The following is a 272263-nucleotide window of genomic DNA, read 5'->3' as shown; positions in this document are numbered from 1 at the left end:
ATCACACACCCCACCAAAGAGCCACCCGGCAGGGATGTACGTGCCCTGGTCCTGCATTGGATTGGAACCTAGGGTTACCATATTTCAACAATCAAAAAAGAGGACGGGAGGAGCCCCGCCCTAGCCCCGCCCCTGTCCTGCCCTAGCCCCGCCCCTGCCCCTTCCACTCCCTCCCACTTCCTTCCCCCACGCCTTGTCCCCTGACTGCCCCCTCCTGGGACCCCAGCTCCTAACTGCCCTCCAGAACCCCACCCCCTACCTAAGCCTCCCTGTGCCTTGTCCCCTAACTGCCCCCTCCTGAGATCCCCCCACCTGTACTCTGACTGCCCAAAACCTTACACCCCCAACCCCCAGACAGCCCCCCCCCTGAACTCCTGACCCATCTAACCCTGCTCCCTGTCTCTTGACTACCCCCCCCCCAGAACCTCCCTGCCGCTTCTCTGACCCCCGGCCCCCTTACTGTGCTGCAGAGCAGTGCGCTCGGCAGCGGGGGAGGGGAGCAGGGTCGGAGCTCCAGACTGCCGGAGGCCGAGGCGACGGCCAGCGATCTGTGAATGCAGGGCGGGGGGGGGGAGGGAGGGAGAGGAGGGGAGTGGTCTCAAGTTGCAGGGGAGAGGAGGGGGGAAGTGAAGGAAGGGCTCTGGCTGCCGGAGCCCGTGCGAGTGGCACCATCCGGCCAGCTGCCCTGTAAGCCCCGCACGCTCTGCATGGGGGGCGGGGGAAGTCCGGACATTGACAAATTCCCCCCGGACGCTATTTTTAACTGAAAAAAGCCGGACATGTCCGGGGGAATCCGGACGAATGGTAATCCTATTGGAACCAGCAACACTGAAGGGAGAGGACAGGCTCCTCATCCCACCCTCCATCCTCTTGTGAAACGTGCCAGCCCAGATCCCCTCCAGAAAATGTACTCCCACCTCGGTGATGGCTGTAAAGATCCACTCCCCCACCCTGTCGTGAGACTGAGCGACACAAAATCTCCCAGGATGCCTGTAGCAGAAGGAAGAATGGCAGAAAATAAAACCCTGTACAAAGAGAATGTTCAACCTTGCACGAAAAGTATTGTGCAAGGCTTCCCTGACTTATCTAGTCCCATCCCCTTTGTTTTTAAAATTGTGTTTGTACTAGCTGCTCCTGGTTATAAACTGTACCAAAGTTTCATTAACCCAGAGTCAAAGTTGCCAGGTGGTGTTTCATGCCCTTCCAGAACATCACGTTTAGCTACACTCAAACCTTTGAAAACCAGGACATGCAAAGTTAAAATACACACATCACCTCCACAATACAAACAGAACTCCCTGGAGCTGGCAGGGCCACTGAGAGATTCTATCTGTCAAGGTGCCCCCTCTGGGTATGTGAGCACCTCACAATCTTTGATCCAGTTGTCCTCACATTGCCCCATGAAATAGGACAATGCTACTACCCCCCTTTTACAGATGGGGAATTGAGGCACAGAGAGACTCAGGTACACTGCAATGAAAACTTGCGATGGGCTCATGCCAGCTGACTCGGGTTCCCAGGCTCTTTTGCTGCTCTGAGACTCTGGCCGGAGCTCTGGGTCAGGGCCGCACCAAGCAGCTCCCGTAAGTCGTGGCTTGGCCCCACTCCGGCTCCTACCCACTCCAATGGCCCCCTCCGGCACTCCAGTGGGAGCTGCAGGGGTGGTGCCTGCGGATGGGGCGGCGTGCAGAGCCATCTGGCCGCGCCTCTGTGTAGGAGCCGGAGATGGGACAGGCCACTGCTTCCAGGGGCTGCTTGAGGTAAGCGCTGCTTGGAGCCTGCACCCCCTGAGCTTCTCCCCATGCCCCAACTCCCTTCCCACTCTCCAAACCCCTCAATCCCAGCCTGGAGCACCCTCCTGCATCCCAAATTCCTCATCCCCAGCCCCACCCCATAGCCTGCACCCCAACCCCAATTTTGTGAGCATTCGTGGCCTGCCATACAATTTCTGTTCCCTGATGTGGTCCTCGGACCAAAAAGTTTGCCCACCCCTGCTCTAGCCCAAGCTGCAATTAAGCAGCCACTTAACCTGAGCTGCCATGCTCCAGTATTGAACGAGGGTCTCCCAATTCCTATACAAGACCCCCAACCACTGGCCCATCCTTCCTCCATAGGCTCGGTAAGGGGGCTTGCCATAATAAGTAGACACAAGGAATGACTAAGAGAATGTTCCATTGTTTGTCCAGTGTTCTACAGCTCTGAATTCCAGCACTTACCTGCATGTGTGTTCCGACTGCCATTAGGTGGAGGGAGTAGTTGGAGCAGATTGGCAGAGTTGTTACTGTGAAAGATGAGAGCTGATCTTGCCTCAGGGATTGCCATCAGTCTGGTGGCATAAATGTCAGTGGTCTCCAGGGATCAATGAGAGGGTAAGTGAAAGGAATGTATGTCTCAGAAGACATCCTCAGGGTGAGGGTGAAGGAGGTTGCCCTGGTGGAGCAGTTGTGGGGAGAAATTGTTGAGAGACAGGGACATTTGTGTGTGTGTGTGGGGGGGGAACGACACAGATGGCTTCCCTTCCCTTCAGCCTCCTACTGTGCAAATCTGGGGTGGTTTGTGTGGAGTAGGTTTGTGTGTTGAGTGTTTGAATGAAGCAAGTTTTGCTTCAGTAAAGAGAAGGACTTTGTCCTACAGTGCTCGAGTGCTTTGTTCCCAGAATGGTCTGTAGCATCTGTAAGGGCAGAGTGATAATATGGGTGTTACTGGCATATTGGGGCATGGCTCAGGGAGGGCAGAGTTAAGGTTGAATTGCAGGACTCATATGTGCCTTGTCTCTGTATTTTCCAGTTTTCAGGGGGTTACATTTGCGTTACCTTAACCCTTCATTTTCTGGTTTCAGAGGTTTGAGCTCTAACTCGGCATTCACAAGGTTCTGGGGCAGTTAATTTCCTTGGGGTTGTTTGTTTGTTTTAAATAATTTCTCACCACGTTCATTTACCACAGCCCAGGTGTCCCCCTCAACTGCCTCTGGCTCCTTGGCCATGACTGGACCAGCCACAGAAGACACTGGATGCATGTTAGTCCTTTCACTGCCTCTGCATCACCCCTTCGCTTCCCAGCCGTTGATCTGGCCCGCACAGATCCTTCCTGCCCATCCTTCTCCTCCATCCCCCGGGCAGAGCTGGTTTTGGTGTAGCCCCACAGGTTGAGGAGCTAGACAGAGAATGCAGGCACTAACATGGAGTCAGTTGAGGCGTATTTTGAAGAGGGAACAAACATTGCAGGACATAGATATGGGGAGAGGCTTGGCGGGTCAGAGCTGAAGCCCCCTTTACCTCCCACACCACGCAGCTTTAGGGTTGCCAACCCTCCCGGTTTGGCCAGGAGTCTCTCAAAATCGGGCTCGATCTCCAGGAGGTTACTGAAGGCAATCCGGTAGATTTTAGGCTGCTAAAAGTCAGGCGGCACAGTGGGGCTAAGGCAGGCTCCCTACTTGCCCTGTCTCCATGCCGCTCCCGGAAGCAGCGACATGTCCGGCAAAGGCTCGTAGGCGGAGGCACGGCCAGGGGATCTCTACGCACTGCCTCCGCCCCGAGCACTGCCTCCACAACTTCCATTGGCAGGGAATGGGGAACCGCGACCAATGGGAGCTGTGGGGGCGGTGCTTGCAGGTAGGGACAGCGCACACAGCTGCTTGGCCGCCCATGAGCCACTGCCGGACATGCCACCGCTTCCGGGAGCCACCTAAGGTAAGCACCACCCAGCTTGAGTCTGCACCCCAAATCCCCTCCTGCACCTCAACCCTCTGCCCCAGCCCTGAGCCTCCTCCCGCACTCAAATTCTCTCCCAGAGCCCGAACCCACCCTGCACAGTCCTGAGCCCCCTCCCGCACCCAAACTCATTCCCAGAGCCTGCACCCCGAACCACCGGCCCCAGGTTGGAACCCCCTTCTGCACCCAAACTACCTCCTGCACCCCAACCCCCTGCCTCAGCCCCCTCCTGCACTCAAACTCCCTCTTGGAGCCTGTACCCCAACCACCCTCCCACACCCCAACCTCCTGCCCCAGCCCGGTGAAAGTGAGTGAGGGTGGGGGAGAGTGAGCAATGGAGGGAAGGGGGCTGGAGTGGGGGCAGGGCCTCGGAGAAGGGGCGGGGCAAGGGTGTTTGGTAGGGTTACCATACGTCCGGATTTTCCCGGACATGTCCGGCTTTTGGGGGCTCAAATCCCCGTCCGGGGGGAAATCCCCAAAAGCCGGGCATGTCCGGGAAAATCGGGAGGGAGGGCTGGGCCGGGGTCGCGGGGCCGGGCGCGCGGTGCCGGGCCGGGGTCCAGGGGCGCAGTGCCGGGCCGGGGCCGCGGGGTCGGGCCGCCGAGGGGGTGCGCTGGGCCGCGGGGCCGGGAGCCAGGGGGTCGGGCCGGGAGCCGGGCCGCCGGGGGAGTGCGCTGGGCCGCGGGGCCGGGAGGTCGGGCCGGGAGCCGGGCCGCCGGGGGGGTGTGCGGGGCCGGGGGGCCAAGAGGGTTCGCTGGGCCGGGGGGTCGGGCCGGGAGCCGGGCCGCCGGGGGGGTGCGCTGGGCCGCGGGGCCGGGAGGTCGGGCCGGGAGCCGGGCCGCCGGGGGGGTGTGCGGGGCCGGGCCGGGAGCCGGGCCGGGGCCGCGGGGTCGGGCCGCCGAGGGGGTGCGCTGGGCCGCGGGGCCGGGAGCCGGGGGGTCGGGCCGGGGGCCGGGAGGTCGGGCCGCCGGGGGGGTGCGCTGGGCCGCGGGGTCGGGCCGCTGGGGCCGGGATCCGGGGGGTGCGCTGGGCCGCCGGGGCCGGGAGCCGGGGGGGTGCGCTGGGCCGCCGGGGCCGGGAGCCGGGGGGTGCGCTGGGCCGCCGGGGCCGGGAGCCGGGGGGGTGCGCTGGGCCGCCGGGGCCGGGAGCCGGGGGGGGTGCGCTGGGCCGCCGGGGCCGGGAGCCGGGGGGGTGCGCTGGGCCGCCGGGGCCGGGAGCCGGGGGGGTGCGCTGGGCCGCCGGGGCCGGGAGCCGGGGGGGTGCGCTGGGCCGCCGGGGCCGGGAGCCGGGGGGTGCGCTGGGCCGCCGGGGCCGGGAGCCGGGGGGGTGCGCTGGGCCGCCGGGGCCGGGAGCCGGGGGGGTGCGCTGGGCCGCCGGGGCCGGGAGCCGGGGGGGGGCGCTGGGCCGCCGGGGGCCGGCAGTGCTGGGCGGGCCGGGGGTGGTCGGCCGAGGGCCAGGGCCAGCACCCCAGGGCCCGAGCCGACCCAGGCTGGAGCCGCAGGGGGGGCCAGCCTGGGCCGCACCTCCTCCCCCCACACCTCCCCTTACCTGCCCAGGCTTCCCGCGAATTAAATGTTCGCGGGAAGCAGGGGAGGGGGCGGAGACTTTGGGGAGGGGGCGGAGTTGGGGCGGGGCTGGGGGCGGGGCTGGGGGCGGGGCCAGGGCCCCGTGGAGTGTCCTCCTTTTGGAGGCACAAAATATGGTAACCCTAGTGTTTGGGTTTGTGCGATTAGACAATTGCAACCCTACGCAGCTTTGACCCTCTTTTCCTCTCCACACTCTCCTGCACTGCTCTGCCCTCCCTTCTTTAGAAGCAGTAGCCTGGTTGGGGCAGGACAGAGATTGGTGTTCCTTCCACTGATCAGGGAGGAACTGTTGAGGGCTGGAAGGCAGGAATGAGGGTGGGTATTAGGTAACTCCACACTGCTCTTCCCCTCCAAATATGTTACTGCAGGAGAGCATGCCCAATTTCCTCCCCTTGTGGCTTCTGCTCTGTCAGCACTACTAAGTTCCCACTGAGCAAACGTCCCTTTGACAAGGGACCGCAACTGCCAAAAAACCAAACAAACGCAGGGCAGCAAGTGTCAAAGTCCAGGACAACTGCTCAGGCTCACCCTCTGAGGCTGAAAATAACAGGGTAGACATTCCTACTTAGGCTGGAGCCCGGGCTGTGAAACCCAGCGACGGGAGGTGGATCTCGGAGCTCAGGTTCCAGCCCGAGCAGGAACATCTACACTACTTTTTTTAGGCCTGTAAGTGCAAGCTCCATGAGCCTGTGTCACTTGACCCGGGCTCTGAGACTCGCTGCCGGGGGGGGGGGTTATTGTAGTGTAGACGTACCCATAGAAAAGCTACATTTTTGGAAATGCAGTTCTAGTGAAAGCTCAAGTCATCACACTGGGTTTTCAAAGATCTCCTACACTAGGAAGGGTCATTGTCTCTGGGTGTTCTAGCCCCTCATTATCTGTGCCTGAGCTAGGCCTAAGGGCAAAGGTTAGCAAAGGGACAGAGCCCATAGCCTTCATCTTAAAGAAGTAGCAAAGGGCGCTGACCCTATTTCTTTAAATCCTTAATTGCATGTAATTTTAATGATGGGTCTCTAAGACTGTGGTAGCAAAAGACTCTAGTAACTGCTCTTTCAAATGTCTCTTCAATGATGGCTTGCCTCAGCTTTCTCTGAATTTTCCAGACACCATTGCTCTCTGTGCATCAGAGATTTAAGAACTCTTCACCCATTCAGGGTTTGGAATTGCCCACTCTTTACTCCTTCAATTCCACCCCTTTCCCCAAAACCTGGGAGCATAGCTAGGCTGGGCAGTGTGCCTTGAAGGTCAACAGACCCAGGCTCTGTCAGACCAAGAGTGGGGAGGTGAGTTCCAGAGTTGAAGGCCAACCTCCCTCCCTCCCCCGACAATGCCCTTCCATTTAAAGCAAGGGTCTGCCAGCTTAAGTGCTTCCGCTGCTCGGGTGTCACCCGGGGAGGCGAAGAGACCTTGTAAACAGAGCATGGAGCTGTTTACAGAGAACTCTTTGCAGCTCTGCCCAAGCTCACCCAGCAGGTCAGTGGCAGCAAGTCACTTCCCCTCTCGGCTTCCTTTAAAGCACTTTGAGATCTGCTGCTGACTAACACTCTCTGAAAGCGAGGTATTGTTATTGATAATGTAGATGTGTAGAAGTCATGCACGTCTCTTGCTGAAAAGCCCATGGTCAGAGCTAGTTATTATTATTCACACCAGGAGAAAGGCGTTCCCAAAGGAAGCCAGGTCCCACACAGGTCCAGAGTCTATACAAAACTCTCTTCTACGTCTGTAGCACTCTTTATTTGCATGCAGGATGTTGACCGGCAGCAAAGCTGCAATGATACACTTGCGCATGTTCCCGGCGACAGCTGCTTCAGTTTGCAAGCCCAAAATAGAGGGTTCTGTTGCTCATTCTGCACTCCGGGGTTTGTTTGTTGTGAAACTATACCAGGCCTTGTTTCCCTCAGACACAGGGAGTGAGTGCAGACTCCCTGTTAATTATTGCTATGCTAGTGTGAATGAGAGGGGGATGAGAGCAGGGGGACCCATGGGGAAGGTGATGTCTGAAATTGATCACTGGCAGCCTGGCATGCAGAAGCGGAGGTGACTCTGGAAGGCTGGAAATAGTGATAATTTGTCCTGGCAAACAAAGTTGATCAGACTGAGCCTGCCTGGATGGTGAAGTCCTGCCACAAAGTGGCACACTGGACTCTGAGGCAAGATTTCCCTGTTGTTGATGGCTGTTTAGTGTCCACAATGTGCTTGGTGCTGTACAAGACACAAAGACCAACCCTTCTCCGAAGAGCTCAGCAACCCTGAGGGTTATATATACTGGGGAATTTAGAAGAGGGAATTCAGAGCCCTAGTAGGGCTTTTGGGTTCTTCCTTGTACAGCGATGAACTGGGTTTTAAGGCTTTGGAGAAGAAGTGGGTTTTTAAGAGGAACTGAGTGAAGAGTGGGGTTAGTGGTCTTGAACAGGGATTGGTATGGCACACCTAGGGTACAGCATGGTAAAATGTAGGAAGATAGGAATGGGACAGGGAAAGAACAGGGACTGAAGACTGTTCAGCCCGTGAAACCTTGTTAGGGGTTGAGTTGAAACCACATTCAAACTGATGTGTGCATACGAGACCTTCATTTAAGATAGATATCCGGGACAGTTAAGGAGGCCACACTTAAAACACTTAAACAGGTGCAGTGACTGTGCGTGAGAGAGGGATGACACAAACTGAGAACAGATAAGACCAGAGAGAGAGGCTGAGGCAGAAAGCAAGAAGGGCCTCTAGCTCTGGAACTCACCTCCCCACTCTTGGTCTGATACAGCCCACCTCTGTTGACCCTCAAGGCATATTGCAAAGTCAACCTATTCTCCCAGGCTTTGGAGAAAGGGGGAGGATTTAGTCTGGCAGCACAAGGCAGTAAAATCTCATTACATGAACAAGTAACAAGTAAGGGGGGTGTCATTCAATTAATAAAAATCTACAGAATCATAATGTCAATGGTGTCACCCTCTGTCGCATGGGGGGGTGACTTGCTGTCCCCCGGCTTCCAGCTCCAGGTCCTCCGGTTGGTAGAAGTTTTGATAGTACAGTGTTGTTAGAAATGGGTCAAGCTGGGTATCATCCGAAAGCCCTTTCTCCCAAAAACACAATAGTACCAAACGTGACAAACCTAGAATAGTTATGTAGAGATATATTCCAGAAAATGTTTACAAAAATCAACATTTTAAATTATACTTTAAAACAAGGTTGCATTGCTTACATAAAAAAAAAAAGACACTGACATTGGCTAATCCTACAGAGGTTAGCCTTGACACATAGGACTGAAAACATTTCTCCATCAAAGCCATCATCAGTGTCATCTCTGGCTAAGACACCACTGCTAGACACGTTTGTCAGAGTTCAGGGCAACTGCACCTGTATTCCCCCTCAGTGGTCCAGCCAGAGCACCTGCTCTTGGCTTTCAGCTCCCCAGCTGTTGCGTCTCTTGGGTGGAAACACACATCTCGCCCTTCTGCCTGGCGTATTCCCAGGCTGGACAGTTCCCTGCCTTCACTGTGTCATTCCCAGCACAGACAGGTTGCCCTAGGATGGGGCTGGGCAAACTTTTTGGCCCAAGGGCCACATCTGGGAATAGAAATTGTATGGCGGACCATGAATGCTCACAAAATTGGGGTTAGGGTGCAGGAGGGGGTGAGGGCTCTAGTTGGGGGTGCGGGCTCTGGAGTGGGGCCAGAAATGAGGAGTTCAGGGTGCAGGAGAGGGCTCTGGGCTGAGGCAAGGGAGTGGGGTGCAGGGGTGGGGGTGAGGGCTCCGGGATGGGGCTGGGGATGAGGAGTTTGGGGTGTAGGAGGGTGGTGCTCCGAGCAGTTCTTACCTCAAGCGGCTCCCGGAAGTAGCAGCATGTCCCCACTCTGGCTCCTATGCAGAGGCGTGGCCAGGCGGCTCTGCGCTCTGCCTTGTCCGCAGGCACTGCCCCTGCAGCTCCCATTGGCTGCGGTTCCTAGCCAATGGGAGCTGCGGGGGCAGCGCTTGGGACAGGGACAGCATGCAGAGCGGAGCCCCCTAGCTGCCCCTATGCGTAGGAGCTGGAGGGGGGCCATGCTGCTTCCAGGAGCCGCGTGGAGCAGACCCCGACCCCAACCCTTCCGGAGCTCGAGGGCCGGATTAAAACACCTGGCAGGCCGGATCTAGCCCGCGGGCCATAATTTGCCCACCCCTGGCCTAGCAGCTTGGGTTCAAATACTGACAGGAGCAGAGGGGTCAAGGGACGGATGGAATAGGAGACAGTATCCAAGATATAGACACGCAGAATTTGTGGGCTTTGAGGAATTTAAATGTAATGGGCAGCCAATAAAGGAATTCAGGGGTGAGTGCAGATTGGCCTATCCTGCTGGGATGATTCGTTTGTTCCTCTAAATCACTTTCCCATAGGAGATTAGTGCTGTGAGAGGCACTAAAGGACAGTCCTGAAGGTTGCCAGTCCCATGGGTCCCATAGAAAAACCTCTCTCTATCCTTGTCTTTTGCCTCAGTCCTGACCTGCAGGCTACAAAACCTTGAAGCACTGCAGTTGGTCTCCGTACCAGTCTCCATGTCTCTTTCAATTCTTGGCCTCTGTGCTGAGGCTGCCAACAACGTAAACTGCCAGTTGGGGCATTGGTTTCTGTGTCGGGTATGTTTCTGTCTCGGGAACTGGCCTGAGAAACATCAGATACTGCAAAGTACCAGGCACCCTCAGCTCCCCTGGGGGTAGATCAAGGGACTCAGCCTGTCACAGGATTGGGTCCTGAAGGATTTATTTGATATTTAAGTATGCATAGTAAATTTTCTATTCCAATAGAACCTTGCAAAATTCTACCCACCCACTTTAGGGCAAGTAATTGGTTTTCAGTTGATGGGCAAGTAAAAGAGCATTAATTTTATTATCCTCATTGGAGAGGTAGCACCAAATGTTTTTTGTCCTGGGCAGTAGGTTTTCCTGACAGTTTTCCAACACAGCCATTAGGTAAGGTCATTATTATACAACTGGGACTATTAGCTACTGGCCTATTTTTCTGGACAACATGCAGACAGTTACAGCATGGTTTTGCAGCTACACAACAATTGAAAAGAGGGGTCTCATTCAGGACCTGCCAACTTTGCCAGTATACTTTTAAGACTCTTTGGAGAACGCAGATCCCTATAATTCTTCACCATCCTCCTAAGTATTCGTGCAGTGGGCAGTGTGGAAAGTTCTGGCATGCTAAGGGTTAGAATGCAGAAAAGCCCCATTATAGGCCATTGTCTCTCTGCTTTCCACTGCATTGTCTCTTTTCAGGAACACTATATTTAGCCAGTAGCTGCAGTGTCTCTTCCAGTCTCAGGTTCCCTGGAGCGGACTTGCATTACTGTTGGTTAGTTAAATGCTGTTTCTCTCCAAACACTGCTAGCAGGCTCCATCTCTAATGTCAATGACAAGGAGAGCGGTTTGATACACTGCCGCTGCATCTGTTCTCACAGACAATGGCTTAAAACAGAACCTCAGGCTAAGTTCACTGCAGTGCAGGTGTGACTTCAGTTTGGTCCCTCATCTGCAAATGTGACCACACCTGTCACTAACAACCCGCCTTTGGTTCAGGAGGAGGCATTGTGTATTCACCACACTAAATGAGCTTGGAAAGGGTTAGATCAGGGGTAGCCAATTATTTTTTGTAAAGGTTCAAATGTCTTGGTCAAGGTATAGACAAGGTCAGGACTCCAGATAAAATAATTAAAAAAAATGATAACAACAACAACAATAATAATGATAGATAATTAATAATAAGTAAATAAAAAGATTTTGGGGTCCATTCAAAAGTGTCTGGTGGTCTGGATTTGGCCCATAGTCCCCCTATTGACTATTGCCTGGATTAGATTTTTAAGTATCAATAATAGTCAATTTCTCCCTCCACCTAAAAACCTATTGGGGGAGAGGGGTACCAATGGTTAAATCAAATATTACAGAGAGAGGGGAAGCTTGAGTTTGTTTATGCTACTTGTGGGCTAATAGAGGATGACATTAACCCTCGGCCGAGAAGCAACCCAAGGCCCAGTGCCAAGTCAGGTCTGTTTTGAGAATTTGGATGCATGCAGTGAATCTCCCACAGAGAACCAGTCTCTGTAGTTTGTTCGAAGCTGTAATGAGTGGAAAAGTCGAGATTCAGAAATAGATTTTACCAGGGCTTTGGAGCAGAGCATGGAGCTGGAGCACGGAGCAGCTCCGGAGCAGTGGAGCTGCAGGTTTTTGCCTGGAGCTGGAGCGGAGCCGGAGCACAGCTCCAAAGCTCTGGTTTTACAGTGCACACTGTGTTGTTGTAGCTGTGCTGATCCCAGGATATTAGGTAATATTTTTTATTGGACCAACTTTTGTTGGTGAGAGAGACAAGCTTTGGAGCTTATACGGAGCTTCACCTTGAATGGTCCCGTGAAATACGTGCTAACTACTAATGCTAAACAATCTGTTCCACCTTCTCTGTAGCTGTGACACTCTGAGTATGTTTCCCAGACCGGAAGAACTCTGTGTAGCTCAAAAGCTTGTCTCTCTCACCAGGTCCAGTCAAAGTATTACCTAACCTCACCCACCTCGTCTCTCTAGATTTTACAATATTCATTGTCAGACCTGGACAAATGAATTTCTAGCCAGGGGCTCTAAAATACTTACTAGCTTAAATGGGTTTTAATTTTCTGGTCATTCAAGCAGGGACGGTTCCAGGGGTTTTGCCACCCCAAGCGGCGGGGGGAAAAAAAAAAAAAGCTGCGACCGCGATCGCGATCGGCGGCACTTTGGCGGTAGCTCCACCGCGCCGCTTTCTTCTTCGGCGGCACTTCAGCAGCAGGTCAAGGGACCCGCCGCCAAATTGCCGCCGAAGAGCCCGACAGGCTGCCCCTTCCCCTGGGCCGCCCCAAGCACCTGCTTGCTGAGCTGGTGCCTGGAGCCGGCCCTGCATTCAAGAGCGTCAGATGATAGAAATCAAAGGAAAGGTTGGGAACAAATGTCAACAGGGTCCTTTGAAATTCATTTTTTAAATGTATCCTTGCAAGCCAAGCCATGGTCCAGGTCCTGGTCCTGCATGGTGCTGAGAGCTCTCCACCCCACTAAGTCTATGGGGGTTGAGGGTACTCAGACATATATAGGCCTGTGGCCTGCCAAGTCCTCAGTTATCTGATGTACCATCAATCCTGGGGTTTGAACCTGAGGGAGTGATAGATCAGCCAATCGGGGCCTCATGTTCCAGGGAGGCCAGCTCATTTCTTGGCTCAAATCTCCTGCTAATACATGTCACCTGCAATCCTCTGTAGTGTTTGTGGAGCTTCCCCTTCCGCCCATTTCAGCCCAAGAGCACATGAGGGGCTTGGTTTTGTTGTTGATCCAGGCTACATTTGATCTTCATTTGTCTCTAGTTTTACAGAGTGTTGGTCACTCTGTCCTCCTGCTGTGGATTTCGAACATGGCATTCCATGCATGGTGAAGTTGACCAACCGTCAGGGTGGTCTTGGCCGTGGGCTTGTTGAGTCACTTGCCACTCCTGGGCAATCTCATTGGTCCCCGCAGGAGTTCAGCTGACTTCCAGGGTCTTTTCAGAGTCCAATTACAGCTCTTTTGCCTGTAGTCCCAGAAGTGCCTCCAGTCCCGCCACAGGTCACCGGCAGGAAGCAGCCCTCCTGGTTCCCTTGTAATGTCAGTTTGCCCAATCCAAAGTGGAGATGGGGAGGAAAAGCTAGCCATTGCCTATAGCTAGGTTCCCCTTCTACTGGAGCTCCCCAGCAGCCTCCTTACTCCTAGGCAAACTCCCCCTTTCCAAGGCCAGTTTCTCCTTTTTACACTCGCTTTCGCCATGTGGTGCATGTCCGGCAGGCACACTCATTAACCTTCCTATCAGTGGGATGGGGGCATGTCCCATCAACTGGGGCTTAATACCACCACTAGAAAAACCACCCCAAGGACTAAAGTGCTCAGAGGAGTGCAGTGTAGAAACCTGTATAGAATAAAGAGTCTGTTCTGTGCCCTGATGATCCTGCCCTCTTATCCCATTTTGTCCCCTCAACCCTTAGTGCTGGGACTTTACAGTAATGTAACCCCATGATGGCTAATCACACTGCCTGCCCTGCTGACCAATATTGTCCTGTTGTCCACTTGTACTCCCTCGTCTGTCTATATCCATCTGGTATCTCTCGTCTTGTAGTTAGACTGGAAGCTCCTTGGGGCAGAGACAGTCTTTTGGTTCTGTTTGTACAGTGCTTAGCAAAATGGGGTCCCGGTCCAGGACTGGGGTTTCTAGGAGCTCCGATGATACACACAATAAATAATAATAATAATAATAATAATGCTCTCCTACCATTGCAACCGTTGTTTTGCTACAGTTTCCCCATTTTGTCTGGCCATTCTTCAATCTGTTATTCCTGAACCAAACTGTAGACTCCTCAGGGCAGGGACCTGCTCTAGACTTGTGAAGCTCTGAGGAGGGCTGGATTCCCTTTGGCATCTGTCAACACTTTTTAGTCACCTGGAAGGTGACATGACATGAGACCCTCCCTTCCCCAGCGTGTGAGCGCTCAGTTCCCGACGCAGGCTTTATGGAGCATTTTAAAGTCCACGTTGAGAGGTGTTGAGTCTTCCTTGGAAATAATGTGAATACGGTGTACAAGGAGGAGGCCCCATACTCCCCTGCATTCCCTGATCCCAAGGGGAGGATAAGGTACTATCTATATGGTACTAGCCATAGGTTTAAACAGTGCATAGAGGCTTGAAAATGTCCCAAGGGTCCTAGACACTGGCGTGTGATCAGTTGCAGTAAGGTGATCCCTGAGGGACACAGCCCCTAATGAAGCCAGCATGCAGGAAGGGTATCTTGACTGACTGGGACAATCAAGGCAGATCTTTCCCCACTTCTCCCTGCCCCGGGCAGTGGCATTACCGGTCTCTTGGTCAATTACATCACGTTTCCCCTCATTGTGACATTTGGTGGAATTTAACTGTAACTACAGCACCAGTTCACGGCCTCCCCCTTTCCAGCTTACTACATCCCAGCCCGCTATGTACTGTACTACCGTTCCATGACAGATAACCTAGAATCTGACCCCGAGTCAGGCTCATTGTTCCCCTTCCATCATCCTTGGTAAGAAACGTTCCATGATTAGGACTCAGTGGCTGGGTTATGTTTGTACAAGTCAGGACAGGCTCCAGCTCACTCACTCTCCTCTAGCAGCATCAGCTTTTTGTTTGTATTACCACCATGTCTGGAGGCCTGGCCCCATTGTCCTAGGCACTGTATAGACACATAATCGGAAACAATGCTACCCCAAAGAGATTACAGTCTAAACAGACAAGACAGACAAAGGAAGGCTTATCGTCCCTATTTTATATATAGGAAGCTGAGGCCCAGAGAGATTAAAGTGACTTGCCCGAGGTCACACAAGAAGTCAGTGGCAGAGCCAGGAATGGAGACCAACCCGGTCTCGTGCCTTAACCACAAAACCATCTTCCCTTGTGATGCTAAGAAGAGTAACAGTTTCGTTGTGTCAATAAAATGCGTTGATGTGACTCAAAGACAAACAGAGAACAGAGATCTTGAGTGAGAAGGTCCCACTTTTATAGAGGCACTTTTCTGGACCTACCAATACTTTAAACATCATCTCGAGCCATTGAAGGGGTTACAGACCTGCTAGCATTTTAAATACTTTGGTGTAACAGAAATAGGCGTCAATAGCTCTACAGCGAAGCCCTTGATCCTCACATCCTTGCCTGTGGCCCAAGATGCCCCTTTCACACTGCAGTCAGAAACCTGCAATAACAGAGATGATTGTTCCAGCAATGTCCCTTCTCCTGTGTCCCCTGGAGTTTCCTAGGAGCACCTCTGCCTTTTCTTTCCTTACCCACGATATTGTTTTGGGTCTTTCACTCAGGCATCACTTGATCAGGTTATTTTGTCCCTGCTTATCCCTCCATATATTCAGAGAGAGACACAGAAATCTCGGCTCCACATGCTGATTTGTTTTCAGATTTTAGGTTTAAAAAAAGAAAGCCAATGGGATCAGCTGCCTGGATTTGCTGATTGCCTTGAAGGAGAAAATAGCATTTTTAATAACTTGTTCTAATGCAGCCAGGCATGCTACACTAATCTGGGCTTGAGGGCAACAAGCAATGAGAACCCTCAAATCCAGTCTGAATCACTGCACTCTCTGCTTGTCAGGTTACAGAAACCCCCCTTGCTGCCAGTATTCTCCCCCTTCTGAATACAGAGGGTTGAGCTCATGAGTGTTACAATAATAGCAAACCTTCTCATTTAGAAGGAACAACCCTCAATGTCCTCTTCCCTTGCTGAGGGACACAATCATCTAACATCAGTCACCTTGTGGCCAAGATGCTGCAATTAAGAACATCACTAATTTGCAAATGTTGACCTTCAACAGGAAGAGCTCTGGGGAGGGGGAGGGGAGCAAGTTATTTTAGGAACACAAATTAGAAAACAAAGCAAGTACTTTTGCATAAGCTCTTGGAAAGCTGTTTTTTACCCCCCAGGATGTCTTCATGCATCCCATTCTTGGGATGTAATGGACCCATCCACTCCCTTTCTTACCAAGCTTCTTGCTTTAGGGGGAAGTCATCTCTTTGGGTTTCCTAGTTGAGGTGAAATGAACTTCAAGAAGCAGCTGCACAGAACCTCCTCAAGGGGGCAGCAGCATGCCTCAAAAATAGGCCCCAGCAACTGCACATAGAAAAGGATATCATGGTTGTAGAGGCATCAAGATGAACAGGTGATCTTCCCCCTGGGGCAGGACAGTCACGTAATCTCCCAGACATATCACATGGAGCTCAGGCTTGATTTTAGCCCAAAAGCCAAGAAGAAGGGTCTGAATTAGCCTTCAGAAGAGAGACACCCGCTTTTCATTTAAAACAGAGTATGGAGCCAAATGAACACCTGTAAAGCCAGTGGAATTACCCTTGGGCTGGATTTGGCATGTGTGTATATCTATAAAATAGGAAGTGACATGGTCTAATGGATTAGGAATGGGAGCCAGGAGTCCTAGCATCCATTCCCAATTCTACCAAGGAGTGCTTGGTAACCCCGGGTAAGTCACTTAGCTTTCCGTGCCTCGGTTTCCCCAATCCGTAAAGTGGGGCCAATGATTCCTACCCACCTTTGCAAAGTGCTTTGAGATGAATAGTGCTATAAGGGTTAAGTCTAACAGACATATAGAAATAATACCTAGCACTTTTCAGCAGCAGATCTCAAAGCACTTTACAAAGAGAGGTAAGCATCATTATTGTTATTAAACAGGTGGGGAAAAAAACGAGGCCCAGGAAGGGAAAGTGATCTTCCCAAGCAGGCCAGTGGCAGAGCCAGAAAGACACCCTAGAGCCCCCAAGTCCCAGCTAGTGCTCTATCCACTAGGGAACACTATCTCACTATGTAGTTTAACCCTCTATTTTTTAAAATCTAGACAATGCCTTTGGTTTTAAACCAGAACATGTGATCTTAAGCAAGCAATACTATTTCTCCCCAACGGCCACCAAAGGGAGCTAGACTACACAGCAAGGGAAAAGAAACCCTATTATATGTCTGATGTCACACACATCCCCAAGCCTGCCTCCTCCCTCTTCATTACACTGAACAGGTAACTGTGCTCAGATACAACAGTATCGATGGGCACCGTAGAAATACCTGTGATAGATAGAAGTGACTGCCAGCAGCTGGGAGCACCAGCTCCTAAAATCCAGTATCCCTTGCTTTCCCCATTCTCCTTCGGTGTCTGCAGTGACACTGAATGGCCCTGAAATGGCAATCCAAAGAGCCACATCAACCCCACCCTCACTGTCATGGGTGCCACTTCAGCAAATACGCTGCTCTGCGCAGAAGTTCTCTCTAAAAAGCAAAACCCATCAGAACACGTATCACGTCTACCAGAACCTCAAAGTGGAACTACGCTAATAGATCACCTTTGATTCTCCATATTTAACGAAGCTGGTGACATACAGAGCTCTGGATCTCCTTGTTTCTTGGCCCTGGTCTTTACTACGAGTTTAGGTCGAATTTAGCAGCATTAGATCGATTTAACCCTGCACCCGCCCACGCGATGAAGCCATTTTTGTCGACCTAAAGGGCTCTTAAAATCAATTTCTGTACTCCTCCCCAACGAGGGGATTAGCACTAAAATCGACATCACCGGGTCAAATTTGGGGTAGTGTGGATGCAATTAGATGGTATTGGCCTCCAAGAACTATCCCAGAGTGCTCCATTGTGACCGCTCTGGACAGCACTTTGAACTCAGATGCACTAGCCAGGTACACAGGAAAAGCCCTGGGAACTTTTGAATTTCCTTTCCTGTTTGGCCAGCATGGCGAACTCAGCAGCCCTCAGCAGCACAGGTGACCATGCAGTCCCCCCAGAATGTTTCTACACTCCCCCACCATTTCTGTCCCTAAGGTTATCGCAGATTAGAAGGCGAAAAAAATGCACTCGTGATTATATGTTTTCCGAGCTCATGCAGACCTCCAGTACTGATAGGGCACAGTGCATGGAGGCATTCAGTGGCAGAAGCCAGGAAAGAATTGCTGTGTTTGTTTAACGGCAAAAGTATCATGCCTCGCTAGCGATCCTGCCCGAGCCAGGTCGCTGTGTCACATGCACTCCGCACTGTGTCAGCCTTGGGCAGGGGCATGACCGCTTTGTGAGCAGGAAGGCCATAGATATAGACATTGATTTACGTAGCTTCTGTAGCTAGAGAAAACATTCCTGTGCATTCGGCAAAGTCTGTGGCAAAAAAAGAGAAGCCCCGTAGTGTAGTGGTTATCACATTCCCCTAACACATGAAAGCCCCGTAGTATAGTGGTTATCATGTTCATCTAACACGCAAAACATCCCCAAACATCAAAACTGGGTGGAAACTGGTCATTGTTCCTTTTTCTGACTCCCCTCCTGCATTTTTAGTCTTAGAATAGACCGTGCTGTGAAATTTTACTTTGAATTATATCAATTATGAGTTAAATAATAAGGAAGCTCTCTCTAAGTTATAGTCCCGGGTTCCTTACCCTTTCAGCTGCTCTGATAAATTAATATTTTTGTTAGGGGCAGGGGAAAATTTTCATGAAGCCTTTTATAGGGACTAAATGCTATCTAGGACTCTTAAAGAATCTTAATGTGGCCCATAGAGTCAGGACCGGCTTTAGGCCGATTCCGCCGATTCCCCGGAATCAGGCCCTGCTCCCCTGGCTGGAGCGTGGCAAGCCCTGCGGCCCTGCTCCCCTGGCTGAAGCGCGGCAAGCCCCGCGGCCCCGCTCTCCCAGCCGGAGTGCCGGCCCGAGCCCTGCAAGCCCCGGGGCCCTGCTCCCCCGGCTGGAGCGCCGGCCCGAGCTCTGCAAGCCCTGCGGCCCCACTCCCCCGGCTGGAATGCTGCCTGAGCCCTGCAAGTCCCGCGGCGCCACTCCCCACTCAGAGCACTGGCCGGAGCCCAGCAACCCCGTGGCCCTGCAACCCCGGCAGGAGCGCGACAATCCAAAGTGCCGCTGAAGACTGGGAGCACCCCTGGTGAGTACAAGCCCCACGAATCGGGCCCCGCACTTGCTAAAGCTGGCCCTGCATAGAGTGCAATCCTTCGTTCTGGATTTGTCATTCCATAAGTTGAACTGCTCCTTACTACTGTCCAGGCTTCATGAGCCATGGGAGCAAGGGGCAGGCTGGGGTAGGTGCGACCGCGTGGTGCTGCCAGCTGGGAGAGCAGCCTGAGGCAGAAGCCTCCAGCTCACATGATATTCCAGGCAGGACTGAATCTCTATGAGATGAAACTTAAAGAAGAGAATGATGTGGAGTCACTCCCATTCGGTGCTCTCTAAGAGGAGGACAGCCATGTCTGTCCAGGCACCCCTGATCGACCTCACTGAGGTCTGCCAGCTGAGTGGGGCTGAGCAGGACCCCGGCTGGCAGGAGCTGGCGGACGGAACCCCAGACCGGCAGTGGGCTGAGCCGCACAGCCCGTTGCCGGTCTGGGGCTCCGTCCGCCAGCCCCACTCAGCCCGCTGCCTGTCTGGGGTTCCAATCATCCAGGCAGGCAGCAGGCTGAGCGGGTCCGGCAGATGGGACCCCGGAAAAAAGGCGTGAAACAATTGTCTGCCATTGCTTTCATGGAAGGGGGGGGGGGGCTGATGACATGTACCCAAAACCACCCGCGACAAAGTTTTTGCCCCATCAGCCCCGTCTGGGAGCTTAACCCAGAATTCCAATGGGCAGCGGAGACTGCGGAAACTGTGGGATAGCTACCCACAGTGCACTGCTCTGTAAGTCAATGCTAGCCGCGGTAGTGAGGACGCACTCCGCCGACTTAATGCACTTAGTGTGGACATACGCAATAGATTGTATAAAATCAAATTCTAAAAAATTGACTTCTATAAAATCGACCTAATTTCATAGTGTAGACATAACCTTAGAGTAATTTCAAGGGAGACGATGGGAAATCCCTACTGGCATTGAAGGTGATAGCAAGCAAATATCTCATCCCTTTGGGAAACCTTCATCTTCAAGCACTGCACAGTAGCGGTTCGTTGTCGTTCCCTTCAGAATCGGTGAACCCCCAAATTAAAACCAGAGATCCCAATCCCCTGGACTTTGAGGGAGTTTCATTCAGGATCCAAATGCTGCAACTCTGGTTTATTTTTATAGGGCATTGGACTGCAAGACTGGATCCACCACTCAACCTCAGACCAACTAGGGGAAAGTTGATATTCTGATGGTTTCAGATCCAAACTTTGTGATTCAAGCTCATCTCTATTTATATTCACCCCAGCGCCTGGTGCCTATAAATACATTTTATACCAGAGGCACTCCATTCCCTCAAATACTGTTTACACCATATACAGATATCATCATCGTCTTTTCATGCTAGACCAGTTTCTGCACCCCCTACTCATGCTGAGTAGCCCTCACTGAGGCAAGCAGTGCCATTGACATCAAAGAGGATACTCCCTTGAGTAAGAGTTGCAGAATCTGGCCCTTTACTTCTTGGTCAAGAGCAAATTTCTTTCATCATAATTTCCAAACTGTTTGGCCTTTTGAGTTCGGTGGAAACAAAAGCCAACCGCACCACCAAATTATTTACAAATAGGTTAAGATGGGCTCAGATTTTTATCTTATTTTAAATATGGCTGTCCGTTCACATGGATCTCTCTTTCTTCTTCCTGTTACAAACTAAAGCAATCCTTTCTCTGCTGTAAACTCCCCTGGCTGTTAGGTACCAGCTGGAGGTTTTCTTTAGGATCATTTCAAACGGCAAGTTTAGGATGAAGAGCTCCTAAGCACACGTGGCTCCTGTGTAGGCCCTTGTGTCCAAGATTCATGAATGAAGAAACCTCTAACCAATTTAGACTCTCCAGTCACAAGGGCGCTTTGGCCCCATTGTCGGGGGGTATGTTCAGCTAAAACAGCTGCAGTTTGGCTATAGGATTGGGAGACTTTTCCCCAGAGATTGCTGGTTCAATTCTGACCCACATCAGCAGCACCATGACTTGTCAAGCTCAGTCTGGAAGCCAGTGAGGTTTTTTGTCCCCATCGCTCCTCTGATGGTTAGAAACCTTCGCCTAATGTTGAGCCTAAACTTGTTGATGACCAGTTTATATGCATTTGTTCTTGTGTCCACATTAGTGCTTAACTTAAATAACTCCTCTCCCTCCCTGGTGTTTGTCCTGCTGATGAATTTATAGAGAGCAATCATATGTCCCCTCAGCCTTTGTTTGGTTAGACTACACAAGCCAAGCTCTTTGAGTCTCCTCTCATTAGGTAGGTTTTCCATTCCTCTGATCATCCCAGTAGCCCTTTGCTGCACCTGTTCCAGTTTGATTTCATCTTTCTTAAACATGAGAGACCAGAACTGCACACAGGATCCAGATGAGGTCTCCCCAGTGCCTTGTGTAATGGTAGTCACAGTGAGCAGCAAAGGAATAGAACAACTTGCTCCTCTCAGGGGAATTTTCTCATTCTCAGTTTTCCCCATCCCTTTGTGGCCTGGACCTTTCAAAGAACCTTATAGGGAAAAGACAGCAACAGGGACTTACAGTGCAGCGGGACGCTCCAGGGCTCTCCCATGCAGCAGTTACAGGGCAGCCATTCTACTACCAACAGTTTCCTTCATTTAATTGTCTGATTTGGTGGCTCCCAACTGACTCACTGGACTTTGCCCTCAGATTAGCTGCCTCCACCCACCACAGGCACAGCACATCTCACAGAGGCTGCCAATAGGAGAGGTGGCACTGACATCTCCCCCAGACTGCAGACCTTGCTACACCTCTACCTCGATATAACTCTGTCCTTGGGAGCCAAAAAAGCTTACCGTGTTATAGGTGAAACCGGGTTATATTGAACTTGCTTTGATCCGCCAGAGTGCGCAGCCCCGCCCCCCTGGAGCACTGCTTTACCGCATTATATCCGAATTCACGTTATATCGGGTCGCATTATATCGAGGTAGCGGTGTATTTCCACTGCAGACAGAACAATGGAGATGAATGTCACCCCAATTGAAGTTTTTCCTGAATCAGTTTGGACCATCTGGACTCTCATATCCAAAAGCCATGATAACTAAATACCCCTTATGTTTGCTGGGAGCAAGGTTTAGTGGAACACTAGACTGGAAATTAAAACATTCAGAACCTTCCTTTGTTTGTTTTAAGAGTTGTGGTTGTATTTTTCCTCTAGATCACCATTTCTTTGTGCCTTTCTGGATGGGACTGATCCTCCATCCCATGAAGCCAATGTACCGACTCCCATTAACTCCCGGGGGACTTGGATCAGGCTTTATGTGAAATTAATTGGTGGTTTCAATCCCCGGGGGATGGGCCTCCACATCATGCCAAGGAGCCTATTATGGTAACTAGCAGTAATTGGCACCACTGTGACAGCAGACTCAGTACAGGGCGGAGGCTCCAATGGGCCACTAATGGGGTCAGAGAGGCTGCACTACCTTCAGCGGTGTCTACACTGGGATTTCTTTGCTAAGATTTCCCCACCATTGCTACTGCTGCTTCATCTCCACAGCCAGGAGCCTTAGGATAAACAAGGGGGCAGCAGCATTTTAAGCACCATGTTGTATTGATTTGCTCTGAGCAGGTGAGATGTGGCTTTAAAACACCTGTGGGTCCCCTACATTAGAGTTCCCACTGCTGAGCTGGTGGGAGCCCTGGTGGGAAAGCCAACGTGAGCATTTCATGGAGTCAGTCGCTTTTGTGCTGCCCACTGGAAAAGATGGGAGGACATCAGCTTCATTCCTTTCTTTTTGGAAATTGGGACAATCATGTTTTACCTTTGTGGCCAACTCAAGAAGTGATTCTGTTTCCTTGCGGGTTATTGACTCTCCAAGCTCCCTGCCTTGTACAATGCAGAGACCTCCTCGTCAGCACCATCAGTATGGATAGCAATGCTGAGATTCACAAGAGTTTATTATTTCGTTATCAGACAGGCCGGATTAGGAGGGGGAGGTCAGGTAGCAGCACTGGGTTTAAGCAGGTTTAGCTCCTTTGAACAAGGCTTAAGTGGGTTCTGTGTCACTGACTGGTTGGCGGCGGAATTATTTACTGAACAGACACATGCTGGTTGGGGGATTTTTTTGGATTTTTAGAATACTAAGGAGTTCACGGAGCGGGGGGGAAGCCTTATTCACTGAATTTCACATGTGAATGAATCTTGCAGAGTAGTTTCCTGTAACCCCACACCTCTTCATACTATTCAGTGGGCCAAATTTTGCCCTGCTAGCCCAAGCTAAACTGCCAGTGAAGTCAAAAGACGTTTGGCTGTAGGATTTACTTTTTTATTCTGTGTATAGGGATGGTTTTGTACCTAGGTGCCTAGATGCTGCTGGTCCTTTAGTACTTCTCCTGGTGGGGAGGGCAGACACCTTATCCAGATCCCTGGGTCTGGAATCGCTCGTGAAACGCAGGCGAGGTTCCCGGTGAGCAGCTTCTCACCCCTTTCAGCAGATCCAGCTCATGCTTTGAACAAGCTTTGCCTATAGTCACCCTGCAAACAGCCAAGGCTTAGTGGGTGTGGCTGAGTGTCACATAGAATTGATCATTTGATCCTGAAATGCAAAACCGAGTGCAAAGGACTCATGTGAAACAAAAGAGAAAAAGGCATCACTTGCACCTGGCAGCCTCCCCGCCCCATACCCCTGCTGCCTCACACTAACCCACCCACACCAGCACCTAGACTGGTAGTCACCTGGGTCTCTCTCTTCCTCGGGGTTACAAGTGCTGTAGTGGGGCGTTGCTGTTAAGTTTCCACTAGAAACACTGCCAGCAGTATTCAGGTTTGCAAGAACCAAGCTGTACAAAACGTATGATTGGAACCAACAAACCCTGGGAAAGCCAGGTGGTTCGTGTTGCTGGAGATCTCTGCTCTCTGATTCAGCCCTGAACCATACGTACAGTTCAGTTCTTGATTTGTACCATAAAAGGAAACAGTTACAGGGAAATCACATGCAATGGCTCTACTGAAAGTTTCTATTTTTCATAAGAAAAATGTCTCTAGGGATCATGTGGGCTCAGCAGCTCTGGCCTCTGACTACAAGGTTTATTAATTTGTTTGACGTGTGGGGTGAGCTACAGTGGCTAACAAGCAGGGTCCTATGAGTGGATGGGAGTGTGTGAGGTCACCGCAGGCCAGTTACCAAAGACAAAACAGACGTGCCTGGGCTTTGGAACGCTGAGTCGTAGTATTTCCATGGGTTAAGACTGACCCCACAAAGATTCCTGAGTAACTCATTAACCAGGAAGAACCAGCTAGGCTTTCTATAGCTACCGGCACTTCTGGTGCCCTGTTCTGGGCTTCATGCTCTGGAGAATGTCAAAGCCACAATGAATTAATCTGCTAGGCAGGGTGTGTCTGGGACATGACTTAAATCAGGGTGGGATTTACAATTGCAGCTGCAGAACCTGGCTTCAATGCAGGGAGCCAGAGAAGTGTTCCCATTCGACTCTGCTTCCCAAGGACTGTCTTTGATTGGAACATGCACACTCCAATCCTAGGACTTGTTCCTTGTCCCCAGCCCGTCCCTAAGCACATTCAAAATGGACTAGTTATTTTATATATTGTCTTTGGGTAGCACAATGGCACTTTTTCACCATAGTGACCTCACACTGCTCCAGGGAGCTATCATCCCTTCTTGGACAGATGGCAGAACCAGAGACAGAGCAGTGAAGTGATTTGACCAAGGTCACACAGCAGATCAGTGGCAGAGTCATCAATAGAGCCCAAGTGTCCTGATTCCAAGCCTTGTGTCTAAGGGTACGTCTACACTACCCACCGGATCAGTGGGTAGTGATCGATCTATCAGGGATTGATTTAGTGTAGACGCGATAAATCGATCCCCGATCACTCTGCCGTCGACTCCTGTACTCCGCGGCGAGAGGCAGAAGTGGAGTCGACGGGGGAGTGCCGGGAGGACGCGAGGTAAGTTGACCTAAGCTATGTCGACTTCAGCTACGCTATTCTCATAGCTGAAGTTGCATATCTTAGGTCGATCCTCCCCCGCCCCCACAGTGTAGACCAGGCCTTAGTCACAAGACTATTCTTCTGATAGGCCTATGGTGACCAGATAGCAAGTGTGAAAAATCGGGACAGGGAGTGGGGGGTAATAGGAGCCTATATAGGAAAAAGCCCCAAATATCGGGACTGTCCCTATAAAATCGGGACATCTGGTCACCCTATAGGCCCCAAGTTTCTAATCTGCCAGGTGATGCTCCCCCCGGCTTTGCCCAGGCCCCGCCCCACTCCACCCTTCCCCCATGACCCCATCCCACCCTGCTTCTTCCCAACCCCACTCCGCCCCTGCCCCGCCTCTTCCCACCCCGCCCTTTCCCTGTCCCCTTCCCCAAGCACGCTGCACCCTCGCTCCTCCCATCTCTTCCCCAGCGCCTCCTAACACCACAAAACAGCTGATCTGCGACAGGTGGTAGGCACTGGGAAGGAGGGGGAGGCGCTGATCGGTGGGGCCCACCGGTGGGCAGGAGGCGCCGGGGGGAGGGGAGGTTCTGATAGGGGGGCTGCTGGTGGGTGCTCAGCACCCACCATTTTTTTCCTGTGGGTGCTCCAGCCCCGGAGCACCCACGGAGACGGCGCCTATGATTCTTCTCTGTTACTCCGTCTAAAGAGTAGAGGTATGGGACTCCAAGACTAAGGGGGTAAAAGATCCGGGGGGCCCATAGAGAGCAGGGAATGGAATCAGCTGTTCATGGGTGTGTGCCAACAGACAGTATAAGACCCAAGCTGCAGGCCCTCTGGAGGGGCAGTCAGTCCTGTTGAGCTTACCTAGGTCCTGGCCAGCCGTGGGAAGGGTTCCAATCAGTATTGCCTGCTCCAGCAGAATCTTTGCTGGAAAGTTTCCACTACTGCAGCTGGCTTCTGCTTCCAGCTCAGCCCTGCAAGCCCTCCCCAGCCACCAAATCCTCAAGGCAACGTTCAAAATTGTTTAGGCTCTACCTTGAGAGACCTACAGAGCATGAAAAATATGACTGCAGTGCTTGCGATCCCAGTTCCCTGCTCAAAACAGAGGCAACAGAAACATTCCATATTAAACTGAAGCAGGCTGCACGAGGGACCCTGTCCCTATGCACACCTCTTCCCCTAGGGCAACCTTGTCCCCGGCTCCAGCGTGCAATTGCACAATCAACTGTCTCCAGCAATCTGGCACCCAGCTGGACAGCGAGAGACACAAGTCACAAGAGGAGCCGAGATGCGTCAGCAGATGGATTTTGTCAGAGCAGGCTGAACTCTCTGGAACGCTAAGGGGTTAAGAACAAAGGCAGCGGCAAGGGGAGTCCGTAGAAAGCCCTCTCAGCCAGAGATGCCCCTCTGAATTCTCCTGTAGAGAACTGTGAATTCAATACCCACACCTAGGAATACTTCCACGGGGTGGGGTCAGTTTGTCACTAGCAGGCACTGTGGTCAGTGTCCCATCCACCGGATTTGGGGGTTAGGAGACACAGGGGAGGAAGGAGCTGTCACATTCCACCTGTAACACTGGCCTCTTGCATGACTTTGGGTAAGTCATTTCATCCCCTATGCCTCTGTTTTCCCATCTGCAAAATGGAAATGACACTTCACCTCCTATGTAAAGCACTTTGAGAGCTACCACTGAAAGAATCTAGGCAGAGTTTATTTTGGAAATAATTTCTGACCTTTGCAAACTCCCTCTTCTATACAATATCTTACATTTACATATACCGCACACAGCAGATAAGACACAACGGCTCTATAAACCTACACTGTTGGAGGAGCTGGGCCCTGCAGTTCCCAAACCACCAGCCTGCCACCTGAGCTAGAAGAGATCTATCTCCCGTATCCTCTACATGGCCCACCCACGAGAGGGCAACCACACATACCACATTAGAGCATCGTTCCTTCCTATGGGGCTTTACAGATGATACACAGTGAAACTACAGAGAAATTTTACCGGTAGTGATGGCAATGAAAACCCCAGCATGATTCAGTGCACTTCAATGGACTTTTGGTCTTCTATGGTGGTGTCTACAACATAAAATCCTGCCCCATGTGACCATGGCCAGCACCACGGCTTTCCCCCAGCTCCCCACCTCAATCTGCATTTAAAAGGGTTCTCACTGGTGTGTGGACAGGATCCACTGAGTTCAACATCTGCTGCTGCACAGCGTGGGAAAGCCCCCAGTAGAGGAGCCAGGGGTTGACCACTCACTGCTACTTGCAGCCCGCTCCTCTGACCCCCCATCTGTACCAGCAGGACAGCCACCATTGTGCCATGGGTTAAGGGGGAGCCCTAGTAGATACAATGTCATCAAAGGTAGCTAATCTTCCCAGCCTAAAGTGGAACCTAGCTGGGCTCTGTCAGGAATGCAGCAATGATCCCAGCGGGAGGTGCTGCATTCCAGAAGGGATTAGTTAATTGTTTATCTCCTTCCACTGCTCTATTCAGCTGGCAGGGAGGAGAAGCCCATGGGCTGGGTTCTGTGCTGCCTTGCACTGTGCATTGCTATTTACCCCAGAGCAAAGAGAACATGACGCACCAGCAGGTCAGAATTTTCTGCTCACTCCCACCAGCAGAAGCATTTTACACCCACTTTGCACAGGGCTGCAAACAGGTGCAAGGCAGCAGAGAGTCGTGCGCCCAAGGCTGCAAGGTGCCAAGTACCTACAGCAAAGCTCTGAGCAGCTCTCCCGAGGGCACTCAGCCCCTGGCAGGACTGGGCCCAGAAAGAGTTGATGTTCCCCGGGCCAGATGGTATGCCATGGGGGTGGCCTGGTGCGCTCTCACAGTCTAGGGCAGTGAGGAAGAGGTGCCCCATGTTGCTTGCCTTGGCATGGGGAAGTCTGTTATTGCTGTCTTGCTAAGGGAGTAAGGGCCTGGGAGGAGCTGCATGCCAGGGCCGCCCAGAGGATTCAGGGGGCCTGGGGCAAAGCAATTTCGGGGGCCCGTTCCATAAAAAAAAGTTGCAATACTATAGAATATTATATTCTCATGGGGGCCCCTGCGGGGCCTGGGGCAAATTGCCCCCACTTGCCCTGCTGCATGCTGGGAGAACCAAAGAGTAACTGATGGAGGCTGGTTGGGCTTTTTGTGCTGACTGGCTAATACCCACCTGGCTCCTCAAGGATCCTTAGCCCAGTAGTGAAAGAAACATGTTTTATTAAAGCTATTAAACAAAAATAAACTCGAGAACTTTTCACCCAAGCTAAGATACCGCTCACAATACTAAACTAAGACTAAAACAATGGAGCTAATGAATCAAGGTCAATTCCACCAGTTAGCAGCATAGTGGGCTGGAATTAAATCATTACAAACAACTATCAATTCAGAACAACAAACTTGTGACAGACATTAGTCCCATTGCTTAACGCAGTACCGGCAGGCGCTCAGACACCATAGTGATGGGCGCAGTGTAAGAATCTATGTAGTATAGAACCTGTACGGCTCCTAAGAAGCGATTTAAGGAGGTGGCCGCCCGCTTGTTAATAACCCCCAATTAAAAATGTTTACCCAAGTCAGTCAGATCTGCCATTTGGAGCTAGTAAAGTAGTTTGATACCAAAGCCAAATGATTGTTCACTCTCTGCACCACAACCTCCCAGCCAATTACAAAGCTGCCTCCGTCAATTTCAATTCCTCTGTGGTGGTTAACCCTTCTGCCCCGCCCAGGAACAGAGATGTCACAATACAGGCCCTAAAGAACTAGGAGAAGCAGAGTGTGGACAGCTCTCACAGACCAAAATGTGCATGAGACAGTCTGAGTTTCTTAGGACTGTTAGAACATGGAACACGCTTTCCTGAGTAGCTTTGTCAGACGGTTCAGGGCTGTTTAAACCGGGGGCACCTTCTTTCTGACACTTTCCTCCTCTATAGGAGCTTGCACACAACCACACTTTCACACAATTAGGAAGTAAAAAGGCTGGGACGTCTCCCAGCTAATATAAACAAAAGATACACATTTAAAAAGAAAAGAAAAGGAAAAATAAGATACTTAAGCTAAGGGGGGAGGAGAGGAGGGAGGGTTTGCAAACGCTTCAGCTCTCGCAATTTTCTGCACTTGCGCACATTAGGAGCTAGGACTACAATCAAAGAGCCAGATGGTAATGTTGCTGGCACAGCCCTTCTCACTAGCTGGCTATCTTGGGGGCAGGGAGACTGGTCAAAGGCTGGCGTGGCCCGTTCATGGATGTCATGACTTCCTGCCCCAGAGCGTCCCGTAGGGGGCTCGTTGACCCCAAAGGCTTCTCAGCCTCACCCTCGGCTCTTCAGGTTTGCAAACTTTGGTCACCCTGCCTTGCAGTACCTCCCTCGGCCTTCAGACAAGTCAGGTGTGAGGTCGACCTTGGAACCAGGCAACTTGGTCCAATCAGGGTCCAATTAAATCATCACTAGCTAGTATCACCTTGGAAAAGTCCTGCTTAAGCCAGCAGTTACTAAATACAGTATTGGATGTTTGCACCCTGAGACTGTATGTCTGCGAACTCTCCCACATAATATCAAAAATGCAGACCGGAGATCACTTTTAAGGAAGCTGGCATGAGCGTTCCTTCGTGTAAAGGTCTCGAGATGACATTATATCACCAGCTTACTCCAAATGTAGTGCAAATCCTAGAAAAGTAATGGATTTAAAAGACTCTAGCAATATCCCTCTGATGATATTCAGCTCTTCTTGTCAACTGTTGGGAACATCCACCCTGATTGAATTGGCCTCGTTAGCACTGACCCCACACTTGGTAAGGCAGCTCCCATCTTTTCATGTGCTGTATATTTATACCTGCTACTGTATTTTTCACTCCATGCATCTGATGAAGTGGCTCTAGCCCACGAAAGCTTATGCCCAAATACATTTGTTAGTCTCTAAGGTGCCACAAGGACTCCTCATTGTTTTAGCAACCAGCAGCCACTCAACATTAATTCACCTGCAAAATTAAAAATCAGTTGGACAGTTTATAGCCAGATGTCATCGTTGTCTCACAGATGAGACAATTTAGTAATCTCATCGCACAAACAAGACAGTTTAATTATCTTCAGATTTAGGAACTAGGCAGACATAAGTCAGACAGCTTCTCTTTGAGAGTTTTCATCTGGATAAAAAAAAACTTACTTTAAAAGCTTATCAGGATGGAACTCACTTAAGGAATAAAAATAATTCACTTTTGAATAAGGTCTATATGCCCATATAGACTGTTTCCCTCGCATTGCTGAGCCTTCTTCACTGGCTGGGACGTGGCTGCAGCAAACTGGCTACTGCCTCCTGTCTTCTCTTGCCTCTGTATGGCCATTTTCTCCTCCACTGGCTCACTGATTTGCTGCATCCTACTTCCTTTTCCTCCTTGCCTGTCCTTTTCCGAACCCCTCCCATGCCTGCCTGACCTCCAACTTATCTCCTATAAAGCAGCAAAAAAAGGATACAAGCTCCGTGTTTTTAAAAACCCTTTGCAGGTCACTTTAAAGCCTTATATTAATACTTAGAGGAAGCTATTAACCCCATTTTACAGGTGGGAAATGTAAGGCACAGGGCAGCCCATAGTCACATGGCAGAACCCAGTCAATGGCAGAATCCAAATCCCCAGTCCTGTGTTTTAGCCATAAGACCGTCCCCTCCCCCTTTCCTAAAGCAATTCCAGGTCGGAGCAGAGCAGTGTGAATGACTGATTTTCAGTTCGCTGCCCAAACCAACCAACCTCATTTCGGGTCAACCAGAAACAAGGTTTGTTTCCTGGATTTTTCAGGAAACTGACGACGGAGGAAAGAATTGTTTCGGGTCCAACAGAACATTTTGCTTTACCTGAAATAAAATGTTTGGTTTCATTTTTGAGTTTAACTCAAAAAAATGGAAGTAAATTTCAAAACAAAAAGTCATTTCAGATCGAAATATCAAAACATCTTGTTTCGAAAATGCCAAAATGAAACATTTTGATTTTTTCCAGTTTTCTTTTTTAAACTGAAACAATTTGGCGAATTTGACATGAATTTACAAAATGTTTCGGGTGACCAGAATCTGACTTTTTTAGCCAAAAAATTTCACCTTGTTCTAGGTAGAAGCAACCCAGACTAGAGGATGGATTTTGAACCCTGGTTCAACCCCAATGACAGTATCTGGTTAAATCACGTCAGGCTGCTAACTGATCACTAAGAAGTTTGTACTGCACCTAATCATCTTTAGACTTTGTTTAGACAGGGTAAGTGGTGAAGTCACTAATGACATTTTCTCCTTCCCCACACAGGGAGCTGGTGCCAGAACACAACAAACAGGCAAATCAATAGAGACTTAACTGTTGGCTGGCTACTTTTAGGGACAGTACTGGCACAGACAGGAAACAGGGAATTCCATAGCTGCAGAAATATGTACGTAAAATGGTAATAAGAGAAAAACCAAAACCAAAGTAAACACCCTCAATCACAGTGCAACACCTGCTGGAAATAGTTATAAAGGTTACATCGTTTCCTCCAGTGAGGCCTGGAGAATTTCCTGAGAGGAAGCAAATAGCTGTTTAGTCATTTTTAAGGGACCAGGAAAAATTTGTCTCTCTGCATTATCAATTCTTAGGAGGTTTCCTTTCTCAAGAGCTTATGCTGCTAAGACTTTACAGAGGATCTCAGAGTATTTGACAAACACTTAAGCCTGACAACATTCCTTAGAGATGAACATTATCCCTTATTTACCAGATGGGTAGGTTAAGTGACATGCCCAAGGTCACACTAAATTGGGGGTAGAATGCAACACAGAAGCCACGGTTCCCAGTTGTCTGCACTTAATCACTAGCCTAGATTCCCTCATATTCCCTCAGACAGAGGAAGATCAGTAGGAGAGATTTCCTATCTTTATCTTACCTTGGATTGGTTTATTTATGTATTAAGTTTGCTGGTACTTTGCCTCATGGCACCAAACAGGCTATTTTTAAAGTGTAGTCCTCCAAATGAGAGAGTCTCTCCTATATTTATGTAGCTACCTCCAAGCACATTTTCCTACCAGAGCAGTGAGACAGCATAACCTGCTCCAATTTTAACATGGGAAAAATCCCCCAAGTGTAACTAGCCAGAGGATCCGTTAACATCAAATAGCCTGCGAAGGCTGGAAAATCTTACTGGTGGGAACTGCAGCCAGAGATTAGGATCAAAATGAAACTGGAGCAGTTTCATGTTAAGCACATAGGACTTGTTCCCTCTAAAGAAGGTCAGAGGCCCAGGGCTAGCTAGAATCCATCTCTCATACGGACTGAGGCCCATATCCGCAAAGGTATTTAGAAAGGTAACGCCCTTGGGATCTGGGCCTGGGGGGGCAGGGGAGAGAGAGAGCTCACTAACCATGAGACTTGGGTATAGGAGTCTTAGGTTATGTCTACACAGCAACTAGACACCTGCAAGCTCAGGCTGCGGGGCTGTTTCATTGCTATGTAGACTTCTGGGCGTGGGCTGCATCCCGAGCGTTGGGACCCTCCTACCTCGCAGGTTCTAGAGCCTTAGGGTATGTCTACACTGCAGTGTACGCCCATGCCTCAGCCCAGGCTAAAGCCTACCCCCCTTTGTGTCTACACTGCAATTGTGCTAACCCAGAGCTCAGGCTCAAGGTCCAAGGACCCTGCAGGACTGGAGCGTCCAAGCTTGAGTTAAGCCGGGACCTGGAGTCCAAGCCCTATTTCTCTGCAGTGTAGATGCAGCTCTGCTTGACTTGGGTCCCAGGAGTCAGTTGGAAATGCCCCATTGTGGGATAACTTCCTCAGTCTTCTCTATCCCAACAATCTGCAATCCACTCCCCAATGGAAGCCACGCCCCTTTGCAGCTCAGGTCGCGTTAACCCATTCTCTTCTGATCACTGATCTGCAAGCACACTATCAGCGAGCCTCCTGGGTTTGCAAGGGAGAGCGAACCATCAAGCCTTTTGCAAAGCCAGCTGCTTCCAACTTCCTGTAGCGTGCGGGGCGGGCAGTGAAGTGTTCCCACAGTGCACTGCTAGAGTGGCCACATTTGGGATGGAGGTGGGGCACCAGGGCCTCTGGTCTGCGTGCTGCAGTGTGGATGCCAGAGCCCTAGATTCAAGCACAGGTTAGAAAAGTCTTAACACAGGGTTAAAACACAATGTAGATGCGCAAGGGCAGGGTTCCCTAGCACAAGTCAGCTGACTCGAGTCCCACTAACTGTGGGCTTACACTGCAGTGTAGAATACCCTGTGACCACCAGTCTTACAATACTGTCCATTCTTCCTTTAAAGCCCAAACTGCTCTGATGATACAGTGAGCTCCCTTTAGCAGAAACAGAGCACCCTACTCTATATCCTCACTCTAAGCTCAGAAATGCCCTCACACATTTGCCTCAGAGACTCCTTGTGGGAGGTTTAGGTTGGATATTAGGAAAAACTTTTTCACTAGGAGGGTGGTGAAGCACTGGAATGGGTTACCGAGGGAGGTGGTGGAATCTCTCCTTCCTTAGAGGTTTTTAAGGTCAGGCTTGACAAAACCCTGGCTGGGATGATTTAGTTGGGGATTGGTCCTGCTTTGAGCAGGGGGTTGGACTAGATGACCTCCTGAGGTCCCTTCCAACCCTGATATTCTATGATTCTATGAGGCTGGTTCTCCTCTCACATCTGTGCACATCACAGAGCCAGTGGAGTTATAAGGGGGGAGGGATAGCTCAGTGGTTTGAGCATTGGCCTGCTAAACTCAGCGTTGTGAGTTTAATCCTTGAGGGGGCCACTTAGGGATCTGGGGCAAAATCAGTACTTGGTCCTGCTAGTGAAGGCAGGGGGCTGGACTCAATGACCTTCTGAAGTCCCTTCCAGTTCTAGGAGATGGGATATCTCCATTAATTTAAATTTAAAGTGTAGGCGAGATCAGAATCAGGCCAACTGACAATCTTTCGCCTTCCTCCTCCAGGTAATAATTAGAGGGATGGGTGCCTGGGATGACAATTAGCATATCAGCTCAGGGCAGGGTAAACAACCATGGGTTCACATTCCTCAGATGTGTTACCTCTTTCCCCAAACTAGTCCTGATCGTTCCGCTTGCCCTGGGTTAATTTCTCCTGGTCACTGGCACTTGTGCTCTACCCATCTGGATCGGGGCATAGCCTCTTGCTGCAGGATCCCAGCCCATCACGCTGTTCTCTGGGCCACGCCCTTACGCCTCCTTTTAGGGAAGTTTGCTTCTTTCCAGCTTTTTTTTAATCTGTCAATCACTAGCACCCCGCACCCCCAATCGCTGAGGTCTTCTGTGCCAACTCTCTGTCTCTGCTCTGTCCTAAACGTCTCCTGTATTGTTATTAGCAGTACCAGCCGAGCACACGCCTTCCCTGGAGTGGGTTTCACTGGGGGGAAATCCACAGCTCTCCGGCCTCTGGATGCTGACACTACTTCCCCAGGAACGTCCTGGTTTTTCAGGGGTCCCGACGGAATGCATTGAAACCAGGGTTTTGATGCGCAAGCACATCAGAATCAGAGGGGCCCCATAGACTGCAGTCCCGAAAGTGCTGGGATCCGACAGAGGGGCTCTATAGGGAAAAGGAAACAGGCAGCTGCATAGAAAGGAAGGAGCTGCCGTGGGAACGGGAAGATTGAAGATGCAGGTGGGAGAAAGCCCTTTGCCTCAGTAACAACCCCCACACTCCCCAGCGTTCTTCACGCCCCCTTCAGTGACATGGGCTCTTAACCAACCTGCAGCAGCTCAGGACCCTCACAAGCTCCAGCTGCCTCAACTGTTCTGCTCTCCTCTTCCCTGGCAACAGCCGTGCTCAGCCAGGCCCCCCTGCCCAGTCACTGCTGGACAAGACACCCCAAGCTCGGCCTGAGACGCCTCCCCCAGCAGCAGTATTATTATTCCTGGGGGGTGTCACACACTTCGCAGCCTGTGTTGGCCAAGCTCCCTGCACACACCAGAGGCTCTTTGAATCCTGTGGGCCACCTCCCATTGCAGAACTCCCTGCAGCTCCTGCCAATCTCTCAGGGGTTCTGTATGCCCCTCTTCCCCACCCCCCACAACAGGGTCCCCTCTTCTCTCCCTTGAGCCAGGGAGCACCCTCGTTCCCCCCATTTCTCCCTGCCCCCCTGGATCCCCTTTCTCCCCACCACACCAGGGCCCTTCTCCCCCTTTCCCTTTCCCCCCAGATAGCTCTCCCATTTTTCCCACCAAGCCAGGGGCTCTGTCTCCCCCCCATTGCCCTCCTTCCCTCCTCCCCCGGCCAATGTCCCCCATCGTGCACATCACACCAGGTGCTCTGTGTGTGCCAAAGTACCTTTCTTCCCCCTAGACTGGAGGGGAGTGGGGGGTGGATGGCTGGTGCCCTCTCTGCCTCACCTGGAACAGGCTTGGAAGAGGCAGAAAAGAATGACAGGTTTCAGAGTAGCAGCCGTGTTAGTCTGTATCCGCAAAAAAACAGGAGTACTTGTCTCTAAGGTGCCACAAGTACTCCTGTTCTTTTGCAGAAAAGAATGAAGCCTCCTCTCCTTCTGGCGGAGCATGGAGCCCATCCCTTTCTCAGCAGGGAGAGCTATTATTTCTCTTCTGTCAGTCAAGATGTCAACCTGTTAAACTCTCTTGGGAGGATGAGTAGGAGCATTGTTCTGCTGGAGGGTGTTAACAGAGGACAGTGGCTCCACGTGGCTCCCATTTTCCTCTCTTTCGATGTACCAATTATCCCCCAAACCAGTAGGGTTCTGGCTAATAATGCTTAGCACAATCCTTGAAAATTTGGACGTGATCGGATGCAGCATTCAAATGTTATTGTCAGACAGACACACTCAATTCCAGGGCATTTCTATTTTTTTTTGTCTAAGGCCTCACAAACTCAGCTAACCATGTCGGCTCCCTTTCTTAGGGCACACAAATCCCCAACGCTTTTCACAAACTCTTCCTTGATTAAAAACTGCCAAGTCCCACAAAAACTAGACAGCGAAAACTCTGCCCAGCAGCCGAGGAATACCCAGTGAAAGGCAGAAGGGTCATATTGTTCCACAGTTATTTGGGATACTCACTCACCCTGCTATCCTAGGTATTTCTAGGGCACCAACCAATCCATGCAGGACCTAGTCTCTGACATCACCATTATTGTTTATTACTTGTATTGTGGTAGTGCCTGGGATCCCTTGGACCAGGACCCCGTTATTCTAGGCACTGCACAGACACAGAAGGGGATAATAATTCTATGTCATTTGTACAATGCTTCCTAACCCGAGGCCTTTGTGAGGATTTTAGAGGCATCATTGTTATGAGTATATTTCTGTGTACTGCACCTTTAAATCAATAAGGGCTCTGCTATCTTCTGAGGTGTGGTCTACACTACAGCCCTGTATCAGTTTAACTACATTGCACAGCGATGAGCGACATAGTTATACCAACCTTCCTTGCTGTGTAGACAGCGCTATGCTGGCAGGAGAACTTCTCCAGCCGCTAGGGTGACCAGATGTCCCCATTTTATAGGGACAGTCCCGATTTTGGGGGCTTTTTCTTCTATAGGCTCCTATTACCCTCCACCCCCTGTCCCGATTTTTTACACTGGCTGTCTGATCACCCCACAGCCGACAGAGTGCTACCGCCTCTCAGAGAGGTGGATTAACTACGCTTTCTCCAATCAGCTTAGAGCATCTTCATGAACGCCCTACAGAAGCAGAAGCACCGATGCAGCATTTTAAGTGTAGACTTGCCCTGAGACTGGCAGCTGTTTTGTGAGCAGTTCTATGCAGATGGCTGCAGAGGAGACACTCACATTTGACTTTACTGTTGGTCCCCTTAATGTCAAATCAAAGCAATAGACCACAACGTTTATGGTTGCTCTTTGTCTATAGAAAGGTGAGAATCTCATCTTTTTATGCGGCATCTCCATTACTGGAGGTTTGCAGCCATGGTAACCCATTTTGTATGATCCTCTGCTAATCTGTTTGTGGATGAATAGTCCTTTTGATCCACTCAGGATACCACATCCTCCATCCAAGGTCTTTTTTCTCTGCCTTGCGTACATCTGCCCTTCCAGTGCCCGCAAACATGCACCACATGCTGAACCTCTTAAAATGCGCCCTGCACTTTCTCATAGTACTTGACAAAGGCGGGGTATTACTGAAAGCTTTTGGGAGGCAGGGATTTTTGTCTTTTTGTACAGCACCTAGCACAATGGGGGTCCCTGACTGGGGCGCCTACTAGGTGGTACTGCAACACTAATACATTAATAAATAATATTCTCCCCAATTTTACATATAGGGAAACAGAGGCACGGCGCAGTGAAGTCACTTGAACAGGGTATCACAGCAAATCTGAAGCAGGAAGGCAGCCCGGCTCTCCTAACCCCCTGGATCACACCTGCTCCACTCCTTTTAAGAGGCAGGATGGTAACCAGACAACAAATGTAAAAAATCAGGATGGAAGTGGCTGGTAATAGGCCTATATAAGAAAAAATCCCAAATATCGGATCTGTTCCTATAAAATCGAGACATCTGGTCACCCTACTGCCGCTATTGGTGCAACTTGTCCAGCAGCTGTTGGGAATCAGTTCCTGGCCTGGTCAATGGTTGATAGTCCCTAGTTCTTTATGAATGAACCCAGAGACGCTGCCGTGCCCTAGAGACGCCGCCAGGTGTCAGCCGAGAGCAGGGCGCGCGGGCTCCAGAGCCATCCCGCCCGGTGCCAGAGCCGCTCGCGCTCCAGCAGCAGGGGCAGTCCCTGCAAGTGACAGCAGCGGCGGCGGCGGCTCTGCCTCTCTCTCTGCCCCATCAGGTGCTGCTGGACCAGCCGCTAAATGAGCCAGCGATGGAGGGCGGGCAGCCGGGCCCCGGGGCAAGCTCCCCGCAGAGCGACTCCGCCGAAGTTTTGCTCCACGGGGTGTTCGCGCTGCTGGACCCCGCTCCCAAGATGAGCTACGCGCTGAGTCTCACTTGCGGCCGGGAGCTGCGCATGCAGCGGGTCGGCTCCGCGCCGGCCGGCCCGAGCGCCGCGCTGAAGCTGGCGGACTGCATCGGCTGCTCTGCCTTCGCCGGCCGGGAGCCCCAGCCGGAGCCGGCCGCCTACTTCTCCGTCTTCTGCTACCCCTTCCGCAAGGGCTGGTGGGACGCCTCGCCCTCCAGGCAGCGCCTCGCCAGGACTTTCCGCGTGTGCGTGTCCCAGGAGCCGGAGGACAATCTGAGGCTGGCGGAGACGTGGGCTGGGAAGATTAGGGAGCTGGCTGCGCCCAGGGTACCCCGGCAGGAAGGTAAGTGCCTGGGGAAGGCGAGCAAGGGGAGGGAGGGTCAAAGTCACCCCCCACTTTCTAGGGACGTGCGGAGTATGAGTGATCAATGCTCCCTGCGCGGGTTTCTATGCGGGAAAGGCACTCCCCCCCCCCCCCTCCGGCTTTATCGCTTGTAAATTTGACTCAGAATTGAGCAAAAGTAAATTCACTTGCACTCGGGAGCTTCTCCCGGCCCCCTGCAGGCCCCAGGGCTTTGCCGGCTGCTCCAGCGCCCCTTTAGGAAGTTGGCTTCCCCCTAACTCTTCCCCCGTGGTTCTAGCACGTGTCCCGCTGGGCTGTGCCTGCCCTGCTCTGGGGCTGGCGGTGCAGGGCGCCCGAGCAGCTGGGCCTGCCCAGACAGGGGCCCCGGGGGGCTTGCGAAGTGGGGCCCCGGCCTGATGAATTAGCAAAGCCCGAAGTGTGTCGCTTGGCAACTCACTTCCGCGTCTGCCTGGCAGGTGGCGTGTCTGGGGGCTGAGGGAACAGACAGGTGTAAGCCCCGCCCATTTTCTGGGTTCCCCGGGGGGGGGGGGAGGAGGAAGGGCTAGAAAGAGGTGTAACACCCAATGGGTGAGACGGAACTCCTGGGAGCCACAGCCTTGTCCTCTCCCAGCCCCAAACCTGTCTGACCAGCCTAGCCAGCGTGCCCAGGAGATGAGTGGGCCGTGAGTGTCAATTTGCCTTGTCCTCTTGTTCCTACTTATTAGGCTTCCATCACTTGGTGCTTTGCATCCAGCTGCAGGGGCATGTTTAAAGCGATGCTGGTTTCCTCTGCAGGAAACTAGAGAGGGAGAAAAACACCCCCCCTCCCCCCGCTTCTCTTGCCCCTGCTTGATTCAAAGTTGTGCTGCGCCTACTTAAGTACACGGGCTGGGGTAAGAGGAAGAGTCTTATCTCAGGGATCCAGGTTTCACATTGAAAAGTACAGAGACCGCTGCGCATAGCATTGGCCTGAGGGAGTCCGTGCTATTTGGAATAGTTTGGATCCACATCCAAACGTTGCAGCTCGGGCCTGTGTTCAATATATGTGCTTGGACAATCGCCTCATGCATGTGTGTCAGATGCTTTGGGATCCCCTTGGACAACAGGTGTTCTAGAAATGTAGAGCGCGAGCAGCAGTGAGCTTTGCTGTCCTGGAACCAAGTCCCCATTTCCACCTGACTTAAGGGGCTAAAGTAACCCCCATGATCTCAGGACAGTTAAAAGCTCTGCGAGAGTCTCTGGAAAAAGGGCTGCTGCCTGATCTTCCAGCCACCTTCCTGCCCCTCTCGGACCTGGGAAATGTGGCAGGTCCTCATCCTTATATTGAGAATTATCAGCTACCCACAGCGAGAGCCTCCAAACCGACTGCACCTCAGACACTGTAGAAAGTTGTAACAGTTGCAATTGCTAATCTACCCAGGGCAGTGCAGTGTTTACCTAGTGACTGCAGATGGGCTGAATGATTGTGCAGATTACAGCAAAATTCCTTGGGCTAACACCGCATGTGGCTACCTTCCTCTGCCCCGCAAGGCTATTCTCCAAGCACCTTTGCTTTCCTCGCGGGACACCACGTACGTTGATGCCCTCTCGAGAGGCTGGGGCCCACTGGAAGCCTCCATGTGTCTAAGTGGGCTTGTCTGGTGCACTGAACTACACGCTAGTTGTGACATTGAGGCGCGTTGCCTTCAGCTGGTTCTTCTGGGCTTTCACCTATCTTATGTCCCTCAGGGTCTAATTTTGTACGACATCCCTCATGTGACGAGGCTGGAAAGCCAGAGGCCAGCCCTGGGAAATCAGCTGCCTTTCGCCAGTGTCAGCAAATCCTCCCCCCCAGAGGGGGTGTCCCACGGAGCCATCCATACACTGCACTTCACGGTGCGAATTCCAGGGCTCTCCCTTTCGCATCCAGTTCCCTAGGATCTGTCACGGTCTCGTTCTCCTGCGAACTGCATGCTTGCTGGGAGGGGGAAGGGCACGGTGACTAGCTCAGGGCTATTAATAGAAACGAGCCTCTCCGTTCTAGGTCATGGGCACAAATCCAGCCCAGATTAGCAGCGATCAAGATGTACAAAGGCTGTTGAGTGGCCCAGGTGAAATCAGATTCGTGGTCTCAGGCCAATTCCTAATGGGCAAGTGTCCACCTCCCAACACTATGGCTGCAATTGGCTTCCTGGCTGGCTCTCTTGGGCCAGGGAGCGTGGCTGAGGGGCAGGGGCAGTGAGGGAAAAGCCAGGCTTTTGCCATCAGTGCTGTCGGGAGAGGGGCCTTGGCTTTCCAGGGCTGCTAATCCAGCACCTTCCACCAATACTTAAAGAAGCGGGGGCATGAGGCGGCTCTGCAGCTAGTTAACACAGAAACCTCCTCCAGAGAGGGAGTTTGGAAGCCAACACAGAGCAGGTTCCTTCTGCTCTTGGAGCTTTTCCCCCAGGGTCCACGAATAACCCTTGGTTTATGTGTTCGTAGTTCAAAGATAAGGGATGAAACCAACCTGAATTCTTTAGCATCTGAGCCTCTAGGCGGTTCCAGATAACTAAATTTAGCGGAGGACTGAGCCTGACACGATGAGTGATTTAAATTTAAATACTTTATTTAAAATAAAATAAAGCAAACCAGCATCGCAGTGTCCCCACAAACTGGCTTGATACTCCCACTCTGAGATAAACAGTGCACCCAGGGGTGATCAGTCCCTGGATGGAAAGTGAGTACAGCCCTTTCTGTGATGGTGGACGGGCGTGCCTATCTCAAATCAGTATGCTGCCCTTTGCATAATCAATTCTAATCATGCTCCCCATGAGTTAATATTAAATCCACCTTTTACCATATCTGTATTTCCGCTGCCATCATTAAATATTGCTACTCCCTCATTGGCTATTTAACATTGAGCACCGTCTTAATTAACATCTGCGTAAAAGCCAGACCAGTAATTATCAATACAGATAGCGCTTTCCAAAACACTTGTAATAACCAGCGAGGGCCAAAACATGTTTACGACGAGCCTTGGGGTTACGGCCGAACTTATCTGTAGCTGGCCTCTGAATTATCTCATTTCATGTCACTCCAGTTTTACCAACTATTGTCAAGCCTATTGTTAGGAGCTAGATTTTTGGGCCTACTTACATTTCAACACATTTCTGTAGAATGTAAGCAAGCATTATCTCTGTGGGCTATGCTGGCTGAAGTTTGTACAGCAGAAATCACATAGAAATCAGGCCCTGATCCTGAAAGGTGCCAGGCTGCCTCCCACGCTCCACTTAAAGTCGAATGAGTTAGGGGTGCTTAAAAGCATGCAGGATCGGGGCCCTTACCTATCACGGGTTAAATGTCCTGCTTGTTGGTGCCAGAGCTGTCCCCGATGAAAGGCTAGCTTGGTGCCACTGCTTATCGGCGAGCCCACCCATCTAAGGGTGCAACGTGGGACAGAGCCACGCTGAAAGACCCCGCAGAAGCTGATGGAGCAAGAGGAATCCCTGAAATCCTGCGGCTGTTTAAAGAGCGCGTCCCAGTTCTTCATTTCATGACTCCGTATTTCTGAGCACTGCCCCTCCCCCTGCTCCATAGGGGCCAGAAGGAAAGACTGGCTGGTGTGTCTAAGACAGGCCTCTTGCTCCGCTGCGGTGGAGAGGCACTCTAGTTAGGAGGCCCCAGCTTTGCCTCCCCTCCTGCGTGGGCGGTGATGCTATCACTGCCTTGGCCTTTGCGACAGATCTCCCCGAGGGGAAGCGTGTGCGAGGGGAGACGGTGAAAGGGAACGACAGACAGAGAGAGATGGCAGCTGACTCTGTGCCCAGAACACTTGGCTGTAATTCAGTTCATGACGTGACAGACTGGGGGATAGAGAAGGTTTCTAGCATTGACCTTTCTGCTGTGAAAGCGAGAGAATCCAAACCTAGTCACTGCTTCGGAGCTGGTGATAGGGGTGGGATCCTTTTGTTTCTGTCTCTCTGACGTGTCTCCCACCCTCCAAAGCTGGAGGTGTGGAGATCGAGTAGGTGAGGCCTGGTTTATTCTGGCTCTGGTTGTCCCAACAGATGTATGTTGCATCCCTTGTGCACATGTAGCGTTTGTCTTTCCTTGCACATGCCATATGTTTAATGGGTAGAAGTAACGTGGTGAAGTAACTGTTGCTCTGTAAGCTGTAACTTGGCATTTGCTGCCATAAAGGGGCTTTAATTCTTTTTCCCAGCGAATTTCTTTTCACCCCAATGGCCTGGGGCCCTCTTGCAGTCAGATCCCAGCGTTAAACGCATAAGCGCTTGTAGCCAGGGATTCTCAAGGGAGGGACATCTGCTCCGGATCTGTCCGCTCCCAAATTTGGGGACTTTCGGTGCATGTTGAGAGACATGTATTTAATCAAGCATCTCCCTCATGAGTGGGCATGCCATTGGGTGAGATCTGTGTGGCAGTGCCCGGGGATGGCTAGCAGCACGCAAGCGGCGGGTAACCTATTCCTAGGTTTTGTTTTCAGTTTGCTATGATGATCAGATGCCAACGTGATGGGTGCTGGATTCATTTAAAGCCAAATCTCAGGAATATAAAAGGCCACATCCATTCCTGGCTTAATTCCATTGTCTTCAATGAAGTTACATCAGGGCTGAATTTGGCTAGATCTGTGTAAATCTATCTGACTGATCAGAGATTCAATTATATGCACCACTTCATTTATTTACATATCCAGTCACAATGATCAAACTTTGAAATTATCATTAGTGTGTTTAACCACTGGGCCAAATGTGAGTAGACTGTGTCTCTTTAGATTTGTATTTCCAAAAGCATCTTTTCCAAAACCTAAGGCTAAAAGCAAATATTTCCTGAGCTCTAAAAACAGATACATAAAATTCCAATGGAAACGTTTGTTAAAGCAGTTCCCCTGCTGTTTGTTGTCCAAACGCTGCAGCATTAAGAACCAGATTTCATTGGCTTATACAGCCCAAAGTAAACTGAGTAGAAGTTTTAAAACTTTTTCCTCCTTCTTAATAATTAGAGGTGTCATTAGTAGCCTAAGGGGAAAGTGTGTTTAATGTGTGATTTTTTTTTTTTTTTTTTTTTTTTTTAAAGTGTGAATATTTTTAAGAGGACATTTTCAAATTAGAACACATTTAAAAACAATTCCTTCTGTAACACCTTATTCTTAGAGACAAGGTTTTCAAAAAGGTAATTTACCTCTTGCTATTTGTGCTGTTTATTTACTTTGCATCTTTCACCCGGCTTGGACAAAGAAACCAGATAGGCCGATTTCACTTACTATTGATGATTTCTGTTCCAGCAACACCTAGGGAACCCAAAACAGGGCTGAAGGCCCCATTGTACTAAGAAGTAACATGATCCTGCCTGTTTGTGGTTCCTGTGTACCAGTGTGATACTGTTTGTCCTGCGTGGACATCATTGCAGGAGCAGGGGCTCAGTGTCAAATGTTGAAGGGAAATGTGTAGAAAAGGGCTAAGAAATCAATGGATTTTTAAATTATTTGCCGAGAGCCTCTAGGAGTTGCAAACCTCGCCACTTTGAGAACAACCATCTACAAATGGCAGATGGTGCCCCATGCTACATGTTGCATTCACAGACGCACACATGTATATCTGGAAGTTTGCACCTTGGAGAGCTGGGAGAGATAAGGATAGTGGCACACAACTCCCGAGCAGTGTGCAATTTTTGCACTGATCAGTATTGGGGTATGACTGGACAGCTGTCCTCCTGACAGGGGAGCCCATGAGGGTCTCTCAGGCGGAGGTTACCTCCCACGCCCATGCAGGAAGCCAGCACTTCACTCTCAGCACAGGGGTGAACTTCACCCTCACAGAGCAAAACTGGCATTTCCCCAACATTTATAATTCCTTTAATTGCCCTCTTCAGACGTGGCACAGACCTGTCCCTCCCCCTCACCCCCCGGGACTGTGGGCTGCAGAAGGGGCAAGGGTGCACTTTATTGTTAAAGAAAACAGGCCATTCAAAAAAATCTCTCCAAGTACAAAAGTCCTCTGACAAAACAGCTTTCGATAATGACACTGCATGTTCCCCGGGAGTGCCATCACCCTGCACTGGAGCAAACTCCACCCTGACAACCTGGAGGTGTTCGCATTGAGACCCGCTGGCCTAAGGCCAGCATCTGAAACCACTCGGCGGCGCTCCCTATTCTAGCACATTCCCACCGCAGCCCTGTCTACATACGCAAGGGAGCTGGGCTCAAAGCCGCACCCAAGCTCAGTTCATCAGACACGGCTCCCTCTGAATCCCCTTCCATCAGGATTTGGCCCAGTCTGCCCCCTGCTAGATCAGTGCCTGAGCTGCGTTTTAACACGTTTCTTAAATACAGGTGCCAAGGTTTCGAAAAGTGGCCAGTGACTTTGGGTGCCCAATTGGACACCTGAAATGGGGCCAGATTTTCAGACAATGCCAAGTGCTCACCTGCCTGCTCTGAAAGCCAATCCCCCCTTAAAACATCTTCAGTTGGGCACTCAGGAAACGAAGCCCTCCCAAATCACTAGTTATGCCTGAAAACGCTGGCCAGGATCAACAGCTGACTCAGCGAGGCATTTAAGCATGTGGCTTTGGGGATGACTCACGTGCTTAGATGTGTGCTGAAATCCCTTGCTGAGTCAGGGCCCCAGAAAGTCTCCCCCCTTTGCCCTGGCATTGCTCCAGCTGCCACTGGCAGTAGACTGTAAGGACTTTGGACAGGGCCCATCTTTTTATTCTGTGTTCATGCAGCGCCTAGCATAATGTGGTCCTAAGAGCGCTTCTAATACAAAGTAGTACCAGACTACCTGCCAGCATTATAACCACTGTGCCATGTGACCCTGTTCAGCCGGGGGGGAGCAGCAGTGCAACCCCCAGCTGACTCATATCTGCCTGCTGGGGGAGGCTACACTCTCTCACTTGGCAGAAAGTTCCAGGGATCAGGAGAACCTGGAAGGAGAGTCCAGCCCAGGGTGCTGGGAGGAACAGTCTGAGCAGGGCTAGAGGAGGGGGTGATGAAAGCACCAGGGGCTGGTCTACGTGACTGCTCCGGGGGCAAGAGGATATTTTCAGAGAGAGCTTAGTGTACTCATGGCCTCAGGGCACGTCTACGCTACGGAGACTACAGCAGCGCAGCTCGGTCGATGTGGCTAAGCTGGCACAAGTCCATAGCATAGATGCAGCCTCCAGAGAAGGGAGTTTTTTTACCTCTCGGCACTGTAGGACCCCCTGCCCGAGCGATGGTAGCTGCGCTGATGGACGCATTCTCCTTCAGGCGGGAGAAAGCTTCCGAACACCACTCACCTGCCTGCTTGGTTCTTATTTCGCTGGGGGAGTGGAGTCAGGTGAAAGGACCTGCTGCATCCACCCTTTCCCATCTTAAGTACAATGACACTAAAGTCTTCCTCTCCCGCCCTCCAATCACCCCTTCCTCCCAGTGCCCAGCATCCATTCTTTCCTTCCTCCTCCTCCTAATCCCGTGGGCTCTGTGCTAGGAGGGAGAAGATGGCCTCCCCCAGCTGCTACCTGGGCTCTGCTTCATTGGTGCCTCCAGGCCCACTCAGACTACAGGGCCTGGGCCCTAAAGTTCCACGCGTCCTGCTTTAATCAGCCCCTGCTGTGCCTAGCTGCGTATTCATTCCAAGAATCCCATGAAGCAGTCAGATGCTAATTAAGTTTTGATTATAATTAGCACTTTGTTTCCCAGCTGTTTAGAACAAACTCCTAGAAATGCCACTGGCCCGCAGGTAGGCGCAGGGTCCTGTTTAGTGTTGCATTGCGTCCAGCACTCAGCTTCCGGTGGGAGACTACGGGAAGGAAGAACATGGCAGCCGGAGCCCCGTCTGAGTGATTTGCCCTCTGCCTCTGGAGGACGGTGGGGGAAGCAGAAAGTCTTTGATCTTCTTCTCTAGCACAGCCTCCCCCAGCACATCGTGCAGTCAGATGGGACTTGCTGGCTTGCAGCACGGGAGCTGCCGGAGGCCAAAAAACCCCAAGAGAGAAAACGTTTCACAAGCCCCCGAGAATCGTTCCGTCGGCTGGAGCGAGCTCCTGGCTGATGGCACTTCCTGCGCATGCTGTTCCTTGTGAAAGCGTCTGGAGTTTAACTGGGGCTGGGCGGCTCAGGGACTTGGTAACAGGATATGGGGACAGTCACCTCTAGGTTACTGGCTTGGGCCTGGTCTACCCATAAAACTTAGGTTGACCTAGTTAGAGCACTCAGGGATGTGAAAAATCCAAACCCAGAGTGCCATAGCTATGCGGCCCACATCCCCCGTCTGGATGCGGCAAGCTCAGTGGAAGAAGGCTTCTGTTGACCTAGTTACTGTCGCTTGGGGAGGTGGTGTTCCTACAGCTATGGAAGAACGTTTCCACTGCTGTAGGCTGCAGCTACACAATGGAGCGATGCTGGCAGAGCTACAGGGCCGTACCTATTCCACTAGTCCCTGTAGTGTAGACATGGCCTTAACGTGTGATCTGAGTCATCCCCAGCAGGGCTGCTCTTTGACCTGTGTGAAATGAGTTGATGGGTCACCATCAGCTCCTAGCGGACAAGCATCCACACCACAGAACCAACCCCACATCAGTCGGTCTCTGCTGAGCAACCAAGGACTGAGCAGGCCATGGAGACCGCCTGCTCAGGGGTGCTTACACGGTTGCTTTAACACTAGGTCTCTATTAAATGTGGCCATGGTGTGTCTTCTCCTCCTTTTAAAAAGAACATGAACTTTGCTCTACTGAAGGATGCTGGAGTGGAGACCAACACCCTCCGCAGCATAGAGACAGCAGAGGCATGAACAGGGCAAGCTTGCCTCCTGCTTAGCCTGTGGAGGCCACCTCAAAGAGTAGATGGCAGCTCCGTCTCTGGGATCTAGTCCGTCCTTGCTCAAACTTGCCAGTTGGTGATAGTGATTTCTAATGTGATGCATGCCGGGGATCGGAGCGGAGACCAGCTGCTCTATTCACACCCGTAGTAACAAGGTTCATTACTCTTTGAGATGGTAACAACATTCAGTGTTGGTTGGGGATGGATTGGAATCAGCAATGGAGAAGTGAAACAATCTATGCTCTCTTCCCAATTCCCATCTAATCCAGGAGCCTCACCGGGGCCATCGCTGTGATATTGATGTGCCTTATTGTTGCTTTGATTCTCATTCCCCACCCTGCAGAGTTTCACACTCTGTTGTGGAGCTATTTTTGTGGTAGATACTTTAAATGCTAGATCACTGGCGCTCTCCTACTGCGGAGATGGGGCCACATGAGGATCTCAATAGGGGCATTGCTGCCCGCTGGTGAGCCTAGCAGTTCATTTCTTTCTTACACAGAGAAGCCAGTTTCTTTCAGAGAAAGGGAGTCAGACTGAACTTTGCACCCAGCGGTTTCTCAGTGTGACGGTTGTGATGGAAAGGGGTGAAGGAAAATCAGCCGGTTCTCTGAAAGGGCAGACATACCTCCCCTGACTCAGCCGCTGTCTGCTGATGCACACTCAGTTTGCCGGCTGTTCTTCTAATAGGATCCCCGAAAGAGGAACCAGGCTGCCAGATGTATGTCTCTCTCCTGCTGGGATGTCAGATGTGCCCTTTGTCCCAGAGTTACTCAAGAGAAAGGGAGGCTGTTGAAATCTTGTAGTTTCCTGTGAGCATCTCTTAGATCTTGGTGTGCCGAAGGGTCCTGCTGGGGTAGTATCTTCACATCAAATCCTGGCATCTTTCACCACCCGCCTTTTGAGCGATGGAGGGGAGAGAGACACAGAGGCCTCCACAATCCGATACACCTGTAATGTCCCTCCATGGTCTGCTACTGCTGGGCTGGCAAGGCCCATCAATAGCCAGACCCCCACGCCAGTGACTCTGGAAGTACCTTCTAGCTGCTTGTCATGGCCACATTCTTCTCTCATGCCCTGGAAGGGCTCAGCAGAGGGATCCTGGCCACCTCCCACCTTGGCCGTTCCTCTGCCAGCATGGGGGCTTTGCTGTTGCAGTTTCCCCCAGGCAAGTGCTAAGAGGCTCGGGACGCTGCGGTCGGGGTGAAAGCAAGTTCCATAAATACAACCACAGCAAGGTCAGAACGTAGCCTGCCTAGGACTGTGGCCACCTCCTTTTTACCCCCATTGCCCAGCTTTCCCTTCTGGACTCCTAAGAGCCAATTGTGAACAGGGCCACTTCTTCAAAACCTATGGGGTCTCCTCCTAGGCATGTCCCCATACCACCCACGATTCAGCACAGGTGGGCACCCCATGCTGGGGGGAGGGCTGGACTAATGGAGCCGAATGCCTGAATCGAAGCAGCAGCATTGCGAAGCCCACGCGTTCAACGAGCATGAGTCAGGCCTCCCCAGAATTATGAGATTGGCTTAAAAAGCATGAGATTTTTTTAAAACCATGATAAGTAAGGTCTGGCTTGACAAAGCCCTGGCTAGGATGATTTAGTTGGGGTTGGCCCTGCTTTGAGCAGGGGGTTGGACTAGATGACCTCCTGAGGTCTCTTCCAACCCTAATCTTCTATGATTCTAAGTATTTGGGCTCTTTTTCTTGGCCTTCTGGTTTCTGAGCCTTTACGGTGTCGTCGTGTCATGTTTCTTGGCATTTCTCCACAGCCACGGGAGCTAAACTCTCACTCTGTCAATGAAATTTGAGATTCTCAATCACCTGACTCCAGATTAGTGTATTCGACTAGCTGCAATAGAGTCCTCTTCCCACTCTGATGGGGTTCTCTTCTGCTCTGCGGAGGCTGATGAGGGGCCCCAGCAAAGGGAAAAGCATGTTGGTCCCTGCACCTCTTCTATGCAGAAGGGTGTCTGTTCAGAACTGATAATGAGCACCAGAGGGCGGGGCCAACCAGCTGCTTCCCGAAATCCCTTGGCACAAGCCTGGGCGGGATGGAGGCAGGGTGGGGCGCTCTCAGTAACAAGGGTCACCAAGTCTCCGGCTATGCAGAGGCAGCTGATCAAGAGGGAGTCCCTCCCCCCCCCACCACGGCACAGCTGAGGACTGGCACATGCACAGTGGCAGGTTCTATCCTCCTCCTCCTGGTTCTGCCTTTGTCTGCACAGGGTACTCGCAGCCCCAGCCCCAGGCTGTCACACACGGCCTCAGTCACTGAGGAACGCACTCAGACATTCAGGCTTTGATTGTAGTGGCGAGAGACTCTAACTGAGCTTGATGCCCCCGTTGTGCCCTGTACAGCTGCACAGGGGGGGCCTGTTGCCTATCCCAGAAAGCTTAATCTTTGCCTGTAAGCCCATGGCGACCCCGGGAGCGCTGCACCGGTACAGGAACACGGGTGTGCTCTCCCAGCAAAGAGCCCCTATGTGGACACCGCTATGCTGACAACGCTGCGTTTTATATCCATCTAGTAAAGCCACCGCCATGAGCAAAACAAGTTGTAGCGGCAGCAATTTGCCAGTATAACTGCATCTAACCAAGGGGCTTCTGCTAGCCCCACTCTGTGGGTCCGGGATCACCCCCCACATGCCCCAGACCCACACAGCTGGGCCGGTAGAAGTCTGTACATTGTACATTAGTCTCAAACCTGGGCCACGCTGAAAAAGCTTTACCGACAGAGTCATGCTGGTAAAAGCCTTGTGTGGATGCAGTTATACCAGTATAACTTCTACCGGCAACGCTTATGCCAGTGCCCTGGGCCGGCACAAGCTGGATTGGTATACGCACTCTAATACCAATAGAACCACATCCACACTAGAGGGTTTTGCTGGTGTAGCTACGCCAGCAAAACTCTCCTGTGTGAACAAGGCCACGCTGTAGAGACGGCCCCAGAGTCAAATCCTAGCCCCAGTGAGACGCACGACAAAACTCCCTAAGGCTTCAGTGGGGCCAGGATTTCACCCACGGCGTAGAAACGAAAGGCACCTCGGACACAGCCGGGTGGGCAGACCGCCCCAGCTCTGGCCCCGGCCGGTGGGCCTGCTGCACAGAGGGGCTTCAATTATGTGCTGCAAGTGTTTTGGACCAGAGCTGATGTCCCCCTGGAGATCACGAGGGTGCACTGTACGGGAATCCCACGCCTGGGAGCGTCACCGACTGTCAAGCCACATGCGCAAGTTCGTCCCCAACCGGAACGCAGTTGCGGTTGTGTCTCGCTAAGGAGATGCAGTGAGAAAGGGGTGCAGGGGTGAGGCGACGAGAGAGAAATTGTAAATCGGCATTAGACGCCCACCCCATTGATACGGCATCGACTAGCCCCAGCCTCCTCTGGGCGGGGGAAGAGGCCTTCTACCCCTAAAGCTGTGTAGACTCCTCTTGCGGTGGAAAGCCAGCGTGTGTGTTTAAACTGTGCTGCAGTTATGGTGAGGTTTTTAACTAAGGCTGGGTCTACACTACCCGCCTGAATCGGCGGGTAGAAATCGACCTCACAGGGATCGGACGCGACAATCGATCCCCGAATCGACGCTTTTACTCCACCAGCGGAGGTGGGAGTAAGTGCCGTCGATGGGAAGCCGCAGAGGTCGATTTTGCCGCCGTCCTCACAGCGGGGTAAGTCGGCTGCGATACGTCGAATTCAGCTACGCTATTCACGTAGCTGAATTTGCATATCTTAAATCGACACTCCCCCCCCGTAGTGTAGATGTAGCCTCAGACTAAAAGAACAGGAGTACTTGTGGCACCTTAGAGACTAACATGTATTTGAGCATAAGCTCTTGTTAGTCTCTAAGGTGCCACAAGTACTCCTGTTCTTTTTGCGGATACAGACGAACACGGCTGTAACTCAGTCTAGTGTCCGTCTTCCCCTCCCCACTCCCCCCAAAACCTGGAATGCCAGGGCTGCCCAGACCTGCTTTAAACACACTCTTCCCTGACTGACGCTGTTGAGTCTGGAGCGTAGACCGGTCCATAAGGTTGGCGGATTTGTTTGTACAGAACCATGCCTGAGTTCCCCAGCTGTGCAACGTGGGCTGCTTCCTTGGTGACTAGCTTTCACAGAACATGACCAAGCAAATATTTCTGGCAATATCAGTCTTCTCTCTCTCTCTCTCTCTCGGTGGTGGGGTCTGAGCTTGAGTCACAGAACTATGAGCCACGTGTCACTATCCTACAGTGCTTGCTGTGGAGAATGGCTTTCTAGGAGGGGAAAGGAGGGCTTAGTAGTTAAGGCACCGACCTGAGACTCAGGAGATCTGGATTCAGCCCACAGCTTTGCCACAGACTCCTTGTGTGCCCTGGAGCAAGTCAGTTGGGCTGAGACTTTCCAAAGCCACTCAAGGGATTTAGACACACTATTCCTATTAACTTCAGAAAGTGGAGTGTCTAAATCCCCAGGAGCTCTGAACACTTCTGTCTCATCTCCCCATCTGTAAAATAAGCACCTAGCTATACAGATCCACACTGCCACTTCTACCATGTTCAGAGACACAGGGCCAATATGGCCTGTTTCCCTACCCCTCACTCGGGATATGGTTCAAAGATAGTTCAGGCCTGTAGGGTAGATGGGCCCCATCCATACCCTAACCATGTTCAAGGAAAGCAAACTCAATAAGAGAGCCATCGCAGCTCCAGTGAATTCACTCTGAAATGTGACCTGTTGGCAGAGACAGCCAGGAAGTTTCTGCACATCTCCAAGCTCAGCTTGGTTTCATTCGTTTAATTATTCACTGGTATTTACAGCAAGCATCTTGTTCATCTGGGTGAAATGCAAATGTCAGGCGCTTATGGAAGGTGTTACCTTGTTGCTCTCTTTCCTTTGAATTTCTCCCCTTGGGGTAGAGGAGATTTCACAGATCCCATCACAGGCTCCTGAGCACCTTATCAGGAGGGGGAAGGGAGAGAAAGGGGACAAGACATGCCCCCAGTTTATGCTGCTTTTCACTTTATCACCCTAAACAGTCAAGAATTTGCTGGCTCCCAAGTTTAGCTGCGCTGCACCGTCACCAGCAGCTTCCCTGACCTCCTCCCCCTCCCCTGGCTGCCCAGAGATAAATGCATTGTCACAGCTTTGTAAACTAGATCCTAGAGCTTAGCCCCTCCTGCAGGATTCAGTGGGTCCATGGGAGTTATTCCTGTGCTGGAGGGGAGAATGCGGCACAGAGAGGAGGGTAGTGCCTGCCTGGAGGAGGAAGAGGATAACTTCTGTGTAATGAACAGCTTAGCCCCCCAGCCACAGGACTTAGTGTGGTGGGTGGTGGCACTGGGCTGGGGCATAGCTTGGGCTAGCTAGCGTGGCTAGGTTAAAAACAACGTTCCAGCTTTGTTCACCCTGTTGGCTTAAAGCACACTGTATCCCCAGCTGGCCTATCCAGGGCGGCCAGCCCCAGCTGGGCTTCAGCCTGGCTGATCGGCACTCGCCATTCTCATACGTCGAACCACCTTCCCCTCCTCCAGCGTGCACTGCTCTATGAAGCCGCTCTATCGACTACGGCTAGGTTCTCCCAGCACTTGACCTAGCCTGTGGCTTGAATCACTCAAGTCTCCGCGGGACTTTATGGCCCTCTACGAAGGCCTGAGCCTGCAGCCAGAGACGGCACGAGGCAGCAGTGATGGAGTCATGGGTGGTGGTGGTGGTGGTGGGGAACGAGAGGCTGTTGCGTAAGTTAACAATAGATCTGTTCTGCAGGGCTTGAACTGGAGCCTGCAGGCTGCCCATCCAGCCTCCACACCATACAACACTCAGCCCAGACCCGCACAGCCACAAGGACTGGTGGGAAGAGCAGGAAATGAAAGGCAGGACATGGTTTGCCACTGATTTACTGTGTGACCTACAGCAAGGTCACTGAGGGTCTGATTTGCAGAGGTACTGAACATAAGAATGGCCATAATGGGTCAGACCAACGGTCCAGCCAGCTCAGTATCTGGTCTTTCAGCAGTGACCAGTGCCAGGTGTTTGGAGAGAACGAATAGAACAGAGCAATCAAGTGAACCATCCCCTCTCATCCACTCCCAGCTTCTGCCAATCAGACACCCAGAGCATGGAATTGTGGCCCTGCCCATCCTGGCCGATAGCCATTGATGGACCTATCCTCCATGAACTTCTCTAGTTCTTTTTTGAACCCCATTCTAGTTTTGGCCTTCACAACATCCTTTGGCAAGGAGTTCCACAGGTTGACTGTGCATTGTGTGAAGAAATACTTCCTCGTGTTTGTTTTAAACCTGCTGCCTATTAATTTCATTGGGTGACTCCCTAGTACTTGTGCTATTTACCCCTTCACATAACACTTCCTTATTTACTTTCTCCACACCAGTCATAATTTTATAGACCTCAATCATATCCCTCCTGAATCTTCTCTTTTCCGAACTGAAAAGTCCCAGTCTTTAATTGCTCCTCATCTGGGAGCTGTTCCAGACCCCTAGTCATTTGTGGCCCTTCTCTGTACCTTGTCCAATTCTAAGATACCTTTTTGGAGATGGGGTGACCAGAACTGCACACCAGAGTCAAGGTGTGGGTGTATTGAACCCTCTCCATTCCCAGTGAAGTCACCTGGAGTTGTTCATCACTGCTGAAAACCAGCCCCTCGCCCTCTTGGCTTGTTTCCCCCTCTACCAAAGTGAGAGCAATACTTCTCCCCCCACTTTGGGTACCCCCAGTAGGTGCCTGTCGAGACTGCTTCCCCACTCTGAACTTTAGGGTACAAATGTGGGGGCCTGCATGAAAACTTCTAAGCTTAACTACCAGCTTAGATCTGGTCTGCTGCCACCACTCCCAATGTGCTAATTCCCTTCCCTGGGTAGCCTTGAGAGACTCTTCACCATTTCCCTGGTGGATCAAGATCCAACCCCCTTGGATCTAAAAACAAGGAAAAATCAATCGGGTTCTTAAAAAGTAGGCTTTTAATTAAAGAAAAAGGTAAAAATCATCTCTGTAAAATCAGGATGGAAAATAACTTTACAGGGTAATCAAACTTAAAGAGCCCAGAGGAATCCCCTCTAGCCTTAGGTTCAAAGTTACAGCAAACCGAGATAAACACTCTAGCAAAAAGGTACATTTACAAGTTGAGAAAACAAAGATAAAAACTAACATGCCTTGCCTGGCTGTTTACTTACAAGTTTGAAATATGAGAGACTTGTTCAGAAAGATTTGGAGAACCTGGATTGATGTCTGGTCCCTCTCAATCCCAAGAGCGAACAACCCCCAAAACAAAGAGCACAAACAAAAGCCTTCCCCGCACCAAGATTTGAAAGTATCTTGTCCCCTTATTGGTCCTTTGGTTCAGGTGTCAGCCAGGTTACCTGAGCTTCTTAACCCTTTACAGGTAAAAGGATTTTGGAGTCTCTGGCCAGGAGGGATTTTATAGTATTGTACACAGGAGGGCTGTTACCCTTCCCTTTATAGTTATGACAGTGCCACACAAGTACCAGAGGCCGAGCAGCTGCAACATTGGCCTGGGAGTCAAAAGACCTGGGTTCTAGTCCCAGCTCTGCCATGGCCTGCTGGGTGACCGTCGATAAGTCACTTGGCCTCCCCGTGCCTCAGTTTCCCATGTGTGCAATGCGGATGATGATACTTAACTCCTTTGTAAAGCACTTTACGATCTGCAGCTGAACAGCCCTGATTGCTCGGTGTTACGCCTGTAATATCACTCTGCCCTTCTGTACCACCTGAGTTTCTTTTCCTGTCCACCCCATCACAACCCTGCCATGTTAACACCTTTTTCTTGCCCAGATTTCACAGCCACATTTCAAGCGTCATTTTCTTTAGCGAGGGCTTTCTGAGCCCTCCAGACCACAGTGACAAGACCTGCTTACAACGCTGTTGCAATCTGTAATGAGGACAGCACCTGAAGTGTGGGCCTTATGAGACAGTAACACGCTTAGAGACCCCCGTTAAAGCCATGTCAATCCTATTCACTGAGCTTAGTTAGTGGCCACGTTTAAGGTCCGGCTCAATGCTGGAACAGTGTGATGAGCAGGACAGGTGACAATGGCATCTCCTCACTCAGGTGTAATTACAGTGTAGATGGGGCCTTATCTCATGGAACCGAAGCGAGAACCAAGAGACTAATAACTACCAGGTGAACGATAAGCATCTGCCATGGGTCCCTCTCTCTCCGGACCTATTCCATTGGGAACGAGACTGGGAAATTGCTGGGGATGAATCCAAATGGCAGCTTTCGTCGCCGCTCTCTTCCCTATGGCTAATGAGCTCTGTGTTTTCTGCAAGGATTTCAGTCTCACTAGGCCCAGAGCGGCCTCCAGCCCAGCCCCCAGCAAGCTTTGCACAAACAAAAGCCTTCTCTCTCTCCCGCCTTCCTTCCTCTTCCACTTCCCAAGCGTGCAGCAGGTGGGAGCTGCTCCCGGTCACAGGCCGAGGGGAGGGAAGAAGAACGTGCGTGTCTAGTGCTGGCCTGGCTGCAGCTTTTGATTTGCGACCTGTCCCCTGAGCCAGAGGGAACACTCGGGGTTGTGAACATTGGTCTAATGTCCAGTCGCGTCTCTTGCAGGATGCACAGAAAAATGTGTGAGCGAGAGCGAGCGAGTGTGTGCACAGCAGGAAGGCTGCATTCAGCAGCTCCAGGGTTTTAGGAGCGCTTTATTCTCTGGGCACGGCAACGCGTGCTGCTCACGTGGAAGGGGGGAACTGCAGGGATCAAAGACAACCCTAAAACGCCTGCGCCACCGCAGAGATGGCTCAGCCAGCATTGCACAGTACTTCCCCCTGCCTAGCATCGCTGTAGGTTGGAGGAGAGGACTGTGCCGCTCAGTCCTACCACTGATAAAATAGCCGTGAACACCCTCACGCTGTAGCTCCAACCAAAGGCAGCGAGCTGCGGTTTTGAAATGGGGAAGGCCGAGTTGCTGGGGCAAGGGGAGGGGGGGCGCTTTTCACAGCCAAGGGCGGTCGCCCAGGAATCTATGTGGGAAGGCTGTCTTCCAGGCCACCCTTTTGCTTCCATATGAAATGACTGTATTTAAAGAAACCAAAAACGCAGCAAGGGAGCCTATTCTCCCTGGCCCTGGGTGACCATGGAAACTCTGCTGCTGAGCCTTGTCTACACTAGAGCAGGTGCGGTCTGGCCCACTGCTTTGGGCCTCTGCCATACTTGTAAGATGCTCTCACCCACAAGAGCTTTTAATAGTTCAGACATGCCACCTGCTGGTGCAAACGCACTAGTCCCCAGCCGCTCTCCTAACCCCCCCAGCCTGCACCCCTGCTCAGAGGAGCAATGCTGGCATTGTGGCTGCACCAGTTCAACCAGTGCTCCTAGCACCATCCCACAGCCATGCTGCCCACCAGTCACTGACTGCTCAGAGCACCATCCATCAAACCACTTCCTCGCAGGCCCGAGAGCAGCTCCAGTGATACTTGACTGGTGCCTGCCATGCCCTGCACCCCTCCCCCAGCTTAGCAAAGGCACAGGAATGCCATCCCAAATCAAGTTTCATTCAGACTGGTTTTCTTTAAACTTTTACCAGCAGTTTCACAGTGTCTGACGCGTGGCTCCTCCCCTCCGGCAGACCCCACGCAGCACAGAAAGGTTAGTGAGGGTTCCCATCACATGGCACCTAAACACCCCCCCCCGCAGCAAGCCATCAATGTTCTGACCATGCCACTGGCTGGCGCTAGTGCTGCAGGGAGGTGGCTACCTTTCCCAAGCTCTTGCGAGGTATGGGACATTCACAGTAACATACACACCTCAATTAGTCCCAGCTCTCCACCCACCTGCCCCACAACCATTATCCTCAATCCACCCCGATGGTGAATCCCTGATCGCTACTCACCTGCCCGTGGCCCAGCAGTTCTTACCCGGGGGATGAGCTGTACGTGTTCCACTGCATAAGCCTAGGGATGGGGAGCCAGCTGGACTCTGTGGAGGGATCTCTTCCCTCCGGAAATGGGCCTAGACAGACTGTCTGCCTCAGCATCCTACAAGGGATAAGAGGAGAAGGAAACCAGCCAGCAGAAAACAAATAATGCCCCAAAGCAGAGCCCAGCCAGCAAACTCTCCCAGCAGTAACACAAGCGCCTCCCTCCTCATTTAGTTTGACTAGATTTGAAACACCTGGCACTGACTGGCTGGCTCAGGACTGCATGGTGCATGGGGGCTGACTACCCCTCAGGCTGGCTGATGTGGGACTGGGGCCAGCCGTGCTGTGGAGAAGGACGTCCGTCTCCAGAGCTGCCGACCCAGCCCTGAGGGTCTGTGGAACTGGGTGTCAGGTCTGAGCAGACTTCAGCTGCAGTACTAGTGAGCCACTAAGGCTCGGGGCTCTCCCCCAGGCTGGGGACAGCTGTCGGGTTCCTGACAACTTGGGCTGAGGAAGCCTCCTCAGGTCCCATCCGACCCATTCCCAGCCTGGCCAGGGGAGCTGTGCCGGGTTCGGCCAACGCGGCAAGCTCAGGAGAGGCACCGCCAGCGTTGATGAATCTCTCCTCTCTTGTCTCTGTCCAGGGGTGACGTGGGGACTCTTGCCGCGGCCCTGCCATGTCCTGGTGCTGCTGAACCCCCAGAGCGGAACGGGGCACGCGCTGCAGCTGTTCCACTCCCTAGTGCAGCCAATGCTGGCCGAGGCCGACGTAACCTTCACCCTCTTTGTGACCGGTAAGTCTGCTCCCGCTGCAGCCACCCGGCGGGTTCTGCCTTGCCCAGGCTGCCTCCTAGGGGCCCCTCGCTGCCAGGCGGAGGGGAGGGCATTTCGCTGGGTAGGGGACTTCTGTCTGGCTGAGCTCTCCCTGCATGGCTGGCTGTGTAGCCTGGGATAGGAGCTGATGGCCCTTCATTTCTACCTCGCTGCCCACTTCCCTGCCAGGTAACATCAGGAACTCTCCAGCTGGGAGTGTCTCAACCAGTCCTGCCTTGTAATATGCAAATACAGTGCAACTCATTTAAATTTGACCAATGGATGCACAGTATTCAAATGAACAGAAGGTGGCAAGAAGCAGGAGAAGGGGGAACCCTCCCCTCTGGTGTTGCAATCCCACCTGGCAGCAAGGAGAACCCAAGGGTGGCAGCAGAGGGAGGAGAGCTAGGCAGGGGGAGATGCTGGGAGTGTCATTCTCCCATGCACCCATGAAGCCTTCCTGGGGGCCTACAGGGGTCCACAGCTTAGGAGCAATGGTTCGTGTGCCTTGGCCATGAGAACTCCTCCTCTTGGCTTGGTGGGTCTCTCCCTGGCTCCCAGGCCAGGCTAGGCTAGGCTCTTGCCAGCTGGCTCCGATTCCAGGAGCCTGGGTTGGGAAGCCCAAGTGACATCCTGTGGCTGATGCCTCTCGTTCCAGGGAAGGCTGGGCCCTCCTGTCTGCAAGGGCTGTGCAGGGAGAGGAAACCATGCCGATTCCCGGCAGCCCATGGTTACCCCCACTACCAGCAGCTCTGTATTTCTCTCCCCAGAGAGGCCGAATCACGCCCGTGAGCTGGTGCGGGCCGGAGATTTATCCCAGTGGGACGCTGTGGCCGTCCTGGCCGGGGATGGCCTGCTGTATGAGGTGAGGAGACGGCCAGGAAGCAAGGGCAGCTGTTATGCTGGCAACTAGGAGACGAGCCAGTCCCTTGGGCCTGGCCTTCCTTTACACTGTGGCAGTTGGGCAAAGCGAGTGTGGCTGTCTCCGGCCACTGCCACCGGGCAGAGGCTGGGGGTGCAGAGCTTGGCTCTGTGCCTCCTCAGAGTTCGACGTGGGAGCGTAGGTGGAGAACAGAGAGCCGGGTGTGGATGGCGGCTCAGATCCTGGGGGGATGGGGGAGCTGTGAGTCTCTGGGCAGCAGCCTCAGGCCCAAACAGCACAGGTGGCCCTGTCTCCCCTGGGAGCCCCAGGCCTGGAATGGGGAGGGGAAGTAGGTCAGGACTGAAGGGCAGTGGCAGGGAAGGATAGGCCTGGAAGAAGAGGGAGCTGCAGGCCCGGAGGCGGGCAGGGGGGGAGAGTGTGTGCATGTGGGGCACATGGCTGGAACAGCAGGCGGCGGTGCAGGGCGGGACGGAGGAGCAGCAGCGGGACATGGGCTGGATGGTCACTGTACCTGGCCGGGGCACGTTCTCACGCTGCCCTCCCCACCACTGTCAATGGCGAAGAAGGAGAAAAGACACCAGGGACAAATAGCTCCTGGTTCTGCTGCTTGTGCCCTGGAGCCAAGTTGAGCAGCTGCCAGAGGCACCAAAGGAGAGGAGGTGGCACCCAAAACCTTCTCAGGCTGCCCTGGCCTGGGTGGGCATGAGCAGCTGGAGCAGGGGGCTGTGTTGCCCCTCCCAGAGTGAAGACCCCCTGGCTCCCTCTGGTCCATTCCCTTTCCCTTCCCGTTCCCCCAGAGCGGCCAGGGCAAGGATGGGGCTGCTGTCTCTGGGAAGCTGCCAGCTGTGTGGCTCTGTCCCCGCAGGTGGTGAACGGCCTGATGGAGCGTCAGGACTGGCAGGCCGCCATCAAGAAGCCTCTCTGCACCCTGCCCGGGGGCTCTGGGAACGCCCTGGCCGCTTCCATCAACCACTACGCTGGGTAAGGGCTTCTCAGCCGCCGGCCCAGGCCCTGCTCGCTGAGTTCTCACCGCTGGCTACTGGGGGAAGGGGCACACCGTGGAGAGGTGGAGCAGGCCCCTGGCAGGGAAGCCCGCTGACCGAGGGGCAGTCACATTCGCCCGAGACTTTGTAAACCTCCTTACGCCATTGAAGCTGACTTCAGCAGACAGGAAACTAGTTGAAATGACTGCAAAGGGCTTCCCCCAAGGGCAGCCTGTCTAACCACAGGGACTGTCCACTGGCAAGAGCTACCCCCAGGCCCCAGCCTCTGGTGCCATCTGCCACGTGGCTGGCACCATTCCTAGCAGCCTCGGGCTGCTGGAGCCTGGCTAAGGCAGCTAGTGCGGGCTGGATTCTGCCCAGTGAGGTTGTGTGGGTGGGCGAGAGGGCGGAGTTTAGCTCTGCCCCTGTGAAAAGCAAAGTGCAAAGCTAAGGCCCCCTGCAGCAATTGCCAGCTTCACAGGCGGGTGGCCCAGTTGGGCATTCCTGGGGCCTGTGGGGACAGAAAAGCCGGGTTAGAGCCACGCAGCAGCCGCGGGCTCCCCCACAGGGTGTGATCGCTATTTGTCTGTCCCCACGTACAAGGAGAGCACAGACAGAGCTTGCTCTGGACGGAGAGACGTTACCATCCAAACTCCCCCCCCCCGCACAGTCACCCAGCCCTTCCTGCTCTGCTAACAGCATCAAAGAATGGCTGCATGCTTCAACCTCCCTGCCACTCCTAATCCCACAGTCGGCTGGGGGTAGTACCCCTCCCCTCCACCCTTTCAGCGCTGGCGACCTTTTGGAGCAGACCCCAATTTGGGGCTTTGACGGAAGGATTATTTGCATTTCAGTAGCAGCTAGAGGGAGGTCCCCATTCAGAGCAGGGGGCCTTTGAAGCAGTGGGGCCACATGGATGGAGCACAGGACTCAACAGACCTGGGCCCTATGCTTGGCTCTGCCACTGACCTGCTGGGTGACCTTGGGCAAGTCATTGCACGGCCCCGTGCCTCAGTTTTCCCCATCTGTAAAATGAGGATAATGAAAAGCTTTCGGAGAGCTACGGATGAAAAGTGGGGTAAGAGAGCTTGGGATTATTGTTCTTGCTGGGCTCAGTGCTACTCACGTGCACAGCGAGAGTCCAACAAGCCCCAGAGAGTCTGCACTCTATCTAGGCAGCACAGAAAAATGGCAAGGGGGGGATCAGAGGCCAGAGAGGAAGTGAGTTGCCCAAGGTCACACAGCAGGGTGGGGGCAGAGCCCAGCTCTCATGGCTTCCACTCACCCTTTTCCTTTTCCCCCCGTTTTATGATCCTCTTTTCCCTGACCCTGCCTCGGCTCCCCACGTGAATGTCTCCTTTGGGGAAGCGCCAGGGCCGAGACCAAACCCAGCTGTGCCTGAGCCTCACCTGCCCGCTCTGACAGCTCCGGGGCACTGGTGGCTTGCCCTGGCCCGATGGGGTGGCGAAGCGCTGGCTCCTGGCATGGCTGGGGTAGAGAGAAGGGCAGGGGGAGGAGCACGCAGAGGCAGTTGAACTGGCAGCCTTTGGCTCACGTTTCTCGTCTCGTGATGAAATTACCGTTCTCAGCTCTGACCTTTGCCCCTGCACAGCTGGCTCGGCCCTCCTCCTGCGAGGCTAATCCCAGCTCCCGCTGCACAGCGCTACGGGTAAATGGCCGGCTTCGCTTTCACAGCCAGGCTGCTCAGCCACCTGCCTGCTCCCAGCCAATGCCTGGCCCTAGCTCACCGGTCTCTGAAGATAGGTGCTCCTGAGAACACATGGGTCCCCTCCCCCACCCCGGCTGCTCCCTCCAGTCAGAGGGGCTGCAGGGGCTGAGGAAGACCAGACGCTCCTCACATCTGGGAATGGCTCTCGCCCCTGCACAGAGCAATTCCCAGCCTGGCACTGGCTTTAGCTGAGTGCGCAGCTGGGTCCCCAAGAGAGGAGACTCAGCCTAGTGTGGTGACGGATCCACCCTCCTTAGGCCTGGGCCTGGCGCTCTCTGTTTCCCCATCTGGACTTTCCTTCCAGCCCCCACTGGGGGAGGCAGGGGAGTTGTGTTCCCTGTGCAGAATCCTGGGCAAGTTACTTTACCATTCTCTGCCTCAGTTTCCCCTAGTAGACTGGAGGTGATATTTGCCTGTGCCATGCAAAGTGCTTTGGCGTCACTGGGTGAGACATGGGGGAGCTGCTGCCTGGAGCAGGCCGCACTAGGCTTGCACCAGAGTCCATAGTGGTTTGGGCCAAGTTCTGCCTTCCTTCAAGAACAACGCTAAGCTGTGTGTGTGGCGGCAGTAGCGGAGGGAAGCTTGCCACAAACACAGTCCATGCCGGGGCTGAGATAAAACTGGGCAGAAGTTTTATAACAAGTTGGGTTGGGCCAATCACTAGCTCCCTTTGAACACAAAGCCCAAAGCAAGTGTTGCCGTCACCATTTCAATAGTGGTTTTTAAAATGGTCAAAACCAATTAAAATCCCTTTTTAAAAATGGAAAAGGGCCCTTTGCTCTCACTCCAATATAAACCACTTCCTAGCCAGCCGCTTTCCTTCGGCAAACCCCTCCCCTGGGGCTCCGTTCATGGGCGGCCGTCGGCGAGCCCAGCTCCGAGCTCGACACCGGCATAAAGGCCAGATTTGCCAAGGTGCTCAGCACCCACCATTGTAACGCTTAGACCCTGAGCTTCCAAAGAGCTCAGCCCCTGACCCCTCCAGTGTTCACCAGCCCCCCTCTCCTGGGCACCCAGAGCCCTGCCTGCCTTCTACATCAGCACCAAGAACAAAGCCTCTGCCAGGCCCCCTCAGCTGCCACCGCTGCTGCGCCTGGAGACAGAACAGCCAGCCGCAGGGTAATGGGAGCCAGGAGCTGATAGGGCCAAAAAACCCCACAGGGAGCCACTTGCATTCCCAAAGTAAGACCCTGCCCCCTCCCCTACCAGTAAGGGAAGGGGGGACACTCCCCCATCTGCCTTTTTTCTGCTGCTGCCTGGGCTGGCTTCCTGTGCAAAGCTGCTCTGAGCTCCATGCCCTCTGCCCGGCCTCCCATAGCAGGAGCAGGGACGGCGGAGCAGGAGTTAATGGAAGGGGGTTCCCAGCAGAAATGAGGGCGGATGTGACTTGCTCCATCTACTGGCTCTGAGCTGATTCCAGCTCCCACGAGCTGCAAACCCCCCTTCCTTCTAAGCAGCCCCCTCTGCCCCCTGGCAGGCAGTTAGCTCCTGGGTGAGCCACGCTGGGGTATCAGAGCGGCCACTGGGCCCCTAACAACGTGGATTTGGGCCAGCGTGGAGGGGAGCAAAGGATACCTAAAACGAGACCTTGCAGAGCCCCCATGGCGTGTGCAAATAGCCCAGCCTCCTGAGCCAGGCGCCCTTGTTCTCCAGCGGCCAGGGCATGTCCTGGACGTGGTGTGAGGGCCTGAATGAGAGCCGGTAGGCAGAGCTCTGCTGTTCTAGGCAGGGCAGCTGCCACTACAAATCCATCCATGCCAACGATGCACTCCCAGTTGCTGTGTCATTGGGGGACAGGCCCTTCGGTGCCCCGAGCCAGACTAAAGCAGTGCCCTGGACAGTGTTAACGACGACCAAGGTTACACATGCCAGAGCCCCATGGGGCTTCTTGTCTGCCATGCCTCGGAGCCTGGCTCCCTTCCTGGCTCGGGCCACTCTCGCTTGTGCTGGCAGATCGCTCCTGACAGTCTGACACCAGCGGTGCGCTGCTGTCCGCTCCTCTTGCATCTGGGTATCTAGGGCCGTGCCTCTGCCAGGCTGGGCTGCAGGGCCTTGCAAACAAAGGCACCAAGCAAACCCTGTGCCTGGCCAACTGCCCCCCCCTGCTGCTGGAGTCTCTAATAAAGCGGGGCGCAGCCTACGGAGAACGGCTTCTCCAAGGGGAGAAAATGGGGGTCAGTGGTGCTTCCGTTTGTGGAGCGTTGTGAGCTGGTCAGCCCAAGAGGGGTTCTTCTGGCTGGCTGGAAGTACTGGCTGAGTCTGAGCAAAGGGGCACAAGCCAGGGGAGCTGGGTTTTAAACCCATCCCGTGGAGTTTCTAGGAGACTTTTCCTCTGGTGGTAGACAGAGGATCGCGTTGATTCCAAGCAGGTGGGGATCTTTGAAACCCCCACTGGCTCTAGTCACGTTCCAATGATACTTAGTGACATTTTGCAATTGCAGTGCCTTCCTCAGCCAAAGGGGGCGCCCTGGAGCTGCAGGGATTTGCCTGGAGTCGCACAGCGAGTCAGCGTCAGTCCCTGGGGGGGTGTCCCCGAGAGTCCCTCCCCCGCTCCGACCACTGGAGCGTGCCTCGGACAAGGTGAGGGTCCCAGCTCAACAGATCTGCCTGCTTTTGTCTCTGTTACAGCAACACGCGGGCCTTCAAGGAGGAGCTGCTGACCAATTGCACCTATTTCCTCTGCAAAGGCCTGTATGCCCCCATGGACCTGGTCTCCCTGAGCACGGCCTCTGGCAAGCGCCTCTACTCCTTCCTCAGCTTCGGCTGGGGCTTCATCTCCGACGTGGACATCGCCAGCGAGAAGTACCGCCAACTGGGCAACGCCCGCTTCACCGTGGGCACCATCCAGCAGCTGGCCGGGCTGAAGGTCTACAAGGGCCGCCTCTCCTACCTGCCCGTAGAGATGTCCTCCTCAGCCCCCGGCAGCCCTTCAGAGCAGAATAGCCACCACGTGCCATGCAGCAATGGTCGCCCCCTCCACATCCTCCCTCAGCCTGCGCTGGGAGTGCCACGGCCCCCTCACGAGGGGTCCTGGCTAGAGGACCCTCTCCTGGTCCCCTTCGACCAGCCAGTCCCAAAGCACTGGACCGTTGTGCCTGAGGAGGAGTTTATCTCCATTTTTGCCATCTACCAGTCGCACTTGGGCGCTGACTTCACCATGGCCCCCACGGCCAAGCTTCACGATGGCTCCATGCACCTCTTCTACCTGAAAGCTGGGGTCTCCCGGCTGGGGCTGCTCAAACTCTTCCTAGCCATGGAGAAGGGGACCCACCTGGACCTGAACTGCCCCTACCTTCACTACGTCCCCGTGAGGGCCTTCCGGCTGGAGCCCTTTGCTTCCACCGGGCTCATGACGGTGGACGGCGAGCTGCTGGCGTGTGAACCAGTGCAGGGCCAGGTGCACGACCAACTCTGCAGGATCATCAGTGGCTCCTGAGCCACCTGCCAAATAAACCGCTTCAAAAAGGGTTTGACCACGTGCATCCCTGGGGTGCAGTGAGGGAGGACAGGCAAGGACCACTGCAGAGAATGCTTACACCTCCTGCCACAGTGTCTTCTCCAGCCCGCTCCTCTCTCCTCCTTTGGAATAGTTCACAAGGGTTTCTTGTTCCCCTTGCTCTGCCCAGCCTCCCGAGTCCCACCCCCACCACAGTCCTTTTCCCGCCTGATCGCAGGCACTATGGGCCAAGCGCTAAGAGGTTTGGTTAATAAGTTTGAGGGTAGGGGAGGGATACTCACAGCCTGGCCTGCCCCCTGTGTCAGGAAGCTCCTATGGGACACAGGTGCCTCCTGAGCAGTGGGTGGCATGTGATGGTACCCGAATACAGGTACAGCTCTTTCCGGGTCAGCTTAGCAGCTGCAAGGATATTTCTCCCACCACCCCTAGTCTAAGGGCTCAGCTGCTTCTCTTCTCTGCTTCCAGATCAGCCTATCTTTGCAAGGGACTCCGCAGATGACTTGCCAACCCAGGCTCTCCGCAGTACAGGCCTCCCCTGCATTTCTGTTCCTAGGTTCCCCACAAGGACAAAGCCAGTCTGCTCCCTTCCTACAGCTCAACTATACACTAAAGGCACAAGAGTGCTACCCTTTCCCCCAGGAGCAGAGTGCCACGGAGACTGAGCACTGCTTCAGCACCAGCAAATACAGTGGGCACCAAGCCCCTGGGGCCAGTGAGGAAATGAGAACTGGCTCCACCATAAACTATAAACTTCTAGGGCCAACATTTATTACAATGAACCAATATTTTTTTAAAGAAAATATTTCTACCAAAAGCTCCATGGAGACAGAGTTTATTCTTAAAATGAGACAATAAAGATCTAGCTTTTCCAAAACAGGCGGCCTTGGCTGTTACATGGTGGGCACTCTGCTTTCATTGCAAACCTAAGCACCTGGAACTCCCAGGTTGGACTGTTTCCTCCCTGGGATTGCTGTGGTGTAATAAGCAATAAAGTTTCTTGGAGCAGCAGCAGCTCAGGGGTTATTGCTTTCTGATTTTGCCAGCAAGGGGCTGCGGGCGAATTGCTCCAAAATGCACTGCCTCTTGGCATTTGCACAAAATCCCAGTCAGCCTCTAGAAAATCCCTTTATTCTCTGGCATAGGGACGGGCTGGGATGACTCATGGTGGGCCGAGAGGTGGTGTCATCCAAATCCAAGGTATTAAAAAAATTAACTTTGCAGGGTCCATTGAGTTAATATGTTTTAACTGTAGAGGGGAAAACCACCACTCTAGTCCAACAGCTGTTTCTTTAGAAACATTTTGAAGAGTACGCTAAAAACAATCAGAAATGTTACAATAGTCACACAGCGTAGCACTCCTTGGTGGTCAGATACCACAGTGATGGGCAGCCTTATGAAAACCTAGACAGCATTCATGTCCATGGCCCACATTGCCTGGGTTGGGTTAGGTAGCAATACACTCATCACATCCACAGTCCAGCTGAAGCACGCTGTGACTTTCAGCACGGTGCAGGTACATGATCTAAACAGACAAACGCTTGTGGGAACGGGCTGGCTGTGCAGGCAGACTGAGCAGCGACCAAGTGCTGATTATACCCATTTCATATGGTGACACCAGTTTTTTTGGTTGCCGCTAATTTTTGATCTAAAGCGACAGTAACAAACCCGGATTTAGAATGTTCAGCCATGACAGAGGAACCGCAGACAGCAGCTCCTGTTCACATTTATTCATCTGCAAATTATGCAATTAGGATCCTAAAGCAGGGAAAGAAAAGTCTAATTGTTTGCCAGCCAGTCATGATCAAACGGAGCTCAGAGTTATTTTCACTCCAGCAAGGCAGGCAACAAACAGGACCCATATCCCAAAATAAGGGATGGGGGGGGGGGTACCTTTCTGTATGGCATTGGGCCAGGTGTACAAAGGGATGCAGTGATGCTGTGGTCTAAACACTTTAACTGTGTCTAATTCCTTCCTCCATTGTTGGGTGATTAGATTGTCAGGAACAATCAATAGCATGTGCCCGTCAGCAGATAATCAGGTCTGCCTGTAGAAATGTCTCTCCTACACCACTGTTGCAGGCTTAGTGCTGGTTTAGTGTCTGAAAGATTCTCTCTGGAGAATTCCACCACATAGGCACATACAGGCTTTTCCTGCATGTCCAGCTCCATCAGGTCTGGAATTTTATTTTGTAAATCCACAAGTTTTTCCAGGAAGTTCCTGGATTCCTAAACCCTTGATCTTTCCCTTGATTTGATTTTCAAGGGACCCCTGCATGGGCACTTGCCTGGCCTAGAACTCAACAGCTGCCGCTTCTCTGCAGATGGCATTCCAGGTCCTAGGGTTTCCAAAGTTTGCCCCAGGTGCTTTGAGTCTGGTTTTACAGCAGCCATCCTGTCCCCTAGGCCTGCTAATCTAGCACCCTCATCTTTTAGCCCAGAGTCAATTGTCTGGAATTTGGTAACCAACGAAGTTGGCAATTGAGACTGTGCAAACTCCTCTGAAATGGTAGGTCCCTGCTGAGGAAATGGAAGCGCATGCTGCAGGCAAAGCCACGAGGCTTAAGGCCATCAGCATTGTGTCCCCCATTTGTATGTGCCCATTAAGAACAACCAGCTGTTTGCATCCACTCGGAGGTTTCTGCTTCAGGAGGGTAAAGCTCCTAACCTGCAGTAGCAGCAGCTTGTTGTCTCAGAGCAGAGCTGTCAGACTGTGCAGCACAAAAAAAGGGAGGCTCATGTCCGATTGCATGTCAAAGTTACCCACCCACTCCCTGGAGGTTTCCTGGCCTCCCTTGAGTAGCCTCCCCCCCCCGTAATACCCCTCGTGTTACCTTTACATCTGAGCCTCCTGCTGCGTGCCTGTGCGGGTGTACACCCAACCTGGCCATGGTTCATTCATGAAGGGAGGTCCCTGGCAATAGCTGCCTAGGAACAGACCTCCCTCCTCTCTGAAGATGACTATATAAAACTAAACTAGTCTTGCTACCGCAGTTACAGCCTACAGCAAGTGCCATTAAACCACAGCAGTCCAGCTCCTGCCATAGCATCCTACACTTGAGGTGATCTGAGCAGAGTGCGGAGCTGTTAAATGGTGCTCGGAACTCTCATGGCAGTCATTAAGGTTCACACGTACTTCATTTCTGCTTTGGTTTCTCCTCACGTCCTTGACCCTTGTCCCTGCTGCCTGACTGTCCCTTTAAATCTTTTCTAACCACACCTGTTCAGTCATCGCCCTTTAAAAACCAGTACTTACACAGAACACTTAAGTCCATCACCGTCCCAGAGCAGAACGCCACATTCCCATTCTGCAGCATGGGGGAAAACTGAAGCCTTGTGAGATTCAGGGATTTGCGCCCAAAGTCACAGAATCAACAGAAGAGCCAGGATTAGAACCTGGGACTTCCTAAATTCCAGGCCTGGGCACCACCCACGAGCCCCTCTCAGCTTCCCTTTTTTAGTGGTGGGAGCCAAGACGTCACCCCATTCCATTCGGTCAGAAGGTTTGAGTCGTTCAGCCTCAGTTCACCGCACTGTGCCCAAGCAGTACCAAGGTCTCTAAACACGGCTCCTACATTGTCCTAGGGACTGAAAGATAAGCTCAGCAAGGGCAAGTTGATTGTTGGGGTCATGAAAGGGTTGCAACAGCAGCACTGGCGGCTGAAACCTTCTTTCCAAAGAGGTGCAAGCTTCCACTGGCTGCTTCCTGATCTCACTGCTCTGAAGGGCCTCCTCACGCTCCATGGACATTCTGTCCTTGGCCTCTCTGATAAGATCGCCAGCTGAGGTCCTATCCACAATGGTAGTTTAGGATGTGGGCATGTGTCCACTGGGCAAACCTACTCATTTCACATCAGTCCATAAACAGCTGACGTGGTAGCTTTCAGGTTACTGCAAGTTTAAGTTAGATCTGAACAAGCTAGGTAGGGGTGACAAGCTGGCATCTCAGACCCCATCACCAGACTAGCTGAACTTGTGTGAGGCTGTTGGATCCTGGTGTTACCTTAACTACTGGACAGAAAAGCGGCTCTTCCTGAACCTTGTATAAATGAAGAGCCTTATCCAAAGCCCATCGAAAGACGCCCATTGTCCTCAGAGGGCTTTCCATCGGCCCCTAGGTGCACCAGTCAGCTACAGAGCAGTTAACTAAGCTTCCTCAGGGCTAGAGTCTGCCACCTTTCCTCACACTGGCTCCACCGAGGATAGTAAAAACCCAGCTCTTAGAGAGCACTTTTCATCAGTAGATTTCAAATCACTTCACAGATGGAGACACTGAGGTACAAGGAGGGGAAATGACTTGCCCGAAGTCACCCAAGCAGGCCAGTGAGCGAGCCAGCAGAATTCAGGTCTCCCGAGTCCCAGTTCAGGGGTGGTGATTTCGAGAGCAGAAGAAGAACCTCCTCAGTCTGAATAAAGGTGGCAGGATCTTTAGTTCTGTTGCATGCGATATATCACCACACAGGGAAGAAAAAAAAAGCACAACCAGCGTATTCACAGAGGCAAAATTTAATGGCAAATCACCTTTTTCTCCTTTATTACATCTTAATTAGCCAAACCAAAAAAAATTTTGCAGGTAAAAAAAAAAGTAAGTCACACAGCACTTTATACATATATGGTAAGCAACCCGGCATTCACATCTGCACGTGAACAACACACCTCTAAGCATGGCCTCGGTAATAGGCAGTTCCATTGTTTGTTTTTAAATACTGTACAGAATCAAGGCTACAAACTGATTTTGTAATATTTCTTCCCCGCCCCTCCCCAGCACTTCAAACAGTTACAGGCTGTTATTTGTACATCGCAGTGTCAGGTAGCCAGTTTTAAGGCTAACAATATAAATCATGCTTTGGCTTTGTGTGTGGTTTTTTTTTCATTTTTTTTTTTTTAAGGTTTTGCCTTTTTAAATTTTGTTTTTAACCTTTAAATATTACATACGTACACCAAAAAAAATTACATCGCTGCAGTGCGCTCAACAGCAATCTCGGCCCCGGAGCTTCACATGATCAAAAGCGTAGAAAACTTGTAAACCTCTGTGCGCGTCTCAGTTAGGGACAGACAGCTCCGAAGAGCTAGGAAAACTCCAGCAATGCTATGAAGGGACAGGAGAGGCTCCCCCCTACTCCCCACCTCCCCAAGGCCAATAAGCAAGAGCTTTCCCAGCTGAAAACTCCAGCATCCTGTGCAAAGCTCTTGGTTAAGATTAGAGAGGCAGACTTCTTGGGAGGGGGAAGGACTCATCTGGCATAGTCAGGCTGGCTCTCACAAATGGCACCTCTTCTCCCACCACCTTCCTCCAAGCAGATCAGCTCCTACAGCTGGCATTTGCTATGGCTACTCTAGTCCCCTCCACCCTTCCAGGAGAAGATAAAGAGAAACAACTAGCGAGTGTGTGTGTTGTGTGGGTGGGCAATGCTAGAGACCCCCAGGCACGTGAGCAGATTCTGTTCTCTACTTGTGTCTTTCTATTAAGCAGCTTGTCAACTCCTCCTCCCCCGTCCCTTTGCAGAGAGAGGAATGCGGTGACACACCAAAGGAAATGAGTCTGTAAGTCGTAGTCTGGCCTTCAGTACAATGAGTAAGACGTCTAGCAATGTGTGGAACAACCCCCTGCACCCGATGCCTCACTCACCCCCAAAGGACAACGTCAGTTAGCGTCCCACCCCTGCCCTTTGACACTGGAGTCCGTTTTCTTGCTCATGAAATGCTGGCTAGCCTGGAAGACAGCCAGGAACCACTGCATCAGACCCCCCCCCACCACCATGCTACTGCTGCTCAAGCCTAACATGCAGCCACCCCCACAGCTCCCTCATCCATCGTGGCAGCTCGTGCGGAGGACTCTGCAGTGCTGAGGTGGAGACCAGAGTGTGAGACACCCAGTCCCAGTGGCACACTGCTCCAGCGGGGAAGTCCGACCCCAGGCTGGATGTACTCAATGGGACCGGGAGACGGCCCTTATCAAACTTCTTCCAGTGGCTAATGGGCAATCGAGCTCCAAAGCCATCCAGGCAGCCGGGAGCACTTTGCAAACGCGGCGAGACGGCCTGCTGACGCTTCCGCCCTCAGCTTTGAATTCAGAAGCCTGACAGCCCCAGGCTTTGGCAGGGGTAACAGTGGCGGGAGAGCCGGCAAGGAGGAATTAGCCTTATTTCCCATCTTTACTAGCCACGCTGAATGAGAAGCCTAGCTATTGCTTCTATGTGGAAGCCTGGCATCGCTAGCTAGTTTCATCGGCTGGGAAGGACACAGCTGGCCCACCTCTGTGGCAGAAAACGGGCTTCTCTCATCTACGGCGGATGGGAGCTTGTTGTCAGGCTCGACTCCTGACAAATCTAGCCAGGCTTGATCGGGGGTCTCCGGCAGTGCACAGAAAGCACTAAAAGCAAGCTGCAGACACCCTGAATAGGATGCCCCCAGATAGTCACTGCTTTCATCATACCCCCTTCAAAGTACTCAGTGTAAACCCCTCTCCGCTATCGCACACATGTCCCACTAGCCGTTTCCTATAGCTACCCGGCAGCACCGTAGATAGCATTACGGATGTACATGCAAGGTCTCCAATGCTGCTGGCTGCAGGGCTGGGGATGCGTAGTGGCTCACACAGTGAAAGCTGTGTTTGTTAAAGATGCGGTGTCCTACTGCAGCCCGTGCTGCCGCAGCAGGAGTGAAGTCACACCCCCACAGGTACAGGTCTATACTTGTGATCTAGCCTCAGGAACAGCTGTAGCCTGAGAAATTTAACAGCTGAAGTGGTGCAGAAGCATCAGCGGCACTAGGTTTAACATCCACACATCTACCCTAAATCCACCTTTGCCGCTGATCAACTGGACATGAGCTGAAGCAGTGCACATGGGGCTCCCAGGCTTCTGCTGGATGCAATAGTGCCAGCAGGAAGCTGACTCGTGTACGTTTGCAAAGTGCAAGCAGGTCTGGCGAGAACAGGGAGTGGAAATGTGTTTACTGTTTTGGAGAAGTTACTTCCAGGCGAGAGATCAGAGGGCTAGGACCACAGGGAAACCCCAGGGCTGACCAGGAGCCTGTGTAGCACTTCATCTCTGCACCCAAGTACCAAACAAAGGAGTGGGTGAGCTGAGAATCGGCCAGTGACCAGCGATGGGAAGGCACCCCTGTAGGGAGCAGGAGACTTTGATGCAACCAGAGTCTAACGTCAAAGTATTCTGAAGCTGGAACAGACTTCATGAAAGCCACAAGACGTGGTAGTAAAGGGAAATGGAAGGACTGGGAGGACACTGCCGACACGGCCCACAGTAACCATACCTTTAGGGCTGAATCCCAACTGGGGTCAGACACAGCAGCCAGGGAGTGGAGCCCACTGTGCACAGAGAGGTGCCCAGGGACCAAAGAGCACAGAGGGGCCCAGCTGCAAGTCTGCTTTGGTAGGCTTACAACTCCTTACACTTCAGGATCAAATGAACATGAGGAATGGGGGAGGGGTTGGGGGAAGTAAAGAGCCAGGAATGAGCTATTTGGGCTACTGCCTTCTTTATAAAGACACCCAACTGGGGAAGAGCCGGGAACGAGCAATGCCAGTTTATTGGGAACAGCGTTTGCTGCTTTCCCCTTCTCTTCTGCATCTGTCTGCCCCTAACCCGACGTTTCACTTGTCCTCTCTCCACTCAGGGATATTGGCCTCTACTAAGGCAGCCCGGTACTGCTGCAAGACACCACGGATGCTTTTAATGAACCCCTTGGACAGGGGGAAGAGGGGAAAGCCGATGTCAGGGTAACCACTCTTCTCAGGGAGGAAGCTCCTGTAGCTCTTTCTCCTTTTCTTTGGTTTCACACTAGGCTGCGAGGCAGAGTCCTGGGCGGCTTTACACTCGTCCGTTAGGTCTCTCGCCAGGGTGAGCCCTCTGGCGTGGCCCGTGCTCTCGGAGTCTGAATACTGATGGCCGTCGCTGGGCGCGAGCGTCGAGGCTCCACATCCAGAGTCTTCCAGCTCCTCCTTCCCTTCTAGCGCCAAGTCGGAAAATTCGGCCGCCGCCGCCGCCCCCAGCTCCTGCTCCAAGGGGCTGCTGTACTCGCCCTGAAATCCCATACTGTCAACCGGGCTCTCGGCCAGGGTGCCACAAACAGAAAGGAGAGAGGAGGAATCAGCCCCATTGGGCTGCTCGTGGCTCCTTTCCACCAGCTCGTTAGTTTCCAACCAGGATTCTATCCGGTAGACCAGGCGCCAGCCGTTGCAGCGGAAGTGCTCGCGGATCTCGTGCTCAAAGACCTCCACCGGCTTGCGCAGCATCTGCATCATGGACTGGACCACGCGGATCAAGGCCATCTCGTTGTAGCAGCGGCTGTTCTCGTAGCCCTCCTGAAGGCCCCGGTCGCTGTCGAACCCTGCCTCGTTGTAATAGGGCTCATTCACTAGGATCAGTCCTGTCAGGAGAGAGGGAGAGCGAAGAGTTAAACGGAAACCTCACGCTGACCTCTGACCTAAAGGGAGAGCTGCTGGGGTCTGCCTTTGCTGAAGGGTACCGAGGCCTCAATCTACCACTGCCCTCCCCACCAGGAAGCTCCCTCCAGCTTCGGCTGCTGCCATCTCGACCCCTGCAGCACAAAGATGGCAAGCAGGGGTGCAGGCAGAGGGAGCAGCAGAGCAAGGTTGCCATGCTGGACTGGTAACGTGTGGCAATCCGGGCAGGTGCATGTCTAGCTGCTGCACCAGCATTTCATCCGGCCTCGGACGCTGCTTGGGACACTTGGGAGAACAGGTCTGGTGGCCTCCTGGCAGGGGCTGGTGGTCATTTATCAGACTACAGGAACACCTACCGTGAATGGCCTCCGCTTGGGAGAAGCCCATGACTGGACTAGTAACAGGTACAGATGCTAGCTCAGCATGGGTGAGGGACATGGTGCACTGCCAGGACAGAGGGGCACCGGAAGAGTTGGTGAAGGGGGAAATATTTCACAGGCCTTGCCTGCGCTGTGTTTAGCTCCCCACTTTTCAGGGCCAAACGCATGAAAAAAAGGGTTGTAACAATCAAACCATTCCTTAAAGTGACACCCAAAGCGGCTTTTAGCGCCGACTGGGCCACATTTACTTTTGTCCTTTTCCTTTCCAGCCAGTCTCTGGCACAGCCGCGGGCAAGTCACCCACACCGAGTTCTCTCCGGTTGACATTTTAGGCTGGTTGTTCTGCCTGGGTGTGGTGATGACTCGGCCAGCGCCACCCTGCTGGCAATGCCCCCGACTGCTTTAATGCTCCTGACGGTGGGGTCATGACATTTCTCCCACGACCAGGCAACAGAAAGGAGAGGTCTGAGGCTGAGCTCGCAGCATTAACAAATCTCTCTGGTAATCCAGAGAAATTTGCAAGAAGAAGTTGGGGGATTATCGGCTCTGTTGACAAGAAACAGCCTTTCTGTTCTGGGAAGAGACACCCAGAGGGCTGAGAGATCAAATAGCATAGACTAAATACTCCCAAGTCAGGCCCTCGCCTTTCTGGACAGCAGACTGCTTGCTAGAGAGTTTCCAAGCAGGGTTTAGCATTACCGGCTGTCTTGGTCAGGCAAGTCAGTGGTGCAGGGCTTGGGCATACCTGTGCTTCCTTTCAAAAGCCCACAGAGCAGTTTAGGAACCAGTGTAAACACAACTGACATGGGCAAAAATAAACCAGATGCTGGCGAGGCTGGTGACTCACTGCCTATAAAGAGAAGGACCCAGGCTCAGCAGCAACCTCAGGACCTGCCTCTTAGGAGCTTTTTTAGGCATTAGCAGCTGGCTGGAGGCGGCTGTGGTTCACCTTCCCAGGCACAGGGCAACAAGCGAAGGGCTAGCGAGGCCTGCTCTTGCAGAGGGGAACGGGGTGAGGGAAAGTTACAGGGCTGGAAGGCAGTCAAAGACAGAGGGATGGGTAACAGCTTGCCCCTGCTGCTCTGAGATGGGAAAGTGTGCTCCTTCACACAGCCCAGCAAGGCAGGGGGGTCTCTCAGTGTCCCTCCACCCCCCACCGGCTCTGCAGCTGCATTTACCTTGGATAGAGATGAGCACCTGGAGAAGGCTGGATTTGCTGGTCCACCGTTCTGTGCCCTGGAACACACATACAAGTTATCACGGACAGCTTGTCACGAGCAACAGCGAAAGCAGCATCCGTTCTGGTCAGCATTTAACACAGAAAACAAGGGAGGTGACAGTCCTCAGACTGCAGCTTATAGTGATCAAGGTGCACGCCAACATTTGCTGCCTGGGCCCGACCCCAGCTGCATTTGTGCACACCTATTTTAAAGGTCTGCGGGTACAACGATGGGCCGACTGCACTGGCTTCAGGCTGGGCAGATACTGTGGGAGCTTCCCCTGGACAGCTGCTTGTTCACCTTAATCCAGGTATGCAGCACCCGCCCTGCTGCTCCAGAACTGGGGTCTCAGGCGGGGCCTGCACCAGCCCTGTTGATTGTGTCAATGGCTGGATATTTATTGTGGTGCCCAAACAGGAATGAGAGACCCTCCCACCCCTAAACTCACTGTGCCCCCTATGTCTTTGCTAAGCCTGTTTCCAGCATGCCTCGGCTGCTCACCGCAGAGAAGGCAAAAGAAAGGCCAGAAAGACCAAGTCTCAAAGGGTAGGAGAATGACTCCTGTTCACACTATGATCCCTGTGCACACCCTCAGTCCCAACAGGGGCCTGTGGCTAATACTAGCCAGTCCACAGCTCATCTTCTAGGGACAACTGTGGGTTTTGAGACACTTTCAAAACCTCTCTCAAACACTACCCTTTGGCTCTGTCTACTCCATCCATCTATCCAGAGTTCAAACTCAGACTACCAGGCCTGGGTCAAGCCCAATGCAGACAGGACCAGCACACAGCTTGGACCCTCATTTCCCAGTTTGCTCTCTGAACTGGAAAACTGTCAGGCCTCTGGGGCCAGTGGGAAGCAGCAAACACCGCTGCCTAGTGGCGGAAGTCTGGCTCCGTTTAAAAGCCACGTGCCATGCAAAGAGATTGAAGACCGCATTACCTTTCCTATCCAGGTCCCCAGAAGGCTGACGCAAACCTTGCCGTTGTCGTACAGGTTGGGGTTCAGTCTCCCGCTGCACTGGGAGAGGTAGCGGAAGAGAGGGGGGACAGCCGGGTAGATGTTGGGTAACTGGATATCGAACAAGAAGAGGCCGTCTTCGTAAGGAGTGCGTGTGGGTCCTTTAATAAGTGCTGAGAAGAGATCCTGTGAAGAGAGGAGATATGAGCACCAACAGGCAAGGGCTAGAGTGAATGCCAGGGCTGCCTTCCGTCCAAGGAAAAGAGGCAAACCCTAGTAACAAGGCAGAGCTGAGTTTGGGGTGTGGGGAAGGAAGAGATAGAGGCTTTAATTAGCTTAACACTAACTCGGGACTTGGAGAATTAGCTCAAGTCTTGCAGATCTCCTGCGGGTGCTAGCTTTGGGCTGTGGTCTTTCACTTGAGAGAGACTGAACTTCACCCATCACACTTCCATCCTGCAGGCCCGGATGTGTGATCTGAAACAGGATTTCAAAGGGGTTCCACTCCATGACTGGCTACGCCCGCTGCCCTGTTGGCTCTCCACCCAATCATGCTCCTTGCTTAGCCTAATTACACAGCCCAGGTTTATTTGGTGAAGTAATTCTAGTATCAGATTCCCACCTACTCGTTGTTTATTACCAGGGCTCCTGGAAATGCAAAGAGGAGCCAATTTACAGTAATTATAAACTTCAGCCAAGTGTAGATGCCTTGACAGCTCAGAATAGGGGATTAAGTCTGGAACTCCCTCCTCAGCCTTAACGATCAGGCGACGCCCAGTCACTTTGCTAACACACAAACAGACTGGAGCACATGGACTTGCCATTCTGTCTTCAAATGTCTTGACCATGATGCCATCAGGCAGAGAGGTTGCCAGCAATGCCATTTCTTTCCTCACGGTGCTGAAGAACTTCTTGGCTTCTGGTGGTTGGAACTCCATTTTCTTAAAGGCGTGGGTATCTAAGGAGTGAGGGGCATTACAACCCATCAGATTACAGAAAACCCTCCTCCAAAATCAAACGCCTTCAAAGGGAAGTTTTTTCCCTCCAAACAATTGCGCCCAGTGTCATGGGGAGGAGAGAGAGAAGATACTGGTCAGTGAAGCTGGGGAAACGTGGCTGTATTGTTATAGGAGATCTCAAGCCATGAGTTAGCAGCCAGGCGCTACAGCCACTATGCTGCAACCACTTCTGGGCAAGGATTTACACCTCAGCCGAAGAGCTGTGTTAATAGCCCCTTTTTCTCCACAGCTACAGGCTCAAAGCAGAGGTTGGGTACGTTTTCCCAGCTGACCTGTCCAGGATGATCGGTTTGCCAGATATCTGAAGCTGTGCTATCACCGATGCACCACAGAACCAGGCAGTCTTTTTTATTTCTGGCAGGTGAAAGTTGGTTTGAGTCAACAAGGACCACTGCACTCAGAGGAGGCACAATCGATACAAGAACATCAGCTGTCTCCATTCTGCTTCTCACCCTCCAGCCCTCCACCTTCCCCCAGCCAAGAAAAGCTCATTTCAAACTTGGTTGCAACGAGGTTTTCGTGCTGGTAGGTTGTGGATCGCAACAGCCCTTAGCAATGCTGGAGCGCCAATCTTTGAGGCAAGGGATTCCTCCAGCCAAAAGGGGAAAGAAAGGGAACCTGTACTACAAATGCAAGAGACCCAGGGTCACTTCCCAGACCAGACTCCTCTACAAACAGGAGCCCTCTTCAATTGCCCCTTCCTAAGTGACTTACGAATTCCAGGTGGGTAATGCTTCTCCCCGCCTCCTAGAAGCAGGGCCATTGAGAGAGGGGGAGTGACTGCAGGGGACTCCTGCTGGGGCACAGGAGTCTCAATGGGGAAGGCAGTGGAAGAGTCTGAAGAGTTAGTCTAGCCCCAAGGTGTCACACTCACCTGGGGCATATTCCAGCACAGAGAAGACCTCCCCCTTGGCACTTGTGAAGGTGACTCCAGGCTTGCCTCCGCTCTGCTGGCAGAGCACTGGGGTCTCACTAGGCCACTCCGACCTCACCGGTGTCTGCGCCTCAGCTTTTTCTTCTTTCTTCTCCGTCTCCACCATAGCTTCCATCTTCTCCTCCTCCACAATGGCCACGTTATCCAGGGTCTTCTTCAGATTCTCCTGCAGCTTTTTGATGTCGTCCAAGAACTTCTTCTCCCGGGTGGGCTTTTCGGGCTCTACTGTCGGCGAAGTGGGAGAGCCCGTCAGCAGCTGCTCCACAGTCATGTTCTTCAGGCTCTCTAAGATCTTGATGGCCTCCTTCAGCTCTCGGAAACTTTTCGGGGCTCCCTCTTTCCCAGCTTTCTCTGCAGTTAGATCAGCAACCGCCATAGCCACGGCACCCTGCACTTGTTCCTCTACTTTTTTCACCTCTTCCGCTACAGGCTCCTCAGGCTCCGGCTCTTCAGTTTTTGGGTGGTCGTCTTCCATAAGGCCGTTGTCCGTCTCCCAGCTATCGCTCTCATCCTCCCATTCATCGGAGGATGCCCCGCTGGTGCTGCCATCTACAGAATCATAGTCAGATTCTTCGATCTCCGATTCTATGTTGTACAAGTGCTAAGGGAATCAAAAACAAAGACGTGAGGTGCTATAGGGCTGAAATCCACATGCTTTATTTACGGTCATCTTGGATGGAGATAAATCAGTCTCTACTGTTAAAAGGAAACCGGCAGTTAGAAACAGTGATCCTAGCAACACCAAAATCTCCCCAAAAAGCATTTTTTCCTTTATCTATGTAAGGTGGATTCTAGCTGAGCTGAGTCCTGCACTTATGAAGTTCCTGTGATCTGGGTTCTGAATCAGCATTTCCCCTCCCCCCCCGAAAATAGGGTGTTTGGGAATAGCCGGGTCAGTTTTTAAAAACACAGCTGTCCCAAAAGCTGGGGCTTCCGTTGCAGACCAGAGAGAGCATGCATGCTAGAACTGCAAGACTGAAGTCCCAGCTTTCTGAACCCCCCACAAATTTTGCAGGTGTTAACATGTCAAATTTGTATTTCTGTTTTTGCAACTGAGTCAGCTGCTGTGTGAATACAATACCCCAGCTTGGCTGTGTCTGCATTCCATGCATCTACAGAAACAATGCCTGAACTAGCTAGAATGCGCATGTTTCACTATCTTCTTGTGTGGCACACTGTAACTGCTATCGGGGCTCTGCTATGAATAGTCTCCAACCACTGTACTTCACTGCCACTTTTTAAGGTTTAATTGGGATAAGGAAGCCTTACTAGAATTGCTGACCTGACTCTTTTATAAATGTGCTTTCTCCCTACCCCTCTTCACTATGTACCCTGAGAGTCTAGCTTTCCCAAACTCCATCACAACCCCTCCCCCTCCACCCCCATTCTTGCAGCTCTAAGTTTCAGGGGACTTCTGTGTGTGTTACATTTCTCAACGACAGCCTTGCAAAGCAGACATGAAAATGTATCAACTCAGATACAAATTTGACTCATCTATCCCCCCGTTTGCCAGGTGGGGGGTGGGAACAAAACCTAATGGATAGCTCCAGGACAAAAAGTAGTTTGTAAGGTGTATTAAAGAGGTTTGTACAATGGGAAGTTTTAATCCTAACTTCTGAAAGTTCAAGTGATGTTGCATAAAACCCATACAGCTCATAAAAAGACACACACTGATCACAGTAGCTAAAAGCCAGACATGCAGATGTGCCGTACAAGCTCTCCACACACAGAGCTCTGCCAACGAGCCTCAAAATCCCCACCTGCACCAGCACAGTTATGCCAGTCGCAGGCCACTCAATAACCAAGTGCCAGCTAAGATTAGATCCTGGGGAGCTAGACCAAGGCCACCAGACTTCCTGCTCTTGTGGCCTACCCCAAATCTGAGTCGAAAGGCTACTTTGTCAGCCAGTTATGCCATCTTCATGGTTATTTTTAGATCCACTGAAAGTGCCCAACCAGCTAGTCTCTGGCACACGCACAGAAACGAAAATTACAGTTCTCAACAGATAACTTGGGATCTCGACATTCACCCAAGTCCTGTAATTACATGTTCAGACAGAATCCCAGGGAACGGAGTGACACAGCTTGCTGCAGAGGCGCGGCGTGAGAGCAGCTCTTTGTGGAGCACACACCAGACCTTTGATTCTGCCTGTGATCCGGTCACATGGGACAATAGGGGGAAGGGAGACAGCAGACTGCTTTGTAACATCCTCTTCCATTTCCATAGTGCAGGCATTGACCATTCGACTGTAATTAATGCCGAGCTGCTCGAGTTTTTTTTTTTTTTAAGTCGTGATCAACAACTGCTTTCTGCACATGAATGAGCTTCTGTAGCAAGAGAAGTGATGTGTTCTGTGCTGCTCTGATAGGGGACAGGCCCCTACAAAGGCAGGTATTCTATTTTCTTTAGAACGTCTGTCGTCACTAAAAGAGATGAGAGGAGAGGAGAGACGGGACTAAAAGGTAGGCAGAGACAGGCATTCGAAGAGAGCTCAAAGAACCTGGAAACAAAGATGTGGAAGACAAAGTAAAGTGGTTCATTAGGCAGTGGATTCATGCGTTGTCTTTCTTGGGTTTTGCACTGTGCTCACCTCTAACTGTTCATCTCGGGAGAGATTTGGGATCGAGTCCTAGGTTAGGTCACCATTTAGTGGTTCTAGTCCAGATCCACACATCAAGTACTACCATCTAATTTAGTGCAATAGTTCAGCAATGGTCTAGAGCTAGAATAGCAGGGGTTTCAGGGCAGACTGATGCGTTAGCAAAACAGAGCGGTGACTGGGCTCGAGTGACGGTCACTGGCAGATCTCTGCAGACAGAACTTTCTCACGCAATAATTGCATGGAAGCCCCGTGATTGGATTACTGGGGTGCTGCAGGTCAGGAAGGAGGGTCATTGGTAGAGCTGTGGGCATACACTGGGGGGTGGGAATCTGGCTCTATAGTAACAATCTAGACAACCCCATCTTCTCAACACTCAAGAGCCATGAAAAGAGATCATCAAATTCAAAGTTAGTTTTCAAGAAAAGGGAGAGACCAAACAAGACCAAGCACTTGTATGTCTAGGATTACAGGAGTGGGAAATCCCCCATCCCACGGGGTGAAGGTAAAAGGAGAAGGAGGAAACATAAGAAGATTCATTTACACAGACTCCAGCAGTATTTTTGCATCCAGACAGGAGCACCTTACCTGAGGCAGAATAATGGTCTTGGAATTATCAGCCCAGACTACTTCTACTTTGCTGCTGACATCAACGCGAGCCACCTGTCCTACCGAGGGCTATGGGAACAAGAGCAGCAAACAAAATATCACCACCTCTTTCTTAAGTACAGAGAATGAAGGCTTTGAGAAATAGCTTTTCTCCAGGTAACTGAGGCAGGTAAACAAGCTTTTGGCGTGCGAACGCAGTGAAACCACGGGCTGCAGCAGGAGCAACCAAGCTGCTGTGATTCTATTTAATGGGGAAATGTTTCCATGAAAAACTACCTTGGACACTAGAAAGTCACCACCTCAGGAAACTGTGAATCATATTATATGATTACTTCTGACCATCATCAACATTATAAAGCTCCAACCCGTGAGTATGGAAAATATTTTTGATTGCTCAGATGGCTATAAATGGGATCCTACCACCATTTCTTTGGCTTAGGGGGCCATCTAGTGGTAGTTCTAGGAATTTTGATTTTGAGCCAGCTCAGTTGAAGGAAGACACACAGACTCTGCAGTTTGTTCCCAGAGCCCAGCACTTCTATGAGAGCTAGGGCCTGTCTACCTAGCCCATGGCAGCCAGCCGCCCAGGCTAGGCTGACAGCATCTGAGTAGAGGGGCTCGCACTCATGCGCTAAAGACAGCTGCGTAGACAGTGCTTTGAAGTTGCAGCTCAGGCTGGCCCTCGAGCTCTGAGGCTGAAACGCCAAACACGCCACATTCGGCTTTTTAAACCCCACGTTTAGTGCATTCAGAATAAATAGCTTCTTAAGCTGGAACAAAGTTTATACAGGCCAGGTGAGCAGCTTCAGATGTGCATTTCATGCTGCTGGAGCGTAAACATGCTACTGCTACTTGGCCTATCAGAGAGCTGAGAAGTCTTCCTACACTTCTACCCTGCGTCTGCTACCCTCTGTTAGTGTAAGAGTCACTTCTAGGGTCTGCAAGACCTGCAGCCTTAAGGAGGCCCACTACCAGTGAACAGCTCACGTTCTTTCCAAAAGGGAGGTCCCCCACAGACCTCTCCTGACTCCTTAATCCAACTTAAACATGTACATTCAGTTTATAACAAGAACAGCCTTATTTCTCAAAGCAGAACAAACGTCACTAGCTATAGACAAACTGATCTTCAATCTCCCTTTGTTTGGGGCCGCCCTGGACTTTCCATCTTAGAAGTGATCCTGAAAACCCAGTGTGGGATCCCTACACAGATACTTGCTGGATAGAAATTAAACTCAAACAAAATTCATTCTCCATTTTTGGTTCCAGTTGCTTTGACTTTCAGGGCAGGTTTAACCCATGTTTCACCCTGGCAAAGAGGACTTCAGTGCGACCTCAGTTAAAATCTGAGATTGTGCCTACTTAGGCCTCCAGGTTTAGATGTTCATCCCAGTGCCCTCTGACTCTGTCCAAGGTGGACAGGTGCCTTGTACACATGGGACCTTTCAGGCTAAGGTGGGGGCAGAAAATGCAGCGGCATCAGGCAACACGAGAGGCTGGGATTTTCAAAGAAGATTGTGGTCACTAGGTGCCCAAATGGGGCTTGGGGAATCCAACTCTCTTAGGTCCCTTAGGAGAACCCAGCTAAGATGACTGGAGGCTGCTTCGGGCAACATGAGCATGCCTGAGACTCACCTCATCTTCCTTGGCCAAGGCTCCGTCCTCGGCATTGCCGATGCGAATCACGATGTCGGTGGTTCGGAAGCGGAAGTCGGGGTGATCGGCAATATCATACACGCTCACATCCTCTTCCTCCCCCATCAGCTGGCATTGGAGAGAACACACGCGCGTTAGCGTCCAACTATTGTACTGATTTCTAGATTCTGTTTTTGACACTTAAAATACTTCCTGCATCTGCAGTTTGGTTCCCAGCTCCGGTGGCCACTTGACATCGTGTGACCATGCGCGGCTAACTCTTTCCCTCATTCTTCTGCTTTCACAGCTGGTGCCGGCTGCTGTGCTCTGCTATTTGATATTACACGCGTCACCTCAGAAAAGGTACTAAGGGGTAAATTAGCGTCCTGTCTTTTCACCCAGTTCATCCTCACCTTTTCTCTCAGGTTTTATGCTGCGTGACTCATGAGCCAATGGGAAACATTGTACAGCCCCTGTGAACATCCAGCCTTCACAAAAAGAGCTAAAGGGGGAGCTGAGCTGAGCCAGAGAAAACAGGATTTATTCTGGATACAGGTTCCATGATATCTGAACCATGACATCTGGCAGGAGGGTTGGGTAAAAGGCTCATCACTTTAAATAGGAAATAGCATTCCCCCCACCCCACCCCCCCAAGGCGGCTCACCTTTGCTTTCGCTCTGAGAAAAGCACCACTATTTACTGGCACGAGGAATTGGTTAGACACAGGAATGTGTCTCTGGGGCAGTCGGAGGTTACGTCTACACTACAAATTACTTTGGAATAACTTCCGTCGTTCAGAGGTGTGACTAAACCACATAAGCTATACCTGAGCAATGTAAATTATACAGACCTAAGCGCAGGTGTGGGGAGTGCTTCTCCCACCAACATAGCTACCGCCACTCACGGAGGCAGGCAATATTAAGCCGACCCGAGAGCTCTCTCCCGTCATCTTAGAGCACCTTCACCAGAAGCGCTACAGTGGTGCCGCTGCATCGGTGCAGTTGTGCCGCTGTAAGTGATGTTGTGTAGACATAGCCTGAGATTTCGTTCTAAGCGTGAACTAGCCCTGGTGACATACTGCATGCACCACCCCGCAGGAGGGGTAAAGGGAGAACGAGCCTGGTTTACAGCACTCCTCCAACTTGCCCACAGCCTAACCGGAGCCTGCAAGGTGAAATGCTCCGAGCTCCTGCACGTGATGGGGGAGGAGGATGCGGTCTGTAAATGGGGGTGAAGGGTCAAGAGCGCTCTCATGGGGTTTCGGACGACCACTGAGCGATGGGCTTCTCTGCCAACTAGCAGAGGTGGAACAAATCAGAGGCCCAGCACCAAAACTTTGAGAAATCAACTGTGGTTGCTTGTTTCAGCACCAGCCTCTCTCCTGGCCAAAGGCTAGAGATGGCAAGTGTGTACGAGGACAGAAATTCATGGATAACTGAAGGGAAAAAACCAGGATGATGGGGTGTGCAAGTCTTTGAACATGTCTGCTCCGTGCCAGGTCACCACCCGCAGAAACACAGGCTATGTCTACACTGCATGCTTCTTTTGGTGGTGTGTAGAGTATATACTTGGGTAGCCCCCCCCCCCCCCAGCATGGTTTAAGTAGCAGTGTGGACAGGCGAGTAGAGCACAGACACACCTGAAGGGAGCGGGTATGTACCCTACACGGCTCTTTCCTCACCCAAGCCCTACCTTCCCGCCTATGCTGCTATTTTCAGCCATGTAGTGTCCCACTTCCTCCCCACTGCTGGAGACTTTCCCCTCTGCCAGACCTTTCACTGACACACGTAGCTACACCCCCAGTGTGGACGTGGCCTGCTTTTCACGGCTGCGTGTAGCTACATGTACACTTTGCGCTGCCTCAAGAGGTGTGCAGAGAAAAATGTCCCCATAACCAGTCTGACACCAGAGCAGTAACATGCCCCACTCCCCTAATCTCAAAGGTGACTTATTTCAGGGCGGAAGCGTACAGAATAAGTGCTGTTGTGTACTTCACTCCTCGCAAGCTGCTTCACCTACCTCGACATCGTCTCCGCTGGCCTTCAGCTTGAACCACTTCACCATACAGGTGCGGCCGATGTGGTCGCCTGACTGCACCACTCCATACACAGCAGGGTCCTGGGAGGTCTGAGCTTTTGGTCAGGGTGGAAGGGAGGAAAATATCCAAGTGAAAAGCTGGACCAACAGCGACTGTTCTCATCTCATCTCATTTACTGCGAGGCATTACAGCCCAGCAGCTCCGCCTGAGACAGGGAAATCAGGAGGCTGGATCTTGTTACATTGGAGCTAGGGGTTGCCAACTGTCAAATTGTGAACCCATCCTTCACCTGTGTGCAATGCCAGGATGAAAGCAACAACTGAGCTGGGGTATTTTGAGCAAGTAAGGGAAGAGTCGTAACTTTACAGGGCCATCTAGCCAGAGGGTGGGGAGAGAGATCCGTGGTGAGCACACTTGTCTGTGGGGACTTGCAGTGCCTGATCAATGGCCAATTCACCTTGATGCTCTGCTCTCTACACTATTCAATGAAGAGCCAAAGAGTCCAATTCAAGTGTGGGTACTGATGGGCCAAGAGGGCTGCCTGGGATGGGCCGTAGCTACAAGGCGTCTCTTCCTCCATGATCATGATTTCCCACAACAGCTATGTTCCACTGGAACAACGAAACTGTCAGTCAATAAGGGGAGACCTGTGTGCAGGGAACAACCTTTCACAGAAGCTGGACTTGGACTGCGTCTGCCGTCAACACCTTCCATGTAAAACTGACTGGCAATAAAACTCCTCAGTGGGCTTTATGGAGTTTGATTCCTCTCTCTTTCCAGGTTATAAAGAGCTTTGCCTGCAGCGTTTTCAGGGGGGGGGGGGGGGGGGTGATTGGCAGGGAAGGGAGGTGGAGGAGGAGGCAGGAATTCCTAGAAATTTGTCAGACAAAACTAGAACCTGGGCCTGACAATTTACTAGAAATTAATGAGATCTAGATGCTCGTTTCCCCTATGCAACTTTGGACGTCTCAGCCTCCATCTCTTGCTTCCACAAGCAATGCCTAACCCACAAGGACACAGCATCTCCAGCCCGAGGAACGAGATACAATGACTAGAGCCTGCAAATCTGCGGATATCGGCTTTATAGCCACCGACCATTTTTGCAGATCGGCTGCGGATTCAAATTTAGTATCCGCGCAGGGCTCCAACAATGACTACTGGTAAAAGTGAACACAACACTCATCTCTGACACAGCTTTCCAACTATATATATTACAGACCCAACAATTAGAAACAATCCCTTGCCCCCAAACAAAAGCACTACAGTTAGAACAATTTACTCCTACCTATGGGGGAAGAGGATGAAGAGGATTAAAGTTTTTTGTTTTTTTTATTAAAAGAGCCCTGAGGCTGCTCTGCCATACTGCGCTCATCACTGTCTGGAGAATCTAGATTCGATGGAGGCCCTGAACTGCTGCTAGGGAAGAGGGAGATGCATGCAGTTGTTTCAAGCTAAGCCAAGCGCCATTCGTCCTTCACATTCACGAGCACTGAACTCCTGCAGAGAGTTGTGTCTCTTAGAACCGTTACTTAGCTCCTAAGCCTTGGGAAACTCAGAAGTGAGACGCTCCCCTACTTTTGGTGGGGTTTGATTGGTTTGTTTCTTGTGAGGAAAGGGGAAGAAAAAGCCACTTTTAATTACAGAAAACTCTTTAGATAAATATAATAGTGTGAGAACCTTGTTGGGAAGGCCATCCAGGTAAAGCTAAACTGTGTGCGATTCATTCCTTCATCGCTCTAGTTCTGAGCAGGCAAGTAAAAAGGGTGTCCTCAGATCAAGAGCGATCCTTTAGGGTTCCCAGGGAAAGGGTTGTGTGCTAACAGAAAGCTGGCAAATCCAACTCATCCCTATCTATTTCACACAGGTTCAGCCCTATATAATAAAAGTTCTTTAAAGCCTACAAACTATGTATATGTAGAGTATCAGGGGGGTAGCTGTGTTAGTCCGGATCTGTAAAAGCAGCAGAGTGTCCTGTGGCACCTTATAGATTAACAGATGTATTGGAGCATGAGCTTTCGTGGGTGAATACCCACTTTCGTCGGATGCACCCACGAAAGCTCATGCTCCAATACGTCTGTTAGTCTACAAGGTGCCACAGGACTCTTTGCTGTGTATATGTAGAGTTACCTGAGCCATATTTAAGTGCTTGTTTCTCACTACACATTTGCACTTAAATAGAGGGGATGCAATAACTGATTTTATACTGTACTAGAAAACAAAAAGCAAAAGGATAGCACTGGAGTGCAAAGGATGGTCTCATGGCAAAAGTACAGGCTGGGGAGTCTGGAGATTTGGGTTCTAGTCCCACTTCTATCACTGACTCAGTGTGTGACCTTGGGCAAGTCACTTAAGCTCTGTGTCTCAGCATCCCTGTCTGCAGAACACGGACACTACTCTGCCCACCTCCCGAAGGGCTTGTGAGGCCAGACTCATTAATATCTGAAAAGCACTTTCAGAGTAGATTGAAGTCATTGGATTTTTGGGGGGTAAGTGTTATTGATTTTAACTGCTCAGGCACCTGCAACATCATATGCACATTTTAAAAATCCAAAGCAAAATAGACAATTGCAAAGCTCGCTTATGCCTTGTAACAAAAAATGATGATTTGCTTTTTCTCCCAGAACATATCTTTCACCCAGTACCTCTTTTGTCCACCACGAAGTCCCCAGGGCAAAACTCATTGTTGTCCAGATGATGGACTGGAAACAACTCGTTGGAGCGAATATTGGTCTCCACAGTGCCATCCTGCCACATCACATCAGCTGAAGTCATCGTGGTCACCACTTCTACAGCAACTCTGAATGTAAAAGACAGAGCTTAAACGGAGCTGCCACCCGCAGAGAGCAGAAGAGAATAAGCAGACCCCTCTGCCAATTGACTTGACCCATTTTGGGGGCTTGCCCCAATACAAGCAGCCACAGTTAAGTGCACAGAGCAACAGTAGGAAAATCTGGGCTGCCAAACACTCAAAGTTCAAATGGGCACCCATGTTTCACACCTGGCACCAGTAAGTCAAGAGATGGGGTTTTAAGGTCAGGAACCAATACTCAGGCTGACTGGGTTCAGATATGCCTGTATGTCCATTTATGGGACAGATTTTCATTCACCACAGATCTGAAGTGATAACTTTTTCCCTTTGTAAGTCTATATTTCAGGAACTTTTACATTTCAGGAAGTAAATGCCACACTCATTTCACTCTCACAGGAGCAAATTTACAGAGATACTAGTGCACATGAAGCTGCACACCAGCTGGAAGAGGGGTGAGATGGGGGACTTCAGTAGGGAAAAATCTTAGGTTCCAAAGGCTTGAAGTGCCTTCTATCTGGAGCTCTGTTGAAGTTCTGAGAAATCTTTGAAGCTGGGGCCATGGGGATGAAAAGGAAGACTAAAGCTGCATATTATATCTCAGCCCTTTGGAGACAGATTTGACACTGCCTCTTCCTTTGAAAAGCAGAAGGGTGTTCAGTTTAAAGACAACAAAAACTTTACTTCCTGGCCATTCTCACATACGATCACTTCTACAGCATAAAGACAAACCCAAGCATAGAACAATCCTGTTTTGGACATAAGGGTCTCATCTTCCTGCCCCCTCTCCATTTTAAACCTCCTAATCACACATACCCCTCCCACAGCCAATTCAGAAGCATTTGCTACAGTGCACAGTTTTCTGTACTCAAATACACCCATGGGTGCACATACTGCCATACAGAGAACCACACTGAACAGCATTCCTGATTGGGATCAGGTTAGCAAAATCTATGGAGCAACGGTGCCAAGCTACTTTTGCTAGAGGCTATACTCAGACCTTTAATAAAATATTAAATTAGTGACCAAGCTACTGGACATTTATGTTTAATAGTCCCTAACGGAAACCTTTGCTGAAGAAGAATTAAGAATGAAAACAAGTTCCAACAGGATCCACTGAACATCCCCAGAAGTTACACTTCACAAAAATTCTACAGGTTAATCCTCTCCTGGCAAATATTAGTGAGAGCCTGAAAATGAACGGGTAAGGGATCCAGCCAAGTCCCCATTGCCCTAGAATCATTCAATCACCCCATCAATCATCCCCTTAACTCTGCCCCCATTTTGTTCGGTAATGGCAATATGCTACTGGATGCATACTGTTGAGAAGATTAGCTTTATTCATCCTTAACGTACAAAATCTCTTGCAAGTAGTGTAGAAGGATGGGCAGTTTCCCAGTTCCTCCTTGCTTCTGGACCCCATGGCTGGGCAAGCACCTCTTCTTCCCCCTCAGGGGAAGCAGTACAGCACCTCTTTATAGCACTATTCCAGCAAACCCTTAGTTAACCCCCATCCATGCCTCCCACAGTGCAGGGTACACTCAACCACATGCTTTTTTTCAGATACATCTTTACGGCTTTTGAACATCTCTCCTTATTAAAGCCAATAAAAGTATGGAGATATTGGAAGCTGTAATGGGCAAATAAATAAATACAATAGGATTTCCTTTTTTAGAGAGTCAACAGCAGAACATCTCAGAAAAATTCTACCATGGCATATGTGGCATGTGACATTTCAGGGGGACTTGTTTCTTTATGGGGAAGTTGGAGGGTCAGTGTTGAAAGGAAGGTTCATAATGGGAAGAGAGTTTAAACCTTTTTAAAGGAGTTAATCGCTGTTTGAAATGAAAGGAGGTGGCAATAGAATCCCTTAGTGGCACCCACAAAAGCTTCAGATGCTGCCCCGATAAAGCCATACCCATTTAAAAAACTAAGCGAACGTTACAGGCTGTATTGCTTTCATGCAGTTAGAGGCACCCATGTGGCTGACCATCAGATCTGGTACTCCAGCTGCATCGAGCCAATGCAACATGTATGTTCCATTCACTTCACCCTTTCCGACAGCATTTCAGCTGTTGTGCCTACAAAGTCTCATCAGCTTTCTGTCTGGTTATTCAAGCAGTAGTGAGACACCCAGGGCATTTCATGGTGGTTAATGACCCAGCTGCCATATAACCCCTTTAAGGGCCATCTAGGGTTTTACACTCTCCTTACAGCAATGTCATATCTTCAAAGAGCCCCAGGGACTATGTTCTATATGTTTGCCTTGCAATGGAGCCATCTGTCCACTGCCTTCTTCATGTCAGCTGCAATCAGCTATCAAAGCTGCCCATCTGAGACCCCCTTCAACTGCACTAGAAAGATAGAAGTTGTGCGTGTGTGTGTGAGGGAAATAGAGGCTACATACTTACTGATGCTATTTCCAGAAAATCCTACTCCTTTCTGGTGCCTTTCATCTTGCCCACTTTAACACTGCTCCCCTGAGCTCCAATGCTTTGGAACGCTTCTCCCAGGCTTTGAGAAAGTATTCCAGAGCGACAATGCTCCACTTATACTGAAGCAAATGGAGATAATCGAATGAACAGTGACTGAAGTATATTGTTTCCCACATTACTTCTGTGCTACCGGATCTCCCTCATCCTCACAGCTCACTTACTCCTCTCTGAGGAGATTCTCATCCAAGTATCTACATTTACTGCCAAAAAGGGGTGTTTGAAGCATGGATTATGTTAACTCCCTGGATGCCGACAGACTTATTTCCCCAGTGCTCTTGTGCTGCGGTTTTTAAAATTCTGTACAGACGGTCCCCGACTTACGCAAGCGTTCCATTCCGGAATGCCTTGCATAAGTCGAATTTTGCGTAAGTCGGGAATGTATACCCAACAATTACGAAAAAAAAAAAAGCTTACGGAACTTATGGAATTTTTCCCGTAAGTGCGGAGTTGCGCAAGTCGGGTTTGTGTAACCTGGGGAGCGTCTGTATATGAATCTGGTCCTAGTGAAAGATGCTAATTCATCAGTCCTGAGACTGCAGGACAGGTATAGTATGGGCCATGAAAAGGCAGACTCCTCCACAGGCCCTGACAACGTCCCTCAGTGCTGTTCTGGAGGGATTATTTAAAGGTGACTGGACAGAGTTCAGTCTCCATCTCCATCCCTCCTTGGCCTCTTTGCTGAACGGCCAACAAGGGCATCATTTAATGTTGTATTTAGACGAAGCTCTTTGGAGCAGTATCACCTCTTCCTCTCTGTATGCACAGGGGACTACGCTTAGTTGAGGCCTCTAGGCACTACTGGAATATGACAGTATTGATTTTATGTGATGTGGACACCTTTCCATCCGCAGGTAGACTGAAACCAAACACATTTCACAATGGGCACTGGACAGCCATCAGAAGGTAACAACTGTTTGTTAGTCCCAAGCCGTGCTCTCACACGACGTGAAAAAGACACTCAGCCGGAGCTCCATGCTTACCCGAACTTGTGTGTGCATTTGAGAATTCAGAGAAGGGAAGCTTTAGCAAGGTGATTGACTGGGGATAGAAATCTGAACCTACCTGTCTCCTGGTTTAAATTCCCTGGAGATCTTCGTCTTCTTCTTCTTATGCTTCCGCTTCAAGTTTTTGATAGAGAGGGGAATGCTCTTCTTGCGCCCTATGCCGCTGCCACTCTGGGAAGAGGCAGTGGAGCTCGCCGAAGAGGTCACAGAGCTGGTGTCATCTGTGTCGTCGGCTGCCTCATCATCAGCATCTTGTTCCATTGACTGGAGCCTGTAGTCAGGTGACCCATCATCTTTCAACAGGAAAGGTGGCTGCTGTTGTCGCCCCGCTGCTGTGCAAGAAGTCTCCTTTCCCATTTCTTCAGGCTGCTCCTCCTTTATCTCCCCCAGGTTTAGTGTGCCATTGGCAGAGTCCCCTAGTTCACAGTTGGATCTGGTTTTAAGTTCTTCCGATTTTTGGTCAGCAGCTGCAGTAGACTCTCCATCGGGCGATTCATTGGTACCCTGAGAATCTGGGGTGCATGACATGATCTTCACAATCTGTTTTTTCAGCAATCTCCTCACCTAGAGAGAGCAATGCTGGCCAATAAATAAACTGGAGTCTGGGTGCCTGTGCACACAGCAAACATGTTACACAGCCAACAGGAGGGACTATGTACAGACTACAATGTGACCCTCTTTGGCCCTTTTCACACTCCACCTATCTCAGAGCATTTTACAAAGCAATGAGCTATTGCTAATGGAGTTACCGTACTAGCACAAGCAGCAGCCAGGGAGGATATAAATAGTTTTACGAAGAGCAGGGGATGTTGGCTAGGGCACTGGGTATTTACATGACTATGCAAGAGTCCAGGTGCAAAATCCAGTTCCGATGGCTCTTTAATAAAACTATATTAGTTTATATAGGAGCTTGCATAATAAAAGGCACTAAGAAACTTTACAAAATTAACTAAATGGAACGTACAAAGCTACACAGGCGGCTCCTCTCCTTGCCACTGAAATGCAGCTACCCTTGGATGGTACATGGCACTTAGTTGTTGGTCAACACAAGACAGTTCAGCACAGGAAATGAACGCTTTCCCCAATGTGTTGCTGTACTGGAGATTTAAGTGACCAGAGTAAGATTCTGCTAGGAAACCAAGTTTAACATCCCTAAAGTTATGCAAAAAAGGTTCTTTAATGGCCCAAGTGGTCAGGACTTCAATATTATGCCGAAAAGATGGCACCTCTAACACCACAGTTGCCTGCTGGCACTTTGCTATGGCACTGGCTTTGTAGTGCTGCAGAGAAAAGAATGCCACCAACTGTACGGCTAACCCCACTTTCTGCAACATGTAGGTGTTCCCAGAGGGCCTCATCCAAGTAACTGATCCGGCCCAATCCTGCTCAGCTCTTGCACAAGGTGACATGACTGTAAGCACTACCGAGCCGTTACACTTTACTGGGTCACATTTCCTATACCATGTGACTTTTATGGGAAGATTTAGGTTTTAAAAGGAGCATTTAAAATCCAGGCTACATGAATCCCAACCACTCAAGCAGATGTGTTTGAAATACAAGTCGTCCAAGTGCCCGCCTCTCACACTGCCAGCTAAGCTAGCCCATCACTTTCCTGGGAACACACCTTCTTGGCGACTGATCCTTCCCCCAGAACACAGTTTCTCTCTGGGCATTCACAAGTGATTTTTGCAGGTTCCACTTTGGCAGGAAATACGTAGAGGCATCTTTCCCCGAGCTGCCTCTGTGCATGGTCGAAGCACCCCAGACGCTTTACTCTGTTAACAGTGAGAAGATGAAAACCGTCACCTCCCCAGTCAGCCTCAGAGCAAGAGATAATGAACACCCTAGCGATGAGTAGTACCTCCACATGGGTAGCAGGTGCATCAGCATATGTACACCAGTCCTGTACATGCTGACGTATGTGCGGTCCATGTGGGTGGCACTAATTAAAATGGGAACAATTTTGCATTACAACTAACGTTTCCCAGGAGACTAGAGTTCTTTAGTCTCTCTCATACACACCCAGAGATGTAAGGGAAGAGCTATAGGGTATTTCCAGGCTACCTGGGAACTGGGAGGAGAAGAGAGTAGCCACCTCCTCCACATACAAGGGCTAGTTACTCTTGTCAACCTCCCAGAGAGAATTAAAAATAGGCGTTAATAGTTGGTATTTGCTTTTTCTTTCCGTAGGCTGAGAACTCCTGCTCCTGAAGCTACCTTCAGATGGGACTGCACTGCTCTGTTCTCCTACAGAGTTACAAAACTCACCTACCCTCTTTCCTCACTTCAATGGAGTACCGTATGGCCAACACAAATACCCTATGGCCTGCAGGGGGCATCAGATGCTCCTCAACACTGGCACGGCTCCTTGGCTGGCCAAGCAATGTTAGCTGCCTTCCCTTCCCATTTCTGAAATAGAGTTTGGAGCTGTAGGATTCAAAGGTTCAGTCCACTGCAGCTAAATGACGGACAGAAGGGGAAGAGGAAGTTGGCTGCATTCTCCCTGCTGTTCAGCTGGGGAGCACTTCTATTGGAGGAGAGCTTGTGATGCCAGTCCTTCTGCCATTCAACTAAAAACCTGCACTAGCCAGTCAGATGATGCTCCCCTGCTGCTGGGAGACAGGAAATGGCTGGAGTAAAACTCCCTATGTAGGGTGCTGATGACAAAGTTGGATTTCTTATGTCTATCTGCTGGGAGAAGGGCAGGTTACCCACTGATTGCCCTGGCATCTTAGGATGGTGGGGAACACGGGTACTTTAAGCAGATCTCACCTGGACAAGTTCTCCTGCGTGATTACCGAAGGTGGGGGACTTACACTGTCAGTACCTCCAGGACAGAAACTTTTAGTGATCCAAGTAACCTTTAGTTCCACCACTTGTACCTGAAAAATGAAGCAGAGAGGAAGGGGAAGGAGAATGTCATTTTTTCCAGGAACTTTACTGAATCAGATTCCAAAGCCTATGGATTTTCAACACGGAAAATGATTTTCGCTTCTAGATGGCTGGACCTAGCCCCTGGATTTTTAAGAAAAACAGCCGTGGGCGGCTTCTAATTGTGCTTCCGCACTGAGTAAGAGTTAATTGCATTCATCATGTTCCTGTAGTGCTCAAAATACAACAACTAATGTCTCAGGGGGTTCCAGTTCTTCCAGGAAGATTGTCCCCGTTCCCACAGTAAGTAGCCATGTGTCTGCTCACTAACCTCTTCCACCACCACTCTGAACTTGCTCTTTGTGCTCAGGACGGGCTTCACACCTGAAAGCCACTGCACACTGGAGAAGACTTTTGAGGGACCAATGAGGACTTGCCCAGGATAAAAGCCATATGAGTCATCAAAAAAAAGGCCCTGAAAGAAAAAGGCAGCATAAGGGAACTGTGTGTCAGAGAGCAGCTGATGCCTGAAAACATTCTGTTGTGATGACATGGGATTTCTGCATTTCTCTTCCCTCGTTCTTGATCACTAAGGATATCTGTAAGCGAAGAGCCCTGTTTGCAAGTCCCCTTGCTTCTATGCATCATTCCTTTGCTGAAGTCATCACATCAGTTTCTATAGCAACACAGTGACTATCACACATACACAAACAAGGGATTTCAATTTAGTGGGGAAGAGGCAGAGGTACTCGCAAAAAACAATTATCTTGATTTCATGCAAATGTTCTTAGTAACAAACAGTGTGGTCTAAGCACTGGGGTAGGCAACAGGAACCCCAGATTTCTTACACCTGCTCTCACAGGGACATTAGTGGCTTCTGGCAAATCACTGAACTTCTCTTTCTCTGCTTCCCCTGTTGCAAAATGGGAGTAATATTGCACATGTACCTGAAGGCCCAGTTAGGTGGATTTACTTAATATTCATAGTTTTTTTGTAAATAAAGCGCTAGGAACTAGCCATTTACCTTATGGGACAATCTTTGTTCATGACAATTGGGGTGACGCCAAGCATGGCTCAGGGGTTTTAGATAGCAATCTGATTCATGTGATCGCATTTTTGTACTGATCATTTAAAATCTTGTAACTGGTCAAGGGTAGGTAAGATTAGTGCTGTAGGATATAAATCATAAGTGCCAAGAATAGGTATAGGAGTACTGAGCACTAACTTAACGGTAGTGAGAAAGAACAAAAGGAGAGACGTTTTCAAAAGTGACTTGTGATTCTGGGTGCCTCAGCTGGACGCACCTTGAACTTCAGAGGCCTAATTCTGAGGAAGTACAAAAAGCCATGCTCTGGAAATCCTGCTCCTTTAAGGGCATCTCACATTGGGCACCCAAAATTACCAGTCACTGCTGAAAAATGTAGGCCATGATATAGTAAAGAGGCTGAACTTGTTCTGCATTCAGAAGCAATTTACACTTTGGGCTCAGATGATTGAGATATTGGATAGCAATTAGATTGAGACTCTCCTCAGTCCGTGGACGATGAAGTCCCTTAGGAAAAGATACCACATTAAACGGACACACCACTTGGTCTTTAGCAGAGACATCACATTCTTTAAGCAATCTGCTGGCAGGTCACTAGGATTTTGCCTAACTCTAGGATGCTGGCAGAATTTCCATAGGATGAGGCCAACTGTATCAACAAAATAAAGAACCTTTACACTGTAGGCAATTCCTACAGCCATATCCATCAATAAAGAAACTTTAGAACAGTATCCAGTAACGTCTTGCTGACAGGGTCTAAGAGGAAAAGAAAATTACTGCACAGCTTCTGAAGGTTTAAATCTATCACAAAGTGGATTTTGTGGTCTCGGTCTGATTACTAGTAGACAACTCTCCAGAGTGCACAGTCTGGGACAACTCAGCAAGAACAGCAGTGTCCACTAAAATAGCAAAAAAAGTGATGCAGGTCAGGATTAGAGAGGGATACCATCCATTTCATTTTAAAAAATTAATTTAGAAACATTCTGGTTTCTGACAGAGCACCCTTAAAATGGCATGCTTTTTTGTTATTCCATCAAACATTTTTAGAAGGGTTCTTCCATCCTCTGTTGATGTTAATTAGGCTCTTTTCAAGCAGGGTGACTATAATGAGGATCAGCGAAACCAACTGTACTTTGTGTAAGACACTTGAAAAGGTACTTTGTCCACTAGCTTCTTTCAGTTAGTGATCTCATGCTACGTGTAACACTAACAAGTTCAACTACTACCAGACGGTAGTGTGCTTTTAAATTGATGTCCTGCTAAAGTGCTCCCTCCATGTGGGGGGGAAGGGGAAAATCTAGCAAAACATTTTCAGCAACTTGGTATTTAAACTGTACGGCTAATACAAGTTATTGAGGCAAAGCCACATTTTCTTCCTGCAGAAACTTATATTAAAAAAAGACCAGTTCTGGGCTGATTCTAAAAAAAATTCTCCAGAGGACCAGAAACTTACTGAGTCACTGACATGAGGGCAGACATCATAGAGCTTTGCTCCATCTTCTGTGCTCATAGAACACCTGGAAAAACAAAAAGAGAAGAGTTGGGAGACAATGGTGCAATGGTGAGGTCAGCCACCTCAACAGCACCACCTACATCTACCATCTGGGCATCTCTGCCATTGCAGGGGCCTCAGGCATTGGTGGCATCTTGGTTTCTCCCGTCTTCTGCCTGTGGGACACAGTTTAGAATGTTTAACTCAAGTCTTTGAGTTTAACATAAGGGTATCTGGATGAAAATTAATGACTTGTGTTATACAGAAGGTCAGACTAGATTATCTAAAGGTCCCTTTCTGGATTTAACCTCTATGAAACACCTGTATGTGTTTGCAGCACACTGCTGGTCCTTTCCAGGGTAAAGTGAGTCCCCTGGTTTTAGATGAGAGCTGGGTAAACACTACTCCACTTTAAAAAGCATAACTGAGCACATGAAATCTAGGAGGGAAGTGGGCTGTTGGGTGGAAGTCTTTTGCCTACTAGGAACCTGAACACTCATAACTCACAGCTGTTTCAGAGCAGTGCTGGAACCCAAGCTCTGGAAAGCTAATGAACGGTTTTGGGCATATCTCTTTTCTGAAATGAGACCTAAGGTGGGATTTCCAATAATTTGCTGATGTGAAGACTATGAAAAAGATGGCGCTTTTTACAGATTACATAAGCTGTAACATCTCCAGAATGATTTGCTTTTCCTCTGAAAAAGAGGCTCAAAATTAGTGCTGTGGGGTTCCTTATTTATTGTCTCTCAAAGACTCAATGTCAAAATGTGCTTAGTTTAAAAGAGTTTTTCTAACTACAAGCTCCGCAAACCTTTCCTGGACTATGTTCTGGATCATAATATTGTCAGGGATTAGCTTTGCTTCGTCTAAGGGATAACAGAGCTGCCAACTATCCGATATATACTTTTACACCCCTTCTTGCCCAAAATGTGTTCTCACCTGTGGTTAAAATAATGTGAGCACAAGACCTGCTGTCACCAGAATAATGGCTGCACGAGTGAGATGCCACGCATGCTTATAATACTTTTAAAAGAGACTATGGTTACCACACCCAAAGGTAAAGGGGATGTTCTGTTTCAGAAAAAGTACCTGGCTCCATTGGAGAGCTTCAGGATGACTTGGTTCTTTAAGTCATAGACTTTCCCTAGCCAACAGTCAAAGGCTATGTAGTCGCCGTACATAAATGGCTACGGAAAAAAACAAAAACTGTAAAATGCAACCTAATTCCTTGAATTATCATGTAAACAACACACAATGCAGACTGCCCAGCGATCTCTTCTGCTCAAAACGGCCCAGGACTGAAACAGCAGGGCTGCTGCAGGTTGGAATTGAGATCTACTGTAGAAGTGCATGCTTTGCATGCAAAAAGTGGCCCGATCGACACCTGCGTTCTCTAGGTAATGGAAACAGCTTGGTCTCTTTCTTGACTTTTTCTTAGACCGTAAACAGCAGAGAAAAAACGGTCTTACTCTAATGTGCAAAGCAATTTACAGATATTTATAAGGTGGACTGGCCAGAGCTGTGCAAAGGAAACCTTGTGTAGCATCTGCATACATTGGTAAAGCAGTGCAGAGTATGATCAGTTTCACCTTCGTGGGCATGTTATTCCAACCAGAGAAGAGATGCTCATGTCCTTTTGCAGGAAAAGCTCCCTGTAGCTGCCACCCACAAAAGCATATCTCTGCAGAAGGGTTGCAACATTCCTCATCACTTTAGAAAGGCTTCACATTACAGCCGTTTATGTAGGGGTGTGGGAAAGGAGGGAAAGATGCTTGTTTCAAGTCTATTTTCTCAACTCAATGAAGGAAACGAACAGGGAAAATCTTCGCCTTCAATTTATCGTCTTGCAGTCACCCACCCACTCAAAACCTGGTCTGCAGGGAAAACCAGGTATGACAGTCTCCTTCAGCTGGACCCAAAAAAAATAAAATAATAATAATAATTTGCTCTTTTAAACATTTCTGTAACCTGTTGATATAGTAACTATGTGTTGCAGCTCAGGACTGTACCGTTGTCATGGGACTGCCAGGGTCAGTCACATCAGATAATCACAACGCAGAAGCGTCTCAGACCATTCAATACTGACAGTCTTCTCAGTCTAACGGGATCTAGCAGTACGATCAGAAACACAAGAGGGAAGGGGTTGTATGCTACACCTTCCTCCAGCAATAAGGACATTTCTGGTAGATTTAGAATAAAGCCAAGTCACAGGTGGACAACAAAACACCCAAGTGTCCATCTTGCGAGAGGCACTGCTTGCCTGGGGTACACCACCACCCCTGCAAGGTACCAACCCCTAGCTCCCCTGGGAGGAGAGGGGAAGGATTGTGGCTGCATTCTCACCCAGATATGCTGTAGGTCTTTGCTGTTGACAGGATAGAGGATACAGTTGGTTCCGACCAGCTTCACAGCACACTCTATGTTTACATCGATTACAGTCCCGCACTGGCTGTCCTGAAAATGCAAAGAGAGAGGGAGTGGGGGGAAAGGGTCGGTAACCAGGGAAAAGTCTCAAGTTGTATGTCAGCTGCATGCAGGTGAAAGGTGCAGAACTGACAGCCCTGGAGGGTGAAACCCTGTATTTATCCTCCGAGCAGACAGCACTGGCAGAAGCAGTGCAAGTTTCCCACAATAACCCTGTTCTGGAGCGATCACTGCACACAGAGATTTAAAGCAGTCTGAAGTCAAGGATTGGGTGCGGGGGGGGGGGGGGGGGGGGGGGGGAAAGAGGTGTAGGTTAAAAAACAAAACAAAACCCTTCTTCCCAGTTATAATTTTAACTGGCTGTTGCTGCAGCAACCTATGAATTCCTGCCTGTGCTTGTATAAAGAGACAGCTAGTTCAATTGGTGAAGTAAAACCGTTGCGGCTTGTTCATCAGTTTAGCACTTGGGTCCCCTGTACCTTGGCTCCCAGATAAATGGTGTACTGTTATTGTCACGCGCAACCTAACAATTCACTGCGACTCAACAGGATTTTCTCCCACAGGTAAAGCTCCAAACAGAGGGCAGAACATGAGTGCCAGATGCCAAGACGCTATAAAACTGTTGCCTTTTTACTCAAGAGTTTCCTATTCAACACATTTTATCTATTTTACTTCACCTACAGCTGGCAGCCAGTGCAATGGATAATCTGGCATCTTTCACTGGGCCAAATGTATTAAGTCACAAGATTTCAAGCCAAATAACTTACTTGTTGGTCCAATCAAAAAAATATTATCTACCCTCGCTCACTTTTTAGTGGGGGGACACCAACGATCAAATCTTCAGTTAAAAAAAAAAGCTAAGCTCTAGATGTGAACCTCTAGAAAGGGTTCTGCAGTAACATGTACACATCTCACAAACACACGCATTTCACATACACATGGTTTAGCCCTCCAAGGAAGAGAAGTGAACCCAAACATTCTGTCAAACTCAGCAGCTACTCTGCCCTCCTGACACAATCAATAGTTTTATATGTTAATGACCATAGTCCATTACAAAACCTGACGAAGGGATGGCGTGGAGAATGCATTGCTCTCATTGGCTTCGGTAGCTGTCCTTATCTCAAACATCAAGGTCTACTATTAATGGAGACAAGAGAGTGCACACTTGGAAGAGCTGACGCCGCGCAAGTACTGAATGAGCTAGCTCATTCCACAAACATTCTGTCCTTTCTAACAGATTTATTTACTCAAGCCCTGCATCTAGAGCCACATGCAGCTTTCTAAAAATCCACACATTTTTCGGTGCTCAGTTCACTCTGCCAGGTCTCAGGGAGAGCCAGTCATAGGAAGAACCCCTTCACAAATACAGACGGGGATAGTCCAGGATAATATTTGAATAGATTGCTCAGCAAATGAACCAGAGCTGTCTGGATTCCCTTCCATCCCTCCTAGGCAGAATACAGGGCTTGAGGCAGTGAGAGAAATCATTTATCTGTTCTCCTCCAGGCAGCCAAGAAGAGAGGGATCAAGGGAGGGAAGCTCATTTATCTCCACCCCTATAATGTGTGTTGGCAACAGCACATCTTTGCTCTTCTCCCTAGCATAACGGTGCCAGCATTACTCAGGAATGTATAAAGAACAGGAGTACTTGTGGCACCTTAGAGACTAACAAATTTATTAGAGCATAAGCTTTCGTGGACTACAGCCCACTTCTTCGGATGCATATAGAGTGGAATAAATATTGAGGAGATATATATACACACACACATACAGGAATGTATGTAGGAGACAGCATAAGAAGTGCTACACAGGCAGAGACCAAGGCAGGAGTGATGTGTTTTGTACACCTGCTTCACAAACTACAGCTACTCCTTCACGCTAGTGGCTGGGTTGGGGGAGCATCTCCGAGATACGCCACTGATTGCGCAGAAACTAGGATACATACTTCATAGGCTCTGTAGTTTGACTGGACTAGCACAGCTCTCCAACAAAATACGCTGACTACCACAGGCAGCGAAACCATGCTGTCAACACTGCATTCAAAGACTTAAGCATAGCTTTGCCAGAGCTATGCTCAACTTTTTTCCAAGACAGCCGCTGCTAGCTTAGTTCAAGCCACAGGACAAACAAGGCCTGGACAGCAAGTCTCATCTTTAGGAACTCAACTGCAGTGGCTCATTCTTTTGCATCTGACTACTTGCCTCTGCTCTTCCCCAGAATGATCTCAGATTTGATAACCCCAATGATCTTGTTCCTTATTTAATACTTTTGTTTCTAGTTTTTACTTAGTAATTCCAGGTAAAAGAACCTGAAAATGTTGGTTTACGATGAACATTTCAGAATTTCACTCGTCTCAGAAGACGTGATTTTTGTGCATCAGACAGTGAGTGCCAGGAGAGTTCTAGGAACCAACCAAGCATTATGTTTCTACCAAATCATCTCGGGGTCCCTCTCCCCTGTCCTTCATTTCTAATGGAAAAGGCACAATAGTACACTCAACATCTTATCAATAGGTGACATAGAAATGCCTTCACTGTACTTGATGAATAACATTTATCCGCCAACCACCAAAAAATGATGAAGTCATAAGAAGTAGCTCAGAGAATTCTCTGCTGGTTTAGTCTGTCTCATACCATGTCCATTTCCCACTCACTGACCAAAGCTTTACAAGGCACATCACATTAAAATACTGAACTGGAAAGGCAGCCCCTGTGGTAGAGCAGGGACTCTGCAGTACACAGCAAGCCTGCCAGTGTCTGGCTATGTGCCCTGGTCCCCTGCCTCCGCTCTCTGACTATTTCCAGGGGTCTCATGACTAACACTGCTATTGAGAGAACGGAGGATCAGCAGATGAAGCGTGGAGATTGCTTAGCAGCAGTCCTGTGCTGAGCTTGTTACAGAGATAGGCTCAACCTTGTTGCTCTGCTCTGCTGAGATGAGGCAAAAAGCTGCTGCTGCTACATTGGATGCAGCGAGATTACAGAAACAAGTGTTTTCCAAACAAGTTGTTCCATTTTTTCTTTGTATTTTCAATTGGGATTTCTCCATACACAATTCCAGCCAAGGACAAGGCAGGAGGTTCCACCAGATTCCCACTGTATTACACCTATCTGCTCCAGTTTTCCATTCCCCTCTTCCCAAGCCCCTCTATGGTAGAGACCCCTTTCAGAGTCAGTGATGGTTCTTGGGTCAGTCAGCAGGAAGCTCCTGCTAACTCAAAGTGAATATGCATCCCCCATAGCGCTCTCAGTCCACGCTGGCCTAAGGTATGAGAAACCAAGTCTCCAAATGGGCAAGCCCACTTGTTTTAGCAGATAAGAGACTTTAAGGTGGCCCACTTCATATTTTGTCATCTACAGATCTCGTTTTAAATCACTGCATGGCTTAATTCAGCTTGTCCCTCCCCTTGGACAGGTGCTCAGAAGCAGGGCTGTAAGTGGCTGTACAGGAAAGAGAGTGACTTTGGGAGAACACCAGAACCCTCCCCCCGCCCCATCTGTGCCATCCTTCCTCAGTACCTCCCCTCCATTTGCTTGGATGTTCTTAACTTATTTTACTATGATACTGTGACGTTATCTGATTAAAATAAGACCATCTACACTTAATGGAATTTCCAGTTGTGACTATGCAAAATGCATGGACATGGGACTTGCCCACGTGACTCCAAAGTCCATTTTGTTGCTGTAATTTTCCACAGTAAGAACAATGGGATGCCCTCCATATGGCAAAAGCTATAAAAGGCCCTGGAAACACATCCATTTGGTCTTCAATCCTGCTTCTTACCTCTGGAGGAACTTTGCTACAAACTGAAGCTCTGAACAAAGGACTGAATGATCCATCCAAGCTGTGGTTGTATTCCAGAGACTTGACTTAAGCCAGCAGTTTATTCCATCACTGCTACAAGCCTGAACCAAGAACTTTGCCATTACTGTATGAATTGATTCCTTTAACCAATTTCAACTCTCACCTACCTTTCTTTCTTTCTTTTGATGAATAAACCTTTAGATTTTAGATACTAAAGGATTGGCACCAGCATGATTTTTGGGTAAGATCTAAATTATATATTGACCTGTGTGTGTGGCTGGTTCTTTGGGATCAGAAGAGCCTATTTGATGAGACTGGTTGTAAAGAACCACCCATCTCTGAATCCAGTGTTTTTGATGGTGATATAAGAACTGGAATGCCCGAGGAAACTGCCTTTATGTTTTCTTGTTAGCCAGTGTGGTGAAACAGGAGTTTACTTTTGTGGCTGGTTTGGTATATGTTACAAAAGAATAACCAACAGTTTTGGGTTGTGTTTACCCTATTTCTCAGCAGTTCGTCCTGAATTTGGCACAGTTACGGAGACACTAATCCTTGAGGAGCATAACCTGCTGACAGCAACTTTTTCTGCTGATTCATTCCATCAGGTTAGAATGAGGCTGAGTGAATCATTTTCAAAATGAGACCAAGCCAGCATGTGTCTCGTGCTATAGTACAGGGGCTTTAACTATAGATTTCCCCCAAGCCTTCCCACGGTCAGTCAGCCTCAGTCAGGTGGAACTGTGCCCTGTTCTATTCTATTCTATTCCAGATAAAGGGGAAGGTCACAGGAAAATGGAGAGTCAAGATTTCACTGTTCCGTTCTAAAATCAATTTCTCATGAGCCAGTGATGAATGGATGGAACTGGAAATCCAGCACTGTGCTCTTTAGCACACGATCAATCACAGCTTAATTGAGTCCTGAGCGCTAGATGAGTCAAGCACCCTTTGTTGCAATGAACACATTCCTGTGCGTCCATCGTTGTCCCCACAGCACATATCATGCCGGAGAAATACCCAAGTTTGTGATGGGTAAGTCTCTCCTTTGTCCAATTCACTGTCCCATCCAAAACAAGCTGTAAGAAAGGCTAGGAAGAGAAGAAAATGGCTTGTGTTGGTTGCATATATATATATATATATATATATTTGTTTTTTAAAAAGCTCACCATGCCATCAATGAAAAATTAAGATCAGCCACATATTGGAAAGGGTCAAGTGACGGCAGGTAGTTAAATGCTCAGATCTACACCAAAGGTGACAGCGTGCAAGATAGTTGTTTTGGCACAGTAAGGCATCACACATTAGTGCACACACGAAATAAAGTGAGACAGTATATTATCCTCAGCTCATTCAGGAAGGAAAATGTGACAGGACAGAAAACGTGCATCTACATTTTCCAAGGAGGGGGGAAGGGGGAGAGGAGGGGAGAAATACCAGTAGAAACAAATCACTTCAAGCTTCTAGGAAGATGGTGTTGTTAAAAAAAAAAAAAAAAAAAAAAAAAAAAAAGCAACAGAGGGTAAACAAAAGGAAAACTTGTCAGTGAGTGTCCCTCAGAGTGAAAGTGAAATGCAACAGTGCCCATTTACTGCCAGATGCTGGAATATGGCCTTAATCACCCCTCTATCACATATACAGGTCATACCACTTGGGATAAAGTTAGTGGCCAGCTGTCTCTCTCACCACACCACCAGTGGGTCTGACATTGGAGGGGAAGTGGAGAGAAAATACACATCAGAATAAGTAGGGCAGGAATTAGCAACTGCAAAAGATTGCCAGGCTAGCTAAATTCCTAGAGATCTCATGGCTCATTTGAGGATGGATATTGAACATCCTTGATATTCCCCTAATGCAATCGAATCCACACATCTCCGACTGAGTGCTAGTGCTGTCATGTTTTACAACGTGGCAGCTAGGACTTAAAACAGCATCAGGGAAGAGGAACACTTGTGGTCTGCTGTTTAAGCACCAGCTCCATTCTGCTGAACTGGTTCTGCTGGACACTTTAGCTACGTCTTGACTCAAGAGCCCATGGAGGCCTGGTCTACACTGGGGGGCAGGCAAGCTAAGTCGGTCTAAGTTACGCAACTTCAGCTATGAAAATAGCATAGTTGAGGTTGACGTACTTAGAGCTACTTACCGCAGTGTCTTCACTGCGGTAGGTCGGCTGCTGACGCTCCCCCGTCGACTCCGCCTACGCTTCTCACTGCGGTGGAGTACCAGAGTGGATGGGAGAGCGCTTGGCAGTCAATTTATTGCGTCTTCACTAGACGCGATAAATTGACCCCCATTCGATCGATCGCTCCAGAGGTAAGTGTAGACATGCCCGGAGTTTTCATACCTGTTTTCTGGTGTCAGAGGGACAGAGAACACTCACTGGAGATCTACTTTGAAAGTTCTCTCAAGAGACACTTCTTCCCATACAGGAACACGGTAAGTTATGCTAACTGCACCACAAAACTCCGCGTTTCCATTGCAACTGCTACACCAGATCCTTGGAAATTTTACTTCCAATGGATAACGGTCATGAAAGAGTTTTATGGTAATGTCTCCAACGCTCACTCTGCTAGTCTTGTAAAAAGGTACCAGGCACAGGATGAATTTTAATGTGACTAGGCTCAGCAGCAGTACCTAGAGAGGTGATTCAGCCAGTATGTGGAACTACTGTACTGGCTTAAACTTGATAATGAAACAAGTCTCCCCTTGCAAAACAGCAAGAGTGTTGCATGTGATGGACAAGACTTGAGCTAAGTTCAGGGGGACACCTCTGAGATGGCTTGGGAATTCTGTGCCTAGAATGTGAAAAGGCAGGAGATCTACAGGTTTCAAAGCAAGAAATGTAACCGTATGTGCAGATGAGACAGCTTCAGGTGAGCTGGGAAAATGGGAGAGCCTATGGTACAAACCTCACACAGTGTGGGATTCCCACTTCACCTTTGCCCCTATCCCCCACTCTCAAAAACAAAAACCCAACCTTTGAAGTCCAGACACTAGAAGCGAGAGTCATACACCTTACCCTCAACATGGTATTGGAAGCTCTCATGTTGCTCCAATGCTGGGTCAGCTCCTATGGCACAGTCTCCGATTAATGCTCCAGCACACACCAAGGTGGGAGTAAAGGTAAAGTGTCGAGTGAATTGCTGCTTCCAAAGAGCATTCTGCACCACCTCCACTGCTGCCCCATGAGCGAGTGTAAAAGAGTCCCACTTAAATATCACGCATGAAGGCAAACAACTGAATATTGCCAAAGCGTACGAATGCTTATATACAAATGCTAGAAGTCTAAATACTAAGATGGGTGAACTAGAGTGCCTGGCAGTAAATGAGGAAATTGATATAATAGGCATCACGAAAACTTGGCGGAATGAGGATAATCAATGGGACATGGCAATACCAGGGTACAAAATACATAGGAATGACAGACTAGGTCGCACTAGTGGGGGAGTGGCACCATATGTGAAAGAAAGCCTAAAGTCAAAGATCAAAATCTTAAATGAATCAAACTTTACCATAGAATCTCTATGGATAGAAATTCCATGCTTGAACAATAAGAGTTTAGCAGTAGGAACAGACTACTGACCACATGACCAGGACAGTGACTGTGAAATCCTCAAGAAGATTAAAGAGCCTACGAAGGCAGAAAATGCAATAATAATGGGGGATTTCAACTATCCTCATATTGACTGAGTATGTGTCACCTCAGGACGGAATGCAGAGATAAAATTTCTAGACACATTAAATGACTGCTTCTTGGAGCAGCTTGCCCTGCAACCCACAATGGGAGAGGTAATTCTTGAATTAGTCCTAAATGAAGCACAGGATCGGGTCCAAGATTTGCACAGAGCTGAAATGCTTGGTAATAGGGACCATCCTGTAATTAAATTTAACATCCTTGTAAGGGGGAAAGCGGCAGAGAAACCCACCATGGTTGCATTTAACTTCAAAAAGGGGAACCACATAAAAAAAGAGGAAGCTAGTTAAATGGAAATTTAAAGAAACAATCCCAAGGCTGAAATGCCTGCAAGTGGCATGGATACTATTTAAAAATACCATAAACAGAGGCTCAAACTAAATGTATGCCCCAAATTAAAAAAACAAATAGTAAGAGGACCAAACAAATACCACCATGGCTAAACAGCGGAGTAGAAGAGGTGGCTAGAGGCAAAAAGGCATCCATTAAAATTGGAAGTCAAATCCTAGTGAGGAAAATAGAAAGGAGCATAAACTCTGGCAAGTCAATTGTGAAACTATAATAAGGCAGACCAAGAAAGATTCTGAAGAGCAACTAGCCAAGCACACAAAAACTGACAGCAACCTTTTTATTAAGTAAAGCAGAAGCAGGATACCTGCCAAACAGTCAGAGGGGCCACTTGATGATCAAGGTGCTAAGAGAGCACTTGAGGAGAAGCTAAATGATTTCTTTGCATCATGTTCACTGCAGAGGTTATGGGGTAGATCCCCACACCTGAGCCATTCTTTTTAGGTGACAAATCTGAGGATTTGTCCCAGACTGAGGCATCAGTAGAGGTGGTTTTGGAACAAAGCGATAAAGCAATCAGTAATAAGTCACCAGGACCAGATGGTATTCAACCAAGGGTTCTGAAGGAACTCCAATATAAAATTGCAGAACTACTAACCGTGGTATGTAACCTATTGCTTAAATCGGCCTTGGTACAGATGACTGGAGGGTAGCTAATATAATGCTGAATTTTTTTTTTTAAAAAGCTTCAGAGGTGATCCTGGCAATAATAGCCCAGTAAACTTAACTTAAGCACTAGGCAAATTGATTGAAAATATAGTAAAGAACAAAATCATCAGACACAGATAAACACGATATGCTGGGGAGAAGTCAATATGGCTTTGTAAAGGGAAATCATGCCTCACCAAGCTATTAGAATTCTCCAAAGGAGTCAACAAGCATGTGGACCAGGGTGATCCAGTGGATATAGTGTAGTTGGACTTTCAGAAAACCTTTGACAAGGTGCCTCACCAAAGGCTCTTAAGCAAAGTAAGCAGTCATGGGATAAGAGGGAAGGTCCTCTCATGGATCAGTAACTGGTTAAAAGATAGGAAACAAAAGGGTAGGAATAAATAGTCAGTTTTCACAATGGAGAGAGGTAAATAGCAGGGTTCCCCCATGGAGCTGTACTAGGACCAGTGCTGTTCAACATATTCATAAGTGATCTCGAAAAAAGGGTGAACAGTGAGGTGGAAACATTTGCAGATAATACTAAATTACTCAAGATAGTTAAGTCCAAAGCTGACTGTGAAAAGTCACAAAGGGATCTCACAAAATTGGGTGACTGGGCAACAAAATGGCAGGTTAAATTTAATGCTGGTAAATGCAAAGTAATAAAGTAATGCACTTTGGAAAACAATCCTCCAAATATACATTCAAAATGATGGAGTGTACATTAGCTGTTATCACTCAAGAAAAAGATCTTGGAGTCACTGTGGATAATTCCCTGAAAACATTTATTCAATGTGCAACGGCAGTCAAAAAAAGCCAAAAGAACGCTAGGAACGAGACAGATAAGACAACTAATATCATAATGCCACTATATAAACCCATGGCATGCCCACACCTTGAATACAGTGTGCGGTTTTGGTCATCTCATCACAAAAAAGATACATCAGAAATGGAAAAGATGCAGAGAAAGTCAACAAAAACTATTAGGGGTATGGAACAGCTTCCATATGAGGAGAGATTAAAAAGACGGGGGGCAGGTCTACACTAGAAACTTGCATCAGCACAACTGCACCAATGTAGCTGCACCACTGTAGTGCTTCTGATGAAGACACTCTAAGCTGATGGGAGAGAGCTCTCCCATCGGCTTAATAACTTAACCTCCGTGAGAGGTGGTAGCTATGTTGACAACACAGCTGCTGTCTACGCAGGAGGTTAAGGTCAGTATAACTACGTCGCTCAGGGGTTCGGATTTTTCACACCCCTGAGTGATGTAGCTATATAGAAGTAAATGTGTAGTGTAGACCTGGCCTGGAACTGTTCATTTTAGAACAGACACGACTAAGGAGGGTTCTGATAGAGGTCTATCAAATCACAAATGGTGTGGAGAAAGTGAATAAGGAAGTATTATTTACCCCTTTACATAACACAAGAACTAAGGGGTCACCCGATGAGATTAACAGGCAACAGGTTTAAAACAAACCAAAGGAAGTATTTCTTCAAACAGTGCACAGTCACCCTGTGGAACTTGTTGCCAGGGGATGTTGTGAAGACCAAGAATAAAACTGGGTTCAAAAAATAATTAGATAAGTTCATGACGAATAGGTCTGTCAAAGACTATTAGCCAAGATGGGACACAACCCCCATGCCCTAGATGTCCCTAAATCTCCAACTGCCAGAAGCTGGGACTGGACGACAGAGGATGGATCACTCGATAAATTGCCCTGTTTTGTTCATTCCTTCTGAAGCCACTGCCAGAGACAGGATACTGGGCTTGCTGGATCTTCGATCTTACCCAGTATGGCCGTTCTTATGCTCTATGTGGGATGCTTCACCATTATGGGTACAGGGACACTCATCCTTTAAATTTAAAGCTCAGGGGATAGGCAAGCTTTTTGTTCAATTATCTGAGATTATCAGCCTTACCTACTCAAGAGACCTCCATCTCTTTCAGTTATGCACTATGATCGATACCACATTTCTAACCACAGTTTGCTGTCAAAGGATAACACTGTATCTGCTAATACACTAAAAAATGAAGCTGTTGGATACTTTCTGGGTGGGTTTGACTTCAATTTCGGTGTTTTGGCCCACCTTAGATATCCATGCAGCAGTATCATGATCTTTTAAAAGCAGCACTTACATTTGAGCTCATGTGTCTGACCACATCCCGAGGGACGACTGAGCGATCCTCAAGCTTCAGCTAGGAGAAGAGGGGAAAAAAAAGACCAGGTTTAGTGACCTCAGACAACATTTGGTGAAAAACTAGGACAAAGTAAGTGAAATAGTCTATTTAGCTGTTAATACTTCATGCTTCTGGAATATAGGGCATTTCAGCAGAGGCTCGCAAAGTGCTTTTTTAGACACTGGATTAACCCTCTCAGCACCTTTCAAGGAAGGCATTATACCCATTTTGTAGCTCTGAAACACGGAAATTACGTGACCTGTCCATAGTTTGCTGCAAATCAATTACGCTGCAACACCAGGAATAGGACACAGAAATCTTGACTCAGTTCCTGGCTCTCCCAACCCATATTTCAGTATCCTTTGGTGGAGAGGGGGGTGAAAGTAGATCACATAGGGCAGTTCCCCTTTGTCCTGCACTATTCATCTAACCAGTCAAGCATCACACACAATACCCCAAAACTCTGTGGTAATCCCATTTAGCCAAGAGCGTCTTGTGCAGCTCTTGGAAAGCCAAATCTTAACTTGCTAGGGATGTGATTTGTTACACCGTGCTTCCCCATCGCAGCAAACGCTCCCCTTAAAACCAGTCAAGTGGAGAGATTCTCTAGCCCTGCAGCAAAAAAATGTTAAGAAGTCATCATCTACAATACACGAGACATTGTTTATGCCTTCTGTTTCACTCAGCAGTCCCAGGCCAGATAACATTCTTGTATCAGAACACAGCATTAAAAGCAGAGGCTAAGATTTGTTCATATATATCACCTTTCAGACTCCAGGCTTCTCAAAGCACTTTACAGTAATGAGTTAGAAATTAGTTCCAAAGCGACTGTGGCAGCAAATGGAGTAGTCGAACAACCATTACATGCTCAACAATAGCTCACACACAGCCTTGGGCATCAGAACTCACTGAACGGAGCCAGGGAGGGAATGAGGCAACATGGTTTGGTGGACTAAACGTAGTAGTAAGAGACAGGTACTTCTAACCCCAGTTCTGCCAATGATCTAATGCAGCCTTAGACAGATCACAATCTCAGTTAAACATGGGAATACCAACGTAGTTTCCAGAGGTGTTGAGAAGGCACATTAACTATTGTCCGTACAGCATTTTCATCCCTGAAAATGTCCATTACGGCCATTTTGGACAAGTGTTCTGGGATCTACAAGAACTGAGGATAGAACCACTGATTAGCAGATTACTCTCAAGACAAACTTTTAACACTGCATCATCTATCCAACCATTGGAAAAAACTTGCCAAGGGTTCCAAGTATCAGAGGGGTAGCCATGTTAGCCTGTATGCACAAAAACAAAGAGGAGTCCGGTGGCACTTTAAAGATTAACAGATTTATTTGGGCATAAGCTTTCGTGGAGAAGTGGGGTTTTTTACCCGCAAAAGCTTATGCCCAAATAAATCAGTTAGTCTTTAAGGTGCCACCGGACTCCTCGTTGTTTTTGCCAAGGGTTGTTGTGGATTCTCCTTCACTGACAACTTTAAAATCAAGATTGGATGTTTTTCTAAAATATATCCTCTAGAAACTATTTTGGGATGTTCTATGGTTTAAATTATACAGGAGGTCAGACGAATGGTCCCTTTTGACCTTGAAAGCTATGAACTGCTTTTCCCCAATCAATCTCGATCCCAAAATTCAATACTGCTTCATCGGCATTTGGTAGAAATCCAAGCTGTAGCCTGAGGCTTGGATTAGCGATTTAGTCAAAAATTTGTAATCTAAGGGCAAGTGCTGGAACCAAACATCCTAGGATGTACTGTCATATTTTACTGAAAACCCATAAAGTAACACACAATTAACTATACTGAGCTGAATGGTTAAAACGGGACTGGGAGTCAGAACACCACCACTGTATATCTTTGAGCATGTTAATTTCTTATGCCTGTTTGAGATATCTCCTCCATCTCCTCCCCCCAACTCTCAGGAGTATTGAGGGTTAAGTTTTTATAAAGCGGTTAGAAATTCTTCATTGAAAAGGTACCGTAAGTACATAGTTATTTTAACAATAAACCACAGGTAATTACAGTGTTTACATTCCAATAAATACTTAACCATAAACTGCACTCTGATATTTTAAAGAATTAACTTATTCTGTTATTCAGAGTGTACCATTTACGCTTATATTTTAACATGAATTAGACTAATTTAATTGCAATGACACTGGTGTTGAAAAACACCACAACATAAATTAAACATTACTTACTAAATCACACTTCTTTGTTATTAAATATAGTGTCTGGTAGATCCCCAATTGTGACAGAATGTTATGTCAAGCAAGAGTGATCGAACTTAAACGTTGCATAAATTTATTACAATAAGAAGTTGCAAACGAATATTGGTCCCAGCCGGCTCCTAACAGTTTACACACACACAAACTCAAGAACGAAGTGGCCTGAATATACATCCTTCCTGGGATTTTTCTTCACTGTTAACTTAAATAAAAACAGCCTCATCTTCAGATCCTTCTCAAAATACAATGCACTAGAGTTGCTCTCTGCAGCTCATCTCTGTCCTTGATTCTAAAACTCTCTGCCCTAAGCAAAGCTCAACTATTTTACAATTCTCTAGTGCAGCCAATAAGATGAACCTGGTTTGGGTGCCAGGATGAGTGAGCAAAGCAGTGCTACATCTACATGCAGGATTCCAGCACCTGACATCCTATCACAATATTTAGAAAATCTGTCATTACACGGAAGACTACCAAATCCCAGATAAGACCAAATAAAAAATAATAATAATAAAAAAAGATTAAAAATAGGATGCCTTTTCGTGAATACCCGATATTCAGCTCACTCAAGTTTCCTCTCTCTCCTTCTCCTCCTCTATTTGTGCCTAGCAGACCAATACTGTCTTCAACTGAAGTACAGCCCCTCAGTCAAAGTAACTAACTAAATATTTAGAGTACTTTTAAACCTACATCTCATTCGCTATATGTCGCTCTATGAAAATCAATATGGTGATGAGGCTTCTGCATTCAAGTCACATGCCTTGATAATGCCAGTAGGAATCTGAAATAGCAATTCCTTGAATAGGCACCTGCTTTGCTATTCCTGAGTAGCCCTGGCATTCAGCGCCACTAGTCAGATGCTTTGTCCCAGATTGACAGCACTCTCCTTGGCTACACTTGGGAATTCACTCTCTGAGGGGAGTAGCTTGCAGCGCTGCGAGCGAGCGTGCAGCGCTGCAGGCGCGGATTACACTGGCGCTTTACAGCGCTGCACTTGCTGCGCTCGGGGGGAGGGGCGTTTTCACACCCTTGAGCGCAGCAAGTTGCAGCGCTGTACAGCGCCAGTGTAGCCAAGGCCTCAGCACCATGTAATATACCTGACTTTGAGCTTTGCAGCAAATCCATAGCCAAAAAGGCACCATCCTCATTTTAGCAGCGAAATACTAGTCTGCAACATCTTTTTCCAGGTCTGATAACACTTTGCCCTTTCGGGGGTGGGAGGGAGGGGACGACGATAGAGTGGGAGGAATACAAATCATTTCATCACTTACTTTCAGCAGCAAGTTAACAGCTGATATTTATGACAATTTATTCCAGTTTAAAAACCTGAGTTGTTTGTTACCATATGCACAACTTCTTAAAAAGTACCTCCTGGTCTTTGTAGAGTACTCCGGATATGCTAGGGTTAAATTCTCATTGTGATGCACGAGATTTAACCACTTAACTCATTAAAGCTAATGAGATTTCCTCTCAGACAGCCACCCTGTATGTTAACAGATCAAAGCAGAGCAATTTGTTTGGATGATTCAGAAGAGCCACAAGTGCCAAGAATTGTGTCAGGTAAAGTAGCGATCTAGTTTGAAGCCATAAACAGCAAATATTTCCTTAATAGAAATGCTATTGAGATTGTTTTTTGAACAACTAGCTCTGTTGGTACTCCAATAAAATAACCTGTGTGTTTATTTTATACACAAGAGTGACAAGTCCTCAGAGAGTGCTCTGAAATAGGACACACTCTCATATGCTTAAAAAAAAAAAAATCAACAAGTGCCTACATTTTGAATATAACTAAATTTTCACGATAGTACTTTGGTTATGCTTGGAATTTCACTACCACAATGACACTTTCTCCACTGATATATTTGCATGGGGGGGGGGAAGGGGGCGCAGTTTAAGTGGGGTCACTCGTTATCCAATCAAAATACAGGGGAAAATGCATGCACACATTATATACATATATATACACATACATATATATATACACACACACACACACACACACAAGACATTGGCCTTTTCGCCCCGTGGGGCGGTGATGGGATATTTTAATTTCACAGTTTCCACAGGGATAAAAGTGAAAAGTATTTCTGCATGCAAAAAAAAAATACAACCACAAAGAGTGCAGCTGCAAAGCAAGTGTTCACTATAAGCAGGCAACACTGTCACACATGATAATACCGAATAGTCTGTTCTCTGTTCAGGATGAAGTGAGATTTTCAAGATAGAGAACAAGCTTAACCTGGAGAAACAAGCAACAGTATTAAGAACAAATGCATCCTACAGGAAGTGAATTGTTTCTTTTTGTCTACTAATGGACCGGAACTCACATCACAAAAAGGCACCACAACTGCACCTCTCGTAGGCTCAGAGGGGAGGAGCCACTGACCAAGTGGGTCCTGGAGATTGAACTACCCTTACAGAGATGCTCTCCAATTTAGGAGTTTGGAAACTAGCAGGGATGACAATAAGGCGGCAACTTGCCCTTGATGTTACCCAAGCTGAGACTTCAGCCCCCATCCTTTCACCAGCAAAAAGTCATGTAACACAAACGTCATATGTAGTTACGTCAGGTATAACAAGGAGTGTGCTGCAATAAAAAGGTGGGGAGAAAATAACCAGTCTTGATTGTACCCACTAGTTAGTGTCGGAGCATGCATATTTTATTATATGCAAGGAGAATTAACTCTGGAAATATAAATGTTAAAATGGAGGAGCAGCAGTGAGAAGAAAAGAAGAAAGATCCTTCTTTAGAACCTAAGGGCAGATGGCAACCTTTCATAAAAAGAAAATGCGAGGCATTTTCCTCCCACACCTCAAAAACAAGGAGACTGGCTGCTTTTAGCAGAAACTCTAGAAAATATACTGTAAAGAACAGTTACGTACTGTCTGGGATGGTGATGGGCTAGATGAGTGAATCGGTTCTTCCCATCCAATTTTTATTTTACTGCAACTATTTCTATTAGTTTGGTCTGAAGTGAAATTAAGTAAATGATATCACCAACAAGAATGCTAGTAAGCCAAGTTCTGACCTGCACTGGCCTGATGGCAATCTCTATTTCTCCTTCCTTTCACATGGCCTGGTGCTTTGCCCCACCCCTACTCCATCATCTTGTGTCATGGCCTTTAAAAAAAAAAATCAGTTTCAAGCACTCTTGCTAAATACATGTAAATCTTGCTCAGACACCTAAAGAAAGGGTGGACAAGTATGTTTTGTGGGGGGAGGGGGGGGATGATAAGCTTTCATTTTTAGTGAAATGAAAGAAGAGGAGAGAAAGAATCAGTTACATTTAGAATTTACTATTGTTCCAGAATTTCCACGAAAAGTGTGAGGCTAAGTGAGGATACAGTAGCTTTATTGTGTCACCATCCATATCAGTCTTCATCTTTATTTATCCACCAATGGACAATCCTGCCCTGACCCTGGGAGAGGCAGCCTGGATTGTCTGTTGACTTTTTCTAGTTCTAATTTCCATGGGTTTAGTCTCCTCCAAGCAAGTTTTCCTGCACGGAATGCAGATCTTCGCAAATCAATATGCTGTAACCATATCAAAAATTAAAAACTAACGTGCCTCCTCTGGATGTCCCTCCAGGTCACTGCCCCAGTTAAAAATATCCAGCCATTCCCATTTGCATTTTTATTTTTAAGGGGTATAATATACTCAGCACCTCTGAAGTTGCCATGGAAACCTGTAGTTCCAAGGCTAGCGGGGGGGGGGGGGGGAAGAGAATCAAGTTAGCAACGAAGATTTGGGAAAGAGTCTATTGCAGCAACAGGTAATGAAGTATTGCAGTGCTCTCCCTGATAACACCAGGAAACGAGGACCCTGAATATGCCTTGTTCGTTCTTTCAGCCCCCATACCCCCATCCTCCAACTCTCTCTTGCCCCACTTTTCAATTAACTCCATCCCCCAAACATGGTGCCTCTTCCTGCAGTTAAAAATTCACGAAGCCGAGCTTTTTCCAGAGGGGGTTGTGCTAGAAACAGTGCTTCCTTCCCAAGTAGGCAGCTACTCTGACAGCCAGCTCTGAAGCTATTCAATGTAATTGACCCTCTGCTCCTTGCTGGGCAGGTGCTACAAGGATATCAAAGCAACTTTCAGAAATAAATACCTTCCTTCCTCAATCTGCTGCCCTTCCAAAAAAATCCTTACTGGGATCCCAGAACCCACCAAAGCACATGCATTCCACCCCTTTCTTCCAACCTTCCCCCCCAAAACTATCCCCCCTTCTGTCCTAATTGAGACATCACTATTCTAAACTGTGTGGATGTCACCAAATGCTATAAACGAGAGGCCTGGACTTTACATGACCCGCAGCCTTCTTGTGTATGGACTTAGCATAACCTGCAGCTATCTTTTAGGTTTAACCATCATAAGTTGAAAACAAAAACTACAAAGTCAGGAGAATTTGGCCTTGACAGACAAAGAAAAATATCAGCTGCAGCATTACTAACAGGGATAGATATATATTCACAATGTCATGAGAATGGGAGAGAATGGACAAGCTAGCATCGAGTTTCTGCAGCTTCTTCCTGATTATATAAAGTATAAGGTTTTGCCGTTGCAAACGTAATCCACTAATGAAGCATAAAGATAAGCAGACCTTGAGAAGTTTTTGCTAACTTTGAAAAACACAAACGTTAATAAGTAGGCACTCTTAAGCATGTGAATTTTTATATAGTGAAAATGACTGGCTAGTATTTTTGCATAGCTGTGCTTTGAGTAAAATAATTGGTAATGGCATAGATAAGGGAAATCTTCTTGTTAACTATATAATGAGGGTCAGGAAACGAGCTCATAGGAACTTAACTCTGGGATACAGCTCAAGACCAAAGACTGTCTGGAAGCCAAAGCCCCGGACGAGATCGGATCCTGACCAGCCATTGGGAGACATCTGTCTGCTTTATTAGGAGTGATGAATACCAGATGCTTGGCATGTGCATTCTGCTGATTAATTGCTGATTGTCAATAAATACATGTACAAGTTTAAGAATGTTTAATGTGTGATAAAGGCTCCTTTATTGGGACAAGGTCCCGTTAACCCATAGAGGGCCATTGCATCCCAAAGGGGAGGAGAGAGAGCCCTAAATTGGGCAGGTAACAATGCTTGAATATAAGTGACCTTGGTTTTGTGTCTTTGGGTTAATATGGGAGGAGTGGGTCTCCTTGCAAATCTTTACAATGACATGCTCACTTAGATCCATAATTTTCCCATCTTTGACACACAAGAAGATGGGTGGGAGATAAGGGTCAAGTTTTCAAAATTTGGCTACTAAAATGAGACTCCTAAATCCAAATTTAAAGATGCTAAATAGAGCAGCAATTGGCACTGAATTTTCAATCTTTGTTATCTAACTTTAGTCACCAAAATTCACACTGATCCTTCTAAACAGCTGTTTTAGATTTCCAAGTGTTTATTTAAATTCATATATAGGTGCCTAAATTAGCACTTCGGTGTTTAACACCGCTATTTAGCTGCCCTAAACATAGGTCTGAATGCATAAAGTTAGACAACGAAGATTCCAAGTATGGCCTGAAGCACCAGGAGCTACTGAAACATAAGTTTCTAATGGGATTTAATAATAATGTGTAGCTAGTAATGTTATGTCAGAGATACTTATACAGTATGTCTGTTATTTCATGGCATATGCTCTATTGTCCCCTTTTGTATCTTAAGTTACTTCCCTTTAGAGAGAGACTTGTGTTACACGGACCCCATTGTATCACAGAGGAAACATTTGCCAAAAAATTAGGGAAATGGGAGAAAAGTGAGTGGGTGCTGGGTGGCTTTGGAGGCCGATGATTCATAGGAGGTCAGATTAGATGATCTAGAGGTCCCCTTTCCGGCCTTCAATTCTGTGACTATGTGGGAAAAACTGGCAGAGCTGAACATTTTGTGGATAATTTTGAACATTAAGAGGATCAACCAGAAACCTTCATGTCACCAACTCCCCACAGCTTTTTTCGGCCAGCGTTCTATACAATCCTACGAGTGGCTCAGGTTAGCTTCACTCCTAACACAGTGTGTCCTGAGGGGGTGGATGGTTGTGTATTTGGGGAAGGGGGTTTATGGAGGGAAGCTAACCAGACCATTGGAAAAAACAAATACTGTCTGAAACTGGAATCTTATAACCCGATGGGTCTGAAGTTGGAGGATTATAACAAGCTGGGAGCCATTAAGCTACACAAGAGTGTGAATAATGCTCCCCCCATTGATTGGTTGAGGAGTTATAGGCAGTGGCATCTCCAGATTATTCCTGCAGGACACAAATATCTACTCTGGGGCTCACCTGCAACCTATTCCAGGTGAGAAGCTCAAAGTCTGATCTAGCACCATAGTCTGTTTATTTGAAATATATTGTACCCTCCTGGAATAAGGCTCCAGATCTCTCCCGGATTAAGGTCTGGTCTACACTAGGAAAGTAGGCCGGTACAATTACATCATCCAGGAGTGTGAAAAATCCACACCCCTGAGCGACGCAGTTAAAACCCTAGTGTAGACAGTGCTAGAAGAATTCTCCCGTCAACCTACCTACCGCCTCTCTGGGAGGTGGGTTGTCCAGGAGAACCCCCTCCCGTTAGCATAGGTAGCATTTTCACTGAAGCCCTACAACTGCGCCGCTGCAGCATTTTAAGTGTAGCCAAGCCCTAAGTGTTTGACAAGACACTAGGAGGCAGCTTCCTGTTCTGATCTCACACCTTGGGAATCAGGAGACCTGAGCTGAGTTCCCAGCTCTGACTCTGGGTTAGTGTGATTTTAGGAAACTGTGGCACAATAATTGGTCCAATCTGCAAAGTGGGGACAGGGAAGACTTTAAACTTTGTAAAAGTGCCCCTCACTCAGGTATCTCAAAATACTGTAACTGAAAGCCTCTTGTTAAAGCTGTAGGAAGGGTTGGTTTGTTTTATTAAACACAAAAATCTTTGGCAGAGATATCCTGCATTAATGATCTCAAATACAAGGTATCCCAGACCTACCAACTGACTATTTCTCAGGGTCCATCATCTGGGAATGCTCAGCTCCCTACTTGAGTCCTAAAGTGGTTTTCACTAGACAGTGCTTACTCCATGTTTAAGTGAAAAGCAGCCAAACACTAGGACGCTCCTAAAGCACAAGGGGGTTTTAATTATTTTTTTTAAATCAATTTGAAGCATACAGGAACTGGCCAGACAGCCAAGTGATCAATGCAAAACACTGTTTTACAGGAGGTGACGTTGAAGCGTAACCTCAGATGGATGAGAGCTGAGACAGATCTAAACATGCTCTCTCCTGTGGCTGAGTCTGGAGCCACACTAGAGTCTTCAGGTGATGTCCAGGGCCAGCAGACCCATTCCAAAGGAGCTTTGCTAAAATTAAACAGATTTACAAAGTGCCCAAGGATCAGTTGTTTTAAAAACACACCCAACCCACCCAAAGACAGTGGGCATCTGCCTCAAAAAGTGTCATTGCTTGAAACGCACTGTAGGAGACCAGTGTCAGAGAACATGCCTCCACTTGTGGCTTCTTTAACAGATGTAAAAAAAGATTCCATAATGACTGGATAATCCACAGGGGAGATTTTCAAAATGCATAGAGGGGAGTTAGATACCCCAACTGCCTTCCTCACGTTTTGCATTACGAAGTCCCCCTTAAAATGGATTTTAATACAGTACAGTTCCCTGGTCATCAGGGAAGCAGAGTCTGAACCTATTTAGAATGTCTGACAGTCAGTTTCACACAAGCAGCATCACGAAGTAGGCATTTTTCAGTATGAAAGCCACAAGACATGCCAATTACAACAAAGTAGTATGAACTGTGTTTTACATTTTAGACATGTAACATTTTCAAACAGTCTGCAAAAGGACTCTCCCAAAGAAACACTCACAAGTTGTTGTGTTAGATCAAATTATAGGCCCGCCTGGTTTAGTATTCTGCCCCCATAGGCAGGTAACACTTCCTACCTTCCAAGAGTCATTTATGAAATAACATGCAGGGGAGAGGGAGAGGGAATTGAGACAAGAGAATCCTGACACTCACTGGTGATCAGCAGATATGAAAAAACAGATTTGAATAGCTAACTCTATAATACTGTCTTTAGCTTGCACAACTGCCAGTGTTCTAGGATGGTCACTTATACTGATCTTTTTAAACTTCAGCCACACCATCAGTCTTTATAATCTCCCAAGATGGCATGTTTGACAGGTGACCTCCACATTTCATGAAGAAATATCTGGAAGTTTTAAATTGACCGCCTTTTAAAATTGTATCCATTGCTCAAGACCCTTCTTACTCTTCGCTTCAGACTAAACAAGCTGTCTTTCCTATCAACATATTATCCATAGTAAAGTAACCAAATAGCTAAATGAGTTGATGTACCCCCGTGGAAGACCTCTGCGTACCCCCCCCCACCAGGGGTACGTGTACCCCTGGTTGAGAACCACTGCTCTAGATGGCCACTTTTTGACAGATGGAAATGGTTAGTTACCAGTATAAAATACATTTGACAAGTCCAGACAAGGGACATAAGTGACAATTCATGTTAAAGCTGGATTCCCTTGACAGAGAGCTCGGCATGTATATTATATTGATATATTTTCTAGTTTCTTTGAATTCATTCAAATGTCCCAGCCATACATTTTGCTTTATACTTATTACTACTAATAATCTTTGTATTATATTAGCACCTAGGAACCTTACTAATAGTCATAGACCAGGACCTCTAGATGCTATACAAACACAGAACAGAGAGAGTCCCTGTCCCAAGGGACTCATAAGGACCAACTTTTTGTTCGGTTTATACAGTGCCTAGAACCATGGGGTCCTGGTCCATGACTGGGGTACTTAGGAACTACAGCAATAGAAATAGTGACATTTGTGGGAAAGAACTTTTTGATCGTTTGATCCAGAAGATGCCTTCCCCACATTCTTCCTTTTTCAAGAAAGGTAGTAAACGTCTCTGCCCTCTCAAATATCTAAGCAAATCATCAACTCCCATCTCTATTTCCTATGGCAGCAGCTCAGAAGAGACAAAGTTCACGCATCAGTTTTAATTATAAACTGTGTACACGCCGAGCTCTGTGGCAAGGGAATCAAGCTTTAACATGAATTGTCACTTATGTCCCTTGTCTGGAGCTGTCAAATGTATTTATTATACTGGTAATTAACCATTTCCATATCTCTGCAAATTTATACGACACATTTGAAAATAGAGCAAGGTGCATTCCCTGGCCCAATGAACTCACAATCTAGGAGTCAAGGCAAACCATGAGGCAATAATTTGGGTAAGGGAAAGCATGTAGAACAAGACAGGAGAGGATACTTGTGTTATTTAAAGGAAGAGAAGAGATTGCTCTGCGCAGACAATAAGTGGGAGAATTTTCCAAGCATAGGGAGAAAAACAAGGCATGAAACTGAGAATGGGACATGATGAAGGAAGCTGGAGGGAGGGATGATTGAGAGGAGACAGGAGAGAAGGCAGCAGTGAGATCATGTGTTCAAAGAAGGTGGAAAGCCAAATCAAGCTTGTTTATTAACCCTTTCCTTCATTCTGCTCAGACAACAATCAAGAATGCAGAGTTCTTAATATAACCTCCCATCTTTTCCAGTCAGTCAATCTGAAATAACTAAACAAGAATACTTTGGCATTGCATTGTCTGGTTTAAACAATCTAAATAGGTTCTGCCTTTGTGGGCTCTACTTGCCCTTCCTCTAGGAATAGTTGCCCTTCCTCCTAGGAATAGTTGCAAAAATTGGTAATAGTTACTACAAACAACCCAAGGCCATCATATCTGAACAACAAATACATACTTGCCTGAGCCCCATCAGGATGTAGGAGTGTGACTTGAGGCATCACCAGTTACACAAGGTGGGAAGCCCAGATCTAAACTGGTATGTGTGACAGATACTTGGGATGAAAGCATGTTTTACAATAAGCAAGGCTTGGGGGCTCGGAACCAAAGGAGCATTCAACTATTTTTACGTAGTGACACAAGAAGGTCAAGTCACTGGCATGTTGCCTAGAAGACGACTGTTTCATACAGAGCCACGGGTGTACTTCTAATCTAAGTCGGAAACGACACATTTTGAAGTTACCAGTGAGGATAGGTCTAGCTGCAAGGTCAAGCCAAAGGCTACCACTCTTTGCAAGAAAGAGGCTGTGTGCCCATAGGAGAGGTTAGTGGGCATGCAGGGAGAAAGGTAACTAATTCATTGCCTGTAAGAGAGACCTGGTCCTTTTGGTTAGACGCTGGGGTGAGAGTCAGGACTATTCTCTGCCCTGTCACAAATCCACAGTGTGGGCTTGGGCAAGCCTCTTAGACTGTCTCAGTTTTGCCATACGCAAAACGGGCAGAGTATTACTTATCCACTTCAAAGAGGTGGTGCACAGTAACTCACTAATTCCTGTGGAGTGCTTTGAGATTCTTGGGTAGCAGACACTGAAGGACAGGCAAAGTCGTATAAACAGGTAGTGCTCAGAGTGTCCGCTCCAGCCCAAGACGACAAGGTACCAGAGAAAGGTCTCTTGCTTTCTACTAGACAACCAACAACCCAGACAAGGTCAGCATCAATCACAATTAAGAAGAGCCAAACTATTTCTGTAACCCTTTTCCAATTTTCTACCAGTGTAGCTGAAATGCCTGTCAGTTAACCTTTTTTCTATCAGGTGGTCCTACTGAGCCAGATTATAAAATCGGGTTGTTGAATGTGAGAGTGGGGAGGAGGAGGCAATTCTGTTACAGGGATCCGCTTCTTTCTGGAGAAGAGGGAGCTCAAGACTAACTAAACACAGAAAGAGGATGTATGAACAGCTGAGACTCAGACACCTGTATGTGGGACTACAGAATAGTAAATATCTGGTTACAGAAGACTCACTGAAAAGGGCTACTATGAGTCCTATGGGACACCTTTGAGAATGTTGTCAGCTATATAAAAAGAAAGTCAGAGGAAGCTAAGTAGTCAGGCATTGAAGACGATACAAAAGAAGTCTTCCTCAAATTCTCTCCCTTCTCTGTATTTATACTTCCAAGTGTGGTGGGATACAAAGTGTATATAAAAAGACACTATATAAAATGAAGTAGTACATACAGGATTTTTAATGCAAGTTATAGACCATTTTCCTGGAGAAAAAGGATGATAAAAACATTCATTCTTCTCCAGGAAAACATGGATCCTTTGAAGACCTGTTATTTTTATATATAGTCTTGCCACCTCACCCCCAAATATGGGTTTCTATATTTTAAATCATACACACATTCACACACTTGTGTGTGTGTGGGGGGGTTTGATATAATATAGATCTGACAGAATTCAATGTATTTTCATTTTATAATTTTGACAGAACAGCAATATTTATTTTTAAGCATTTTTATCAATCTAAATTTCCACAGTTGCAGGAAATTATGGGAGGGTCAGACAATTATTCAATGATCGAAGACATGGAGTTTCAAAAAGTTAAAATTTTATAACTTAAAACAAAAGTTGTCTACATCACACGTAAAAATACACAAAGTAAATATCCTTAAACCAAACTTTAATAGGTTCTCAAGCAGCATTTTTCTGACTTTGCCTATCTGTATATTTCAATCATCATTAATGGAAATGTCTTTTCACGGGGTTGTGTGTATATACAGTGAAAGAGAAGTTTACTGACATTTACCAATACCAATCTAATCCATCCTTCCAAGCATATACCAAGAGAGAAATGTGAAACCATGAGAGCATGAAAGCGCTATTCTTTATTCAAAAAATAGGAAGGGGCGATCAACTGCCTAGCCACCCAAGCTACATCAAAACAGACATAACGAATCTCTTCCTATCAAGTGCCCTGCTGGTAGGAGGAGACAGGTTCAGGAAGCAAGGGTTCTCCTAAAAGAGCCTGGCAACTGAAGTAGTCTCTCTTCTACGTGCTCTCCTTAATCATGGTTCTCTGTAATTCTTAAGACCAGCACTCCAGCACTAGATGGCACTATGTTACTTAACTAAGATTAAAAAAAAAAATCTACACAAGATTTCCATTTACAAAGATAGACACAGGAGGTAGATGGTTAGTAGAGAGGCAGAAACACCACCATTTCACCTGTATATGGGTCAGCACTTTTTTCCACGGTAAGGCTGTCTCAACATTGGCACAGCAACAGCAAAACCTACCAAGAATCTATTCTGAAAAGAAGGCTAGAAATCCCAGCCACGACTGATCAGATGGTACCGTAAGACAGGGAAACCGCACTGCACCCCACCTGCTTAGCCCAGAAACCCAGGCCAATTTGGTAATATTATCCTGATTTGAATGGGACTGAAGAACACAGCTGTGGAAGCCTCAAGTCTGGTTCAGATACTTTAATCAATATCTAGAAGTGAAGGTAATATTTATTTGCAGTGTTGAATGAAACCTGGATGGGGAAGGGCAGGGAGATAATCTGCAGATATTGTATTAGGAAACATTTTTTGAACAACAAAGAAGATTTATTCTAAAAGAGAAAATCTGGCCATGAGCTTTGAGGGTGAGTCGGGGAAATTTTTCAGCCTCTGGAGTCTTGACTTTTTGCATTCATTGCCTTTGTTATTACTTGGGTTTAAATATCATTCCGCCTTGGGGTGTGGACAAATCTTTCTTGCAGCACATCCATCTACCTGAAGCAAAAAGGAACTCTGAAGTACACACACTCTGGCTTAAAAGCAGAGGGTGAAGAAGCCAGTTATTATGCAAGGGCTTTCTGCCCTTGTGGTGAATTGCTCTGATACCAGCACTCAGTTTGGTGACTAAATCTAATCATAAAAAGTCATCTAGCACTTGCCCATCTGATAAGTGTGAGACACCATTGCAAAGCACAGCAAGACAGTGATTTGAACTGCACCTGAACTGATCTACCTCCTAGGACAAGTCAAAGAAAAGCTGTTAACATAAAAACTGGATTGTCAGATCAACATGGACAGATATTTAAATATTTTACCTCATCTGTGCAGTGCAGCTAATTAGGTTTACTCACCTTTGAGAGATGGAGGAAAGAGTGTTATATAAATAAAAAATATTGCTAAACACTGGCCCGCTTCGCACATGTTTTACCCAAACCATGTTTGTGATTGTTTCCACCCAAACCCTTTTTCAAACAAACAATAGGGTTTTGTTTAACCAAAATATCACTTTGTTCACGATTAATTCCCCTCCCCCAGTACACACATGCACTGGGAAGCTACGCTGTTTTGTTATTTTGAAGGATATGGCCCCAGTAAAGTGAACATTGCGTGGGCACACTCACTGCTAATTTGCAGCAAGAATCCACCTTACAAACAGCTTCAGAACAGCAAAAGGGAGATGTGTCAACTGAAAAAAATCACCATGTCCATTTTCAAATTGGCTGGCTCGTGCGCTGCTGCTGTGACTACAGAAGAGCCATTTAAATTAGCCTCTAATTGTGAACAATTATTCAAAGGCAGCACATTCTGCACACAGCCTATATGAGAACAAGAAGTCAGGAGAGAGGCAGACTGATCTTGGGATGCCTTAATGAGGTATAAACCTTCATGTTTACCAATCTCATTGCTTGGGAGCATCAGCTACACTGCATTTCTTGCCTCTAATATGCACTCTCATATCATTTTAGATTTATACGCTTTACTGAAGATATATCACACTTCAGGAGCAAATCTGTAAAACTAGATTGAAAAGAGGCAATGAATAGTTTGGGTTTTGTTTTGTTTTTTTAAGCAGCAGATTTACCCGTTCTCCTCCAAAACGTATCAGGATCAGAGACTATGTAAGTCAGAAATGAGACAGCATGTCAGGTTAGGTTAGGTTAGGTTCCACCCTGCCCATTTCCTGTGGTATATGTTCGAAGGGTAGGAAAGATATACATTTATCTAGACCTTCTGAACAGCATTTTATTTATGAAGCTGTTTAAAATTCTGAACACACCCAGAGCTCTTTGGCCGGATGGCAGCAATGCCACACCTGTAAGTACAGGTTTGACATCAAATGGCTAGCAGCGGTTCTCAAACTGTGGGCTGGAACCTCAAAGTGGGTCATGACCCCATTTTAATAGGGTCACCAGGGCTGGCATTAGACTTGATAGGGTGCAGGGCCGAAGACCGGGGTTTCAAGCTGAAGCCTGATAGCTTCAGCCCTGGGTGGCAGGGCTCAGGTTACAGGCCCCTTGCCTGGGGCTGCAGCCCTTTGGTTTTGGCCCCCCTGCCTGGGGTGGTGGGGTTTGGGCAGGCTCAGGACCCCCGAGGTCGTGTCGTAATTTTTGTTGTCAGAAGGGGGGCACGGTACAATTAAGTTTGCGAACCCTTGGGCTAGTGTAATAAAGCCCGCTGTTCCTTCCCCTTCACGTGGGGCCCCACGAACATCTCTGAATCAACAACTCCCCAAACACACATTCTACATTTCCCAAACTCCTTGGTTCTTACAAAGAAAAAAAAGTTTCAGAGTAGCAGCCGTGTTAGTCTGTATCCACAAAAAGAAGAACAGGAGGACTTGTGGCACCTTAGAGACTAACAAATTTATTAGAGCATAAGCTTTCGTGGACTACAGCCCACTTCTTCAAAAACAAACCCAGCATTTGATCTAAATAATTTATTCTGGTTTAAGTTCTTCAGAGACAGAATTGATTCGAAACTCCAAACTGGTTCAGACCTATTTGCAGCTCAAACCTCAGATGGGTTGAATCCAAACACCTCTAACATTCAGAAAGAATGGATACTGCTTGCAAACCTCCACATTCAGCAATGTTTGGATCTAGGCTTTTCATGCTACTTAAAAGACCAAATTCTGACCTGGACACTAGTCTAGTTGCTAGCATACCCACCTAGGATTACCATTTTAATTTATTTAGAAGTACTGTTTTGTGAAGCGAGCATATGAGAGAGAGAGAGAGAGAGAGAGAGAGAGAGAGAGAGAAACAGTAACACTGAACGGCAATATATAAATAGCTCTAGCTGAGACCATAACAAAAGCTGTGTCATGCTACGATCTGCAAAGTGAATACAGGGCAGCAAGTACTTGGGGCTGACAGTTTCTCTTCTAAAGTCCATTTCAGAAATGAGGCCAGTCCAGGAAGTGAATATCTAGGGAATTATTCTGGGTTAATATGGTTCAATGGTGTGAGATACTATCATCTCACAAAAAAGCATTGTACAATCTTGTTGTTCAATTACATAGTAGGACAGTGAAGCTGACAAACCCTGAGTTAGGGCAAAACAATCCACTCAATGAAGTGCATATGGGTTAAGGTAGATTCTCCGAGTTAAAAACAGAAATTTCCTTGTGTATGACAGTCATTACCTTTTACAACCTAAGAGCTTGGCTTCGGGTCATGGTGAAGTCTAGTTTGCAATGCAGGTGTGACACTGCTGTATTGTACACATCAGGCAGCGTAGGGGCCAAAGACAGCAGCTACTGAGGGTCTCTAAGATCATCCCTCAGGTCTCTCCTGTTTGTATAATGCCTAGCAAAAATGGACCCCAATCCTAAGAGGTGCCTTAGGATGCTACTGCAATGTCAATTAATAATAGCAGCAGCAGCGGCAAGACAGTTTCCTCCATCAGCGATTTCCAAAGAGATGTTCTGTTAGAGGCTTTCTGCAAAGGTAGCACAGCAGGGGCTGAATTCAAAAGGCAGCGATTAGGTTAAAACAAACCTTTCATAAGTTTTAAAAGACAAAATTTCAAGCAAGCTCTGGAATCCTACAGGCAGCAGCTCTCTGAAGCCCAGTGACAATGTGCATACTCAACGCATGTGTCTAATTCCCGGAAAAACAGAAAGCCACTCCCCAGCTCACTGCAGACTCGTGTGTGAAAGCTACTGGGACAATGCAGCACAATTGCATCATTGCCTGGAAAAACCTCAGCTGCAATTTCGGATCACTGAAAGAGTTTCAACTCTCCTCGCTCTCACACACAAATGCTGTACTGGCTGTTATGAAAGAGAAGAAAGAAAAAGAAAAGATGTGTAAGAGGACAAAATATTTAAGCCATGGGCAGGACTGCTGGGCTGTCAGAGCTCAATTGCCACATTCAGCACTTAAGTTCTGCAGCCCCTGCACTGCTACATTGCTTTGTATTCAGGAGATGTATTCGCCACCTGGGAACTGGCTAAGGAAAGATGAAAACGTTTTTCACAAATAGCGCTTTCATTCGTTGTCTCCATCCCCCAGCAGGCCCTTTGTGCTTTTTCTGTTATGTTAAGGAAGAAAACAGCATTAAGTTCCCTGCAACAACTGGGGGTCAAGTAATGCAGGTACTGGTAACATCAAAGACATAATATAGAAATAGCCACACAAGGTTTCTTAATCTTTTAGGCAGTGATTTTTAATATTCATGGAAGAGAGGTATTGATCGCGATGACTCAAGATAACAACAGTGCAGGAAGGGTCCCAATCTGCACCATTCTTGTTCCGAGTCCCCCAAACACTGTGTGTAAGTACACAGGCAGCCCTACCAATGCACCGCAATCCTGACCTGCAGCTCCCCCCCGTGTTCTATTCTTAAACCATCCCAGCTCTGCCAGTGCACCTCCATCCTGACCTATAACATCCCTTACTAACTCCTGAACCTCGCCTGCGTTGTCCCCAATTATGCCACAAACGTTTCACTGCGACAATAGGACCATGAAACTGAATAGCTTCCGATGGACTGCTTCTTTCTGATGGACACAAAGTGTAGGAAGATGCTGTCTCCCCCTTTTAATAATATCAGTAAATTTGACTCTTCCTTCTTCTCACAGCCAAAGTCCAGGGCTTCTGCTTTGCATTAGAAAGCTAAAGTGACAGCCTCAACTCACCTTACAGGCGCCTTCTAGACTTACAGTTTTCTTCCACTTCACCCCAGCTTTTTAGATTTGCATAAAGGGCCAACACTCCAATGAGAGATACTATTTTCACACAGTGGTGTTTCCAACAAAGAAAGGAAAAGTATTCTCATTCCCCAGATATTCTAAAGGCATCCACTCCAAGTCCTTCAGCAGAGTGCCTGATGGAACAGTGGTTTTCAAAATTATGGTTCAAGGAGCTCTTTCTGATGGTTAACAGAGTTGCCAGAACAAAATACAGAAAGAAAGACAGTCCGCAGTAGTAAAATGTGGAGATATACACTGCTGTAAATAGTTACCAAGGGACATGGGCAGCATAGAAGCAACAATGAATTCAGACATCGCTGAAACCCGTTCAAAGCTAAACTATTAAATCCCTCCCTCACCCCCCACCCCAAACTATACCCAGAGTTTAATGACAAACACCTCTCCCGTGCAGGCTAACTTCTGCCAACCTTGTTTTTATCTCTGTGCACAGTACGTGGGAAGTAGGGAACTCCAAACACACATGCATGCAATGCTGCTGGAGACACTAAGCCTCAATCCCTTTCTGGGAGCTCCAATGGAAATGCAGTCTACCAGCGGCATCGCACTTGCAGCTCATGGGTAACGTTTTCCAAAAGGCCTAAATCCGATTTTTAAAGTGACTTAGGCACTTAGGAACCAAGGGACATGTCTACGGTACAGTCCCGAAAAGCAACTGCAGCTTGTGTAGACATACCTGTACTAGCTTTCTCCTAGCGCTGAGGCTGCAGCAATGTTCACCTCAGCACGCTCTAGCCCTGCGAGTAATTATCCAGGGTTCGGGGTGGGGGGGGCATATACAGCCTGAGCTAATGCTAGTGCTGCCACAGCTTCACGGCCCTGGCACCCAAGCCAGCTAAGGTAGGTCTATTCAAGCTACAATTGCACACCATGACTGCAGTATAGCCATGCCTAAGTCTCATGAAAGTCAATTAACAGGTTACATGAGGGTTAAGGCTGAAGCAGATTTCTATGCCAGGAGAAAAAACGGCAATCTTACATGTCAAAGTCTCTGCAACAGAGAGGAGTGGGTTTCCTCCGGAAGAGACTCTGAGCTGCCCACTTTACTATCACCTTCCTAGACTTATCAATGGTAGACTTGATTAGATTGCAGAATTTTCTGACTGGAGTCAACATTAAGACTGAGGGTGGATGGTGTCACACTTAAAATCTACTGGGCCAGCAGGGCATCCATAAGAATTTGTTTAAGCACTCAGAACAGGCATTTTTTGTATACAAATTTTGAGTAACAGACACTAGAAGGCTAATCACATTTGCATCTGTTGTCCCCTACAGCAACAGAGCTCACTGTGTTCTAAGATGAAAGGAAAAAGTTAAACACTACCCCTTATGTTAAAGTACAGTTCTACTCTGTGGACACTAAAAATAGCATCATGGGGTCCCACATTTATTGCCTCTCAATTGTTCCCTATCAAATGTGCTCAGCTTGCAATTTTTTTTTTTAACTGCCAGTCCTGTAAACGCAACCTGAGATTTGAGTCAAGCTGGATTCTTTCCTTTTTATGCAACCCCATTTCCTTCATAGATTTGCAAAGGTGTAATTGATTGGAACTTAGTAAGACAGACAAGGTGGCTGAGGTAATATCTTTTACTGGACCAACTTGGACAGAAGGTATTGCCTCACCCAGCTGGTCACTCTAATATCCTGGGACCAACATAGCTACAACAACACTGCATGGAACTTAGTAAGCAATTCTGTGAACTTAGAAGTGCACACTGCAGGCAACATGGGTAAAAAGCAGCCAAAGCTTGTTTCTCAGTGAAGTCAGCAGCTCTGACACCAATTACACATAGGAAGCAGATCTATTCAGTAAAAGGGGCCATTTTTACACAGTCCCTTTTCAGAACAGAAGTGTACTTGATTCCTAGTACTGCTGCAATACTCAGTCTTGCATTACAACTGCGCTACACCCTCATGGGACCAGGAATATTTTAACCAGAAATAAAAGCTGCTTCTAAAGACAAATGATGCAACTAATCAGTTACAAAGCCACCTGATCCCATGCCCCTACAGTGGCAGGCATCCAACTACATGCTTTGTGTATCTGGATGTCTTTGCATCCACACTGTGAAGAATAAAAGCAGCCTGGAGAAGAACTAATCAATAACCATGCTCTGCAAAATGCATTTCACCTTCCTAAGCTGAGAGTCAGTTATCCTTGATGGGGAAGTCCCATATTTCGTGGAACAGATAAATCACTTGGTATTTATTTCCTAAAGTAACTTATTTTGTGAAGATATGCTACTATGCACGCACAGAGTAAGAAAGTGAATACTTTAAGCCCAGTTTCTTTATTATGTGTTATACAGGTGCCATGTAAAGGATTTCAGACCATCACAACCCAGTTGAAGCGCCTGAGCCATAACAAACAATTTTTGTGAGTCTACTCTAACACTATAAATATTAACCTTACAAGAGAAGATGAAGAAAGTCCTCTCTACCCAACAGTTGATGTGCTCTGCTATCTCCTACCTGGACCTTCTGCTCATAGTGCAATGGGGTGGGATTGAAGGAGGGGTAGTTTGAAGGCAGCATCTGAATGCTCCAGTGATGAGCATCCTACTAATAACCGAGAGGTTGACAGGGTTGCTGATGTCACAACATATGGGGGAAAGCAGTAATATTATTGGATAGTGTGTTTCAAGGTCATCTGAAGGGCCACACAGCATAAACTTAGTTGCATCAGTAAAAAAAAAGTGCAGGAAGAGTTAGGTACATCAATATAAATCTTGAGCTGTGTTCTAGAAAGGTCTATGTTGGTTAGTCATTCTCAAGCTGTGTTTTATGGGGGCGTCACTTCTGAGTGCATCCCTCATTATTAAGGTGTTTGCGAAATACATTTTCACCACTAACTCTACCAGTGTGCATGTCTGCTTGCTCAAGCTCTTAAATATGGCCTGGGTATCATATAGTGCGACAACTAAGCAGGCCAAGCCAGCCCAATCAACATCATGCTGCATTTATATGCCCCCTTTTATCCAGAAAGATCCCAGCCTGCTTTACTAACAACATATGCAAAGGAACCAATTCCACAACCACTGACATGCAGCCATCACGGGGGTGGAATGTGGGAGCTGTGCGGTGGTGTTGTGCATTATTAAACAACAGAACAAGACAGGACATGATGAACACAGTGCCATACCCATCTGAAACAGCAGGAGGAACAGAAGATGGCAGAAAGTAATGGCCTAAGTCGAATTTGGCCAAGATATACAGACTAACCCCCTTTACACTGTGGAGGTCAAGGCTTTTGTTGGTCTCGTCTGAAAGAGCGCACCTCTAAGGGCTCTTTGTCCATGGCACGACCATCAGGAGCATTGGTTCAGTACTGATTGGGCAAGGATGTTACCTACTGAGTCACCTATTCCTGCTCTCTACCCTGGACTTCCCTGCAAGACATTGCACATGGCAATCCCCATACCTCAGATTCCTCATTATTAAAAAAAATGTAAATAATACTTTACCCTGAGGAGAGGTTTAATTTGTACAGCACTTTGAGATACTCACTAGTCTGACAGAAGATACTATAGAAATAGTAGTATTACATTGCACATGAAACTCAGCACTGAGGATTTACAAGTACGCGACAGCGTACATACACAAAAGGTAATGACCAAAAATGCGTTTTTACTATGAATACAAAGTGATGTGCTTTCACATGCTCTTTGTTCTCCCACTACACACTAAAGGCAAAAGTCTCCTGATGCAATTCCTGTATTGAAAGGTTCTTGACTGAGAATACCTGCATAATATAACTATCAGCCTTAGGCTCACTGCTGACACGGATCGCAGTCGTCCTGCCAGACATTTTTTTATGCCTCTTATCAGAAAAGATCTCACTCGTTATAGATTATACTGCTATGGGCATCATGGATTCATTCTTAGGACACAGAGAGCCAGTCCCCTCCCCCTCGACACCAGCTTTGTTTCCACTTTATTAATCAGCGCATATTCGTTTCTCATTACCCATGAGCAACGCCTAGGTTACACAGCCAGCCATACATGCTACATCAGGCTTATCCTGCAAGGTACTTAATGGTGCTTCACACCTCACTGCTTTCCTTCTGAGTCCTGCCATCAGACCTACAGGCTAGGAATACCCGTGCAGGGATGCCAGCAAATGAGGGGAACCATTTTTTAGGACACTAACCTCACAGTCTTGAAAAGAACCACATGTGCCTTTTTTGGCTTGTTGTAGCCAAGACTGAAGGTCTGACGTAGCTGATTGGCCTTCACTGTGTATGTTTGTGATGTATTAAATAACATGTATAAATCAGTCTCTCCCTTGCAAGGAGGGTCTCACGAGGGATTAACAAAACGAAAGGCCACCAAACTTTGGACTGTGATCACACTGAAATCTATTCAAAACTCCTTTATTTTATGAACTTCCCTAGGACTACGTACTTGGCTCCCAAGATCGCTCATGATTTAATCAGTCCTCAGACTTGTCCTGAAGGTTCCACGGTGAGCAATGATGTGTAACAACACAAAACGCTACTTAAAACACTTCCAGGTCACAGTGTTTAAGCAACTGGCAAGTCTTCAAAGAAAGCTCTAGGGCAGTGGTAGCCTCCTCCCAAACTCTCCTGGTACCTGCTGAGGCTGTTTTGATCAACTAAACACAAAACTGCCAAGCACCTCTTTGCACTGTGTGGCTGCTTCTTGACATTTTTGGGGGTGTAAATTCAACCAGGTTTAAATCGGAGGACGACACCAAAACCAGTGGGGGGGGGGGTGTGGCAGGAGGGGGAGATTGCAAATACAGAGGACAATAAAACTGCAATGTGAAGGGACTACTAGAAATTTAGAAGAGTGAGGGTTGCCGCAATGTTAATGATCATTTCTACATCCAGAGAGGAAATAATCAACGCAGACACTGAGTGGAGGGGTATATACACCTCTACCTCGATATAATGCTGTCCTTGGGAGCCAAAAAATCTTACTGCGTTATAGGTGGAACTAACAACAGGGATGAGGAGCTTCTGGCTATTGGGACAGAGGGCTAGTTTGAGTTTCCCTGCTGGTTACCTCCACACCAGACCGCCCCCTCTAGATGCCTTCCACCTCACAAACCCTCCATCACAATAGGAGTCAGCATAAAGGGAGACAGAGCAGACCCAAGCTAGAAAGAAATGGCATTAAACTACTCTCAGGGTCTAAAGTGTCTCTGGGCCCAATCAAAGATCTAATCCAGAGACCCAATCCAGCATGCTTCCACCTGCACTATCAGTCCCACACTACCCCTGAGAAACAGCCTTGCCATGATGCGCTGACCTGCAGGGACAATAGTTCATTTCAAAGTGCTTCAATGTGGCACTATCAAGCTGAGGAGTTACAGACGATGCAGTTAAGAAATTTCACCTTTCAATCTGTTCGGTGTAGTGATCGATGTATACAGATTGCCCAATGTATTGCTACAATCTCGTATCAAGTTTATAGCATTTAAAAAAATTCTCTCTCTCAAAAAAAAGACACCTATATACAGCCAGTTTTACAAGGTAAAACAAACCATTTTTCTGCCTCACGCAGCCCCACAAGCAATAAAGATTTTGGATGTGTCAGAACCTTGTTAGCAGTTTTGTTGATGCGTGATGCATAACAGCTCTGCCACAGCTTGGACTCAACAGCACTGACAGCAGTAAAAATAGCCCTTGTTTGTGTTAGTAAACTAAGCAGGTAAAACCAAGAGATGCACAGAGAGCAGATGATAATAGGGAATAGGACATGCACACAATGAGACTGCAAAAGAAACTAAGATTATGTTGCATAGAAATGAGTGTGTTTGGGGAGATTTAACAGATATGAGATTATCAAGGGTGTAGGAAAAAAGTGACCGGCCTCTCCTTTTTATGTTGGCCCAGAATGAGAACAAGGGGTTACTAAGGCCTTGTCTACACTGACACTTTACAGCGCTGCAACTTTCTCGCTCAGGGGTGTGAAAAAACACCCACCTGAGCGCTGCAAATTTCAGCGCTGTAAAGTGGCAGTGTAGACAGTGCACCAGCGCTAGGAGCCGCTCTCCCAGCACTGGTAGCTACTCCCCTCGTGGGGGTGGTTTCTTTACAGCGCTGGGAGAGCTCTCTCCCAGTGCTGGTGCCGCAACTACACAACGACGTTAAAAGAAGCACTTTAACGTTGGTAGTGAAGACAGACCCATTTCTTCCACTTTGTAAGTCATCTTGAAGATGATTTCCTTTAATCTCTTAATTATTAATTTAGGGTACGTCTCCCCTTGTTTTTTATGATGTAAAGCAGGGGTCCCCAACGCAGTGCCCGCAGACGCCATGGTGCCCACCGGGGCATCCATGTGCGCTCGCCTACTGGCTGCCCGACAAGCAGCTACCGAAATGCCGCCATGAAGCGGCAATGTCAAGAAGAGCTACCGCCAAAATGCTTCCGAATTTCGGCGGCAGTTCAGCGGCAACACCTCTTGATGACACTGCTTCACGGCGGCATTTCAGCGGTGACGCCGCTTCACGGCGGCATTTCAGCAGCTGCTTGTCTGGCCATGGTCCTCGGCGGGTAGTCATCCGGCGCCCGCACCACAGAAAAGGTTGGGGACCACTGATGTAAAGTCTCTTACAGTGAGATAGTTCTAAGGTACAACAATCAAATCAAGTCTCCCCTGGTTTTGCTGGAGGTCTCCTTGAAGGACTCAGAATTGGATAGGGAGTTTACTCGGGTTTTAACTGAAGGATAGGCTAAGCAATTCTTAGTTTTCTCCCTAGGAGGAGCAGAGGGTATGTTTTTCCTCATGTAAGCTACCTGAAGTTCCACCTCGGGTATGGCTACCATTCAGTGGTGGGGGACACATTACCAAGTAAATCCTTTGGCTCCTTACTGGGACTGCAACCAAGACTTTAATTAATGCCAGCTGTGGTGGTGGTGGCTTTGTGATGGATAGCTGTCTGCTAGGAACTGCAGAGACTCACCAATTCATTTCAGGTCAGACACTGAGTGCTAAGCACCATCAGCCTGGACAGAATATGAATGAGGAAAATGGCCATTTCCCTTATTTCCCACTAAAAACGGGAATTTTCCTTACTTTTTCACTTTGTCTTTGGAGATACCCAAGCATCTGGATCAGTATGGAAGATCTCTAACAGAAGGAGACAGTACACGTGGATCTTAAATAGGCATCAACCTGTGTATGTAAACTGTTAACTAGCTCACAGAGCTTTTAGATTAAAGTTCAAAGCAGCAGAACATGGAAAATAATTAAACTTTATAATTAAACTTCAATCTAACTTTTTAGAGAAGACTTTGTGGAATGAAGCTTGAATTGGTGTGGAACATATTCAAGGGCCACTGTCAACTTAACCACTGTGTGATCGAACGCATTTACAAGACACCACCATCTTAAAGCAAGAGAGGTGGAAGTTTTTTAAGCCAAATTTACTGGTTGCTATTTATGCTTGTTTACATTTTGCATTTCCTTCAGCATGGTCCCACTGAAATGCAAATTCAGGCTCTCAACCTTGCAACATTTGGATTTCAATCAACTACAGCAGAAATTTTTTTAAATCCACTGTAATATTCTATTGGCCAGAAGGCTGTAAAACAAGCTTTTAAAAATATATAAATTTGGGGGCAAATTTAAATTGACATAGTAAGGAAAATTTCTCCTTCTCTGTTTGATCTATGACCCACACCGTCATCACTTGGGACCTTGGAAAGGTTAGGGAAGATTACCAGTAGCACCTCTCAGCCACCTTTATCACCCCTCTTCAAAGCACTGCATTCATTGAGGTTTGAATACCAGTTAACAGAACTATGAACTGAGCATGGAGTCGCTCTCTTATAGATTTCTAACGGAAGAGCTGTACTCTCTACCTACCAAAGAGCAAGCTGTCTGGCTGAGCTGCCTTTCAAGAAGTGTTGAATTTCTTTGCCACTGTGAAAAGAAGCAGCCTCCAAATCTACTCCTATCCTTTTTAGGCGCTCCATGCAAAAAAATGTTGGTTTTGACAGTAAGTTTGTAATTCCTCTAGAGGTAGTTTCAGTTCAGAGTTAATTTCTACAGATAGCTTGTTATTAACAGAAATAATTGCACTCCCATTATGATTCAGCTACACATAAAAAGAAACACTGGCCATACAGAATACGATCGTCCGTCAGTGTTTGAATCACAAAGTTAAATCGTCTGCCATAGCAATGTTTCAGAATCATATTTAAATTCTATGGTCACTGCACGCACAGAGGTCAGTGGTAAGCTTTCTTGATAAGTCACAACTAGGACAACAAACACTTCTAAACATTTTCATAAATGAATTAGCTTAGCCCATTGGAGACTTTGCTAGTATCTTATCAGCCTGTTTAATAAGACTACCTGCCATCACTGCAATCGAAGTAAGATGCTTCACGCAGTGAAGTGCTCCTCTAGCTCCCTGAGGCACAAAATATATCTAAGGGTACATCTACAGTACGAAATTAATTCGAAATTATTCTATTCGAATTTTCGGAAGTGATTTTATATATTCGGTGTTGTGTGTCCCCACTAAAGCGCGTGAATTTGGCGGAGTGTGTCCACAGTACCGAGGCTAGCACAGTATGTTGAAAATCAAAACCAACATTTTGCTTAAAGCTGAAACCTGTATCTTAAAAAACCCCAACAACTAAGTTACTTTAAGCATATGAAGCTTTTGATGAGGCAACTTTAAATGTGACATTATCAATTTGAAGCCATTATTTTTCCTCTGATATTGTTTATTGTTGTAAATGAAAGCACCCTTCTCTTCTGTCTTGAAGTATTTTAGTAATTTCAGAAAGCTATAGCAACAACAAACAAAAAAACCGAAAAACTCAGTCCCCCTCCTCTTCCACCACACACACTAACCACATGGACATTTTTGCAAAGTCCAACACCTGAAGTGTAGAATGAACCAAGGCAAATTACAAGTCTCATTCTGGGGGGAAGGGGGCAAAAAAAAAAAAAAAAAAGGGGGGGGGGGGAAATTGACCATCTGTAGCCCACGCCCACAGTGCGCACACAGGATGGAGGAAAAAATATTTTGGTAAGGAAAAAACGTAAAACCCTGGCACCCATTTTCAGAGAGCAATTGTGAAATGATGAATAATTATGGAAAACAATACTGCATTGAAAAGCACCATCAGATATTACTGACAATCTGAGCATGCAAAGAGACAACACTTCCATGATTCACAAAAAACCTAGAACTTACCACAAAGTAGTGGAATTGGAGAAGTTTAGCGTTCCCTGAGAATATAAGTCGTTCTATGAGAGGAAATCAATCCATATCCAGCAGTGCAATGCACAAAAGCATTTTTTGGGACAGATGCTTCAACTGCATGTAGAGTCCTGCAAATCTGTAGATATCCACTTTACATCCGCAGATATCCACGCACCATGTTTCCGGATCACAGATCGGATGCAGATACAAATTTTGAATCCGCGCAGGGCTTTAAATGCACGAAGAAAGTATTTACGTTTCAAAACAGAATCCATAAAGGAAGACTGATCAATAGTTGCATAGTCTGAAAGACCTATGATGCAAAGCAAGGTAACACCTTGATCTGACAAAAGATATAGATGGTCAGCTCCTGCCACATTATAGCTTCTCAAACACTCTGTATGCTGTTTACACACAATTGACGTTTCAGTGGTGTGTCCTTTGCTCCCCCCCACACCCTTGCTAAAATGTATTGATGCCAAGATGGGTTAATGTACTAATGTTTCACCTCTAAAGACCAGAATTTAAATCATGGCTTTTAGGTCATAAATGAAAATACGTGTAACTGTTTCATCCTAGTCCCTAGCGGACATTTGTTCATATTGCAAAACCACTGCACAACTTAACATGACAGGCAGTCTCTTCTCCAGAAAGGCCCAGGACGGGAACAGAAGCAGTACTGAGAGTCAGGGATGAGCGAGATACAGCAGCAGTGTGTGGGAAGCTTGCCCAGAACAACATCTGCCCCAAAAGGGAAGCATATGGAAAATTCCCCACTTTTACCTTGTCCCAGAACAACAAAGTTTACCTGAATTCTACTACACTTGAAAGCAGAGTTCACCCAGACGACTGGAAATATATTAGGAAAAATAACCAAAAGGACATTTGTTCATTGAATTGCCCGATTGCACACACCAACGCCTCCACAATGGGCAAGTGGTCCAAAGCCTTATGTTCACCTTGATGGCATTTGTCCATTTGGACGCAACGCGATAACTTTGGAACACTGGATCCGATCAATTCCAACCTTTCAGGGAATGTTCTTGGCATCAATGGACAGAATCTCATAAATGCAGCTCTCCCGCAAAGCTCATAGAAAACCTTGCACAAACAGAATGTCTTACAAAGGTCTTGGGACCTTTCATTCCTGTGGCTGTTACATAAATCCATTAAGCCAACACATTGCTTTTGGCATAGAGGAGAGATTGATCTGCAGTGCACAGAAGTGAGGCTGCATGAATATCTGTTTAGTGTTATTACAAAATGCCCTCACCAATTGTGGAGACTCATGTTTGAGAGCTCTCAAGTCTCTAGAGAAAGAGCTCTCTCCACTACTTTTGTGACCCCTCTCTGGTCAACTGAATCCATGAGCCACACTTAGCTGGAAATGTACACCATTCAAAAAGTAAAATAGTGACCGTTTTCAGTGGATTTTCTTGGGATGGCAGCAGGAAGAAGGAGTCAGCCATGTAATCACCACCTCTAGTGGCCAGCCCCATTCAGTACTCTCACTGAGAGTTTCTCACTGCAGTTCTCCTGCCAGCAGGTAGCAACCAGCACTACCCATCAATGACAGATTAAGAGGAGATCAAGGCAAACAAATTAAAAAAAAAACAAGGTAAAAAAGTCAAAATGTATGCTGATTGCATCTCTCTTTAAGTGATGAGCCAATACACCAACTGTACTCCTCTAGACGGGGTGAGTGATCTGTGGCGTATACCAGATTGGCTGTTGCTAGGGCTGTCAGATACTTTCCAGATTTAGGCAGGTAGGGCTATCACAACCTTTTTGACAGCATCGGCAACTCCTGACGGTCTCTCCCAGGATGTGAACATTGACAAAAAGTCCAGCCTCATTCCAGCTGCTTTGCGCTGAATAAGCCCGCTATGGGAGTTCAAAGATAGGAGTATTTTCTCTGTAAAACCGCCTTGCTTTCATGGTCATGCATGCCTTAATCACAAAGACCGCAATAATCTGAAGAGAAAGCAGCTGCGTGGGGCAAAAACAAAGGAGAAGCCAAAGCATCACAGTGGAAGAGATTAAATTAAGTCTAAATGCACATTGCGTTTTTTCCATAGGAACGCCAATTAAATAACAGAATATGTTGAATTAACAGGACATTGAACTAATGCCACGTTCACTATGCTAATGTAAGACATAATTCAACTGTGAAAAAAAGCCAGTAAATTGAGAATTGAGACTAATATATAGGGCTGACTCTTTGGCTTTAACTTATGCCATGGAGAATGGAAAACACAGCCACAGCTTGATTAAGGAAAGGCCAGAACTTTTCCCAAACCTTAAAAGCATCAATGCTGAAAGATTTCGAAGAGACGGGTTTCTCTCACACTTTTTGCATTTTTCTTTTCTCACCTAATTAAGGAGCTTTAGATATACAAACAAGGATCAGAGTTTCTGAAGCGGTAGCATGTTCCTGTTATTTATTCCATATTAGTTATTAGAGTCCTCCATTAAGAGCACTGTCACACAAAATCTATTAGATCATCGAATCAATCCCTCTTGACGATAAAGATATATTACCCTGACAGAAGTGGTGTTGAATACTGAACTGGAAACAACTTGTTCTTAGACAAAAGGAAAAGAAGTGCAGGAAATGGAAGACTGCACAAGTCCCTGTGGCATCAACTATCTCAATGATTTGAGCTTTATACTTTAAGAGACCAATTCTACTCGGCCTTACAAATGCAGAGAGGATGCGAAATGCTATCAAATCAGAAATCCTCCATTCATTTATATCCACTGTAGCATTTAATGCCCCTTTTCCGCTGGTATTCATGTTTATACAAGGTGGAAGGCAGCAGAGAATAAGGCATTAAGACAACCCATTATTCACCCCCCCCCCCAAAATGCAGCCCTTTTCATCATTTTGTTACAGCAGAATAACCTATCCAGGTATCCAGGGCTTAACACTTTACCACGATAGCCATTACAGGGCAGATTTACTTTGTGAACTAAAGGACATCTTGTGTTGGTACAGGACAAATTTCTAACCCCACATAAAACTAAACAGAGGAACTTTCTAGTCTGGGAGACCAAAGAGCAGGTGATAAACTAATTCAGCAACATGCGTCAGTAGATGTTCTGGGCGAATAGATGGTTATTGTAAAACTGTACGACCAATACAATAAGCCACTACAAAAACAAAAATCTGTGTAGCTTTCATGGAAACAATGATAGATGGCAACAGGTTCACAGCCTTGGTGGATATGCAAAGAGACACCAAACATCTTTTAGCTAGGATTAGCAGATTAGTTTGGTATCTTAATTAAACAAATGTATTAAGAAGATGGTTTAGGACGCAGATGCTTAAGGTATGGGGTAAATATTTGTGCATTGGGTTTGATTATTCTCTCCCATTCCGATGCTGCATGGTACCTCATCAGTTACCCATGCATTGGGTAATCCTTTATGGCTAACTCCCTTCTTTCATCATTTGCCATCTCCTTTTTAATTACACCAGAACTAGGAAACGACTAGAGGATAGGGAAGAGGAGTCACACACATGCATACCCTCTGCGCTCATCGTACCCAAAGATGAGCAGACAAATGAAGAGCACATATGTCAACAACTATTATTTTCTCAGAATTCCCACTTCACCTACTACAATCCTCTATCAATATTCCAGCTAATCTGCAGCTCCTCACATCTTCCCAACACTCAATGGTTATTGTATGAGAGAGAGCAGATTGCTTTTTTAGGTATCATCAAATGTTGGACTTGAATGTTAGTCAAGTGCTAGTCAAGTAGAGTTCTAGTAGTTTTTCTGACCAGTATGGACAGGGATTTTCCCCTTTGAAGAATGCTCAGCAAACCAGGCTACAAACTATGGTTTGGAATAGGAAAATTTCATCTCAGCTTACATGAAAATTTCACCTCTTTGAGCAATAAAGGTCCACAGATTCATCACAATGGGTACATTAACCAGCTTGCAGCTCAGGGCCAGAACCAGACCAGTGAGCCACTGGCAGCAGGGGAATGGCCTGCCCCCTGGAGTTTCTCCAAGTTGAGATAATTTCCACAGCCAGGACCATTCAGATCTACTTTCCCTAACTACAGAATTTGTGTTAAATATACATTGAGAAAAAAAGCACAATGATTTCTCTTATTACAAAGCATGGGAAATCCCCCCCCAAACAAACCAAACCCAAATCTTTGGATGTCAATTTCCCTCTTTATTCTGGATGATTCATTTGTCTCCGGGGTTGACTGCACCTGTGGACATTGTTACTCAAAGTAAGGACATTTTCTGGTAAGCACACCTCTTTTCCCACTGTTATTCATGCTAAGGTCCACAGATCTGTTACAACAGGATTTTCACAGCAGTATGACTTCAGGGTGGGAAGCAGAATCGTTCCTTATATACTGTATTTGGGAATGTTTACATACAATATACGTCCTCCATCTTCCCCTGGGCATTAGGATGTGGAGAAGACTTCCAACAAAAATGGCACTGGATAAATACTGGATGACCCAAATTTCAAATTTGGTGAATTTATAGATAATGGCTACATGGCTGATCTCAGTTCAGGAGACATGACTACTCTGTTCTGAATACCATACTGGATCTCAGAGAAAGCTCCCAACTTCAAAAACAGAAGGGGAAGCAGAGATGAAAGGACAATCTCCCTAAAAGGCAAACGCAGTCTGGGACACTGCTGGGAATTAGACAGATAAATGATGAGGCAAAATGTTAAGTTGGATATTTAAAATAAAATGTTGACCTTCCTTTAGTAAAGTTCTGGTTGAGCTGCCTGATGCTGGGGAGACAGACAGAACTGCTGGGGGCGGAGGGGAAAGGAGGAGACAAGGACGTCAAAAGGGTGGGGCATTCCCCTGCTGCCCATGACTGACCGGTTTGATTCTGCCTTCAAAGCAAGCTGAACACCCCATTGTAACAGATCTGTGGAACTTAGCATGATGAAGAAAAATAATAGTGTCCATTCTGGTCAGAGAAATCATCGTAGATATGTTAGTTATGATTGTGCTTCACCACACTTACACTCAGGGCTAAGCTCTACAATCAGTTCATTTAACTAGTGACTAAGATAGATTCTTAATATCTCTTGGATTCTATAAAAGACCTTGAAGGTATTAAACATCCTTCCAGAAGTTAACGGCCTATTACACATTACTGAATACATTTCTAATACAAAATGTTTGAGACACCGTTCCAAAATTGTCATAAAAGTTTTCTAGACCACACAAAAGTATCCTTGCTAAATTCTTTAGCATTTTTCCCATTACCAATCATCATGAGCGTTTACTTGCTAGTCTTAAAAAGTTACTCATCACAGCAAACGAACAGACCTTTGCAAAGGTGATCTGAGCTCCAGAATCAGTAGGGATAACCCCTGAAACCTGAACGTAGACTGTGAGGGTATAGTGGCAACATGCTGCACCTACACAGCATGTGATCCGATGTGCTATGAAAGTCCTGGAGGAGGGATAATATGTCCAGAACAGAAATCTCTGGTTGTCTCTGCACTGAGGATTTTCAGAAAGTTTCCTGAAATTAATACAGCTCAGGTGCAGCTTTGCAGGTGTTTTTATTACCATGCTGTCTAACCTGCTTAGAGCAGGTCTAATGAACAGAGTACTTAACACAAGAGCAGCCCAGCTTCATTAGGGCTCCCCATATCGCTAATACCACCTGACAGAAGTAGTGTGAGCAATACTGGGAAATTTTTGCCAAGTTTCCCAAATGGAGAAATGGCCACAGAGGTCCTGCCATATTAGTGTTTGGAAAATGCTTTGAAGATTAAAAGTGCTAAGTAAGCACTAAGTATCATTATCAGCAGAGAAACAGAACCCTATTTCTTAAAACAAAAATGATTTGTACATATAATCCTCTTTCATTCTCAAGAAAATTATAATAGTGTCTTTTGAAAAGTAGGTTAAAAAAGTCATGATGGAATTAATTCCAGCCCCTCTAGCACTAATGTATTTTACTCTAAGCAGGAGCTTCATCTTCCACTGAATGTGCTGGAAATACTGCCCAGTTATTTTTAATAAAAATGATGAACTAAGCCAGTAGAAAATCCCCTGCTTCAATCTAAAGAACAGAGTTGAGACCTTCTCTTTTACCTGGCAATTAATTAGCTCTCTTCCCTCCTGGTCTTTGCTTCTCTCTATCTAGCCTCTTTACCAGTCAGAGCCCCATCCTTCATAAAAGGAGCATCAACATCACAAGAAGCGATAAGAACTTATCACCTAAGCAGTGTTTGATGTGTGCTGAATAAGGAACTGCAAGTGGTGCAATTTTTATGCTATAAAATAGCTGCTGCTTAATGGAGCAATACCAGAGCCATTTGGTTTCTGTTCATCTCAGAAAAGAGACATGAACGGAGGCTGTGAAATGATAGCATCGCAAATGCAAACTGAAGAGAGTTTTCTGTTTAAAATTTACTACACCTCTACTCCAATATAACGCTGTCCTCGGGAGCCAAAAAATCTTACCGCATTATAGGTGAAACCGCGTTATATCGAACTTGCTTTGATCTGCCGGAGTGCGCAGCCCCACCCCCCCAAGCACTGCTTTACCGCGTTATATCCGAATTCATGTTATATCGGGTTGCGTTATATCGGGGTAGAGGTGTACTGGGGGAAAAAGCTCACAGACTTAACAGAAGGTTTAGTGTGATACTGATTACTCTCCTTCCCCTCCCCAGCTTTCCCACAGTTTGTGATCTTCATACCGTGTTCAGCCATTTCATACTGGGCAGCGGCACCCAGAACTGTGACAAAGAAAACAAAGGCCATGATTTTTAGAACTGGAGGCCTAAAATTGGGACTAAATCCATATTTAGGACCCTAAATAAATGGCACAATTTTCAAAAGGGCTCAGCACCCAGCAGCTCCGTGTGATCCCAAAGGGTGGGTGGCTGCTCAAAACTTTTAAAAACTGGGCCACTAGTTTAGGAGCCTAACCTTAGACACCCAATTTTGAAAGTCTTGGCCAAATGCTGAAAAATACACAAGACAAATGAGCTTTCCAGCTTTGTGTTCATCTGTCCCTCAATACACCTACATATAATTAATCTGGGGTACGCAAGTGCTGGAAACTAGACACATAAAGGGTAAAAACCTCATAAAAGTCTGCAGGTCCTATAAAGAAAGGTATACAGAGGCCAAAGCAGTATTTGATTTCGTTTCTAATTATTCATTTGTTATTAAATGCCAATGTCTGGCCTTGTATAAGACACAGAAGGAGATGAGGTCACTGCCTCAAGTGACTTACTAGCCAATAAATGTCCCCATTCCAACAGGTTATTACTCCTTTCGCTAGAGGATGCCAATAATGCTGAACACATGAATGCTCTTAACGTATTTAAAGTTAATAGTACGTACGTACGTACACTTACCTATGTGCGCCCACAGTGAAAACAAATTAGACATAAAATGGATGATTTCTTTGGAAAAATCTGTAGTTTTAACAGATTTTTAAAATCTGACCCTCTTGGCCTTGTGCTTTTAACCTTCCTATTTGTAAGAATAGCTATCCTGTGAAAGGGGAAAAAATCTTGAATTCAGTGCTTACCCGGCATATCTCCTTTAGAGTAGCTGAACTGCACATAACAAAAGCCAAATTTCTACATTCTTCCCCACTACAAATTGGTTTGTCAGTGTCCAAAATGGATTTGTAGGAGTTACAGAGGTGTCTATTCCAGTATTTTTATAGAGAAGATTTTCATCCAGTGGTTAAACTTTCAATGAGGGTTTCACTTTGTCAGATTCTCTGTGGAGCTCGAGCAATGTCTTACAGCAACGAGCCCGTAACTCTGCAGTCTGGAGACAAGGCTCAGTGCAGCTTTTACTGCTGTACAGACATAGCCAACACACCGTAACTGTGTTATTATTATAGCTTGATGGCCTATTTGTTTCAATACATAGCTAGGTTCTGAAGGAAGATCCAAAACGAGCTAAGATGGAGAAAGCAAACCCAGAAACCAGTTCTGACTCTGCATTCAAGTCAGGAATGAAGGTAACCACAGACACACCAAGGACATTAGATTCCTGTACTACAATACGGAAGTGGCACAGTCACATCCTGGTTGTGCCTCATGGCTGTCATAGGGACTTTCAGAGTCACTATGTGAAAATGTCAGCACTGCTGTACTTGAACAAATTTTCATTCAGTTCTTAAATTCCAACTGGTACCCTACTTTCTGGCCAGGGTAATTACATGCAGCATAGTAGAAATCCACCTTCACAGTTTTGTGTTAAATCAGGTATTATTTGTCACTTCTTTCCCTGAATTGTTGGAGTATTGCTGTTAAACAACTAACATGCTTTACCCATGAGGTAGCTGCAGTGATCTTTGCATGTACAGTATATAAAGCACTTATGGTTTAAATGCATTAATCCTTTCAAGAGAAACCTGCCAATCGTGGGGTGGGGGAGGGGGAGAGGAAATCACATTTTTCTGAAAAATGTTGTATATGCCATCATGTGCCAGCAATGCCCCTCTGCTATGTACATTGGCCAAACTGGACAGTCTCTACGCAAAAGAATAAATGGACACAAGTCAGACATCAAGAATTGTAACATTCAAAAACCAGTAGGAGAGCACTTCAATCTCCCCAAACACTCAATAACAGACTTAAAAGTGGCCATTCTTCAACAAAAAAAACAGACTTCAACGAGAAACTGAAGAACTGGAATTAATTTGCAAACTGGACACCATCAAATTAGGCCTGAATAAAGACTGGGAGTGGCTGGATCACTGCAAAAAGCAATTTTCCCTGTTGATATTCACCCCTTCTTGTCAACTGTTGGGAATGGGGCACATCCATACGGATTGAATTGGCCTCGTTAGCACTGCACCCCTCTATTGGTAAGGCAACTCCTATCTTTTCATATGCTATATATTTATACCTGCCTACTGTATTTTTCACTCCATGCATCTGATGAAGTGGGTTGTAGCCCACAAAAGCTTATGCCCAAATAAATTTGTTAGTCTCCAAGGTGCCACAAGGACTCCTTGTTGTTTATGCTGATAAAAACTAACATGGCTATCCCTCTGAAACCTGTACCTACTATAGTTATCCGTAACCTCCAAGAACACTACAGCTGAAAGAAGTTAGCAAAAACAAACCTTATTTTTTCAGTTTATTTGGTGCATTTGACAGTACTTCCTTTATAGCCAATTTCGCTGTAGCCCCTAAATAGTCAGCTTCTCTCTTTCTGAAAATACCATTATAACTAGGGCCCCACCAAATTCACCACCGTGAAAAATGCATCACGGACTGTGAAATCTGGTCTTTTGTGTACTTTTACACTATACTATACAGATTTCACAGGGGGAACCAGCGTTTCCTCAAACTTGGGGTCCTGATCCAAAAGAGGGTCATGGGGGGGGGGGGGGGGAGGAGGGCAGGAAGGTTATTGAAGGAGGGTCACGGTATTGCCACCCTCACTTCTGCGCTGCCTTCAGAGCAGGGTAGCTGGAGAGCTGCGGCTGCTGGCCAGGCACCCAGCTCTGAAGGCAGCACCCTGCCAGCAGCAGTGGAGAAGTAAAGGTGGGCAATACCATATGATGCCACCCTCACTTCTGCGCTCCTGCTTTCAGAGTTGGGTCAGGACTCCTATAGTTACAACACCATGACATTTCTGATTTAAATATCTGAAATCATGAAATTTACGACTTTTAAAGTCCACTGACTGTGACATTGACCAAAATGGACCATGAATTTAGTAGGGCCCTAGTTATAACCATCAACAGGAGAGAAGAAAAACCCTTATACATCTCAAAAAAGATGGAATTTTAAAAGGACAACAGTATTTAACAGGAGTGAAATATGGGGAAATGACTTTTTCTGAAGTTAGTCAATTTCACAAAAGTCAAGTTGGTAGATTCCCTTTTAAACTGCTGTAATATCCTGACTTGTCAAAGAATGAAGTCCCTGATAAATATGAGCAAACATCCAGGCAAAAAGCTGTGAACGTACATGTAGGTGAAATGGCGATGGGAAATGGCAAGTAGGATTTTTATGTATTTATTTAAATTTACATTTATTTGCTATTTAAACTGTCAACTTGAAATCTTTTTTTTTTTTAAAGGAGCCTCCTAACAATTATTGTGGTTTCAGAATCACATAATACTATTTTTAAAAGTGTTTTTCTTCCCTCTTTAGGACTATGTTAAAGACAGACCTCCACAAATGGGAGAAAAACTGTACTGGGGAAACAGCAAAACTGAATTACACATTCAAATTCTGTCAAATGGACAAAGCAAAACTGAAAAAGCTAGTCTCTCTCGTCTTTCAGTTCTAGTAACTGTAAATGTGCCGTGTAATAGTAGGTACAAATATTTCAGAGAAGAATGTTGTTTTCTAAGATGATGATGTTCCATTTTAAGAAAAAAGAAGCACATGGTGGGGAGGGAACAGGCAGAATGGAAACAATGAAGCAGGTTCTTCCTAGCCAGCATTTAAGAAAGGTGTTGTCAACCTTCAGAGACTTTGAAATCCCTCAAGTAATTAAACAGTCAAGTGGGATGAGGCTTTTAGCTTTGCAAATGTCAGTTATTAACATTGCTCCTAGCGCCAACACAGACACCAAACATTAAAATTATGTCTCTATTCATTGACAAGAAGGGGGATCTGAGGGAGGGATATGGAAAGGTGGTGGAAGGGGAGGAAAACAAGTGAAATCTTGTCCTCAAAAGCATCTGTCAGAAAAATTCTGCTGTTTGAACTCAATGCAGATTCTCCAGGAGAGATGACAAAATCAAATTTTCAGAGCTGCTTTAAACTGCTTGTCTGTGGCAGCCTGCTCTCTGACTTGCATAATGTAAATGAAGGAGGATCTGTTATGAGGGTTGCAGCAAAAGCCTCACTCACGTAGGAAAGTACTTTAACGGCTGGACTGGATTTTCATTCTCTTGTCTCGTTGGACATTTAACAAATGTCGAAGTTATTTTTCATTTTTAGTAGTTATGGGAACTTAACAAATGGATATTATTTTTCAGTTAACTGTACGTCGTGGTGAAGGCAGCTGATTTGCTGCAAAATCAACACTAGAAAAGAGATGCTGCATTTCAATGCATTTCCCTGATGAAAGATTTTATAAATATTAAAAAAAAAATGGATGCAGTTTGGCATAATTATGTATGGATTTCTTGGTTTGCCTATAATTCCACCACTTCCATGCACTTCATACTATATTATTTTCCTATCCTTAATGTCTCAAAATAACCCCTCATGGAACAATGCTAGCTGTTATTTAAGTGGTTTTGATATTGCAGGCCGCACAAGGTTTCATTTTTATTATAAAATACTTGTGATGATCCCCGAGGCCTGGTCTACACTGAAAAATTGTATCAGCATAGCTACATCAGTCAAAAAAACTACACCCCTGACCACACAGTCCTGACCACAGCAGCTACTGAAGAGGGCATCTGTCGACATAGCTAACTTCATTTGGGGATGTGATGCTCATACACCACAGAAAAAACCCTTCTGTCAGCAAAATTGCATCTACACAATGGAGTTATGCCCGCCTACTTATGCGGACATAGCTATGCCGTAGCGTTGACACAGCCATAGTCTCCATAGTGTAGACATACCTTTTGTCTATATAGCCAGAGTCAAATGAATCAAAGTCTTCAACCTGCAGAGCAAAATGGACAATCAAGTCAATTGCAAATAACTTTGTAATAGATATTCAGAGGGTTGGAACAAGTTATCCACTAAAGTGAATCAATTTTTCCCAGAACTGCAAAAATTCCAGTAAGCCTTCTTCTCTTCTCTAACCGCTGTGAATGTCAGGTGGTTCCTACGAAATCCCCAGAGAGACCAACTGAAATGTCAGAAGCAAGAGAGGTTAGATACAGCTTCCCCTGCTCAATAAAAACCAGTAATAATGGTTATGGGGTATTACACTTGCGTACCGCATCAAAACTACAATTCTGCACAGCGATCAGCATTTATTCATGGTGCCTGACAAGAAATCATACGTATGTGACCCAGAACCATCCATCTTTACCTGTTAAAAGCTAAAATACTCTACATCTATGAATTTCTAAACAGAAAAACATGCCGGCTGCCTTTGAAGATGGAAGGTTTCGCAAGCTCTTAATTTTTTATCCATCAATCATGGTTATGTATCACATACCAACTCTCTAGCCACGATTAACACCTAAATAACCCATACTGCATGATCTGAATTAGACTGGAGAGAAAAACTGCAAAGCACAGAGTGCTGGGAGGGAAAGGGGTTGGGGGGAAGAGGGTTGCTGCATGTTTATCCTAGAAGAATCGGTGGGCACCTTCTCATCATGTTGCCCCTTGCTAATGGATGGCAAGTACATTTTCTACAACTAGCCACATTACTCAGAATTTAGGATGGAGCTCACAAGGGCTGTTCCATACTCTGCAGCCTTAATTCCTGTTGAAGCTATGGCACCCCATAACCTCACAGGACCAGACCATTACCACCGACTCATTTACAATAAGAAGCACAGATTCCAGCCTTCAGGGATGGATCGCTTGATAAGCTGCCCTGTTCTGTTCACTCCCTCCGAGGCATCTGGCACTGGCCACTGTCAGAAAACAGGATACTGGGCTAGATGGATAGACTATTAATCTGAACCTGTATGGCCATTCTTATGTATTTGGGACTCAAAAGATAAGTTTGATACCAAGTACAAGAGGGATAAAGAGAAGCGACAGCACAGACCTTCACTAAATAGGAAACTTTTATTCCTCACAGTGCAAATACGGAACCATGGTAGTTTAAAAGTTATCTGTTTTGATTTAAACTAAGGGACAGAATCCAAACAAAAAGAGAAGTTTTGAAATAAATCAGACTGATTTCTTTAAAAAACGTTTTCCTGCCTCATATTCATGACTCAGCATTTGAGGTCAAGAAATTATAGTAATAAATAGTGGGAGGGTACAGGAGAACTGTGTGGGATGGAAGCAGAGTTGGATCTGCAATGAGACTTCAGGGGTAACTAAAGAAAACAAGAAGTTATCTGATGTCAACAAGACTGAACAGTCACTGAATTAACACTGAAGAGGCTTGCTGGCTAGAATCTGTTTCCAGTGCAGTTCTGAATGGAACAGCAGCAACAATAAAAAACTTAGAGCAAATTGCAGTACTAACTCGTTAGCTTCACTAGCACCAGAACACAAACTTCCAACACAGTTCTGTCACTGTACCTTGACCCTGCTGTTCCAGTCCTGGATCCCCATAAATTTTTGCGAAAAGCTACTTGATCAGCGTACTCCCGACCTACACAATAAGGACATGCAGTACCAGTGCTATTACGAGGCAATATTGGAATGGATTTTTTTTCATTGCCAATAACCCATGCTGAGCATGATAATTGAAAAAACAAACTAGCACTATTATTTGTCACTTGAGGGGGGAAAAAAAAAATCTAGAACAGCACTAACCCATCTCCCTTGGCATGAAGGTAGATGCGGTAAGACAGTTGTATGCCTCTTTTACTACTGTGGAGTAGGCATTGTCTAGTGATTAGAGCATAGAACTGGAAATCAGGAGATCAGACCTCCTGTGAACTCAGCCGCATTTTCCCCATCTAGAAAACAGGAATACCAGGCTTTGTGAAGATCAGAGGGTGAAAAGAGCTTTGAGATTCTGGGTTAAAAAATGATAAGAGAAGGGGAAAGTATTTTTAAATGGATCACAAAGTACTTATTAACATTAAATACACTTATGCATTTTCGCTCACTACCTTTCCTAAATGCATACAAAAGGATCTCTCAAAACTGGGTGACTGGGCAACAAAATGGCAGATGAAATTCAATGTTGATAAATGCAAAGTAATGCACATTGGAAAGTATAATCCCAACTATGCATATAAAATGATGGGGTCTAAATTAGCGGTTACCACTCCAGAAAGACTTTTCACCTTGGAAAAGAGACTGCTAGGGGAGATATGATTGAGGTCTATAAAATCATGACAGCTATAGAGAAAGTAAATAAGCAAGTGTTGTTTATCACTTCTCATAACACAAGAAGTAGGGAATCACAAAATGAAATTAATAGGCAGCAGCTTTAAAACAAATAAAAGGAAGTATTTCTTCACACAACGCACAGTCAACCTGTGGAACTCCTTGCCAGAGGATGAGGTGAAGGCCAAGACCATAACAGGGTTCAAAAAAGAACTAGATAAATTCATAGAGGATAGGTCCATCAATGGCTATTAGCCAGGATGGGCAGGAATAGTGTCCCTAGCCTCTGTTTGCCAGAAGCTGGGAATGGGTGACAGGGCATGGATCACTTGATCATTACCTGTTCTGTTCATTCCCGCTGGGGCACCTGGTGCTGGCTACTGTCGGAAGACAGGATACTGGGCTAGATGGACCCTTTGTCTGACCCAGTAGGGCCATTCGTATGTTCTTATGTTCATATTGGGGGAGAAACTCTTGAAATGAAAGTTAGACTGGGTTCAAAATGTTTGTGATTACTTTGCTAGGAAAATGGCTGCTGCAACTTTCAGACACTGATGCCAGTCAGCAATGGCTCTCTCTCTTTAGGATGGCAAATTAAATATAATGTACACAGAGCAAGCATTATGTTCAATGTGAAGACAGTGCGTGTGCAGCTTAAATCAGCAAGGAGGGCAATTCAAGTTTTGCTACATGATTTTAAGAAGGGGTTGAGGATAAGCCAGGACACAGATAAGATGCACACTCCCAACACAGAAGATTTTTTGGCTATTCAGCAACGAAGATTTTTAAATTGTTTCAGTGCCTGAGATTACGTGCAGAGGACAGGAAGGCAGGCTTAAAGGGAGCATGAAGAGGTAAAATATAAAAATCTGGTGTGAATGCCAGAGTCTATGCCACCAGAGAAGAACCTTGCTACTGATACTACTCATGAAACCAATTTAGGAAAATAACCATATTTAGGAATCAAATAAGTAATAAGCGAGCTTAATGTACTTGTTCCAATGGTGAGGCCAAAGGGTCTTCATCCGTTACCATAGGTCTTAAATTCATATTCTGTTGTAAGAGGATAATTTTACTAAATTTTACTAAAGAGGTATTAATGCAGGCAATCATTTAAATCCAAGCAAACACTGGTCTGCAACATTTACTGCCACAAAATGTAAGCACAGGAAAGCCAACCTAGCTAGGATCAGGAATGGAAAATATTAGTTTGTTATCACTGTCTATTCCCTAACAAATTAGGAATGGTGGTAGGCTTCTAATTCAGGTTGCCTGGTTATGTAGTTTAGAGAACAGCATTGCAACTTTCCATATTTGCATAAGAAGTTAGTGGTTATTTATTTTCAGCTATCCTTATATATTGCTACAAGAGCCTTTTCTGGATTTCTGCCCTCTCTGGTGCTAAATACGTGCACTTGCCAGTAATATTATTTTACACTGAAAGAGCTCCTATCTAAAGATCTTAAAGTGCTTTACACACATCAATGAATTAAACCTCACAACATCTGTGTGAGGTAGAGGAGTGTCCACATTTCCACATAAGGACACTGAGGCATAAACCAAAAGCAATTCTACATGCTAGGGTAATGCACTATGGGAGCATGATTTCTCAAGCACACTAATACACTGTGCATTAATCCAACCATTCAGACCCTGCTACTGCCTGTTAAAAGTTCCCTAGTGCACTTTTACGTAGTGCTGTTTCAAACAACTCCCTAGTGCTCACGGCTACTCCATGCAGACATCCCCCAAGTGACTTGCTCATGGTCATAAGTGGTCAATGGCAGAGTTGGAATAAAGACTCCAGTCTGCTGACTCTAAGCCTTGAGACTATCTCTAGTCTGTCTCCATTGCAAAACTGACTAACAGTAAGAAAAGTAGGCTTTCAAAAGAACTGGGAGGAGAGTGGAGAAGAATTTTAATCTCAAATCCATGATTTAATGTTATCAGACTTTAGGTAATCAAGTCAAATTCTTTCAAAGAAAGTGAAATTTACAATCTCACAGCTAGAGGTACCTTTGCAAGAGTCAGACTCGTTATATTAAAAATTAGATACCCTTGCCTACAGTTGGTTACTAACATCATCAACTATTAAAATGGCAATTAATGTTCTCCTCCCAACAACAATTATGTGGCATTTACATTTTGCATCTCTCTTAGCTTAGACAACGAAGAGTTGATGTGTCAGTTTAACATTTCGGTTCTCACCTATTAACAGTGCAATGTTTGAGTTAGAAGAAATACTGGGAAGATTATTTAAAAAAAGGTTTATAGCAAAAAAAAAAAAAAAAATTATTTCATGGCTATACTTCTATTGGTCTCAGGTTTATGTAAGATACTGTTTTTAACCAAAATTAAATTGCAGTCCATCTTGTACCTGACGTTCCCATCAATTTTGTCATTGGGGCAGATTTTCAAATGGAAAGTCAATAGGACAATCTGGGCACTTCTGCATATTACCTGTATAGTCTTACACCCCCACTGAAGCTACATGACTATAAAAGGGAAAGGAAAGGAGCTACTCATTTAAGTGGTCTCCTTTGACTTCTGTTCCTTTCAGGACTTCTGTGTTTTCCATATTGCAATGTGATATAAATATAACAAGGCTAACATTTTGAAATCTGAGAGCTTAATGTTAGACTCCTAAATCCATATTTACACATTCCAAGAGCCCTGATTTAAGGCGTTTCCAAATGAATTTGAAAGGTTAACTTTAGGCACCGAATTTAAAAATTTTGGCCGAAGATTTTATTTGAAAAGCAATCATTCTCACTTAAGGACCACAAATCCAAAATGAGGGTTTGGGATTTTTTGTTGTTGCTTTTTTTGTATTATTATTTTATTAAAGAGATATTGTGGATATACCTTATTCATTTTTCATACATTTTAAACAAGATTCAACATGCCTAGTGACAATACAATCTACATTTAGCTCTACTTATTAGTGTTGTGTGATCCTACCAATTTCTACTAGAATTACAAATGCATTGCTTTCTTCAACAGACTTCTGTTGCATGATTTTTGAGGAGGCGGGTAAAAGATTGTGCTAAGAAACTCATATCTTCACTTACCACCATAAAATAGCATGCAGCCTCTTTCTGTTTCGATGATAGCACAGGCCTTCTGTTCTGTGTGACACCCATTCATCCCAGGCCCCTTTGTATTATGTTAGAGTGCCCCCTCTCTCTTTTGTCTCCCAAGTATTGTCAGTCACTGTGCGTATAACCCAGCTCTAGACTAACTTTGGGAAGTGGGAGTACTCTAAACCAGACCTCAAACACTCACACCTTGCAGCCTTTGAACAACAATGAAAGGTCACAAATTAACATGTGCAAGACTGATAGGAATAATCATTCAGAAAAAAAGTGCAAATCCATGAATCTACTTCATATCTGTACACCACTATGTCACACTGAAATCTTTAACTGTCCAAAGCTATTGTACTTAGCAGTTAACTCCCCTATGTTGAGGTTTTAAAAAAATACATAGTGCACCCACTTCTCCCCAAAGAAGAGAGAATCTATTACCAGGCACTGTTTAATTCACCTTCACAGGCAATGGCCTTTACCAGTTTCCTGGACTTTTTAGGATTATTTTAAATTTAAACCAAAATCCAAATGAAACAAGCTACATTTTGATCTCCTCTATGCAGATAAGAGCTGTAGCCTCTCCAGGTTAGAGAGGCAAGGAGATTTAATTACTGCCTTTAAAGCCTCCTGAAAGAAGGGAAATATATTTCAACCCCAACAAAATTAGCATACATAAGAGGCCAATGAAATGTCCAACAAGAGAGAACAGATTATAGTAATAAGGAATAATCAATCCCATACTAAAGTGCCTCTTGAGATTAGGAATAATTGCAAGATACGTTTTCCCATTAAGAGACAGCTGTGCCTTTGGCATCTTTGTGCATAACCCCACAGGCTAGCATGGCAATTGGTGGATAAAGCCCCTGCCCCTAGGAAGTCACAATCCCTTTGTTGTTACAACCCATGTCCCTGAGCAGAGTATGCTATGCAATTATGCCAAATGTCATGAGCGCATAGGTGCTGGAACTAGGGGTGCTGCAGCAGGTGCTGGCTTGCAGGGGTTTCCATCCTATACAGGATTTGCAGTTTGGCTCAATGGCTCTCAGCACCCCCGCATGAGCGGCTGCATACGGGGCAGGGGGCGCACATGACTGAGGCGCTCCATGGTTAGGGGCGATGATCGCGAGGAGCGGCAGCCCCGGGAAGCCAGTGCAGAGGTCCGGGGATTCCCGAGCGGGGCTGGCGGATCGCGGCTGCAGGGTGGCAGAGCACCAAGGCGCGGGGTGCAGCTGCCGGGCCAGGCCCGGGGCTGCACCGTTTCCACGCGGGGGGCGAGCCCGGGTGGGCGCGGCCGAGCCCGGCGGCCCCTCGCGCATGCAAATGAGATGCAGATGAGCCGCTCACCTTGGTCTCCTTGACGTGCTGCTTGATGCCCTCCGGGTACCACTGGACCCGCACGTAGCCGCGGCGCAGGGGGCTGGCCCGGCTCTCCTCGGCCCCGCCGGCCCCGGGGCCCCCGCACTCCGAGCCCCCCGAGCTGCCGGCCCCGGCGCCGCGGCCGCCCTCGTCCTCCTCCGAGTCGGAGTCCTCGCCGTGGATGAGGCGCACCAGGCCGAAGCGCACCGAGCCCCGGTAGCGGCCCGACACCAGGTCGTGAGAGAAGAGCAGGCGCTGCGAGCCGCCGGCGGGGGCGGGGGGCGCCGGGGCCGGGGCCGGCTCTGCGGGCTGGTCCGCCATGGCTCTCGGGCAGCGGCGCGGGGAGAGCGAGCGAGCGGCCGCCGGCAGCGGACAGGGAGGGAGGGAGGAGGCCCGAGCCGAGGCGCAGTCACTGCCCGGGGGCGGGGTCCGGCACCTCGGCCCCGCCCACCGCCGGGGAGCCGGATGCTGCGGGGGCGGGGCGGCGAGAGGGGGGAGGGATGCAGGGAGAGAAGGAGGGGAGGGGAGTGGAGGGATGGAGGCTGGAGGGATGGAGGGAGAGGCAAGAAGATGAGAGGAGAGGTGGGAGGGATGGAGGGGAGAGGAGGGAGAGGAAAGAAGATGAGAGGAGGGTGGGATGGAGGGGAGAGGAAAGAAGATGAGAGGATGGAGGGAGAGGAGGGATGGAGGGAGAGGAGGTGAGGAAAGAAGATGAGAGGATGGAGGGAGAGGAGGGTGGGATGGAGGGGAGAGGAAAAAAGATGAGGATGGAGGGATGAGGAGGAGAAATAAGGGGATGGGAGAGGAGGGAAAAGCAGGAGGGGATGGGAGAGGCGGGAGGGACAGAGGGAAGGCAGTGGAAAGGGAAAGGGAAAGTGTGGGAGGAGTGAAGGGAAAGAATGGGAAGAAGAGGAGAGGAAGAAAGATGATGGTGCTGCTAAAGATAGTTTCAAGGTGCTTTCCAAATAGCTAATTAACCCTCTCCTCCACCTTCCCCGGGGATTATTATCAATTATCTCTCGAGGCCCCAACCAAGATTGAAGCCCCCTTGTGCTAGATGCTGTATGTACATGTGGTGAGAGACAGTGCCTGGCCTAAAAGAGTTCACACTCTGAATAGAAAAGACAGACAAAGGGCAGGAAGGGAAGCAAAGGCCTGAAGTGACTTGTCTAAGGTTACACAGCAAGTCAGTGGCAGAGGCAGGAATAGAGCCCAGGCCTCTAGTCACCAACCCCATGAGCAGGGCCTCAAAACCATGCTGCTTCTCAGAGGAAAATCATCTAGTTTCCAGATCCCAGGGCACCCAGCACGCACAGTTTAAATGCATTCCAATGAAACTGAGTAACTCTAGCTTTAGGGTCTACTTCAAAGTTCCCATTTCCTTCTCTCCTTGCCCCGCAGTTCCTCGGGGAAGCAGCACTTATACCTATTGGCTTCATATGCATTTTTTTGCCTTTCCTAATTCAGTGTTCTTAAGATTTTGTTTCAAGCAGGAAAAGGGCCTCAGCTAAGTTGTCAAGGGAGCAGCTCTAGGTCTTTTTATCCGGTCACTTTGGTCCCTGGGTATCTGTGGCATCACCTTGCAGCCCCATTGTAAGGCTTGTACAGACTCAGATGTTGATGCTACATCTGTATATATATGGCACTGAATGGAAAAGGAAATAAAAAAGACTGGCAACACAAATACAGAAGGGAAACAGGGTGGGAAAATGAGACATGGGTGGGTAGGTGTATCTATGTCCTCCACCTCGCTCACCTTTCTAGCCCTTTGCTGGTCAGTCCTGCTGTGTACCAGCATACTGTGCTCTCCTACCTATGAGGATAGCTGCTTCTTGCTGCTGGCCCACCACTATGCAAAGAGCTCCTCTGTGCACCCTATCTGTCCTTCTCCACTATCCGCCCGACCTCCTGATGTGCAGCTTCCCAGCCTACAGACAGCAGGGGAGATGCGATCAGTCAGGGCTCTACAATCCTTTTTCTCTTCTCACCTCCCCTCTCTCTGCACACCATTGTAGTCAGTGCCCCATCTCCTCCACTAAGCAGGCTTTCTTGTCATCTGTGGCTGGCTGGTGTGTTGTGCCTCGGGTGCACCCAGCTCTTGGGTTTGCCTGCTGGACTATGGCTACTCTTCTTCAAATCGCTGTGAGCTCCTGAGGCCAGTACTGTAGGATGTGTGTGACTGACTCTGGGTCTCTGGGAGCAGCTTTACGGGTTACGTTTGAGCTATAACGCACTAAACAGCTTGGGACCTTCCTGCTTGAGAGCCTGCCTCTCTCCATGGGCATTACTGCCACTGATACGCTAATGGCGGTGGGCCAGCCGGATGAGCCACAAGTTAATTGCGGGAGCTCCGAGCAGGGTGTTCCCCAGGAGGAGCCCTCCCCTTTGGAATTTACTCTGCACATTGAGCTGCAGTATCCCAAATCTGTTGACCCTCAGCAGCACTATGAAGCTTATCTGGGTTTGGGGGGAGAAAGGGGATTGACAAGGGTTGGTGTTTGTGAGCAGGGCAGGTGTTGGGAGCTCTCTGTTTTGAGGAGTGGGTGTGAGGAGCGGCTGCAGGTTTTATTTTTTTCTGCGAGTGTATGTAAAATTTGCTTAGAGCCACCCTTCCCACCCCAGCCCAGCTCTTGAGGTTCTCCCAGAAAGCCATGTTCTGTACATTAGCCCCTGCTATAGCTGACCTATCCACCACTCAGCCTCCTAGTGGCGTCTGGGTTAGGAGGTTGCTCAGATCCTGCAGAACCAAGGCAAAGCCCACCAACGTAATTATTATCTATTATTTGTATTACATGAGTATTTAGAGGCTACAGCTGCGATCCAGGCCCCATGGTGCTAGGTGCTGTACAAACACATTGTGAGAGACAGCCCCTCCTCCCAGAGCTTACTATCTAATTAGACAAGGTAGACAAAGGGTGGGAGGTATAGAGAGGTCAGATAGCAGAGCAGTAGCAGAGCTGGGATGAGAACTAGGTCTCCTCACTCTTATCCACAAGTCCACAGTGCCTGCCTAATGGGAGTCTTTCCATTGACTGTAAAGGAAATTAGATCAGGCTCTTAACTTCCAGGTTCTCAGAGGGCTGGGCTCAGGGTATCTAAAAGTTTGCAGACAGCTCTGGGATGAAGACTGTGGTTGCTTCTCCAGCACAAGGGCCCTCCCTACACCTAGTTTAAACTTGTCTGTGCAGGAGACAGAGCATTCTTATCGGCCGGCCAAAGTCTGTGGAATTAACTCCCCTCAGGGACTAATGGCCATCCCAAACCTCACCATCTTCTGCTCCAAATGCCGGCACATTTCTTTGGCCTTGCCTTCTCTAACATAAACATATAGCAATATATACATAAAGTAAGTCAATACATTCCAAACCAAAACTCTCCACTGGACATATTTCTCTCCCTGAAGAGAGGTTGAGAGAAAAAACGTGGGAGATGTTAGTCACATTGCTTAATGCTGTACAGTAAGACCCTGCATAGAATAGACTAGAATAGCTCTGTGTGAGTCCAGAGCCCTCTGGCGCTTTCATGTGCCATTAACAGGTGCTCAGAAGCTCCCCAGTCAATGGGGAAGAATTATGTTGTTTAATGGCTCTTAGAAGTCTCATTATGAGTTCAATATTTGGATTCAATGTCTTTAACTAGGTCTTCTCTGAGCTCATGGGGATCGCTGCTAAATAGGTCCTTAAAGGATTTGAATGGCCTAACTGTGGAAGGTGTAAAAGTTTCCACTTGCCAATGTGGCTTTAGAATATTTGGGCAGGCTTGCAAAACTATTTTGTCTGCTCCTTACTCAGCCAGAACCAATTTCTGTGCAGCAGAATCACACCGGTATGTGCAGGGCTGACTCAAGGATGGTGGGAAGGGTTAGTGAGATGAATCTTTGGGATACACTCCAAATCTGACCGACTCATTGTGCCGCCTGCTGCGGAGTGAAGCCCAGCTCTTCAACTGGAGCGATTGGTTTACATTTCCAAGAGTTGTACCAAAGAAAAGGGCTAGAAACGTAGCTTTAAAAATAAAATCAACGCTGCCAGTCTCCTCCATGTTTCTAGTGCCCCCGGCAGGAGAGCAGGACCCCCTGACATCACCAGGCCCAGGGACTGACTGTGCACTTTTTGAGGTTGCGCAAACAGATTCTATTGATGGAACGTAACTTTGTGTGCACGTTTGTTCTAGAGGCTTTGGGGCACATTCTGCTCCCGGTCAGACTACGGTAAATGTGGAATAATCATTGCCTGCGTTCCTCTGGATTTACCACAACGTGACTGAGATCAGCACTCCAACCCTCTGGGCCCAATTCTCAGGTCCATCAGGATTCTTTTGCACAGCTCTGGCAATGCAAGGTGTCCATAAAGCCATTTTAACCTGCCACCCTGGGAATTCCTCTGGGTGTGGTTGGGGGTGAAAAGGGCATAGCCAGAGCATTGCTGTGTCAGGCCTGGGGGCCTGGGCTGCAGGCTGTAAGATAAGCCTTTTGAGGCAGGGACTGGCTTTTTGTTCTGTACAGAATCTAGCACCGTGGGGTCCTGGCCATGACTAGGTCTTCTAAGTGCTCCAATAATACAAACAGACAACAGTCATAATAATAACCACTACATTTGGGCTGCTCTAGTTTATGCCTGGGGACAAAATGATCCCCAGTTATCTCAAAATCAGGGCGCTGCAAAGGTGGAAAGCCACCTCCCCTGAGGTCCTGTGCCCAGGCCTGTGCCAAGTTCTGCTGGCCCTAAACTTGGGCCTAATTTCTGTCCCCTAAAGTGAAGGAATGTAGCATTTTAACAAGGTGGGGTATAGTCCTGTTGTTGTAGCTCCTAGGAGCGGCTCTGAGCTTTCAGCATTAATCTTGATTCCATCATGAACAGAAGATGGAGGGAATCATTGTTTTCTGAGTGGGAAATGACAGCTTCAATTGGGAAAGAAATTTTAACTCTCGTGTATGTGTCATGTTGATACAAAATGTTCATAATATGGACAAGGTGGGCTCAGAGCCTGCTAACCACGTGGAACTTCCATCCATGTACTGTGGAGGGCAGGGACATGCCTAGAGATCTATGAGAGTGGGAAAATTGCTAATTATTTGCACACAGAGCAAGATGGGTGGGAAGCCGGTATAAACTCAGTGATAAAACACTCAGAGATGATGCTCAGTCAGATCTTGGACATTCCCAAGCCTCTCACTTTGAGCGTACAGTGCCCCATATAGATCACTCTATGGTGATAGCGGTGGGAAAGGGAATGGAGTGGAGTGTATTGCTGGCTTGTATATACAGTGCAGTCATCTTCTGAGCATGACCACTTGCCACCCCTTAATGGGCACATAGATGGAACAATTATGGGACAATCCTGCTCCCTTTGAAATTAGCAGGGTGGGTTGCCTTTGATGTCAGAGAGGAAATAGGATGAGGCCCTTTAAAGAGTGAAAAATGCCCTCTTGCTCGCCTAGTTAGGGGTTTGCACTCCAGTTAGTGCTTACATTCTTCTTGCCCTTGCAGCAAAGGTTTTCATGTTGCAACATTTTATCCACTCCAGGGACACTTCCCAGCTTCCATTGACCGCACCTACTGAGGGCTGTATTACACAAAAAATAATTAATAGACATAAATCTTGAGTCTGTTTGGACTCTGCCCTTATGCTGAGTGATTACATTCTGGAGAGCAGATTTTGGACTTCAGGTTGCAAATAGCCATTTCAGTCAAGTCGTCAAATTATGCAACTAACCAGAGTAGCAAGACGTGCATTTTAAAGGGATCAAATCAGGACAATTTACTTATTTACAGAGCAGTTGAGTGCTATGCATATTTCTGCACTGTACTTTTAAGTGTGCCTCTGAGGTGCTCTTAGTTGGAATTGAACTTCTCATGTCAGTAAAGAGCAGCTCCCCTTTGGTTTGTGACTCTACAGTCCAGTGTTTGAGCGGCTTCAAAGATGGCACGCAGCTGAATAGCATCCTTGGTCCTAGAACAGTGCAAGAAGGATGTTCCACTAGTAGATCAGGGGAGTGGGCATTAGGACTCCTGGGCTCAATTCCTAACTCTGCCAATGACTTACTGGAGAATCTTGGGTAAGTCAGACCAATGTGGTAAAAAATGGCCACTGATTTTGGGCTTGTCACTTTTGTAGGTACCCACATTAAAACATTTCAGGACCAATTTTCAGAACAGCTGAGGACCTGCAACGCCCATGTACCTCAGCTGGAGTCGTGATCACTCAGCATTTCTGAAAATGAAGCACGTAAAGCTGGGCATCGAAACATGGAGCCACCTTGAAATCAGTAGCCATTTTAGAAAATGGTGGCCAGAACCTCACTGTGGCTCAAAACGCCCACGCCGATTAAAATACTTACCTACTGCAATGGGGGTGGTGTCAAGGTGTGGTTGACTAATGTTTGTAAAGGGCTGTTGGATCCTTGCATATAAGCTATCACCATCCTTGGCCTCTGCACAAAGGTGACATGTAAAATCAAGACAGGCTTCATATTTCTGGAGCCTAGATACTACACTGACGAGTGCATTAGAAATGCAGATAGTTACATAGAGTTAAGTAAATGCCAAGTTTATTTACCATTAGGAAGAGTGGGTCAGATTCCCTGTTGGTGTAAATTGGCACATTGCTGGTGTAAACTGACTTCAGTGGAGCTGCTCCAGTTTGCACCAGTAGAGAATCTGACCCAGACTTAATACAATATTACTTTGAGTGTTGGTTCCCCAGGTCAAATTAATGGCTGTGTACAAAGGCCAGGGCTTCCTCGATAAGGCTGCTCATGGGAATCAGTCGTGTGTATGTGTTACAGCAAGGGATGCATTTCACAGGAGACATTTACAATGGACCCTGATGGCAGTGGGAGTCTGATAGCAACGGGAAGCCTTATTATGAGCATAATAAGGAGGCAATGAAAAGCCAATTTACGTTTGCCAAGATTTTGTTCCTTATTTCTCTTGCTGAGCAACTTATGTTGACATCTTCTGTACCATAAAAAACACTCTTGTGCCATCTTGTGGCCAATGTAAATTGGCAGCTCATTGTAACTACACCTCTACCCCGATATAACGCTGTCCTCGGGAGCCAAAAAATCTTACCATGTTATAGGGGTGAAACCGCGTTATATCGAACTTGCTTTGATCCACCAGAGTGCACAGCCCTGCCTCCACCAGAGTGCACAGCCCTGCCCCCACCCCCCGAAGCGCTGCTTTACTGTGTTATATCCGAATTCATGTTATATTGGGTCGTGTTATATCGGAGCAGAGGTGTATCTACAATGGCCACCTGTAGCCATACAGGAAAATGTAGTAGGATAAAGAGTGATCAGAGATAACAGGTCACATTATCTGCCTGCCTGGCTGTTCCAGTGCCTGCATTTTAAGAGAATGTCAGAGGACAGGGATCCACACTTACAGAAAGGATGACAGGCATTTAACTTCAAATTGCCACCTATGAGAGAGCATCCCAGCCAGGACCCGTTCACTGTGTTTGACACATTTTAAAGGGTGGTTGGTCGCAGGTGTAGTTTAGGGTCTGATTTTGCTTCTACTGAAGTGATTCAACTTTCATTGACTTCATAGAAGTAGAGACAGGCCCACACACAACTGTGAAGCTCTTTGGTGCAAGGACTTTGTTGTGGTCCATGCCTCTAAAGTACTATGCATGGCCATGGCCCAACTTGTCTTCCCAGTGCCAGCCTGAGTAGCTGGGCTGATCATGGTGACATTCTGGACATGACAAGGGTCCCATGCCAGGATGCAGGGTTGCTCTGCATCCCTACTCCATCCTAATGGCTGGAGAAATCTCCATAGGAGGGGGATGAATTGGAGGCTCTACTGCTACATAGAGCCCTGGCTCCATCCCCAAGGACCACTGCACCAGGAACCTGCAAGGACCTGTACTCTGTGGCACGCACATGCTGCACTGCCTGCTGGTGTTTTCTGTCCAACTCCCGCTGCATAGCTGATATGAAAGTGGAAGAGAGGGGAGGATTTTGGCCTATATAAGCAAATTATAAACATCCCCACTCCTGCACTGATGGGCTCACAGTCATCACAACTTACAAGCACTGGCTTAGCAGGCGCTTATGACTCTGGTTCAGATCTGTAGCCGAGGACAGAACTACTGTGAGGTGAGCAGAACTACACACTGTTATGTATGAAAACCATTAGCACCAGGTTAGCAGGCTCAGCAGAATGCTCCAAGACTCAATCAATCATAGAATATCAGAGTTGGAAGGGACCTCAGGAGGTCATCTAGTCTAACCCCCTGCTCAAGGCAGGACCAGTCCCCCAACTACTTCCCCCCCCCCCCAAATGGCCCCCTCAAGAATTGAACTCACAACCCTGGGTTTAGCAGGCCAATGCTCAAACCATGTGGACGATGGAACAGATTTCTTCTCTTGCGGTTAGAGCGACCCTTGTGGGTCAGGGTTGAAGGCCCTGAGAGCCTTGGTTGAGGGATGCAGGGTTAGTAGGCTGCCTTTACTTCACTGCTCATGCTTTGCTTGTTTCAAAGACTCAGACTGACACCCCTGCAGCCAGATACCTTCTACCAGCCTGAGTCACTGACTACATTTATTATAAAAGCCGAGTCTCCCCAGTTGGGTATTACTTCATGCGTGGCCAGGGATAGATTTAAACACACACTTTCATGTGTGTGCGCATGTGCACACCTCATGAAAAGTTTATAAAACAAACTCCTGGAAATGGGGTCACTGGGGATATTCACTGGTTTTAATCCTGCTGGTGAATTTAGCTTCCCCAGTAGGTGGCGCTCTGTACCAGTTCATCGGCCTCCTTCTAGTATCCAGCTCACCCGAATAAGTGCATTGACACTGGGCCCAGGCACTAGTTGCAGGTGACCTGCTCTGCTTGTATAAGATGCAGGATGACCCAGTAATAATTAGATCCAAGCCCATGTCCCAAAGTTCCAACTTAAAACCAAACTGTCCTGAAGTTTTGGGGGCTCAGATTCAGAGTTTTGGTTTATGGCCCAGCTCTCCTGGAAACCCTTCTCTACTTTCCCTCCAGGGGCCTCTACAGCCTGCAGCAACCCCTCTCCTCCTTAACTACCTGGGTTGTACCTTGAGTTCACTATGCCCTAGTTCAACTACTCTGGCCTGGGAGAGAAAAGCAAATGAGGCCAATCGGTTGGTGCCCGGGCCCTGGGGAGAAGAGAACAGAGGCGCTCACTCCAGTTCACTGGGGCCTTGTAAAGGAGGATACCTGGACTGGATATTGGTTTGTGTTGAAGCTGCTTCCCTTGCTCAGTTTAGGCAGAAATGGACAAAACTGTCCCCTGATTTTTGGGCCCTTGTCCCTGAATCATGACCATCGTTGGATCAGTTAATGATGACAGGATGGGCTTGTCCCTAGTTCATCAGTACCACCCTTTAACTGGCCATCGGTCAGGACAGAGCTCAGTCTCTGCCTATGCAGAGACCACGCAGGGGTCTCCTGCACAATGGTACATAGCCCAGCCACTCAATTGCCCTTGCCTCACTAGGGTTGGCTTCCTTAGGAATTTGCCCTGGAGCATTAGATGGTGAATCAGGCCACTGAAAGAGAGGGAAGAGATAGGGAGGGATTTCCAAGCCAGAAAAAATTCTTAAAAAACATCTTACAACCAAACTTTCAAGACCCAGAACTGAGCCCGCCGCCACATCTCCTAGGTTGAGCCAGAATAATAGAGACAGGGACTGACAACCCTATTGGGACTCTTCTCTAGGCTGATCTTCAGCTGTGGCCTGCACAATGATTTGTGGGGTGCATACCTCCTTCCCCCCTTTTGCCTGCAGAAAATCAGCTTTTGGAAAGTGGAATCCAGCTACGCAAATAGTACTCCAAAGATATGGACCAATGAAGGTCTGACTTTCCTGCATCAAATACGTTGTTTGACTGCTTCAGTTGTGCTGCCCAGAAAAAAAAAAAAAGCATACCGGCATGGGGCAGCCTCTTCAACTACTAAGCAGCAATCCTAGGGAATCTTTAAATGCATTGAATACACTCCAAGCCTGGTGTGCTGCTGTGAATTTATTGCAGTAACAAGCAATCAAGTGCTACTGACAGCCCCATGCTGTGTTTTGGAGAAATGGTCATTAAAAGTCTGGAGGAGAGTTAGAAAAACAATCATTAGAGTAACTTCTCCACTGGCACATCATTGACATCAATGCTACTGCATCAGTTTACACCAACAGAGAATTTAGCCTACAGCTTTATTAGGTGCTAAATTCAGTTACACAAGCAGGAAAGCTGGATCGTTGGTTCATTCCAACTCTACTCTCTGTATCTGCGCAGGTTATAAAGTAAAAACACGCTGGCCAATGAAATGCAAGGTAGAAATATTACATCATCGGAACCCCTCTCACTGGCAGATCTGCCCTGTTACAGCAAGATACTGTTACACTGCAAATCTTAAAAGCTGCTTAAATCCTCATGGGTATCATAATCAGAATGCATTACAGCAGAGAAGGGAAGAAAGGTGCATAGATCATTATGGCAGATGAGACCCCTTGGAGACTGGAGGCTGAATTTATAGGTCAGTTAATTCCAAAGTGATGACAATAAAAGTGACGTAATTCTTTCCTTCTCCCCCGCAACCCCAAATTATAAACAAAACTGCCAGCTGGCTAAGTGGCTGGACCAATGGCCAATAAAGAATGGTTGCAAACAGATGCAAAAATAACATCTCTGGGCCCTTTGAAGATGCTGTGGGAGCTGCTAAATATGTAAATCTCTGTAAATTTCCAGTGCTCCGATTCTAATAGAGTTTTTGACCCCTCCACAGCTGCTAGATAGCGACAGGGAGAAAGGGACTGGTTCAAAACACCCTGGTAAAATAGCAGGATGGCTTTAACCACATTCCAACATGCCCTGTTCTGTTTACTTATAATGGGGGTAGGTTGGTTATTTTTAGTGCTAGTTGCTGAACATTTTGTTTTCTACTGGTTGGGTGTGGGTTGGGTTGTATTTCTGTTTGGATTCTATCAAAAATACTAAAAGAGAAAAATGGTTTATGCTGGGGTCACTTTGATTGAGACTTGGAAGTTAAACACATCCTGACCTCCTCCAGCTTTTCTTTAGGCACATATGGAGCCAGGTTCTGCTCTCCATTACTCCTCTTTTACATTAGTGTTACACTATTGACTTTAATGGAGTCACTTCACTTTTACATCAACTAATTCCAAACAGGATCTGGCCCATGAGTTGTTGCTGATCTCCTTGCTGGTACCTTCCTTTATGCTACCTTGTGTCTGGAATATTTTCTACTACCTTCTCTTGCCTCTAGGAGGGCAAAATTCTGATGACTTTACTCATGCAATAAATCTCACTGCAGCCTTGCTCCTTAAATTGTACGCTCCTTAGGGCAGAAACCTTAAGTCTGATTCTGATTTCACAAATTTTACATCATTGTAACTCTATTGACATCATTCGAGTTACTGCAGGTTGACACCAGCGTCGAGAGCCACGTCTGGCCCTTCGTCTGTGTGTTTTGTAAAGCATCTTGCAGACTGATGCTGCTGTAGAAGTAGTTTTAGTCTGAAAACAACCCTCCTGTCTCTAAGTGCTACTAATTTCCTGATGCTTCTCTTTTCACCATCCAAGCCTGGTAACATGTTCAGGGTTCTGCTTTCCTAGGACTGGACCAAATTCTGATCTCTCTCACGCTGGTTTGACAGCAGCATGACTGCCATGGCTTCACTAGTGTTATCTTTTCACATAAGTCAGAGTAAACTTGGACTCCCTGTATTTCATTTTGTAAGTCACACTAGTCCATTTCTTGCTTTGCTGGGGATTGATAAACCATTCTACCTGTATTTGCCTACAGCCAAAACACAGCGATTGACTGACGGCTAAAAGCTCTGCAAAGAACACTACTTTTCTTAAACTCCCTGGGTCAAATGCAGCCCCAGTTTGTGATGCAGCTGCAGTCTCTGATTGCACCAAAAGCAATGAAGTTACATCCGCTTTCACCATGGCTGAATTTAGCTCATTTAAGGGTGCGAAGCCTGTTTAAATAAATGTAAAGTGACTTCAAATGAATCTAGATTACATATTGATGTATTATTTCATGTTTTCTAGCTATGCATCTAGTCATTGGCTCTATCTACCTGAGACATGCAAGCAGCACTGAGTATCTAGCAATCAGCTAAAATGCTTTATCCCCTTGCAGACAATCACGCCAGGAAAGAAAAGCCTCATAGGATGCTTTTGCTGGCATGTCACCTTAAAGCCTCTCACCTTTCTCTGTGACTCATCAGGGTTTATAAACTTCTTAAAATTTCATCACGTGCTCTATAAATAACAAATATATAAGCAAGAGCTTTGTAAGTCACAGCAGAATAAAAGCAGTAGGCAGGTCAAAATTCACTGCTGTCTGTTTTCTCCTCTCTCCACTGGCAGGAAGACTGCAAGACCAGACCACGCCATCCAGAAGAACAACTTTCGGAGTTCTAACAAGAAACCGTATTCCACACACGCCTACAGGTAATTGTCTGCATTTCTACTGTAATACGTGTGGTACTGATTTTCTAGAGTGGAAAGGAGCCTTTAAAGAGGCCATCCTACTTTCCTATAATTGCACATGGTGCATTGTCTTAGAGAGCATGGAGCTTTGTTAAATTAAAATTTGCTTGCGTAGACTTTGATTAGAATGTGGATCCCACCATACTCCTTCCCCCCCCCGCCCCCCACACATACTTTTAAAATCTGAGTGTGATGAGTCATTGCAGTGACTCCACATTTTAGATCTGGGAATAGACAGGGCTTTACTGGAAGAAGAATTTTCAGACCTAAAATTGTGGTTTGCGATGCAAACAAACCCTCAAGGTTTCTAAAAGGTCTGAGCATTCAAACCCCAATCCCAATAGATGTACACAATAGAATAAAGAAAACATTGGCTTGAGTTGCCTGTCAGTGTGTATTATGAGCATGCTGGTTTATTTACGCATGGGCACATGCATCTTCATGTACTATATGAACGTTTAGATTCTTTCAGTACATGAATGCAAGTAAGAGATAATATTTACATGTTCAGCCTTGGGCAGGTCATGTCACTGCTGCATGCCTCAGTTTCCCCAAGTTTGAAATGGGATAATGATAGAGCTGGGTGGGAAATGGTTTCCCCATCCCATGAACATTTGAGATTGACAAATTTTCCCAGCCTGAATTTTAACAAAAAAGTCAAAATCTTGACAATTTTAGCAAACTGGAAATCCTTAAAAAAATTGAAATGTTTCACTTTTTAAATTAAAAATGGTCAAAACATTCTGAAATTATCAAAAGCCATTTACACCAATTAACTTACATTTCAAAACAAAAAATGTCATTTCAAACCAGAGAATGAAAAGGAAAGCAAAAAAAGGGCAGCCTTTTCTCAGTATTACTGACTTTTGTCCTAGACGGGCCCCAGTAGTGATCTTGGGCGGGCTTTCCAAAGTTGCCTAGCTGATTTAGATGCTGAATTCCCATTAATTTCTATTGAAAATTGAGTGTCCAAATCCCTTAGGTGGTTTTGAAAAATCCCACCCCTTGTCTATAAAAGTCTCCACCTCAGACATCCTAACATTAGCGATACTGTATGTGTCTTTATATGGTACAGTAAAATCTCAGAGTTACAAACTGACCGGTCAACCACACATCTCATTTGGAACTGGAAGTACACAATCAGGCAGCAACAGAGACCAACTCCCCCCCCCCCCCCAAAAAAAAACCCCACACCCTCTCCCCAAACTAAAAACCACAGATACAGCACAGTACTGTGTTAAACGTAAATTACTAAAAAATAAAAGGAAAGTTAAAACAAATTGACAAAGTAAGAAAACTGCTTCTGTTCTTGTTTCATTTAAATTAAGATGGTTAAAATCAGCATTTTTCTCCTGCATAGTAAAGTTTCCAAGCTGTATTAAATCAATGTTCAGTTGTAAACTTTTGAAAGAACAATCAGAACATTTTTTCGGAGTTATGAACATTTCAGAGTTACGAACAACCTTTATTCCCTAGGGGTTCGTAACTGAGGTTCTACTGTACTGGGCAGAGAACTGCTGGAAGGATTTCTGATGGAGTGGTTCCTTGCATGAGCTGATCAATAATTGACAAATTAATTTATCATGACACAAATACTGAGAGATATTAACAGGGAGTGAATTCCCACATCCATAGTCCCTATGACTGCAGCAAAATTGGCCCAATACATTATTAATGATTCGTGGGGCCATATTTTGAAACCCTTACTCACGTTAAATAGTTCCTTGTTCTACAAAAAAATCCCACTGATGTCAATGGGACCACTCATGGAATAAAGGTGTTACTTACTGTGAGTAAGGGGATGAGATTCTAGCTTTATATATTTACTTACATATTTTTCTAGGGCTTGATCTGGGGGTGCGCTGAGAACCTGCTCCAGGAGCTCAGCACTTCACAGGATGAAGCCATTGGTGTGTATATTTCTGTCTAAAGAAACTCTTACTGCATCCTCTGGGGTATATCTGATTGGACCATTAGTCACCATAAATGGTTAATCCAATCAGTACAATTGACTCCATAAAATTCAATAGTAAATCTTACAAATACTATTAAAACCATAGACATTGTAACCTCTCCTAGTAGTTTGGCCATTGCTATATTTTACCCTTAGTCTATGATCCAAAGGACCATGAAATATCCATTTCTAAAATTATCTTTGGAGTGAATTAAATTAGGACAAAGAGGCTCACAGTCCTTATTACACTCACATCTTGATGAATAGAAGTAACTCCTAAAGACATGGACAACAGAGGCATTAAATAAATTAGCTGCATTTATACACAGAAAATAACTCTCACTGATAAAGATATACCTATCTCAGAACTGGAAGGGACCTTGAAAGGTCATCGAGTCCAGTCCCCTGCCTTCACTAGCAGGACCAAGTACCGTCCCTGACCAATAAATAAATAAATAAAATAAAAATAAAGTCCCCCCCCCCCCCGATTCCTAAATGGCCCCCTCAAGGATTGAACTCACAAGCTGATCAGGACAATAATAAATAAAATGATAATCAGGTGAACGTTGGAATAAAATGAGTGTTTAAAGAATTTTTAAAATAAAACCTGATCGCACCTGGCTTAAACAAGCACAGTTAAAAGATCTGGGGTGCTTAGAGAAGACATTGTCCATCTGTTCATAGCCTGGGTCAAGTGTTAAATGGTTGTGACTATTAGACAAAGGACAATGGCACATGAACATTTTTGCAGTTCTCTTACTATAAATTCAGAGGGTGAAATTCTGGCCTCATTGAAGTCCATGGGAGTTTTGCCATTGATTTCCAGAGAGCCTGGATTTCACCCTTTGTCCACAGCAGTCAGAGTGGTAAGGGTATCACTGCAGGCTTCCACACAGCAGTCTCCTGTCACGTGTAAGAAGACCTCTAGGATTTAAGAGAGTTAATGTCCTAATCGCTGTCTCATCGTGTCTCTCCTCCAGTTCTTCTTTCGCTCTGCAAAGCACACTCGCTGCACGCACACATACACACGAATGTCACGTCGTCAGAGTTTGCTTCCAGAGCTCAGATGCTGGCATATTTGTGGAGAGACTGTATTAAACAACCACCACAGACACCCCAGGCCCCGCATAGTAAATATAGCAATTCACTGTAACTAGAGAAAATAGCAGCACTTGACTAATAACACCATGCAGTCCTATTTTGGATGCACTGTGGCTGCTTTTGTTTGTTTTGTTATTTCTGCAAATCCTATTAGCCTGTTGCCAGCCTATAATCGGAAGGGGAGGCCAGCAGCTGTCGAACAATAATCGTCAGTGACCTGGTCTCATATTTATCACTAGAGTTGTAGCAATCAGTTATAATATTCAGCTGGCAAATCATTCAGAATGCACAGAAGTGCATTACACAGGGTCAGCTCTCAGGAAATATTACCTATGATCTCTGCCTGAGGGAGAAGTGATTTATCAGATATTTGCTCAAACTTTCTGCACATTTGTATCTAGTGTACAACGATCTGACAAATAGTTTTACTGATTTGGTTTGATCTCTCTCTCTCTCTCTCTCACACACACACACACACACACACACACAAGTTCGGGGCTATTCCAAACTAGGGATTTGGTTGGGCTATATAAAGTAGACCCTGCCTGATAAGTCAAGCAGAACTGGCTGTGTTTAGTCACTTGGGAGCTAGAGATAACCACAAGATCTGAGTTCAGCAGCCTCAAAGAATTCCCTTTGTATTTACCACTGCCAAGGCCTGTCTTCTCTTTAGGAGGGACACTACAAGCCCATAAAAAGGGTTGGGGGCCAGTGGCCAAGTTCAAATCTGTGTCTGGAGCCAGCTCCCAACTTCCTCAGAGTTTGGATGGACTGAGTTTAGGGCCTCATCTCTGGAAGGAAACAGAAATCACTTTTAAATATATTCTCAAAATCTCCCTCTCTGATGGAGAGTCACACTGCTGGGAGGTCCTACCACATCGTCACCTGGGGTCCTACGGCCAGCAGTGCTGTGCTTTTCTAATCTCCCGCCAGCTGGGCACTCACTGCGCTGCTATTCCTTGCATAGCTCAGTCACACATGTAGCATTTGCTCTCTCACTGAAGCTGCCTTGTAAAACCATCCTAGGAATTTACTAGTCCAGGCCCGATATCTACCTCCACTTATACCCACCAGTTAGGTGCATTTCCTGCTGCACTCCTCCCTTCCCACCCCTTGGCATCTAAATTAGACTCTCAGCCAGGGAAACAAAGGTGAGGAGTAAAGACGTGTCTAAGGTTCACCTCAACCAGCTACATCAAAATACTACAACTTGTCCTCCCTACATTAGGATGTTGCACCATCTTAGCTAATGTGTGTTAACTCTCTGGTTGTAAACCACAGGTTCTTCCTAGTATAGACACAGCCAGAGAAAGTACAGCAGAGTGGACGCTGGTGTAAGTTATCTGCTGAAGGGGCTAGAAATAGATGTACATCACAACAGCTTAGGCTCATCCCTGAATTTGGCCCAGATTGGCGCCTGTGTATACGCTAGAGAACCTCAGCAATCTCTAGAGAGAAGTCTGTGTAGCTAGATAAACGGATCTGTAAAGCTGTGCAAACGCCGAGGAGCTTGGAGAGAATCCAGGAAGCTACAGGAACCATTGGCTGGAGATTTTTCGTCTTTTGCTAACCCACAGTGCATTCCAGTGGCAGGCCCTGTAGCCGCTGCTGTAGAATTACAGACGGTGCTAAACAGCATCTGCCGATAAATTCCAGCATTTCTCCCAAAGTCTGAGCAACAGCCGAAGCCATTTATCTCTGGCAACTGAGAGCCACAGACCTAATGCCAGCATCTCAACCTGCCCTCACTAATGGAGTCACTTGTGGACTCCACTTGCCCCTGACAATCTACCCAGGGAACCTGCTAACCCACACACTGTACAGGCCAGATGCTGGAAAAGTTACAGTCACTTCTAGCCTGGGGGGATTCAAAAGACAGCCTATACCGGTGCAGACTGTTTCCTTCCCAGTGTATTCTCTGCCCATGCACATGACATTTGCCCACACCTTTATAGGCGCTCCATCTGCAGCTCATTTGTACTACAGGAAATGCATTTCCTCCATCTTAACTAATCCAGACTGAAGCACACAGGAGGCTGGGGGCAGTCTGGAAGCAGGTGGGCAAACCTGCCCCACAAAAGGGCACTCAGCAGCGCTGCCCAGGGGGGGGCAGAGATCAGAATGTGTGTGCCTGAGAAGAGAGAAGGCAATGCCAGCCCTACACTTCCAGGAAGAGGCAGTTGCTTGGGGGTGGCTCTTCTCATCCAGGCATGGACACTCCCGATAGGCAATTTTCTGCCAGTAGCTGCTGAGGCTAAGAAAGCTGCTTGCAGGAGCTCTGTCCTGCTAAGGGGTTTTTCTGATAGGCTGAAGGAGGTTCCTTCTTTCAGCGACACCCTCTCCAAACCCTCAAGTTCTCTCCCAGACCAAGTGCCTCCAGAGTTCATTCACACTGCGGGTCACTCCCCGCCCCCCTCGTCCCCTGCCTCAACCCCACTTCCTCCTCTTCTCAAAGGGGAAAAAGCACTGGGCTCTGAGCCCCTCCACTCAGCTCGTTAATTACACGATTACCATAAGAGCTTCCCAGAAAGCAGAAGATTGGCTTGACAGCATTAAGGGCCCAATCCTGCAAGCTGCTCAGGGTCTCCTGCGAGGGGTTGAACTCCAACGCAAGCCAGAGAGAGTTGTGGGTACTCAGCAGGAAAGACTCAGCGCCAGGCAGGATCAGGCCCTAAGAGCGCTTTGTTGAGTCACCAGATCCAGCTTTTTGGTGACCTTAGAGCCACCTTCCCTCCCCCGGCTCACGTCAGCGCATAACCCCGCCCGTCTCACCACTTAACCCCGCTGGCTGGGCCCCAGGCTGTAAAAGCCATTTCTCGTCCCTCCGCTCTGTCATTAGCGCTCAGCTTCTCAGCAGCCAGGTGGCTGGCTTTTGTTCCTACGCTTCAGCTGCCTGGCAGGTGGGAGTTGTTTGTGTGACCTGTCCCATGCCAGAGCCCCGTTGCCGTGAGCGGAGGCCCCGCATTTGCATTGGGGCAGCGATTATGTCTGAGAACCCGAGCGCGTTTGCGCTGACAGGCTGGGTGGCCGTGCAGGCTCATGCAGGGCACGGCGTGCATATATAGCGCGGGAGGCAGGCTGCCTAATCCAGTATGTGCTTGGCAGGTATTTTTGGCCGGTTGGCTGATCCCGCTGGAGCATATTTACTGAAATAGAGCCTCGCTGACGACACCGGTGGCCAAACGGAGGAGAAGTTTGCGGAGGACACCAGAAATAACGGAGGATGTCCGTGATCAGCGCCTTGCCTTTCCTGAAGCCCATTCACCTGAGGCCTCCGCGGAGCTCGCCCGGACGCCAACGCCGTCACACGCTTCCCGCCAGCGAGTTCCGGTGCCTCACTCCCGAGGATGCAATCAGCGTATTTGAGATTGAGAGAGAAGGTAAGAGCCCTCCTTCCCCACTAGCTATCTGCCTCAGTCCTGCTCAGCCAAAGAAACCACAGTACTGCCCCCGGCCTTAATTCAGAAATACACCTGGCGCTGGCGTGCAAGTGGAAATGTCCCTCCTTCTGCCGGGGACCAGGGCTTAGCACCGCAGGCAGGAACAGCGGAGAGTCGTTATAGCATCGGTCTTAGAAGCTGCGGCCCAAAGTGCTTTACAGAGCTAACCAAGTAGCAATGGAGACACAAATGGAAAGAGAGAATGAGTGACCCGTTTACCTCTCCCCCAGTGTCTTTAGTGTCAGATCTGTTACAAGCCCCAGTCAGTCAGTCAATCTGTTTGCGAGGGTATTTGAAAACTCACCTTCCGCCGATAAAGCCAGCCAGCACCCCCCCCTCTTCCCACAAGGACAGGGAGAATCAGAGGTGGAGGCAGCTTTAGGTGTGCTGGAAGCCAGGTGTTATAGGGTGGAACCCACTTAAGGGCCTGTTCCTGGTCCCAGTGGAGTCAATAGCAAAATTCCTAGACTCCACAGAGCCTCATTGAAGTCACATTTATTCACATACCAGCACCACTGTGCAGAGAGGCTCCCTGCAGCAAGGAAAGCAATATGCGCCTTGGGGTACATTAGAAAGCACTTGGCCCTCTTATCCTGCCCTAGGAAGGGCTTTTCACTATATCAGGGTCAGTAGGGCCAGATTCCACTGGGAACAAATAACCCTTTTCCTCCAGGTGGGGTGTTCCCTCCTTGCTGTGCGCTTCCGACACTGAACACTGAAGCCAGCTGGGATACAAACAAACAGATTACTCAATCAATTTTTCAGTCTTCGAACCTGAGAGTTACAGATCAAGTGCTCATTGGAGCCAAGAGCATTTGTAGCTAGCCTAGTTCTTCTCATGAGATTTCTCTGGGTCTGCAAGACCTGCAAACCATGGACCGCATCACCACTCGGGTCTGGGCTGAGTTTGGCCCTTTGTTCCCTCTTGCGATAAATTTCAAAGGAAAGCCAGCAAACCTGCTAGAGAAGGGGGAGTAATTTCCATGCGACAGTCAGCAATGGCCCACGGCAAGAGACATCCTGGCATAAGCCTGTAATGTTCCAATGAGAACTTGCCACCTGCTGTGTAGAAGGGAGGGGTTTCTACTAGTGACGACAAGACCAGATTCTCCATCGCGTCATTTACACCCAGGCAAAGGGAGAACAAAGTGGATGTAAATACTTCCATGCTGATCTCCTTTGCACAGGTGTAAATGCCTGCACGAGATACAGGACAATGGAGAACCAGGCCTGGAAATCAAAGCTGGGAGGAGCCCAGAGCAGAGGGAGATAACTACCACAGCTCTTACCAGAAGGCAATATATACTTCCCGCATTCTCAAACCCTAAACACAAAGGCTCAGATCCACAGATACTGACATACCTAAACCCAAGACTTAGGCACCTAAATCCCAGTTTTGGCTCCTCTGTGATGCACAAAACTCCCTAAACTCACTCAGGGAGTATGTTTTCAGAGCAAAAGTTCCCTAGGCACCCGTTTCTGCCTCTAAGCATGTGCATTGCTGCGTTCCTCCAGGCATGTCCTGTCTAAGCCCCAGAGCAATTCATGAATCAGGGGAAGACAGGCATTCGGCGCCCAATCCAGTAGGCGTGCTCGGAGGCTGCCTCCCAGATCTGGTCCCATTCAAAATCCAGCTGGAAGAGGTAACGGTGATCATACTGCCCACCGTATAACTGGACTGCAGAATCATTCTCTCAGTCTTGGGCCAGAGAGAGAGAGAATGATTCTGTAGCCCAGTGGTTAGAGCGCTCCTGAGAGGTAGGGACCTCCAGCTGTTTGGTATGGGGCGAGGCAGGTGCCCCGTTGCTGTTCGGGGACCGCCAGCAGAAATAGGCACCTACCTCAGGGCTGCAGAGCACCTATGTCCAAGAGGAGTGGGGCTTAGCGCACACTTCTCTCATCGGACTCGCCCATTGACTACGTTAGGCAGCTCCGCTCTGAGCATGCTGGCTTTGTGGATCCCAGTCTAGGGCGCCTGGCTCTCCCTGTTCATTATATAGGGAATCTCGGTGCCTAACTCGGCTTTGTGGATTGCCAGGTGTGCCTGTGATTTTCGATGCACCTAAAAGTTAGGTGCTGGGAGGGTCAGAGTTGCAACCTCTAAGTCCCTTTGTAGATCCCACCCAAACTGCTTTTACCGCTAACCAGCTTTCCCTTTTATTGATCATTTCCCAAGCTGTAGAGATAATCATAACATTTCAAGTCCAGTGTTTTCCAAATCAATTAGCAGGAACTTTGAAACTATATAAATATTTGTGGCTGGTTTTAAATTGAGTGCTAAATGCTGTAGGAGTGACTCAGAAAACCCGCAGGGAGAGCACAGTGAACTATCGAGCCTTAAAGCAATGTCCCGGATCAGAGATGTACTGATCAGAGAACAGAGCAGGCACAGCTTCCTAGAACAGTTCTCCTGCTTGAGAGAGCTGAGGGCTTTGCTTTCTCAAGTGCGAAGTGCCCATCTTCTAAAAGGAAGTAACTTACAGAAGATGTATGGGTGAGAAGGGGAATCCCAGTCCTTTCTGGCTTCTGGAAGGAGAGATTGACTTGAGCCACAAAAGTTCAGATCTGGATTCAAACTTCCCCAAAGTGAATTGGAGCTTAACAAACATGAGGGGGGTGAACCAATTAGTCTGAGGTTCTCCCAACCTAGGGGAGGCTGCAGTGTAGCTCTGAGAGGCTGTTCCCTCTTGACATTGCCTTGTTTTTATTCTTCTCTAGCATTTATCTCCGTTTCGGGCGACTGTCCCCTTCACCTGGATGAGATCCGCCACTTTCTGAACCTGTGCCCTGAGCTGTCGCTTGGCTGGTTTGAAGAAGGCCGACTGGTGGCTTTCATTATAGGATCCCTTTGGGACCAAGAAAAACTCAGCCAGGTAAGAACCAGCTCCTGTTACTGCATCTTGTCTCCATTTCCTTTCCATGCTAGGGATGGAGAGGCCTACGACGGAGCTTTGAGACAAGAGGGTGGAGTCCAACGTGCATAGGCATGACTGTAGTTATTGGGGGTTACTCCAAGGGAGCATGTGACCCGGGTGCTGAGCTGAGCACCCAAGTGCAGGGAAGGAGAGCAGGGGCTGCTCCAGGTACCTAATTAGTTCAGTTTGTAAGACACCCTTTTTATATTTATTTCAAAGGGGCGGGGGAGGCTCCATTCTCCAATGCCCTCCAGCTTTGCAGCCACGGTTCAGCCCCATCTGCCAAGAGGGCTTTTCCGTTTCAGAGACATCCACAACTCTTGGGGCAACAGGGCTTTGGCTAAGTGCCAGAGTAAGGCAGGCTCTGTATTGCTCCCTGCATATGCAAATCCCCTCTTCTCTGTTCTAAGGGGCTGCCACCTTATAGACTAGAAATGGAGAGGTAAAAAATTCCCCCTCATCACCTTTCATTCACAACGTGGCTACTATTGAAAGCCCAAACTCAACCCACTGTTAACTCCATCAAACTATTAACTGCAATACAAACAGGGCCATTCTCCTAGGGACAAATATACTTCCTGCTGATTCAGCCTCTCTCTTCTGCAAAGCACTTTACAAGCTAATCGATTTCTACAAGCAACCTGGAGTGAGTTCACTCCTGGAGAGAGCTCTCTTGCAGTATTAATTGCTACAGGATAAAAATAAGTAGAAGAACTGAGTTATTGCTTTGGCATTAAAATGTGTTTAATATTAAAAAAAAACACACCTCTTTCCAATTACAAGTAATTAAAAGGGAAAGGGCTCTGTAAGCCTTTGCAGGGGAAGGAGTTAGAGCAGGAAACTAGGTGGCTGGACTCCTGGACCGTATGCCTGGCTCTGTCACTGCCTCTCTGGCACCCTGGGCAAGTCACGTAGGACCTGATTTTCAGGAAGGGCTGAGCAGCCACTGCTCCAATTATAGTCATTTGGAGATGGAGATTGGGGGGTGGGAGCACCACACTGAACAATTAGGCCCGAACTGCTTTGTGCCTCAGTTTCCCCCCTGTGAAATGGGGATGACTTCATCTATTCAGGGGTGTCATGAGCCTTTGGGTACTGTCTGCAAAGCACTTTGTACTTGGACAACACCTCCAGTAGATCAGGTGCGAGCCGCAGCTGGTGTGCGTCTGTCTACTCATTCACACCAGCTGAGGATCTGGCCCATTACATCTGCAGCCCAGTCAGATGAGCGCTCTCGACAGAATGAGAGGGCACTGCGGCAGCGAGCGAACCGCCAGCTGACACGCTTTCCTGTCTCCTCCCCCCCGGCAGGACGCACTGACTCTGCACAAGCCCGGTGGCACCACCGTGCACATCCACGCGCTGGCCGTGCACCGCACCTTCCGCCAGCAGGGCAAGGGCTCCATCCTGATGTGGCGCTACCTGCAGTACCTCCGCTGCCTGCCCTACGTGCGGCGGGCCGTGCTGATGTGCGAGGACTTCCTCATCCCCTTCTACCGGAAGTGCGGCTTCAAGGTGCGGGGCCCCTGCGAGGTCACCGTGGGCTCGCTGGCGTTCGTCGAGATGCAGTACCCCGTGCGCGGCCACGCCTTCATGCGCAGAAACAGCGGCTGCTGAGATGGCGCCTTCCCCCAGCTTCGACGCTTCTCAGGCAATGTTAGGGGCGGGTAGCCACGTACAGGGAGACAGAGCTGCGCAGCAGCCGCTGCTCTCCTTACAAGCAGCATCCATGCTCACTGCTTACTTTTGTGCCTGCCTGGTATTCCAGCTGGCTGCCTTTTAACTAGTAGCTCCAGGCCCAGCCCACTTGCCTCTTAACTGGTCCTAGCGCTGACCCAGCCATCGAGCTTACAGATACGGCGCGAAAGGCAGCAGAACCACAGTAAGCACCCTTGCCTCTTCGGTCCAGAGCTCAACAGGCAGGCTCCATAAGGCTACAGCTGTTGAGTTTGACCTCCCCAGGACAGGCGTACGTCAATTCTGGCTAGCCCAAGCCTCCCCTTTAGCCCCTGGCTTTAAAAGCAGCAGTGGGAGTAATAAAGCGCTGAGAGCATGTTATGCAATTATAGAAGGGGGAAAAAACATTGCTTGAGAAGCAGCACCACATGGATCAGTTCATCGATTCCCTGTTTTTGTTCTCTTTGTCAAATGCTCCAAGGCCAATAACATGAGGCAGGCATGTGGCAGACACCTCTTGGGGGTCTCTGCTGGGAAAAGCCGTCCGCGCCGTCTCATGCTAGTTGCTCGCTACCATGTTCTGCTGTGATGCATTAAATGGAATCCGTGCTCGTATGTTCTGTACATATGTGAGATACATTCAGCTACGCTAGGCTCCAGCAAGTCCCCGTCCTCCCTCGCCCTCCTGCTGTTATAGGTTGACAACCAACGGACGTGTGAGAAATCCCATAATAATGTAGGTTCAGTGATGGTGCCCTAGTCTGTCGGAGCAGGGGTAGCCAACTTCCAACCCAATATAGGAGATACTGTCCCCAAACCACAGCACGCTCAAAGCCTAAGGGAGAGCAAAATAGAACATGGGACTGAATGCTCTCTAAAGAGCCCAGCAAGGAGGCTACGCCACTGGAGAGACATTCCCATCAACTCCCACCCCCAAATGGCTATTAAGGGGTACCTTTTTCAACAGACCCTTTAAAGGTATATTTGTGGTCCTTATCTAGTGAAATCCAAAGCACTGCTAGAATGGCTCCAGAGAATCACAGATGAAAGTCATTCCCATCAGATTGATCAGATAATCACACAGGGTTTTGCAAAATCCAAACATGGCAACACCACTTGGTTTATTCCTTCAGAACAAGAGGGTACATCAGCCCGCACTCCCTCCCTCATCCCACGGACCAGTGCTATGTATAGACCAGAGCTCCTAGCTCACGCCATCCTAGTTCACTGGAAATATGAAAGCCCCTGGGAACACCCTGTGCTGTTTGTCAGTTCTTTTGTTCATCACCAAATAAAGGGTTTATTTGTTGTGTTTTCTAATTGGGTTCTTGTGTGTGTGTGTGTGTGTGTGTGTGTGTGTGTGTGTGTGTGTGTGTGTGTGTTTGTTTTTTCCTGGAACACAATTCAGCAGCCGGTAACAGCGGTAGATAAAGGGAAGGGTGCAGAGTTTGGTCTGCACACTTGAGAAGTTACATCAAAAAGCCAGTGGGCCACAAAGCATCTTCCCCCGGCAGTTTTAGCGAAGTCTAAAAGCTAAGGGAAGGTTGGAAGTATCCAGCCTGAGGCACAAGGGAACATTTGATGCTAAGATGGAGTGTGAAAGGGAGAGAGGTAACCCCCCCCCCCCTTCCTGCAGGGATACTGCAGGATGACACCCCTTCACTCTGGAGTCTGCTGCCTTCCCTTGTTTGGCCCTCTGAAGCAGCCTAGGAGGCGGTCATTGAGGAGAGAATTGTGCGGCCATTCCTTTCCATAGGGCTTCAGAAGCCTTATCTGCTTTCCAAAGATATCCAGCCTGTCTCACCTTCCTAGCCTCCCCTTGCAAGAAAAGCGAAGTCAGTTTCGCCTGCCTGGACTTTGGTTTAAAACTCTGTTCTGAATGAAATCAATCCTTTCCCAACAAGCATCCTAGGAATTTACAGCAGAAGGGAGGGGAGAGCTGTTTTGTGCAGGACGGAGGAAATGCAGCCCTACCTTTCTGGAACGTCCCTTGTAAGGAAGGACCGATCAGAGCGCTCTCATACGACCGGGCTGCTGGCAGCATACCACAAATACAGTAACACTTCACATGCAGGCTGCCAGTGGCTCCCAGCATACCTGGCTCTCCCACACCAGGGCCAGGTCTGCCCGCTCTATTCTCACCCTGAGGGCAGTTTGAATTTAAATCAGGAAGGCCATTATTTCCATCCACCCCACCCCTGCTCCACGGCTGCAGCCCCTCCCACCAGACCCTGCTCACTGTCTGGAGTTAACCCACCCTCTGCCCTTCGCAGGGAAACTGCGCCCAGGGTCTATGCTAGAAAACGTTGCTGTTATTGTCATGTCAGGTAGAGACCAGCCAAAGCCCTAGCGTGGTGTTTTTCTAGACCAGCCAAAGCCCTAGTGTGGACAGTGTCCTTTCACCAGGATATTTTGTTTGGGGACCTGGTAGCTATACTGGCAAAAGCATGTGTTGCCAATGTAAGCAGTGTCGACACTAGGAGAGTTGGTTGGTATAGCTACACGGGCAAATCTTTCCTAGAGTCGACTAGGCCTGTGTTAAGGGGCAGCTCTGCTCTTGCCGCTCAGCCTGTTACCGCATGAAGGCGCTTGTTTAAAATCCCATAACAGGACCTTTGGCCAAGAAGCAAGCACAGAGCCTGCATGTGAACTTGCACCAGCATGGAATTCAGACAGGACCTAGGCCGGGCTCTCCGTGCAGTACAAAAATTGGCTAACTGCTTGATCCCAATAGTACAGGGGACAGCTTCCACTGTAGGAGAAGACTGCTCCCGTGAAGGGTGCTGCAGAAGCATCGAGGATTGCTAGTGGCAGTCAAAGCAGGCAGCATTTAAAGCCTTCATGTGAGAAAGGGGAGATGGCAGCAGCAGGAAAAAGCAGTTGGCACTAGCCAGAGTGATGGGCAGTGCAGCTCCATTTATCACCACACGAGGCAGACTTGAGTTCTGGGACTGTAAACGCCCCCAAATAGTGTCACAAACCACGTGAAAGTCTCATGGGGCTTGTCACTGGAACGCCCTTGATTGTCTCCAAGCGCCAGGATTCAGTAGCTTAGTAAGTTTCACAGACAGCAAAACCTGGTTGAATCTGCAGTAAGAGACCGTTGCAGATGACCAAGTCAGTGAGAAAACCCACAACTAGAGAAATAAACGATAGTCACCTTTGAGTGCCACGTGCCATTAAATGGGATCTGATGTAGCACCAATGAAGAGACTCCAGCAAGCTTTGGGTTGGGATACAGCCTTAGCCATAGACCACGGAAGGCTGGTCTAGCACACTAGAGAGGAAGGAGGATCCAGTGGTTAGAGCACAAGCCTATGATCTTTGAAGACTTGGGTTGAGTTCCTTGCACCACAGATTTCCTGAGAGACCTTGTGCAACTGACTCTGTGCCTCAGTTCCCCCACCTGTGAAATGGGGATAATCCCATGACCCTACCTCCCAGGCACGTTCGAGTGAGAGGTGCTCAGCTGCTAAGTACCATCGAGAGGAATTATGCAAGTCGTAATGAGACCACATTGTTCTCTCTTCACTGGGCAGTGGTATGAGGGCACCTGCCCAGTGAGAATGACTGCCTTTGGGAGAAGAGCTAAGGAAGCAGTGGTGGGTTCTGCTACAGGGTAACTGACCCAAGACCCTTCAAGGGCCACAAATTAAGACGACAGCCAGGTTAATTAAGAAGAGTTAGACAATTTGTATTTCGCCATCATTGAATTTATGCTTCGGCTTTAGAGTCAACCCTGGTTCTGTTTATTCCACCCTCCCTCCCCCCAACTGGTCACAAAACAAGTGTCACTACCCCCACCTAGTGTCCTCCATCCAGTAGCAGCGACTGATCCTGGAAAACAGGCTTTGTGCGCTTCTCATTAAATACACATTTATTAAAGGAAAGACAGTACTTAAAAGCATCAGTGATGACAGGGTAGAGCTCCAGGTTTTGGATAAAATAGCATGGGGGGGGGGAGGAGGAAGAAGAGGGGGACTGGAGGCAGTATGGAGAAAACAAACAAAAAACCACATTGTACGTAGCCACCCACCCAGCCCAAGTGCGCTGGGAATACCATGTGGCCCGGCACCAGCACAATTCGTGTTTGCTAACCCAGGGAGAGGTTTCCAGAGGCACAAGTGTGATGGGAGAAGCTGTTTGATCGTTGTGAAATGTAGGCGCTAAAGGGGCCCACCTCCTTGCTTCGTTTACAGAGACGGCTGATCATAAGCCAGACAAGCCTTCAGGGTGCTTAGAGCAATATGTACTGACCCTGCCTGCTGCCACGGCTCAGACGAGCAACGCCCGGCATTCATTATTCAAACTTTAACTGACATCCCTGCTTAGCCAGAGAGGAAGTACAGCATGGGCAGCAGCAGGGCAAGCTTCCTCTGTTGTTGACCCAACCCCAGCCCACATCTGTGCAGGAGATGGCAGTTTGGTCTCCACCCATTATTCAAGCCTTCGCCTCACTGCTGAGCAGGTGCACGTGATGTGGATACAGATCCACAGGGCTGCGAGCCAGCAGCACATGACACGCAACGTACTGAACAGCCGCCAGAAGGTAAACATGGTCCGTCGCAGGCTGTATCAGAACTAGGGACCCCAAGGTGAAGGCCTCCGTCTTTCCATTGTTAACATGCGCTTAAAGCTTCCAAAGTCTGTGTTAAAGGAGGCACTTTCCACTTCTGTTCATGGATGGAATCATTTTAATTTATTGAGGACTTAAAAAGAACTGATATTTGCTTCTTTAAAACAAGATCTCAGCCAGTAATGCAGCAGTGTAACTTCAGAAGCCCAGTTCTATGCGGTCCGAATACCATGCTTAAGAGCTTAATTGTTATTTCTCTCTATCATGAGATCCAAAGTCTCCTAGTTACAAGATAATTAAACTTCGGGTTACTTGTTAACCGAAAGAGTCGAATGGCCTAGTTAATATACAGGAACATAGCATGGAACCATATCAGATCGTATCTGGCATGCTTTTACTAACTGGATAGTTATTTTACTTGGGCCCTAGAAGATAAGGAATAAACTAAGATTTGGTATTTCTCTGTGTGCTTTTGCTTTTCCAAGATCAGGATTTGGACACTGAAGGGACAGCCGACAGTTCCTCTTTCACCCAAAATCTACCCCTCCTAACCCTTGTGGGTTAAAAGGAAGAGGTAATACTGTGGCAAAAGTGGAGAATCACCCTCTGACAGTCATGTCATATGAGAGGAAAATTCAGAAACCCCAAGGGTCTGAAGCAAGGTGGGGCTGTATCAGTTGCTAACTAATCCATGCCCCCCCTTCTTGTGCCTTCCTCAGCAAACGCACGCACACTGACCCAGAACTGTCAGCAGCATGTTACTCTGTTAGTTCATCGTTAGGACAGTGTCCTGGTCACCCTAGCTAGGAACACACGGATTCCGGTAGTAAGCCAGATGGAGGCAAGTCCAGCTTCAATGCAGTCTGCTCCTCTGTGCTTACAGAGGAAAACTCCAGCCTCAAAAATCCTATTCCTTGCATGTAATCCCCATGCATCAATGGTTTTTAAAAGGGGGCCTTTACTACTTTAAAGAGCAAACAGAAAAAGGTTGGGATACTTTGATGAAGAAGATTGGGACTGAAAAAATAAGTGTCGCTGAGGGCCCAATTCCACCACCCCTCCTTGGGCTGAAGTGGTACCTTAAATATGCAAACAGACTGATTGCTACAGAGCCGTTTTCACAGCCAAGCACTGCTCAACTTGAGTAAGTGGGCAGAATTAGCCCTTCTGCACCACATTGGAAATCGGACTCTGCATCAGCCCGAGCAGGGTCATTAAAAGCGATCAGTTTCCTCTGAGCCAGGCACCAGCATTCAGACTGGAGCCGCTAGAACGACAGGTATTCCCAATGACCACTTGAGGACTCTTACCAGTGAGCATTTGGTTCAGGCGCTATGGCTGATCACTGGTGTTTTTCTCTAGAGCCTTATGGAGGTAAGAAATATTGGCATATAAAAAGTGCCCCCTGCAAAAGGGGTTCGTTTTCACAGTACGATTCACAGTACCCACAAGGCACTGAGATGGGATGGGGCTACAGGATGTGAAGCCCCATCTCACGCCATTAGGCAGAAGGAGGGAAGGGCGGGTCAGGAAAGGGAGACCATTGAAAGAGATGCAGCGGGGGGGGGGGGGGGGAAGAGGCAGATTTTGCTGACAGAGCTCAAGGGGTGTCATTCAGGTGCTTTCAAGGCAAGCCCTGAAATGCCTCATTCTTGGGGCTTCGGTCCCATAAGGAAAGATCCAGCAGTTTTGCCATGGAAGGATTCACTGAGGGTGAGAGGGAGAGGCACTGGAGGGGGCTGTTCAGCAACACAAGTCCCTGCACAGGGCCGTCACCTCAGAGCACGGCCCGCCACTGGAGGCCTTTCCCTAGCATGGAACAAAAGCACCAAAGTCTCCCATGTTCCCAATTTGGTTCGAGTCTTTGCCAGGTGAAGTGGCTGCTGGGCTCCCAGGCCAGCAGCTGCACCTGGGGATTATGGCTTTTCAATGTGGGGTGACAGATCTGTCCCACGTTGGCCGGACAAAATGCAAACCAGGTCAGTTCAGCTCCACTCCTTCCCACATCCAGCAGTGACCAACCAGGGCAGCTCCCCCCCCTTGTCCCCAAAATAACAGCACCTGCTCATCACCAGCGCTAAGGGACAGACTGTGGCAGGCCTAGCCTTGAGTGAACATCCTGCATGGCTTTAGACAGCCGAGAAGAGGACTGGGGCACTTAACAGCAACGTCGCCCCTCTCCGTTGCACTGATTTGAAGTCACTTTCCCAGTCACTGAGAAAATCCACCTGGTGCCAACTTTCCATGTTAAAACCTCTGCCCCATCCTGCCCTGTCTCCAGGCTGTGGGGTCAGTGCAAAACCTGGTCCAGGTCATACTTCTCGCAGAACTTGCTGGTGAAGGGCAGGCAGGTGAGATACTCGATCCAGTGCCAGTTGATGGGGTAGACATAGAGCCAGATCACCAGGGAGGCAAAGAGACCCAGAAAGACCACCATGGAGACAATGATCATGGCCCGCTTGCGGTACTTGTCCCCGGTGCCAAAGGTGATGTAGGGGAGGAAGGCAAAGGACAGCAGGAGGCCGCTGAGGAAGCCGAAGATGTGGGCGATATTGTCGATCCAAGGCAGGAGGCCGCACAGAAACAGAAAGAGGACGATCCCAAAGAGGTTCAGAAAAGCCTTCCAGGGCTTCTCTAGGATCTGCCAGCTTTGAAAGAGCTCCACAAAGAGGCAGGCCAGCAAGCCAAACTGGGATCCAGCAGGGCCAACCTGAGGGAGATAAAGATGGGAGTTACAGTGGGTCCCACTAAAACCAAATTCAGTTACAGGAGTAAAAGCAACGTGGTCCAGTGGTTAGGGCACCATGGGAATCAGGAGAACCAGGCTCTATTCCCTGCTCCGCCACTGACTTGCTGGATGACCTTGGGCAAGTCACTGCTCTCTTGGTGCCTCTCTTTCCACTCCCAGGCTTTGTCTGCTAGTGTGTAGACAGAGGGCTGGGACTAGATAAACCACAGCAAGGGCTCAGTCAACTATTTTGACACGTGCTGTCCTTCGTTTAAATCCTGAGGTGAAACAGCAATAAACTGCTCCCCTGTGGCCTGGGCTCTGTCTTGTCACTTGCTTTTGCTTTACCGCTAGAGACACCAAGTTAAAGACAAATATCCAGCTCGAGCCAATGGTGCTCCAGACAGCTTTTGGTGCATCCAGCTAGCACAGCGATCAGCTTTCCCAAGACGCCTGTAATTTATCACAGGCAGCAAACAGCCGCGGGAGGGTGAGTTGGATTCTGTTTCATCCAAGGGCAGAACCTGTTACTGGTGCAGGTGGGTGAGACAGGAAGAGACCCAGCAAAGGGAACGGACCAGCAGTGCTCCCCCTACTCTGCACATCAGAGGGGTGGGGATGACCGAGGTGAAGCAGAGGAGCAGCGAGGACGGGGAAGGAAGAATTAACCTAACGCTCCCATTGGCGGCTTGGGACAAGAGCCCCGGTGCCTGGCGCTGCTCAGACCTGCTGGGAAGTGGCCATAGAAACGGAGAGTTCAGTGCTCTGGTTTCCAGAGAAGTCAGTACTACTGGTGACTCAGCAGCCACCCCCCAGCAAGCTCGGTCTCCAGCCCGCCCCGCAGGCTAACTCAGACAATCACCCTGAGACCCAATCAAAGGGATTACGTGCGTGTGATCTAATGCAAAGCCCATGAGAATTCTGCTGACAGATTAGCCATCTGCCTGGTGTGTAAACCCGCAGGGTGCATGCACGCTCACGTGCGTGTACATGGGACGGCGTGGCACGTGCAAACCCTGCACATGAGACAGAAGTGGATTAGGGCCAGGCTGCACCCCCAGCGCATCAGGGAAGTAAAGGGGACACATGGGTCAGCCGCAACTCAGACTGAAAACTTGATTGGACTCTCTCTCTTTAATCAGGTTACTGTACCTAGGACTCCTGGATTATGACTGATGGGAGAAATCAAGGCCCGATCCCCACTAGCAAGGAGTCTGGAGAAAGATGAAGATTTATGTGGTTTAGCTGAAATATGCCCTTTGCTCACCTTGGACTAGTCTACACTCAATGTCGACTCCGGTTTTAAAAAGGAACCAGTTCTAAGCTATAACCCTAGGTGTTCACACCTTGGGCGACTGTCCCCATATGTATGCGCCAATGCAGTTCAGAGCTCAGGAAGCCCCCCCCACTCCCATGACAGAGAAGAAAGAATAAACTCCCCTGCCCCGGAGGGGCAGCTACACCTGGAAAGTCAGTGCCGAAGCAGATAGCTACAGAGCATCCTTAAAAACCATCATCCTCCCACTGTAAGCGCCTCCTCCAGCACCTAGCACAGTGGGGCCCCAATCCTGAACTGGGGCACTGGGCGCTGAGGACTAGAGTTGAGGTGCCAAGCACCCCCACCTCTCACTGGGCTGTAAAAGCCCAGGACACGGCTCAGACGGATGCTGCTGGCTCTTCTCCCCTTTACCCAGGGAGGGGCTTGGAGCCTAGAAGGCGTGGGTGGTTTTACCTGATCTCTACAGCAATCACCCCTTTCCTGTGGCAAAATGGGCAGACAGCTCGAAGGAAGGTACCTCTGAGTGGGCAAAAGGCTGTGCGGTGGGTGACCCCCCCGCCTCCCCCCCAAACAGGTTGGGCAGTGGGCGGGTGGAAGCAGCGAGGAGGAAGAATGAACGAAAGGCAGCAGCTGCCTTGCAGACTGGGGTCACTTATTAATTCCTCCAAAACCTCCCTTCTCAGCTCAGGCGCTAGAGCAATCGGTTTAAGAAGTCGAGAAAGCTGGACCGCTACCACCAGTTCTCTCCCCGCTCTCTCCATCCTGCTGCGGTGGCTAATCCCGTTATCCATTTCCTTTGCATCACAGGCTACCGAGCCCACGTTCTGGGTCTGGGCCAGGAGCCCGGGGGCCAAGTTGCCTGTTACAAGCAGCCGACGGAGGTGTCCTCTCAGCTCTTCTCTGAGCAGCTGGGCGGTGTGACGAGCAGCGTCAGGCACAGAAAGGGCAAAGGGTACGAGGGAAAACAGCTGCTGACTGAATGCCCACGGGGGAGAATGTTAAATGAGATCAGGCCACCAACCTGAGAGCAGTCCCACATCACACACTGTATGGAGGGCAGAATGGACCAGTGTACGTGGGACCTGCCACGCAGAGCCGCCAGGCAGTTCCCGCACATTAAGCCATTGCTGGGTCTCCGGGTTATTCCATGTGCTTCAGACTCGTAGCCTGAGCAGGGAGGCCAAGGCCTGACCTGGCTTTTTCACCCTCACAGCTGGTCCCCAGAGAAGGGGCAGCCTGAGGTTCATCGACAGGGCAGAGCGGGGCAGCTGGTGCACTTGGAGCCTGTACTGTACCTGCTCTGTGGATAGCTAGAGGGCTTCAGCCCACAGGGACGTCAAACCAGCACCTTGCAGCCGCACTAAACGCTGTTAACGGTCACTCCCTCGCAAGGCCCTAGATCTCTGGCTGGGTACTTACACAGCCCCATCTCTCTGATCTTTGCCTCTGATGGAGAGAGTGCCGAAAGCTGGCAGGGCTAGAGAGACAGTGGCAACCCCCCCAGTCTCAGAGCACCCTTACCTCTGCCCGGTATGGAAGGAAGATGGCACTGGCCAGGTTGCCAGTGATGCCGCTGAGGATGAAGATGATTGAGATCCTATGCCAGCCTGCCAGCTTCTCCAAATCCCTGAGGACTGTCATCTGGAAGATTACGGATACCAGGCAGTGAACTATCCTATGGAAATATACACACAAATGCTTAGTCTGCAACCCCCTGCACCTATCCCATTCCCTCTCACCCCACTCCATCGCCCACTCACAGCAGGGATTAGAGCTACTCAGGCTTCATCTAAATCAAAACCTAACTCATTTCCTACAAGTGGTGTCCCGGCAGAGGAGTCAGGATTGGCAGCTGAAGGACGACGCTAGGGGACCGTTTGGGTGCAGGGACAAGCACATTTTCCTTCTTGGAGGCTGGGTGGGGGAAAATGCAGTTTCATGCTGTTCTTCATTAACCCTTTACCCATAGCATCTGTCACGTCAGGGAGTAACGAGAGAGTGGCTCAACCAATGGACATGCCACTGTCCAACCGCTAGTCACATCCTGGTCCAGGACACTTCGTTTGATTGCGTGAACATCACTGGGCCTGCCAGAGGCAGAGGCAAAGCTGCAAAGGGAGGCTCTTGGACAAATGGAGGATCCCCACCCCACCCACCCTGCTTCTTACCCGGCGTGAAGGAAAAGGGACAGCCAGAGTCTGTAGAACTGATCGGGGATTTCTGGGTTCAGGAAGGGGAGGAGGCCACACACATCATCCAAGCAATGGACCTGAAACAGAAGGGAAAGCGCCACAGGGTGAAACGAGCAGTGCTGGCTCACGGCCACATCTCAGAGTCTTTAGGGAGAACGGAGGCTGGAGAGGAAAAGCACAGGCGATGCCGACTCATCGCAAAGCACGTTCTCAGGCTATTGATCAGGTCCAGCAAAGCAGCTTCGACCTGCCCGTGGTACATTCATTGAAGACCCCACCATGAATGGGTCAGGTCAGAGGTGAGTGAGACTCCCACAAGTTAAGGGGCAAAGCACCAGGGCAGCATGGGTGCCCAGCATAGATACGGGGTGAATGGACTTCTCTGGCACCCAAGCTGATACCCAGACAGTGCATTTTCCTGCCTGCTAGGTACTGCGATACCATTGCAGGCTGCTTCAGGGCCGGATGCTGCTTTATTGATCAGGCTCTTGTCATTCCCCGAGCATGCCCTCGTCCCTAGGATTGCTCTGCCTGGGACCAGCAAGAATCTAGCCCTTTTTATTCCCAGCCACCACCGAGCTGTGTGCGGGCCCAGCTCTTCAAGGCAGCTGGCCCCCACCTCGTGGTCTCATGGAGATACACGGCCAGCCTGACCATTGGCTCAAAGCATTCAGCTCAGGAAAGCACAGGCTGAGCGTTAGGCGCCCCCTCCCCCCGCGCGCATCATTTCTCCAACCCAGCGGCCCCAGGCTCGGCTCACCTGCGAGCAGAGAGTTGCCTCCTCGTGGAAGTAGCCGTGCATGAACTCGCAGTATTCCCGCGTAGTGATCTCGCAGCTAGCGCAAAGGAGGACAAGGTGGGGTCACTTCATGCAGGGATCCCTTCTCCTTCACTCTTAAAGCCCAGATCCTTGTTTATCCTCCCCTCCGCCCAGGGCTAAGATGGAGGAGTCTATCCAGGTTCATTTTAGTCTAGCTGCATTTAAAGGGTTTGGCTGAAACTCTCAGCTCCCGGCTTAATGCACTGTGGCATTTTCTGCCTTTCCCAAGAAGGGCTCTCTGCCCATCACAGCAGACCTACAGGGGCCTTAAGTCAATGACTGGCCAACAATGGGTATGTCCCAGAAGGAAGCATCTTTTCCAAAAAAGATCCCAAGGAAGTTAACCGAAGACGCAAACCCTCGTATGATAAGGCATAGCCCCAGGACACTGGTCTCCAAGGGCAGAGTAGTCCAATAGCAGTTTCCATGCACATGGACATCCTACATGTACCCAGAGGGATAACGACAGAGTCAGATATGCAAAGCCAGTGGGAATGAGCTTTACCCCACTGGGTCCAGAGCAGTTGTCTCAGATGAGCCCTTGGCTCTCTCCCCTCTCCTTTACCCGTGTAACACAAGACTAACGCGATGAATAGAATAGGGAGCTTAGCCAGTGGCATGGCAAGGTCCAGTCGCAACAGGAATGCTGCCTGGAGGAGCATGGGCGCAGCTTACCTGCCTTTGGTACCGATACAGCACGGTCTCCCTTTGATCTCACAGTCCAGGTGCAAAAAGCCTGTGTGGTTGTTTTTGGCTTGATAGGTGCAAATCTAAAAGGAAGAGTGAAGAACTGGTTAGAGAATGGGAGAGACGCACATACTGGTCCCTGCAGCTGAGGGCACAAGTGCTCATGGACAGCAGGCAAAGGGGAGTTCTACCACCCAGACCCAGCACGCTGGGGTATGCTACATCCAGGGCCTTCCTCTCTTCAAGCTAGCACGTCTCTGGTCACAAGCGTTCCCCAGCTTGGCCAAAAGACAAGTGCCTTTTATTTCTCTGCCTTTCTAGGCCAGGAGGCCCCTCCCAGAACGCTATGGGCATTTCCGGCGATGAACGGGAAGGGAAACAGCAAAATATTCCCTGGCGATTCCTTACCGGCCACTTGGTAATGTCATCTGGCCAGACGTGAGGCGGAGTGGAGGCCGGCTCCTCGCACGTCCTGTGGGGATGGAGCAATCAGTGAGGAAGGGTTCTGCTGGTGCACCCTTTGTCTGGGACCCTCTGACAGCCCAGAGCCTTTCGCGGACAGTCCTTGACGGGCACTCGTAGGGGTCTGGGTAGCTTCTCTCCCCTCCCACCTCAGTGCAGAGTCCCCACTTCATTCTCTTTGGTCTAGGAGTGTCAGACTTTACTACGCACCATGTCCAGGCGGACTGCGGCAGTACAAGGAAGGGGACTGGGCGCTGCCTAACACAGACAGTTTAATGTGCTCTTGGGTGTACCATGTCACACGCCCAGAGGCCCTGGTGACGTGCACACAAATGTAAACATCCAATAGGTAAATTCATCTCTCCTCTGTCTCACCATTAATTACGACAAACAGACAGACATGGTTACAGACCAAGACTGGCAGTCAGGACTTCTGGGTCCTACTTCTAGCTGATACCAACTTTCAGAGAGCGCGCAGGCAAGACTGTTTCAGTTACCTGTCTCCCCTTCCCTATCTTTAAAATAGAGCACGTGTGTGTTTGGAAAAGTGCTTTGAGATCCTCAGATGCAAGGTACCATGGGCATGAACATTCTCCCTTAGTACAACCCTTTTCTAGTAGAGCTGGAAATACCGAACCCAAGACCCACCCACCTCCACCCATGGTATATGGTTCCCAAACCACCCTGCAGACATGGAGACATATCACGGCCTGCCTCCAATCCCTCATTCCTATTCAACAACCCATCCTGTCCTGTCCCCTCCACTTTCCCAGGAAAGGTGCCCATACCTGGGGTCCTGATGGCATACAGCCCCGGACATTCGCTTCCAGCTGGAATTGCCAAGGATCGTCGGGGAGTTAGAGTCTGGCCACTTTGTGAAAGTAGCCAACGTCTCCTGCAGTTCCAGAGAACGGGAATTTGGAGAGTGGGGTTTTTTAGTTGTTAAACAGATACACAGATTTGATGTGTTCAAACCAGTTTATTCAAACGTGGGTCTATTCAGTCAGACCTCACAATCCTCTCTGCACTACCAAACACCCACCCGCCTGGGCTGAAGAGCCATCCTGGCATCGTATATCGCCTCCTGGATGGCTGTTTTAGTGAGATGCTTCCTGTCCTCTGGGTGAGCTCCCCCTAATTCCCTTTCCCCTACCCTGTAGTGGATAGCTATCACAACATTAAAAAGACTCACATTGGGGAAAAACAATTGAATTAAAAATCAATTTGTTTTATTTAGGATGTTCTCTAAAAAGTGAGTGAAAGAAATCAGATGCAAGAAATCACCCCTAAGCATTACACAAGTCTTAGAATCCGTGGCAGCACCCCTAGTCATAATTCATGTTATTTAAATGGAAGCAATATGGTGTTTAATTTCTTGCATATGTCATTCACGACTTCGTTGCCAGCGTTTGACCCCAACACAAATCTGCTTAGCACATTAGCTGCTGTCCATCCAGTGGGCCAACTTGAAGAAAACATCTTCAGAGAGCAACTGAATTTGTCTCCCCTGGTGGCATAGCAACGTGACATGACACCCAAATGAGCCCCGCACACTGCCAGTTGCTGTGCAAGACCACCAGTATGCATGTAGATGCATAAGGTTTCAAGTCATCTCTGCAGCATGCGGCCAGGAAGAGCAGTACCAGGTGCAGAGTTGGTCAGAAGGAGCACCTGCTGCTCTATCATCGTGCCTGGTGCAGCGAACATGGAAGATTCCAAGAAAAGAGTAACTCAGCACACAGATGGGTACAGGAATTAAGAAATAAGTGATGTGGGTTAATTAGAAGCACGATTAGAGGGGATCTAAAATGCCACATAGAAGGCAGGTATTAATCTTGCAGTGATCATGGAAAGTGATTCAATATGGTGTATGTCCCACTAGCTGCATAAAGCAGGGGTATGAAACATCCAGTCTAGTTTCTTAGTTTTCAGGTTCATGGGTCTCTGAGATGGCGTGAACTGAATCAGAACTTCCCATCTGATGAGCTCCTCTTACGTTTCCTTCCCATCTGTGTGTTTAATAGTCTCTGCAGTGTTAATACGCAGAAGCATAAGAATAAGGCAAGTACAGTGCGCTTCCCGCATTGTTCATACTTAAGAGTCTTAGCTTGCGGAGAGCATTAGGCACAAAGATGGATGGAAATGCAAATGGTGCCCTCAGAAGGGAGGTCCTGATTCCTAACAACACTCACTTATAACGAGACAAGGCCAGAGGTCAGCACCACTTTACACTCAAACCCCACCTTGCCTCACCACTCTCTTGGTTCTTCACCAGCGGGTATCTTTCCTGGTTCCTTCCGTGACCTCATCACAGCAAGAAGTCAGTCTTCCCCCTCCCCCATACTGTACCCACCCCAAAGCCCTGTCTGCATTAGTCTTGCAGCTCTCCTTGGGATTCCTGGAGGTTTCCTGGTCCCGTAGGCGATAGGCAGCCGAGTGCACTCACCGAACAGTCTTTTCGCTGAGTCTGGATGCAGCCCGAGTTGTCGTTTTGGACGCAGCAGCCCGAGTTACGCTCCTGGTCCCTCTCTTTTTGAATGCGCTTCTCAACCTGCTGGTCCTTGCGGATGCAAGGGGAGAACTTGGCTCCCAGGTGGATCAGGTCGATCTGAAACGCAATACAATTTGCTACAAGCCATTTTTTGTGCCATTAAAGTGCTGTGTGTTATGCAGGAGTGGTGGTTTAAGGGAAAACTGGGGTACACTGCACCTTTGGGGCAGAGGAGCTGGGATTCTGTGAGTAGCCAGTGTCATGGGCTGGATATCCCAGGGGAGTGCTTCCCAGGGACTTGGGTGCACCTATTATCCTGCAAGGCAGATGGGGCTGGGATAGCCTCAAGGAGAGCACTCGAGTGGCTGAAAGTCTGGTGGGGTGAGGAGCTAACACCCAGGCAAGACTAGGGGTAACAAGAGGGCTCTCAGTCCAGGGTACCCCAAGAACTGTCACAGTCTATAGCACTCCGTGGGCTGAGCCACATCACAACAAGTTATCAGCAACACAGATGGGAGTTGAGAGAGAACCCAGAGATGGAACAGCACGGGGCTGCAATAGGTCAGGCCTGACCTGCTAGATAAAATGGTGTGCAAGGGACGTTTGGACAGCAGCTGTCAGAACCTCGCTTCTCCTTCCCTCTGCACCGAAGTGTAAATTCCTCTGTCTCCTGCGGGGCAAAGGAGGAGAGGGAAAAAACCAACCTAGACATGTCCCTTACCGAGCCCGGGCCAATCCAGAAGTTCTCCTGCTGGATGTACTTCACACTCTCATACACACCTTTGTTCCTCAGCACCTGCCAAGTGGGCACAACATTTAAAAGTCACACGGAGTAATTCACAACAAAAAGCACCCAAGGTTTAACAAGATGGATTTTTCCAACTGCCAGCCCTGCAAACTCAGCCTGGGATCCAAGAGTCAGGTTGGCTTCTCTTTGGGTCACAGAACAGTGAAGGTCCTTAACGACACATGAGCTTTCATTGTGTTGCCCAGGTGTAATTTAGAGAATAACTTGGCCTGCAAGGGAAGACCAGCTTCATTTCAAGTCTTTCTACTTGTGCAGCCTCACCTCATGATCATTATTAGATTTTAGCCTCTCCGCACCCCTCTGAGGTAGGGCAGTGCTACCTCATTTTACAGAAGGAGAAACAGACGATCAAGTAACTTGCCCAAGGTCACACAGGAAGACAGTGGCAGGGCTGAGAATTTGACTCATGTCTCCCAAGTCCCAGTCCAGTGCTTTATCCACTGGCCCATCCTTGCTACCGAGATCCCAGGCTGGATTTCAGGGCGATCAGGGAGGGGGAAAGACGTTCCTGTTGCTCACAAACTGAGCATGTTTGATATGGAGTCACAAAGATGCTAAACCTGGTAACCCATCACTCCCAAAGCCATTCAAGTCTGTCTGTACATGTACTACCACCCACTGAACAAGGGGCTGCTTTTTCCAGACTGTGAGGTTAAGAGGAGAAAATAGATTACAGGAAAGAATAAGTGTTGGCCATCTTCCCAGGAAACTTAATTACTGCCTTCCTTTCAGTGCCTGGGTACCTAGGAGAGAAAGGGAGCCACCTGGCTAACTGCACACAGAGAGATGCTGGAGAATTAAGCCTGCATGGGATAATCCCCATTTTGCTGGCATTCAGCAGAGCTGGGGCAACAGACTTGCTTTAAATCAGCTACTGGAGTCCTGGTATTGGAGACAGGATTCCCCAGAGAGACAGGCAGTGCCAGAGGTGTCATTAGCCCAAGGGACCTGATAGGCCAGACAGCACCAAGACCCCAAAATGGGCACAGCCAGTATCGACGAAACTTACTAACTCTGCCGTCACGTGCTGGGCAAACCCGATTGGCGCGATGCCATATGTGCAGATAACCAGCAGGGTGATGATGATATGGACGAAGGTGAGCCAATAGGTGAAATACGGCCTGGGGAGGGGAAGGGAAACACAAACAAGGGTCACTTGTCACAGACTGAGTAGCTCCGTCCCTGCCAACCTTCACTCGCGTTAAACCAGTAGGCTGGAGATGCCCACATCTGACACAGCGGGGACATGGCAGGGCAGGGCAGATGTAGAAGAGGATCAGGACAGGGATATGCAGGTTGGGTTTGGAGGCGCATTGGCTGAGCTGCTGTTGGGATTGCCTTATTTAGCATTTCACAACCCCAGTGCAAGGCACATTTTACATCCACGACCACTAAAATGGAAGTCAAGTCATCAGAGTCCTTTCCCTGACCACCCCCCTCTCCAACGCAGCTCCTCGTCTGGGAGGATATCTGCTGAGATGAGGGGCCCGCAAAGGCGCTGGAACTTAAGCGAATAGAGCTCCCCTGCTGTGTTTGGAACCACTGAGCGTGGGCCCCGATCCTGATCTCGCTCCCCTGGCGAGAATCAGGAGTAACTCCACACCAGCCAACATCAAAAGCCAGGCCCAGCGTTTACATACGGGGCAGCACTAGTATCAGCCCGGCCCATTATAACCGCATCCCCCCCATCCAGCCGGAGCTCGGCCCTCACCTGTGACTGTCTGTGTTCTCCAGCTGAGACTGGACTACGCTGCTGATGCTCCGGCGGTACGTCCTGTTCAGCCACTTGCCCACCACCCCCAGCCCGTAGTATCGCTTCTTGCGGTCAAAGGCGAAGTGCTTCACTTTGGAAGCGATCCGCTTGCCTCTCTTGGGACCGGGGACTGCCGACACCGAGACCCCGACACCTTCCTTCCTGCAGTGAGAAGCATTTAATTCAATTCCCTTCAAAGAGGTGGAGTTAAATCCTTTACTCCCCTTTCATGCAAGGCCTCATCACAGCATGGCCAGTGGTGCCAGAAGTGAAAGGAGTTGCCAGGGAAAGGGATGGGGCCAAGTCCCCGCTGGATAGCTAGCCCAGCTCCCCACCCCAGCACCATTCAGTGCAATGGGCCAGTTCAGAAGCTACCTAGGAACAGAATATCCAGGACAGCACATGTCCAGTCTAAGGGGCACCGGGCAAATCTCTGCGGCACAGCCCCGAACCAGAACCGATACTCACAGAACAGGTTGCTCCACCTCAGAGGATCGGGCGCCGTCCAGGTGAGGAAGCCCTTGGAAGTAAGCGGCTGAGAGGGGGGGCGATTCGAACACGTCGTCCGGCATGGAATACATCTCCTCGTGCGCACCTATCTGTGAGGGACACAGCAGAGACATGCGGGTGATGGCCTAGCTCAGACAAAGGAGTGATCCAGATGGTGCTCCAACCAGACTTGCTCCTGGCTCAGACCTGACTTCAGGACAGGGCCTTGTGGGATGATGGGGGACGATCAACCATTAATTCTATGGAGAGATTTATGCTTAGCGCAGCATTGTGGTATCTGATCCTTGATTCACCGAGCACTAACAGGGTCTTACAAATCGGGCAAGGAAAAGCCATGGTTCCTGTCCCAAGAACTTACAGCAGATCTGGGTTCTGCAGCGCTGGAGACACTCTATTACAATCATTTTTATTACAGTTGTGTCTAAGGACCAGCGGAGATTGACGCTCCTTTGTGCTAGGTGCTGTACAAACAGTCCCAGCCTCGCACACCTTACAATCTAAATCAGACCGAAGGCCTGGGCCACGCTTAAAGCTTAAGCTGACTTTGCTACACCATTCAGGGGTATGAAAGTCTAGATCCCTGAGCACCATAACTGTGCTGACCTAGCCGGTGGTGCAGATGTGGCTGAGTATTGCTGCTGTGGGATAGGACGTACGTAGGGAGAAACCAGTGACTATAATTAAGGTGTATTTCCCCCTTTGCTTGCTAATAGAGACTGTAGCCTCTGGGCCCCCTGCTACTCAAAACTGAACTCACTCCCAGCATATTAAGCAACCCCCCCCCCACCCCCAAAACAGTGAAAACATGCTGTTTTCACTGTTTTGGGTGTAACAGAGTGTGATTGAGAGGGCGGGGGAATTATTCGGAGTTGGGCGATAGAAGGCAAGGTCAGTGTCCCAAGCAGTAAAAGCTCTCTGGGGCACAGGACCTGTAGGGTAACAGCCTGGGATGCCATACACCAGTGTCAGAAAGATTTAAAATAAAAAGGGGGAAGAGAGGGGAAATTTACACTGGTGTAAATCAAAATATCACAGCTAGGGAAGTGAAGCCCCTGTTTCCATCAACATGCACAGACTGGAGTCTCAGCAGAGCCAGTCCGGGGTCTCACATTACCAGCCCCAGGGGGTCCAAGACCTGGTGACTCAGCCCCAATGAAAAGCCGCAGGGGAGAGGGGGTGAAGCTAGGATATCATGGAACCATGCTTGCCTTACTGAAGAATGAGGAGTCCAGCGTATCTGCAGCATCCACCATGTCCTCATCCAGGATGCTGGGATACAGGAAGCTCCGCTTGTTGCCTCTCTGTTTCGATGCCGAGGGCTCCAAAACTGAACGTCCCTTTCATGGAGGAAAAGGCAAAACACTGGGTGATGAAATGCACTAGTAAAGCTGTACCTTGCCAAACTATAGCATGGGACCAGGAGGCAGTTTTGGGGCTGAAGGCCAAGCGGATTAATCTGATGGCCGGGAATCTGCACACAGATTTCCCCAAGAAGGAAGCCGTCAGCATTTCAGATCTCTGTCGGGGAGGTTTGCAGAGTGTTGCATGCACCTCCGCAAACACCCAGCAGTACATAAGCAATGATGGTTCCATAACATGCCTCAGAATCCCAGTTATGTACCAGCCACACAAACACCTTCATCGTTGGATCAGAGATTAGAACGCAGTACAAAGGCAAGTGCAGCCATCACACTCCAGCCTCGAGCTAAACACAACAAACGTGTGTCCTGCCCACACTAGAACTCTGTCACAGCGTCAGAAAAATGTGGGGCTGGAAAGGACCTCCAGGGTCACCAGGTCCAGCCACCTGTGCTGAAGCAGCACCAAGCAAACTGAGACCATCCCTGAACAGTGTTTGTCCAACCTGTTCTTGAAAACCTCCAGTGATGGGGATTTCACAACCTCCCTTGGAAGCCTGTTCCAGAGCTTAACTGCCTTGCTGCAGAGTAATGTACATTAACATGTTAAAACATAGCTCAAAACGCCAGTGTCGCCAAACTCGATGGTTAGAGCGAATCAAAACTGGCCTTTCCATCCTGCAGAAAATTTAGAGAGATTCTGAAATCTGGTTTTATCCGAAATTGGGCCCAAAAGTCAAAATCTCCAAAATTGTCTAAACATTTTGGCCTTCTCAAAATTAACATTCTCCATCATGGCGCCATGAAAATGTCAGTGAAAACACCACATTCCAGTAAAGTGTTGTGATTTTGTCAAATCAGCATGGTCTGATGGAAAACTCTTTTGTCAGAAAATTTTCAACCACCTCTGTCTACAAGGTGAGCCACATCGGCTCATATTGCCTGTGAAACCAGGTTATTCTCTAGTACAGAGCAGGTCTGTTAACGGGCCCCAGCAGAAACTCCACCCATGACTAGGTTTTTATGCAATGTTTGCAATGAAATCAGAAAAATCTTCACATGTTAAGGGTCGCCGTTCAACGCTGATTTGCTTAAAACAGTTCATTGTTCACTCAAACCATTTAACTTCTTAACTAAAATTCCACTTAAAATAAAGCACTGCAATGTCGATTGACATTGCGTATGTTGTCCAAACAAAACATTTTGCAAAAGTATCAAAACAAAAATTTTGGGGTCTGCAAAGTGTCCCAGAATGCAATGGCAAATGGTCTTGCATTAAGTGTCGTGGGGGGGAAAATGACTGCATTTGCAGAGCCCTGGGAGAACCTTAGTAAGGGCTCCAGTTCAGATCCTGAGACCACACAAGGGACAGGACATAAGGGTGCTCTGGACGAGTCTCTGAGGAAGGTTCACTAGGCAGCAGCTCAGCTGGGAACGCATTCACAAGCAGAACTCACTTTGAGGATAGCCGCAGCTGCCCTGAAGCTCATGTGGGCGACAGACTCCCGCTTCCTACGGGGCAAACGGGTGTAGCCCGACCGCACGCTGGTGAAGGAGGTCAGGGAGAGAACTCCAGGCGTCTGGGGTGGTAGAACAGGGTGAGGGGTCCGAGGACGATCGACTTCATCCGGATGCCGGAATGGACGGCCTCTGGCCAAAGGGTCTACGATCTTAGAGTCACATGGACAGAGAGGCAGAAGTTAGTGAACTAGGTTCGGTTTTCAGCTCCGTGTGCACATGAACGTAAGAGAAAAGGGAGACATAAAGATACGTATTATGCAAGTGAACCCTGTTGTGAGTGGGTTTTCTGCCAGGACTGAACCCTAGGGTTACCATATGTCCGGTTTTTCCCGGACATGTCCGGCTTTTTGGTAATCAAACCCCCGTCCGGGGGGAATTTCCAAAAAGCCGAACATGTCCGGGAAAAATACTCCCAGCTTCCGGCATCCCTGGCTTACCTTAGAGCAGGCTCCGGTGCCTGCTGTGCTCCCTGACTCTGTAAGAGTCTAGCTGCCCGAGCGCTACTGGCTTCGGGCAGCCCCCATGCCTCTGGACCCTGCGCCGCCGGCCGGGCACTTCCGCTCCACTTAAAATCTATCCTTTGTAGTTAATAAACTGGTTTTGTTTTCTAAAACCCAGTTTGTGCAATTCATAACGGGGAGGGGGAGAGCATATATTTCTCCACATTGAGGGAGGCGGCAATTTTCATGAGCTTACACTGTACAGATTTCTGCGCAGCACAGACAATACAATTTGGGATTTACATTGCAAAGGGGTTGTGCACTTGAGTACTGGGCAATCCCTGAGCAGAGTCTTCCCACACAGAACTGATCTCAGTGTCTGTGTCTTTCTGCAGTTGGGTGTGGCCCTACCTGGGTGTGTGCCAGAGGAGACTTGAGGGCCTGGCACAGGACAGGGTGAGGGAGCCCAGGCTGGTGGAACGGGCAGGCTCAGTGGGACCCCAGTACATCAGGTGGCATCCCGGTGTGTGTGTGTGGGGGGGGTGGGGTGGGGAGGTAACCCGTCACACCACTGAGTTTTACCTTGGGCAGCTTGCATGGCTTCGGTGACTCGGTGCCTTGGAAGGAGGGCACCTCCTGACTGGGTAGCTCCATGTCTCGGTAGGGAGCCTTGAGCTTGCCATATCGTATGCTGCAGTGCTGCCGGCTCTTGCGTTGCCAGTGCTCCCGCTTTCCCTCCCAGTCACTGCTGACACCAAACCACTGGGCTGTCCCCCTGCAGAAGCAAACGTTGAGAGAAACATAGGGCCCATCTCTGCTGGAGGAATGTAAAGGCCGCTGTGCAAAGGGACTAAGTCCACATGACAGAGAACATGGCAAGTCATTTAAATACAGAATTGGAGTGCAAAATAGTATCTGAAATAGACCATCTCTGGGCCGTTTACACCGTCCACCTCTCAGACACCACCACTACCACCTCCAGAGCCGTAAGCAACTTCGGATATTGTCCACACTGCATCTGGGGTTTGTGATTGCACCTGGAGCCTGGTCTACAATACAGAATTAGGTTGACATAAATCGCTTTGCAGTGCACCTCTTTATGCCAGTGTCTACACTCAAATGTGTCTCCGATTCATGTAAGTGCCCCATTATGACAATGTAATAAAACCACCGTCCCCCTCCACCTCCGAATGGCGAAGAGCCTTAATTGACCTACTTAGGTCAACACAGTGAGTGTAGATACTGCACGACCTGTGTCGATCCTAACAGATCCTCCAGCAGCTGTCCCACAATGCCCCATTCCCTGCAACAGTGACTGCTCTGGTCACAATTGTAAACTCCACTGTCGGGGTTCAGAGACTGGAAGCCCACCACATTTCCTTTAAAAGCCCTGCGTATTTTTGAATTGACTTTTCCTGATTGCCCACCTGGATGAGCAAACCTAGTTGATCACCTTAGTTGTGTGCATCATGGATCCAGAGACTCAGTGCTACACTGCCAGCTTTGGAACAGTCCTCGGAGGACCCCTTCAGCATGCCAGACCCAAGGGGTCTCTCTCTTCCTACAGGGTGAGCCATGTGGCCTCATTTCCTTCTACTGCTGAACCTCTGGGCTTCAGCACTGCAGCTTCACACTGTAAGCTCTGTTCAACAAGTCCAATCGAGACAGACCCCTGCTAGAGACTTGTCCACTTTGCAGATTTTAATACACCTCCCCAAGCATTTACAGGGACACACACAAAGGGGTATCAAAAAACAGTTGAGTTTATTAGTCAACTGCAGCACAGTGAAGTCCTTAGAGTAGCACAGAGAAAGGAAGGTTAAAGCGTAGGCCGTTCTGGTTAGCCCAGAGCCCAGCCAAGCTGGGTGAACGCCATTGTTCAGGCTCTGGTCTGACCTCCTGGGTAAGTTTCCAGATGAGAACCTCGACTCCTTCCAGCAGCCAGCTCTTACCCCCTCACCTCACACCTCTCCAATCCTTTGTTCTCCAGCTGGGGAACGTTGCTCAGCTTCCCTGAGGAGAGGTGGGGAAAATCTGCCTCCTGCTGGGTCCTTGGTGGCTAGGTGTCAATGCCCTGGGTGATTGGATTTGTCATCCTCCTCTTGTATCCTCCATTGACGGGAGGTTGGTCTCAGCCAGTCTTTTTTAAAGGGCGCATTTCAAGCTCAGGCAGGCAGCATTAATACCCATGTCTCGGAGCCTGCCCTGAGAGCAAACAGTCCTTTTCCCCTCACCAGGTAACACCACAGCATATAGGGGAAACTGAGGCACACAAGGGATTCATAAAAATATTACAGAAAGTCCCACTTCATCACACAGTGTGCAGCTGCCCAGACGACCATTCCAACGCCATGCACACGAGGTAGTAGACAAGCTAGTGTGCCTGCAGTAGACAGGATCTCCCGGGCCTGTGGGGAGAAGAGGCTGTGCAGGCAGAACTTTGGACCAGCCACAGACACGTGGACATCTACAAGCAGATTGCATGGGGAATGCAGGCGAAGAGTTCTGACGCAGACAGGGATCAGCAGCAGGACAGTGAGAAAGTGAAGGAACTTCGCCAGGGATACCACAAGGCTGGGGAGGGCAACAGTCAAGTTGGTGCTGCACCGGAGATCTGACGCTTTTACAATAAATTGCATGCCTTGCTCACCAGAGATCCCACCAGCACCTCACAGAATGCTGCCAATGCCTCCGAGGAGCCTGAGATGGCGATCCCCGTCATGGGGGGTGGGGGGACAGAGCAGGGGACTCCAACCATGCTGCTAGCCAGGACCCATTGAATACTCGGCTGGAGACTAGCCAGTCCTGCCATGGGAGCACGGATGAGCCCACAGATGAAGGGGAAAGGAACTTGGGGAAGTGCGCACATGCATTTTTCTTTACGACGTTTAAATTTAAAGCTGGTGCCCGGCCCATGCCCAAGTTATCGACTTTTCGTTGTATGAAGAGGTAGCAGTACAACAAGCAGGGAATCGCAGGCAGCTGCTTTTCATTCCTCTGCTGGGTTAGGTGGGAGGGGAGGATAGGAGCTGTTTATGAACACAGGGATGTCCCTCGTATCCTCCGGAGAGATCGCGATGTAATGGTCAGGGAGGCAGTCCTCTCCCTAGCGTTTCTAGGCATGGCCGCAGAAGGACACCTTTCCCAGGCCATCTGGGAGGAGTCCCACTAGCACCATTGAAACAGGCCAGAGGCACATGGGCCCAGGTGGCTTCAGGACTCCAACAGCAGCTGGGCTCACTGGTCTATTGTGCCCCTTCCAAGTGAAATATCAGACAAAAAACCACCACTGCCTGTGAAAGCCAGTGCCAGTATTTACTGCCCTTGCCCTGTACTCAGACCCATGCTGAATACGGGCTGAAATTCTGTAGCTTCACGAAACAGAAAATTCAACTCCTCGCCCCTGCAGGCCGTACTCACCATGGCTGGGGCGGGGCTGAGCTGAGGTGCTCTACAGCACAACCATCACCGGGCATTTCTCATGAAAAGGATTTATGGGAATAAGGGGAGGGAGTTTTGATGTTGGTTCTCCCCTTTCTGTTGTGACTGTAAATGTAATGATACATCGGTCTATTTTGACCTGGTGGCATTGAGGGGGTGACCCATCCACACACGTAGAATGCCTGGCCTTGCGGAGAAGAAAGAAGAGGACTAGGGAGGACATGTTCTGTGAGATCCTACAAGTCAATGCTGCATCTGCCCATGAACAAAGGGGGCTGGAGAGCCAACATGCCCGATGGCATGGAGAAAGAGAGAGAGGACAGGAAAAAGGCATGAGAGTCCCAGCAGGACAAGGAGCAGGAAATGCACCAGAACAGAATGGGTCTTCTCAGACAGCAAGCCTTTGGTGCACAGCTTCACAAGCCATGGGAGCAAAGAGGATAGGCTGCGTCACACAGAATCACTACTGGCATTTCAACATCCGCCAGTTAGGAAAGCATGCCCCTGCCTGCAGCTTTTGGGAAAGTCCTGCGTTCTTAAAGAGGTGAGCATCATGCACCTTCCCTGACCAACCCACACGGATATTAGTGAAGCGTCCCTGGTGATCCACCAACACTTGCATCATCACGGAAAAGTAGCCCTTTCTGTTGCTGTGGGCTGGTGCCAAAATAGGGATACGAGTGCTGTCCATCACCCTACTGCAGCTCAGGAACCCCATTGCTGCAAATCCATCCACTAGCAGCTCCTGCACAATGCCAAGAGTCTCAGTCCTGCGTAACAGGATACGCTTCATGGCGCTATACACTTGCATGAGAGTGGGCCCCACTGTGAATTTCCCAATGTCAAAATGCTTTCCCATTGCAAACTTCCGGACTGTGATTGCTGCTTGTTTTTCCACTGTCAATGCAGCTCTCATTCTGGGCTCCCTGCGCTGGGGGGGCTGGGGCGAGCTCTGCACATGGATCCAGGAAGGTGGCCTCTCACATCCAAAGGTTCTGCCGCCACCGCTCGTCGTTCCAAACGTGCATTACAATGTGATCCCTGTGCTGCAATCACGCCCCTGATGGCAGCGTGGATGTGGCATTAAGGGTCTAAGAACACACAAGGTGCATGCGACGTTCAAACCATTCACACAACAAGTGAAAGGAGTTCTTTGATCCCAGCCTAGCCACTTCACCCACAGAAGCCTGCCATAGTTTAGCTCAGTTGGCAGCCTCTGCTCTGGAGGGGCCCAGGCCTGCAATAGCAGGGGATGCCAGAAATTCAGACCTCTTGGCGACATCGCTGGTACCTGCACCGCACTGGGAACAGGCTTGTTCGCTTGGTGCTGAAACAGAAGCACAAGTGAACGCGCCTGTGAAAGCCCCACGTAAATACTACGGAGAAACGGCCTCTTGCTTTTTGGTGCTGATCTGTGAAAAGCACAAGTTTGAATTCTAATGGAGGAGACTGGCATTGTTCCTGGAACAGCGACTAGCCGGGCAAAACACAAAACAGATGAAAACCCAACATGGGACCTGGTTAACTTATTTCAGCTTCCTGATTCTAACACACGCAGCTTTGACTCCACGCCTGGTCCTGCAGCGCGTCGTCTGCAGCCAGGGCAGAGACCAGAAAAGCAGGGAGCCAAATCTGTTCAACTCCCTCCCCACAGCCTAGTCCCAGGTGCTGCAGCGTCCGACATGTGGTGCCGTAACGCCCAGTGCTGCATGCTCCTTACTTGCGGATGCTCTGGGTCAGGGAGGTCTGTCTGTGGAAGCCGGGACGTTTCTCCAACGTGTTCTCATCCCTTTTCCCTCTGGGCTCCTGTAGGCTCACGCTCTTTTGATACACTGGGTTTTTCAGAGGCTGGAAGAGGAGCCAAGCCGTTAGGAGCAGAGCTGGGGAAGGGAACACATTTCTGTGTGTAGCTGGGATCCCCCTGCAACCCACTGTTAAGGGAGGCGGGAGGAAGCAGAGCTGTCAGCCAAGAGACTGACCTACTTCTCACCAGGGCTCAACCCCCTACGTACATGTTTGGGTTCACGCAAGGCATGCCCTATGTTTGACCTTAAATTAAATTAAGAGCTTGACAGAAGGGTCCCACCTTCAGATGTGCTGCTAGCATGGGGAAGCAAGGAGCAGCTTCAAGAACTCCAATCCAAAACTGAGTCCCCCACCCCACCCACCTACCCTTTGGCACATCCGAGGCCCCTTAGACAGCTCCTGCTCCCAATCCTTGGCTGAAGGGATGAAGAGCAATGCTGTGGGGAGGGAGCCCCGTAAAGCCACTTCATAACGGGCAGCTAATGGGGGAACAACTAACCCCTTGGAGATGGGCTGTCAATGCACATCACCCTGAGCAACCAGATGGGCAGCACCCTGGGAAACGGCAGCATTCAGGGCTGAATCTAATCAGAATGGGACATGAGATGGGTGCTGGGCTGGGGCTCGACCATGCTCCCAGTGGAGCAGCATTCCCTAGTCCCTTACCACTGCTACAAAGAAAGCCCCTGCTCCCCCAACACACCCTCCTGGGTCACTGGGAACTAACAGGCATTGGGACATCAGGGATCCCCCTCTTACCACTTTTGGGTTGCTTTCCTCCTGTAGCTCCACTGGTGGAATGGTGATGGAGAGGTCAGGGGGCTTCCTGCTCTGCAGGCGGCTGCTGCTGGTGCTCGACCGGCTGCCCCCATTCTTATCGCTGGACGACATCTCAAACAGGGGGAGTTACTCAGGCTAAAGGGGGAGGAGAGGGAGAACAAGAAGTTAGACCCTAGATTTCTTGGCCCGCACTGCTGATTGCACAGGGGAGGAGGTTGATCAGTCTCCTCTCTAGGGGGAAGGTGAGGTAATGTTCATTTCATGGATTTATCGCAGATACCCGCTAATGGCTCTGTGCACTGTGGAGACCCCCTGGAGGCACGTTAGTTCTTTAAGCGCTTGTTGCAAGGAGAGACCTGCAGAATCCTTTCCTTTACCCACTTCCCAGAGGGCCAGTGGGAGCCCCTGCTCCTCAGCCATATGCTGCTAGAGAGATCAACATTTCACACTTCTACAGTGACTTCCATCCAAAGATCCTCAAGTGCTACCCAAAGATCACAACACGTCTGACTCGTGCACCATTATCCCCATGTAACAGACAGGGAAAAGCAAGCGGACTTGCCCAACGCAGCAATTCAGTGGCAGAGATAGGAACAAAAACCAAGATTCCCACCTCCTAGTCCCCTGGTCTAAGCTGTTTTTTATCATAACCATGCGGCAAATCTCCCACCACTAGTCCTATCAAGCGCTTTGACTTGCGATGCTGCCCAGGAGGGTTGGACGTTGCAGCTCAACAAAGCAGAGACAAAGGCTTTGAAGAGGTTCGCCTCCAGCCCAAGTGCTTGTGGAGTTAGAGACATGCCTGGCAACGTGAACTGACGACCACGCACAGATTACAGTACATGCAGCTTGACCATAGAAGCAGGAAAGCCATCGGAAGTCACACCCACTCGAAGCAGACTTCCAGTTTTCAAAGAACTAACCTGGCGTGGTTCCAGAACTACGACCCCCACTTTAGGCAATTGCTCCAAGCTCAGTGGAAGGAGATGAAGCCAAGAAAGGACACTGAAGCTGAATAGTAGAAACATTTTTCAGACCATGAGACCTATTTCCATTCTGGAATCGTCTCCCCACGGAAGCAGTGGGACTCTCCAGACATTGAAAGCAAGATGCCCACCAGAAAGTGTCCTGTAGAGAATGAGCCGGCGCACTCGTAGGGAAAGGGAGTGGATCATCAGAAGTCTCGGCCATCTCTGGTTTGTAAGGCATGTGGTTTGAGCATTAGCCTGCTAAACCCAGGGTTGTGAGTTCAATCCTTGAGGGGGCCACTTAGGGATTTGGGGCAAAAATCAGTACTTGGTCCTGCTAGTGAATGCAGGGGGCTGGACTCGATGACCTTTCAGGGTCCCTTCCAGTTCTATGAGATAGGTATATCTCCATAAAGGCTTGTGGACTAGTCAGTCAGGATAGGAGCGAGAGAGTGGTTACACCACGGTTCTATCTGGAGCTACCGAGTGTGAAAGAACATGATCCATTATGGTCTCTCCTGCCCCAGTCTAGCTAAAAATCACCCAGCCCAGCACTGGGGACATGGTGTGTGTGGGGTGCACAGTAAAAGTTCTTCCCAGCTCAACAGAAGCCTCAGCAAACTGGCTGGTGAAGGTCACTCACCCTTCTCAACGGGGGGGAGGGGGGGGGGAAGGGGAGGAGGAAAGAAGGGTGGGCAGGAGAGAAAGCTCTACACCACCGCAGAACTTAGCCAGCCATTGCTTCAGCTTCCATTTACCATTTAATCCTGTTCCATGGCTGCTAAGTGTGTAGACACACTAACCCTACAGCAAAGGCAGCTAGGAGAGCATCTTCAGGAAGTCCCAAGGAGGAGAGCCCAGTTGTGGGTGCTACACTGGAGTGGTGGCTGAGTAGACAGCATCGTACCGGGCAGCCCATTCACACTCGTTACAAACACAGGGATGACAACTCCCCATTTGCTGGGGTCAGTGCCGTCCCCTCCAGCTCTCTTCAGGTTCAGTCTGGGGAGACAAGAGAGCATTTCCCTCTGCAGAGGCTGTTCTCTGAAGGCAACATGACAGAAGCCCTTCAGTTCTGCAGTCAGCATCCCTTGCTTTTGAAACACAGGATGGGTGTAGACTTTGGGGCAGCTAGTTTGGAGCACAGGCTGTCCTAGGATGTAATGGTCCCTCCTGGCCGTAATCTATAAACCTTTAGTGCACTCACGGAATAGCACTTCTCTGCCCCCCTCCCCTTTCCATCTCGTGCAGTGCTAGGGGTATCTATTTAGATTGGAAGCTGCTTCTTAGGGGTAGGGGCCCACATCTCCTCTTTGCGCCCTAGAGCACAAGCACATATGCAGCTATTTAGGCCACTCACCAACCAGCCAACGCTCCCACTGCAGGGTGGGGGAAACTTTAAGAAGTGAGCAGCACCAGGAAGAGCAATGAGTGGGAAGTTTGGTAGCAAAATCTCTAGCATTAAAATGAACTTTGAGCAGCACTACGGAACTGTAAATCAAACATGCATAAGAGAAAGGGCCGAGGAGCAGGAGTGGTTACTGCATGCACCTCACACAAACCCTGACATGACTGAAATGAGCTAGTCTGTTTCCTCCACACACCTAGTAGACATGGAGCCTTCACTTGGGACTGGCCCACTTTTGCTTCATTTGAACTTCTTCTGGGCAGAGACCAGGTGAGCAGAGGATGCCCTGGGTAGGACTCAGGAGCACCAGCAGAGATGCATTACAGTGTTATCTCTTGGAGTCTCGTGGCATTGGATGATTTAATTAAAGCCCCAGCTCCTGGAGTCACAGGATTACTGCAAACCTCTGCAGTCATAAAAACTGTTTCTAGCCTTGCTGGCTGCAGAGAAAAACTTGAAAACGTGACCCAAGCATGAGCCCAAAGGCTAAAAATTCAAAAGACAAGAGATTTACAAGTTTGTGTTTTATTCCTCCCTCCCCCCCAAATCTCATGATTTTGGGGGGCCTGATTCACTATTTTTGAACACATGGCATTAGTGACCCTGGAGTCAGTGCTACCAGCCCCTCATTTCTCTCTCCTCCCCCCACAAATATCCTAACTCTGTTCAGTAGCCTTGAAAGCAGATCATTAGAGACCAGGCATTTTGCATTCTCTGCCTTCTGCATGAGCCAGGTGTTTGCCAGCTTGCTGCTGCCGCATTGCCAGCTGGCTCATTGTTCTCGCTAACAGAGAAGGCCTGGCCCAGGAGAGCACTCTTTCCCCGCGCTGGCCTGGTCCCACTGCGATTCTGCCTCTGGCGTGCGGGAGCACACTCAGCATCCAGATGACATTGCTTCAGAACTCCCCTCTCTGATCCTGGTACAACATGCGGAAAAGTACATCGTCCCCATTAGCCCTTTTCTGAGCCCGGAGACATGGAAGCCCTCTGTCCCAGCTGATCACGAGGGCAGTGAATTACCCCCAGGAGATTGGGCCAGCGCCGTCTGAGCTGTTGCACCAATTTGTGAACAACGGAGCACTAGAACAGCCATGCCCTACTGAGTTCTTCTGTATTTGGATTCTATGCTTTAGAGCAAAATCTTCTAGTTTATGGGACGGATTCTCTACTGCTCCCAGTGTGTACTGGTGGAATGCCACTCGATGGGGATACCCGGGCAAGTGCGATGGATGTAAGGGTTACCCTAGCACTCATCTAGCCCCAGGCTCCCTTGATGTAAACACGAGAGGCCCATAATCCCAGCCTGGTGCAGACTTACCCAAGCACAGTTAATGATAGCAGTTGTTGTAACAAGGCACTTTCCTCAGCCCTTCAGTCCAAGCAAGGAAACATGCCCTGGAGGGACTAGCGGTGAAAGCTGTGGGCAGTGGGTCAGCCGGATTTGCAGTGCAGCTTTTAAGTGGTCTCCTTGCATAACTATTTAGGTCAGGCAGGCTAAGCCCAGCGCGATCTGAAGCGGGAATGGCAAGGGTTAAAAATCACTTGCTCTCTCTTTAGAGAGAGTGGTGCTAGTGGGGACCATGTAGTGAATAGGGGGGTTCTAAGCCTGCTCTGTTCCTGCCTGGCAGCAGCATGGGTGGAGTTTAGCTTGTCTGTTTATAAACAAGGTTCTAGCACAGGGATTTGGGAGCTGGGGGGGAGGGTAAGGGGTGAGAAGAGAAATGAAGAGAAAATAGTGTTGGAGCTGGAAGGTGGGACAAGAAACCAAATTAAAAGCCAACAGATCCATTGTGTGTTACTCCCATCCTGACCTCTTGCAAACCCCACGCTCAGAGCTACAAATGCAGGGACGCTCAGCTGATTGGGTGCCTTTGAAATACATTAGCCCAGTTACTGTAGGAGTCCTAAAAATTAAGACCCTCCGATCAAAGTCTTCAGCACATTGGTTTGCACAAATTAGGATTTGAAGGCGAACGGGCAGCCTGGTCCAATGGAAAAGGAACTGCCTGGGGTATCGTAGGAGGGTTCTGTTACCATCACTGCCAAGGACCTGGCCTTGGGCAAGTCGTTTTCCCAGCGTGCCTCGGTTTCCCCCTCTGAAATAGGGATGATTTTTACCCTCTTTTGTGAAAGCGCTTTAAGACTAATGATGAAAGTGCTCAGTAACAGCTACCAACCAGCACAGGCCCACCAGAAATGGCTTCCATTAGTCAGGGCTTGTCTTCACATGCCGCGCTACACTGGCACAGAGGCGGTAGCTCTGTCGGCAGGAGACGCTCTCCCATTGACAGAGTGCTGTCTACATGGGGGGGAGGGGGGGGGTGTTAGGTCAGCGGTGTAACTACATTGCGCAGGGGTGACATCGTTATACGGATATAGATCTATAGTATAGATCTGGCCTTAGCACAGGGATTTTCAAAGCGGGGGGTTGGGACCCCTCGGGGGGGGGTCACAAGGTCATTACATGGGGGGGGTCGCAAGCTGTCAACCTCCACCCCAAGCCCCGCTTGCCTCCAGTATTTATGACAGTGTTAAATATTAAAAAAGTGTTTTTAATTTATAATTAAATTTTTAATTTTAATTGATGGGGGGGTCGCATTCAGAGGCTTGCAATGTGAAAGTGGTCGCCAGTTAAAAAAAAAAAGTTTGAGACCCACAGAACTGGGCATGGTTTAGTTTGAGAAGACTGAGCGGGGACCTGATAAGTTTTCAGATGCGTTAAAGGCTGTTATAAAGAGAATGGGGATCGATTGTTCTCCATGTCCATTGAAGGTAGGATAAGTAGCAATGGGCTTAATCTGCAGCAAGGGAGACTTAGATATTAGGAAAAACTTTCTAATCCTATCTCTAAGGGAAGTTAAGCTCTGGAACGGGCTTCCAAAGGAGGTTGTGGAATCTCCCTCACTGGAGGTTTTTAGGAACAGGTAGGACAAACCCGTCAGGGATGCTCTAGGTTTACTTGGTCCTGCCTCAACGCAGGGGGCTGGACTTGAGGACTTCTCAAGGTCCCTTCCAGGCCCACATTTCCGTGATTCTGTGAAACGCCTTACACTTCAGAGAGCCTGCCTTCCACCTCACCACCTTTCTTTGTACCAGTATGACATGCAGACTAAAACCACCAAGACCGAAAACCTCGCCCCCACATTTCAGCTTCAAAGGAACAACTCATGAAGTTAACCAGGGGACGACTCCACAGAACTGCAGGTAGTGTCAAATGCAGCAGGCATCTAGCAGCTAAAGGAAACAAACCGGAGGGGAGAGCTGTATAACTGCCAAGGAAGAGGGGGAGCTGTGAGGAAACAGCGCTCCCTGCAGCCAGGTACAGCAAGGGGCACTGAACTCCCCATGTCCTGCTTACTTTAGCTCACGAGAGCATCAGAGCAGCTTTGCGTGCCTGTAACCAAGCACCACCAATCTCTTATAAAAGGGGTGTTTTGCAGCAGAGGCACAAAGCTATCAAAGCTTAAGAGCTGGACTTTTTAAGCTGTGCTGCTTGAAGCTGTAAACAAGGCCCACACAAGCAAAACCAACCCCACTCGGTAGGCTGGTTTTTAAATACTGGGATACTTGCCCTCCTGCTCCTTGATGTAGTACAGGAGTCTGTCAGGAAAAGGAAGTTGAGGTCAAGGATCCCTCTGCTCCACACCAGACATGATGGGAGTCTGAGCCCAGGAGAGACAAGAGTGGTCGTGGATTTATCAGGATGGGGAGAGCGAGTGGACCTCAGCCTGGAGTTTGGCGTGGGGGAAGAGAACCACATTTCCTAGTATTCACTGCAAGCGGACTCACAGCACAGCTCGACCTTACTATGCTGAAAAGCCCTTTGGCTCCATGCACCCACAAGGACAGTCACTGCTTTGCCTGCATGTTCAGTGCCTTGTGGGATCCAGCCCTCAGTGTCTATGGTTAGTAACGTGGGCACCTCCCTTTCTTCAACCCAGCTGTTGACACCTCACCATCCTCCATCCTTCCTGCAATGGGGGCGGATGCATTACTTCCTTCATGTTTTGCATATTCCACCTGGCAAGGCAGCTGTTAACATTCTTTCCACTGGCAGGCTACAATGTACATTTTTTGCACATCAACTCAATTAGCAATGCACGCCGTTCACCTCCAGGGATGCAAAACTAACCCCAACTCCCACTAGCTCTCCCGCACGCCACAAGCCGCACAGGTCAAGCTTGCTTTGGAAACAGGCTGGAAGTCCTAGATCGTCACAGATTCCTTCCCTCCCCTGCTCCCATCCTCTGCCACGCTGGGTGCCAACGTTATCATGATAGTGGGGGGTGGGGTCTGTTGCAGCACAGACAACCCCACGAGTTTAAACATAACGAGTCACGTCCCCCATCCAAAAACCACCATAAATGACAACAGCCCCAAAATTACCGGCTTCAAAACGGTGAGATGTTTTAGTCAATCTTCGGAGTTTTGAGCCTTTAGGGGTCATGTTTTCAAGCTTCTCTGCAACCACAAGGGCTAAAACCAGCTGTTTTCTAGGAAGGTTTGGAGCTATGAATTAGCTGTGACAGGTTTGGAGCTACTCTATAATAATGCATGAATACTGTATGTTCACTGGGATACGGAGAGGTTTTCTGTAGGACTATACCAGCCTAACAATTGGAGACGGGGGATGGAGGGGGAACAACTGGAAGGGAAAGAAGGGCTCAAGAGTGGATGGGTGAGGTTCTGTGGCTTGCAATGTGGCGGAGAACAGACTAGATCAGGGGTAGGCAACCTATGGCATACGTGCCAAAGACGGCACGTGAGCTGATTTTCAGTGGCACTCTCACTGCCTGGGTCCTGACCACTAGTCTGGGGGGCTCTACATTTTAATTTAATTTTAAAATAAACCTTCTTAAACATTTTAAAAACCTTATTTACTTTACATATAACAATATGTTTAGTTATATATTATAGACCTATAGAAAGATCTTCTAAAAATGTTAATGTATCACTGGCACACAAAAACCTTAAATTAAAGTGAATAAATGAAGACTTGGCACATCACTTCTGAAAGGTTGCCGACCCCTGGACTAGATCATCATGATGGTCCCTTCTGACCTTGAAGTCTGTGAGTCTGAGACAAATGATCCCTCTGCAGTCATGAGAGAGTTGTTGGGGGGGGGGGGGGGGGGGAATGCCAGGATTCCCAGCTTCGGAGATTTTTGCCTCCTCTCCAGCCAACCTACAAACCTGGTTTGAACCAGGACAGGAAGAGGTCCAGAGCAAAGGAGATCAAAAGGATTCCGGCAGGTAGGAACAGGAACCCTCTTGAGAGGGGAGGGTCGACTGTCCAGGAGAACCAGAAGCTAGCCCTGCCAGGTCACCACCACAGGGTGCTGGGGCATTAGGTAAGACAGACAGACAGACAGACAGAGTCATGCACATAAGAAGAGGGCCTCATCCTCCCTGATTGAACTAACCTCGTTATCTCTAGACTGATTCTTGCCTGCATATTTATACCTGCCTCTGGAAATTTCCACCACATGCATCTGACAAAGTGGGTATTCACCCATGAAAGCTTATGCTCCAATACTTCTGTTAGTCTATAAGATGCCACAGGACTGTCGCTTTATGCACATAAGACTGTTTTAAAACTCTCTCTCTAAATGCATTGTTCCTACTGTTAAAACAATGCGGTTGTTTAAACTCTTTGATCACTGTGTACACGGTTGGTCACAGACTCTCAGAGGGAAGAACCGCAGGAGCTAAACCCAGCCAGATCAGCTGGCTAAGAACAGTTGATACACAGCTGAGTACTGTAGCCCCAGGCCCAGTGTAAGAGTGGGGGAAGTGCAGAATCCCACCCCAAGAGGTAAAGGCACCAGGGCCTGACACCTCATTTCATGTAAAATGCAGTCCCAAGCTGGGTCTTCTATTCAGAGTGGGAAATATTTTGCAAAACATTGTTTCCATCCATCTCCTGCTGTTCAGCAACAGCATCAAAGATGGACACCAAAAGCACATGAGAAGGAGAAATCCTGGAGCTCTGCCCTTCCAGCATGCCACCCTGAAACATGGATCAGGCCATGCAAAACCAGAAAGCTAGGCAGGTATTTCATGCGGGGCGCAAAGGCTTAACGGGGGTGACGAATACTTCAAGCTGAAACATCTCTATTGTGTTTATAAAACTAAAAGAGCCTGGCGAAGAGAACAACACTGCCGATATGTTTTAGTAGAGAAAAGTAATTGCATGGATCCTATTAGGAAATTATGCAGCACCTGGAAGGGATGCAAACCTTCACCGCTCTGAGCCACGTTGGAGTCCCACGTGCACACTTGAGCTCAGGACTCTAAGAGGAGGAGGTAATGCTCAGCCCAATTAGCGTAGCTTCCACCAACAAAGCTACTCGGTAACTCCCTCGCCCCATCCTCCAAATAGCCAGCCAGGAACGGAAGAGCCCTGGGCAGCACTATTCTTAGAGATGCTGAGCTGTCCTGTTTGCTACCATGCTACGGACTCTGCTGCCACCTTGGGTGAGACAACGGAACACACCCACTAGAAACTAGGCCACCTTCTGGCTCCATAAGGGCTTTCGCAAAACAATCCCCCCCCACCCCGAGTACAGCCTAGACTGGAACGAGGAAGGTCATTGAGCCATCTGAACGGACTCCGGTGGAGAAACAGTCAACGGGTTGGGGCATGATAATGGGAATCAGGCGACACTGGTTCTCTGATGCCGTCTGACCTTTCGCAAGTCACACCCTCATTGTGCCTCAATTTCCCCAATTGTAAAACAGGGATAAATATCCACCTGATAGAGCTGTGACGCTGCTGAATTTATTAGTGCCTGCAAGGCGCCTGGAGACGCCCAGTAGTACTACAGCAGCACTGTTCCATATCACGAAAATAAAGGCGCATGGGATTTTTGACTCCTGATTAGAAAGACTAACCCAGGGAGGACGCTGCAGAACCTGCTTTGAACCAGCCCAATCAACGGCTAGCCTGGTTCTTGTTGGGGCACATGCAATGGATCTAGAGTTACTCAGTGCTAGTCTGCACTACTCTGTTCCTGGTGCAATGCCAACGTGCCCAGCTTCCCCCGCTGAGCCTGCCTGCTCGGGACGTTACTCTACCCACATTTCTCTAGCCCCCACCCCTGGCCCTTTCTGCTAGCTAGCCCTCTGCAAGCACCTCAGCTTGCTTCCTGGACAACAGAGTAGCTGCTTGGTGCCCATTCTGTTACCCATTGGCAACCCATTCAGTCTGAAATGGGAGGAGCTCCTCCTGCACCCACAGAAATGTCTACATTAAAGCATCAACAGGCTCCAGTGGGAAACTGCTCTGCACTCGCAGCATAAGCAGTGCTAGGTCAGGAGCCACCAGGCAGCACCCACTCGCTAGCAATCCAGCATTTGGCCTGCAGTTACTGCTGCTCCGACATCCTGACACACTAAGACATCGATCTCATTAGGGCCTCTACTTCGCACTCTGTCCTGAGCGACTGTGGTCGTGGAAGAGTCCAAAACACTCTTTCTGCAAGCGCAAGGACGCAAACCCAGCACGCTGGCCAAATTCGAAAGAACGTGCTACCCTCCTGCACTCCCAGTCATCAATGGCATTCTTCAGTCATTCCCAGGGCACCGTTCCTGTGTGGCAGTTCAGGACAGGAAGTGATGTGCGTAGGGAGTGGAGAACATGCAGAGCGCTCTGTTATTGAATACCGGCTGCATTTCACCACCGAAGTAACAGCTCTCCTCTAGCTCAGAGGGGTCGTAGGAGGCGTTTAATTGGGAAGGGCTTGGAGATCGCTATACGAGAGACATGCTAGGTGTCATTAAGGCAGTTTGGGTTCCTCAGAGCTCAGCACGCTTTGTGGGGAAAGTCAGCCTGCAAGCAGCAAAGCCCAGGGCAGCGAGCTGGAGAGAATTTCACAACAGCCGGGTCAGATTCCGAGCAAGATCACAGTGCAGCGCAAAGAGGAAGCAGGAAGGCAGCTGGCTAGGCAAGCATGGGGCACCGACTGATCAAACAGCGCTGAGGGGGAGGACCGTGCAGCACCAAAGGCTGCACTGCTATGGAACAGCAGGATGCAAGCGACCAAGAGGAAGAGCGACCGCCAGTCAGGAAGCACCTGGTTTTATTGTCTCTTGGCACTAAGGACAGAGGTGCCCAAGATGCAACAAGCATCTGCCTTTCGCATCCTGAGGGAAATCAACCAACCCCGCCTTGCTTCCGAGAGGCTGTTTTGAATAGCAGCCAACCTCGGTTCTGGCCACGCTGCTGCCTCTAAAAGCAAAGGGAGAAACTTGGATAAATCCAGGGAGAGGGTGCCTACAAGTCTTTGGAACCAGAGAGACGTAGCAAGTCCAAGCAGCATTGCAGCTGCCTGACTCAGACATGCCCAGCAGCCTCTGGCCCCACAGACTCAGCACCAGGGCACCATGCCAGCATAGGGACACGCCTACATAAACCAGTTGCTCCTTAGTGCTTGGGGGCTCAGGTAATGCCATCACCCCCAGGGCTCTTGGCCACAAGCACCTCCACCTGAGTAGTTCTAGGGAGGGTTGAGAGCCACACATACCACGTAGATCTGCTAATGCATCTGTGTTCAGTGCCTTATGAAGAGGAGGGCCTTTGGCAAACACCGCGTTGGGTTCCTGGGGAAGAGGGAGTGCCCGAGACCCCAGCGCAGCATGGGAAAGCTGCGGATGTCACCACACATCTGGCAATGACCAACTCGTAGATTCAGGAGTCTTTACATGTACTTCAGCCTTGGCCCGTAGCACTGCAAGGATACAATCCCTGGGGGACCTGTCCACTTGATAAAGATTCCACCCCACTCCACCCCTCCCAGCCTCAGAGCCTTGGGGAAACCAAGGGATGAAGGGAGATAGAGAGGGCAGCCTCAGAGTCTGCAATCCTATTTGCAGCAATGCTGCTCCTGGCTGCTTCCTGAGACGGCCCCACAGCTGTCCAGACAGTCTTGGAGCCCTCACTCTGAGCCATGCTCTAGGCCTGCAGCTCCAAATGGGTCTACTACCTTCGAAATGGCCTATTGGCTCTCATGCTAGCCTGAGCCTAAAGCGGAGTCTTTTCCTCAGCCCTGTAGCAGGACATGCACTACACGAACCTTCCCGGGAGACGCTACTTGTACTCCTAATGCACTCATTGCTGTAGCAGCTGGATACCATCAACATCACCCCTACTCCCCTGTGCACTTCTATACACAGAACTCTACCTACCTTGGAGTGAGACCGAATTCTCTCGGGACTTGTCTACACAGAGTTGGGTTTTACACTCAGGAGTGAACAATTCCTATTTAACTCAAGGCCGTTAACGTGCTTGTAAAGACCAGCCCGGAGACTGCCCTAAGGTTTGTTCCAGGCCATGAACATTTGGGAGCTCCCCCAAGCCCTAGGGCTTGGAGAGCATCCAGCCGACAAGATCTGGAGGAAGTTATAAATTAACTCAAGGTAAGAAGTCACCGCAGGATAGATGCTCTCTGAAAACAGAGCCTCAACTTTTTACCCTTCTCTTACCCCCACACTCTCATCCCAGAGGTGCTGGTCTAAGTGGAATCCTTTTAGCAATTGGCCTGAAGCCATTTCTCCTACAAAACTTTCTAGTGAACCTGGCCTCATAACTGCATGCTGGAACATAGCACTCTTCACACCCCATCCCATTCGCAAAGGGTAGGCAGAGAATTATACAAATCCTGCTTTAAGCAGGATCCGGCCATTTCTTCCTTGAGTATCTATTCCTTTGCCCTTCTATGCTGCTTTGCACCCCCAGCTCTCCAGCCACTTTCTGAACGAAAGAACTCACTGCCCCCTTGTGAGGCGGGGGTTATTTTTACAGCTGTGGAAAAACAGGCACAGAAAAAGGTTAAGAGTCTTCCTAAAGACCATAGTAACTCAGTGGATTTCTGGTCCCAGCTCTGCCGAGTCCCTGACTCCAAATCCTATGCTTGAGCTATAGGACTATCCTCCCAAGACAAGCAGGCCATAAAACACGGTAAGTTACCAGTGCTATTAACCATCATCATCTAGACCAGGGGTTCTCAACCTTTTTCTTTCTGAAGCTCCCCCAACATGCTAGAAAAACTCCACAGCCCACCTGTGCCACAATTGTTTTCTGCATATAAAAGCCAGGGCCAGCATTAGGGGGTAGCAAGCAGGAAAATTGCCTGGGGCCCATGCCACAGGGGCCCCCGTGAAACTAAGTTGCTCAGGCTTCTGCTTCAGCCCTGGGTGGCAGGGCTCAGGGCCCCGGGCCCCAGGCTTCAGCCCTGGGCCCCAGTGAGTCTAACACTGGTCCTGCTTGGCAGACCCCCTGAAACCTGCTTGCGGCCCCTCAGGGGGCCCCCGGACTCCTGGTTGAGAACCACTGAGCTAAATCATTCAACCATGTGACTTATCTCAAGACACCTAGTAATAAATTTGACCACCAGAGGGCAGCAGCATCCCTGTGTGCTCAGTGCACAAGCCTTGGATCTGACACCACATGTGCTGCTGACAGCTCTCTCAGGGAGACGACTGCACGCACAAGCAGGACTGCAAGTTATGCTGTATAGACTGATCAATACAAGCAGAGCCCTGCCTACCACCACTGGCCTGGGGGAAGTCTGCGGTTCTCACCACCAGGGAGCAGAGCAAGAGAATCCTATCTAGGATGAACAACGAGGAATCCTTGTGGCACCTTAGAGACTAACAAATTTATTTGGGCATAAGCTTTTGTGGGCTATAACCCACTTCATCAGATGCAGAGAGTGAAAAATACAGTAGGCAGGTATAAATATACAACACATGAAAAGATGGGAGTTGCCTTACCAAGTGTGTGTGTGGGGGGGTCAGTCTAACGAGCCAATTCAATCATGCTGGATGTGGCCCATTCCCAACAGTTGACAAGAAGGTGAGTATCAGAGGGGAAATTATTTTTTGTAGTGACCCAGCCATTCCCAGTCTTTATTCAGGCCTAATTTGATGGTGTCAAGTTTGCAAATTAATCCCAGTTCTTCAGTTTCTCGTTGAAGTCTGTTTTTGAAGTTTTTTTGGTGAAGAATGGCCACTTTTAAGTTTGTTACTGAGTGTCCAGGGAGATTGAAGTGCTCTCCTACTGGTTTTTGAATGTTACAATTCTTGAGGTCTGATTCTTTTGCAGAGAGACTGTCCAGTTTGGCCAATGTACGTGGCAGAGGGGCAGTGCTGGCACATGATGGTAGATGTGCAGGTGAATGACCCCCTGATGGTGTGGCTGATGTGGTTAGGTCCTATGATGGTGTCCCTTGAATAGAGATATGCAGACAGAGTTGGCACCGGGGTTTGTAGCAGGGTTTGGTTCCTGGGTTAGTGTTTCTGTGGTGTGGTGTGTAGTTGCTGGTGAGTATTTGCTTTCGGTTGGGCGGCTGCCTGTAAGCGTGGACTGGCCTGTCTCCCAAGGTCTGAGAGAGTGAGGGATTGTCCTATCTAGGATGGTCAATTGCATGCAAAGAAAGAGGGCCATTTGGTGAATACATTTTAAGGCTTAGTAGAGAGGCAGGATGATGTAGCAGTTAGAGCTCTAGCCTGGGACTCAGGAGACACGGGTTCAATTCCTGCCTCTTCCTGGGTGACTTTGGGTGAGTTGTTTGGTCTCTAAGTCTCATGTACAAAACGGCAGCATTTCCTTCCTGCCCAGGGGTGGGGTGAAGATCACAATCATTAACATAGCTAGGTGCTCATTGGTAATGGAAGCCATACACACCATACCTCTGAACGATACAGCTGACTTACTTCCTCAGGGCAGCCAGCACAGTACACTGCTCTTAACGGAAGGCTAAGCAAAGAACAATTACAACTCACTGAAAGCACCACGGGAGCTTTGCAGCTCGGCTGGTAAATGAAAGGCCATGTGTAGGTTTGGGGAGTACCACAGTGCCCAGCCGGCCAGCGTTAGACTGTACCATGGCTCGACCAGTCCGGCCATGGTTAGGTTTGTGAGGGTCGCCAAGCCCTGCTTCAGGGCAATAGATTTTGGGTTAGGTTCACACATGTTGGCTGCAGTGAAACATTTTAGGCCAAAATCAGCCCCAGGAACAATGGGAGCAGTTGGATGCTGAGCTGTTGGGAAAGTGGCCCTTCGTCTATTTAGCCAAAGGCATGCAGTTCCCATCTCTCAGCAGACGAGACCATAAATACCAGGAGAAGAAAGTGCCACCTCCAGCTTAAGGATTTTAATAAATAAGCCTGAACCCCCCAGCAGCCGATTTCTCAGACCCCTGGTTTGAAACCCGTTCCATACTCCTCCTCAACAGAGCTTTGCAGACCTGGCTGAAGGAAAGGAAGCAGAGGCAGATGCAACTCCAAAACGCTGCAGTGACGTATTCAGTCCAAGCCCAGGGTATGCCAATTGCTCCCAAAGATGATTGATGAGCAAGGTTTCCATTCTAAAATTAAATCATCTCATCTGGACTCTGATGAGGGCAGCTACCACAAATCCATTAACTGGGGATCTGGCGGGCCACGGACGACGCATTCGCCAACGTAAATGCAATTAGTCCAGTTCAAGATTTCACTTGAGGCACCATCTGGAGTTCAACTGATCAGGTAAACAGCCTGGACAGGAAATGGAGCATCCTGACTCTCAGACATAGGCAAATCAAGCACCCTACACTTACAGGAGATACCCTGCTGCTGTTTTCTTCCCATGCAAAGAGACTTACGCTGGATACTGGCTGAGCCATAGGGAAAACTCCTCAGTGTCCCCATGCAACAGTTAAACATGCCCTGTAAGGTCTGAGGGCAGCTGGGACACTATTTTCTGCTTAATCCTAACAATCAAATGGTTAAAATGTTCCTATTCCAGCCTCAAGTGCTGAGGTTTTATGCTGCAGAGTGCTGGAAGGTGTGAAGGGGCTCTGCACCGGGTGGCAGTGCCCAGCAGTGTTGTGCTAAGCAGGCAGAATGCCCCAGGGCACCACACCCCCTTGAAGAGTGTGAACCAGGATCTGGGGAGGACCCATAGCTCTGCCTTCTTTGGGGTTTCTAGTGCTCCCATGGGAGCTAGATACTTCTGACCGCGGCTGGGGATTCTGGATGCACCTGCAGAGAATGTACAAAACCCCTTCCCCAATCTCTCGGTTTGCCTTGCCCAGGCACTCAAATGAACCATCTACCCAGAGAAGCTCACCTCTGGAACGCCAGTATTCACACAAACTGTTTATCCCTTTCCCATAGGCTCCTACTCTTTTAAGGTCACTTCCCAGCAGGAGGGCTGGCCCTGGCCCTGGCCTCAGGAAACAGAGCAAGCCCTGGAACTGCAGTCCTGGTTCCAGGTGAGCTTGGAGATGGTCAGGCTGGGCCAGAACAGCGCAGTTCTCTTTTAAGGGAAAGCAAGGTTGATGCCCCTTTGGGGTCCCTTCCCATTGCATGATGCCGGAGACCTTCTGCAGAAGGCAAGAGCAAAAGTAGTAGCCACCAGCCCCAGCTCCCCAGCACTACCCAGGGAAGTCTCCCCAGTGACTCAGTTGCATCATGGAGCAGACACCACTGTTTGGTCTGATCTCCCGGCTCTGTTACAACACGTTGGCAGGAACTCCACTTCCCACGCTGGCGTCCTTCCCTCATAAGAGAGCCAGGATCCCACGTGGAGCGTCTCGTCGGTGTGGGCTTGTGCTCTGCTTCCCTCCTACTCTTCTGTCCGCTGCCCAAGGGCAGCTCCAGATCACAGCGTGACCCCCCCCCCCCTTGCTTTGTCTGGGCGACGCAGTGATTCAGCAACGAAAAAACTAGGGCAATGCTGCAGGAAACACCTGATCTTCCTCGAAAGACCGTGCTGTGCTGCAGCACCAGTCCTGCCACGGGCAGCAACTGGCCAATGGCTTCCCCAGATGTCCAGGCCCAAGAGGCTCCCGTTAGCAAGGGACTGGGTCAGAGCAGAGCCATAACAATCAGCACAAAGGCAGCTATGTAGCACTAGGATGGAGACAAGATCCACACGACTTGGGGGAAAATCTACACCACTTCTGGAATCTGAGGCGTGCAAGCAGCATGAGACACGCCTGTGATTACTTTATCCGGCATTTACAGAGCACTAGCGTGCCGAGTGCTTAGAACACATCCCCCAAGGCTGTTCAAGGAAGAGGGAAGATGGTCTTATGGTTAAAGCGGCAGTCTGGGACTTAAGCGATCCGAATTCAGTTCCGAGCACTGACAGTCCAGTGAGACCTCAGGCAAAACTTAGCCTCTCTGAGCTTCGGCTCCCCCTGGGCACACATCCATTCTCCCCCTCCACCCCCCTTGAGTTGGTCGGCTCTCTGGACGCAGGGCCTGTCTCTTAGCAGGGGTTCATACAGTGTCTAGCACAAAGGGGCCCTGATCTCAGCTGGGGCCCCTAGGTGTTACCTTAAAGGACAACAACAAAGCAATCAAGCACAGAGGACTGCTTAGATGTATGCTCTATGAATAGTGACTGAACTGCACCTCCCTGGTGCAGGGCTCCTACGCTGCACAGACGTTAATAAGGTCAGCATTACCCTAGGGGGACACTGTTTTTCCCACAGCTACTAGCCGTCCCTTTTCCCAACATGCACAGAGCGTTCTGCACTTGTTTTTTCAGGGATTGCCTCACAATAGCACTGAACTGACTTTTCCGGTTCCACTGCACCTGCTGGATTTGCATGTCCTGGTGACTGCAGGACGTGTTCTCCCAACGGTTGCTGTTCTGCAAGACTTCTCCCAAGTAGCACATGCCAAGGAGATTTACTCACTTTGATAGCCTGGTCCTGTCCTGAGCAGCTGGGATACCAGAGAGGAAGTTGCATGGTTTAGAGGGGACAGCAAAAGGAGGGGGTGGGGGGGAGGATTTGGGTTCTAATCCAGGCACTGGACTCTTACATCTCAGCCAATCTGGCTAGAATAGTGCGAGTTACATCTCATCCGAGAGCACTGGTGCTGCCCAACTAGAGCCTGAACACTGGAACAAAGCTACGGCCGCTACATACAAGTTCATGGCAGTCAGGCTGCAAGCTATGGCCATTTGCTGTGTGACAGCAGCCGGGCCAGGACTCAGATCCTCCTGCTACTGTAGTCACTAGCACTTGTTGCATCACTGCAACATGACCAGGGGAACCGACCTTTCGATTAGCAGTAAAGGGCCTATGACACAGTGGAGTACCTTTGATGTTATGCAGAAGGTTGTGGAAGGGTATGTATGTGCGTCACACACACACACACACACGTATGTTACACCAAGAAAATTTTGTAATAAACTGTGCGCATCTCTCCCAGCCCTTTGAAGGCAGAGTCAAGTTAGATCAGGGCTCTCATTTGCAGAGCATGGGCAGGAATAGTCTACACAGCCCCACAAACGGATTTGACACCTACACTGAGTGCCTGTCCCATCATCAGAAATACAGAGCCCCGTTCTCCCTCGCTTCCTGCGAGCGCTGGTTCTCGTTTGGCACTGCAGTCAGACTTTACTCCCTTTAGATACTTTTTGTTTTAACTTTTACATTAAGGTGGCCAAGTCCCTTTAATTGACTTCTGCCAGACACAACAATCCTCCCTTATGTCCGAAACGCCCCACTGCAGAGATGCCAGAGAGTGGAGTAGGGAAGGGGGTAGCCATGCAACCAGCTTACTCCTCATTTAATAACTGCTTGCTTGGAAGGATTCCAGGGCAACACATTCTAAGCCCTGGATGGAAAGTTTCTCTCCACTAGTGAGCTAGAGAGAGATTTTGTTTTCCCCAAACAGGGCAGACAGCAAACAAGTCAGAGGATGCCAGCTGCAGCCAGTCACGATCCCTGGCGCCTGGGAGTGAATGAAAACTCAGCAACTCCAAAGTAAAACAAGCAGCAAAGCAAAACCAACCCAAGCTGCATCCTGGGGTAGAGAGATCAGGGCAGTTTTAGCCTGGAGATTTCACAGGGCAGCAAAATGAGAGGTGGGGGGAATTTTGAGCTTGCCAAAAAATCCCCCTCCTACTGAACGAGATACACGCACAAGGCTTTGCACTTTAATGGCACTTCCCATCGGAGGATTTCAAAGGGCCTTACAACACTGTTAATGCATCGGAGACTCAATGTCCTTCTCGTATTTCCCCATCCAATGCCAGGCGTCAAACAGGGCCCCAGTAACAGGCATTTCCGCACATGCAATTCACTAACCCAGATGCTACAGCAACCGAGAGTTGACCACCACACAACTGGGGCTCAAGAGTCGAACCTCGGAGCTAAGATAGACGAGTGAAAGAGCAGGACCTCAGAGACGGATTATAAAGCAGGGTCACACTGCGGTGCCTGCTGAAGTTAAGCCCGAATTGCTTGTTTTGCACCCCCAAGTGCTCAGTTTAACATGCCAAGCTGTGTTGGTGGCGAAGCCTGTTTTCACTTGACTGCCCTCTGCACGGCTAGCAACAGGTATTCAGAGCTGCTGGGATCAGCTCTTGAAGCAAGCAGCTATAAAAAACCCACACAGGCCAGAGAGCCTGCTGGGGAAGCCATGCCCAGCTCCATGGGGACAGGGCTGCAGCGGTCACATTGGAAACCATCCACTCAGAATGGAAGAAAAATCTAAATTTGAAAGGACTTTGCACCTGCAGTTGGCTTAGCTCACCTGAAGGGCTCCTGCACCTCAGTCACACAGCACCCTGGGCAAAGCACATTTCAGGGGTTACAGGTTTGCAGTTTCAAAAGGCCTAACTAATCCCATTCTGAATTTGAGAGATGGGGAGACAGTTTCTGCAGGGCTGTTGTGGGGATATCCATAAATACACAGTTAAAGTCTAAAATATTTTTTTAAATGCCCATCCCCAAGTAGCCACTACAGTGCCAAGTGACATTTGTGCACCAACGGCAGCAGCTAAGATTACACTGTCTACACACCAGTGAAGAGGCAATACCAGGGACTTCACCTAGGAAATGCTGAGAAGTTATTTTTAAATCACTGTACACTTTCTACCACACGGCTAAGCCATCTGAACAGTTTGCACCTCCCCAGCATGCCTGCTGTGGGCACAGCAAGATGGTATGTTTGTATATTTGTTTGCAGCTTGCTTCTGTGGCAATGCACTAGGTTATCCTACCACCAAACCACTGGAGCTCTTAAAACTCCAGGGCCTGACACGCTGTCACAGCGCCTGCTGCTTTGGTCACCTCCAGCTGAGTGGGGCAAGGGCTGTTCACAAGGCATGCAAACACCCAGATTCCGACTGTCACCTGATCTCTCCCCTCCCCCAAACCAACTCACAACAGGACAAATTGGAAGGACGGTAATTTATAATTGGAGATGGAACATTGGAAAACCGAGTCTCCCCCCCCACACCCCTCCGTCCCCCCCAGTTCTTTTGGGGCTGGCTCATTAGCCAGAACTCCAAGATCAGGCTATGTAGAGGGGAGTAAAGGAGTTCAGTGCTGGGGACAGACCCCTGGAGCCTGCAGTCCTATTCACAGCACACTGGGTACAGCCCCGCAGGACTTCCCCTAGCGTGCCTCTGCTCCGACTGGGGAATCCCTTCGCTGAGGGAGCAAGCAGTCGAGTCTCCATGTCCATTTCCTCCTCCGCCTCTCTGCAGCAGCTGCCAGTGACACTGGCAATTCAATGCCAATTCCTGCCCCCTAGGATCTAGCCTGAGACCCGCCCCATGTATCTTGGCTGCCGCAGGCAGCCATCCAGAGCGAGCCATTTCAGGCACTGGCAGAGCTGGATTTGAACTTGCAAAAAGCTCTTTAGCTGTTTCCCACAAAGCAGCCAATCCCCACCAGCTGTAATATATCTAGTCACAGAGCCCTGCAAAAATGCACATACCCGCGGACTGTGGCTGCGGGTCAGATGCAGATACCAAGTTTGCATCCACGCAGGGCTCTGCTGATTCAATACCAAAGAAACCAAGATCTTGAATAGTGATGAAAACAAAGGGAAAACTGCCCTCTTAACTGAGCGGCAGCAGGCTTGGGAACAGAAGCAAGTGTGGGCTATATTCAGTGCTGGTACTGATCCACCGAAGCCAGTGGAGTTAGCCTGAGAACGGCCTCGGGCTCAGCATGCCTCTCTAAACGCAAGACAAGGCGCGCGCCCCAGGCACACCCCAGGGAAGCAAGGATGATAATTGACACTTACCCTCCCTAGGAATGCGGTAAAAGCCCTGCAACAGCAGAAGTGTCACACACATGTGCTAAGAGCCTGCCAACGCTGCAGCCAGAGGGCAAGCAGGCATCAGGAGAGGTAGGGTGAAAGGGAAACCAGAGCGTGCCAGGGGAAAAACCAACGCGTGGGGTGACTGACTTTTCTCTTAGCCCACCGCAGAAGTGCTGGGCAAGCCTGCGTGGTGTGGAGAGAAGCCAGGGAGGGAGAGTGACTTGACGTGGGAGATCAGTGTCTAGCCAGTCTGGTTTCAGGTGTCAGAGGCAAGCTCTGCTCACCCACACTGTGGGGCGGCCGGTGTTATGCAGCGCAGCGATCGAAGGGTATAAAAATCTAACTAGCAAGAGAACTGCTCTTTAATCAGCTTGAATATGGCCAAAGGGGTGGCTGAGCTGGCCCTAGAGTCCACACCCAGTGATATGTTCCCACTGGGAAGCATCGCCCCTGTGCGCGATCGGTAATCGTGTCTTCCCTACTCTGACCTGGACCAGCTATGGGGCAGGTGATGAGGGCAGGTCACCTGGGCCCCAAATCAGGTTTGTGGGGTTTTTTTGCTGGACCATTTGGGGAGGAGGGTCTGAAAATGTTTTCTGCCCTCGGTAATGAAACACCCAGGGCTGCCTCTGCCCACAAGCCTGTGTTGGACGGGAAGTGGAGAGTATGACTCCATTATTTTGGCTCTCACCACCCAGTGAAGCCCAACTGCTCCAAACCCCAGGAACTGGGGTGCAAACAGGCAGAGTGCCAAACAGGAGTCAGCGGGCTAGGATTGGTACAGATGAGGACTGTCCGCTAAAGCTTCTAGCAACAGGATTTGGTTGTGGATTCAAGACATCCCCAGCACACCCCTCTCAACACCACCAGGCCATCAGGGCAGGCACACCCAGCTCAGAGCTCTTAGTAGATTTGCAGAGGAGATACAGATTGGCGGAGCGGTAAACAAGGAGGACGGGGCAGTCATACAGAGTGATCAGGATCATGGGGGAAGTGTGTGCACTCAAACCAAATGTGTTTCAATACAGCCACAGGCAAGGTCACGTCTGGCAACAAGGACCACAGGTATTCCCAACAGGATGGGGATGGTGTCCTGGCAAGTGGGGACTGAAAAGGATTTAGGGGGTCACAGTGGACGAGCAGCCCATGAGCTCCCAGTGCCATGCTGTGGCAAGGGGGGGCCAATATGATCCCGGGTATATAAAACGGTGGAGTAGGAATAGGATGGGACATCTATATATGGCACCAGTGAGACCGATATTAGAACCCCGGGCCCCGTTTGGGTGTCCACGTTCTAAGAAGGATGAGGCGCAATGCAGAAGAGGGCCACAAAAGTGAGTTGGAGGCTGCAGAAAATATCTTACAGCGAGAGACTTAACAAGCTCAATCTTTTCAGCTTATCAAAAGAAGACAGAGGTAACACAGTTAGCAGATAACTGCCCTCCACAGGGAGAAAGTACCGGGTACTAACAGGCTCTTTGCTTTAGTGGAGCAAGGCACAACAAGAACCAAAGGCTGGAAGTTAAAACCAGACCAATTGAGATTAGAAATAAGGCCCTAAATTTTAACAGGAAGGGTTGGAACAAGCTGCCCAGGGAAGTGATGGTTGCTCTACCTTTGAAAGGCTTTAGACCAAGGCTGGCAGTCCTTCTGGCAAGTATGCTTTAGGCAAACAAGGCACTGGGCTCAGAGCTGGGGTAACAGGGTGAAATTTAATGGCCTGGCTATTCATAAAGCCAGACTAGATGATCCCTTCTGGCCTTAAAATCCACAAATCCATCCTAGATCACAGACACGCCAACCCACGACACCACTTCCAAGCACAAAGGGCTGGAGGAAAAGGGCATCACAAGTGACACATCCGTGCAGCGTAATGAGCTATACCAAGGCTTTGTCTACACTAACGCCATCCCAGCAAGGGCTGAACAGAGCTGGGCTGTTGGGGCAGGCAGGGCTGAACGGTTTTCAGCCCAAGTGAGAGCAAAAGGAGGGGAATCTAGACCCTGGCTGACAATCCACCTCATTACTTCGAGTAGTGACGTGTGTTTTAATGATTCAAATAGTTCTGGTTGGTTTTTGGCATAACTTTAAATTTGATTTATTTGCAGCAATGCTGCAGAAGAGAGATTTTTATGAGTATTAGTCAAAAGCCTCTTCCCTCCCTTCCTTCCCCGCCCCAAGTTCAGAACAGACTTTACCCCCAGGTACTGGGGACATGATGCTGTTAAGTTATACTGTGTTTAAGTTATGGACACTAATGCCTAGAGAGCTCTGGGTGAAGCCCTAAATGCCTATAAAACAGTGTTCAAGGGGAGAGAGGACGAAGGAACGTGACTGGCCAATAGCACTGGCTAAAGCTAAATTTTATGGTGCAATTCAATTCCTCACTGAAGTTGACGGCAGTTGAAACGGGCCCTGTGTCACGCGGGTACTGAACAAATTCCCACCCTCGCAGCTCTGCCAATGCTGCTCCTGCAATCCTATGCAGAATTCGTCACATGAGCAGACTCAAATGTGCCCAGGTTTCTTGATGGAGATAAAACCGCCAACAGGAATTAGGTTAAAACCGCCAGGAAAAAGATTAAAGCCATCAGACTAATTTCACTTCTGCTCTAAACCAGATCCCCCTGAAGGGCTGTGCTTTGTACACTGACCCAGCACCCCATCCAGTCACCAGGAAGTTGGTCATGTGAGACACTAACACTTAGAAAGCAGATAAAGTAGAAAATCTGTGTGGGTTAAACAAACCTTGGTTGGATGGAGCTGAATGAAAGGGAGAGTGGAGACCAGAGTTTGATAATCCCATCGCACTGAACCCCACTTACGATAAAAGGGGTGTTTCTGCATACTGCTCCAATCCTGACACCACCACAAGATTTGAAAACCCGTCAACTAAAGACGATGGGTCGGGTTTCCAAAAATACCAGAGAGCTTTTCGGCTCCTAAATCACTTTTGAAAATGGGGGACACTGTCATTGTCAGGTGCCCAGAGCATCTAGGCAGTTGACACCCATTGAAATCAATCAGGTATAGGTACCTAGAGGCTTTTGAAAACCTAAATACCTTTATAAAAACTGACCTTTAGACACTTTCAAAAAATTTTTACCCAGTGACCCAATCCAAGCTACCCAGTGGAAAAGACCCTTATTCAAACTCAGCCTCATTCATCTCCAGAAATAAGCAAAGTGTTTTATTCTGACTTTCCACTTGGCAATTTTAGCTTGGAGTTAATGATTCGATACTTGCTTTTGTGGAAGTCACTGACTTCCAAGAGGCAGAATTATGCCCAGGGATTGGAAACCTGTTGAAATAAATCCAGTGCAGTATCTCTGTGCTCATCACGGAGATCTGCTAGAGCTGGGTGAATGCAGCCAGACATTTTCCACTCAAAGTTAGTTAGGTTTTTAAATGAATTTGCTTAGGGTGGGCTTCAGCGATCCCTTGCATTCACTTTGTACAGGCATTGGTGCAACCTGGTTTTAAAGGCAAACGTTTGTGGACTTAAGTGCAGAGCCATGTACACTAGGGTTACCATATTTCCACAATCAAAAAAAGAGGACACGGGGGGGGGGGGGAGGGAGGAGCCCCGGTCTAGCCCCGCCCCCATCAACTCCCCACCCCCTGACTGCCCCAACCCCCGCCCCTTGTCCCCCGACTGCCCCTTCCTGGGACCCCTGCCACTAACTGACCCCACCCCCTATCTAAGTCTCCCTGCTTCTTGTCCCCCGACTGAGAACCCCCCACCCTAACTGCCCCCCAGGACCCTACCTGATTGCCCTGACCCTTATCCACACCCCCACCCCATAGTCACACCCCCTGCCCCCAGACAGACCCCCAGGACTCCCATGCCCTATCCAACTGCTCCCCACCCCGACAGGACCCCCAGAACTCCCGACCCATCCAACCCCCTCTGTTCTCTGCCTGCCTCAACCCCTCTCCACACCCCTGTCCCCCTGACAGCACCCCCCGAACTCCCCACCCATCCAACCCCCCTCCCTATCCCCTGACCAGGGCCGGGTTTAGCAAGAGCCCAGGAATTGGGCTGCGCTCCGGCCGGGGTTGCGGGGCTTGGGGCTGGGCCGGAGGTGCTCGGCCGGGGTCGGGCCAGCGCGCTCGGCCGGAACCAGGGCCAGCGCACTCTGCCGGAACCGGGGCTGGTGCCCTGGGGCCTGAGCCGTTGGGGCTGAGGGTGCTCGGGCGGTACCCTGGGGCCCGGGCCGGGCTCAGAGCCGCTGGGGCCAGGGCCACTCAGCTGGAACCGGGGCTGGTGCCCTGGGGCCCGAGCCGAGCTGGGCCGGAGCCGCTGGGGCCGGCCAGGGCCAGAGGGAGCCACGCTTTGCCTCACCCTCCCGCCCCCCCCCCCAGCTTACCTGCTGCTGCCGCCCACTTGCCCCTGCTTGTTTTCAGACTTCCCACGAACATCTGATTTGGGGGAAGCAGGGGAGGGGGAGGAGCAGGGGGGTGGAGCGTTCAGGGGAGGGGGAAAAGACAGCTGTGGGACCTGGCGGTGTGCTAAGGCTGCAGGGGATGGGGGGAGCCGGAAACGGGCTTAGGCTGCCCAGCGGTGCTTGGCCGCCGCTTTTCAATCTATAAATAGCCGACTGGGGGGAAATCCCGGACATTTTTAGAAATCCCCCCCAGACGGCTATTTATAGACCGAAAAGCCGGACATGTCCAGGGAAATCCGGATGTATGGTAGCCCTAATGTACACAGGTAATCACAGAATTTTTTAATTCACAGAAGGGCTAAGCAAATAATTCATTTTTCAGTCTGGTGGCTGAATTGAAAGACCACAAAAATTGTATTTGGGTCAAACAAAATGTTTCAAGTGTTAATTCAAAACATTTTTAGTTTCAGAAAGTGTCCAATTGAGACAAAACATCAAAACGGATCATTTAGAAAGCATCAGAACAAAATCTTTCAACATCCCCCCCCCCCCCCAAGCTGAAACTATTCACCGAGTTCAACCTAAATTCACAAATAGATTTGGTACTCCCCAAAAATGCATTTTTCAGCAAGTTTGCTTATCCCCAAAATTCTGTCACCCAGCTCTAATTCAGTGACCGAGCGGCTGCATTTTGGTCTGATCAAATAAAACCAAAAAAGCTACACTGAATAATGGAGGCGAGAATGACTTGCCAGTCAATGAGCGGAAGAAGCTATATTTGTCAGATGAATATCCCGAGTTAGTAGCGCAGCTCTACCATTTCCCCATTTTCATGATCAGTCATGAAGTATTAGGCCATCAAATTCTAGATTTTTAGTCGACGCCCTAGCTTTCATGCACAACATGATAAGCTAAGAGGGAAGCAGGGCTGCAGAATGGAAATAAGGATGGTTTTGTTTCTGTAGAAATCCAACTGGCCGCTACTGATAAAGTGGCATGAGGTCTTTTAATCCCGTCAGTGACATGTAGCAGTTAGAGCAAACAGCAGGAAGAACACACTGTCAGTAAGTCAGCTGGTGGGCGAGTGGGAAGAACGAGACAGGAAACGAGTGCACTCACTGCTGACACCAACTCAGCTCTTTGCCACCATTGCAAAAGATGTTCCCACTAATCTCGCAGACCCAGCCGCCTTTTTATCACCAGCCTCATCTGTCTCCCTTTCACAAAGGCTCGGTTCCCCACAACGCAGCATCTCGGAAACAATAGGAGAGATCAGCCCCTCATGAGGCAGATAAGAAGTGAGAGGGCATGGAGGGGACAGTCTCACCCCACCCTAACAAAAGATTCCTTTGCAGGTGTCAATATTGCTCCCTCGTCCATTTCAGACCCCAGCTGCACCCCAGATTATGGGGTGTTATGTTGTGACCACTTCCTGTGCATGTCCCTCTTCATTCTTACTGAATATGGCAACAGTCCTTTTATTGCGGTTAGCCAACACGTATTAGCTTAGTATACACCCCATTATACGAATGCCTGGCAGTTATAAGAGCTGAATTGCCCTATGTTTTCCACCAGAGTTCTGTTCACTCATGCTAAATTATATCCCACAATACCTTGCAATGGTACAACTCAGCACTTGGCATAAACAGATTGAAAGTCTTGATTTTTGACAAGTTTCCTTTGTTTCTTTGTACAAGCTAGGAAGGTACCTTCACCGTATTTAGAATACTACTGTCCTAAACAAAGATACGGAAGGAACAGAACAAAAAAATTAAGGAACTGGGACAAACTGATTTTTGTGAGGGGTAAAAAGTTTTGTAACTGGTGAAGTCACCCTAGAGATGCTCCTAGCTGAAATGTGTAACTTTGGGAGCATCCCTTCTACGTAAGGTGAACATAACAATGCTGCATGAGACAGCTTCCCAGAGACTGGTATGGTACTGTACTGTATTCTTACTGACTTTTAGCAGTGAACCTGGTTGATGTGAAATATTTAAAAAAATATTAAAGTTAAGGTATAAAATCAAATTTACACAAGTTAAGAAGGAAGGTACCGTACATCTGGGGTCAGGCTTGGGTTATGAGGGATTACAAGTGTCGGTTACAGGCTTCACAAGATACATACATAGTACATAACCGGCATAGACCCAGATTGGGGTGCAGGAGTTTTTAAAACGTCAGTGGATGAGTGATCTTGGGTACGCCACCCATGGAATGTGGAGTCCACGTCAGTATTGGTGTAGTGAATAAGTACATGGGTGGGGTGCGTCCCTTGGTTTGTCAGGGAAGGAAGTGGGTTATTTCTGTAACCAGTGTACTCGACCTGGTACTGACGGTGTCCCGTGATGTGCTCTGTGTAGATGTCTCTGGACCACCTGATGGTGTCTGACACCATGAGCTGTCTCATGAGCCGGGCATAACGTCTACCAACTCTGCACGCACTCAGCACCGGCTCGTTGTGGGGGTCCCATACACCCAGGGCTCCCAGAACCAGGGCGTGGATCTGGACCGTATAGCCCTGGGCTCTCAGGGTGTCGGTATTAAACAGACCAAACAACAAACCAAAGGGTGGTCAAGCAACTGACTACAATTTTTCACCACTCCCTTCAGATGAGCATTGACTCCTCATATTCCTCTGTTTCCCCATTTGGGGATGGGGGATACATTACAGAATTCAACCTAACAGCCCCCATCCCAGTCTCCTTTCAACAAACGCTTCTCTTTTCCATGGAGGGGCAGCTCCTAGGCAAGATACAGCCTTGAAGACTGTTGATACCTGCCCCTTTGTATCCTGAGAGCAAGGGAGGGTAGTACTGTCCAGGGCTGATGCAGGGAAGACCAAGGCTATGTCCACACTCAAAAAAAAGGGGTCTGTTCTTAACTCGGCTTAACTAACTCCCATTAGCTAACTAATTAAAATAGCAGTGAAGACACAGGGACTCAGCTTTTAACTCTACTTAAGTTGTGTAAGTTGTAAACTGGACCTGCTCTGTGATGTCTTAGCCAAGTCCCTCGTAGGAGCATGGTGTAAAAGACAGTTCCCACCACATAAGTGACTGACTCAAATAAGTGGAGGCCCAGGCCTGGAACAGAAGGAAGTGATGTGGATGAAACTAGAAATGCATGGCAGGGTGCTGGGGCGGGGAGGGGGAAGCTTTCATAGAAACTACTGCATTGTGCTTGGCTCAAGCCATGCTCTTTAGGTCCCTGACTTGCAAGATCCAGTATCAGCAAACTCCCTTCTGCACAGAGAAGTGGTAAGAAGAGACCACACACAGGTAGTGCAGAAAACACAAGGCAGACGTGTCAAGATTAACCCCAGCATCACTGCAGCCAGCCTATAAGCTCAACTCCCAAGACAGAGTGCATTTCCTCTGTGCGTCACGCTGGGGAAGGAACAATTAGAAGCTGTGCAAATTGGATGGTGCTCTAAGAATTCTGTTCCCCTCCCCAATATTGACACCCCACACACACACTTTGGCTGGCACTGCTTTGCGCACAGACCACGAAGGCCAGCTAGTGATCTTGCCAGTCTTCCTTTCCAGACTGGTAAACATGCTACAAAAATAACTTGCAAACGCCAGTCACTTGACCAAAGGAACCTACACAGTGGGAAGCGGCAATGCCCTTACAGAGTAAGGTCATTAGACAGCAGGACACGGGATGAGCAGAGAACGGTAAAAGGGATGGCTCAGAAAACCAAAGAGCATTTGAACTGGGAATGGCAGAACCCAGATTAAGGAGGAGGGATGAGTCCTGGGGAAGATGGGAGGAAGGAAGAGATTATGCTCAAGCTTCCACTAAACCAGGAAGCCTTAAGAGATCAAATCAAGAGCATGAGGTGTGTCCTGGTCTCCAAGGCTTCCTGTTTTAATGGTTTTTTTCCTTTATTATGTGGTGGCAGGGGATATTATCCATCTACACAGGCCTTGCAGCTGGAGTTACCAGTGGATTTAAATTCCACTGTAGTCCAGCCAGTTTGCGATATATTTTGGCTGTCCAGTACAGGCCAGGCCAGAGTAGGTCAGCCCCATGTTCTAGCCCAGGTAGAGGTGTGGCCTTTGGCAGCTTGGTTAAGCATTCCCCCAGGGCCACTCCAAACACAGAAGACAGCTATTGGTTGAACCCTTGACTGACCTGCCGCTCGCAGATCAGTCAAACCTTCCCTAGCAGAGGAAGCAACTGAATATAGATTAGCCAACACCTCTGCCCCTAGCAGCTCAGGGCCCAGTAAAACGGAGGCCAACTCATGTTCCCAATCTCTGATTCACCTTGTGGTAAAGGGAGGTGCACACGGGGATTGATTCAAACTAGAATAACCTCAAAGGAATAAAGACAAAATTCAAGTCACCCTTGACTGAGGCAAACAAGTCTCTCTAGCAACAGAAACTTCTGGGCACAGAGAGTAATGAATCAAACCTGCCGGGGAGAGCAGTTCACTGCTCCGTGAAAGGCCTCCGGGGAGACTGCTCCCTCCAGGTGTCCATCGACTGAACCCCACTCAGGAACTGGGGTCACTCCCAGAGTTGTGGTTGGGCTGGAGAGCGGCATGTAACCTCTGCAGCCACGACTCTGGAGGAGCCTTCATGAGAGAACCCGGCTGGGCACATTACACATTGGGCAGGTGCAGAGAGATTAACTCCACTATAACTGCAGCCGCGTCCTGAACTCACCCCATGCACCGAGCCTTGGCAGCAGAGCAGCTCCTCCCAGACAGGATGCTGATTAGGAAGGAGCCAGCTTGTTGTACCTGCTTTCAAAAGTCAACTATGCAGTGCAGGTTGGAAAGTTCAGTTTCCATATTACTGGGTTTGCATCCCGGCCAAGCGAGCGACACTGAGTAGAGGGATGGAAAACCAAATAACTGTGTGTAGGGCCAGCCATGTGCACCAGCCTCCCTTTTTTAGGCATAGAGGAGAGATGACAAGCAGGAGCCTCACTCCAACCCCAGGCATATGTCGCCCTTTGGCTAGGAATAAAAGGATCCTTTAAAAAATAATAATAATGGAAGAGGAGTGGGTTTAAGTTGCAGCAAGCGCTTCCAAGGAACTGTGACTAGGCTATTGGGACTGTTTTCCAGCACTGTCAACTGCTGCAGTGAGCGCTCAGAGATCAGTTCTGAGCAGCCTTTCCAAGCCATTGTGCTCCGTGGCTGGCTCAAAAGCAAAAAGAACTGGGACATCCTGGAAGCAGTGCATATCCTTGAGGTTGCATCAAAATGTGAGAGGGGACTCTTGCACCATTAGAGACGCTGTTGAGTGGCAGCCCTGCATTTGTCAAATGCAAGAGGCTGAAATGCTTTCCCAGCAGACTATCATCCAGGTCCTAGAGCATTTTAAGTGGGTCTTCCCAAAATTACATTTGGTTAGAAAGCTGAGAGCATCTGCTTTTAAACAGATCCTGTGGGGGGTCAGGAACACAAGAACTGCCAGATTGGATCAGACCCCATGCACACCTAGTCCTGTATCCTGTCTGACAGTGGCCGGCACCAGATGTGTCAAAGGAATGTGCAAGAAACCCTACAGGAAGCAAATATAGGATAATCTCCTCCCCACAAAGCTCTCATTGCAAATCCCCAAAGCTAGAGATTGTTTTAAACCCAGAAGGTTTTATGCCCTTTCCAAAATCTATTAGCATTTTAATTCAGGATAGGAGGCCACATGCTCTTAAGGGGTCAAGCACAAGGCCCTGAACTCTACCACTTGTCACTGTGTGATCGTGGCAAATGACTGTCTCGTTGCTTCAGTTTCCCCATCTGTAAAATGGGAGTGATCCCTGTCTACCTCTGTGGGAGGGTGGTATAGAGGACCAGGGCTAGTTAGTATGGCACTTACACAGTGCCACCCTATTATTGTACATGGCTTTTCACTATACCCAAAGAAGAGTCAATTGCAGGCCTGTTTTCAAAGAGCCTTTGTTCCCAGGGGACCAGGGTCTGGCTTGCAGAAGCCATTCTGCTGTGTCAGCCATCTGCCTCCCCTGTTCTACATCAGCACTAATGATCCCCAGGCTCCCACATGCACTGTCTGGTTTTTCTTTTGGTATTATTGGAGACTTGTTCTCCTTTTTCTATTTCAGGAGGAACTGGCCTGTCAGCAGAAGTGGGACAGCTACCACAGGGTGACTTAGGAATTGCTGTCAAACAGCTTCTTTCCCAGGGATGGGGATGTTCACAGGTGCTGAGGTTCTGCAAACCTCTGACTGCTCGCATTCAGAAAACTGGCTTTATATTTACCATCAGTGTTGCTGAGCGTCTGGCGTACTTCATGCAAGAGTCTCCCTTTAATTGCCATAGACCGTGCCGGCTCCAGGCACCAGCTTAACAAGCAGGTGCTCGGGGCAGCCAAGGGAGAGGGGCGGCACCTGCAGCAATTCGGGGGCGGCAGGTCCCTCACTCCCTCTAGGAGCGAAGGACCTGCCGCTGAACTGCCGCCGCTGATCACTGCTTTTTTTTTTTTGCTTGGGGCGGCAGAAATGCTGGAGCCGGCCCTGGCCATAGAGCACTGCACGGCTTTGATTGTCTGCGTTAGTGAACAGCTCAAACCCCCTAGTGAAGACCTCTTCAGCTCCAGAAAGGCATTGACCAACCAAAGCTTGCACTGATCTCAGTGGGCGTGGCCGGGGCTCAGCACCTCTCAGGAATTCTGTCCTGCTCCCAGGTACTGTAAATAGACACTAGACCAGAGCTTCCGTCTGGCTCGCAAAACAGCTGGATAATTCTATTAAGCTCAACGTCAATCCAAAACATTGATAAAGCTTCAGCAACGTGCTGAGATGTACAACTTGCATCATCCCTTTCTGAAATACAGCTACCTCTGGGGTCAACCATACCAGCTGTTCAGTGCCGTGTGCTATTGGACTATAATTTAGTAATTTAGGATTCGAAGCACAGAGAAATACTGAATCTAACTGATACCACAGGGGACAATTTCAGGAGGAAGAGTGCAGGACTCTGGAGTTAACTCTCCTCCAAGGAAATAGATCACCGGATCTTTACGTGATTCAGATGAGATTAAAAGCAAAGTCCCTCAGTCTCCATCACACTGGGTCAGACAGCACCTCCATCAGCGCACCACAATGGGGACAGCTGGGGGAGAAACATGCACTAAAGCAGAACTAAGCTGGTTGGGAGTTTTTCCCCCAAGTCTTTTTTGGGTGAGAAAATGCCGATTTGTCAGCAATCAAAACTGTTTGCAGGAAAGAGCCAGTTTTGACAAAAATTTCTTATGTCAAAAAAGTTTCAAAATGGTCAACGTGTCCCATGTCAAAACATTTCCTAAATGAAACAATCTTTCTAGTCCAAAATGACTTCTTGTAACAAGATTTAAGCGAATTATAGTAAAAAAAAATTAGCTTTGATTTCAATCTTTTCATGTAAATGTTTTGATTGACACGAACGAAAACATTTTTGAACTGCTGGGTTGTGAAAATTTGACTTTTGTCCCAATTCAAGACAGAACATTTTTTCCAAAATTTGAAAGCTTTCCCAGGATGGGAAAGCGGTTTCTGGCCTCACTCTAATGAGAGCTGGAAGGAAGAGTTCCTCTTAAAGCAATCCCATCCCTCTGTTCCAAAAGGCTGTGGGACTGGAGAGGAGTCGGGAGGGACAGATGTTGGCTGATTCCTGCTGCACAGGGATGCTATGTAGCAATCCACGCTGCATTGTCTCTATTCACAGGAAAAGGCAGTGAGATCATTGTCTGAGTAGGAGAGGAGTGGGATGTGTGTTTGTCTTAAGTTTTGTTTTCTTGGGGAGGGGGACAGAGGAGCAAACTTTGAACTTAGTTTTGTTGACTCCCACACAAGACTCAGTAGCAGAGGCACCTTCCCCTGCACTCGGTCCTCATTGGAGAAGGACTGTCTGCTAAGCAACTTGTTAAAAAAAAAAAAAAAAAAAAAAACTAGAGCAAGGGTGGGAGGAAAGCACAGAAACCAAAACAGTTCAGATAAGAGCCTGCTGCGTGCTGGGGCTTGACAGCGTTAACAATGACCTATGGGGAAGTTTTCCTGGAAAGGGTGTGGCAGGAAACAACTCGAGAGGGAGCTGTGTTGCAAAAAGGCTATTCTCTACTTGCTATGTTCTGTGTAGAAGGGTTACGTTGCCTGGCGCAAAAATAACGCCGCAAGAATCTGGCATCCCCATTCAGGGCAGCAATGCCAAGCCTTCAGCAGACATCCCCGTGGAGTTGGGATACTCCCACGCTCGATACCTCCCAAGGGGTAGGTTTGTTCCATTTCTTGGTATCCAACCAGCAAGGAATGAGTGCAAGACTGGAACTGGTGCATGGAAGAGGCCGGTATCTGGGCTCAATCAGTAATGCTTACCAGACTGCCCAGATACAGCAGTGATGGGCGCTTTAGCACTGCATGTTGCCAGGATGGTCCCTATGTTACCAGCTGCACAAAGGCACGTGGAAGGGAATCCACAAATGGAAAAATACCACATAGCTTTGTTGGAGCTCGACACCTGAACAGCCATCGCCCTGGTCCATAGCGAGCAAGGGGCAAGGATGGAAAAGGGCACGGAGGACTGCAGACATTGACATCCCAGCCTTCCTCACCCCCTAGAATCTCCAGGCATGGCAGGACCAAGAGCCCTTCTGCACATGACACTGGCCTCACCAAGGGCAGATTCCTTGGAGGCGAATTGCAGAGCACAAGGCCGATGTTCGCATTGCATCAGGCTACATTAAGCGGTAGCCGTATCAGAGCAGGAGCCATGTCATGTACTAGAAGGGAGCATAGTGCTAGTGCCGCTCCTTCCCTCCAGCCGCGGCCTTGTCCTTTCTCCGGGACATGGGGATGGTCTGGGGAGGGGATATGTGGCTTTGTTCTCCCAGTTTTCCCCTTTCAGACTCTACCTCCCCAGCCCCAGCCCCCACACAAACTCCCGGTGGAATTGCTCTTCTCTGTGTGGCAGAGAGGGCATTGGGGAGGGGGAAGCAGAGTGGCCAAAGCTCAGCAAAACTCAATCTTAATAATACATGGTCCAGCTGTTAGGGTGGGGAGGAGACAGGAGGCCTGGGGTTTCCTGCTGGCTCAGTCTGTGGAACTGGGCAAGTCACTGTCCATGCCTCAGTCTCCCCACCTACATAGACCACCTTAGAGGGGAGAGGAGGCTGGTTTGCCATTCACTTGCAGGCCCTGGAACAGAAGCGGATAGAAAAGTACCAGGATTGCTGTTCCTTGGCAGAGGAGAAGAGTCTTTGTTTATGTTCTGTAGCAGAACAGGGCCCCAAGGTGGCTAACGGGGAAGCACCTGTGCCTGTGGAATAGGAAGTGGGACAGTGAGGGCTGTAGAGGGCAGAGAACAGGAGAGGAATCCTGAGCTGTTCTGGTGCAAGGCCACCACAGAAGTGGCCTGCAAACTGCAGCCCTGTGGCTGGCTCATCTCCCCCAGAATCTGATCCCCCAGATTTGTGAAAAGCGAAAGGGAAACGTGCAAACGGCTCTGTCCCATCCTGGCAGGGTAAAACAAACGGTCTGCTCAGGGGTAAGCCAGAGCTGTTCCCAACACAGCATGGCCACGGCTAGCAGCGAGTGGGGAGGCTGAAGGGTTTAGATCTATGCTGGGCCATGCATTCTGGAATATCACCCAGACACTTTACACACTAGATTTAGGGTTTACATCCCACCACTGAAATGCAGCCAGCTCAGAGTCTGGCCTAGGCAGCTACTGAGCAGCACATAGCAATGCTCTAGCGCACTTCAGGGCAGGAAAGGAAGAATCCAAGCAAAACTACGGGGGGAGCACATGCCGGCAGCAGGCAGCTCCTCTATGTAGAATGAAGCCAGGACAGTTGGTCGCTAAGTCCGTGTCTATACCAGCAAACCAGAAAATCTCAAGTCATCGTATGCTAGCAACCACAAGTGCCAGAACTTTCGCCTTCATCCACACAGCAGTTTCCAAGCCAAGACTAACCACTTTGGCCTAGGGTTGCCAACCCTCCCGGTTTCACTAGGGGTCTCCCGGAAGCTACTGAAGCCAAACTGGGAGATTTTAAGTGTTAAAAGTCTGGCAGTACAGTGGGGCTAAGGCAGGCTCCCTGCCTGCCCTGGTTCCATGCCGCTCCTGGAAGCGGCCGACACGTCCCTGTAACCCCTGGTGGGTGGAGGGGGGGGGTCTCTGCATGCTGCCCCCGCCCCGAGCACCCACTCCGCAGCTCCCATTGGCCGTGAACTGCAGCCAATGGGAGCTGCGGGGGCAGTAGCACACGAAGACCTCTCCCTGGGGGGCTGCAGGGATGTGCCAGCCTGTTCCGGGAGAGGCGCAGGGCCAGGACAGGCAGGGAGCCTGCCATAGCCCCGCTGTGCCACTGCCCGGTAGCCACCCGAGGTAAGCGCTGCCTGGCCAGAGCCCACACCCCTCACTCCCTCCCACACTCCAACCCCCTGCCCCAGCCCAGTGAAAGTGAGTGAGGGTGGGGGAGAGCGAATGACTGAGGAAGGGGGGATGGAGTGAGCGGGGCGAGACCTTGGGGAAGGGATGGATCAAGGGTGTGTGTGTTTGTGTGATTAGACAGTTGGCAGCCCTACTTAGGCCCTGGCCCTGAAAGTGTTTTCTGGGGTCACAACCTCAGTGACATGGCTAGCTCAAAACAGAGTGTCCCTGCACCCAACATGGTTAGTGGTCACGGCAGCTAACAGATTCTCACCCTGCCAGATGCCTCGCCTGGCACATGCTTGTGCCAAGCTGTTACAAGCAGGGACTGATTTTGCTGGTAGGACCCTCCCAGAGTGCATTGCTTTATTATGGCCGATGAGACAGACAAGGCAGCTTCCTGCAGTGACCATGTTGTATCAAGTGTCTGGATGGTTTAGGTAGCAGTGTGGCCAGGGATTGTGTGCACTCCACCAGGGGAGGGGATGATTGAGGCAAGTCGCTCAGTCTAGAACACCTGCAGAGAGCTATCCCCTGGTGGGGAGGCTCATGTATGCGGCCTCAAACTGGATTCTCCAGAGACCAAACAGAGAAAGGACTTTTGGATAAACAGCCCAAGCCTGAACTGACTGACTCCTGATCTAATGGCTGATATGAAATTGTAACCACAGGGAAAACCCGGTTGTAGGGTTTGAAGGACTGACACCTGCCATAGCCCTATGCTGGGGCTAAGAGTGACCTCTGGTAAGCTTTTTAGCATGTGTGTAGGTTATTTCATTGTTTTTCAATGCCTTCTCTGCAATGCTTTTACCTTAAGAATAAATGTGCTTGCTTAGGAGCTGGGTGGTAACTTGTAACTGCAGGCAATCCACTGGTCAGAGCCCCGGGAGAGAAGCACAGGTGCAGTTACCCTGAAACGGAGACAGCTGGGCTATGCAGAGTGCCCGAGGACATGCACACAACCCCTGGCTGATGCACTGTTTTCCCAGAAGGCACCGATACAACCCTGTTTAGTCAGCTTGGAAAGTGCAGAGGCACATGTTCAGTTCAGCCATGGCTGAGAGGCAGAAAGGGGTGTCCACACAGCAGCCTCCAACCACATCTGCTGTAACCAGGTCAGAGGAGGGAGCGGCCGACTGCCTGCATAGGGCTTTAGGTTTCTCCTGGGAGGCATCCCCGCCCTTCACAGTGGGCACGGGTTCAACGGCAGCCCAGACAGACCAGTGTCTCCTGCTGCAGGGCAATCACCACTCCCTGCAGCAACTGGGCTTTCTAGGAAGGTCTAGGACTGATCTGGCTGAACTCCACTTGGCCCATGTGATCCAAAGAAACATGAGAGGTATAGACCCCACTAAGTCTCATCCCCCCCCCCCCCCCCCAGTGGGGCATCCTGGAGGCAGGAAGGGAAGAGATCACTCAAGGTGAGAAGTAGAAAGGTCTTTGTGGGCCCACAGAGGACTCTCTTGGACTTTGATGTGGCCCCTTCTATAGACCCTTATGGAGGGAGAATTCACAGCTCAAGTCTAGAGACCCTGCTTCACTCACTCCAGATTTCTGTGTAAACAAGGGAGGGGGAAGAGAAGAGATTTCTCTCTATTTGGTCCCTAGCATCAAGAGCAGCATGCTCGTTGGCTCCCCCTTTAAAGGATGCCACCATAAGGGACCCACGGGAGGCAGTCTCTTCCAATGTCCAGCTCATTCCTATGAGGAAGGAACGCAGGCCAAACCAGTCTGGGAGTTGTTAAGAGCAGGGGGTGACATGCTGGTGCTGTACATTATACAAGAGATTGTGTGGGATTTCTGTGCCCAGATGAAAGCACTCTGGTCAGCTTTACCATTGGAACGATCAATGGGTTTTACATTGTCCCCTACATTCTCCATACAAGAATCCCGGTTCCTATTCACACCCAAAACCGGAACCCAACCCTTCTCCTGACCAGCGGTGACGTACACCCGAGTCCAAGTGTGAACTGCTCCAGCCCTCCCATTCCCCCCCTCAGAGAGCAGTAGTCTCAGCCTCCCCTTTCATTTAATTCACGTAGCCGGGCAGAGTTCCTCTGGGCGGCGTCCACTGGCTCCCTTGCCACCTTTGAGGAGCAGTGGGCGCTGTCCGGGGTTCTCTGCTCGGTGTCCCCATCAGGTTCCCTTCTTTTGACCCTTTGACCGCACTCCTGTCCCTGTTATTGCATTAGTTGTCCCCCGTAATCATTTGGGTTTCAGGCCCTGTAGAACCTCCCCTTAGCCGGGGGGGGGGATCCTTTAGCAGTGGCGGACTTACGCCCACCCACTTCCTGGACCCCAATATGTACAGGAGAAAACAAAAAACAAAAAAACCACACCTGCTAGGAATTTAACACCCAAGATCAAAGGGTTAAACTGCTGCCAGCATCTGGGATCTTTCCATTCCAAAGCCTGGGAGCAGACTCTGGCTCAGACCCCAATTCCCAGAACTGGGAGCCTTCTACATGCTCAGCCAGTAGGAAAAACCCCTCCTTGTTGTTGCATGTGACAGAGGCTGGCATATAGCCCTTGGACCACATACATTATACATAAGGCCCATGCATTTTTAAAGGGAAATTGTGTCAAATTGAACTAGAACAAGCTAGTTTCAGACCCAATATCAGGAACCTGAAATATTTATAAAACCCTCATTAACTTGCTCCCAGCAGCACTCAAGAAATCCGGACACAGTGAGCTGCCAAAGAAATGGCAGAAAATCAGAAAGCACATCAGACGTCTGGTTGTTAGTTGGCCCCAGTTACAGTCTGATTCATAAGAGGCAGTTTGCCGCATAGATGCCTGCATGCTTTCATTCCCAGCTTCAGTACTTGCTCATCCAAGCCACACTTGTTCAAGTGCATCCTCTAGCAAGGCTTCCGCTTCTAGCCTATGCTTAGAAGTCAGATGCTTCAGTATGAGAAGCTGATCTCATAGGAGAGAACAGCAATGGTAAGTGTAGCTGTAACTATGGAAAGTTAGCTAGAGCTGCATGCGATGCATTACACAACTTTTAGGCCAGTGCTTACGAGAAAGGTCACTCTCTGACTGTTCCTGCTGACTGGCAAATTACAGGGATATTCCAAAGTAAGTCCCCAGCCACTGCTCCTCTATCCGAGGGATCATATGATGTGTTGAAATGGAACGAACCTTAGACGGAGGCCAGCTTGCCCACTGAAGTGGCCATTGTTCAGCACTGTTGCTGGTGGAGAAAGGTAATGGAAGTAGTGGGATGCGACAAATCTGACCACCTATGGGAGAATCTGATAAGTCAGTACTCAAGAGCCAGTGACGGAATTGAGCAGTTCTGTGCATGCCATTGCTCAGGGCTGGGTGGATTCAGGAGTTTGGTAGGGAAGAGTAACCAATTCCACTGCGCGACTGAGCTTCCCGAGACAAGAATTTTTTTCAGCACCTTAGAAACAAAGCCAGCTTTTAAGTCACAAGAGCACAGAGCCAATACAGCCAGTCGATTTGTTATACATGCATGTCCAACACCAGCTACAGCCGGGGACAACCATACAGGCTTTGGAGACAGAGGGTGAGGAAAAGAAGTCACAGGAGTGTGGACACCGTGGCACCATAAAGCAAATTTGTTACTTGAGATGATTGTTAGGTAAGTGGTAATCACCTCAAGCAGCTCCCAGGCTTTTGCTCTACTGCGTACGGTTGATCGCATTTGGTGCGTGTTAGCCAGTGTTACCAACTTGGCTGTCAAAGGGCAGCAGCTTTCCATCAGCCAGCAGCCTCGTAACAAAAAGCCCATCAAAAGGTCTGTCTGCGTTGCAGTAAGTCTGGGCTCTAGCCCAGCTGTTGCCCCTAATCCCCCTTTTGTCCACACAGAAAAACTTCTAACTCGGCCCTGAGGGTGCTTTACGCCTGACTAGCAATACAGGCTGAGCCAAGATTTTCAATCTGCCTAGTTTGCAGTGAGAACAAGCAGGCTTACCAAGCCTGGGTGCTGTTAGTCCTCCAATGCTATCCCAGAATTCCACTGGGGCCAGCCTTTGTCTAACCCCTCCAATCTTCCGCACTATATTTGAACCCAGATTTGCCTGCCCAAGTTCCGCTGCACTTACACAGCATTTGAGCAGAGATGTAGTCCAAGAAAACCTCCTCCCATGCTGCCAGTTGGCCAGAAGTGGACACCAGCTTTCCGGTAGAGTGATATCACTAAGACCAGGAATTTGAGAGGAATGTACCCAAAGTGACCACTTTGTTTAGTGGACAGGAAAGAAATGGAGAGGTAGAGCAGTCACCCGGGTGCACTATTGATCACTATGACACTTTGTGGCATGCAAACTGAATTCCTTAATGGCAGTCTCAGACAGTCTTCCTGCCAAATGCAGTTTGCTTTTGCTTTCAGAACTGCCTGTAGTAATGAGTCACTCCCTTAAGAAGTTAGTGACCTGAGAACAATATTTCACGTCAATGACACAAGCAATAGCTCCATGCTAAGTAGGAGCTCCCGGAGAACAAATTTATAGAGCAGCCCAGCTTAATGTACCTCTAAGAACCACAGGATACCCCACCAGACATCCACCTCAGCACACAGCTTAGGACAGCACCACTGTGGACGCAGTTACATGGGCCTGTCACGGGTAGTGCTTTGCAATGGGGATGCTCACCAGAGCTAGGCTAGCCCAGGCTAACTCTGCACCAAAGACACAACCAAAGGGAGAACATGACTGCCTAGAACATGAGACTGCATCTAAACAGAAAAGCAGCACGGTTTAGAGGAGCGAGTGCAGGGTTGGATGTCATGGGCTCCCAAGCTCTAATCCTGCCTCTCCCAATAGCTCAGTGCATGTGGCTTTGGGCAGTTTCCCCATTTGTAACATGGATGTAACATGTACCCACCTCACAGGGTCATTGACGGGCATGGGGCTTGGGAACCTCTTGAAGAGGGAAGGAGTTAGGGAGCCTGAAGTGCCGAGCTCCCGTTGGTTTCAGAGTCATGGGCACTCAGCACCTCTGGAAGCCAGGCCATGGGAGCACTAAGTACCATGAAGAAGGAAAGATGCCAGTCTGGAGGTACACAAGAGGAATCTCCAACCAATTCCTTTGGAGACAGAAGTGCCCGGAACAGCAAATATGCACATTTCTGATTCTATTTCTGAAAAATGGCTCAATCCAGCCCTCATTGAGATTAATAGATCAAGGGTCCAAGAAAGCGCATTACACCTAGGGTACTCTACAGCGCAATCACTGACTTCTGACCACCTCTCCATTGTTTGGTCTGGTCTACATGCGCAGTTTGTATTGGTATAACTATTTGGTGAGGGTTGATTTTTTTTACCTACATGGTTACCCTGGTAAAAGCCCTAGTGTGGACACAGTTATACCAGTAGACATGTGCCTTATACTGGTATAGTTATTCCCCTTCCTGTACAGAAATAAGCTATATGGACAGAGAGCACCTTGATACCAATAAAACTGTTGATTGTAGGGAGTTTTAGTACACACCAGTTCGTAGAAATGGGGAACTGACAAGAGCATTAGAGCAATTTGCCCAATGTCACACAGGAAGTGCAGGGCAGAACTAGGACTAGAACTCAGATCACCAGAGTCCCAAGTCAGTGCCCTATTCACAAGGGCACCCTTCAGTGGGAAAAGACCTAAGCACAAATAAGCTAAAAGGAGCAACATCAGCCTGAAATCCGGGCAATTTACACAGAGTTTGAAGTATTTCAGGTGTTGAATCAGTCTCAGACTCCCTCTGCCAACGTGTGACAGCTGGCAACCACATTTTTCTCTTTGTTAACATGTCTCTTCCCCCTTAGCGTGTGAGACACCACACAATTAGCAGGGAATACTGACTACAGACTAGAGAAGCGTTAGCATTTCACGTGTTACTTGAAACCACAGTACGCAAGAGGGTGAGACAGGTGCGGGGCTTCAGTTGGTGTTTTAAAGTTTAATTCAGCCCCTTTCAAGGCGAAGAAGATGCTAATGGAACACTGATACACACATGTACATCTGCATCAGTAGCAATAAGTGACCCAGACACCGAGCCTCCCTACTGACAACCTCTCCGCAGACTGATCTCACCTGACGGGCGGAGCAGCCACGGTCAGGGAAGTTACCCAAAGAGAGGAAACACCAGCTCGGTGATTTTTGCGGGCACACAGAAATGGAGCCACCCAAAGATCAGTGTCCACTTTTGAAACCTTTGGCCTCAGTGACTTGCCTAAGGTCACATACTAGCAGAACCAGCTCTCATGACACTTAGTCCAGTGGTTAGAGTAGGGGACAACACTGCTTATAGCTAAGGCTCCTATTTTGTCAGGGATATTTTTAGTTAAAAAAAAAAAATCAGATAGGTCCCGGGCAATAAACAAAAATTCACAGAAGCCCAGGACCTGTGTGATTTTTAACTAAAAATATCCCTGATAAAATGGGGATGAGGAAGGTCCAGCACCAACAGCAACTGGGGGCTATGTGGTGCCCCTGTTGCCACTGGGTGGCTGCAGGTGGGGCCCCTGCTGCCCAGGGGGAGTGGGAGCTCCAGGGTCCCCTTGCTGCCTGTGGCGGGTGGAGCTGTGGGGAACCCTCAACACCCTCGGCGCCTGGGAGCTGCTGTGGCCCGCCACCAGCAGCGGCTGAGAGCTGTGTGGCCTGCCAGCTGACAGCCCTGGGCAGAAAGTGTCCAAGGTCTCTGGAAGTCACAGATTCTGTGACATAATTGTAGCCTTACTCATAGCTCTGGTGTGAGCAGCCCCCAGTGCCTGTACAGGGCCCTAATGAATTCCATGCAGGCCCCGGGATGGATCTCATTGTAGGATTATGGCCTACTAGAGCAAGTCTGCTGTAGAGAGCTTTGCAAATGTGCTGCTAATAAAAAGAAACCCTAGTGCTTTTCATCAGTCGATCTCAAAGCGCTTTACCAAAAAGGTCAGCATCATTACTCCCTTTTTGCAGATGGGGGCATGGAGGCACAGGGAAGTGGAGGGACTTGCCCAAAGTCACCCAGCAGGCCAGTGGCCAAGGTGGGAACAGAACTCAGGTCTCCAAGTCCCAAACCTGTGCTCTCTCCACTAGGCCAGGCACGATAAGAGCCTTGCTCCAGGAGTCTGCTATTAAAGCTTTGAGCTGTGGGGCCAGACTGCTGGCTTTGGTGTCTTTGCAAGAATCAAAAGGTTTGCACATTATTGGGGTGAGAACTGCTAATTAGGGCATGCTGAAGAACCTCACTGCCAGCCCAGGGTCCTTCCTCCAAACCTGGGAGTCAAGCCATGCTGTAAGAAACACATCAACATCAAGCACTTATGCTGTTATAAATGGGGGGGGGGGGGGACCACACTCTTCAATGGTGTCCTTTTAAAACATGACAAAAATCCACTGAGTGGGCAGAAACCACCCTTGCTATGAACAAGTCAAGTTTCTACATCCCCTGCTTACAGAGCTTTTAGGATTGACTGTAACCCACTGCATCAGTGCAAACAAAACATTGAGCTCCATCCTCCAGACTGATTCACAAGCTATGAGATCAGAGGGGTCACCACAGGGCTTTTCCAAGCCATGAGACCGCACATGAATGTGCAAGGAAGTTTTCAGAGCCACCTATTGTGCTTGCCAGAGAAGTGCCCACTCTGGAAAGTTACACACAATTACAGACACATCGGCTGGGAACTCTGTGGGTGTGCCGCTTGTGTCTGTGAGCAGCACTGCGTAGTACAAGCACACCTGGCAGAGACTGCTCCTGTTGACACAATGACAACACAAGCCTGGAGTTGATCAGCCTCCTTCCAGACAGCTTACCCATGCTAAGGCAGGGATCACTCAGTCAGCACGTAGGTGTGTGCTGTGTTGCACCTGACTGGCATTTGACTATCCTGCTTTTAGGGAAGCTCAGTTTACACACAGAGGCATCTCTAGCCACCCAGCTTCCTGCCCCTAAGCAGATGACCTGCCAGCACATGATTTGTTTAAGCTTCCCAGGGAGGGAGGCAAACAAGCTAGCACTGTGGCTTCCAGCTCTCAGAGAGGCTGCCAAACCAGTTAGTAAGTGAAATTACACCACATTAACGAGACAGAGTTCAATGACACCTCAAGATTTGCAGTGGTCCCTGTACCAGGAAGAAACCAAGTCTGCATAAACGTAAAGGCAGGAGGAGCCAATTCTGCCGTTCCAAAGTGATGCTTTAACTTCAGGCAAGAAGGCACCTTCCTGCCGGAGCCTTCGAAAACCTCCCCAAATTGCTGCTTTGAAAACTGAAGACTTAACAGCTGCAAAATCGTTGTCCCCGTAACCAAGCCCTCCTCTCCCAAGCAAGCGTCACCCTGACGAGAAAAACCAATCACTTCCACTGCACTGTGCCTCATCACACTGTAGGTTAAAGCTGAGCTCTCCAATTTGCTGCATCACCTTGTATATTTTTCCAAAGAATTTGAAATATTTTAGGGCCAACATTTTTGAAATTCCATGCCAGGAGTTAGGTGCATAAGCAAATAACTGCATTATTCCCCATTTGTGCATTTGAAAATCTCCCTCTACATAACTGTCTGGATTTTCAGACTGCCCAGAACACCCCACTTGCTGCTTGAAAGTCCTGGCTTATGCCTGTACATTTTCATTTGAGCCAAGAGGGTCATCAGCAGAACAGGAGGGACCATAACAATGCCCCATGCAAACAGCCCTGGTCTAGCTGTCATATAGCGCTTTCCATCCATATTGCTCAATGCACAAAAGGAGGTCAGTATAAAGTATCCCCATTTGACAGATGGGGAAACTGAGGCAAAGAGCTGGGCAGTGATTTGCCCAGGGTCACCCAAGCAGGCCAATGGCAGAGTCAGGAATTGAACCCAGGTCTCCCAAGTTCCAGTCCTGCACCCTACCTACTACTCCAGTGCAGTCATCCATAGGGCTCTGCACTGATGCAGGGGGGTCTACCTGTGTGTATATAGCACATGTAATAATTGGCTGGCTGCATGAAAGCTTCACACCAGGCCCCTCTGCAGGAGAATAAGCAATGTGCTAAGCCATATAGACTAAGCCAATTTTTCACCATGCCTTTTCTAACAGTTCTCCCTCCTGTTCAGATAAAGGTGGAACATGCCTGAAAGCCACTTGAAGGGCATCAGGAAGGGTGAGGGGTTCTTAACCTGTACTACGGGCACCCATCACTCCACTACCAAACATATACACACAGTAAAGCTTTAAAAAGTCATTGAATTAAGCAACACTGATCCGTGGATACCACAGGCAGGCAACAGGCAAGCTTTTTGCATTCAGCTGGCCAACAGGAGAGCATCCCTACTGACAACAGCACTTCAGCATGTGCTTAAATCATTGGGGTCTCACGCATGTGTTTTCCTGACCTGGTGCCCAGTCCCTGACCGGCCTAATCCCATCCCCTATCCTTGGCAGCACCCGCTCGGTACTATCATGGCAGTAAAAACCATCACAAGATGGGTAACAGATAGCCACTAGGAACAGACATGAGACAGAGGAACAGATCACCACTTCTCACCCGAGCCACTTGAACACACAGGATTCAGGGGGAAAAGGTTCTGACATTTATGGGAGGCAGTTTGGTTAAAAGCCATCACCTAAAACAAAAGTGCTGGTTGTGCCACTAATGGGATCATTGACATGAAAGATTTAAATATGTAATTGACTTCTCTCTGCTTATTCCATCTGCCAATGAAAACAGTCTCGTGGTGCAGCTCTCATACATTAGCACAGTGCTGCAACATTTGGGTGGCAAACACCCCAGGGAAACATTTACAGCCCAGCAATAGAACGTGAGTGGAATATTTAGCTGCGCCAAGCTCACATGCAGCTTGGGGGGGGGGGGGGGAGGAGGAGGAAGGGGCTAGAACAAGGCGTCAACGCCTTCTGTAGACACAGCCAACACTCAGTGGAGAACACAGGGGCAGTGAGCTCAGGACAGAGCTGGGTTGGAGCAGCTTACGTTACGCCTGCTTCCAGCCTAGCACTATTTTACAGTGAGATTTGACATCTATCAGCTCATGCATAGAAAGGGTGTTCACTGGGTCTTTGCATTGCATTGCTCTGTATGCTATTATTTTAGCAGTATTGGCACAAGCAGGCCACTGCGTCCAGCTAGAAGGTAGACGTGAAGAAAAGAAGCACGTGTAATTCTGTACGGACACTTGCTATCTGCCTGCAAGCTGGCAAGGTGCCATTCCCCTCCTCTCCACAAGCATCATTTTAGCGAGCAGCACGATTTCCCAGAGCATTAGTGCAGTCAAGATAAAGTTCTCTGCTCCAGCCATCTGTGCGCTAGGAAAAGAGCCCTTTGACAGCCCCAGGGGAGAGACGCTTGCCAAGCTTGTCCCACTGTTTCCATCTGAACCATGTTCTGCTCAGTCCCTCACCGAAGGTTTCAAGAAAACCTCCCCACAACATCCCTTTGCAATAGAGAAAAGCTTCGTAAACCAAGAAGCAATTTGAAACTATAATCCAGGCTTCCCACTGAGGCTTTCATCCACCCCAACACGCTGCCCAGGGGAACGAATGCTGCATTCACAGATGCTGCCAGTTTGCAACTTCGGAGCCTGAGCTACTTCAAAAAGAAGAACAGGAGGACTTGTGGCACCTTAGAGACTAACAAATTTATTAGAGCATAAGCTTTCGTGGACTATAGCCCACTTCTTCGGATGCATATAGAATGGAGCTACTTCAAAAAGCCAGAACTGGGAACAGGCAGAGTAAACCAGGTCTGTGCTCCAGACTCCAGCTGTTCTATGGGCCAGATGAACCCCATGGGAAGAGCACCCCCATCCTGTGCAGGGCCCTCTGAATTCTCTTGGGAAAGGGTCCTTCTCAGAGGTTGGGTTTACAATTAGGAGGGACCCATGGAAGCAGACAACCATTGGCCCAGCACCAGGGCTTCCTGCCCCACAGAGCCAGGCACTCTTCCAGCAGCAAATGTCCCTGGAACCCCTCTTAGAAGGGGGTTTGATAGCATAGAAGGGGGTTTCTGCTCTTCCAACCTTCCTGTGGATTGCCCACAGAGCAGTGTATGTGTGCACACCCATGGCGGAAGGGCAATGCATCCACCCCACCCTGCCCCTACAACACCTACTCAACAGCCCTCCCCCCCCAGAGGGCAGTCTGTAGAGACCGGGGAAAGCTGAAGGGCAGAGATACCACTGATCCCTCCTCTCCATGGGCTAAAGCCCTCTGGGCACACAGACTCTTGATACAGGACATCGTCTGACCCTAGGGAGACATCATCCAGTAGTGATTGGGTTAGATGGGTCTGTCTGGAACCAAAACCCCTGATCTAAGTACCTTGAGCATTGCATTGAGTTCCAGACTTCGGAGCCAAGATCTCTCTCCATAAAAGGATGCAGTCTCCCCCACGACTATTGTTGTTTAGAGAGGTAACACTATGCTTTACAAGTACTCACTGAGCCAGGCCCCAACCCCAAGGAGCCCAGTTTAATTCTGACAAGTGCAATATACACACACACAGGTTCACTGTTTGCTGTCCTCACAAGGCCAGACACTGTGGAATATCCTCCCATCACCTCCATCCTGCCCCAAAACCAAACAAGCTACAAAGAATAGAGTTCTACAACTGTTTTCCAATGGATTCACGCAAAGGAGATTGCGCCTCGTCCTCACCCGTGGATTAAAGAGAGAAAGGAACATACGGGCTGAACAGAACAGCAGCCTGTCGGAATCAAGAAAAAGGAGAGTATACGGTAGAAATGCATTGAGGTTTTGCTGAGATACCAGGCACAGATCCAGCAGCAAACGTTATGATAAAATGTACTATACAAGCACAAAGTATCTGAAGATCTGAGAGTGCTTTATGGATAGTAAGCCTCACAATGCACCTACCAGCTGAGTGTAAAAAAAAACAAAAACAAAAAAAAAACCCACACCAACATCCTCACTTTGCACCAAGAGAGGCCAAGGCCTTGTCTACACTGCAGATATTTATTTTTTGGGGGGGAGAGAAGAGGGGTGTATTGGTGCAAACCCCTAGTGTAGATGCACTGTGCCACCTTAAGAGCAGAGGTGAGCCTCACCACTGCAACTCACTTTTTACACCCATACAGCGCATTCACACCAGGAGTGTGACAAACACTCCTATATTAAGGATCAAGCAGGCCTGATATACAGAGAGGCTAAAGCCCAGAACCTGAGGTGTCTAATTCCCAGTGACTTCAATGGGGGATCTCTCTGATTATCTGAGCCTAACGGACTTGCCCAAGGCCACATAGCAAGAGAGACACAGCCAGGAATATAATCAGGAGTCCTGGCTGGCAGTGTCATGGTCCAACCACTAGACAAAGCTTCCTTATCATATCACAAAAAGCAGCTTGCACAGGGATTAAGTCTGACATCCTTTTTCTCAGCCCCAGATGTAGATCGTGCTGGTAATACTCCAGGGAAATAGTGAACTAGCTCTTTCCTGCCCTTCCCTGTATATAATTTAAAGGGACAGTGACTAAATGAGAAATTAAGTCCGAGGACAGCAAACCAGGTGTTAGTGTGCTATTTACAGAAAGAGGAAAAGGGTGTTTTTAAAAGGAGGATGCCTTCTGCACTCACTAGAATGATGGAGGATAGCAAATTGTTACCCAAAGCACCATAATGCTCCCACAACAGTGAGCAGGAAGCTAGCAAGTCCCCCTAGAGCCCTGGATTCTTATTTACAAGAATAATTGGTCCAATACATCTCAGAAAGACACAGATTCAGTGTCATATGAAGTGAACACTACACTGACCTGGCAGGGAAGCAGAGGCTTGTTGGTGATGAGCTGAAAAGCTTTTAATTAAGTAAAAGCATTTATGATCCCTGTGCACAGAGTAATTACATTTTAATATTCAATAATTGCTCCTTTTTCGCATACCAGGCCTCCAGTTGAAGTCCTCGGTTTTCCCATTAAATGCACCTCTAGCATGGCTTTAGGTGTTTGCAACATCCTCAGTTGTTGCAGAGAAAGCAAAGCCATTAAAAAAAGCCCTCCTACCTGAACAACCTTGGATTCCTGGCAGTCACAAATGTATTAAGTTTAGGTGAACTCAGTCTAGTCCCTGGTCAAAGTTTATTCACACCATTCACCAGCAGAAAAACCTGCTTAGAAGAAGCCAATGACTGGAACAGCAGATCATTTATGTCGAAGTGAGGAGCAGTATCAGAAAACTAGGAACACGAACATACACATTGTGAGACGCTGACTTCTGCAGAGCAGCAATTGAGTCTGTATTATCTATCTTGTTTTTGTGATAGTAAATTTACGGTGTCTGAGTAGCTGGTTATTAGAAGCGGGAGATTTTAAATAAGATCATATTAACCCAATTACTTGTTTCCAAAGCAATTTTTTTTAAATCATAGCAAGATATAAAATAGACAAAAATAAAATATTTCATGTTGTGGGATTCAGAGTCTAGATTAGAGACTAATTCTTTTCCTCTTCTCTCCATATACAGAGCCCCAGGTCAGTAACTACAAGATCTTCCATTAAGGCACAAAGTCAGTCCAAGTCTATAGATGACTATAATGATTAATACAGAAACTATTAAGGTTAATAAGCTGAACATGCGGTTGCATTCCTGACCATCCTGGCTAATAGCCATTGATGGACCTATCCTCCATGAATTTAATTCTTTTTTTGAACCCACTTATAGTTTTGGCCTCCACAACATCCCCTGGAAACGAGTTGCACAGGCTGACTGTGCATTGTGTGAAAAAGTACTTCCTTGTGTTTATTTTAAACCTGCTGCCTATTAATTTCATTGAGTGATCCATGGTGGTTGTGTTATACAAAGGGTTAAATAACATTTCTTATTTACTTTCTCCACACCAGTCATGATTTTATAGACCTCTATCGTATCCCCCCCATAGTCGTCTCTTTTCCAAGCTGAAAAGTCCCAGTCTTTGTAATTACTCCTCATATGGAAGCTGTTCTATATCTTTTTCCATTTCCAATACACCTCTACCCCGATATAACGCGAATTCTGATATAACACGGTAAAGCAGTGCTTAGGGGTGGTGCGGGGGGTGGAGGCTGCGCACTCCGGCAGATCAAAGCAAGTTCGATACAACGCGGTTTCACCTATAACGCAGTAAGATTTTTTTGGCCCCCCGAGGACAGCGTTATATCGAGGTAGAGGTGTATTTTTTTTTAGATGGGTTGATCAGAACCACACACAGTATTCACAGCATTATGATATTTTCTGTCTTCTCTTTTCTAATGGTTCCTAATATTCTGTTTGCTTTTTTGACTGCCGCTGCCCATTGAGCTGATGTCTTCAAAGACCTATCCACAATGATTCCAAATCTTTGAGTGTCAATTGCTAATTTAGATCCCATCATTTTGTCCATAGAGTTGGGATGATGTTTTCCAATGTGCATTACTTGGCATTTATCAATATTGATTTCATCTGCCATTTTGTTGCCCAGTCACCCACTTTTGTGAGATCCCTTTGTAACTCTGCAGTATGCTTTGGACTTAACTATTTTGTGTGATCAGCAAACTTTGTCACCACCTTACGTACCCCTTTGTCCTCCCACAATTTTCACATTGCAATACCCTGCTGACCCACAAACCGGAGCTGAGGGGCAGCACAACATGCAGAATGGCATGGCTAAACAAACCTCCTAGGTCCAGATTTAGGTCCAGCCACGTTAGCTATACCCTTTTCAATTTAAGAGCGGTTGCAGTGGAAGCATAAACTGATATACGTTGTTCCTTTGCGCAGCCGCTCTGTGGAGCGTCCCAGTGCAATTTTTTGTTACACAGAAAATGCAGCACTATATAGTCTTCACAATGTGGGGGAGTACATGTGGGGGTCAGGCAGGGTAGGGCTTGTCTCTAGCATAGATTTTGCACCAATATAGCTATACTAGCACAAACTCCCAGTAGGCTTGGGTGCAATTTACCCTGGTAGAAGTCACACCAGAGCCACGCAGCACATCTATGCTAAGGGTTTGCACTGCTACAGCTACATCAGTACAAAAATCCTTGTCTACTGGAACACAGAGAACCCATCATGCTAACATTGTTCCTTTAGCCACCTGTATTCTAGTGAATATTTCAGGAATGGCCAGGGAGGAGCCACCCACTGAGCTGAGGAAGCACAAGGACACTATAGTGGATGGAAGATTAATTGGCAACAGCATGTGCAGTGAAGGATCAGCAACAAGAGGTTTGCCCAAGGTTAAAAGTACTGTGTATTTGACAAAGGCACAAACTTGCCAATTCTGGAAAAAAGGCTGAAACTTCATGACAGTCTTAGACAAGCAGCCACCAGGGACAATTCTAACCCCTGAACTTGCTTAGTGCATCACCAGAGATCACACAAAAGAGCAGGGAGCAGCTGTGGGAAGAGGTGAATGGGGCCCTTCACGCGTTACTTCATCCTGCTGCCGATCATTAGGGCAGAACAGGGTAGCGCTCATGCAACCAAGACAAGATTGCCCTTAGCCTCCCAGATTAGAGGGGAATTACAGGGATGGTCCAAATGGATGGGGAGCTTCGTTCTGTGTCCACAGGGTTCTGCAAGACTAGAACAGCAGCATGTGTCCATTGGCTCATTTTGGAAATCCCCATGAGAAGTGACCATTACACAGAGGCATGTAAGAAGATGTGGGCAGCTAAAGGTCAGCCTTCCAACTTTATTGTAATTGGGGGGGAGAAGGGGAGAATGACAAAAAATTCACATTGAGGAAGAGAACAGCCAGCCTCTTTCTCTCCCCTGCGGCTGCATCTAAGTGACAGTTACATTATTTGTTTTAGTTTTTCCCAAGACGTAGAGGGATTTGCTCCCGAATGGCTTCAGAATTAAGAGCCCATGTGAAAGCTTGAAAAGCCCAAACAGAAAAAAGTTTTAAGCCATTAGCCCCCATTGTAATCTAGTAGAAAGGGAAAGGAAATATGTCTGCAGAAATATTTTACCAAGTGCAGTTTGTGCAGCCAAAACAATGCTAGATTTGTAGCTAGGCAGATCAGCACCGGTTTACATCCAGGACCGGAAGAGTCTGCTCATCACCTCCAAATAAATCAGTAACATTTCTTAAGCCTGGCACCAGTATTGCTAAGAAAGGAAAAAGCGCCGGATAAAATGGGTTCTCTCACCAAGTTCTTCCCTTTAAGTGGGAACGCCACTTGCGGCATCACGTGTTTCTCTCTAGCCAGTTTTCCAGATCCTTCCCCAATTGTCACTGATGATTCAATTGCTTTGGAAGTGCTGACTAATGTAACTGTTTGTGTCTTCTTTGTTAGGCAAGAGCATTCATGTAAAACCCAGCCTTACAGAAAAGCTGCGCCCCGTTTACTCAATGCAGCATCGAGAAGGCTGAGAGGGAGTGGGAAGAGAAGCAGGCAGCATATACAAATGTCAAAAATAGCTTTCAATTAAAACTAAGTCTGCAGCTGGGGAAGCTGTTTTGCTGAAGTGTGACATTACCAATAAGGAAAACCCATTTAAACATCTGTACCACTTTGCACCTCATTTGAATACCGGAGAAGCATCAGAAGGGTGCTATTGTCTAACACAGTGGTTCTCAAACTCCTCCCCACCCCCGCACATGGACCACCTGAAAATTGATAGACCACTTAATGATCTTTCCAAATGTTGTTTGTACCATTAGCTAACTATTGTAAAGCGTTTGGATAAAAACGCTATATAAAAAACTTTTTTTGTCCTACAAATAAAAGCAGATGGGGAAGGGGGGGGGTGTCTCTCCCCCGCAACAGCAGCCACAGAGCTGAGGCTGGGAAGGAGGGCGTCTCTCCCCTGCAGCTGGGTAAAGTCACCTCTAGCTCTGGCCCCTGCATGTTCCAAATCCCCCTCACCCTCTCTTCTCACCCTACTGCCCACTCCCACCTACCTTCTATTACCCCCAAGGCCACCACCTCACCTTACATGTGCATCTTCTCCAGGGTCCAGGCACCTAATTAGTGGAGCCACATCTGTGCGGCTCCACTAATTAGGTGGGTGGCCCTTCATTCTCTCATGTGCAGCTGCCCAGGCACACACCTTAGAAGGAACTATCCATGGACCACCGGTAATCCATGGACCACAGTTTGAGAACCTCTGATCTAACAAAACCCTTGCTGAGAATTTTTTTTTTTAACCCAGCCATATACTAGAGACAAACTAGATTAAATTCTCTTATTAGGTACTTGCAGTGCTAGCACAAACCATATTATCACTGGCATCTCCCCCTGTGTGTGTGTGTGTGTGGGGGGGGCAAACAAAAAAGTTGCCAGTTTAACTCAAAAATCTCCAAAACAAACTTGTGCACATGGCCCGGAATGCTCCTTCCCACGTGAGCTGGTAAGAAATGGGGAGATTAAAAAGGTGCCTTGACATTTTAAAAGACGTGGGACCCTGCCCACCATTGCCCCTGCATTATGCATAGCCATTTACACCAGTGCAAGATGGACGTGAGAAAACTGCCATTTCGAGGCTCGGTCTACACTTAATAGTTAGATCAATATAGCTAGGCCAGTCAGGGGTGTGAAAAAAAAAAATCACATCCCTTATCAACATAGCTATGGTGACCTGACCCCCAGCATAGACGCAGCTAGGTTGACGAAAAAAAAAAAAAAAATGCTTATATAAGAAAGGCCGTACCGGGTCAGACCAAAGGTCCATCTAGCCCAGTATCCTGTCTACCAACAGTGGCCAATGCCAGGTGCCCCAGAGGGAGTGAACCTAACAAGCAATGATCAAGTGATCTCTCTCCTGCCATCCATCTCCACCCTCTGACAGACAGAGGCTAGGGACACCATTCCTTACCCGTCCTGGCTAATAGCCATTAATGGACTTAACCACCATGAATTTATCCAGTTCTCTTTTAAACTCTGTTATAGTCCTAGCCTTCTTAGCTTCTGTGGAGGTAGCTAACTTCATTCAGGGAGGTGGCGTCCCTACACTGAGAAAAACCCCATCTGTTGCTGTAGACTCCATCTACACTATGCTAGCATAGATACGCCGACATAGCTCTACTGGAATAGTCTTTGAGTGTAGACATATCCAAGACTAAGGCCCTGAACTAAAGTGATTGTTGATTTTTAAAAGCTCATTTTAAAGTTTCAGAAGTTTAGCATCAGCATCTTGTAGGGGCAGCCTTTTAAACAAGAAGGAAGTCCCTGACTACTCAGAAATTGCTTAATGTTCATACGAGGCTTTAAAAGAAGTTATTTACAATAAAACAGCCCGAGTCTTTGAAAAGTCGGTATCACAAGAGACAAGCATCAGAGAAATAGCCCTCTTCACGCTCAGAGTTACACAGCAACTACTGTACTGTGCGCCTTTAAACTTTAAATGTTCTACTTTTACGTAACACATTAAGACACCAATAAGAGCTGTTTCACTGAACGATCACACTTCACAGCCTCATTTGAGAGCCTGATTGGAGGGGGGGGGGGCGGTTGAAGAGGAACGGAGTCACTATGAAAAGAATAAACCCACCTCTTCCAAAAGCCGGTTTCAGTAGGGCTAAGAGGCGGAGGGGGAAGCCAGCCCCAGTGACAGGGGCACACTGGGAAGTTGAAACTAGAGCTGGTTATTATCTAGAAAAGGGCTGGGGGACGGTACCTCACTGATGAGCGCACGCGACAGAGAGCTCACTAGCACCGGGCACTGCTGTGACCACAGAGCCACCTAGGGTGACCAGATGTCCCGATTTTATAGGGACAGTCCCGATTTTTGGGTCTTTTTCTTATATAGGCTCCTATTATCCCCAACCCTCTGTCCTGATTTTTCACACTTGCTGTCTGGTCACCCTAGAGCCACCCTCCCAGGAGGGGCAGGGCGAGGCAGACGCGCCCTTTCTCTGAGCACTAGGGGACGCGGGTGTTTGGGGCAGAGCCTTTCCACGCGCCCTGGATTAACGCCCCAGAGTCCCCGCGTAGCCAGCCAGCGCACGGCCGGGGAGCGGAGGAGGAAGACGCAGCCCAGCAGGGGCCGGAGCGAGCAGCCCCGGGAAGGGAAGCGCCGCGCTGGGGACGTTCTTACAAGGAAGGAAGCAGCGCGCCTGGGCTCAGTTACAAAATAGCTACAGACACAACGTGCAACGAGCCGGGACTCTGCCCGCTTCCCGCCCCCTCTAGCGGCAGCCCCCACCCCCAAAACTTCCTCCTCCGCCTGCCCCACCGCTCCCCCTTGCAACCCCCGCCTCTCCCTAGCCCCTGGCGGCCCCCCTTCCCCGTCAGCCACCCCTTGCCCTCGCCGCCTCTCCTTGCCCCCTTCCCCTACACTGCCCTCCTCTCCCTGCCCCTTCCAATCCCCTTAGCTGCCCCTTGCACTCGCCGCCTCTCCTTGCCCCCTTGAGCTCCCCTCCTCTACCCCCTTACAATCCCCTTAGCTGCCCCTTGCACTCGCCGCCTCTCCCTGCCCCCTTACAGCTGCCCTTTACAACTCCCCCCGCCCGCCTGCCCCACCGCTCCCCCGTGACCCCTCAGAGGCAGCGGAGCCCAACTCACCTCCGTGCCCCGCACAGGATCCGTCCCGTCCCTCGGGCCGGCTAAGGGAGAAACTAGGCGGAACTCGCCACCCTCCCTTCCTCTACCTGGGGAGGTGGGCGGGGCTAATAGGAACGGGGCGGGGCTGCGCTGGGAGGAGGGGAAAGGCATGGCCAGGCTAATTGGGGCGGGCGGGACATTCGTTGTTAAGGCACGTGGGGTGGAGAAAGTCTCTTCCCCTCCCCACAGACAGACCCACCCACCACTACTCCTCCCCCCGGCAGGTCCTCTCCGCCCATCCCCAGGCCGCGCCCTGCCCTCAGCATGGAGGGAGGCGTCCCCGGTCTGGGAACAGCCGGGTCACTGGGCACAGAAAACACTGTGGCCATTCCTCTCTCTCCCACGGGAGCGTTTCTCTCTTCGGTTCGGGCTCTGCCCCCAGCAATCTGTGGGAGTTAGGTGCCCAAGAGGGGCTGGGGCTTAACCTCTCTCCGCCTCCCTTTGCCCATAGGGGGCTAGCAGCATAGTGGTAATTGCAAGCAAGGGGGTGAAGTTAAGAAATGGGAATTTTAGAGTGAATACCCGGAAAACCTTCCTGGGCGGGAGAGATTTCAATCTGGACGAGGGATAGGCTCCTTCGCTGGAGCCCGGGGGCTGTGTTACTGAAAGTTGGAACTGGACTAATTCACGGGAATAATCCTACACTGAGAGCAGGAGTTTATTAATAATTTGTTTCTGTCAGTAATGTCGAGCCTGTGAAAGGGGATAATAATCCTTATGTTCTACCTCACCAGAGCATAATTAGGCTTAATTAGCTAATGTTTGTACAGGGCTTTGGAAATACAAAGAGTGTCATAAGTGGGTAGTGTTACTTGTAAGGACAAGAGGCAGAGGGAGGGAATCATGAATACACACACACACATCCTCTATAGTATCTATCCATGGCTCCGAGTCAGTAACTCTCCAGCCCCAGGAAATACATTTTTCTTATCTTGCCTCTGTGTTTTAAGTGGTCTGCATTAGCATTCACTGAATAAGTTATGATGGGCCATTTACTCACCTGGCCCCGGTGTCCTGAGGATGACTTGGTTAATGTTAGACCTGTGCCAATAAAAGAGCTAAGTATTATTTTACAGGTTTCAGAGTAGCAGCCGTGTTAGTCTGTATCCGCAAAAAGAACAGGAGTACTTGTGGCACCTTAGAGACTAACAAATTTATTAGAGCATAAGCTTTCGTGGACTACAGCCCACTTCTTCGGATGCATATAGAATGGAACATATATTGAGGAGATATATATACACACATACAGAGAGCATAAACAGGTGGGAGTTGTCTTACCAACTCTGAGAGGCCAATTAATTAAGAGAAAAAAAACTTTTGAAGTGATAATCAAGCTAGCCGAGTACAGACAGTTTGATAATAAGTGTGAGAATACTTACAAGGGGAGATAGAGTCAATGTTTGTAATGGCTCAGCCATTCCCAGTCCTTATTCAAACCGGAGTTGATTGTGTCTAGTTTGCATATCAATTCTAGCTCACCAGTCTCTCTTTGGAGTCTGTTTTTGAAGTTTTTCTGTTGTAATATAGCCACCCGCAGGTCTGTCACTGAATGACCAGACAGGTTAAAGTGTTCTCCCACTGGTTTATTTTACAGTACCTCTGTCTGCATCTTCAGGACCTTTATGTGGCTTTCACCCTCTCTTAGGAACGTCCCATATTACTGCCTGATGGGAAAGGAGACCTGTCGAGGTTTGCTGCTCCATAGAGCAGAGCGCAGTGTTGATGCTCTGGGCTGGGGAGACTGGAAGTGAATAGCAGAGACAGGGTAGGGAGGGGCTTATTGGAATAGCTGCTCATGTCCAGGCATGTTCAGTGGCAGCTAACGCAGAACCACATCGAGTATCATCAGATGTTTGATTGCATTCAGGGCTTTGTTCCTTTGTAAGGTGGCCCTTCTTCCAAAATCAGCCTCAGATACTGGAGCCAAATTTACTCTGGGAGCTGGATTATAGAGTAATTAGTGTTTGCTCTTGCAAAAATGGCTTAAAGAAGAGGATAAATTAAAGAGTAGGAAATATTCTGTGTATGGCTCACAGGCAGGGCCGGCTCCAGGGTTTTGGCTGCCTCAAGCAGCCAAACAAACAATAAAAAAAAAAGCCGGGATCGCGATCTGCGGCGGCAATTCGGCGGGAGGTCCTTCGCTCCGAGCAGGATTGAGGGACCGACCACCGAATTGCCGCCGAACAGCTGGACGTGCCGCCCCTCTCCCGAGCGGCCGCCCCAAGCACCTGCTTGGTAAGCTGGTGCCTGGAGCCGGCCCTGCACACAGGCTTAGGGTTTTGGGGTTTGTTTGGTTTTTTTTTTTATCCTAAATTTAAGCTGATTCCATTTCTAAAGATGAAGTTGGTTTCTAGCAGAAATCTTTCATTGTCGAGTTAAGATCCGTGTATGGGTTTTACTTGTGGAGCTCTTTGATTTGAGGAATTGTTTCCCAGTTTTGCCGTACAACTTGTTGTTGTAAATAATTGACCCCATGCCACAGTTTGCACCTTGGCCTTAGATTGTGATATAATTATTTTACTTATAGCTGTGCCTTAAGGCCCCAGCCAAGATTAGGGCTTCACTGTGCTGTGGACATATACTTAGTGGGAAATAGTCCCTCCCCCAAAGCACTTACAGTTTAATTAAACACAACTGACAAAGAGGATTATTTCCCCATTTTACAGATGGTGAACTGAGGGAGGTTACACCTATGAACTGAACACAGGTCTTCTGGGTCCTGCATCAGTGCCTTAACCGCAGGACCAGCTGTAGGCACTGCAACTGTGAGGTTCATTCAGCCCAGATCAGTAATAGCTTGTCATCGGGGCCATTCAAAGGGCTGTGTGGAACAAGTTTGATGGTCTACATTCGCTAAGCAGTCTCAGCAGGGAGGCTGTGGGTCAAATGGGCCAGGGAGAACAAACTCCACTTCCTCTCTTAGGCCTGGTCTATACTACCCGCCTGAATCGGCGGGTAGAAATCGACCTCTCGGGGATCGATTTATCGCGTCCCGTGGGGACGCGACAATCGATCCCCGAATCGGCGCTCTAACTCCACCAGCGGAGGTGGTAGTAAGCGCCGCCGACAAAAAGCGGCAGAAGTCGATTTTGCCGCCGTCCTCACAACGGGGTAAGTCGGCTGTAATACGTCGAATTCAGCTACGCTATTCACGTAGCTGAATTTGCGTATCTTAAACCGACTCCCCGCTGTAGTGTAGATGTACCCTTAGGGCTTGTAATGTCTATAGTTATTCCACTATAGCTATGACAGTCACTTTCCCTGTGTAGACAAGCCCTTAGGCTAAGTCTATGATGCCATTATACCTGAGTCAGGGGGACTTGGTTACAAAGTGGTTAAAAGCTATAGTGTAAATGCGACCTACTGTAACTGGGATTGTCTGAAGCTTTTGCCCAGTTACAGGATACAGTTAGACTTCATCTAGACTTCTAATCATAATGGGTCCATGCCGGGAACCAAGAGGTCCCTGGGTCACTCTCCTGATCAGAGTGGTTATTTGGGGGTGAGGGGGATGCGAAGATCCCGCTGCTGCTGCTAATATTCTCATAACTGGGAAGAGCTGTAACCCGGCCCTGTTGGGCTGTGAAACTGAGCAGTGAAATCCTGATACCGAAAGCAACGCGGTTCAAGTGTACAGTATTCTCTCCATTCATAAACAAGTGCGGGGGGAACAGACCCCTACACGGCAAGGCAAAATGATCCCAGGCACGGCCTCCAGCCACTGACTGTATAATAAACCACTCTAGGCAGAGCTGCAGGCTGGGATACGAAACGATCTGCAGGTGGGTATTGTGGGCCTGAGCTGCAAAGACTAAACGCAGCCTTTCCCCATGTGTGGGAGTGTTCAGACCAGCCTGTGGTGGGAACAGTCATTCTTCATGTGACTGCTCAGTGCGAACAAGGCTTAGGGAAGCCCTTTGTGACAGCACAGGCTGGGAGCTGGGGAACCAAAGGGACGGGCTGTTTGCGGCATCTTCACTAAAGGATCTCCTTTACATTCATTCTGGTTGAGTCCTGTCTCTTTTTTTTACTGCTAGAGACACTGCAGGGTCCACCGTAGGGGTAGGCACAAGGCTTGGATCTAAACAGACCTTTCCCAGAGGTTGGGGAGGAGGGTGTTCAGACTGGTGCCCATTTGCAGCAGGAAAGCAGGGAAAGTGTAATGGGGAACTATAGTAGGGCTGTGCAAGTCCTCTGTGCGATAGGGGCTGGGCAATAAAGAAGCATGATAAATACCCAGCCAAAGTCATAATCACACTGCACTGAGGTGCCTGAGTGCTAATTATGTGGCTACCGTGGAGTGGTTAGTGCACCCAGTAGTGCAATGGGAAGGGGCCGCCTGAAAACAGCCCTTTGCAGCAACATAGTTAGATCGAAGATCCATAAAGTGTCAGCTGGGCTGCAGGCCAAAGTAATTGCGGCTAAGCTGATGAGAAAATAGATGCTGGGAAAACACAAAGAGCCCTGTACCCAGGATGTACAGCAGAAGAGCTTTAATCTGAGTGGGGGTGACTGCACCATCACCCTAAAAAACCCACTTGATTGCCCTCTGTGGATTTAACCGGTGGGACTCACTGCCACTAGATATCCCGGAGAAGGAGATTACCATGAATAATAATATCCACAGTTCCACTAGCTGGGACTGAAACCCTCCTGCTTCAAGATAGAATCCAACCACTAACTGCTTGGGGAAGGAACTACTGCGGGGGGGGGCAGGCTAGTGTGTCGTTGTCCATTATAGGGTTCTCCCACCTAACTTTGAAGCATCTGGAATTGGCTGTTGTTGGAGTCAGGAGACCTGACCAGTGGCCTCATCCACTGTGGCAGGTCCTATGTTCCTACCGTGAGCACTCGGACTAGAGAGGGGGCTGTGCTGCAAAGGTCTCATGGGCTCTGAAATTCCCCCGAGGCTTGAGGGTGTTGTGGAGGGGGGGAGGTTTTGGTTCAGGTCCCTCTTCAATGAGTAATGAATGGGAGATTTGAGGAGGAGGGATAAAATCCAGCACTATTCCATGCTCACCCTGCCTGCTGCAGTTTCATATCAGGTTTTGATGGGTTTTTGAGCACTCCTCGTGCTGCAGGTGGTCCTACGGGAAAGAAGATGCTCCATTTTATTAGAGGAGACATCTGTTCTGAAGGGGTTGAGTAAGGATTTTCCCTCTCTCAGGAAGGGGAAAAAGGCTCTCACCTTCTAAATGTAGGTGCCCCATTTGCCAAGCCTTTCAGGATGCTCTATTGCTCTGATACCCAGGGCTGGACAGGAAGGCTAGGGTTGCTCAGAAGTCAGCAAGGTATTTGAATGAGTGGAGTGACACATACAGGGGACACCACAGGTGTTTAGATACCACCACACTGAGGGACATGCTGTTAGAACCTGGGTAGATAAATATTCCTGAGCCATGGCTGGCCACCGCAGGCAGAGGAAGATCATCTGGCCTGGAAGGGAGGTTTGCTGAGAGCGAAATTTACTTTCTGAACATCTCTGGCAAGTGTTTCCTCTGATGGCCTATGATCCAATTCTAAGACAGTGTCACCATCTACTGGGAGTGCTAGGTAATGCAGTCTCTGTACCACCCCTGCACAGGTTCTGTGATTAGCTAAGATTTAGTTCACTGATGTTTCATCAGTTCTTGGGGCTCAAAAAAAGAGTGTTTCATGCCAGCGCCAATACAGAGTTTTAAATAAAGGTGACATGGAGGAAGGATGATAGCTATTTGCCTGAACTCTGAGATGGGCACCACAATCTCACACATCTAAGGGATAATTTTAACCATCCCACTAAGCTTTCTCTTCATGCTATAACCTTTGTTCTGCTGGAGTCCCGTTAAAAACGTAAATTTATAGCACACATTCCTGTAGCAGTGGGTCAGATTCCCTCTTCTTCTGGATTATGAGAGTCATTAGTACGGACATGATTATGAGACCAGATCAAGGCCCCACAAGGAGCACAGGTGGAACAAACCTTGTTGGCCGAGTACAGGCCCAGGAACCAGGAATTCTGGAAATCTAACTGCAGCTCAGGCAAATTTTCAAAGGTGGCTACTGATTTTGGGCCTCTCAGTTTTGGGGGCTCCAATTTGCTTAACGTTTAGAGGTGTCCCGCCCTGACAGCTCCCACTGCAGTTTATGGGAACTATCGATCCTCAGTGGCCCCTCAGAAATGTGGTCTTGGGTGTCTCTACGTGGACACCTAAAATTAATGGACATTTTTGAAAACTGTGGGCCTTGGTGTTCATATTATTAGCCACTGTCCTTAAGAGTATTAATTGGTTAAGCCCAGACATATGGTACCTACTGGTATTGTAGCACCCGCATCATTTCACATTAAGCTAGCACCTTTCATCCTAAGGCTCCTCCGACGCTTGAATGGAGCAACTGGAGCTTTAAATATTTGGTGCCTGCACTTTTGAGGTCTGACTCTGCAGCATTCTTGGAGGGCTAAGTTCAAAAGACTTGATGGATGGCAGATGTCACAGCTGGCATTGGAGGCTTGCGGTAAGAATGGAGTAGGGTGGTTGCGACTGGTAAGACGGGCTAGCTTCACTTCTATTTTTATTGTGTTCTCTTCATGTTGTTCTCATCCCATGAAAGTCATGTTGTGAATCCAAAGGGCAGGTAATGTACTTGGCTCTGGAGAGAGAACACACAACGACACAGTGAATCCACCACTACAACACAGCCCCTGTTTAACAATGCCCTGCAACATTACAGAACACTTCCTTAGGACAGGAAGTAAAGAATCCAGTTAACCAAGAGAGGGAATTTAGGTCAGCAGTATGTAATTAGCTTCAATGGACTTCAGCCAGGACACGAGGGCTAGCATACAGTTCATACCCTTTTATTATGGAAAGTGCCGTGGCATCTTTCATGTTCAAATATCTGATAGTGCAGTCAATGAGACACGGCAGCTCAGAACCACTAACAGCAGCCTAGGGAGTAGGTTCAGAACTGACCTAGAAGCAAGTGTGTCACCAATTGACGGTTCCCTGTAACAAGAGGGGTTTGCTTGGAAGTCTCCCATCCAAATCCAGACCTGGCCTTCAGATCTGGGAGGCTCAGAGCATGTACAATAGGCCCAAAGATGCAGGAGGCAGTATGATGTACAATAGGCCCAAAGATGCAGGAGTAATGTACATAGCCTTTACCATCCTCGTACTCAGCCTTTAGAAGTCCTCGCACATCTGGTGTATTGGCTTTATCCTTGTATAGCTGCTGGGAGATTTCCCATGCCCATAGAGTCTTGGCAGCTGTTCTTAATTCTATGCACCATCTTCAGGACACCCCAGGACACCATCTGATATCTTGTCCCCTGCTCTCTATAATATCTATGCAGTTTCCCATATCCCCAGGGCTTACTCTCTGTGTACAATATTTGTTCGAATTCCCATATCACTGGTGCCTTCTTTGTCACTGTATAGTAATAAAATAAGACTCCCTCTCCCCCAGTATATCTGCTACCATTCCCATGCAATCTCAATGGCATTTTCCATGCCCTGGTGTCTTTCTAGGTAATCTTGCATCTGAAGAAGTGAGGTTCTTACCCACGAAAGCTTATGCTCCCAATCCTTCTGTTAGTCTTAAAGGTGCCACAGGACCCTCTGTTGCTTTTTACAGATTCAGACTAACACGGCTACCCCTCTGATACTTTCTAGGTAATATATACCTGTGGGATTTCTCTCTCCTCATTTTGCCAGTTTTCTCACCTTGAACAGCAGAGGGCAGACTGAACCTACTTTGGCTCTTGGTTGGAGTAGCAGTAAAGATTATTTCCAGCCCAGAACGTAGGGTCAATGTCAAAGGCTTATATCATAGCAATATAAATGCCTACATGTGATATAAAAGCCTAGCTTTACAGCCTATGGCAAGTCTGATATTACAGAGTGTCTCCACCTTGCAGTCTCTTATCCAAAAATGTCCTCCGCCACCAAAGGACTTAGAAGCAACCAGAGATGGGTGAGACTGCCAGGTTTTAGAGCAGGGGTGGGCAAACTATGGCCCGGGGGCCACATCCGGCCCTTCAGATGTTTTAATCCGGCCCTCGAGCTCCTGCTGGGGAGTGGGGTCTGGGACTTGCCCCGCTCTGCGCGTGCTGTGGCTCCGCACGGCTCTGGGAGCAGTGGCATGTCCCCCCCTCTGGCTCCTACGCATAGGGGCAGCCAGGGGACTCTGCACACTGCCCCTGTCCCAAGTGCCCGCCCCCACAGCTCCCATTGGCCAGGAAGCCTGCAGACTGGGCAGCGCGCAGAGCTGCCTGGCCATGCCTCCGCATAGGAGCCGGAGGGGGGACATGCCGCTGCTTCCGGGAGCTGCTTGAGGTAAGCACCGCCCAGAGCCTGCACCCCTGATCCCCCCGAACCCCAAACCCTTGCCCTAGCCCTGATCCTGTTCCCTTAGCCCCTTGGTCCCAGCCCAGAGCACCCCCCTGCACCTCCAACCCCACATCCCCAGCCCTACCCCAGAGCCCGCACCCCCAGCTGGAGCCCTCCCCCCCCAACCTCCACCCCCTGCCCTAGTCTGGAGCCCCCTCCCACATCCTGAACTCTTCATTTCTGGCCCCACCCCAGAGCCATTAGCTCCTACCGCACCCCAACCCCCAATTTTGTGAGCATTCATGGCCCGCCATACAATTTCCATACTCAGATGTGGCCCTCGGGCCAAAAAGTTTGCCCACCCCTGTTTTAGGGCTTGTCTCCACTTATAATTATTCAGGAGTAGTTATTTTGGTAAATGTCCAGATGTAGACAAACCTTTAGAGTCAGACATTTGGCCAGGCCACTTAGAGTGGTTGCAGACCCTTTCAGATAAACACTTAATAAAAAAGAAGGGGGAAAACATAGACAAAAGGATTTTGAAATCATTTAAAATTGTGCAAGGAAGAGGGATAAACTGATTATCCCAGTTCCTTGCCCCAGATTCTGTTCATCTTCTGTTTTCAAGTGAATTCAGTGTGGACAGAGTGCCCTGAAGACTGAAATCAGCTGATTGTCCACAGAGCAAGCACAGCCCTTGGGAGTGACAGAGCAAGTTCCCCCCTCCCTCCCCACTATCCTATCATTTACCTACCCTGGCGGGGCAGGGGTCTTTTTGAGGGAGGACAGGGGAGTTCAGGCTCCATGGCCCCCTCAGTTCTTAGCTGTCATTTTGGGCCTATGAGTGCCAGCGTTAACGGTGAATCTCTTGGCTGCCCTTGTGTGTGTCACCACATTATTCCTGCTGCAATGTTCTCTCGTAGTTTCTGAACCAGGTCCACAGCTCAGGGCACACCCTGCCCACCTTACACTAGCAGTCTTAGTGGGCCTGATTTTCAGGGGTTTGGAGCACCTTCATCTCCAGCTGAGGTCAGTGGGAGCTGTCAGTGCTCAGCACCTCTGAGAATCAGATCCATTGGCCTCATCCACCTACCCTGGGACACTAGGGTCCCAAATGGGATTTTCTGGTGTAACGCACTGGTCAAATACCCCTTGATTTCCCACAAGAGGGAAAAGCCAATCCCAACTGATGACACCTCCAGGCTGGAGAACAGGCCCATTGGCATCAAAGGAGTGGCTGGGAGGAGGGAGCTGGGTAAGAACTGGTTGGGCGAAAACAGCCCATTTTTGGAGCATGTAGTTGCAGTTTTTTTGACCCCAGAAGGTCAGTGTGTGAGTCTGCCTAGCATGCGGATTTGTATTGTATCGTCTAGGATTACTTGGTCCTGTCTCAGTGCAGGGGGCTGGATGTGAGCACCCCTTGAGCTCCCTTCCAACCCTATGTTTCTATGAGCCTTTCCTTGGACTCCCCTCTATCTGTTGCATTTCCCTGTTGTCTCTTGGCTTTTACTTAGATTGGAAGCTCTTTTGGGCAAACACCACCTTTCAGTTTTGTGTTTGTCCAGCACCTCGCCTGGGGTCCCGGAGCCACGACTGGGAGCTGCCACCACAGCAACAGAAGAACTCAGGGGGCTTTTGCATCCAACCAGTATTTCAGTGGGAAAGTTGATCTTCAGACCCACGTTTCCACAGGGACGTTTTGGAACCATGGTCAGAACCCCAGCTGGCGCTCTGGGCTCTCATCCTAGCTCTGCCACTGCCCTGGCCCAAGCTCCTCAGCTTCTCCGTGATTCATTTTCCCCACCCATGAAAAGGGGATAACAATACCGACCAAGCGCAGTGTTTATCTACTTGCGTTTCATCCCCATTTGTCCCATAGTACGGCGGTTCTCAAACCTTAGCCATCCAAGGACCTCCATTTTGATTTAAAAATTTTCACGGACCCCCAAACCCTACCGCTCAGCCACAGGCCCCGCCCCCACTCCACCCCTTCCCCCAAGGCCCCCACACCCACCCCACCTCTTCCTGCCCCTGCTGCACCCCTGCCCCTCCTCTTCCCTGCCTCTTTCCCCAAATGCGCCCTGTTCCTGCTCCTCCCCCTCCCTCCCAGTGCCTCCTGCATGCCGCTGAACAGTTGAGGGAGGGAGCGGGAGGAGTTGATCAGCGCGGCCCACAGATCCCAGTTTCAGAGACGCTGCCATTGTATCTAAGGCCTCTCTACTGAACCAAGAAAAACATGCTGCTCAAGGAAAGCACCTGCAGCTTTTACCCTTCCCTTCAGTCACTCACAGTCCTCAACGAGCTGATTTTGATGGCTGACTTCTAGGTGACAGCTGGATAGATCTAATCCAATCCAATCGCATGTGAA

At 48.7% G+C, this 272263-nt stretch overlaps 4 protein-coding genes across 13 annotated transcripts; 2 read left to right on the top strand and 2 right to left on the bottom strand.

The window, feature by feature from the left end:
* Window positions 1-37244: 37244 nt before the first annotated feature.
* Window positions 37245-69055, top strand: SPHK1 (sphingosine kinase 1). Of its 2 annotated transcripts, XM_042841151.2 has the most exons (6): window positions 37757-37895; window positions 56209-56270; window positions 57186-57335; window positions 58125-58219; window positions 59103-59218; window positions 63578-69055. In XM_042841151.2, the coding sequence occupies exons 3-6, from the start codon at window positions 57293-57295 to the stop codon at window positions 64383-64385; spliced, it is 1062 nt and encodes a 353-aa protein (XP_042697085.2). In that variant the 5' UTR covers window positions 37757-37895; window positions 56209-56270; window positions 57186-57292; the 3' UTR covers window positions 64386-69055. The 2 variants fall into 2 exon arrangements, with proteins under 2 accessions (XP_005297589.2, XP_042697085.2); XM_005297532.5 differs by lacking the exon at window positions 56209-56270 and having other exon boundaries at window positions 37245-37895.
* Window positions 68894-182801, bottom strand: UBE2O (ubiquitin conjugating enzyme E2 O). 3 transcript variants are annotated; one of them, XM_065563397.1, is made up of 18 exons: window positions 181246-182801; window positions 108992-109051; window positions 98280-98390; window positions 97026-97123; window positions 95898-95961; window positions 93731-93874; window positions 93301-93410; window positions 92153-92303; window positions 90587-91092; window positions 86866-87020; window positions 84205-84317; window positions 82186-82314; window positions 80533-80622; window positions 77285-77945; window positions 76213-76349; window positions 75374-75577; window positions 74390-74447; window positions 68894-72794 (listed from the first exon to the last, which is right to left on the bottom strand). In XM_065563397.1, exons 2-18 carry the CDS (start codon window positions 109001-109003, stop codon window positions 72019-72021), a joined length of 3519 nt encoding a protein of 1172 aa, XP_065419469.1. In that variant the 5' UTR covers window positions 109004-109051; window positions 181246-182801; the 3' UTR covers window positions 68894-72018. The 3 variants fall into 3 exon arrangements, with proteins under 3 accessions (XP_065419469.1, XP_023957527.3, XP_065419470.1); XM_024101759.3 differs by lacking the exon at window positions 181246-182801 and adding an exon at window positions 155670-156126; XM_065563398.1 differs by lacking the exons at window positions 98280-98390; window positions 108992-109051; window positions 181246-182801 and adding an exon at window positions 97946-98043.
* Window positions 155761-180588, top strand: AANAT (aralkylamine N-acetyltransferase). 4 transcript variants are annotated; one of them, XM_042841153.2, is made up of 6 exons: window positions 155761-155897; window positions 168062-168145; window positions 170028-170094; window positions 174345-174619; window positions 177398-177552; window positions 178906-180588. In XM_042841153.2, exons 4-6 carry the CDS (start codon window positions 174463-174465, stop codon window positions 179209-179211), a joined length of 618 nt encoding a protein of 205 aa, XP_042697087.1. In that variant the 5' UTR covers window positions 155761-155897; window positions 168062-168145; window positions 170028-170094; window positions 174345-174462; the 3' UTR covers window positions 179212-180588. The 4 variants fall into 4 exon arrangements, with proteins under 4 accessions (XP_042697087.1, XP_042697086.1, XP_008162101.1 ...); XM_008163879.3 differs by having other exon boundaries at window positions 155777-155915; XM_042841152.2 differs by lacking the exon at window positions 170028-170094.
* A 139-nt stretch (window positions 182802-182940) lies between the features above and the next one.
* On the bottom strand, window positions 182941-263243 carry RHBDF2 (rhomboid 5 homolog 2). 4 transcript variants are annotated; one of them, XM_065563399.1, is made up of 19 exons: window positions 262966-263074; window positions 262587-262627; window positions 206903-207058; window positions 206058-206185; window positions 201479-201671; window positions 200393-200605; window positions 198786-198914; window positions 197536-197666; window positions 197026-197229; window positions 196324-196435; window positions 195228-195302; window positions 194462-194623; window positions 192804-192910; window positions 191962-192025; window positions 191542-191636; window positions 190807-190882; window positions 190023-190123; window positions 189376-189529; window positions 182941-186557 (listed from the first exon to the last, which is right to left on the bottom strand). In XM_065563399.1, exons 3-19 carry the CDS (start codon window positions 207032-207034, stop codon window positions 186138-186140), a joined length of 2496 nt encoding a protein of 831 aa, XP_065419471.1. In that variant the 5' UTR covers window positions 207035-207058; window positions 262587-262627; window positions 262966-263074; the 3' UTR covers window positions 182941-186137. The 4 variants fall into 4 exon arrangements, with proteins under 4 accessions (XP_065419471.1, XP_023957437.2, XP_008162099.2 ...); XM_024101669.3 differs by lacking the exons at window positions 262587-262627; window positions 262966-263074 and adding an exon at window positions 263184-263243; XM_008163877.4 differs by lacking the exons at window positions 262587-262627; window positions 262966-263074 and adding an exon at window positions 261548-261698.
* Window positions 263244-272263: the final 9020 nt, after the last annotated feature.

Source organism: Chrysemys picta, chromosome 12 (genome assembly GCF_011386835.1).
Source record: "Chrysemys picta bellii isolate R12L10 chromosome 12, ASM1138683v2, whole genome shotgun sequence".
NCBI classification, from domain to species: Eukaryota; Metazoa; Chordata; order Testudines; family Emydidae; genus Chrysemys; species Chrysemys picta.
This window is presented reverse-complemented; position numbering and strand designations above follow the sequence as displayed.

Bases quoted from the DNA above. Each gene is read 5' to 3' on its own strand.
- SPHK1 (XM_005297532.5), top strand. From the start codon at position 37,457: ATGGAGGGCGGGCAGCCGGGCCCCGGGGCAAGCTCCCCGCAGAGCGAC. The intron at 37,896-57,185 runs GTAAGTGCCTGG...GTCTCTGTCCAG, and splicing joins CAGGGTACCCCGGCAGGAAG to GGGTGACGTGGGGACTCTTG. The intron at 59,219-63,577 runs GTAAGGGCTTCT...TCTCTGTTACAG, and splicing joins TCCATCAACCACTACGCTGG to CAACACGCGGGCCTTCAAGG.
- UBE2O (XM_024101759.3), bottom strand. From the start codon at position 156,002: ATGGCGGACCAGCCCGCAGAGCCGGCCCCGGCCCCGGCGCCCCCCGCC. The intron at 109,052-155,669 runs GTGAGCGGCTCA...CTCTTCTCCTAG, and splicing joins AGCACGTCAAGGAGACCAAG to CTGAAGCTTGAGGATCGCTC. The intron at 91,093-92,152 runs GTGTGTTCCCAG...TGCTCTCTCTAG, and splicing joins AAGGATCAGTCGCCAAGAAG to GTGAGGAGATTGCTGAAAAA.
- AANAT (XM_042841152.2), top strand. From the start codon at position 174,463: ATGTCCGTGATCAGCGCCTTGCCTTTCCTGAAGCCCATTCACCTGAGG. The intron at 174,620-177,397 runs GTAAGAGCCCTC...ATTCTTCTCTAG, and splicing joins ATTTGAGATTGAGAGAGAAG to CATTTATCTCCGTTTCGGGC. The intron at 177,553-178,905 runs GTAAGAACCAGC...CCCCCCCGGCAG, and splicing joins ACCAAGAAAAACTCAGCCAG to GACGCACTGACTCTGCACAA.
- RHBDF2 (XM_024101669.3), bottom strand. From the start codon at position 207,034: ATGTCGTCCAGCGATAAGAATGGGGGCAGCCGGTCGAGCACCAGCAGC. The intron at 192,911-194,461 runs GTGAGTGCACTC...CTGGAACTGCAG, and splicing joins CTCAGCGAAAAGACTGTTCG to GAGACGTTGGCTACTTTCAC. The intron at 189,530-190,022 runs GTAAGAAGCAGG...ATATTTCCATAG, and splicing joins TCCCTTTTCCTTCACGCCGG to GATAGTTCACTGCCTGGTAT.